The 288358-nt window shown below is 43.0% G+C and overlaps 5 protein-coding genes and 8 long non-coding RNA genes across 47 annotated transcripts in view; 6 read left to right on the forward strand and 7 right to left on the reverse strand.

The window, feature by feature from the left end:
• Positions 1–30287: 30287 nt before the first annotated feature.
• Positions 30288–31061, reverse strand: LOC144987903 (uncharacterized). Its single transcript, XR_013651590.1, has 2 exons — positions 30752–31061; positions 30288–30667 (listed from the first exon to the last, which is right to left on the reverse strand). It is a non-coding gene; the product is annotated as an uncharacterized LOC144987903 (long non-coding RNA).
• An 18733-nt stretch (positions 31062–49794) lies between these two features.
• On the forward strand, positions 49795–51099 carry LOC144987910 (uncharacterized). The gene is made up of 2 exons (XR_013651597.1): positions 49795–50461; positions 50537–51099. It is a non-coding gene; the product is annotated as an uncharacterized LOC144987910 (long non-coding RNA).
• Positions 51100–54537: 3438 nt separating this feature from the next.
• On the reverse strand, positions 54538–55917 carry LOC144987899 (uncharacterized). The gene is made up of 2 exons (XR_013651588.1): positions 55006–55917; positions 54538–54921 (listed from the first exon to the last, which is right to left on the reverse strand). It is a non-coding gene; the product is annotated as an uncharacterized LOC144987899 (long non-coding RNA).
• Positions 55918–56740: 823 nt separating this feature from the next.
• On the forward strand, positions 56741–61641 carry LOC144987911 (uncharacterized). Its single transcript, XR_013651598.1, has 2 exons — positions 56741–59577; positions 61231–61641. It is a non-coding gene; the product is annotated as an uncharacterized LOC144987911 (long non-coding RNA).
• Positions 61642–62272: 631 nt separating this feature from the next.
• LOC144987908 (uncharacterized) lies at positions 62273–63696 on the forward strand. The gene is made up of 2 exons (XR_013651595.1): positions 62273–62835; positions 62963–63696. It is a non-coding gene; the product is annotated as an uncharacterized LOC144987908 (long non-coding RNA).
• A 98-nt stretch (positions 63697–63794) lies between these two features.
• Positions 63795–107610, reverse strand: LOC101175306 (protein NLRC3). 7 transcript variants are annotated; one of them, XR_002872090.2, is made up of 16 exons: positions 107316–107594; positions 104869–104982; positions 90760–90873; positions 90139–90234; positions 89086–89196; positions 88736–88914; positions 86370–88158; positions 85989–86162; positions 81342–81515; positions 79525–79698; positions 68670–68868; positions 66904–67080; positions 66554–66727; positions 65641–65814; positions 64228–64401; positions 63795–64037 (listed from the first exon to the last, which is right to left on the reverse strand). XR_002872090.2 is itself a non-coding variant. In XM_023949377.2 (16 exons), the coding sequence occupies exons 1-16, from the start codon at positions 107432–107434 to the stop codon at positions 64019–64021; spliced, it is 3936 nt and encodes a 1311-aa protein (XP_023805145.1). In that variant the 5' UTR covers positions 107435–107610; the 3' UTR covers positions 63795–64018. The 7 variants fall into 7 exon arrangements, 6 of the variants coding, with proteins under 6 accessions (XP_023805145.1, XP_023805146.1, XP_078793805.1 ...); XM_023949377.2 differs by having other exon boundaries at positions 68670–68843; positions 107316–107610; XM_023949378.2 differs by having other exon boundaries at positions 68670–68843; positions 86370–88155; positions 107316–107593.
• LOC111946311 (G2/M phase-specific E3 ubiquitin-protein ligase) lies at positions 70247–75669 on the forward strand. 7 transcript variants are annotated; one of them, XM_078937693.1, is made up of 13 exons: positions 70273–70491; positions 71415–71644; positions 71824–72052; positions 72646–72721; positions 72977–73254; positions 73347–73429; positions 73528–73868; positions 73973–74072; positions 74209–74365; positions 74443–74540; positions 74836–74980; positions 75057–75174; positions 75253–75669. In XM_078937693.1, the coding sequence occupies exons 7-13, from the start codon at positions 73757–73759 to the stop codon at positions 75540–75542; spliced, it is 1020 nt and encodes a 339-aa protein (XP_078793819.1). In that variant the 5' UTR covers positions 70273–70491; positions 71415–71644; positions 71824–72052; positions 72646–72721; positions 72977–73254; positions 73347–73429; positions 73528–73756; the 3' UTR covers positions 75543–75669. The 7 variants fall into 7 exon arrangements, 6 of the variants coding, with proteins under 6 accessions (XP_078793819.1, XP_078793817.1, XP_078793820.1 ...); XM_078937691.1 differs by lacking the exon at positions 71415–71644 and having other exon boundaries at positions 70273–70594; XM_078937694.1 differs by lacking the exon at positions 71415–71644.
• Positions 107611–108651: 1041 nt separating the features above from the next.
• Positions 108652–115724, reverse strand: LOC101175552 (hydroxycarboxylic acid receptor 2). Its single transcript, XM_004086851.5, has 2 exons — positions 114925–115724; positions 108652–110863 (listed from the first exon to the last, which is right to left on the reverse strand). Exons 1-2 carry the CDS (start codon positions 115282–115284, stop codon positions 110177–110179), a joined length of 1047 nt encoding a protein of 348 aa, XP_004086899.1. The 5' UTR covers positions 115285–115724; the 3' UTR covers positions 108652–110176.
• A 3267-nt stretch (positions 115725–118991) lies between these two features.
• On the reverse strand, positions 118992–121603 carry LOC105357725 (uncharacterized). The gene is made up of 4 exons (XR_002288811.3): positions 120142–121603; positions 119768–119832; positions 119521–119663; positions 118992–119414 (listed from the first exon to the last, which is right to left on the reverse strand). It is a non-coding gene; the product is annotated as an uncharacterized LOC105357725 (long non-coding RNA).
• Positions 121604–131542: 9939 nt separating this feature from the next.
• On the reverse strand, positions 131543–231977 carry ankfn1a (ankyrin repeat and fibronectin type III domain containing 1a). 5 transcript variants are annotated; one of them, XM_078937675.1, is made up of 25 exons: positions 231009–231977; positions 226546–226673; positions 226195–226431; positions 225571–225779; positions 218407–218639; positions 211521–211558; positions 202955–203080; positions 182785–182980; positions 178782–178983; positions 172375–172569; positions 169718–169831; positions 163108–163205; positions 158589–158679; positions 152336–152443; positions 147903–148002; positions 147088–147220; positions 146895–147011; positions 146357–146572; positions 145838–146004; positions 145245–145416; positions 144751–144919; positions 144151–144317; positions 134775–135003; positions 134498–134684; positions 131543–134391 (listed from the first exon to the last, which is right to left on the reverse strand). In XM_078937675.1, exons 2-25 carry the CDS (start codon positions 226659–226661, stop codon positions 133644–133646), a joined length of 4368 nt encoding a protein of 1455 aa, XP_078793801.1. In that variant the 5' UTR covers positions 226662–226673; positions 231009–231977; the 3' UTR covers positions 131543–133643. The 5 variants fall into 5 exon arrangements, with proteins under 5 accessions (XP_078793801.1, XP_023805302.1, XP_023805303.1 ...); XM_023949534.2 differs by lacking the exons at positions 211521–211558; positions 218407–218639; positions 225571–225779; ... (1 more) ...; positions 226546–226673; positions 231009–231977 and adding an exon at positions 203311–203931; XM_023949535.2 differs by lacking the exons at positions 211521–211558; positions 218407–218639; positions 225571–225779; ... (1 more) ...; positions 226546–226673; positions 231009–231977 and adding an exon at positions 203311–203931 and having other exon boundaries at positions 182785–182984.
• Positions 231978–242855: 10878 nt separating this feature from the next.
• Positions 242856–249725, reverse strand: LOC144987906 (uncharacterized). The gene is made up of 2 exons (XR_013651593.1): positions 249594–249725; positions 242856–243683 (listed from the first exon to the last, which is right to left on the reverse strand). It is a non-coding gene; the product is annotated as an uncharacterized LOC144987906 (long non-coding RNA).
• LOC144987909 (uncharacterized) lies at positions 249381–250003 on the forward strand. The gene is made up of 2 exons (XR_013651596.1): positions 249381–249538; positions 249614–250003. It is a non-coding gene; the product is annotated as an uncharacterized LOC144987909 (long non-coding RNA).
• A 10603-nt stretch (positions 250004–260606) lies between these two features.
• Positions 260607–288358, forward strand: part of LOC105353814 (serine-rich coiled-coil domain-containing protein 2) — a 38119-nt gene continuing 10367 nt past the window's right edge. For 10 of the 19 annotated variants that reach the window (XR_013651584.1, XR_002289878.3, XR_013651585.1 and 7 more), the window contains exons 1-14: positions 260729–261180; positions 273092–274378; positions 274468–274626; positions 274725–274892; positions 274963–275030; positions 276025–276186; positions 279193–279280; positions 279456–279540; positions 281330–281425; positions 282043–282127; positions 282295–282378; positions 282471–282557; positions 282696–282821; positions 285231–285336. Coding sequence is in view for 14 of the 19 variants with exons in the window: in XM_078937687.1 (XP_078793813.1) it covers positions 273169–274378; positions 274468–274626; positions 274725–274892; positions 274963–275030; positions 276025–276186; positions 279193–279280; positions 279456–279540; positions 281330–281425; positions 282043–282127; positions 282295–282378; positions 282471–282557; positions 282696–282821; positions 285231–285336 (2524 nt within the window). In the remaining 5 variants the exon portion in view is untranslated. Of the gene's footprint in view, positions 261181–273091; positions 274379–274467; positions 274627–274724; positions 274893–274962; positions 275031–276024; positions 276187–279192; positions 279281–279455; positions 279541–281329; positions 281426–282042; positions 282128–282294; positions 282379–282470; positions 282558–282695; positions 282822–285230; positions 285337–288358 lie in introns of all 19 variants that reach the window. The other 9 variants (XR_013651586.1, XR_002289879.3, XM_011473548.4 and 6 more) reach the window with 3 other exon arrangements.

The raw sequence follows: 288358 nt of genomic DNA on the forward strand, positions 1-288358 counted from the left end.
GAAGCACTTCTCTGAATGTGCAAAGAGTATCGGCTTTAGTTCATGCTTCTTTTGACGAATCTCATGATGATTCCCAAGGGGGGAATCCAGAGGACCTCTTCTCCACACCCAGACCACACTGTGATCGAGTTACGAGGTATCCAGACTCAAATCGTAAAATGAAAAAACCTAGGAGACTATCTGGTAACAGCAAAAGTAAAAACTTTACCATAAGGCCACAAACATACAAAACGTAAAGACAATTTTATTGGATTACAACACTTTCAAAATAAAGTGAACAAAAACATTTCAAAATTCCCCAAATCTTTACTTTTAATCCTAATTATACATTTATCCTGACTAATATAACAATTTCATATGGCCCTAATCCTAAATTATGCCCTTTAATTGGATCTTCTCAAACTGGCCCCCTAAATCTGATCCTAATCTTAACCTCACCCCTTAATCTATTCTAACCCTAACCTGACCCCTTAATCTGATCCTAACCCTAACCAAATTGAGTATATAGCCCTAATTCTAACCAAATTATTGGAAAACTAAAGCAAAATTAAAATATAGCCCTAGCCCTAATCAAATCCTTAACATATTAAGTTATATAAATAATTGGTTTAAAAATCATAATTTGGAGATGGGATGATTAAAAAAATGTTTTTACATGCAATACAAAAATTAAGATCCTAAAAACACACAAATACATGTATAGGGCTGTAAACATTAGCTATAATAATAGTAATTTGAAGATGGGTGGATTCACATACAATAACTACATGTACTACAAAAGCAATACTAAACAAAAACATATACATAAATATATAAGGTTAAAAATTGGCCTGAGTAGCAGTGAATTGATTTAAAGCTTAAAATGATTCTTTTGAATTCATTACAAATTTCTAAATTCATTACAAATTTAATTTTAAATAAACACATTTTTTAAATAAATGAACACTTTAAATTCATTACATTTAAGTTAAACATAAATGATGACAATAAGTTAAATATATGGACTCAAAATAAGTTAAAATAAGATAAGAGGGGCAAAAATATAACACACAAAATAAAAAAGTCTGAAAACTAAACTCTGGAAAATACAAGGGGGTGGAGCCCAGAGGCTATATAAAAGGAAGAGCCTCAGCAGAGCTCATTTCTGCTCTGCTCTTCGAAGGGACAACATCTCTCCAAGTGCCAGCAACCCTAGCCAAACTGAAAAGCGTGCTTTATAGGCCTGAGGAAGACCTGAACACAGGTTGAAACGTTGCCGCTTTAGCACGCTATTTTCGTTTTTTGGACGCCTTTCTTTTTTCCCTCTTTTTTTACTTTTTTCATATTTTTGTCTTATTTCCTTTCACAAAAAAATAAAAAAAACACAAAAAAACTTAAAACTTATAAAAACAAACCAAAAAACATAAATTTCATTTACATTTGATTAAAATTAGAATAACAAAGGTGAACCTAAACTAAATATGGACGGTGAGTGGATTCTTGTCCGCCCACGGAGGGGAAGGAATCAGACCTTCCAGCAGAACCCTAGGAGACGACACAGTGATGCCCACATTGGGATGGACCGTGCACCGCCCATCTTCCTTGGAAGGGGGGCCAAAACCTTACGCCCTAACCAGCCTGTGCCTCCCTTTGCTGGGTATCACTACCACGAACAACAGTCTCGCTCCTATGCATCAGTGGTCCGAGATGGCCCGAGGAGAAACCAAAATGCAGTACATTTTGGCAGACCTGGAAAACAGGACATTCGGGGACCAAAACAAACCGACCCACGTTTCGGACAGTTGATCCGCAAGATGCATAAGGTTATAAAAACAGTTCACCACTTGCAAAATGTTGCTCCTAAGCCTGGTAAGACTGAGCCAAGGATGATCTCCCGTATGGTTGATGTTCTGTCCTCAATGATCACACCTGCAGCTCCAACAGATGACACGATGGACTTAATTAGAGGCAATGCTAAAAACTGGGGTTATAATACCTTGCTTATCTTAGAGGATCACTACAAGTCCAGTCTTAAGATCCTGATGCAGGATTTGCAGAAAGACCTGGTTCCAAACTGGAAGTCAGCCTTTGAAGTGGCTACAAGGTGGGCCTACAGAAATGTGCCTCGTATGTCCTCTGGGGTTATAGATCATGTGGAGGCACTCATTGCTTCTACTATGGATGATGGTGAGCAAGAAGTACAAGCAGTGCAAAATCTAAGGACGTCTGCTACACAAGTGGAACCACCTGGACAGGAAAGAGAGACAAACAGGGCTGCAGTGAATGGGAAGAAAACATGCAACCCAGCAGTTTTTACCATGATGGAACATGTCATACAGGAGGATGACTTGGAAAATCAATCCCTCCAAGAGGAAACTCCATCACCCAATGTGAGAGTACGCTGGAATAGACGTCAGGAAGAGAAAGACAGCAACACAATGGTTGTGAAGCTCTCCAAACTGCAGGATGTTTCTGATGACAGCAGCAGTCCAATGGAACAGAGACCTCCTCGAGGGAGGATGGGATGGGTCAGGGAGACATCAAACGTTACTGCTGAGGCATTGATTGTTTCGGACCACGAGGAGATGGATGGCCTACACCAGACACCTTTGCGAAGCGGAAGCACTTCTCTGAATGTGCAAAGAGTATCGGCTTTAGTTCATGCTTCTTTTGACGAATCTCATGATGATTCCCAAGGGGGGAATCCAGAGGACCTCTTCTCCACACCCAGACCACACTGTGATCGAGTTACGAGGTATCCAGACTCAAATCGTAAAATGAAAAAACCTAGGAGACTATCTGGTAACAGCAAAAGTAAAAACTTTACCATAAGGCCACAAACATACAAAACGTAAAGACAATTTTATTGGATTACAACACTTTCAAAATAAAGTGAACAAAAACATTTCAAAATTCCCCAAATCTTTACTTTTAATCCTAATTATACATTTATCCTGACTAATATAACAATTTCATATGGCCCTAATCCTAAATTATGCCCTTTAATTGGATCTTCTCAAACTGGCCCCCTAAATCTGATCCTAATCTTAACCTCACCCCTTAATCTATTCTAACCCTAACCTGACCCCTTAATCTGATCCTAACCCTAACCAAATTGAGTATATAGCCCTAATTCTAACCAAATTATTGGAAAACTAAAGCAAAATTAAAATATAGCCCTAGCCCTAATCAAATCCTTAACATATTAAGTTATATAAATAATTGGTTTAAAAATCATAATTTGGAGATGGGATGATTAAAAAAATGTTTTTACATGCAATACAAAAATTAAGATCCTAAAAACACACAAATACATGTATAGGGCTGTAAACATTAGCTATAATAATAGTAATTTGAAGATGGGTGGATTCACATACAATAACTACATGTACTACAAAAGCAATACTAAACAAAAACATATACATAAATATATAAGGTTAAAAATTGGCCTGAGTAGCAGTGAATTGATTTAAAGCTTAAAATGATTCTTTTGAATTCATTACAAATTTCTAAATTCATTACAAATTTAATTTTAAATAAACACATTTTTTAAATAAATGAACACTTTAAATTCATTACATTTAAGTTAAACATAAATGATGACAATAAGTTAAATATATGGACTCAAAATAAGTTAAAATAAGATAAGAGGGGCAAAAATATAACACACAAAATAAAAAAGTCTGAAAACTAAACTCTGGAAAATACAAGGGGGTGGAGCCCAGAGGCTATATAAAAGGAAGAGCCTCAGCAGAGCTCATTTCTGCTCTGCTCTTCGAAGGGACAACATCTCTCCAAGTGCCAGCAACCCTAGCCAAACTGAAAAGCGTGCTTTATAGGCCTGAGGAAGACCTGAACACAGGTTGAAACGTTGCCGCTTTAGCACGCTATTTTCGTTTTTTGGACGCCTTTCTTTTTTCCCTCTTTTTTTACTTTTTTCATATTTTTGTCTTATTTCCTTTCACAAAAAAATAAAAAAAACACAAAAAAACTTAAAACTTATAAAAACAAACCAAAAAACATAAATTTCATTTACATTTGATTAAAATTAGAATAACAAAGGTGAACCTAAACTAAATATGGACGGTGAGTGGATTCTTGTCCGCCCACGGAGGGGAAGGAATCAGACCTTCCAGCAGAACCCTAGGAGACGACACAGTGATGCCCACATTGGGATGGACCGTGCACCGCCCATCTTCCTTGGAAGGGGGGCCAAAACCTTACGCCCTAACCCTAACCCTAACCCTAACCCCTAACCCTAACCCTAACCCTAACCCTAACCCCTAACCCCTAACCCTAACCCTAACCCAACCCAACCCTAACCCTAACCCTAACCCTAACCCTAACCCTAACCCCTAACCCTAACCCTAACCCCTAACCCCTAACCCTAACCCTAACCCCTAACCCTAACCCTAACCCTAACCCTAACCCTAACCCCTAACCCCTAACCCCTAACCCTAACCCTAACCCTAACCCCTAACCCCTAACCCCTAACCCCTAACCCTAACCCTAACCCTAACCCTAACCTTAACCCTAACCCTAACCCTAACCCTAACCCTAACCCTAACCCTAACCCTAACCCTAACTCAACACATCCCCCTCACTATCATATACCACTTTCCCAGAGAACTCACTAAAAAAAGTTAACTCAACCAGTAAATCTCTCGGCTACAGTGGCCGACATTCAGAGTTCGATTCCCCCTGCTTCTCCTTTTTTTATCGTTTTACTCTTTTCCTCCCCCACTCGTTAAGGTTTTCCAAAATTTTATTGTTGATTGTTTTTATACTAACCTTATATTAATTTATCATTTTTAGCATGTTGTACATATTTTTTCTACTGTAAGGATGTTTGTTTTTTAGCACTTACTTTTAGCACTTATAACTTTTTGTACAGCACTTTTAATACTAACCTTGAAAGCACTTCTTTTGGAAACCTACTTCTCTTTTATCAAACACAAAAAGTATTTATGCAAGGAGATTGATTTATACTTTGATCATATTCCCTCTTTCAATTTTTTAATTTATGTTTTCCTTTTTCTTCTTTTCCTTTTTATTTATTTATTTATTTATTTTTTTCCCTAAATTGATTTACACTTTTCACTGGTGGGACATACAATGTCATTAGCTCACACTGAACTGCCCTGCCTGCCAACCTGAAAACCAGGGTTCAACTCCAGCTCTCTCCACACCTTTCTGAAAGCAGATCCAGAACAGGTTTATTTACTATTATTATTATCTTTTATTGTTTCCTACCTTCTTTCCACTGTTTCCTTCCGTGAGCTCAGTTGGCCTGTGCTAAAAAAAGTTAACCCAACCCTAATCTAATCCCAACCCCAACCCCAATCCTAACCCTAACCCTAACCCCTAACCCTAACCCTAACCCTAACCCTAACCCTAACCCTAACCCCTAACCCCTAACCCTAACCCCTAACCCTAACCCTAACCCTAACCCTAACCCTAACCCTAACCCTAACCCCTAACCCTAACCCTAACCCTAACCCTAACCCTAACCCCTAACCCCTAACCCCTAACCCTAACCCTAACCTATGCAGCAGAACCATCTCTCATCTCGGAGCTGCAGTCATCACACCCTCAGCGTGCATCGCGGGAGCTAAACACACAAGCTCCTCACTTTACCCCAGCGGGACATGCAGCAAATTCTGCAGCAGCTGTGCAGGTATGCAGACCAACACAGCATGCCATCACTACGCACAAATCCCGAGACTGGCATCTCCACATACGTAAGGAGATTGTCATCATGGGGGATTCGAACATTGGCAGACTTCCACCCTTCAAGTCTGACCACATCCAGGTTGATAGCTTTCCTGAAGCCACATGGCAGGATGCTGAATTCCTTCTAAGGAACGCCACCTGCTACACCTTACCAAAGACCCTACTATTGTCCTTTGGCATTCACCAGAGGACTCATGAGGATAAGGATGTCCCGGTGACTGAAATGTTTCAAACATTCAAGGTGGCAGAACAACTGTTTCCAGAGGCCAAAATTGTCATCCCTATGATTGGATACTCACATTGTTTACCACAGCAACAAAAAGCAGTCCTGGACTATCTCAATGAACATATTGGAGAACTGCTTAACCACATTTACTTTTCAGGTGACTCCATTGAGACAGGGCATGACAATGTGCACTGGACTGCTGACACAGCCCTGATGATGCTACAACACTGGAGTCCTTGGTTAAAATAATTCTCCCCCCTCAACCTGCTTAGAGGGAGGGAAAGGTTGGAGTGAATAACCTGTATTATAACTCTTTTTCTTTGCTTTTAGTACAGTTCCAGCACAACAGGTTTGCATCCCATTAAGACGGAACCAGATTCACTCCCTCTTTGTCCAACAGAGGGAGCTTATGAGTAACCCAATCAGGTGCAGTTCCCTTTCTGTGGCCATCCAGTAGAGGGGTTTAAAGAGTATTTAGCCCTAATGTGAAACCATCATTTGGACTCACTATAGCTTTCTGGCTTTTATTCTAATTATTTCCTCTCAGATCATTTTAACCCTAACCAAGAGATTGAATGTTCTAACCCTAACCCAGTGATTTTTGGTTTTCTAACCCTAACCCAGGTTTTTTTTCCTCACCTTAACCAAGTGAACTTCAGGCCTTAACCCTAATCTGCATAATTCATAATCCCTTAAACACATTCACTTCTCTGGACCCAAAATTAGGTATTTATTACCTTTACTTACCTGCAGCGGTCACCAGACAGACCTCTTCAGCAGTGGGAGAATCCTGAAACAGAAGAAATAAGCACAATCCAGAGGGGATGAGGGTGGAGCCATGGTGAGGACAGGGAAGGCCAGAGCTTCAGATCTCCATGCGCCTCGCATGGAGAACTTAATTTTCTCACTTCTAACCCGCGCGTGCCCCCTGTCTCCTTGCCTGGTTTCTGCCTTTGCTCCTCAAATGATCCATTTCCATTTAGAATGATATATGCTGTAAAAATGCAACTATTTCAATAATGAAAAAAGGTTTGTTTAAAATGTTTGATTTTATTATTAAGGTCTCACGTGTAACCGGATGAAGACTAATGATCAACAAAACCTTTCTGATGCAAAAAAAGTTTTTTTCAACTTCTGTTATTATTCATAAGTTAAGGCTTGCCACCTAGAATGGTCATTTAAATTCCTGCATATGTGTGCCTAGTGATGAGGATATCTTAGATAACACTGTTTAAAGGTATTTTTTATTTATTTGTAATAGATTGTTATGTTTCAGAGTGTAAAGTAGTTAAAAAATAATTTTTCTATGTGGATGCTTAAACTTATGAGTGTCTTTGAATGCAACCCTCCGAGTTTGAAAATTCCTATGCCTTACCGGGCCATTGGAGGGCGCATTTTGCCCGGAGACAAAAGGGGATTGGTTCCTGGAGCCCACAGGGGCGTGTTGTTTACCACCCCAGGTTGAAGATGCTCTTTTCGTCTTTACCTCCAGTCGGAGCGGACCACTCTCGGAGCGCAGCTATATCTGTAGGTTTTCGATTTTTATTTCATGTCATTCAAAGCCATTTGCCTGATGAAGAATGTTTATAGTTCGAAACGTTGCAACTTCGGCTTGTATATAGTTCTATTTTAAACCTGAACGCTCCATTAATAAACCGAAATTCATCGGTGAAAACACGACTCGTCCTCCATTTTGTATTAGCTTTAGCTTCTTAGTAGCCACGTCTGATAGAGCCTTATTGAGCTAATATGGCACCGAGGCCACATGAAGGCGACTGGATACAAGTCCAATCCAGGAGATGCAGAAGAAGAGGCCGTGTGTTCGAGCGAGACTACAGCAGCACGTCATCCAGTCATCCACACCACATCAAGGGGCGCTCCTACGCTGACGCAGCCAGGGGGGACCCGCAGCAGCAGAGAGAGCCCAGCCCTTTTGAGCGACAACACGCACGACGCCGCAGTACACCGCCAGCATCCTATTACTGGCGTGTTTACCCTGACGATGAGGAGAATCTGCGTGCTCAGGGACCCCAAAGGATCGCCAGATACCCAAACCAAGATGGCGGCCACTGGGTCACAACACGGGGAGCGGAAACCAGAGCCCCCCCACATAGAGTGCAGTCGGACGACCCAGACTTTACACAGAAGGTGCGTGTCATTAATAAACTCATAAAAGCAGTGCACCACCTTAATAATGTATCCAAAGAGGCTTATCCTCCATCCTTATGCAGAATAAGTCAAAATCTAACTGCAATCATCAAACCCTCCTCTCCCAATTTACAAACATTGAGTCTCATAGAGGGTAATGCTGAAAACTGGGCCTACACCACCATCCTGATTCTGAGGGAACACTATCAGAATAACATAGACTTGGAGCTGAACAGACTGTCCCAGCTCTCCACAGGAGGTTGGAGAGGACCCTTTGAGATCGCCACATGCTGGGCTAAGAGACACCTGGGCACGCGTTTGAAGCAAGAAACCCTGGACCGCTGCCAGAGAATGCTCATCACCAGGTTAAGAGAATCGGCCTCTCCCTCTCTTACACCCTCTGCTTCAGAACTTTTAGTTGAACAGGAGGAAGACGTGGGTCTGGAGCTGGCTCCATCATCTCCGCCAGCGACAGTCCAGCCCCCATCTACAAGGCCACAGAGCCCAGCTGAAGCACGTCAACGTGCCACCAAGAAGACCAAGAAGAAACACACAGAACGGGCCTTGTCACCTCTGCTCGAATTCACAGAGAGAGGTGACGTAGAATGTTTGTCCCCTACTTCTCCTCCTTTTCATATGTCTCCTCTGACTCCTCCTCCATCAGGAGTGAAGCTCACCTATGCAGCAGAACCATCTCTCATCTCGGAGCTGCAGTCATCACACGCTCAGCGTGCATCGCGGGAGCTAAACACACAAGCTCCTCACTTTACCCCAGCGGGACATGCAGCAAATTCTGCAGCAGCTGTGCAGGTATGCAGACCAACACAGCATGCCATCACTACGCACAAATCCCGAGACTGGCATCTCCACATACGTAAGGAGATTGTCATCATGGGGGATTCGAACATTGGCAGACTTCCACCCTTCAAGTCTGACCACATCCAGGTTGATAGCTTTCCTGAAGCCACATGGCAGGATGCTGAATTCCTTCTAAGGAACGCCACCTGCTACACCTTACCAAAGACCCTACTATTGTCCTTTGGCATTCACCAGAGGACTCATGAGGATAAGGATGTCCCGGTGACTGAAATGTTTCAAACATTCAAGGTGGCAGAACAACTGTTTCCAGAGGCCAAAATTGTCATCCCTATGATTGGATACTCACATTGTTTACCACAGCAACAAAAAGCAGTCCTGGACTATCTCAATGAACATATTGGAGAACTGCTTAACCACATTTACTTTTCAGGTGACTCCATTGAGACAGGGCATGACAATGTGCACTGGACTGCTGACACAGCCCTGATGATGCTACAACACTGGAGTCCTTGGTTAAAATAATTCTCCCCCCTCAACCTGCTTAGAGGGAGGGAAAGGTTGGAGTGAATAACCTGTATTATAACTCTTTTTCTTTGCTTTTAGTACAGTTCCAGCACAACAGGTTTGCATCCCATTAAGACGGAACCAGATTCACTCCCTCTTTGTCCAACAGAGGGAGCTTATGAGTAACCCAATCAGGTGCAGTTCCCTTTCTGTGGCCATCCAGTAGAGGGGTTTAAAGAGTATTTAGCCCTAATGTGAAACCATCATTTGGACTCACTATAGCTTTCTGGCTTTTATTCTAATTATTTCCTCTCAGATCATTTTAACCCTAACCAAGAGATTGAATGTTCTAACCCTAACCCAGTGATTTTTGGTTTTCTAACCCTAACCCAGGTTTTTTTTCCTCACCTTAACCAAGTGAACTTCAGGCCTTAACCCTAATCTGCATAATTCATAATCCCTTAAACACATTCACTTCTCTGGACCCAAAATTAGGTATTTATTACCTTTACTTACCTGCAGCGGTCACCAGACAGACCTCTTCAGCAGTGGGAGAATCCTGAAACAGAAGAAATAAGCACAATCCAGAGGGGATGAGGGTGGAGCCATGGTGAGGACAGGGAAGGCCAGAGCTTCAGATCTCCATGCGCCTCGCATGGAGAACTTAATTTTCTCACTCCTAACCCTAACCCTAACCCTAACCCTAACCCTAACCCAACCCTAACCCTAACCCTAACCCAACCCTAACCCTAACCATAACCCTAACCCCTAACCCTAACCCTAACCCTAACCCTAACCCTAACCCTAACTGTTTAATCACATTTACTTTTCAGATGACTCCATTGAGACAGAGCAGGACAATGTGCACTGGACTGCCGACACAGCCGTGAGGATGCTGAAACTCTGGAGTCCTTGGTTAAAATAATTCTCCCCCATCAACCTGCTTCAGAGGGTGGGAAAAGACTGAATTAGTGATCTAAAATTTAAAATCCTTTGACTTTGTTTCAGGACAGCTCCAGGTCATATAAAGAGCAAACCAGAGTTTTTCCCTCCTTGTCCACCAGAGTGTACTAACGAGTAACAAATTCTAATATTAATGTTTTGACATGTCATTTTTGGACTTACCATGGCTTTTTGTCTTTCCTTTTAATCATTCCCCCTCAGGTACCCCTAATCTCTCCAGATGATTACATCTTTTAACCCTAACCCAGTTTATTTTGATCTCTAACCCTAACCAAAGAATTTTTTGCCTCAATTCTAACCCTAATATTCATAAAACTTTGAACTCATCCGTTTCAATTTAGGGGTTGAAGGCGATGCTGTGTTTTTAACCCTTCCTTACCTGCAGCGATTTCCAGACAGGTTTCCTCAGCACAAGGGAACCCTGAAACACAAGGGCATAAACACTTTCCAGAGGAGATGAGGGTGGAGCCATGGTTGGGACAGGGAAGGCCAGTGCATCAGAATTCCATGCGTATCGCATGGAAATCTTAATTTTTCTCACTCCTAAGCAGCCAGTGCCCCCTGCTTCCTGGCCCGGTTTCTACCTTTACTCCTCAGATGATCCACTTCCATTCAGAAGGATATGCTGTAAAAATGCAATTAGTTCAATGTTATTGTACATGGAAGATATTTCAATCAAGATGCTTTAAGGATAATTTGCTTCATTTGTTATATAATTTCATGTTTTACAGTTCAAATAAGTTTTTTAAAAAAAATATTGTTCTATGTGAAATTTTAAAATCACGAGTGTCATTGAATGCAACCCTCCGAGTTGGCTTATTCCTATTTTCCACCGTGCCAGTGGAGGGCGCATCCTGCCCGGAGACAAGGACTGATTGGTCACTGATGACCCCAGGTGCATTTTGGGTGTGGATCCGCCCTGCAGACGGCATTTTGTCTCTGATCTCCAGACGGAACGTACTTCACTCGGAGCGTAGCTGCATTTGCAGGTTGTCATACTGTTTTTCTACTTATTCAAAGCCGTTGCCTGATGAAGACTTTTGATTGTTCGAAACGTTGCAACTTCGGCTTGTATATAGTTCTATTTTAAACCTGAACGCTCCATTAATAAACCGAAATTCATCGGTGAAAACACGACTCGTCCTCCATTTTGTATTAGCTTTAGCTTCTTAGTAGCCACGTCTGATAGAGCCTTATTGAGCTAATATGGCACCGAGGCCACATGAAGGCGACTGGATACAAGTCCAATCCAGGAGATGCAGAAGAAGAGGCCGTGTGTTCGAGCGAGACTACAGCAGCACGTCATCCAGTCATCCACACCACATCAAGGGGCGCTCCTACGCTGACGCAGCCAGGGGGGACCCGCAGCAGCAGAGAGAGCCCAGCCCTTTTGAGCGACAACACGCACGACGCCGCAGTACACCGCCAGCATCCTATTACTGGCGTGTTTACCCTGACGATGAGGAGAATCTGCGTGCTCAGGGACCCCAAAGGATCGCCAGATACCCAAACCAAGAGGGCGGCCACTGGGTCACAACACGGGGAGCGGAAACCAGAGCCCCCCCACATAGAGTGCAGTCGGACGACCCAGACTTTACACAGAAGGCGCGTGTCATTAATAAACTCATAAAAGCAGTGCACCACCTTAATAATGTATCCAAAGAGGCTTATCCTCCATCCTTATGCAGAATAAGTCAAAATCTAACTGCAATCATCAAACCCTCCTCTCCCAATTTACAAACATTGAGTCTCATAGAGGGTAATGCTGAAAACTGGGCCTACACCACCATCCTGATTCTGAGGGAACACTATCAGAATAACATAGACTTGGAGCTGAACAGACTGTCCCAGCTCTCCACAGGAGGTTGGAGAGGACCCTTTGAGATCGCCACATGCTGGGCTAAGAGACACCTGGGCACGCGTTTGAAGCAAGAAACCCTGGACCGCTGCCAGAGAATGCTCACCACCAGGTTAAAAGAACCGGTCCCCCCCTCTCCTCCTCACTCTGTTGCAGAACTCACAGAGGAACCAGAGGAACACCCAAGCTTCGAGCTGGCTCCATCATCTCCACCAGCAGCAATCCAGCCTCTCTCTATAAGACCACACAGCGCAGCAGAAGCACATAAACGTTCCCCCAAGAAGACAAAGAAGAAATACACAGAAGGGGACAGCTCTCTACTGACTCCTCCATCACGAGAGAAGCCCACTCCTGCAGCAGAACCATCTTCCATCCTGGGGCTGCAGCCAGCAGATGCTCAGCGTGTGTCACAGGAGCAAAGCAGCGAAGCTCCTCACTCCACCCCAGCGAGACGTGCAGCACATTCTACAGCAGCTGTGCAGGTATGCAGACCAATGCGACATGCCACCACCACCCACAAACTCCTAGACTGGCATCTTCACATACGTCAGGAGGTTGTCATTATGGGGGATTCCAACATTGGCAGACTTCCAGCTTTTAAGTCTGGCCACATCCAGGTGGACAGCTTTCCTGAAGCCACATGGCGTGATGCGGAATTCCTTCTGAAGAACGCCACCTGCCACACCTCACCAAGGACCCTTTTACTGTCCTTTGGCATCCACCAGAGGACTCATGAGGACAAGGATGTCCCTGTGACTGAAATGTTTCAAACATTCAAAGTGGCAGAACAACTGTTTCCAGATGCCACAATTGTAATCCCTATGATCGGATACTCACCTCGTCTACCACAGCAACAAAAAGCAGTCCTTGACTATATGAACGAACACATTGGAGAACTGTTTAATCACATTTACTTTTCAGATGACTCCATTGAGACAGAGCAGGACAATGTGCACTGGACTGCCGACACAGCCGTGAGGATGCTGAAACTCTGGAGTCCTTGGTTAAAATAATTCTCCCCCATCAACCTGCTTCAGAGGGTGGGAAAAGACTGAATTAGTGATCTAAAATTTAAAATCCTTTGTCTTTGTTTCAGGACAGCTCCAGGTCATATAAAGAGCAAACCAGAGTTTTTCCCTCCTTGTCCACCAGAGTGTACTAACGAGTAACAAATTCTAATATTAATGTTTTGACATGTCATTTTTGGACTTACCATGGCTTTTTGTCTTTCCTTTTAATCATTCCCCCTCAGGTACCCCTAATCTCTCCAGATGATTACATCTTTTAACCCTAACCCAGTTTATTTTGATCTCTAACCCTAACCAAAGAATTTTTTGCCTCAATTCTAACCCTAATATTCATAAAACTTTGAACTCATCCGTTTCAATTTAGGGGTTGAAGGCGATGCTGTGTTTTTAACCCTTCCTTACCTGCAGCGATTTCCAGACAGGTTTCCTCAGCACAAGGGAACCCTGAAACACAAGGGCATAAACACTTTCCAGAGGAGATGAGGGTGGAGCCATGGTTGGGACAGGGAAGGCCAGTGCATCAGAATTCCATGCGTATCGCATGGAAATCTTAATTTTTCTCACTCCTAAGCAGCCAGTGCCCCCTGCTTCCTGGCCCGGTTTCTACCTTTACTCCTCAGATGATCCACTTCCATTCAGAAGGATATGCTGTAAAAATGCAATTAGTTCAATGTTATTGTACATGGAAGATATTTCAATCAAGATGCTTTAAGGATAATTTGCTTCATTTGTTATATAATTTCATGTTTTACAGTTCAAATAAGTTTTTTAAAAAAAATATTGTTCTATGTGAAATTTTAAAATCACGAGTGTCATTGAATGCAACCCTCCGAGTTGGCTTATTCCTATTTTCCACCGTGCCAGTGGAGGGCGCATCCTGCCCGGAGACAAGGACTGATTGGTCACTGATGACCCCAGGTGCATTTTGGGTGTGGATCCGCCCTGCAGACGGCATTTTGTCTCTGATCTCCAGACGGAACGTACTTCACTCGGAGCGTAGCTGCATTTGCAGGTTGTCATACTGTTTTTCTACTTATTCAAAGCCGTTGCCTGATGAAGACTTTTGATTGTTCGAAACGTTGCAACTTCGGCTTGTATATAGTTCTATTTTAAACCTGAACGCTCCATTAATAAACCGAAATTCATCGGTGAAAACACGACTCGTCCTCCATTTTGTATTAGCTTTAGCTTCTTAGTAGCCACGTCTGATAGAGCCTTATTGAGCTAATATGGCACCGAGGCCACATGAAGGCGACTGGATACAAGTCCAATCCAGGAGATGCAGAAGAAGAGGCCGTGTGTTCGAGCGAGACTACAGCAGCACGTCATCCAGTCATCCACACCACATCAAGGGGCGCTCCTACGCTGACGCAGCCAGGGGGGACCCGCAGCAGCAGAGAGAGCCCAGCCCTTTTGAGCGACAACACGCACGACGCCGCAGTACACCGCCAGCATCCTATTACTGGCGTGTTTACCCTGACGATGAGGAGAATCTGCGTGCTCAGGGACCCCAAAGGATCGCCAGATACCCAAACCAAGAGGGCGGCCACTGGGTCACAACACGGGGAGCGGAAACCAGAGCCCCCCCACATAGAGTGCAGTCGGACGACCCAGACTTTACACAGAAGGCGCGTGTCATTAATAAACTCATAAAAGCAGTGCACCACCTTAATAATGTATCCAAAGAGGCTTATCCTCCATCCTTATGCAGAATAAGTCAAAATCTAACTGCAATCATCAAACCCTCCTCTCCCAATTTACAAACATTGAGTCTCATAGAGGGTAATGCTGAAAACTGGGCCTACACCACCATCCTGATTCTGAGGGAACACTATCAGAATAACATAGACTTGGAGCTGAACAGACTGTCCCAGCTCTCCACAGGAGGTTGGAGAGGACCCTTTGAGATCGCCACATGCTGGGCTAAGAGACACCTGGGCACGCGTTTGAAGCAAGAAACCCTGGACCGCTGCCAGAGAATGCTCACCACCAGGTTAAAAGAACCGGTCCCCCCCTCTCCTCCTCACTCTGTTGCAGAACTCACAGAGGAACCAGAGGAACACCCAAGCTTCGAGCTGGCTCCATCATCTCCACCAGCAGCAATCCAGCCTCTCTCTATAAGACCACACAGCGCAGCAGAAGCACATAAACGTTCCCCCAAGAAGACAAAGAAGAAATACACAGAAGGGGACAGCTCTCTACTGACTCCTCCATCACGAGAGAAGCCCACTCCTGCAGCAGAACCATCTTCCATCCTGGGGCTGCAGCCAGCAGATGCTCAGCGTGTGTCACAGGAGCAAAGCAGCGAAGCTCCTCACTCCACCCCAGCGAGACGTGCAGCACATTCTACAGCAGCTGTGCAGGTATGCAGACCAATGCGACATGCCACCACCACCCACAAACTCCTAGACTGGCATCTTCACATACGTCAGGAGGTTGTCATTATGGGGGATTCCAACATTGGCAGACTTCCAGCTTTTAAGTCTGGCCACATCCAGGTGGACAGCTTTCCTGAAGCCACATGGCGTGATGCGGAATTCCTTCTGAAGAACGCCACCTGCCACACCTCACCAAGGACCCTTTTACTGTCCTTTGGCATCCACCAGAGGACTCATGAGGACAAGGATGTCCCTGTGACTGAAATGTTTCAAACATTCAAAGTGGCAGAACAACTGTTTCCAGATGCCACAATTGTAATCCCTATGATCGGATACTCACCTCGTCTACCACAGCAACAAAAAGCAGTCCTTGACTATATGAACGAACACATTGGAGAACTGTTTAATCACATTTACTTTTCAGATGACTCCATTGAGACAGAGCAGGACAATGTGCACTGGACTGCCGACACAGCCGTGAGGATGCTGAAACTCTGGAGTCCTTGGTTAAAATAATTCTCCCCCATCAACCTGCTTCAGAGGGTGGGAAAAGACTGAATTAGTGATCTAAAATTTAAAATCCTTTGTCTTTGTTTCAGGACAGCTCCAGGTCATATAAAGAGCAAACCAGAGTTTTTCCCTCCTTGTCCACCAGAGTGTACTAACGAGTAACAAATTCTAATATTAATGTTTTGACATGTCATTTTTGGACTTACCATGGCTTTTTGTCTTTCCTTTTAATCATTCCCCCTCAGGTACCCCTAATCTCTCCAGATGATTACATCTTTTAACCCTAACCCAGTTTATTTTGATCTCTAACCCTAACCAAAGAATTTTTTGCCTCAATTCTAACCCTAATATTCATAAAACTTTGAACTCATCCGTTTCAATTTAGGGGTTGAAGGCGATGCTGTGTTTTTAACCCTTCCTTACCTGCAGCGATTTCCAGACAGGTTTCCTCAGCACAAGGGAACCCTGAAACACAAGGGCATAAACACTTTCCAGAGGAGATGAGGGTGGAGCCATGGTTGGGACAGGGAAGGCCAGTGCATCAGAATTCCATGCGTATCGCATGGAAATCTTAATTTTTCTCACTCCTAAGCAGCCAGTGCCCCCTGCTTCCTGGCCCGGTTTCTACCTTTACTCCTCAGATGATCCACTTCCATTCAGAAGGATATGCTGTAAAAATGCAATTAGTTCAATGTTATTGTACATGGAAGATATTTCAATCAAGATGCTTTAAGGATAATTTGCTTCATTTGTTATATAATTTCATGTTTTACAGTTCAAATAAGTTTTTTAAAAAAAATATTGTTCTATGTGAAATTTTAAAATCACGAGTGTCATTGAATGCAACCCTCCGAGTTGGCTTATTCCTATTTTCCACCGTGCCAGTGGAGGGCGCATCCTGCCCGGAGACAAGGACTGATTGGTCACTGATGACCCCAGGTGCATTTTGGGTGTGGATCCGCCCTGCAGACGGCATTTTGTCTCTGATCTCCAGACGGAACGTACTTCACTCGGAGCGTAGCTGCATTTGCAGGTTGTCATACTGTTTTTCTACTTATTCAAAGCCGTTGCCTGATGAAGACTTTTGATTGTTCGAAACGTTGCAACTTCGGCTTGTATATAGTTCTATTTTAAACCTGAACGCTCCATTAATAAACCGAAATTCATCGGTGAAAACACGACTCGTCCTCCATTTTGTATTAGCTTTAGCTTCTTAGTAGCCACGTCTGATAGAGCCTTATTGAGCTAATATGGCACCGAGGCCACATGAAGGCGACTGGATACAAGTCCAATCCAGGAGATGCAGAAGAAGAGGCCGTGTGTTCGAGCGAGACTACAGCAGCACGTCATCCAGTCATCCACACCACATCAAGGGGCGCTCCTACGCTGACGCAGCCAGGGGGGACCCGCAGCAGCAGAGAGAGCCCAGCCCTTTTGAGCGACAACACGCACGACGCCGCAGTACACCGCCAGCATCCTATTACTGGCGTGTTTACCCTGACGATGAGGAGAATCTGCGTGCTCAGGGTCCCCAAAGGATCGCCAGATACCCAAACCAAGAGGGCGGCCACTGGGTCACAACACGGGGAGCGGAAACCAGAGCCCCCCCACATAGAGTGCAGTCGGACGACCCAGACTTTACACAGAAGGTGCGTGTCATTAATAAACTCATAAAAGCAGTGCACCACCTTAATAATGTATCCAAAGAGGCTTATCCTCCATCCTTATGCAGAATAAGTCAAAATCTAACTGCAATCATCAAACCCTCCTCTCCCAATTTACAAACATTGAGTCTCATAGAGGGTAATGCTGAAAACTGGGCCTACACCACCATCCTGATTCTGAGGGAACACTATCAGAATAACATAGACTTGGAGCTGAACAGACTGTCCCAGCTCTCCACAGGAGGTTGGAGAGGACCCTTTGAGATCGCCACATGCTGGGCTAAGAGACACCTGGGCACGCGTTTGAAGCAAGAAACCCTGGACCGCTGCCAGAGAATGCTCACCACCAGGTTAAAAGAACCGGTCCCCCCCTCTCCTCCTCACTCTGTTGCAGAACTCACAGAGGAACCAGAGGAACACCCAAGCTTCGAGCTGGCTCCATCATCTCCACCAGCAGCAATCCAGCCTCTCTCTATAAGACCACACAGCGCAGCAGAAGCACATAAACGTTCCCCCAAGAAGACAAAGAAGAAACACACAGAAGGGGACAGCTCTCTACTGACTCCTCCATCACGAGAGAAGCCCACTCCTGCAGCAGAACCATCTTCCATCCTGGGGCTGCAGCCAGCAGATGCTCAGCGTGTGTCACAGGAGCAAAGCAGCGAAGCTCCTCACTCCACCCCAGCGAGACGTGCAGCACATTCTACAGCAGCTGTGCAGGTATGCAGACCAATGCGACATGCCACCACCACCCACAAACTCCTAGACTGGCATCTTCACATACGTCAGGAGGTTGTCATTATGGGGGATTCCAACATTGGCAGACTTCCAGCTTTTAAGTCTGGCCACATCCAGGTGGACAGCTTTCCTGAAGCCACATGGCGTGATGCGGAATTCCTTCTGAAGAACGCCACCTGCCACACCTCACCAAGGACCCTTTTACTGTCCTTTGGCATCCACCAGAGGACTCATGAGGACAAGGATGTCCCTGTGACTGAAATGTTTCAAACATTCAAAGTGGCAGAACAACTGTTTCCAGATGCCACAATTGTAATCCCTATGATCGGATACTCACCTCGTCTACCACAGCAACAAAAAGCAGTCCTTGACTATATGAACGAACACATTGGAGAACTGTTTAATCACATTTACTTTTCAGATGACTCCATTGAGACAGAGCAGGACAATGTGCACTGGACTGCCGACACAGCCGTGAGGATGCTGAAACTCTGGAGTCCTTGGTTAAAATAATTCTCCCCCATCAACCTGCTTCAGAGGGTGGGAAAAGACTGAATTAGTGATCTAAAATTTAAAATCCTTTGTCTTTGTTTCAGGACAGCTCCAGGTCATATAAAGAGCAAACCAGAGTTTTTCCCTCCTTGTCCACCAGAGTGTACTAACGAGTAACAAATTCTAATATTAATGTTTTGACATGTCATTTTTGGACTTACCATGGCTTTTTGTCTTTCCTTTTAATCATTCCCCCTCAGGTACCCCTAATCTCTCCAGATGATTACATCTTTTAACCCTAACCCAGTTTATTTTGATCTCTAACCCTAACCAAAGAATTTTTTGCCTCAATTCTAACCCTAATATTCATAAAACTTTGAACTCATCCGTTTCAATTTAGGGGTTGAAGGCGATGCTGTGTTTTTAACCCTTCCTTACCTGCAGCGATTTCCAGACAGGTTTCCTCAGCACAAGGGAACCCTGAAACACAAGGGCATAAACACTTTCCAGAGGAGATGAGGGTGGAGCCATGGTTGGGACAGGGAAGGCCAGTGCATCAGAATTCCATGCGTATCGCATGGAAATCTTAATTTTTCTCACTCCTAAGCAGCCAGTGCCCCCTGCTTCCTGGCCCGGTTTCTACCTTTACTCCTCAGATGATCCACTTCCATTCAGAAGGATATGCTGTAAAAATGCAATTAGTTCAATGTTATTGTACATGGAAGATATTTCAATCAAGATGCTTTAAGGATAATTTGCTTCATTTGTTATATAATTTCATGTTTTACAGTTCAAATAAGTTTTTTAAAAAAAATATTGTTCTATGTGAAATTTTAAAATCACGAGTGTCATTGAATGCAACCCTCCGAGTTGGCTTATTCCTATTTTCCACCGTGCCAGTGGAGGGCGCATCCTGCCCGGAGACAAGGACTGATTGGTCACTGATGACCCCAGGTGCATTTTGGGTGTGGATCCGCCCTGCAGACGGCATTTTGTCTCTGATCTCCAGACGGAACGTACTTCACTCGGAGCGTAGCTGCATTTGCAGGTTGTCATACTGTTTTTCTACTTATTCAAAGCCGTTGCCTGATGAAGACTTTTGATTGTTCGAAACGTTGCAACTTCGGCTTGTATATAGTTCTATTTTAAACCTGAACGCTCCATTAATAAACCGAAATTCATCGGTGAAAACACGACTCGTCCTCCATTTTGTATTAGCTTTAGCTTCTTAGTAGCCACGTCTGATAGAGCCTTATTGAGCTAATATGGCACCGAGGCCACATGAAGGCGACTGGATACAAGTCCAATCCAGGAGATGCAGAAGAAGAGGCCGTGTGTTCGAGCGAGACTACAGCAGCACGTCATCCAGTCATCCACACCACATCAAGGGGCGCTCCTACGCTGACGCAGCCAGGGGGGACCCGCAGCAGCAGAGAGAGCCCAGCCCTTTTGAGCGACAACACGCACGACGCCGCAGTACACCGCCAGCATCCTATTACTGGCGTGTTTACCCTGACGATGAGGAGAATCTGCGTGCTCAGGGTCCCCAAAGGATCGCCAGATACCCAAACCAAGAGGGCGGCCACTGGGTCACAACACGGGGAGCGGAAACCAGAGCCCCCCCACATAGAGTGCAGTCGGACGACCCAGACTTTACACAGAAGGTGCGTGTCATTAATAAACTCATAAAAGCAGTGCACCACCTTAATAATGTATCCAAAGAGGCTTATCCTCCATCCTTATGCAGAATAAGTCAAAATCTAACTGCAATCATCAAACCCTCCTCTCCCAATTTACAAACATTGAGTCTCATAGAGGGTAATGCTGAAAACTGGGCCTACACCACCATCCTGATTCTGAGGGAACACTATCAGAATAACATAGACTTGGAGCTGAACAGACTGTCCCAGCTCTCCACAGGAGGTTGGAGAGGACCCTTTGAGATCGCCACATGCTGGGCTAAGAGACACCTGGGCACGCGTTTGAAGCAAGAAACCCTGGACCGCTGCCAGAGAATGCTCACCACCAGGTTAAAAGAACCGGTCCCCCCCTCTCCTCCTCACTCTGTTGCAGAACTCACAGAGGAACCAGAGGAACACCCAAGCTTCGAGCTGGCTCCATCATCTCCACCAGCAGCAATCCAGCCTCTCTCTATAAGACCACACAGCGCAGCAGAAGCACATAAACGTTCCCCCAAGAAGACAAAGAAGAAACACACAGAAGGGGACAGCTCTCTACTGACTCCTCCATCACGAGAGAAGCCCACTCCTGCAGCAGAACCATCTTCCATCCTGGGGCTGCAGCCAGCAGATGCTCAGCGTGTGTCACAGGAGCAAAGCAGCGAAGCTCCTCACTCCACCCCAGCGAGACGTGCAGCACATTCTACAGCAGCTGTGCAGGTATGCAGACCAATGCGACATGCCACCACCACCCACAAACTCCTAGACTGGCATCTTCACATACGTCAGGAGGTTGTCATTATGGGGGATTCCAACATTGGCAGACTTCCAGCTTTTAAGTCTGGCCACATCCAGGTGGACAGCTTTCCTGAAGCCACATGGCGTGATGCGGAATTCCTTCTGAAGAACGCCACCTGCCACACCTCACCAAGGACCCTTTTACTGTCCTTTGGCATCCACCAGAGGACTCATGAGGACAAGGATGTCCCTGTGACTGAAATGTTTCAAACATTCAAAGTGGCAGAACAACTGTTTCCAGATGCCACAATTGTAATCCCTATGATCGGATACTCACCTCGTCTACCACAGCAACAAAAAGCAGTCCTTGACTATATGAACGAACACATTGGAGAACTGTTTAATCACATTTACTTTTCAGATGACTCCATTGAGACAGAGCAGGACAATGTGCACTGGACTGCCGACACAGCCGTGAGGATGCTGAAACTCTGGAGTCCTTGGTTAAAATAATTCTCCCCCATCAACCTGCTTCAGAGGGTGGGAAAAGACTGAATTAGTGATCTAAAATTTAAAATCCTTTGTCTTTGTTTCAGGACAGCTCCAGGTCATATAAAGAGCAAACCAGAGTTTTTCCCTCCTTGTCCACCAGAGTGTACTAACGAGTAACAAATTCTAATATTAATGTTTTGACATGTCATTTTTGGACTTACCATGGCTTTTTGTCTTTCCTTTTAATCATTCCCCCTCAGGTACCCCTAATCTCTCCAGATGATTACATCTTTTAACCCTAACCCAGTTTATTTTGATCTCTAACCCTAACCAAAGAATTTTTTGCCTCAATTCTAACCCTAATATTCATAAAACTTTGAACTCATCCGTTTCAATTTAGGGGTTGAAGGCGATGCTGTGTTTTTAACCCTTCCTTACCTGCAGCGATTTCCAGACAGGTTTCCTCAGCACAAGGGAACCCTGAAACACAAGGGCATAAACACTTTCCAGAGGAGATGAGGGTGGAGCCATGGTTGGGACAGGGAAGGCCAGTGCATCAGAATTCCATGCGTATCGCATGGAAATCTTAATTTTTCTCACTCCTAAGCAGCCAGTGCCCCCTGCTTCCTGGCCCGGTTTCTACCTTTACTCCTCAGATGATCCACTTCCATTCAGAAGGATATGCTGTAAAAATGCAATTAGTTCAATGTTATTGTACATGGAAGATATTTCAATCAAGATGCTTTAAGGATAATTTGCTTCATTTGTTATATAATTTCATGTTTTACAGTTCAAATAAGTTTTTTAAAAAAAATATTGTTCTATGTGAAATTTTAAAATCACGAGTGTCATTGAATGCAACCCTCCGAGTTGGCTTATTCCTATTTTCCACCGTGCCAGTGGAGGGCGCATCCTGCCCGGAGACAAGGACTGATTGGTCACTGATGACCCCAGGTGCATTTTGGGTGTGGATCCGCCCTGCAGACGGCATTTTGTCTCTGATCTCCAGACGGAACGTACTTCACTCGGAGCGTAGCTGCATTTGCAGGTTGTCATACTGTTTTTCTACTTATTCAAAGCCGTTGCCTGATGAAGACTTTTGATTGTTCGAAACGTTGCAACTTCGGCTTGTATATAGTTCTATTTTAAACCTGAACGCTCCATTAATAAACCGAAATTCATCGGTGAAAACACGACTCGTCCTCCATTTTGTATTAGCTTTAGCTTCTTAGTAGCCACGTCTGATAGAGCCTTATTGAGCTAATATGGCACCGAGGCCACATGAAGGCGACTGGATACAAGTCCAATCCAGGAGATGCAGAAGAAGAGGCCGTGTGTTCGAGCGAGACTACAGCAGCACGTCATCCAGTCATCCACACCACATCAAGGGGCGCTCCTACGCTGACGCAGCCAGGGGGGACCCGCAGCAGCAGAGAGAGCCCAGCCCTTTTGAGCGACAACACGCACGACGCCGCAGTACACCGCCAGCATCCTATTACTGGCGTGTTTACCCTGACGATGAGGAGAATCTGCGTGCTCAGGGACCCCAAAGGATCGCCAGATACCCAAACCAAGAGGGCGGCCACTGGGTCACAACACGGGGAGCGGAAACCAGAGCCCCCCCACATAGAGTGCAGTCGGACGACCCAGACTTTACACAGAAGGTGCGTGTCATTAATAAACTCATAAAAGCAGTGCACCACCTTAATAATGTATCCAAAGAGGCTTATCCTCCATCCTTATGCAGAATAAGTCAAAATCTAACTGCAATCATCAAACCCTCCTCTCCCAATTTACAAACATTGAGTCTCATAGAGGGTAATGCTGAAAACTGGGCCTACACCACCATCCTGATTCTGAGGGAACACTATCAGAATAACATAGACTTGGAGCTGAACAGACTGTCCCAGCTCTCCACAGGAGGTTGGAGAGGACCCTTTGAGATCGCCACATGCTGGGCTAAGAGACACCTGGGCACGCGTTTGAAGCAAGAAACCCTGGACCGCTGCCAGAGAATGCTCACCACCAGGTTAAAAGAACCGGTCCCCCCCTCTCCTCCTCACTCTGTTGCAGAACTCACAGAGGAACCAGAGGAACACCCAAGCTTCGAGCTGGCTCCATCATCTCCACCAGCAGCAATCCAGCCTCTCTCTATAAGACCACACAGCGCAGCAGAAGCACATAAACGTTCCCCCAAGAAGACAAAGAAGAAACACACAGAAGGGGACAGCTCTCTACTGACTCCTCCATCACGAGAGAAGCCCACTCCTGCAGCAGAACCATCTTCCATCCTGGGGCTGCAGCCAGCAGATGCTCAGCGTGTGTCACAGGAGCAAAGCAGCGAAGCTCCTCACTCCACCCCAGCGAGACGTGCAGCACATTCTACAGCAGCTGTGCAGGTATGCAGACCAATGCGACATGCCACCACCACCCACAAACTCCTAGACTGGCATCTTCACATACGTCAGGAGGTTGTCATTATGGGGGATTCCAACATTGGCAGACTTCCAGCTTTTAAGTCTGGCCACATCCAGGTGGACAGCTTTCCTGAAGCCACATGGCGTGATGCGGAATTCCTTCTGAAGAACGCCACCTGCCACACCTCACCAAGGACCCTTTTACTGTCCTTTGGCATCCACCAGAGGACTCATGAGGACAAGGATGTCCCTGTGACTGAAATGTTTCAAACATTCAAAGTGGCAGAACAACTGTTTCCAGATGCCACAATTGTAATCCCTATGATCGGATACTCACCTCGTCTACCACAGCAACAAAAAGCAGTCCTTGACTATATGAACGAACACATTGGAGAACTGTTTAATCACATTTACTTTTCAGATGACTCCATTGAGACAGAGCAGGACAATGTGCACTGGACTGCCGACACAGCCGTGAGGATGCTGAAACTCTGGAGTCCTTGGTTAAAATAATTCTCCCCCATCAACCTGCTTCAGAGGGTGGGAAAAGACTGAATTAGTGATCTAAAATTTAAAATCCTTTGTCTTTGTTTCAGGACAGCTCCAGGTCATATAAAGAGCAAACCAGAGTTTTTCCCTCCTTGTCCACCAGAGTGTACTAACGAGTAACAAATTCTAATATTAATGTTTTGACATGTCATTTTTGGACTTACCATGGCTTTTTGTCTTTCCTTTTAATCATTCCCCCTCAGGTACCCCTAATCTCTCCAGATGATTACATCTTTTAACCCTAACCCAGTTTATTTTGATCTCTAACCCTAACCAAAGAATTTTTTGCCTCAATTCTAACCCTAATATTCATAAAACTTTGAACTCATCCGTTTCAATTTAGGGGTTGAAGGCGATGCTGTGTTTTTAACCCTTCCTTACCTGCAGCGATTTCCAGACAGGTTTCCTCAGCACAAGGGAACCCTGAAACACAAGGGCATAAACACTTTCCAGAGGAGATGAGGGTGGAGCCATGGTTGGGACAGGGAAGGCCAGTGCATCAGAATTCCATGCGTATCGCATGGAAATCTTAATTTTTCTCACTCCTAAGCAGCCAGTGCCCCCTGCTTCCTGGCCCGGTTTCTACCTTTACTCCTCAGATGATCCACTTCCATTCAGAAGGATATGCTGTAAAAATGCAATTAGTTCAATGTTATTGTACATGGAAGATATTTCAATCAAGATGCTTTAAGGATAATTTGCTTCATTTGTTATATAATTTCATGTTTTACAGTTCAAATAAGTTTTTAAAAAAAAATATTGTTCTATGTGAAATTTTAAAATCACGAGTGTCATTGAATGCAACCCTCCGAGTTGGCTTATTCCTATTTTCCACCGTGCCAGTGGAGGGCGCATCCTGCCCGGAGACAAGGACTGATTGGTCACTGATGACCCCAGGTGCATTTTGGGTGTGGATCCGCCCTGCAGACGGCATTTTGTCTCTGATCTCCAGACGGAACGTACTTCACTCGGAGCGTAGCTGCATTTGCAGGTTGTCATACTGTTTTTCTACTTATTCAAAGCCGTTGCCTGATGAAGACTTTTGATTGTTCGAAACGTTGCAACTTCGGCTTGTATATAGTTCTATTTTAAACCTGAACGCTCCATTAATAAACCGAAATTCATCGGTGAAAACACGACTCGTCCTCCATTTTGTATTAGCTTTAGCTTCTTAGTAGCCACGTCTGATAGAGCCTTATTGAGCTAATATGGCACCGAGGCCACATGAAGGCGACTGGATACAAGTCCAATCCAGGAGATGCAGAAGAAGAGGCCGTGTGTTCGAGCGAGACTACAGCAGCACGTCATCCAGTCATCCACACCACATCAAGGGGCGCTCCTACGCTGACGCAGCCAGGGGGGACCCGCAGCAGCAGAGAGAGCCCAGCCCTTTTGAGCGACAACACGCACGACGCCGCAGTACACCGCCAGCATCCTATTACTGGCGTGTTTACCCTGACGATGAGGAGAATCTGCGTGCTCAGGGACCCCAAAGGATCGCCAGATACCCAAACCAAGAGGGCGGCCACTGGGTCACAACACGGGGAGCGGAAACCAGAGCCCCCCCACATAGAGTGCAGTCGGACGACCCAGACTTTACACAGAAGGTGCGTGTCATTAATAAACTCATAAAAGCAGTGCACCACCTTAATAATGTATCCAAAGAGGCTTATCCTCCATCCTTATGCAGAATAAGTCAAAATCTAACTGCAATCATCAAACCCTCCTCTCCCAATTTACAAACATTGAGTCTCATAGAGGGTAATGCTGAAAACTGGGCCTACACCACCATCCTGATTCTGAGGGAACACTATCAGAATAACATAGACTTGGAGCTGAACAGACTGTCCCAGCTCTCCACAGGAGGTTGGAGAGGACCCTTTGAGATCGCCACATGCTGGGCTAAGAGACACCTGGGCACGCGTTTGAAGCAAGAAACCCTGGACCGCTGCCAGAGAATGCTCACCACCAGGTTAAAAGAACCGGTCCCCCCCTCTCCTCCTCACTCTGTTGCAGAACTCACAGAGGAACCAGAGGAACACCCAAGCTTCGAGCTGGCTCCATCATCTCCACCAGCAGCAATCCAGCCTCTCTCTATAAGACCACACAGCGCAGCAGAAGCACATAAACGTTCCCCCAAGAAGACAAAGAAGAAACACACAGAAGGGGACAGCTCTCTACTGACTCCTCCATCACGAGAGAAGCCCACTCCTGCAGCAGAACCATCTTCCATCCTGGGGCTGCAGCCAGCAGATGCTCAGCGTGTGTCACAGGAGCAAAGCAGCGAAGCTCCTCACTCCACCCCAGCGAGACGTGCAGCACATTCTACAGCAGCTGTGCAGGTATGCAGACCAATGCGACATGCCACCACCACCCACAAACTCCTAGACTGGCATCTTCACATACGTCAGGAGGTTGTCATTATGGGGGATTCCAACATTGGCAGACTTCCAGCTTTTAAGTCTGGCCACATCCAGGTGGACAGCTTTCCTGAAGCCACATGGCGTGATGCGGAATTCCTTCTGAAGAACGCCACCTGCCACACCTCACCAAGGACCCTTTTACTGTCCTTTGGCATCCACCAGAGGACTCATGAGGACAAGGATGTCCCTGTGACTGAAATGTTTCAAACATTCAAAGTGGCAGAACAACTGTTTCCAGATGCCACAATTGTAATCCCTATGATCGGATACTCACCTCGTCTACCACAGCAACAAAAAGCAGTCCTTGACTATATGAACGAACACATTGGAGAACTGTTTAATCACATTTACTTTTCAGATGACTCCATTGAGACAGAGCAGGACAATGTGCACTGGACTGCCGACACAGCCGTGAGGATGCTGAAACTCTGGAGTCCTTGGTTAAAATAATTCTCCCCCATCAACCTGCTTCAGAGGGTGGGAAAAGACTGAATTAGTGATCTAAAATTTAAAATCCTTTGTCTTTGTTTCAGGACAGCTCCAGGTCATATAAAGAGCAAACCAGAGTTTTTCCCTCCTTGTCCACCAGAGTGTACTAACGAGTAACAAATTCTAATATTAATGTTTTGACATGTCATTTTTGGACTTACCATGGCTTTTTGTCTTTCCTTTTAATCATTCCCCCTCAGGTACCCCTAATCTCTCCAGATGATTACATCTTTTAACCCTAACCCAGTTTATTTTGATCTCTAACCCTAACCAAAGAATTTTTTGCCTCAATTCTAACCCTAATATTCATAAAACTTTGAACTCATCCGTTTCAATTTAGGGGTTGAAGGCGATGCTGTGTTTTTAACCCTTCCTTACCTGCAGCGATTTCCAGACAGGTTTCCTCAGCACAAGGGAACCCTGAAACACAAGGGCATAAACACTTTCCAGAGGAGATGAGGGTGGAGCCATGGTTGGGACAGGGAAGGCCAGTGCATCAGAATTCCATGCGTATCGCATGGAAATCTTAATTTTTCTCACCCCTAACCCTAACCCTAACCCTAACCTAACCCTAACCCTAACCCCTAACCCTAACCCTAACCCTAACCCCTAACCCTAACCCTAACCCTAACCCATACATCAGAAGAAGGTCATCATAGGAGACTCAAACATCAGCCGCCTCCCACCTTTCAAAGGTGGAAATGTACAATTGGACAGTTTTCCTGGCGCCAGATGGCATCATGCAGAATTTCTCCTGAAGACGGCCACCTTCCAGACGGAACCAGAGGTTCTCCTGCTATCCTTTGGCCTCAACAACAGATCCCAGAGGGATAAAAAAGCTCCAGTCAAAGAGATGATCAAAGCCCTGACGGTGGCAGGACAGAGATTCCCAGACGCCACGATCCTCGTCCCTCACGTCAGTTTTTCACCTCACCTTTCACCAGATGAAAAAGTCGTCCTTATCCATTTAAATCAACACATCCAAGAACTGACAGACTACATCCCCCCACTCAGTGGCTTCTTTGAGACCCAAACTGACAGCATCCACTGGACGGCAGCTACCGCGAAGAGGATCCTGGAACACTGGGCTTCGTGGTTAAACTGAAGCTCCCTCTAAGCCTCTCACAGAGGGAGGGGAAAGATGGAGTAATGAATCTATGTGATAACTTTGTTCTTTCTCTTACACAGCTTTCCCTGCTGAGCAGAGGTCTTACTTTCATCCCTTCCAAATGTAACAGTAAGAATTTGACCTTTCAATCCAGACATGATTTACAGGAGTACCATCGCAGAATTAAGTTAACTGTTCACTATAAGGACAAAAGCAGCATCCAACCTCAGCCATTCACACTGAAATCTGACTGGACACCCCCATCTGCTACTCTCCCACCACAAATTAACCGTTTAATAGACCAGGATATTTCATACTTTGAGAATGATTTTAAAATCATTCATAACACTCCAAATTTGAGTGGTGAGGAAACCAAAACTCTAAAAGAATTAGCCCAAAATAATGATATAGTTATTAAGCCAGCTGATAAGGGCAGTCTAACAGTAATTATGGATAAAAAAGATTATTTATATGAAGGTTACAGACAGTTAAATGATGTAACCTATTATCATAAACTCAATAAACCCATTTATTTAGATACAATCCCCCTAGTAGATACAATTATTAATAATTTACTGAAAAAGAAATTTATAAATAAAAAACAAAAAACTTACCTTCAGGGCAACTCGCAACCGAGGCCCAGACGGTTTTATATGTTACCCAAAATCCATAAAGATCCCCAAAAATGGACCGTTCCATCTAAAATTCCTCCTGGCAGACCCATTGTTTCAGACTGTGAGAGTGAAACCTATTATACAGCAGAATATTTGGACTTTTTTCTGAATCCGTTATCTAATAAACATGACAGTTACCTTAAAGATACATATCATTTTATTGAAAAAATTAAACAGTTAGTAATCCCAGCAGACTCTTTTCTTTTCACTATGGATATTGATAGCTTATATACCAATATTGACCACAAAGAGGGCATTGACAGTATTAAAAGAATCTTTCATAAATACCCAGACAAAAAACGACCAGATAAAGAACTTCTCCAATTATTAGAGATTAATCTAAACAGAAATGATTTTGAATTTAATGGGGAATTTTTTGTTCAAATTAAGGGCACAGCTATGGGCAAAAAATTTGCACCGGCTTATGCCAACATATTCATGGCAGAATGGGAATCCTCTGCACTACAGAAATGTGCTTTAAAGCCGCTCTGTTATTACAGGTACCTCGACGACATCTGGGGCGTGTGGACCCACTCTGAGCAGGAGTTTGGGACCTTCCTGGGGATTCTCAACAGCCACAACCCTTCCATCAAACTCAAATCAACATGCCACGCCTCTTCAGTCGACTTTCTAGACACAACCACATTTAAGGGAAGTGACTTTCACACCACACACAAATTGGACATTAAAGTTTATTTTAAACCCACAGACACACATGCACTGTTACATAAAACCAGCTTTCATCCCAAACACACATTTGCAGGTCTGGTTAAATCCCAGCTGCTCCGCTTCCACAGAATCTGCACCCAACAGGCAGACTTTAAAAAGGCCACCAAAATTCTTTTTTCGGCATTATACACAAGGGGTTATTCCCGCTCCTTTCTAAGAAAATGTTTTAAGTCATTTCAACAAATTAAACCTATTGATACAGCCCCCCTTCTACCCATTGTCACAACACATTCGGCAGCCACGTGCAGGATGGTGAGAGTCCTCAGGAGGAACTTCCGGGATCTGGTTCAGAGCCAGGGGCTGCTCGAGGAGCACAGATTTCTGCCAGCCTACAGGAGAAACAAAAATCTCAAGGACATTTTAATTAGAGCCAAACTTCCTCCCCCTACACAACCAAAATCCAGAGCACTCACCTCTTTTTTCAAACATTTGGATTGGATTTGCAGCCACCACAACAAAAATGTGTTTCCGTCTCTATGCAGGGGGAGCCCCCACTCTCAAAACTGCATTTATGTTATCTCCTGCTCCACCTGTGGGATACAGTACGTTGGGGAGACTGGAAACACTCTCTTAGTTAGATTCACCCAACACAGACACAACATCACAAAACACAAAAACACAGACACTTACCTGGTACAACATTTCATTTCCCACGGATGGGATTCAGTCAGAGCAACAGCCGTGCAGACGAATCCCAGATGGTCAACCTTTGAGAGAAGGAGACATGAGAAAATTGGATTTCCAAATTAGACACCCTCCATCCTAGAGGCCTGAATGAGAAAAAAACACCATTATTCTAATTAGAGACACTTAACCGCTCTTCCCCATTTCGGCCAGCAGAGGGAGTTGCTAAACAGTCCCTCTCCATCACCATATTTTTTCACCCCCTGTAAATTCTTTTTCCAGAATCTATTTTCATATGGCCCTGCCCCAAAGATTTTTAATCCTAATCCTAACCAAATTGAACCTGAGAGCCCTAAACCTAATTAGATTGTGATTGAATAAAATAATTGATTTCATATTACCCAGAGGGGAGAGCGAGATCTGCGTGGGGACAGAAATGGTCCGTGCACGAGGGCTCCGGGCGTACAGCTTGGAGCCCTCACCCCAACCCTAACACCTAACCCTAACCCTAACCCCTAACCCTAACCCTAACCCTAACCCCTAACCCCTAACCCTAACCCTAACCCTAACCCTAACCCTTCCTGAAAAGAAAAAGGAAGAGGGAAAAAAAATTGAAAATACAAGTTATCCAGGACGATGAGAGCCTAATTTTTGATCATGTAAGTCCATATATTCTAATTTTTGAGTGTGGGGCGGATGACTCTGGTTTTCTGGACGGAGGGAAGGCCCGAGCACTTGAGGTTCACCGCCTTTGGCGGTGAATTTCTAATCTTTAACCCCTAACCCTAACCCTAACCTTAACCCTAACCCTAACCCTAACCCCTAACCCTAACCCTAACCCTAACCCTAATTCTAATTTTCTAAACCTGACACGCTCGTGCCCCTTTGTCGGTCTGGTGCTGGAGTTCGGAGCCCCACTACCATGCTGAGAAGAAAAACAACCTTCTCTCAGACATGATGTTGGACGATACGTGCTTTCCAAGTCATCCTATCCTAATCTTAACCTCAGTGAAGAGATGAGAAAAGCCCATTCTGAGAGGATTTCATGAGGAGGAATGACTGAAAAAAGGAAAAATAAATGTTATTTGTACAAGCTGGACAGCTTCCTTATCTGTTTCAACCTCATCATGGTGAGGAGGGGTGTGCTCCTACTCCTAAAAACTATAAGCGAGATTATAAGTCATGTTACCATAAAATTACGGACAATTTTGGAAGAGCATGGATTCACCAGCCATATAGGAGAGGCACAAAGGCAAGCTCCGCCCACCTGCACTATATAAGCTTGGCCTGCTCTTTCCAACTCACTCACTCAACTTTCAGCCCTGACACACAGAGGCACAATAAAACAGAAGGCAAACAGGCCAGAATGTATGGACAAATAACTTTTATTCCAAGCTCTTATGGACAAGAGATATACAAACAAATTTCGCTCAGTTCTGCGCCTGATGAAGGACCAAACAGTCCGAAATATTGCGCACATATGTTCTGAGCGATAAGTGATGCCAAGAGGGGCCTGAAAAGGAAAAATATCCTGCAAATAAAAGGCATACTTACCTGAGGAAACCCAAGAAGTGTTCCTGCAAAGAAGAAATACGAGGAGACAAAATTGAACATACACGTTGTCCAAGGACATTAGAGCCTAATTTTTTGAACATGAAAGTCCTTCCATCCTAATTTTTGAATGTGGGGCAAAGAATTCTGGTTTTCTGGACGAGAGGATGGCCTATGCTTCGGATTTCACTGCCTATGGCAGTGAAATTCTAATTTTCTAAACCTGACACGCTCGTGCCCCTTTGTCGGTCTGGTGCTGGAGTTCGGAGCCCCACTACCATGCTGAGAAGAAAAACAACCTTCTCTCAGACATGATGTTGGACGATACGTGCTTTCCAAGTCATCCTATCCTAATCTTAACCTCAGTGAAGAGATGAGAAAAGCCCATTCTGAGAGGATTTCATGAGGAGGAATGACTGAAAAAAGGAAAAATAAATGTTATTTGTACAAGCTGGACAGCTTCCTTATCTGTTTCAACCTCATCATGGTGAGGAGGGGTGTGCTCCTACTCCTAAAAACTATAAGCGAGATTATAAGTCATATTACCATAAAATTACGGACAATTTTGGAAGAGCATGGATTCACCAGCCATATAGGAGAGGCACAAAGGCAAGCTCCGCCCACCTGCACTATATAAGCTTGGCCTGCTCTTTCCAACTCACTCACTCAACTTTCAGCCCTGACACACAGAGGCACAATAAAACAGAAGGCAAACAGGCCAGAATGTATGGACAAATAACTTTTATTCCAAGCTCTTATGGACAAGAGATATACAAACAAATTTCGCTCAGTTCTGCGCCTGATGAAGGACCAAACAGTCCGAAATATTGCGCACATATGTTCTGAGCGATAAGTGATGCCAAGAGGGGCCTGAAAAGGAAAAATATCCTGCAAATAAAAGGCATACTTACCTGAGGAAACCCAAGAAGGGTTCCTGCAAAGAAGAAATACGAGGAGACAAAATTGAACATACACGTTGTCCAAGGACATTAGAGCCTAATTTTTTGAACATGAAAGTCCTTCCATCCTAATTTTTGAATGTGGGGCAAAGAATTCTGGTTTTCTGGACGAGAGGATGGCCTATGCTTCGGATTTCACTGCCTATGGCAGTGAAATTCTAATTTTCTAAACCTGACACGCTCGTGCCCCTTTGTCGGTCTGGTGCTGGAGTTCGGAGCCCCACTACCATGCTGAGAAGAAAAACAACCTTCTCTCAGACATGATGTTGGACGATACGTGCTTTCCAAGTCATCCTATCCTAATCTTAACCTCAGTGAAGAGATGAGAAAAGCCCATTCTGAGAGGATTTCATGAGGAGGAATGACTGAAAAAAGGAAAAATAAATGTTATTTGTACAAGATGGACAGCTTCCTTATCTGTTTCAACCTCATCATGGTGAGGAGGGGTGTGCTCCTACTCCTAAAAACTATAAGCGAGATTATAAGTCATATTACCATAAAATTATGGACAATTTTGGAAGAGCATGGATTCACCAGCCATATAGGAGAGGCACAAAGGCAAGCTCCGCCCACCTGCACTATATAAGCTTGGCCTGCTCTTTCCAACTCACTCAACTTTCAGCCCTGACACACAGAGGCACAATAAAACAGAAGGCAAACAGGCCAGAATGTATGGACAAATAACTTTTATTCCAAGCCCTTATGGACAAGAGATATACAAACAAATTTCGCTCAGTTCTGCGCCTGATGAAGGACCAAACAGTCCGAAATATTGCGCACATATGTTCTGAGCGATAAGTGATGCCAAGAGGGGCCTGAAAAGGAAAAATATCCTGCAAATAAAAGGCATACTTACCTGAGGAAACCCAAGAAGTGTTCCTGCAAAGAAGAAATACGAGGAGACAAAATTGAACATACATGTTGTCCAAGGACATTAGAGCCTAATTTTTTGAACATGAAAGTCCTTCCATCCTAATTTTTGAATGTGGGGCAAAGAATTCTGGTTTTCTGGACGAGAGGATGGCCTATGCTTCGGATTTCACTGCCTATGGCAGTGAAATTCTAATTTTCTAAACCTGACACGCTCGTGCCCCTTTGTCGGTCTGGTGCTGGAGTTCGGAGCCCCACTACCATGCTGAGAAGAAAAACAACCTTCTCTCAGACATGATGTTGGACGATACGTGCTTTCCAAGTCATCCTATCCTAATCTTAACCTCAGTGAAGAGATGAGAAAAGCCCATTCTGAGAGGATTTCATGAGGAGGAATGACTGAAAAAAGGAAAAATAAATGTTATTTGTACAAGCTGGACAGCTTCCTTATCTGTTTCAACCTCATCATGGTGAGGAGGGGTGTGCTCCTACTCCTAAAAACTATAAGCGAGATTATAAGTCATATTACCATAAAATTACGGACAATTTTGGAAGAGCATGGATTCACCAGCCATATAGGAGAGGCACAAAGGCAAGCTCCGCCCACCTGCACTATATAAGCTTGGCCTGCTCTTTCCAACTCACTCACTCAACTTTCAGCCCTGACACACAGAGGCACAATAAAACAGAAGGCAAACAGGCCAGAATGTATGGACAAATAACTTTTATTCCAAGCTCTTATGGACAAGAGATATACAAACAAATTTCGCTCAGTTCTGCGCCTGATGAAGGACCAAACAGTCCGAAATATTGCGCACATATGTTCTGAGCGATAAGTGATGCCAAGAGGGGCCTGAAAAGGAAAAATATCCTGCAAATAAAAGGCATACTTACCTGAGGAAACCCAAGAAGTGTTCCTGCAAAGAAGAAATACGAGGAGACAAAATTGAACATACACGTTGTCCAAGGACATTAGAGCCTAATTTTTTGAACATGAAAGTCCTTCCATCCTAATTTTTGAATGTGGGGCAAAGAATTCTGGTTTTCTGGACGAGAGGATGGCCTATGCTTCGGATTTCACTGCCTATGGCAGTGAAATTCTAATTTTCTAAACCTGACACGCTCGTGCCCCTTTGTCGGTCTGGTGCTGGAGTTCGGAGCCCCACTACCATGCTGAGAAGAAAAACAACCTTCTCTCAGACATGATGTTGGACGATACGTGCTTTCCAAGTCATCCTATCCTAATCTTAACCTCAGTGAAGAGATGAGAAAAGCCCATTCTGAGAGGATTTCATGAGGAGGAATGACTGAAAAAAGGAAAAATAAATGTTATTTGTACAAGCTGGACAGCTTCCTTATCTGTTTCAACCTCATCATGGTGAGGAGGGGTGTGCTCCTACTCCTAAAAACTATAAGCGAGATTATAAGTCATATTACCATAAAATTACGGACAATTTTGGAAGAGCATGGATTCACCAGCCATATAGGAGAGGCACAAAGGCAAGCTCCGCCCACCTGCACTATATAAGCTTGGCCTGCTCTTTCCAACTCACTCACTCAACTTTCAGCCCTGACACACAGAGGCACAATAAAACAGAAGACAAACAGGCCAGAATGTATGGACAAATAACTTTTATTCCAAGCTCTTATGGACAAGAGATATACAAACAAATTTCGCTCAGTTCTGCGCCTGATGAAGGACCAAACAGTCCGAAATATTGCGCACATATGTTCTGAGCGATAAGTGATGCCAAGAGGGGCCTGAAAAGGAAAAATATCCTGCAAATAAAAGGCATACTTACCTGAGGAAACCCAAGAAGTGTTCCTGCAAAGAAGAAATACGAGGAGACAAAATTGAACATACACGTTGTCCAAGGACATTAGAGCCTAATTTTTTGAACATGAAAGTCCTTCAATCCTAATTTTTGAATGTGGGGCAAAGAATTCTGGTTTTCTGGACGAGAGGATGGCCTATGCTTCGGATTTCACTGCCTATGGCAGTGAAATTCTAATTTTCTAAACCTGACACGCTCGTGCCCCTTTGTCGGTCTGGTGCTGGAGTTCGGAGCCCCACTACCATGCTGAGAAGAAAAACAACCTTCTCTCAGACATGATGTTGGACGATACGTGCTTTCCAAGTCATCCTATCCTAATCTTAACCTCAGTGAAGAGATGAGAAAAGCCCATTCTGAGAGGATTTCATGAGGAGGAATGACTGAAAAAAGGAAAAATAAATGTTATTTGTACAAGCTGGACAGCTTCCTTATCTGTTTCAACCTCATCATGGTGAGGAGGGGTGTGCTCCTACTCCTAAAAACTATAAGCGAGATTATAAGTCATGTTACCATAAAATTACGGACAATTTTGGAAGAGCATGGATTCACCAGCCATATAGGAGAGGCACAAAGGCAAGCTCCGCCCACCTGCACTATATAAGCTTGGCCTGCTCTTTCCAACTCACTCACTCAACTTTCAGCCCTGACACACAGAGGCACAATAAAACAGAAGGCAAACAGGCCAGAATGTATGGACAAATAACTTTTATTCCAAGCTCTTATGGACAAGAGATATACAAACAAATTTCGCTCAGTTCTGCGCCTGATGAAGGACCAAACAGTCCGAAATATTGCGCACATATGTTCTGAGCGATAAGTGATGCCAAGAGGGGCCTGAAAAGGAAAAATATCCTGCAAATAAAAGGCATACTTACCTGAGGAAACCCAAGAAGTGTTCCTGCAAAGAAGAAATACGAGGAGACAAAATTGAACATACACGTTGTCCAAGGACATTAGAGCCTAATTTTTTGAACATGAAAGTCCTTCCATCCTAATTTTTGAATGTGGGGCAAAGAATTCTGGTTTTCTGGACGAGAGGATGGCCTATGCTTCGGATTTCACTGCCTATGGCAGTGAAATTCTAATTTTCTAAACCTGACACGCTCGTGCCCCTTTGTCGGTCTGGTGCTGGAGTTCGGAGCCCCACTACCATGCTGAGAAGAAAAACAACCTTCTCTCAGACATGATGTTGGACGATACGTGCTTTCCAAGTCATCCTATCCTAATCTTAACCTCAGTGAAGAGATGAGAAAAGCCCATTCTGAGAGGATTTCATGAGGAGGAATGACTGAAAAAAGGAAAAATAAATGTTATTTGTACAAGCTGGACAGCTTCCTTATCTGTTTCAACCTCATCATGGTGAGGAGGGGTGTGCTCCTACTCCTAAAAACTATAAGCGAGATTATAAGTCATATTACCATAAAATTACGGACAATTTTGGAAGAGCATGGATTCACCAGCCATATAGGAGAGGCACAAAGGCAAGCTCCGCCCACCTGCACTATATAAGCTTGGCCTGCTCTTTCCAACTCACTCACTCAACTTTCAGCCCTGACACACAGAGGCACAATAAAACAGAAGGCAAACAGGCCAGAATGTATGGACAAATAACTTTTATTCCAAGCTCTTATGGACAAGAGATATACAAACAAATTTCGCTCAGTTCTGCGCCTGATGAAGGACCAAACAGTCCGAAATATTGCGCACATATGTTCTGAGCGATAAGTGATGCCAAGAGGGGCCTGAAAAGGAAAAATATCCTGCAAATAAAAGGCATACTTACCTGAGGAAACCCAAGAAGTGTTCCTGCAAAGAAGAAATACGAGGAGACAAAATTGAACATACACGTTGTCCAAGGACATTAGAGCCTAATTTTTTGAACATGAAAGTCCTTCCATCCTAATTTTTGAATGTGGGGCAAAGAATTCTGGTTTTCTGGACGAGAGGATGGCCTATGCTTCGGATTTCACTGCCTATGGCAGTGAAATTCTAATTTTCTAAACCTGACACGCTCGTGCCCCTTTGTCGGTCTGGTGCTGGAGTTCGGAGCCCCACTACCATGCTGAGAAGAAAAACAACCTTCTCTCAGACATGATGTTGGACGATACGTGCTTTCCAAGTCATCCTATCCTAATCTTAACCTCAGTGAAGAGATGAGAAAAGCCCATTCTGAGAGGATTTCATGAGGAGGAATGACTGAAAAAAGGAAAAATAAATGTTATTTGTACAAGCTGGACAGCTTCCTTATCTGTTTCAACCTCATCATGGTGAGGAGGGGTGTGCTCCTACTCCTAAAAACTATAAGCGAGATTATAAGTCATATTACCATAAAATTACGGACAATTTTGGAAGAGCATGGATTCACCAGCCATATAGGAGAGGCACAAAGGCAAGCTCCGCCCACCTGCACTATATAAGCTTGGCCTGCTCTTTCCAACTCACTCACTCAACTTTCAGCCCTGACACACAGAGGCACAATAAAACAAAAGGCAAACAGGCCAGAATGTATGGACAAATAACTTTTATTCCAAGCTCTTATGGACAAGAGATATACAAACAAATTTCGCTCAGTTCTGCGCCTGATGAAGGACCAAACAGTCCGAAATATTGCGCACATATGTTCTGAGCGATAAGTGATGCCAAGGGAGCCAGTTTAGCTCGTGCTGGTTTGCGGCGCCTTCCGTCCGTGAAACCCGGGTTCGACTCCGGGCTGCTCCCTGTTCCCTTCTCTACCTCTGCCGGTTCCGAGCCCGGTTTGAGAAGGTTGCGTCAGGAAGGGCATCCGGCGTAAAAAAACATTGCCAAATTTACCATGCGACTCGTTCGCTGTGGCGACCCCTGATGGGAGAAGCCGAAAGTGGAAGATAAGTGATGCCAAGAAGGGCCTGAAAAGGAAAAATATCCTGCAGATAAAAGGCATACTTACCTGAGGAAACCCAAGAAGTGTTCCTGCAAAGAAGAAATACGAGGAGACAAAATTGAACATACACGTTGTCCAAGGACATTAGAGCCTAATTTTTTGAACATGAAAGTCCTTCCATCCTAATTTTTGAATGTGGGGCAAAGAATTCTGGTTTTCTGGACGAGAGGATGGCCTATGCTTCGGATTTCACTGCCTATGGCAGTGAAATTCTAATTTTCTAAACCTGACACGCTCGTGCCCCTTTGTCGGTCTGGTGCTGGAGTTCGGAGCCCCACTACCATGCTGAGAAGAAAAACAACCTTCTCTCAGACATGATGTTGGACGATACGTGCTTTCCAAGTCATCCTATCCTAATCTTAACCTCAGTGAAGAGATGAGAAAAGCCCATTCTGAGAGGATTTCATGAGGAGGAATGACTGAAAAAAGGAAAAATAAATGTTATTTGTACAAGCTGGACAGCTTCCTTATCTGTTTCAACCTCATCATGGTGAGGAGGGGTGTGCTCCTACTCCTAAAAACTATAAGCGAGATTATAAGTCATATTACCATAAAATTACGGACAATTTTGGAAGAGCATGGATTCACCAGCCATATAGGAGAGGCACAAAGGCAAGCTCCGCCCACCTGCACTATATAAGCTTGGCCTGCTCTTTCCAACTCACTCACTCAACTTTCAGCCCTGACACACAGAGGCACAATAAAACAGAAGGCAAACAGGCCAGAATGTATGGACAAATAACTTTTATTCCAAGCTCTTATGGACAAGAGATATACAAACAAATTTCGCTCAGTTCTGCGCCTGATGAAGGACCAAACAGTCCGAAATATTGCGCACATATGTTCTGAGCGATAAGTGATGCCAAGAGGGGCCTGAAAAGGAAAAATATCCTGCAAATAAAAGGCATACTTACCTGAGGAAACCCAAGAAGTGTTCCTGCAAAGAAGAAATACGAGGAGACAAAATTGAACATACACGTTGTCCAAGGACATTAGAGCCTAATTTTTTGAACATGAAAGTCCTTCCATCCTAATTTTTGAATGTGGGGCAAAGAATTCTGGTTTTCTGGACGAGAGGATGGCCTATGCTTCGGATTTCACTGCCTATGGCAGTGAAATTCTAATTTTCTAAACCTGACACGCTCGTGCCCCTTTGTCGGTCTGGTGCTGGAGTTCGGAGCCCCACTACCATGCTGAGAAGAAAAACAACCTTCTCTCAGACATGATGTTGGACGATACGTGCTTTCCAAGTCATCCTATCCTAATCTTAACCTCAGTGAAGAGATGAGAAAAGCCCATTCTGAGAGGATTTCATGAGGAGGAATGACTGAAAAAAGGAAAAATAAATGTTATTTGTACAAGCTGGACAGCTTCCTTATCTGTTTCAACCTCATCATGGTGAGGAGGGGTGTGCTCCTACTCCTAAAAACTATAAGCGAGATTATAAGTCATATTACCATAAAATTACGGACAATTTTGGAAGAGCATGGATTCACCAGCCATATAGGAGAGGCACAAAGGCAAGCTCCGCCCACCTGCACTATATAAGCTTGGCCTGCTCTTTCCAACTCACTCACTCAACTTTCAGCCCTGACACACAGAGGCACAATAAAACAGAAGGCAAACAGGCCAGAATGTATGGACAAATAACTTTTATTCCAAGCTCTTATGGACAAGAGATATACAAACAAATTTCGCTCAGTTCTGCGCCTGATGAAGGACCAAACAGTCCGAAATATTGCGCACATATGTTCTGAGCGATAAGTGATGCCAAGAGGGGCCTGAAAAGGAAAAATATCCTGCAAATAAAAGGCATACTTACCTGAGGAAACCCAAGAAGTGTTCCTGCAAAGAAGAAATACGAGGAGACAAAATTGAACATACACGTTGTCCAAGGACATTAGAGCCTAATTTTTTGAACATGAAAGTCCTTCCATCCTAATTTTTGAATGTGGGGCAAAGAATTCTGGTTTTCTGGACGAGAGGATGGCCTATGCTTCGGATTTCACTGCCTATGGCAGTGAAATTCTAATTTTCTAAACCTGACACGCTCGTGCCCCTTTGTCGGTCTGGTGCTGGAGTTCGGAGCCCCACTACCATGCTGAGAAGAAAAACAACCTTCTCTCAGACATGATGTTGGACGATACGTGCTTTCCAAGTCATCCTATCCTAATCTTAACCTCAGTGAAGAGATGAGAAAAGCCCATTCTGAGAGGATTTCATGAGGAGGAATGACTGAAAAAAGGAAAAATAAATGTTATTTGTACAAGCTGGACAGCTTCCTTATCTGTTTCAACCTCATCATGGTGAGGAGGGGTGTGCTCCTACTCCTAAAAACTATAAGCGAGATTATAAGTCATATTACCATAAAATTACGGACAATTTTGGAAGAGCATGGATTCACCAGCCATATAGGAGAGGCACAAAGGCAAGCTCCGCCCACCTGCACTATATAAGCTTGGCCTGCTCTTTCCAACTCACTCACTCAACTTTCAGCCCTGACACACAGAGGCACAATAAAACAGAAGGCAAACAGGCCAGAATGTATGGACAAATAACTTTTATTCCAAGCTCTTATGGACAAGAGATATACAAACAAATTTCGCTCAGTTCTGCGCCTGATGAAGGACCAAACAGTCCGAAATATTGCGCACATATGTTCTGAGCGATAAGTGATGCCAAGAGGGGCCTGAAAAGGAAAAATATCCTGCAAATAAAAGGCATACTTACCTGAGGAAACCCAAGAAGTGTTCCTGCAAAGAAGAAATACGAGGAGACAAAATTGAACATACACGTTGTCCAAGGACATTAGAGCCTAATTTTTTGAACATGAAAGTCCTTCCATCCTAATTTTTGAATGTGGGGCAAAGAATTCTGGTTTTCTGGACGAGAGGATGGCCTATGCTTCGGATTTCACTGCCTATGGCAGTGAAATTCTAATTTTCTAAACCTGACACGCTCGTGCCCCTTTGTCGGTCTGGTGCTGGAGTTCGGAGCCCCACTACCATGCTGAGAAGAAAAACAACCTTCTCTCAGACATGATGTTGGACGATACGTGCTTTCCAAGTCATCCTATCCTAATCTTAACCTCAGTGAAGAGATGAGAAAAGCCCATTCTGAGAGGATTTCATGAGGAGGAATGACTGAAAAAAGGAAAAATAAATGTTATTTGTACAAGCTGGACAGCTTCCTTATCTGTTTCAACCTCATCATGGTGAGGAGGGGTGTGCTCCTACTCCTAAAAACTATAAGCGAGATTATAAGTCATATTACCATAAAATTATGGACAATTTTGGAAGAGCATGGATTCACCAGCCATATAGGAGAGGCACAAAGGCAAGCTCCGCCCACCTGCACTATATAAGCTTGGCCTGCTCTTTCCAACTCACTCAACTTTCAGCCCTGACACACAGAGGCACAATAAAACAGAAGGCAAACAGGCCAGAATGTATGGACAAATAACTTTTATTCCAAGCCCTTATGGACAAGAGATATACAAACAAATTTCGCTCAGTTCTGCGCCTGATGAAGGACCAAACAGTCCGAAATATTGCGCACATATGTTCTGAGCGATAAGTGATGCCAAGAGGGGCCTGAAAAGGAAAAATATCCTGCAAATAAAAGGCATACTTACCTGAGGAAACCCAAGAAGTGTTCCTGCAAAGAAGAAATACGAGGAGACAAAATTGAACATACATGTTGTCCAAGGACATTAGAGCCTAATTTTTTGAACATGAAAGTCCTTCCATCCTAATTTTTGAATGTGGGGCAAAGAATTCTGGTTTTCTGGACGAGAGGATGGCCTATGCTTCGGATTTCACTGCCTATGGCAGTGAAATTCTAATTTTCTAAACCTGACACGCTCGTGCCCCTTTGTCGGTCTGGTGCTGGAGTTCGGAGCCCCACTACCATGCTGAGAAGAAAAACAACCTTCTCTCAGACATGATGTTGGACGATACGTGCTTTCCAAGTCATCCTATCCTAATCTTAACCTCAGTGAAGAGATGAGAAAAGCCCATTCTGAGAGGATTTCATGAGGAGGAATGACTGAAAAAAGGAAAAATAAATGTTATTTGTACAAGCTGGACAGCTTCCTTATCTGTTTCAACCTCATCATGGTGAGGAGGGGTGTGCTCCTACTCCTAAAAACTATAAGCGAGATTATAAGTCATATTACCATAAAATTACGGACAATTTTGGAAGAGCATGGATTCACCAGCCATATAGGAGAGGCACAAAGGCAAGCTCCGCCCACCTGCACTATATAAGCTTGGCCTGCTCTTTCCAACTCACTCACTCAACTTTCAGCCCTGACACACAGAGGCACAATAAAACAGAAGGCAAACAGGCCAGAATGTATGGACAAATAACTTTTATTCCAAGCTCTTATGGACAAGAGATATACAAACAAATTTCGCTCAGTTCTGCGCCTGATGAAGGACCAAACAGTCCGAAATATTGCGCACATATGTTCTGAGCGATAAGTGATGCCAAGAGGGGCCTGAAAAGGAAAAATATCCTGCAAATAAAAGGCATACTTACCTGAGGAAACCCAAGAAGTGTTCCTGCAAAGAAGAAATACGAGGAGACAAAATTGAACATACACGTTGTCCAAGGACATTAGAGCCTAATTTTTTGAACATGAAAGTCCTTCCATCCTAATTTTTGAATGTGGGGCAAAGAATTCTGGTTTTCTGGACGAGAGGATGGCCTATGCTTCGGATTTCACTGCCTATGGCAGTGAAATTCTAATTTTCTAAACCTGACACGCTCGTGCCCCTTTGTCGGTCTGGTGCTGGAGTTCGGAGCCCCACTACCATGCTGAGAAGAAAAACAACCTTCTCTCAGACATGATGTTGGACGATACGTGCTTTCCAAGTCATCCTATCCTAATCTTAACCTCAGTGAAGAGATGAGAAAAGCCCATTCTGAGAGGATTTCATGAGGAGGAATGACTGAAAAAAGGAAAAATAAATGTTATTTGTACAAGCTGGACAGCTTCCTTATCTGTTTCAACCTCATCATGGTGAGGAGGGGTGTGCTCCTACTCCTAAAAACTATAAGCGAGATTATAAGTCATATTACCATAAAATTACGGACAATTTTGGAAGAGCATGGATTCACCAGCCATATAGGAGAGGCACAAAGGCAAGCTCCGCCCACCTGCACTATATAAGCTTGGCCTGCTCTTTCCAACTCACTCACTCAACTTTCAGCCCTGACACACAGAGGCACAATAAAACAGAAGGCAAACAGGCCAGAATGTATGGACAAATAACTTTTATTCCAAGCTCTTATGGACAAGAGATATACAAACAAATTTCGCTCAGTTCTGCGCCTGATGAAGGACCAAACAGTCCGAAATATTGCGCACATATGTTCTGAGCGATAAGTGATGCCAAGAGGGGCCTGAAAAGGAAAAATATCCTGCAAATAAAAGGCATACTTACCTGAGGAAACCCAAGAAGTGTTCCTGCAAAGAAGAAATACGAGGAGACAAAATTGAACATACACGTTGTCCAAGGACATTAGAGCCTAATTTTTTGAACATGAAAGTCCTTCCATCCTAATTTTTGAATGTGGGGCAAAGAATTCTGGTTTTCTGGACGAGAGGATGGCCTATGCTTCGGATTTCACTGCCTATGGCAGTGAAATTCTAATTTTCTAAACCTGACACGCTCGTGCCCCTTTGTCGGTCTGGTGCTGGAGTTCGGAGCCCCACTACCATGCTGAGAAGAAAAACAACCTTCTCTCAGACATGATGTTGGACGATACGTGCTTTCCAAGTCATCCTATCCTAATCTTAACCTCAGTGAAGAGATGAGAAAAGCCCATTCTGAGAGGATTTCATGAGGAGGAATGACTGAAAAAAGGAAAAATAAATGTTATTTGTACAAGCTGGACAGCTTCCTTATCTGTTTCAACCTCATCATGGTGAGGAGGGGTGTGCTCCTACTCCTAAAAACTATAAGCGAGATTATAAGTCATATTACCATAAAATTACGGACAATTTTGGAAGAGCATGGATTCACCAGCCATATAGGAGAGGCACAAAGGCAAGCTCCGCCCACCTGCACTATATAAGCTTGGCCTGCTCTTTCCAACTCACTCACTCAACTTTCAGCCCTGACACACAGAGGCACAATAAAACAGAAGGCAAACAGGCCAGAATGTATGGACAAATAACTTTTATTCCAAGCTCTTATGGACAAGAGATATACAAACAAATTTCGCTCAGTTCTGCGCCTGATGAAGGACCAAACAGTCCGAAATATTGCGCACATATGTTCTGAGCGATAAGTGATGCCAAGAGGGGCCTGAAAAGGAAAAATATCCTGCAAATAAAAGGCATACTTACCTGAGGAAACCCAAGAAGTGTTCCTGCAAAGAAGAAATACGAGGAGACAAAATTGAACATACACGTTGTCCAAGGACATTAGAGCCTAATTTTTTGAACATGAAAGTCCTTCCATCCTAATTTTTGAATGTGGGGCAAAGAATTCTGGTTTTCTGGACGAGAGGATGGCCTATGCTTCGGATTTCACTGCCTATGGCAGTGAAATTCTAATTTTCTAAACCTGACACGCTCGTGCCCCTTTGTCGGTCTGGTGCTGGAGTTCGGAGCCCCACTACCATGCTGAGAAGAAAAACAACCTTCTCTCAGACATGATGTTGGACGATACGTGCTTTCCAAGTCATCCTATCCTAATCTTAACCTCAGTGAAGAGATGAGAAAAGCCCATTCTGAGAGGATTTCATGAGGAGGAATGACTGAAAAAAGGAAAAATAAATGTTATTTGTACAAGCTGGACAGCTTCCTTATCTGTTTCAACCTCATCATGGTGAGGAGGGGTGTGCTCCTACTCCTAAAAACTATAAGCGAGATTATAAGTCATATTACCATAAAATTACGGACAATTTTGGAAGAGCATGGATTCACCAGCCATATAGGAGAGGCACAAAGGCAAGCTCCGCCCACCTGCACTATATAAGCTTGGCCTGCTCTTTCCAACTCACTCACTCAACTTTCAGCCCTGACACACAGAGGCACAATAAAACAGAAGGCAAACAGGCCAGAATGTATGGACAAATAACTTTTATTCCAAGCTCTTATGGACAAGAGATATACAAACAAATTTCGCTCAGTTCTGCGCCTGATGAAGGACCAAACAGTCCGAAATATTGCGCACATATGTTCTGAGCGATAAGTGATGCCAAGAGGGGCCTGAAAAGGAAAAATATCCTGCAAATAAAAGGCATACTTACCTGAGGAAACCCAAGAAGTGTTCCTGCAAAGAAGAAATACGAGGAGACAAAATTGAACATACACGTTGTCCAAGGACATTAGAGCCTAATTTTTTGAACATGAAAGTCCTTCCATCCTAATTTTTGAATGTGGGGCAAAGAATTCTGGTTTTCTGGACGAGAGGATGGCCTATGCTTCGGATTTCACTGCCTATGGCAGTGAAATTCTAATTTTCTAAACCTGACACGCTCGTGCCCCTTTGTCGGTCTGGTGCTGGAGTTCGGAGCCCCACTACCATGCTGAGAAGAAAAACAACCTTCTCTCAGACATGATGTTGGACGATACGTGCTTTCCAAGTCATCCTATCCTAATCTTAACCTCAGTGAAGAGATGAGAAAAGCCCATTCTGAGAGGATTTCATGAGGAGGAATGACTGAAAAAAGGAAAAATAAATGTTATTTGTACAAGCTGGACAGCTTCCTTATCTGTTTCAACCTCATCATGGTGAGGAGGGGTGTGCTCCTACTCCTAAAAACTATAAGCGAGATTATAAGTCATATTACCATAAAATTACGGACAATTTTGGAAGAGCATGGATTCACCAGCCATATAGGAGAGGCACAAAGGCAAGCTCCGCCCACCTGCACTATATAAGCTTGGCCTGCTCTTTCCAACTCACTCACTCAACTTTCAGCCCTGACACACAGAGGCACAATAAAACAGAAGGCAAACAGGCCAGAATGTATGGACAAATAACTTTTATTCCAAGCTCTTATGGACAAGAGATATACAAACAAATTTCGCTCAGTTCTGCGCCTGATGAAGGACCAAACAGTCCGAAATATTGCGCACATATGTTCTGAGCGATAAGTGATGCCAAGAGGGGCCTGAAAAGGAAAAATATCCTGCAAATAAAAGGCATACTTACCTGAGGAAACCCAAGAAGTGTTCCTGCAAAGAAGAAATACGAGGAGACAAAATTGAACATACACGTTGTCCAAGGACATTAGAGCCTAATTTTTTGAACATGAAAGTCCTTCCATCCTAATTTTTGAATGTGGGGCAAAGAATTCTGGTTTTCTGGACGAGAGGATGGCCTATGCTTCAGATTTCACTGCCTATGGCAGTGAAATTCTAATTTTCTAAACCTGACACGCTCGTGCCCCTTTGTCGGTCTGGTGCTGGAGTTCGGAGCCCCACTACCATGCTGAGAAGAAAAACAACCTTCTCTCAGACATGATGTTGGACGATACGTGCTTTCCAAGTCATCCTATCCTAATCTTAACCTCAGTGAAGAGATGAGAAAAGCCCATTCTGAGAGGATTTCATGAGGAGGAATGACTGAAAAAAGGAAAAATAAATGTTATTTGTACAAGCTGGACAGCTTCCTTATCTGTTTCAACCTCATCATGGTGAGGAGGGGTGTGCTCCTACTCCTAAAAACTATAAGCGAGATTATAAGTCATATTACCATAAAATTACGGACAATTTTGGAAGAGCATGGATTCACCAGCCATATAGGAGAGGCACAAAGGCAAGCTCCGCCCACCTGCACTATATAAGCTTGGCCTGCTCTTTCCAACTCACTCACTCAACTTTCAGCCCTGACACACAGAGGCACAATAAAACAGAAGGCAAACAGGCCAGAATGTATGGACAAATAACTTTTATTCCAAGCTCTTATGGACAAGAGATATACAAACAAATTTCGCTCAGTTCTGCGCCTGATGAAGGACCAAACAGTCCGAAATATTGCGCACATATGTTCTGAGCGATAAGTGATGCCAAGAGGGGCCTGAAAAGGAAAAATATCCTGCAAATAAAAGGCATACTTACCTGAGGAAACCCAAGAAGTGTTCCTGCAAAGAAGAAATACGAGGAGACAAAATTGAACATACACGTTGTCCAAGGACATTAGAGCCTAATTTTTTGAACATGAAAGTCCTTCCATCCTAATTTTTGAATGTGGGGCAAAGAATTCTGGTTTTCTGGACGAGAGGATGGCCTATGCTTCGGATTTCACTGCCTATGGCAGTGAAATTCTAATTTTCTAAACCTGACACGCTCGTGCCCCTTTGTCGGTCTGGTGCTGGAGTTCGGAGCCCCACTACCATGCTGAGAAGAAAAACAACCTTCTCTCAGACATGATGTTGGACGATACGTGCTTTCCAAGTCATCCTATCCTAATCTTAACCTCAGTGAAGAGATGAGAAAAGCCCATTCTGAGAGGATTTCATGAGGAGGAATGACTGAAAAAAGGAAAAATAAATGTTATTTGTACAAGCTGGACAGCTTCCTTATCTGTTTCAACCTCATCATGGTGAGGAGGGGTGTGCTCCTACTCCTAAAAACTATAAGCGAGATTATAAGTCATATTACCATAAAATTACGGACAATTTTGGAAGAGCATGGATTCACCAGCCATATAGGAGAGGCACAAAGGCAAGCTCCGCCCACCTGCACTATATAAGCTTGGCCTGCTCTTTCCAACTCACTCACTCAACTTTCAGCCCTGACACACAGAGGCACAATAAAACAGAAGGCAAACAGGCCAGAATGTATGGACAAATAACTTTTATTCCAAGCTCTTATGGACAAGAGATATACAAACAAATTTCGCTCAGTTCTGCGCCTGATGAAGGACCAAACAGTCCGAAATATTGCGCACATATGTTCTGAGCGATAAGTGATGCCAAGAGGGGCCTGAAAAGGAAAAATATCCTGCAAATAAAAGGCATACTTACCTGAGGAAACCCAAGAAGTGTTCCTGCAAAGAAGAAATACGAGGAGACAAAATTGAACATACACGTTGTCCAAGGACATTAGAGCCTAATTTTTTGAACATGAAAGTCCTTCCATCCTAATTTTTGAATGTGGGGCAAAGAATTCTGGTTTTCTGGACGAGAGGATGGCCTATGCTTCGGATTTCACTGCCTATGGCAGTGAAATTCTAATTTTCTAAACCTGACACGCTCGTGCCCCTTTGTCGGTCTGGTGCTGGAGTTCGGAGCCCCACTACCATGCTGAGAAGAAAAACAACCTTCTCTCAGACATGATGTTGGACGATACGTGCTTTCCAAGTCATCCTATCCTAATCTTAACCTCAGTGAAGAGATGAGAAAAGCCCATTCTGAGAGGATTTCATGAGGAGGAATGACTGAAAAAAGGAAAAATAAATGTTATTTGTACAAGCTGGACAGCTTCCTTATCTGTTTCAACCTCATCATGGTGAGGAGGGGTGTGCTCCTACTCCTAAAAACTATAAGCGAGATTATAAGTCATATTACCATAAAATTACGGACAATTTTGGAAGAGCATGGATTCACCAGCCATATAGGAGAGACACAAAGGCAAGCTCCGCCCACCTGCACTATATAAGCTTGGCCTGCTCTTTCCAACTCACTCAACTTTCAGCCCTGACACACAGAGGCACAATAAAACAGAAGGCAAACAGGCCTGAATGTATGGACAAATAACTTTTATTCCAAGCTCTTATGGACAAGAGATATACAAACAAATTTCGCTCAGTTCTGCGCCTGATGAAGGACCAAACAGTCCGAAATATTGCGCACATATGTTCTGAGCGATAAGTGATGCCAAGAGGGGCCTGAAAAGGAAAAATATCCTGCAAATAAAAGGCATACCTACCTGAGGAAACCCAAGAAGTGTTCCTGCAAAGAAGAAATACGAGGAGACAAAATTGAACATACACGTTGTCCAAGGACATTAGAGCCTAATTTTTTGAACATGAAAGTCCTTCCATCCTAATTTTTGAATGTGGGGCAAAGAATTCTGGTTTTCTGGACGAGAGGATGGCCTATGCTTCGGATTTCACTGCCTATGGCAGTGAAATTCTAATTTTCTAACCCTAACCCTAACCCTAACCCTAACACATCGGGGAGCTGTGTAACCACATTTGCCTTTCAGATGATCCAGTGGAGACAGACCAGGACAATGTGAACTGGACAGCAGATACGGCCATGAGGATGCTGAAATATTGGAGTCCTAGGTTTCTCCCTCTTGGTCCGACAGAGGGAGTGAATGAGTAATTCAATCAGGTCCCTCGCCCCCCTTGTCTTCATCCAACAGAGGGTGGTAAAGAGCAACCTAGTCTTAAGGTTTGATTTTAAAATGTCATTTCTTTTGGGATTTATTATGGTTTTCTGACTTTCATTTCAATCATCCCCATTCAGGTAGCTCTAATCCCAACCATGGAGTATATTTTCTAACCCTAATTTGTGATTTCTGATCCCCAGCCAGGTGAATTAATTGCTCTAACCCTAACCGTGTGTAATTTTTGCCCCCCCCAACCCTTATTTGTGATTTATGACCCCCAACCAAGTGACTTAATTGCTCTAACCCTAACCGTGTGTAATCTACTTACCTGCAGCGGCCACCAGACCGATCTTTTCATGAGCGGGATGATCCTGAAACACAAGGAAAACATTTTATTCAAAGGGGATGAGGGTGGAACCATGGTGGGGACAGAAATGGCCAGTGCCTCAGGGCCCCGTGCTTACAGCGTGGGGTTCTTATTTTTCATATTCCTAACCCTAACCCTAACCCCTAACCCTAACCCTAACCCTAACCCTTCCCTCCATTTTGATGAGAAGACGCATGCACGGAGCTGATCCTCGTCAGTATGATCGCTTCTCATGTTTATTCTTAAGCCAGCCTGAAGAAGACTAAGCTTGTTCGAAACGTTGCAACCTTGGCTTGTATTATTTTTTTATTAAACCGAAGTTGATCGGTAAAATCACGTTTCCTAGTTTATTATTAGCATAGCCTCCCAGTATTAGCATAGCTTGTTAGCCACGTGTGACGGAGGTACCTTCTGCAACGGGCCGAATTACACAAGGACCACAGTAAGCCATGCCACCGCGCCCACACGACGACGGATGGATACTGGTGCAGTCCAGAGGAGGCAGACGGAGGGAACGGGCCTATGAACGCGACAGGCCACAGAACAGACGTGCAGCTGCGGATTTTTCCAGCTACCCACGCCGAGACGGACGCCGATCTTATGCGGACGTCACCAGGGAGGGAGCCCATTTTCTGGAGCCGGCCTTCTACGGCAGACAGCAGGTGAGACATCGCCCTGCACCGCAGTCGTTCTATAGCGGGCCGCGCTACCCATTTCAAAATGGCGCTCAACGTGCTCGGAATGAAGCCCCCCCCCACAGGGTACAGTCTAATGACCCTGATTTTACAGAGAAGGTGCGTGTAATGAACAGACTGATTAAAGCTGTACACCACATCACCAATGTGTCCAGAGAGGCTCATCCTCCCTCCCTGGACAAAATAACAAACAATCTAGCCACAATTATCAAACCAGCATCCCCAAATCTACAAACACAGACTTTGATTGACGGCAATGCTAGAAATTGGGCCTTCACTACCGTTCTCATCCTCAGAGAGCATTATCAAAAGAACATTGACTCTGAAATGCAAAAGCTCACCCAGTTTCCTTCACCGGACTGGAGAGGCCCCTTTGAAATAGCCACAACGTGGGCGAAACGTAATTTAGGCAGACGCCTGAGACAGGATACAATAGACCGTGCCCAGGCGGTCATCATTGCCAGGACGACAGAAACAGCACCTCCTGCTCCTCTTCCTGCTGCTGCCGTTTCTTCTCTCCCAACGCAGACAGCTGACCAGACAGCAGAAGAGGACCCACATGCTGTGATTGAGCTGGCTCCATCATCACCTCCAGTGAACCAGCCTCCCTCCACGAGACCACCGAGCCCAGCTGCAGCACAGCCACCCCCTTCACCACAAAGCAGCAGTCATCAGATCACCACGATCGCCCAAATCCATGCAGCGCCTCCACCTGCGCCAATCTCCCGGGTTTCAGTGGAGACCATGACAGAACCACAACAGGAGGACTGGTCACCTCTGTTTGACCTTGAGGAGGCAAGTGAAACAGAACTTTCTCCTCCCACATCCCCGTCTCGTCTTTCTCCTGTAATCCCTCTTCCACCACGCATAAATCGCTCTCAAATAAGCTCTACGGCAGAAAGTGTCGTACGAGTTCTCGACATGCAGAAGGCTGACTCTGAAGCCGAAGAGGAAATCACTCTGGAGCCAGAACCAGCAGATGAGCAGATCACAGCGCTGAGCCAGAGAAAAGGAAGCCAACGCTCCTCCCACAGAGAAGGGAGTCCTCCTCCTCCCGTCCAAACCAGCACCATGGAGAGCAGAGGGTACCACACACTCACCCCTGCCACTCTCTCCAAGCTGAGATCCAGCGTGCAGTCCAGACTAGCCGTTGAGCGAGCAGAGCAGACGACAACTTCTGCAGCAGAAATGCAGGTGTGTGCTCCAACACGACACGACAACACACCCCGCAAATTTACAGAGTGGCACCTGCACATACAACAGAAGAAGGTCATCATAGGAGACTCAAACATCAGCCGCCTCCCACCTTTCAAAGGTGGAAATGTACAATTGGACAGTTTTCCTGGCGCCAGATGGCATCATGCAGAATTTCTCCTGAAGACGGCCACCTTCCAGACGGAACCAGAGGTTCTCCTGCTATCCTTCGGCCTCAACAACAGATCCCAGAGGGATAAAAAAGCTCCAGTGAAAGAGATGATCAAAGCCCTGACTGTAGCAGGACAGAGATTCCCAGACGCCACGATCTTCGTCCCTCACGTCAGTTTTTCACCTCACCTTTCACCAGATGAAAAAGCCGTCCTGATTCATCTGAATCAACACATCCAAGAACTGACAGACTACATCCCCCCACTCAGTGGCTTCTTTGAGACCCAAACTGACAGCATCCACTGGACGGCAGCTACCGCGAAGAGGATGCTGGAACACTGGGCTTCATGGTTAAACTGAAGCTCCCTTTAAGCCTCTCACAGAGGGAGGGGAAAGATGGAGTCATGAATCTATGTGATAACTTTGTTCTTTCTCTTACACAGCTTTCCCTGCTGAGCAGAGGTCTTACTTTCATCCCTTCCAAATGTAACAGTAAGAATTTGACCTTTCAATCCAGACATGATTTACAGGAGTACCATCGCAGAATTAAGTTAACTGTTCACTATAAGGACAAAAGCAGCATCCAACCTCAGCCATTCATATTGAAATCTGACTGGACACCCCCATCTGCTACTCTCCCACCACAAATTAACCGTTTAATAGACCAGGATATTTCATACTTTGAGAATGATTTTAAAATCATTCATAACACTCCAAATTTGAGTGGTGAGGAAACCAAAGCTCTAAAAGAATTAGCCCAAAATAATGATATAGTTATTAAACCAGCCGATAAGGGCAGTCTAACAGTAATTATGGATAAAAAAGATTATTTATATGAAGGTTACAGACAGTTAAATGATGTAACTTATTATCATAAACTCAATAAACCCATTTATTTAGATACAATCCCTCTAGTAGATACAATTATTAATAATTTACTGAAAAAGAAATTTATAAATAAAAAACAAAAAACTTACCTGCAGGGCAACTCGCAACCGAGGCCCAGACGTTTTTATATGTTACCCAAAATCCATAAAGATCCCCAAAAATGGACCGTTCCATCTAAAATTCCTCCTGGCAGACCCATTGTTTCAGACTGTGAAAGTGAAACCTATTATACAGCAGAATATTTGGATTTTTTTCTGAATCCGTTATCTAATAAACATGACAGTTACCTTAAAGATACATATCATTTTATTGAAAAAATTAAACAACTAGTAATCCCAGCAGACTCCTTTCTGTTTACTATGGATATTGATAGCTTATATACCAATATTGATCACAAAGAGGGCATTGACAGTATTAAAAGAATTTTTCAAAAATACCCGGACAAAAAACGACCAGATAAAGAATTACTCCAATTATTAGAGATTAATTTAAACAGAAATGATTTTGAATTTAATGGGGAATTTTTTGTTCAAATTAAGGGCACAGCTATGGGGAAGAAATTTGCACCGGCTTATGCCAATATTTTCATGGCAGAGTGGGAATCCTCTGCACTACAGAAATGTGCTTTAAAGCCGCTCTGTTATTACAGGTACCTCGACGACATCTGGGGCGTGTGGACCCACTCTGAGCAGGAGTTTGGGACCTTCCTGGGGACTCTCAACAGCCACAACCCTTCCATCAAACTAAAATCAACATGCCACGCCTCTTCAGTCGACTTTCTAGACACGACCACATTTAAGGGAAGTGACTTTCACACCACACACAAATTGGACATTAAAGTTTATTTTAAACCCACAGACACACATGCACTGTTACATAAAACCAGTTTTCATCCCAAACACACATTTGCAGGTCTGGTTAAATCCCAGCTGCTCCGCTTCCACAGAATCTGCACCCAATAGGCAGACTTTAAAAAGGCCACCAAAATTCTTTTTTCGGCATTATACACAAGGGGTTATTCCCGCTCCTTTCTAAGAAAATGTTTTAAGTCATTTCAACAAATTAAACCTATTGATACATCCCCCCTTTTACCCATTGTCACAACACATTCGGCAGCCACGTGCAGGATGGTGAGAGTCCTCAGGAGGAACTTCCGGGATCTTGTTCAGAGCCAGGGGCTGCTCGAGGAGCACAGATTTCTGCCAGCCTACAGGAGAAACAAAAATCTTAAGGACATTTTAATTAGAGCCAAACTTCCTCCCCCTACACAACCAAAATCCAGAGCACTCACCTCTTTTTTCAAACATTTGGATTGGATTTGCAGCCACCACAACAAAAATGTGTTTCCGTCTCTATGCAGGGGGAGCCCCCACTCTCAAAACTGCATTTATGTTATCTCCTGCTCCACCTGTGGGATACAGTACGTTGGGGAGACTGGGAACACTCTCTTAGTTAGATTCACCCAACACAGACACAACATCACAAAACATAAAAACACAGACACTTACCTGGTACAACATTTCATTTCCCACGGATGGGATTCAGTCAATGCAACGATCGTGCAGATGAATCCCAGATGGTCAACCCCAGAGAGAAGGAGACATGAAAGAAATTGGATTTCTAAATTAGACACCCTTCATCCTAGAGGCCTAAATGACAAAAAAACACCATTATTCTAATTAGAGACACTTAACCGCTCTTCCCCCTTTTGTCCAGCAGAGGGAGTTGCTAAACAGTCCCTCTCCATCATCAGATTTTCTCAAAACCCCCCCTGTAAATTTTCTTTTTTCCAGCAGAGGGAGATTATGAATTCCCATAATCAATTTTCATATGGCCCTGCCCTAAAGGTTTTCGATCCTAACCCTAACCAAATTTAAATTGAGAGCCCTAACCCTAATTAGATTATGAAAAAAATAAAATAATTTATCCTTCATTACCCAGAGGGAGGAGCGAGATCTGAGTGGGGACAGAAATGGTCCGTGCACGAGGGCTCCAGGCATACAGCCTGGAGCCCTAACCCTATCACCTAACCCCTAACCCCAAAGGAGGGTTAGGGTTAACGACCTAGGGGGTTAGGGGTCTAATGACCTAGACCTAACCGTCCCCCCCACTTCCATTGCCCCCCCTCAACTAGCATCCCTAAACAGGGAACTAGTCTCCCCCTATCTTTCCCTGTCACCTCCATTCCTTAGCATCCCTAATCAGGGAGTTAAGGAACCCCACCCCCACCCTCCGACAGCTACCTTATTCAAGGAGCCCCAGAAACCCACTTGCCCCCCTTTTACTTGTTTATTGATTTATTTTATTTTTTATTTTTTACTTTTATTTTTAGTTTATGTTTTATTTATTTTTTCCCCTGACCACACTCAACCCTCTGTGAAGCCTTCCCTACCAGGTGGGCTTCCACCACTTAGCCTAACCGGGGAACAACAAAATATATTCCCCCACATCCCCATTCCCTTGTTAGCATCCCTAACCAGGGGTCTAACGACCTAAACCCAACCACCCCCCCCCTTCTATTTTCCCCGCCCCCCTTAACTAGCATCCCTAAACCGGGAACTGGTTCCCCCTTCTTTCCCTGAACCCCCCCCCCGCCCCTTTTAGCATCCCCATTAAGGAGCTAAAGACCCCCACCCTCCAACAGCTACCTCATTCAAGGAGCCAGAGAAAACTAATTGCCCCCCCCCTTAATTTTTGTTTATTTATATTCTTATTTGTCCTCAAGCCCTTCCCCTCCCTTATTTTTATTTTATTAACTTATTCATTCTTTCAATTGGAATTTCATTGTAGGATCTGTAGGTTTTCTTGGGAACAGCAACATACGACTAACCCATTTTAATATGTTATACTTGTGTTTTTATTCTGTCTGTTATTATATGTATTGTTTTTTAGCACTTATTTTAAGCACTTATTTTAGCACTTATTTTTAGCACTTATCTTAACCAACTAACACTTTTGCATGGTTTTTTATTTCACCATGTTTTTAGCACTTTTAAAGATTGCTGTTCCCAATCGGCCTTCAGTATTTTACATTAACTAGAACTTTTAAATAATTACTCTGTATTTTTAAGTATTTATTTATCAAACATTTTTTTAATTATTATTATTATCATTTTTTTTTTTTTTTTTTTTAATTTACTTTTTTTTCCTTCCCTTTCTTAGTCCCCTACCAACCCACGTTATTCAGTGAAGACTGTAGCCCAATGGTAAAGGCATTTGTCTCCCATACAGGCGACCAGGGTTCAAATCCGGGCTCGGCTCATTTCAACTTTGAGTTTTTATTATTATTTTCTCTTTCAACTCCTCATTATTTATTTATTTTTTCAGTACAGCTGGCCAGTGCAACTAAAGTACAAACGTACCATTTCAAACCCCAACCCTAACCCAACCCCTAACCCCTAACCCAAACCCTCTTATAGATTAATCAAAATAAAAAAAATTGGATCTCTAAGGTTTTTTTAGGAACAGCAAAACTTTTATACTAACCTTTTTTAACTGATTTTATTCATGTCTTTTAACCTGCATGTATTTGATATATATTTTTTATGTTGTAATAAGGCGTGGCACTTAATTTTAGCACTTATTTTAATGTACTAACACTTTCTATGGATGTTTTCCATGTTTTTAGCACTTATTTAACTTTGCTGCTTCTACTTTTCCCACAAGATTAAGTTTTACCAGATTCTTAACCACTTAGATTAATTAATTTTTAATTTTTCTTTACTATAAATATTGATCTAGTTGGTCATTTTTAGACTTTTTTTTATTATTTTCTTTTTCTTTTTCTTTTTTTCTTTTTTTTGGTTTCTTTGTCTCCCTTCCCTTTCTTATCCCCCTCAGCACCCAAAATTCATTGTAAGGCTTGGTAGCCTAATGGTAAGGACAACTACCCTTCATGCAGGCATCCAGGGTTTGAATCCAGACCGGGCAGACTGACAGTTGGAGTTTGAATTCTCCTCCACTCATTTTACTGTTTATTTTTAATTTTTTCTAACCCCTCTTTCAGTACAGCAGGCCAGTGCAAATAAAATACAAACGTATTTTTGCAAACCCCAACCCTAACCCAACCCTAACCCTAACCCTAATCCTGGATGTAATCACGCAGAACCTGGCCACTGTAATCAAACCAGCAAATCCCACCAAAACAACGCTGACCCTTATTTTGGGGAATGCAAAATACTGGGCATATAACACCATTTTAATTCTACGTGACCATTATAATGACAGTATTGATGAGGAAGCACAGAGATTGTTTAGGTTTCCCATAAAGGACTGGTCAGGCCCCTTTGACATAGCTTCATCCTGGGCCAGAAGAAACCTGGGCCCTCGCTTAAGACAGGAGACGATCGGTAATGCTCATGCTGTCATTGTGACCAAATTAGCAGGTCTCGCTGTAGATGCTGCTGCTGCTGCATCCCCACAAGAGGAGGATCGAGTTGAGAGCCAGCCCAGATTATCACAAGATGCATCAGCATCTGATCCTCTGGAAGTGCGCCCACTGCTAGCTGAGGCACGAAGGTCAGCTCTGGAGACTGCAGCACCACAGAGGACCACGGGCACCGAGGTGAGAGCAGAAATGCACTCTTCACCCAGAAAGGTCACATCATCCCACAATTCAGTGGGGATTATGACAGAACCTCTACAGGATGACTGGCTTTTGAACTTCAGTCTGCAGCAGTCATCGCCTGATAGCCCCCCAGAGGTTTCACAGCTCAGCCCTGTGCTGGGTTTCCCTCCAAAAGGTAAAAAAGCTCAAATGAGGGACCAAAGAAAGGAAGAGGACTCCCCTGGTGAAGGAACCAGCCATGTTAGAGCTTCATCACCTCCGAGTCACCTTAGTGAGATCCTGCTGGATCTCCCCTCATCAGAGTCCAGCCCACCCCCCTCTCCTCCTGGAGGGGATGCACCTCTGCCCAGGTCTGCACCTGCCAGAAAGGCCCTGGCAAAACTGAAACACCTCCCAGCTCTCTCCACACACAGACTGAGGTCCAGCATACAGACCCAACTTCAAGTGGACGACCTTCAGGACAACCTCTCCTTCCTGTTTCCACGGGGTCCTGCAAAGAAGGTGTGTGAACCCACCAGACATCCCACCACACCCAGAAAACTGCAGGAGTGGACTCTTCACATTCAGGAGAAGAACGTTATTCTGGGAGACTCTAACATCTGCAGCTTTTTCCACTGCATACCAGAAGAGGTCCAGATTGACAGTTTTCCTGGCGCCAGATGGAACCATGCCGAGTTCCTGCTCCAGACCGCCACCTGCGAGACAGCGGTTGATAGATAGATAGATAGATAGATAGATAGATAGATAGATAGATAGATAGATAGATAGATAGATAGATAGATAGATAGATAGATAGATAGATAGATAGATAGATAGATAGATAGACAACTTTATTTATCCATTTGGGAGGTTCCCGCATGGAAATTGACATCTCCATCGCATACAGCACTGGTTGACATACATATAGTAAAGAGGAAAAAGCAGCACAGTGACTAGAAAAATTCCAAACAGTATATACAAAAAAAGGTCATTCAATATCATTGTTGAAACAATGATCCTGTCTTTTGGGATTAATAACAGGTCACAGAGGGACAGGAGATCAGCACTCTTGGATGTCAGAAGAGAGCTGGAGGCGGCTCAGGAAAATTTTCCTGATGCACAGATTTATGTTCCTGCTATTAACTTTTCCAAAGCTCTTCCAGAACAGGACAAGATCACCCTCAAGAACATCAATGATTACATCATGAGTCTGGATAATCATATCCCTCCACTCCCAGGCAATCAGTTCTCCACCGAAGGGGACAACATCCATTGGAGCCCGAACACAGGCAGAGCGATGTTGCAGCACTGGATGGAGTGGGTAAACTAATTATTCCCAGACATCCGTCTGACATGAAAGGAAAAACTGTTTGATCTGTCTGACTGTTTAACCCCCCAATCCTTAACCCCAACCCTGGGCTTGATTCTAACCCTAACCCTGATTTTAGTTTTAACACTAATCTCTGGTTTTGCCCTAACCCTAATAAAAAGTAACTTATTATTAAAAATTCATACAATATTCAATAAGCAATTTTTTAATCCCAAATAAGGATATGTACATAGGGAGGGGGGGAGGACGACCACCGGACTGGCGACGTGATTTTTAATTTACTTTCCCTAACCCTAACCCTAACCCTAACCCAACCCTAACCCTAGCCCTAGCCCTAACCCTAACCCTAACCCTTTATTTAATCTCACTGTACTTGACAACTGATTTGTGTGAGGTTCGACTAAAGTGGAAAGTATCAAGAACAGTATCATAAAATCACAATGACTACAATGAATTTTCATTGAAAATGAATTGCACATAATTTGAAAAGTATTATTGTTGCGTGGTGCAAACAATTTCCCTAAATTGTTTGGTTTTTTTAAATTAAGTAGGAAGAATAGCACATCTGCAAGTTCAAAATGCATCGCAATGCATGGCAGTATAAGCTATCAGATGTACTATTCTCACTACGTTGTTATGGATCACTTATTTACAACTTAAAAACAGTTATGGGGATATGGGGTCTGCCTGCCAGCACCAATATAAGTAATTATTAGTAGGTCACTTTGCCTACATAATCTAAAAAATTAAACAAAAATAGCACTGTTCATAAACAGGATCCAGAGATTGAATGGGAGGAGAGTGGATCCATGACTGAACCTCATCCTGGGATCAATGTCCTGGTATGAGACAGTTCTCTTTTGGGTCCACAAATGTTGGAACTGCAAGACAACATCAATCCATTGCAGAATTCAGACCGTTTTGGAGTGGACCTATATCTTCACTGTCCAGTATGTTTATAACTTAATTTAGGCTACATAATTACATACAGAAGGAGAAAAAAACTGAGGGGAGGAAGACAAAGTTCAAATAAATACTGCTGTATTGTTCAAGGGTCTTCCTTGTACGTAAGGAGGTTATGAAAGTTAGTTCCAGTTTAAATAAAATTCAAATCAGTAGAGAACCCACATCTGCTTAAATTTTGATGATTTAATCCATTCATGTTTTCACTGAATTTTACTCTTCAATAAAGGGTGAATGTTTGCACTTTGCTGTTCTATGACCATCTTTTGTTGTGTAGTATTTAACCAGTTATAAAACCCAAAGAGATGAGGATGTTTTTTGCAAGGGTGACCTGGCCAAGAGGTTAGCTGCTGAAATATGGTTACAATATAAAATCAATGACTTTAGAGTTATTATAGAATTAGAATTAAGGTCCAGCAAACTAAGTGACTTCGGGCTACGTGTGCATTTCTGATTATTGAGACTGAATTAACTCCATAATTTAATGACAACCTCCAACCCCACCATCCTCCCCCACCCTTAACCCTTGTGCAATCGGGTCAAGATGACCATTGACATGTGTTATGGCTGTGGCCGTATTTGGTTTTGTTTGGTTCTGTTTGTTTTGTGTATTTCTGCATCAGAGTGGGACCTCTGTGTTCTTGTGCATCTTTGTGTTTGTGTCTGATTATTTTCAGGTGTGCTGAAAAGGGTGTGGCCTCCCATTGGACAAGCTGGTGGAGGCAGCCTTTCAAAACCCCCACATGGACCTCCACACCAAGAGAAGGGAGCCTTGCAGCAACAGTCTCCACTGGAGCGTGGCCCTCTTCTCCATTTTGCTTCTGGTTTCTCCATTTTGTTTTTGTAATTCACCACCTGTTTTGTTGTGTGTTGAGCTTTAGTGTTGTGTTTTAGTATTTTGGAGTTGTTTGTAGTTTGTGGTTTTGTGCCCACTCTGTTTAGTCTTTTGGTTTATAGTTATGTTAAGTGAAGCTGTAGGGGTGAACTGACATTTTCTTTAGTACATGTTTTCTCCTGTTTTTGTTAGTCCAGGGAGGTTAGTGTTTGTCATTGATTTCCCTTTTCTTTCATTTGCAGGTAAGATAACATGTTTCAGTTAGGTGGGGTTTTGTTTGTTATTTTGGCCTGGGTTCACCCTGAAGCCTTTTGCTTTGCTTTTAGTTATTGGTGGTTGTTTATGTATTTGTAAATAAGTGTTATATTTTGTATGGAGACAATTCGTTCGGTTTTTGTTGCAGTCAAATTTAATTGCCAAAACTTTACTTTTTATGTTATACCACCTCGGTGCCCCTAGACTCGGAAGGGGGCGTAACACTTGTTCTCCCTACCATGAAAAAGGTGGAGAGGGTTTCATGTAATCCATGGAAACCAGTGAAGATCACAAATCATTGAAGAAAAAAGTTCAGCGCACTATCTTGTGGGGTCTAGATGACCCAACTCCCAATGTCTTAGTGCCTAGAACCGTGTTGTTCTTTTTTTTCTTTTTTTTTGTCCTGTCCAACAGCGGGGCAGACAGATGAGAGCTGAAGGCCTCTTGTGTTGGACATATTTTACTTTTACAACAGGGGTTATGAATCTTCTGACAAACCATAAGTATGTCTGAATATACCCCTTTTGTAATCGAGGCCAGACTTTATTCATTTTAATTATTTTTGAAATTCTTTTGTGTTGGACCGGACGGAAAAGGGAAGAAGAGAGAGGGATGTTAGAAAGAGGGGGATAGAAGGGTAATCATTGGAGGGGGGAGGGGGGTAAAACCATGAAGCAGCATAAAGCAACAAGTTACTGGATGTTTATCATTATGGTAAGGTACAGATAGAATACAAATCTCAAAGGGGCGGGGCCTGTCCACACACACACTCAAATGTTATAAACACACCTGCTAGCTGTAAAAATGTCCACATGTCAACATGTACACAATACAGATAGTGTTCACACACGCATACTTATGCCTACAAGCCAACTAGTGTGAGATATTTCACTCATTCATGCAATTTGTTGGTGCAAAGGTGAGCTAAAACCTGTGCTCAATTGAGTGTTTATGTTCTTCTAAAATGGATGATGGAATGTGGAAAGAAGGAGGGGGAGCAACCAGCCACCCCCACACCCAGACCCCCGCCGCAGCAGCCGCAGCAGCCAGAGGCCCCCAACGCCACGCGGCAGCAGGCAGAGAACAACCACCCCCCGGGTGTCCACGCCCGCCACCCAGGCCAGGGCCATTAGGGCCGCCACGGGGCCCCCACAGCCAGAGAGCAGGGAGGCATGGGGGGAAAGAGAGCGTCGCCCCAGCCCAAGGACCGTGTTTTTCAACCAGTGTTCCACCGGACACTAATGTGCCGTGGAAGATGGTCTGGTGTACCATGGCAAATTCCCCTCATTAACTGATCTAAAAACATTTACCATCTCCAGGAAATCAGCTCTGTGTTCATCCAAACAGGCCCTGATAAAACACTGAGTAGTTAGGAATATGAAAGATCATAAAATACTTTTTTCTTTGTGTTTCTTTGATTAAAGTAAAGACACTTTGATAAGAATGACGGTAGCGCGATTTAGCCCTAGCGTCACCTGTTTTTGGAAAAGTCCCGCACCTTTAACTGTCTCCACCAACCCTAACCCTAATCCACACACGTGTGCACTGATGCACAGACGCAGATTCGCAATCACGCCATTAATTTACTCCAAATTTCCTTTTTCTCCATCCCTGTTCCTCTGCAGGTGTCCCTGGGTGCACAGGGGGTTGCCGACTCTTAATGCTCACGCATACACTTACACAAAGCTCACACGGCCTCATCTTTAGTTTTATTTGTTTACCCGGAAGTAATGACCGACCTCCCCGGTCATGTTACTTGACGTTGTTTGTATTTTATTTTAAGGAAGATTAATGGGATTTCTTTGTAAATAACAGATTGTTTCTTTGAGTGAATTGTTTATTTTTCTATGTTTATGTTTTTGGAAGACGATGCCAAACTCTTTTGTTTGTTGGACTAATGAAGAGTAACGCCCAGTAGGAGGGGTTCATGGTTTAAAAGAGGAATTGTTACAGGAAACGAGAGGTCGGTAGAGGTTGTCTTATGCTGATGTGGCCTTATGTGGAGCAGTTGATGTGCTCTGTTCTGTTCTGAAATTAAACAAGAAAACTCTCACCTTGGCTTCTCTGCCTTTATTCCCTGAGGAACCCATGACATAGACGTTCATCATTGTAGTTTCAGCTTGGTTGTCATAGTAATCACTCAAGGAACTCTTCCTTTTTCAAAAAAGAATTTATTAAAAACAGCCAGATAAACAGTTACCTGTGACAGAGTGGATGAAGCCATGTTGGTATGTTCTTTACGATTTAAAGCTCCCCACCCCAATTTTTCTTAGAGATTTACTGACTTTTGAGTCATTGTGGTATTTTTCCAGTACACATCTTTTGCCACTGCCGCGTCCGAGCATCTGAATGATCCATGTGGTGCAGTTTTTTTGTCAGGTCCACGCCTTCCATCTGTAAAGAAAAGGAGGACAGACGGGGCATGGATATTTCCCCGTGTTCAGTCAGCAGAGCTGCAACTCTTCCTGTTAGTGTTAGCATGCTGGAACCTGTTAACCAACTAAACTTACACTCATTTTAACTGTTTGAACGTGAAAGGTTGAGCATACTGAAGTTATCAGAATGAGTGAGAGCCTGAACTGACCTTAGAGTCTCCAGTTTGTAGTGTGGATTCTTCAACAGGTCTTCCAGCTTCTTCACTTGTGAAGCCTTTAAGTCATTTCTGCTCAGGTCTAGAAATGCCAGGTGGGATGGGTTGGACTTCAGAGCTGAGAGCAGAGCAGTACAACTGATCTCTGTCAAACCACAGGATTCCACGCTGAGGTAAAAGAAAAGAATAAAATGAAATGTTTTTTTCTTTGCCTTATTCCTCTTCCTCCTTTTCTTGGCCTGCAGTATGATGCTCCCAGATCATGATGAGCTCTCTGGTGTCAGGGCTGCTGTTTTAGTACAGCAGTTTGTTTGTTATTTTATTCTTGTTTTTTTTTTTTTTTTTTTTTTTTAACCAGGATTTACTGTTGAGGGTGTTTCACTCCCTTTCAAGAAAGAATCGTCAGACTTAGAAAAAGATGCTCCACTTTGCAGCTCTGCTTTGAAAAGTTCAGTCACTGGTCCTCTCTTGTTACCATTTTTTCCTGCTGTCTGCAGTTTCTAGGCCAGCCCCTCCATAAGTGGCAGTTAATTCCTCAACTTTCGGATTCCATAGAGCTTCAGCCTGTTTATAAATCCAGACATTCATTTTTACTCAAAGTGAATCTTTTTGTTGCTTTTGCATCAATATATGGGACTTGATTTGTTTGTTAAAGAGATAAAATGAAAGTGTTACTGAAATTCTGAGAAGATCTATTAACTTTTAACATAAGTGAACGCTCAGCTGCATTTTCATACTTTTAGAAGTTTGACACAAAGTTCAGGTTTAGGAAAACAAAAGGAACATTAAAAAAAAGCCCTAAAATTGCTCCACCACCATCGGCAGTGCAGTCTCATTCTACGTACACACCGGACAAGTGACGCTCAAACAAGGAGGTTCTTGAACGTGGTTTAAGCATGCAGTTTTCACACACACTGGACTGTCACTACACAATTCTACCAACATTTGGAAGAACATGGGCAAAATGTAAAAGTGGGGCAAGTCAGGGGAATCTTGATCCAGGCTTTTTCTTTCACAGCTCTATTCCGATATATGAAAGATTTGGTGTAATTTAATCCTGGCTGGGTACAAACTGCAATTGTTAATTTCTTTTTCGTGACATTCCAAATGGTTCATTCTTCCGGGAATTAAAAACGGATGCTACCCATACTTCATTACCAAATCATTGTCCTGACCAAGGTTAAACCTTCAATGGTTGTGTCTTTTGTACGTAGAGCCGAATAACGGTCTTAAAAACTTGCACAGTGACACATGAAGGCAAGAGTTTTAAACACAGAAGCCCGAAACGCGTTAACGTGCATTTACATAGACTTGTCATTGAAAACTTTCCCTCAAACACACGTTCCTGAAGCCGGTCGGAACGTTGCATAACACAGACTGTGACAACAGCAGCAGCAGCAGTCTGACCTCAGAGCCTGCAGTGTGCATCTTGGACTCTCCAGAAAATCACACAGACGCTGCAGACCCTGATCTTCAATTAGGTTCCGATCTAGGACCAGTTTTGTCAGCTGGGATGGGTTTGACTTCAGAGCTGAGGCCAAAACAGCACAACCAGGCTCTGACATATAGCAGAGCTCCAGCCTAAACTCGGAGAGAAACATCAGAAGAAAAGAAATGTTTATTCAAACATTGTGCAAAAGCTGTTTTCTTGAATGCCACAGAGTCTTCAGTAATAAGCTTGTACATACAGTATGTATGCATGTTGTAGGGAAAAAACAAGAACTATTTATTTCAACCAGGTTCAGTTATTTTGTGATCTTAGGTCATTACCAGTACTCCTCCATTTCAAATTCTTAATTACTGTAAATATTGATGACAGCCATGTCTTGTCTCAGTATGTGCAGTATTTATATTATTTGTGATTTTATAATGAATTTTGTGAAAAGACTTAGATTCACCCACCTGTTTTTGGTTGTGTTTGTGACTTTCACTTTTGTTGCAGCAAATGTTAAATACATTTTTGTGTTTTACTCTCAAACTGTGTTATTTTTGAAAACTAAATTTTCTCAACAATATGCATGCATGTGCATCTTCCCAAGACCAACCTCATCTAAACCTCCATAGAGACAGGCAGATTTCTTTAGTTTGAGTTTGGTCATGTTTATTTTGTCCAGATCAATTGTTTATATTACCAACAGTAAAAATCCACTTTTTGTGTTTTTTAGTGTCATTACATTGAAAAGAATGCCTGCAGGTATTCAGTTACATACTATCAATGCTTCTGCTTCAAACATAAAAACATATAAAGACTCAGAAGAGACTTGCAGCCGAAGAGACTGCACTTTATTATCAGTTTATAATACAAATGAGTCTTTCTCACTTCAGAGTCTTCAGTCCGCAGTGTGGATTCTTCAGAATACCAAACAACTGCTCCAGTCCTGCATCCTTCAGAGAGTTCATGGTCAGGTCTAGCTCTTCCAGGTAGGATGGGTTGGACTTCAGAGCAGAGTCCAGAGCTGCACAGCTCATTTCTGACAGCCCACATTCCGCCATCCTGTATTCAGGATGAAAAGTCATGAGTTAAAAGAGGAAATCCACAATGTTTTGCAAACAAAAAAGAAAATGAACAACCTGTCTAACCCCCCCATTGCCTCCTCCAGAACAAAACAGTCTTAGCAGTGGACCAGTGACAACAGGGGAGGGCTGCAATAGGTACAGAAACAGTCTGACCTCAGTTTCTTCAGCCTGCATCCACAATGCTGAAGGTAAGTGCACAGATGCTGCAGTCCTGCATCCTTCAGGTTTTTGTTGCAACTCAGATCCAGTTCTAGCAGATGGGATGGACTAATTGTTAGAGCTGAGGCCAGAGCAGCACAGCCATACTCCGAAAAACTGCAGATGTCCAACCTGGATTTAGAGTGAATGACATACTTACTAATGCAGACAGGTGTGTCCTTCGAATTTTGACCAATAAACTTGTTTTTCATTCAATTTTAAATCCAAACCCTTAAGCCAGGTTTCATCTCCATGGTTTTCTACACTGTTTGACTATGAAAGGTGTGTATCTACGATTTTGTTAGTTGTTTTCTAGACACATTCAAAGAATGACCACTATTAACCCAAGATGATAGTGGGACCTAAAATGATGTTCAAATTCTTCAGAGATGACTTTCCTTTTTTCTGACATCTTAAAGAACAACTTTTTTTTCAGGCTTGACAAGAGACTAAAAAGAGAAAGAAGTAGATGCACAAGTCCAAAAAATAAGGTGCAATTTACTCTTAAAGAAATAAATTACGGTTCAATCAACATAAATTGGTGTGTCTCATTGAAGTTGGAGGATTGTTTTTTATTTATTCTTCCAATTTCAGCTAAGCAGAGTTGTCACAGCCAATCTCTTATGTACTTTAATAATTTTCATTCATTTTCTATTTTGTTTAGTCCCTTTCGGGGTCACGGGGCTGCCAGAGCCACTTGTGGGCGAAGGCAGGGGATGCCCTGGACAGGTCGCCAGTCTGTCACAAGGTAATGTACTTCAATAATGATTATTAAAATATTTGGACTTCTCTCCCTTTGATTCTAATCACCCCCCCCCCACCACCACACACACACACACACAGGTTTCCCCTCTCCTTCCCCACACACACTTAATGTAACAAATAACTAACAAATAATAAAAAACAAAACAAAAAGGGGTTTATACAAATTTACACTCTGGCTATCCGAAGATATATAACCTCTTTTTGTAATAATAAAATCTGTCCAACGCAAAAAAAGGCCTTCAGCTCTACTCTGTTTGCTCAGTTGTTGGACAGGACAAGTAAAAAAAAAAAAACATCTTTGGACATATTTGATATCAAAATTGATTCAGATTAAACCACTCATTGTGCATTTTTTTCTTTTTTTACTATTGACGTCTTTCATTGTTCTTCAAATGTGACTGTTCAGCATATCGTTTATAATCTGATGTTTTAGGGCTTTACAAGTAAAGTAGGCTGTAAAACTGGATGCCACATCAGCTATCAATCTTACTGCACCTCAATGAGCCAAACAGGGTTCATTAGTAGAGCACTTTTTGAAACATTTATTTCATTTAATAACATTACAATAAATCCATAAAATACAAAATATAATGATAGTTAAAAAAGGAAAAGGAGAAGAAAACATATTCTCTGCCCCTATCGCCACATCAACAAAAGTGAATCAAACAAATTTTTTTTTCTAAATCTTTTCGTTAGACATACAGAGTCTGTTATGTGCTTTACCATTGAAAGAATAGCACATGTAAGAAAACATCTGTCTGGTCTGCTACGTTGAGCTTGCAGAGGGCCAGTTGTAAGGGCAGTTGTTAGTAAGGCCCAAGCCATTTCAATTATAATTCTGATCAGGAGATGGAAGAGGAAAAAGAAGAAAAGAACATCTTCAAAACTTTCTTATTGTTTCCAATGATCCATGAATAGCCCTCTGGTGTCATAACAGCTGGAGACAGAGGACTCACCTCAGAGCATTCAGTGTACAGTCTGGACTCTGCAGAAAACTGGCCAGCTGCTGCACTCCAGAGTCCTGAAGACTGTTGCAACCCAGGTCCAGGTCTTTCAGGTGAAACGGATTGGACCTCAAAGCTGAAGCCAGGACAGCACAGCTGATCTCTGACAACTCGCACTCTACCAACCTGCAGCATCAACGCAGTAGAAAATCTGAAAACATTGCAGGTCTCCACTTAAATCCACGTTAGTAACATGTTGTCATTTATTTGACATTAGAGCTCAGTGATGTCCATCTCTGATTGAAGCAAATGTAGCAACTGCTTCATGAACTGTTTGCAAAAAGAGTTGATTTCTGTTCATTTTTATTGTCCATTTTCCATTTTATGACCAATAAAAATGGTTTAAAAAAGAGCAAATTAAACATGTAAAGAAAAAAGAAAATTTCTCTCTGTTTATACTCGAATCTGTGGTTCGGCTCCTGATGTAACTCATTTTTAACCCTTGTGCTATCTTAGATGACCCCACCCTTGCATTGACGTGTTATTCCTACCATGACAAAGGTGGATAAAAGTGGAAAGATTTCATGTCATCCATGGATACCAGTGAAGATCACAAATCACTGAAGAAGAAAGGTTCAGAGCACTGTCTAGTGCAGTGGTTCCCAAACTGGGGGGCGTGGAGGTATTGCGGGGGGGCGGCAAGGCTACGGCTTCCCGGGTTAGTTACATAGTTACATTAAAGGTGCAATTTTTGCAGAGTTAAATGTTCAGAGTTAAATGTTTTGTTATTTTCTTCAGAGAGCTGGTAAAGTGTAAAAGGCCACCTTCATGCAGGAATGGAGTTTATAAGAAGATATTTTGAAAGCCATGAACACCATTACATGGTAAAATTTTTATGATACATGATGCAGTGTCACTTTTAATAATTGTAAAGGTGATTTTTCTTTTTTTTATAGTTTTCTTCAGGAAGAAGTTGCCATTTTGTATGACTTACAATGTTAAGTAAAGTCCAGTGGAGTTTAGAAACAAAAGATTTGTATGTTTGTGTCAGTGTGGGGGGGCTCGAATATATTCTAATCTTCAGAAAGGGGGGCCCTGCAGAAAAAGTTTAGGTACCACTGGTCTAGTGTGTCTAGATGACCCAATGTTAAAGTGCCTAGGATAGCACAAGGGTTAAATAAAGAATGCACTTCATTTACAGTTTGAAAGGATTCAAACTGGACAGAGAGAACAAACGTGCAGAGATTGTTGATTCAACATACAACTTTTAACAACAACAAAATGAACATATCTGTGGTTTCATAATGAGGTAAAGTCTAAAGAGAACCCTATGGTGTCAAATTCATGCCTAAACTATTTGGCATCAAAACTGTAAAACCAGGAATCAAAACCCGAATTCTGCAAACCAAAACCCAAAATCTGCGAACCAAAACCCATAATTTGCAACCAAAACTCAAATCTGCAAATCAAAATTCATAAATTGAGAACCAAAACCCATAATTTGCAACCAAAAGCTATAACCTAAAGCGCAATCATATTTCTCAGGTGCTGATTTGTTTTCTCGCTGTTCTGAAATCGCCTTTTTTGAGTTGCGCTTTTATTTTGAAATCGTCTTTTGAGTTGAGCTTTTTTTTTTTGCGGTTGCGATTCTAAAACCTGTCACACACGTAAAAACAGCGCCACGTCAGTCAACGGGAGGGGAGGCGGGACATCCCCGACAGCCAGTAGCTCATTGGCTACTGAATGACTCCGAGTCTTACGTCAGCGTCCACCACCTCAGAGCGCCAAAATCGTACCAATATCAGAGACAGTCATGGCGAACCAGCAACCGGAGGTAAGTTTTTCACATCTCAAGAACAATCAAACGTGTTCTCTGTATAATCGGAGGACGCCAGCATAGTCAGATGAGCTCCACCAGTGACTGCTAGGGAAAAAAAGTAAGATGTTGCATGATAAATCATCACCACCACTCATTGTAAACAGTGAGCTAATGTGCTAGCTTAATGCTTACCCCCCCCCCCCCCCCCCCCAGCAAAGTAGATGGTTTATTGATAATTATTTGAGTCTTTGCGGAGGGTGTCCGCTCCTTTTTAATGCTTTTTTGTTCTCATGTCATTACTTGTAACCATTTCCATTTACTGTAACCAATGTTTGCCTGTGCTAGCCGTGTTAGCTTAATGCTAGCGGGTTATTCCGGCTCATTTCCTGACCCACCCCCCTCCCGTAAAAAAGTACCGGTAGTTTATTGATAATTATTTGTGAGTCTTTGCAGAGGGTGTCCGCTCTTTTTTTACTGCTTTGTTGTCATTTCATGACTTGTTTGGATAAAACTAAGTCGATTTTTACGACAGTGTCAGGATCGAGCATACACGACAGTGTTAAGTCCACGGTGGATAAAAAATTCTGGAGGAGATTAAAGTCGTAATGAAGGATACGGTCAGACGAACTGAGACCGGTGTATTAGAACGATTACTGTGGGTTTTTTGGGGCTCTTATGCAATCTTTACGGGTTTGACATGACTACAGCACAGTGAAATCATCAACAGGGGCAGTTGATTATACAATATTGCATATTGTGTTGAGCTCTTAAGCAGAAGTGTAATCCGGTGCGGTCATTGGTAGGCTAGAAGTTCCTAAGATAAAAGCATAATGTTTAATAATAACCTTCTTTCTTTTTTTCTTTCTTTGTGTATTTATTTATTCATGAATGAAGGAATTATTGGAAATTGTAAATCTACTTTTTTTTGCAATCGCCAGAATGGATACTCTGAGATACTGTCAGCTGTACAGACCCTGGTGTCTGCCCTTCAGCAAAATCTACAGCAGAGCCAAGCTGCAAACAGGGTGAACCAGGGACCTGGTCCAGTAGTACAGCAACAGATGGCTACTCCTCAGCATAGCCAGACACCACACCAAAGTGATCAGGGACAGAGTCAGAGTCTTTTAGCACAGCAACGGACCACATCTGTACAGCAGGAAATGAGCAGGTTCTATTATAATTGAAAGTTCTTTGTCCTAAGTATTTTAGTGTATTTAACGTTACAGTCACAAATTGAAGTATTGAAGTATTTGTATTTCCATTTATAATTACTAAAATTGTTGACATATGTTAAAACAGAAATATAATTATGAAGTGCTCATTAGTATGTGGTTTCTTCTGTCTCAGGTCTTTTCCAGCTCTCTTCCGGAGGCAAAATGCTACTGGAAAAAGACGTTTTCCAAGTGCCTCAAAAATATGCAAAATGTCCAAGTTAATGAAAGCGTTTTCATGCAACTTCTGCTTGCTCAATACAAATTTAAAGTACACCCCCTCTCCTTCAGAGGAATTACAACTTTTTCAGGCTGGACTGGGCAAACGAAGCATCAGTCTTTCAGAGAACCTAAGTCATTCTGAGGTATGTCTATGGTACAACCATATCACAAGACCTAAATTTAGGTGGTTAATAGTAACATAAAGTAACTATCATTGTTGTGTTTGTATTAGACTTTTGCACAAAAGAAATTTGAATCTCTGAATTTGTCATAAGCAGGTTGTTTCCATCTAACTTGTTCTAATAAGTTTCTCTTGTCCTGTCAAACTTCTCCAAAAAAAAACTTTAGTATAACATCCCAACTTTGAAGATGGACAAAGATGCCTTTTACAAATGATTGATTGCCACTACTGCTTTTGAGAAATTTGTCACTGGATGATCATTTAAATGGTTATTATTCAGGGCTAAGGCTAATGTGTAATGCAGTAATAATATGTAGTTCAATAGCACGACTCCATCATATAAATGAGGCCAAAACCAACTGGAAATTGCTTTTACTAAATCCAGCAAATAACCAAATTATTGGAAAGCCTGAAAAATTGAGATAGAAAAGGGTTTCTTTATTACTTGGAAGTTTCTTCAATATTTGTTTGTGTATTTTGTATGGGTATTAGAAGTGCACGTAAAATTCATGAACATTAATAAAATGTATTTCATGCTTCTCTTGTTTACCTCAGCTGCAGAACCTGTTGCATGAAGCATTTCCAAAACTGGAGGCGTTAACAGGAGGATGGCTGCTTCATAAATCCTCAGGTTGTGTGTGGGTTTTTTTTCTTCCTAAACATTAACTACTTATTACTTGTATTTTTCCCTTTTTTATTCTAAAATTGAATATCAGACACCCATAAAACTTTGTTCACTTTCACACTCAATTTCTGGGTAAAGTTGCTTCTTTGCAGCCTGAATGTTTAAAGCAATTCTTTGTTAACTGTGTAACATAATTTGTCCTAACCTTTATAGGAAAACTGCAATTCTTTCAGAATCTCAATGTGTCAATATTTCTTATAGGTGGCAATGGAAAGAGACAAATGATACTCATAGCTCCAGATAGCGAAGGCTATACAGGGGCACAAATAAAGATGGTCTCCCTCAGTGGTAAAGCAACTCTTTATATAGTTCCTCTACAAGACGAACTCAACACTACTCCTTTACCCCCTGAAGCGAAAGAATTTGAGAGCATGCCTAAAGCAGCATGCAAAAGTTGCCAAAAGCTATTTCCACTGCAAGTTCTGGCTCTCCATGTACATTCATGCCCAGTGATGTTAAGCTCATCTGATGAGGAAGAGGTAATGAATAGTTATCCATATTTGAGCATTAGACATATCTTAAAGGTCATATGCATGTCATCAATACAACTCATTTTGTATACTATTTTCAGCCTGGTGAGGGTGAATGCCCCATATGCCACGAAACGTTTCCATTTGTGGACTTAAACATTCATGCCAGTTCCTGTGGAGAAAGGTGAACCCTTTTCCATAGCTTAAACATTTTGTGCAACATTATTTGCATAATAGTTTTGGCATAATGTCAAATTCACTGCTTTTTCATCATTTCCACAGGTCTGACAACAGTCTTGAAACCAACACTGCATCAGATACACTTTCTGACAAGATTTCTTGGCAAGTAATTATATGCTGTGAAATTGTATAAAAAGCTTACACGTCTTGATCCAAATCACGTAATTTTCTGAACAGTGAGGAAGATGTTTTACGTTGGCTTGCTGCCCAAATTGACCACACAAAAGAGTTCAGCCTTTGTGTGGCACGAGAACAGTTGGTGGAACGGGGTATGATGCTCTGGAAAAGACAAAAGCGAAGTTCCCCCATCAATCCTCTTAAAGTTACTTTTCTGGGAGAGTCTGGAATTGACACTGGGGCACTGCGTGTGGAGTTCCTGACAGGTACTTATGTTTGAGGAATGAAACAACATTTTATTGTTGTTTATTGTGCATTCCTATGCATTTCTGTATCACCTACTTGAATGTCTTTTTTACTTTTGTTTTAGAGTTGATTTCTGGGATTGGTGACAGGCTCTTTGAGGGTCAAGAAGGGAAAGGAAGAATCCCAAAGTATTCCCTAAATGACCTTGACAATGGTCTCTTCAGGTGTGTAATGTTATCTCAGATTCTTCCCAGAAATTTAAAATGAAATAGTGCAGTGTAGAGGCCTTCCTTCATGTACAACTGAAACATATTTAAATTCATAGTTGGTTGAACATTTTTCAAACTTAGAGTTTTTAAGAGTTGCAGGGGAAGTCTTTGCAGCGAGCCTTGCACAGGGTGGTCCAGCTCCATGTTTCCTACAAGAATGGTGCTACCAGTTCCTGGCAACTGGTGAGCTGATACCCATAAGCAAAGATGACATCTTTGACTTGGAGTTGTCACCACTGATTGAAGCTGTAAGATCAATTTATTGTTTGATATTTAATTTAGGTATTAAACAAGTTTGTTACTAAAACACTTTTTTTTTTTGCAGATTGACGAGGCGAACGATATGACAAGCTTCACAGACCAGATTGTTAATTGTGGCTACACTGGTCCAATAAATGAGGAGCATAAAGCTAGCATAATCAGGTTTGTCTGCAAAAAACAAAATTCTGGTTTGTTTTTTTGTCGTCATTTTGTAAACGTGCCTCTGCATTATGAAGACTGGCATAATCCTGGTATGAGTGGTACAGAGCAGAGAAAATTACTAGCAAAAACATACTTTGTATGGTTTTATTCCTGTTTATTCCACAAATAAATAGTAATTATTAAATAGATTATTAAATAAATTATTTCACAAATAAAGATCCATAGAAATAGTTATTATAAATTAGGTGGTGGTTTTAAAATTTAACTAATCCTGTATTTCTGTGTTTCCTGTAAGGGCAATTGTCTTGCATGCCACAACAAAAAGGACAGCGATGCTAAGCCAGCTACGACAAGGCTTAGATGTCTATGACTTCTTAAAGGTCATCAAAGGAAATCCAGAACATTGCCGTGGTCTGTTTGTTGCAGGCAATATTGAGAAAGTAAGTTTGACCGTTTAATTAGCTAATATGCTCTGTGCTCATTTTAAATTGATACACACCCTCTGCATTATTATAGGTGGATTCACACTACATTGTGTCCAGACTTGCACCGGAGTTCAGTAGCTCCACAGTCAACCAACTAACAGAAAAAAAAATCTTAAACTACTTTCAAGATTTTCTGCTCGAACTTGAGGGTAGGTTAGATATCAATTTTTCTCTCCCTTTATTTCTTCGTTAATTATTGAAATTCTGTTTTGTTTTTTTCTTTTAAGATGCAGAACCCGAAGACCACGACGAGCCCTCTGTCCCCGGTGTGATGCAATGGCTTTCTGGCCAGGCTCACAGACATCTCTTGTTATCAGACAGGGAAGCATTTAAAATAGTTGTTCGTTTTAACCACAATTGCTTTGACAACATGCCTGGTCACACCATCTGCTTCCCTGTTGTTAGTGCCTGCACACAAACTGTGACTTTTCCAACAGCTCATCTCAACTCTTTTGAGGAGTTCAAAGAGAGTATCTTGATCTCTCTGAAGTGTGGCGCAGGATTCCACAGAATCTAGTGTTTCAACAATTTTTGTTTTGTTAAAATGTAGTGTTTCAACAATTTGTTATTTTGCAAAACTTACTGTCTTTTGTAAACAAAAGGAATTTAATGGATCAAACATAAAAAATTGAAGTTATACAAAATTCCAGTGGTGGTTATTGACCATTTATTATTTTATTTTGGTTGAGATCTGTTCATATTGGTAGTTGTTTTTTACATTCTGCTGTGATGACATACATAGTTTAGTACAGAAATGTAGATGTCTTGGCCATGGTTTTCAGATGTCCCACGAGGGTTGAAAAGTTGGGACAGTTGGGACAGGTCTGAGTCAGAGAGGGGACAAGCCACAGACGGAACAACAACTCCAACCGTTTCCTGCTCGGCCTGGTTTGAGTTAGACTGTTGTCCAATGTCCACAGAACCCTGTACACACAAAACGAAAGTTAAAATGGGAATATATATATTAACAATGCATCGACTGTTAATTTACAAATTCTATTTTTTTGCCACAGCATTATAAAAACAGCACAATTGTAGTTAAAACTGCTTGTTTTTGTTATACCTGCGCATAGACAGGTGGATTGATGGGAGTTTGAGCTCGGCCCATTGCCCACAGTTGGTTGGGGGTTAAATTTTGTTTACTGCGAAGGGAGTGGTTATCCCACGTGGAAATGAAACTTTCCAAGTCAGCTTGCAGTCGTGGCAAAAACACATAATGCGCAGCAAAGAGATGACGACTGTCAGACGGGTCCAGCAGTCCATCTTCTTCCAAACAGTGAAACATGTTGTAGTAGATGACGGTGACAGACATCCACACATCCCTCCACAAACGTTCAATTCTGTAAAAAATACATAAAATGACTCCTTAAAATACAATTTCAATATGTTATGGAGTATTTCAGAAATGTACAGCCACAAATATGGCCTAGTAAGTACAGTGGGACACAGAGAATTGCTACCTATCTTAAATATGTTGTGAACTTTATGTGCAGCATTGTTTATTATTGTACACAGTACAAAATTAAATCTCAATTTATTTGGATTTTATCCAATAAATGACCCAGGTCTAAACAGTTAAAAACATTATGATTATGGCCCACATTTTCTTTAAATTACTTATTCAAATTATTATTCGCAGTTAAAATGCAGTTGACACATTCTTCACAAAGCTGTACTTGGAATATGGGAGCCATGTTTTTTAATACTTGTCCTGTCCAACAGCTGAGCAAACAGATGAGAGCTGAAAGCCTTTTGTGTTGAATATATTTTACTGTTACAACAGGGGTTATGAATCGTCAGACACACTAGGTGTATTTTTGAGTTAACCCCTTTTATAATTTAGACTAAACTTTATTCATATCTACATTTGCAACAGTTTTTGTTGGACGGGACAAAAGAAAAGGAGGGGGGGGGTAGAGAGAAGGATGCTAGAGAGGGGGGATAGGAGGGTGATTATAGAAAATGTGTGTGTGTCTGTGTGTGTGTGTGGGGGGGGGGGGGGGGGGGGCAAATCATAAATCATGTTTATAGTCATTATATGGGAGCTATGTCTTACCTTTGATTATGAACACTTTTGCCAGCCATGAAACTGCCTCTGTCACACCCACGGACTGCAAACATCCATCTTGCTATGTCCACATTTTCACAACCTTGGTCTGCTCTAACCCTTTAGATGCACAAAAAAATATTAGCTGGTTAAGTTTCAAGTAAAACATAGAGGACAGAACTGCTCTAAACTGAAATATCACCTCTGCTCTCAAGCATTTAAAGTAAAACGTTTTGTAAAAAAAAAGGTCCTGTGACAGGAAGTTACACGGTTCTGGTCTAAATAAAGCTTAGTGGTTTTCTACACCTCTCAAGTCTGCAAGAGAGAATTTAGGTACTGACAGTCACAAACCTATTAGGAACACCGTGGTCCTCCACTGAGCGCAAAAAAAACCCTAATGCTGTTGAAGCTTTGTTGTTTGTTGCTGCTCCCAGGTACATTATCTGTGGGGTGAGATAAAAAGGGGAAAAATGTGGGAAGAAATAAATATATGCCAGTTAGGTGATATTTTAAACACAATTAGTAAAATAATAGTATGAAGGGCAAACAAAACAAACCCTCACCTTTCGTGAGAAGCCATCTATGGCTCCAAATATAACAAAACCATACCTGCAACACAAATTCAAAATAACATTTTTTATACTATTTCAAGTGCAACAGATGAAGTATAATATCTTGCAGATTTTCTTAGATTAGATTGAATCTGACTTGCCTTATCAGCTTATGGTTTGTATCTAGGTGAACTAGGGATAGTGGAGCAGGTACACTGTACACACGCCTCTTCACACATCCAAAAGTAGATCTTGTAGATCTTGTTAGTCTGCCTGGTGACAATTCACTGGTTCTTACTCCTAGGTTAGATATGACCAATCCTGACACTCTCTTAAAAATCGACAAACCCTGTCTCCGAATTACCACCCTATGCCCTATATAGTGTACTATATAGTGCGTTCGCCATTTTACATTGTCGGAATCTACAATTCTAAAATTGAGTACACTCGAAAATTTCCAAGAATTCTCTACGAAAAACCAGTGTGAATCGATGCTCACGTCATTGGCAAATGTAGACCACAATGCATTGCGTTTGAATTTTTTTTAAAACGACGGGCGCATGCCTGATGAGAATGATTAGTAACTTGGCGGTTTATTTCTGAACAAATACAATAAATCTACACCAATGTGTCACGTTCTTCGTCATCACAAAACAGTATATTCATAGTCTTCGTAATATGTTCATATTTATTATGTTATTAAAATGGATATTGTCATAATCGGCGTAAATGCAGTCGTAGTTCCCCTCCAGACCAAGTGGTGGCAGCAATGCGCCTTTATGTTTCCTTGTCAAGCGGCGTATAAGCAAACACCCGAAGGATAAGAGTAGCGAGCATGGTGTCCGAATTGCTTTTAAAACTCCAAAACACTATATAGTGCCGCACTATATAGTGTTTAGTAGTTAGTGGTTAGGGTGATTATTCGGACACAGCATCAGTTTTATTAATACAAGTCATGAAATGAGCCGGAATAACCCGCTAGCATTAAGCTAACACGGCTAGCACAGGCGAACATTGGTTACAGTAAATGGAAATGGTTACAAGTAATGACATGAGAACAAAAAAGCATTAAAAAGGAGCGGACACCCTCCGCAAAGACTCAAATAATTATCAATAAACCATCTACTTTGCTGGGGGGGGGGGGGGGGGGGGGGGTAAGCATTAAGCTAGCACATTAGCTCACTGTTTTACAATGAGTGGTGGTGATGATTTATCATGCAACATCTTACTTTTTTTCCCTAGCAGTCACTGGTGGAGCTCATCTGACTATGCTGGCGTCCTCCGATTATACAGAGAACACGTTTGATTGTTCTTGAGATGTGAAAAACTTACCTCCGGTTGCTGGTTCGCCATGACTGTCTCTGATATTGGTACGATTTTGGCGCTCTGAGGTGGTGGACGCTGACGTAAGACTCGGAGTCATTCGGTAGCCAATGAGCTACTGGCTGTCGGGGATGTCCCGCCTCCCCTCCCGTTGACTGACGTGGCGCTGTTTTTACGTGTGTGACAGGTTTTAGAATCGCAACCGCAAAAAAAAAAAAGCTCAACTCAAAAGACGATTTCAAAATAAAAGCGCAACTCAAAAAGACGATTTCAGAACAGCGAGAAAACAAATCAGCACCTGAGAAATATGATTGCGCTTTAGGTTATAGCTTTTGGTTGCAAATTATGGGTTTTGGTTCTCAATTTATGAATTTTGATTTGCAGATTTGAGTTTTGGTTGCAAATTATGGGTTTTGGTTCGCAGATTTTGGGTTTTGGTTTGCAGAATTCGGGTTTTGATTCCTGGTTTTACAGTTTTGATGCCAAATAGTTTAGGCATGAATTTGACACCATAGAACCCTAACCAATATTAGGGATGGGGAAAAACAAACAGACTAGCAACAGATGTAGAGACTGACCTCAGAGTTTTCAATCTGCAGTCAGGATTGTGCAGAAACCCACTAAGGTGCTCCACTCCCACGTCCTGCAGCATGTTCTTGCTCAGGTCCAGTTCAGTCAGATGGGACGGGTTGGATTTTAGAGCTGAGCTCAGGGCAGCACAGCTCAGCCCTGACAAGCCGCATTCCATCAACCTGATAATTATTCAAATATCGCAGTTTTATAAATTACTAAGACCTTCAAAGAAGGTGTCACAGTTCAACACAATAGTCTTTGAGATCATCAAAGTACATTTAGTAAAAATCGTGCTGTGTAAAAAAAAAACAATAACAAATCCATCATCCAAGACCAACTGATGTTTGGTTTTTGCTCTTCTGTTTATGGAAAAATGTTATTGTTTGAACTGTTCTGTAATAGTCCTACTAAGAACTGGGTGAAAGTGTTTATTTTGAAGTGGATTTATTTAACTGGTTTAGCAGCTGTGCAATTACACTACTCACAATGAGTTAGGGATATTGTTACTTACAAATGCTTTTCCTTTTTTGTCTAAATTTAAGTAAAGGGGGCATTGCTTGCTAAACCATATGAGACACTCCCACTTCCTGAAGTCCAGCTGTTATAATTCCAGCTGTTATAATTCCATGTGGTGGAGCATTATTAACAATGAGCAGGAAGTTGGGGGTGTACTGATGGAATTGGAGGATGATGATGGTTCCATGATGTCTCTTAGGTAAGAACGTGTAGTGACTGGGTTATCTGATTGGGGATTCCTGCCCAGACTTTTGCACCTCCTCCACAAAAGCCTAGGGACGATGTTGACCTCATCGTATCACTCACCTCACAGTCTCCAGCAACACTTGCGACCATCATATCTGTGCGAGGTTACCCGACACTCATCAATGAACAAGACGGTAGAGCATTGCTGCATTTTCTAGGTCACATGGTCTTGTTCCCATACAATGCAAACATTCTCGGGGGAGTCTTGGCGTCATGGGGGGGTCATGGGGGTCATCTGCAATGGCCACTTGGCCCATACCCCTCACATTTGGTATACCGGCCTGCAGCTGTGTGGCATTCTCTAAACCATGTCTGAGGTCAGAGGTTCTTAGGTTCAGGTCAAGGTTGTGGTCTGTCACTGTCGGGGCTCCACTCCTGGGTCTGTCACAGACTGCCAGTACTGTGTCTTGATGCAAGTCTGCTGATGTCAACATCTGACTGTCCAACCTGAAGACGCTATGGCCAGGTGACGCTGCGTGTCGGTTAAGCGACATCACGTGTTCATGGATGTTTGAATGATAACTTAAGAATGACTCACTCGCAAAATCATCTTTTTTCTCCCCACAGAACGTTTAAATTGATGCCCCATTAATTGTTTTAGAATTGTTTGGTTTTGACGCTAAAAAGTAAGACACCCAGTACACATTGAGGCCATTACAGGGAAAACACACAATGAAGTGCATCTATCAATGTAATATAATTGCCTGCCAATCCCAGAAATATTTTTCATAATATATCTAACTTATTTTGAGTAGTGCAATAGTAGCAGCCATGACTTTTGGCTATTTTTCTGTGTACTATGAGAAAGCAAAAGGCAGCATGAATGGACAAACATGTGATAATCATACATGTTGTTTTTTTGCGTGAGAGGGACAAGTTTGTAGAACCCTGAGCAAAAAAACCTAAACCAACAAACATTGTTTATCCAAAGAAGAAGCATTACATACAGTAAAATAGACAACAGTCTGTTTATTCATGTATGTGTAAAAAATCTCTTTTAGATCCTTGTAAATATTTAAGGGTCTCTGTGAACTTTGGCTTATTAGATGCAGAAACTGACCTCAGAGTTTTCAATCTGCAGTCTGGATTCTGCAGAAACCAACTAAGGTGCTCCACTCCTACGTCCTGCAGCATGTTCTTGCTCAGGTCCAGTTCTGTCAGGTGGGACGGGTTGGATTTCAGAGCTGAGCTCAAGGCAGCACAGGTCAGCTCAGATAAGCTGCAGCCAACCAACCTAAACAAAGATTTAAACAAGAAAAGCATGAAGTCTTGCTGCACAGACACATTTGGATGTCTTTTCAGTGATTCTTCTAGAGATGATCTTGCTCATAAAACAATCCTTATCCAGAAAATAAAAGAAGTTAAAAAAAAGACTGCTCCTCAGTTCAACATTTCGACTTATGCTATCTTCAAAAAGCTCCAATCTACTACAGCAGAAATCATCTCACAGACACTCATTGTGTATTTTTGATAAGTCTATTTTTTGTTTCAAAAGTCCAGTAGCCTAAAGAAATCTGTGATGTGTATCACATTAAAACTAACAACAAAGATAAAACCACCAAAGCTTTGCCATCCATGCACTATGAATAATTTTACTTTGGTCCTATGGAGGATGCTGGATAGGCCCCAGCTTCTTCCATGACACTCGTGGAGGATGCTGGAGGCCATCCCTGCTATTGTGAGGTGAGGGTAGAGAACCCCCATGGAAGTTTGCCTGTCTACTGCAGGGCTACCACAAGTGTACCTCTGACTAAGAAGAAAGTTAGTAGAGAGAATGCCTCATGCAGAACAGACAAGACAAAGGGGTGTAGATCATTTTGAAAGATCAAGGCCACCCATTCTCCACCCGTTCAAACTGAATAATTTGGCTACAAGCACAGAGATATAGGAGACAGCTGCACACAAACAGGCCTTTAAAGTGGAACAGTTGACTTCCGGTTCCGGGTTACAGCGGGCCGCGTGGGAGCTCACGGCGGCTATACAACTATCTTCAAACGACTAAAAAAGTTGATTTTCTCCGAAAAAAAGAGAGCTGACCATGGCCCCTAAGAAAAACCAGGAATACGAAAACTTAAAAAGTCTCTTGATGACATCCAAGCTACGTTATATCCCATTATGGAACAAGTGAATGCTAAGCTAACTCCACTCTTAGTGCTATTGGAAGAATTCATGAGGCTCCGTGCTCAGAACGAGCAAAGAGATAACCGGACTGGACGATGTGGAACAAAAAGTAAGAATGAATAATGTAATTCTCACTGGAGTACCGATCAAACCTCGGGCAAAGCTAAATGCAGCTGGAGTTAGTATTGCTAATGCTAATAGCGCTAGGAGCTCTGAAACAGAGCCGTGGAGAGTCTCTGGAACATCAAGTAGAATCATTACTCAAATCTAAAGGGATTTCCCTGGATCTCAACACCATCGAGACCTGCCACCCGCTCCCCAGGAGAAAGGAGACGGATAAACCAGCGATCCTCATCAGGTTTGTGAATCAAAAACACAAGCTCTGATGAATCAATGCAAAAATCTCAAAGGATCTGCTGTTTATCTAAACGACCATCTGACCAGAAGGAATGCTGAAATCGCTAAACATGCCAGGCTCCTCAGGAAGCGTAAGCAGATTGGGAACACTTGGGTTAAAGGCTGCAGGATTTACGTCAAACCACTCGGTCCACCGGACCGGGCCAAGGTTCTGGTTGTGGACAACATGAAGGACTTTGAGAAGTGTTTGATCACGGTCCTCTGAAACAACATGCAGTAATAAATCAAAGGGACAAATAATTTCAAGAAATATGACCCCTGGATGCAACACTTTCTTTATAAGTCTGAAGTGACCTAATTAACAGCTAAGCTCTGACATGCAGACAACTTGACTTCAACTCTTAGGGGCCGCTGATATCAGCTGAAGAAGTACATGGCCCTCCATCTAATGTCTGCAGACATAACATCGAAGAGAACTATTAACTCTGTTTAAAACCAGAAGAACGGCTGTTAATCAGCAGAGGAAAGAATACCAGCCTTGGACAATCGACAGATTTTGGACCCTTTTTATTTTCCCTCACAGCATTACTTTATTATAAAAAAAAAAATAATTAAATACAAAATACAAAAAAATAGTAAAACAAATGATTAATCAATTATTGAAAATGTTTTAATTGATTGACTTTTAATGATATTACTTCACTTGCTCGATAAATCAATTAATTGATTCATAATTTTTTCCTAATGTGACATTATTTTGCACATATTTTTAACTTTTGATACTTGATGAAATTTTGCCATAAAAATCTCTGAAACAGTATTATGTCTATTTTACTGATATAGTATTATTTTTATATATATATCAATGACTTATGAGTAACATAATCTGCATATATTTGGATTACTGATCTGCATTTGGCATGTTGACTTCTGAAAGTTTCAGTTATTTTTACATAATAATTAAGTAATTCATCTTTGTCATGTGCTTCATTGATACTTTATGATTTTTAATTCTGTCTGATAAAAGCTTGGAACCGGATAATGATAAATCATGTAACAAAATGGTTACGGTATAACGGGGTGGGATTATATAAATTTGCTTCTTTCCACTCCCTTTCAAGCAATCTTTATTAATATGTCTAATTATCCTAAGTCTGATTCGTCATTGTATGAATGTATAACTGATGATTGTATTGCTTTTGCGTATTCTAATTTGATTGCTTGAAATAAACCATTTCAAATCAAATCAAAACAGCAGGGCAACCACAAAAATCAAGATCCAGTTAGTGCAGACACCATTTGGAGCGTAACATGCAGCAGAAAGATCCTGGAGCAGTGCAGTATGGAGGTGAATTCTTTAGAAACTAGCAGAGAATGGACCAGCATCAATGAGATCTTGAGAAAGCCAAAGAGCCCTAGATTTGTTGGTCTTGGGGGGAGAGTGCAACTTCACATTTGCAGTTAATGCCTTGGTCACATGCACCTAGAAACCTCACACAAGTAACCCTTGTGCTATCCAAGGCACTTTAACGTTGGGAGTTGGGTCATCTAGACCCACTAGACAGTGCTCTGAACCTTTTTTTCTTCAATGATTTGTGATCCTCACTGGTGTCCGTGGATTACATGAAATCTTTCCACCTTTATCCACCTTTGTCATGGTAGGGAGAACACGTCAATGTAAGGGTGGGGTCATCTAAGATAGCACAAGGGCTAGCAGACACTAAGGGGTCAGAGAGACTTCCTTAAATGAAGTCAAAACTGATTAACAAAGTGCAGGCAGCTGTGACTGCTCCAGGGATCACCAGGAGAATGGGTGTAGCCACAGCCATCCCGCACAGAAACCAGAGAAAAGAAAATGAGAAAAAAACAAAGCCAGAAAAGCATAACATGTACAGCCACCTCAAAGGATGTCATGGAGATGGAATGTACCATTGTTATGAGTGTGGTAAGTGTATTGTGAAGTATTTGCAAGGACAATGTAAGTTACACATATGAGTGATGGTGTCAGACTGCGCCTTTGCGCCACACTCTGGTCATTAGTGAGGGGCGAGTGGTGCCCCCTTATTGATTGCGCACACATGCTGCAGTCATGGGATGTGCATGTGATTCATAAATGCCTCACACAAAATACTGTCTGATGGTCTAATTTTCTAACTTCTAACAGTTAGGCTGCATGCAAGGAGCACATACTTATCACTTAAACAGCAACTAACGGTCTCCTTGAGCACTGCACAGGGTTGAGACGGTTGAAAATAAAAATTCATAGAACACGCCTGCATCTCACCTACTTCCCCCTGACTTACTCTTGTGTTGTCTAAGTGCTCACTATAACCTGTTGCCCCCAGTATGCCCGTAGAAAAAAAAAATTGACTGAGTGGTTTAGTGGACTATGCTCCTGATATTTCCTGTGGGCCACAAGAGTCCTACGTACAGATTTGCCAATTTTTCACCCACAGATGGCCTATATCCACCCGAAGGGCAGGTGTGATTAAAGTTTTATATAACAAAGCTTCAGAAAAGATGATTAACTTACAGTCCAAACACATAAGTTCGCCCTCCACATAGTCACAAGATACCGATGGTATTCTGCAAGGTAGTCTATTCTATAAGTAAGGGTTAATGGCCGACGAAGTGTGCAATATTACTTTTTAACGCACGCCGTGGAAGCCTGAACTATCCAACGCGAAGCAAAGTGCGTTAAAAAGTAATAACGCACACTTCGTCAGCCATTAACATGTTTATACCATGGTCACTTACAAAATCAATACATATTAACCAGTTTTCAGTCCTTCATTCTTGTTTTTTTTCCGATTTGGATCCCTTTTCTCACAAAAAGCAGACTATTTGTTACGTAACAAATAGTCTGCGTCGCGCAGCACCACCGCTGCAGTCAAGATTTGGCGATATATATATGCTGATCTTTCTGATGGGTTGAATAAAGCATCAGTTCAGAGAGAAAGTTCACCTCTTACCGCTTGTTTTTGTCCAAATGATGAAGCAAAAGGTTGTTTTAAAGAAGCCGGCGCAGTGATACAAAACATTTAAGCTAGGTGACCGGAATTTCTTTTTTCACCGTGCGGTTATCAGGTTTTAATGCACACCCAGCAGCCAATCAGAATCGAGTATTCACCCGGACCATGGTATAACATATTTTAATATTTTAAAAGAACTTTAATGAAATATTTTTTACTAGAAAAAAGAATTAAACAAATTCCTCCTTTGTTCTGACCTCAAAGTCTCCAGTTTGCAGTTTGATCTCTCCAGTCCAGCAGACAGTGCCTCCATCCCCATATCCTTAACTTTGTTTTTACTCAGGTCCAGTTCAGTCAGATGCCCCAGGTTGGACTTCAGAGCTGAGGCCACAACTTCCACGTGAGTCTCTGAGAGTCCACAGCCAGAGAGCCTATCATGAACAAGAATTCAAATTAAAAACTCAAACAATAACAGGGTAACAAGCAAGATTTGGTCCATGTTTTATGTTAAACTGGACAAAATCTAGACCACAACTATGCTTACTCAACACTGTAGTCAGAAACTTTGGGTCAGCCGCTTAAAAAACAAAAAAACTACTTTTTACTTGACTCTTGATTATAATTCTCGTGAGCCTTACCAGGCTTTCCTGCAGTTCCTCACAGCTGGGATAAGTCTTCGACGACCATCTGGCGTTGCGTTGTATCTGTTCAGGTCCAATTCATCCAGAACTTCCTCCGACATCTGCAGCATGTATGCCAGAGCTGAGCAGTGGATATCTGAAAGTTTCTTTTCTGATTGGTTCTCTGACTTCAGAAATTGTTGGATCTCCTGATGAACTAAACGATCCTTCATCTCCATCAGACAGTGAAAGATGTTGATGCCTCTGTCGGGAGACATTTTAACACTGATCTTTTTCATCCTCTGGATGACTGCCTGAACATTTTTTTGGTTCTTGCTTGTGCGACCCAGAAGGCTTCCTAAGATTTTCTGGTTGGAATCCATAGAGAGGCCATGGAGGAAGCGTACAAAAAGGTCCAGGTGTCCGGTTCTGCTCTGCAGAGATTTCTCCATGACTCTGCTCAAAAACTCGTCTAGAGCTAGGCTGTTCACGTCATATTTCATGAATCCTTCTATCACCTCCTTGTTCCTTTTGACATAACAGTGGAACATGTAGACTGCAGCCAGGAATTCCTGAACGCTCAGATGGACAAAGCTGTAGACTGGTTTTTGGAAGATCTCACACTCTCTTCTGAAGATCTCAGTACAAACTCCAGAGTACACAGATGCCTCTGTGACATCCAGACCACACTGCTCCAGGTCTTCTTGATAGAACATGATGTTTCCTTTCTCCAGATTGTCAAAGGCCAGCTTTCCCAGCTTCAGAAGAACTTCATTGTCACCCTCTATGAGCTCCTGTGGACCCTTCTCATGTTCCTGCTGGTACTTGTTCTTCTTCCTCTTTGTTTGGACTATCAGGAAGTGCGAGTACATGTCAGTCAGGGTGGTGGGCAGCTCTCCTATCTGCTCTGTTGTCAAAATGTGCTCCAGTACCACAGCAGTGATCCAGCAGAAGACTGGAACTTCACACATAATGTAGAGGCTCCTGGAGTTCCTGATGTGAGAGTTGATTCTGTTGGACATGTTTTCATCAGGGAACCTCCTTCTAAAGTACTCCTCCTTCTGAGCATCATTAAAGCCTCGTACTTCTGTCAGCCTGTTCACACATGAAGGAGGAATCTGATTGGCTGCTGCAGGTCTTGATGTGATCCAGACCTGAGCTAAGGGAAGCAGATTCCCCTGGATGAGGTTTGTCAATAGAACACTGACTGGGGACTTCTGTGTAACATCAGACACCACCTCACTGTTATTGAATTCTAGAGAAAGTCTGCTTTCATCAAGACCATCAAAGATGAACAGAAGTTTCCAGACAGACAGCTGTTCTGCTGGGATCTTCTGGAGTGTTGGATGGAACAGCTGAATCAATGAGAGAATACTGTGCTGCTCATCTCTGATCAAGTTCACCTCCCTGAATGACAGAGGAACCACAGCATGGATGTCTTGGTTCTCTGAGCCTTCAGCCCAGTCCAGAGTGAACTTCTGCACTGAGAAGCTTTTTCCAGCTCCAGCCACACCACTCGTTAGAACCACTCTGATGGATCCATGTTCGCCTGGTAAGGCTTTGAGAATGTCTTTGTTTTTGATTGGAGCATCATGAAGCCTGCTGGTTTTGTAGGCTGTCTCCAGCTGACTCACTTCATGTTCGGTGTGAACCTCCTCTCTCAGTCCCTCTGTGATGTACAGCTCTGTATAAATCCTGTTGAGAAGTGATCTTCTTTCTCCTTCTTCTGTTCCTTCAACCACCTGTTCAAATCTCCTCCTCAGACTAATCTGATGTTCATCTAAAAGCTCCGGGAGACTAGCATCTGCTGAAACACAAGAAAAGAACAGAGCAGAAGAAAAGTCCTTCAACCCAACATCTGTAGAAGGTCATTTTTCATAAACAAGTCCATCAGCGGGTAGACATTTGCAAGTTTGGAAGGGCTGGGGAGCATGAAGGACCCAAAATGCAGAGACGGAGGAACAGGTTCCAGGGCTAGGGGTTTAATCACTAACATAAGACGCTGCAGAGCAGGAAAACAAAACTAAACTCACTGTGGGCAAAACTTGAAAATATGGCAGAAGACAGACAGGGAAGAGACGTTACAGACATTACATGAGAGACATTAGAGATATTAAAGACATTAATGGACCGGCACAAGAGGAAGGCAGAGACAAGACTTATATACAGACAAAACAGACAAGACACAGGTGAACATGATCAGGGTAGATTGGGACCAAGGAAGTAAAACTCAAAAACATGAAAAAACAGGAAACCCTTCAAAATAAAACAGGAAACATAAATCTAACATGACAGTGACCAAAATGGAAAGCAAAAACCAATACAAAGAAACCCAAACCATGACAACACTAAGTCTCACGTCGAACTCTTTAGTTCTGACTCACTGTTTTTGGATCTTTCCCCACACTGGGGACAGGATAAAAGTCCAGAAGAAGGTGAATATTGGCCCCAGGATGAGGTGATGCACTGCCTGCAGAACCGATGCTCACAGCTGATTGAAACTGGATCCTCCAGGACATCCTGGCACAGATCACAGCCGGGCAGCCTCTCCTCCTCCTTTCTTCTGTGGACACCAAGGATAAATGATTGGCAGAAAAATTATTAGTCATTAGGTAGAAAGCTAACCATGAACTCTGGCTCAGACAAATGAAGATGAACATGTTAAGAACAAGGAACAGTTGTTGTTGTTGAAGATCAGATGTCCTAACTGTTGGTCAACATCAAAAAGTCTTACTGTGACAGAACGTGTCCAGGGGCTTCTCTGAAGTTTATAGGCAGGTCTTTGGAGAAGTCGCTCTTTACCGACTCACCTGTAGACTGACCTCGCTGTCTTAGCTGCAGGTATCTGTAGACACAGAGATGTCTTAAAAAAATGTGTTCAAGAACCAAAGGAAGAAAAACTCAGACTTTCTTTTTTTAAACAACCAAGAAACAAGGCTAACAGACCAGATAAACATAAAAACGACAAAGAACAAGGAATCCGAGGAACCTCTAAAGGAGGGGTATCAAACTCCAGGTGTTAAGGGCCGACTTACTGGTTTTTCAGAAATCCTGCCTTATCTGCTGTTGATTACCTGGATCAGGTGTGTTCAGCCAACACGGAGCTTCAATGGCAGGTTGGTTAAAAAATAAGCAGTACACTGGCCCCTGAGGCCTGGAGTTTGACACCTATGCTCTAAAAGAAACAGAATCAAAACCTCCACATATCTAAGCTGTATTCATACAAAGTAAGACGTGTTGTAATTCAGGTGTTGCAGGTTCTTTGCATATTCATCTGTTGGTTTTGTTGAAGCTTTTTATGTTGAAAAAAACCCAGTTTGGATTACAATCTTAAATGTTTTACGATGTACTCAGACTGGAAAAGTCCTTTGTTCCGGATTGAGTCAGCTTCGGACCATTCTGTTGTGGACCAAAGCTTGTAAACAAAACCATGTGACGAAAGATCTTTTCTGTCATTTTTTTTCTGTCAAAAACAACAAGATAAAGACGCATGCTTTACAATCCTCATCGGGACAGTTAACTTATTGGAACTTTATGGGAATGTCGGGAACTACACTTTGTACTTATTACTTTGGTATGGCTGAGAGCGGTTCCTGGTCCAGGACCAGGGTCCGCTTGGGTGCATTCAGACTGAAAAATTGTTTTGGATTATCGGAAGAAACGAACTCTGGTTCACTTTAAGCAAACCAAATGTGACTAGTCTGAATACAGCCTTAGTTTACACAACCAGAATCAATATACATAATTTCTTTATTCATCTATCAAGAGTCAAATCTGAAAGACTTACTCTGAGGGTCCAGGGGCTTCTCTGAAGTTTATAGGCAGGTCTTTGGAGAAGTCACTCTTTACTGACTCACAGCTGGGTCCTGCAGACTGCTGACATCTGTAAACACAGAGAGGTCTTTTTCAAAAAATTTGTTCAAGAACCGAAGGAAGAAAAACTCAGACTTTTTTTTTTTAAAGAAACAAGGCTAAAAGACCAGAAAAACATCAAAACTACAAAGACCAAGGAATCCCTGGAACTTCTGAAGAAACAGAATCAAAACCTCCACATCTCTAAGCTGTTCTCATACAAAGTAGAACATGTACTGTAATTCAGTTATTGCAGGTTCTTTGCATGTTCGTCTGTTGGTTTTGTTGCAGTTTTTTTTTTGTAAAAAAAAAAAAAAATTTGGATTACAAGTTTAAATGTTTAAGGATATACTCAGAGTGGAAAATGACTTTGTTCTGCATTGAGTCAGCTTAATTTGTTCTGGACCAAGTCTCAAATCTTGCGTTTGGTCTATATTCAGACTGGCATCAAGTGGCCCATTCTGTTGTGGATCAAAGCTTGTAAACAAAACCATTTGACTAACAATTAACATAATTTTTTTATTAATCTATCAAGAGTCAAATCTGAGAGACTTACTCTGAAGGTCCAGGGGCTTCTCTGAAGTTTATAGGCAGATCTTTGGAGAAGTCGCTCTTTACCGACTCACAGCTGGGACCTGCAGACTGACCTTGCTGTCTTAGCAGCTGACGTCTGTAAACACAGAGATGTCTTAAAAAATTTGTTCAAGAAACCGAAGGAAGAAAAACTCAGACTTTTTTCTTTTTAAACAACCAAGAAACAAGGCTAAAAGACCAGAAAAATATAAAAACGACAAAGAATAAGGAATCCGAGGAACCTCTAAAGGAGGGGTATCAAACTCCAGGCGTCAAGGGCCGACCTGCTGGTTTTTCAGAAATCTTGCCTCATCTGCTGTTGATTACCTGGATCAGGTGTGTTCAGCCAAAAAGGAGCTTCAATGGCAGGTTGGTTAAAAAATAAGCAGTACACTAGCCCCTGAGGCCTAGAGTTTGACACCTATGCTCTAAAACAGGGGTCGGCAACCCATGGCTCCGGAGCCACATGTGGCTCTTTCATCCATCTGTTGTGGCTCCCTGTGACTTTGGTAAATAATGAGTATTTTCTAATAAATAAATTTTATTTTAGTTTGTTCATTTTTCATGGCATTTCAAAGGCACTGCTGGCTCCGCACAAAGCGCGAGCCACGTAAAAAACCAGCTTCGTAATGAGCTCGTATTTATCGGGAGAGACCTGCAGAGCTGATAGCAGGAGGAGACACGCGGGGCGGCTTCAATAAACACTCCGATCTTCTGCCGGGAACTTGACGTGCCGCAGGGCAGAGACCAACTCGCTGATGACAGACTGAGAGTTCGCGCCAGCGTTGCCAGATAGAGTCACAGTTTTCCAGCCCAAAAGTCATCTGAAAACCGCCAGACATAGACAGGACACCGATCCGTGTGGGCACGGTAAAAGTCGGAGATGAGGGAAGGGTCGATGATGAGGGAGCGGGAGACCAAAGAGCGCTCCTCAAGTCCATACCCTTCCCATTCCACCAAGTATTGGAAGCCACGGCTTTTCAGCCATCCATGCTTCTATCTCCTCGAGACATGCCTGGAGGGCAGAAAAAGTTAGGGTGGGAGTGGAATTCATTTTTACATATAATTGTGTGTCGTCGGCGTAACAGTGGAATGAAATGTTGTGTTTACGAAAGATTTGTCCAAGTGGAGATATGTAGATGGTAAAGAGTGAAGGTCCAAGAACAGAGCCTTGAGGAACTCCGCAGGTGACTGTGTGTGTGTGAGATTTAGCAGTTCCCAGAGCCACATATTCTGTCCTGTTTGTGAGATATGATTTAAACCAGTTGAGTATGTTCCCAGAGAGTCCAACAGTAGTATGAAGACGGTTAAGGAGAATGCCGTGATCCACAGTGTCAAATGCAGCGGATGGGTCAAGAAGGAAGAGTAGAGATGGGGAGCCCTGGTCCGCAGCTATGAGTAGGTCATTCATGACTCGGACCAGGCCTGTCTCTGTACTGTGAGCTGGCCGGAAGCCAGACTGAAATTTTTCATACAAGCTGTGCGTTGAGAGATGATGGTGGAGCTGAGCAGCGACAACTTTTTCAAGAACCTTGGACAGGAATGGTAGGTTGGAAATGGGTCTGTAGTTTGCCAAGTTATCAGGGTCCAGTGCCGTTTTTTTTCAAGTGTGGTCTAATGATGGCGGTTTTGAGAGCAAGGGGAACATGACTGGCTTGTAGTGATTGGTTTATTATAGTTGTGATAATTGGACTGATAATTGAAATGTTGTCTTTGATCAGGGCTGTTGGGAGGGGGTCAATTGAGCAGGTTGAGGATTTCATAGTCCTTAAGATGGCCTCAAATTCTTTCTGTGTAGTGGGTGTGAATTCAGAAAGGGACCTTGGAACTGTTGGTACAGTCGGGTTTTCAGATGAGGTGGGAATAGTAGTAGTGGGTAGGAAGTTAGATCTTATGGAAGATATTTTGTTGGTGAAAAAAATCCATGAATCTATCACAGCTGCTGACACTAGCGTCACTATGGGTAAGTGTGGGGGGCTTAAGCAGAGAGTGTATGGTGGAAAACAGCTGTTTTGAATTTCCAGTGTTGCTATTGATCTTGTGGGAATAGAACTTTGACCTGGCTATTGTAAGAGCTCTACAGTAGAGTTTTTGATGGTCTCGATAGGCCTGTTTTTGTACTGTCAGGTTGTTTTTTACGAGTCTTCGTTCCATGGTTCGTCCAAGTCTTTTAAGAATTCGCAGTTCCTCTGTGTACCACGGGGCTGATCTAGTGAAAGAGACAGTTTTTGATTTCAGGGGTGCATGGGATTGCAGAATGTTATGAAGTGTAGAATTTTAGCGGTCAACAGATTCATTAACTGAGGTGAGTGGTGATGGCAGAGAGAGTTTTTGTATATCCTCTTGTATGGCTGCATGGTCAATGTTTTTCAGGTTCCTGAAATATATTTACCTCGCAGCGCCGGGTCTGTCCATCCTGCCTCCACCACCAGGATACAAAAATCTATGACGTGGTCGGAGACCGACCGGTTACGTTGTTTTAGGTTTAGTAACCGCCTGGTGGCTTATTCCTGTTTGCGAGGGTGATCGAATACGAGTCTGAACTCACGGATGAAGCGTTCGAATGGTAGGTGAGAGATAGAATCGGCCGCTAGGAAGGCTTGGGCCCATTGTAACGCCTTGCCACGGAGTGAATTAACAATCATGGTGACCTTGCTGTGATCCGTATGGTAGTATCTGGGGGCCTGCTGAAATAACAGTTGGCATTGCAGTAAAAAAAACCACAATTTTCTACATCACCGTGACAGGGTTCTGGCTGAAGGCGAAAGTTTTTTCGAGGCGGAAATGAAAGGAGCAATGTTGCCGGAAGATGGAGCAGGGACTGGAGCTGCGGCCCCTGAGAATTGTCCTTTTAACTCTAGTAAGGTTTGGGTCATACCGTCGAGGCGTCGGAAAAGGTCTTGTTGGGCTGAGGCCATCTGGGACAGGGCGTCGGCTTGGCGTACCAGCATGATTCCCTGTTGGTTGACAGCTAGGCGGAGACCTTCCGGGTCAGCTGGGTCGGGGTTTTGGCCAGATCGTTCTGTCATGATCTGTGACATGAGACGAACCCAGTTGCTGTAACCCGGAAGGAGAAGACTGATAAGTGGAAGGTAAGAAATGAGTTTTATTTTGAAAGGGCAACCGGATATTGTGGGGAAATGAGTCCAGGTGACTTGACGGAGAGGAGGCTTGCGTGAAGAGCGGGTTTTCAGAGTTTGTGAGGCGGACTCAGTTGACGTAGGACGTAAGACCCAGATTAGGAGCGAGACAGGAGCGAATAGTCAGCAGCGTGGTGGAATTTACTTGACTGTGACAAGGCTCCTAGCCCGGATGGCATCTCCCCTGCCACCCTGAAACACTGTGCAGGCTAACTGACATTTCACAGACATTTTTAACACCTCCCTGGAGGCCTGCCATGTCCCGTCCTGCTTCAAGCTGTCCACCATAGTCCCTGTCCCCAAGAAGCCCCACATGACTGGTCCTAACGACTACAGGCCTGTGGCACTTACGTCTGTAGTTATGAAGTCATTTGAATGCCTGGTCCTCCCCTACCCCAAGTCCTTCGCCTCCCCCCTCCTGAACCCTCTGAAGTTCGCCTACAGAGCCAACAGGTCTGTAGACGATGCTATCAACCTGGCCCTCCACTTCATCCTGCAGCATCCGGACTCTCCAGGTACCTATGCTAGGATCCTGTTTGTGGACTTTAGCCTGGCGTTTAACACTATCCTCCCCTCTCTGCTCCAGGAAATGCTTCTCCAGCTCAACGTGCCTGACTCCACCTGCAGTAGGATCACTGACTTCCTTATAGACCAGAGGCAGTGTTTGCGACTGCGGAAGAATGTCTCCACCACCTAATTTATCAGCACAGGATATCCACAGGGCTGTGTACTTTCTCCTCTGCTCTTCTCCCTGTACACCAACCGCTGCACCTCCAGCTACGACTCTGTCAAATTGATCAAGTTTGCAGATGACACCACCCTCATCGGGCTCATCTCTAACGATGATGAGTCTGCCTACAGGAGGGAGGTGGACCGGGTGGTGTCGTGGTGCAGCATCAACAACCTGGAGCTGAACACCCAGAAGACAGTGGAGATGATAGTGGACTTCAGGAAAGTCACAGCCCCCTCATCCCGACAGACTCTTCCATCAACATAGTGGACTCTGTCCATTTCCTCGGCACCACCATCACCCAAGACCTCAAGTGGGAGCCGTCCATCAGCTCTCTGCTCAAAAAGGCCCAGCAGAGGATGTACTTCCTGCGGCAGTTGAAGAGAGCAATGCTGCCGGCCCAGATGATGGTGCAGTTCTACACGACCATAATTGAATCCATCATCATCTCCTTCATCACCGTGTGGTACGCTGGAGCCACAACCAGGGACATTAACAGACTGCAGCGTATTGTGCACTCAGCTGAGAAGGCGATTGGCTGCAGCCTTCCGTCTGTCCAGGACCTATACGTCTCCAGAACCCGGTGACGTGAAAGTCGGATAGCAGCCGACCCTTCTCACCCTGGACCTGGTCCACTTGGTCTACACTCCCTTCGGGCAGGAGACTAAGGTCCATCAGGACCAGAACCTCATGATATAAGAAAAGTTTCTTTCCCTCTGCAGTCAGACTCATGAACCCCCTTTTAACTCCTCCCCCCTTAAACTTCACTTATATGTCCAGTCAGTCCCCAGTCAACTACCTGCACCTTGATCATCCTCAGTTTGCACTGTTTTATTATGCTTATTCTATTTATTGTTCTGACCATTGTGTCATTTTTTAATTTTGTTTACTGTTGTTCAATTTTTTCTATTCTTAAGTGTTTTATGTTGCACATTAGCACCACAGCAATTCTGTGAAACTGCCCTGTTCACTGAAAATGGCAATAAACACTCCTTGAATCCTTGAAATGTGGGATATACCAAGGTGATGCTCTGTCCCCACTGCTGTACTGCATAGGTCTGAACCCCCTCAGCCAAATAATCAACAAGACTGGCTATGGATACTGACTCAGAAATGGAGCCAACATCAGTCACCTCCTCTACATGGATGACATCAAGCTATATGCTAAGAACGAGTGTGACATTGACTCCCTGATCCACACCACCAGGATCTACAGTACTGACATTGGGATGTCATTTGGGCTCGAGAAATTCAGCTGGATGGTGACAAAGAGAGGCAAGGTTGTCCACACAGGAGGGTCAAGTCCTGAGAAGCCAGCTCAATGGCAAAAATAAGACCCGGGCAATAAACAGCTACGCACTGTAATATTCCGACCACTAGGTGTCACTGTGATTTACTAAGGTGCCTACCTGTTCTGTTGTAAAGTATTGCGGGATTCGTGGAATAGGTGTGAGATTCAAGATGGTGGAAGTAAAACAGTGAGACAGTTTCCTGGCCTGTTTTGTGGTTTATTCAATTTAAAGTCAAGTCCTTTAAAAAAAGAACATTACATGGTGTCAGAATAGCGGATTTTCTGTCAACCCTGTCTAAAAAAGAGTCCTACGGCGTTCCTATCCCCAGGATGGACTGGGATTGCTCGAACCTTTCAGAAGCATGGCGGATGTTCCGACAGCATGCAGAGCTGATGTTCACCGGACCCCTACGTGAAAAGGATGAGGCAGATAAATGCAGCTATCTACTATTATGGGTTGGAGAAAAAGGACGTGATGTTTATAACACGTGGAACCTAACAAGAGATGAAGCTAAAAAGCTACAGACGTACTATGACAACACACCAAAGGCTGACCCTATATACGACATAAACAACTTCCACCAACAGATGCAGTGAACACTTTTGAGCACTTTTGACTTTTGAGCAGTTTGTCACCGAATTGAAGTTATTAGTTAAGGACTGTGGCTACCCTAACAGTGATGAAATGGTTCGTGATCGCATCGTTTTTGGCACAAACTCTCCTGTGCGCGACAAGCTTCTCAGCCAAGGGGCGGAGCTTACTTTGGACAAAGCTGTCAACATAGCACGATCCCATGAGCTTGCAAAGCAGCAATTAAAGACAATGGGAAGCACCAAAGAGCACAGTCACCAGGACACGCTTCATGCAGTCTCCAAAAAATAGTACAGATCTGCTACACCACAGAATGCTGTAAGGCATAAAGATGTGACAGGTGCCTACAAGATATGCAGCCAGTGTGCATGGCAACACAGCCAAAAAGACACGTGCCCAGCTAAAGGAAAGCAATGCATAAAGTGCAGAAAGTTTAATCACTTTGCAAAGGCCTGCAGATCGAAAATTCCTTTCCAGCCAAAACCTCGCCACAAGATGTTACAATCAGTGGGAGAAAGTAAGAACAGTCATCAGTCAAGTGATGAAGAGACAGGACTTTACATAGACTGCATAACAATTGAAAATGAAGGCCAAAGTAATGAACAAGTCTATGCAGATTTGGAGCTTGGCTCACCATCTCGTAAAGTTAGATTTAAAGTAGGTACTAGGGCACAAGCTAACACAATTGCAGCAAACCTTTTTCAAACTTTATTTCATAATGTTATGTTGCGACCAGCAAACCACAGACTCACAGACTACGGTGGACACTCCCTAAATGTGGATGGCACATGCAAATTAAGATGTAAACACAAGGACCAATCACTGATGTTGGATTTCAATGTTGTTGACACAAATTCACCACCAGTTTTGGCAATGAAAGCCTCCAGAGATTTAAACCTTATTAAAATCGTGATGGCAGTAACAAGGGAAAAGATCGACACAGATTCGCAAAACATCTTGGAGGAGATTAAAGATGTGTTTCAGAGCATAGGAGTGTTTTCAGGGGAATGCAATATTCACGTTGATGCAGAAATAACACCAGTTGTGTGTCCTTCCCGCAGAGCAAGCGCTTTCATGAGTAAATTTATGGAAGAAAAGTCGTTGTAGAATCAGACCACAAGGCCTTGGAGTCCATCATAAAGAAACCCCTTGCTGCTGCTTCACCACGGCTACAGAGAATGATTTTACAGTGAAGGAATTTATTTTTTGTGGTTCTCATTTCTCCTAGGCTTTTATCTTATCTTTATTTCATTGAAGGTTTCCTTCAGGTTTACTGTGTGTGGTTCCTTTGAATTTCAAAGGGGCTTCCTGAACATTGCATATGTAAAGAGGTTGTGACGCTGGAGTTTCGAACTCATCCCTTCAGGAGAAAACAGTCTTTGATCTTCTAAGGCCATTTGGTTGTAGGTCTGACATGGGCCATAAATTAACTATCTCTGACACGCCAGCTGTGGGAACCACTCCAGGCGTCCGTTCACGTGTGAAGAACAAAGCTCTAGGATCGACTTCCTGCGGTGACAGTTCCTGCCACCCATGGGGATTCCGTACCGTGTCTATCTGTGAGGTTTCCCCCCAGAGACCAGATGCTGTGATTCTAAGGATGGGCTGAAGGAAGTAGGCGGGCTCCTCTGTCAGCCAATCTCTAGCGACCAAAGGCGGAGATTCGGCGGCCATCTTGCTCCCGGGGGAGGATGTTCTGACCACATGCTTAAAAGTCTGAACTCAAGGAACTTTCCTGTGTCTCCAGACAAGCTGCATGTGAATTCAGAATGTAACCTCTTGCGTATTGCAGGCCTTGGTTTTGGACACCCAGATCGATCTGTTTTATTCTGTTTTATTATCTTTTACTTTTTAGAAATATTGTTAGGGAATAAATTTGTTAAACTTAATCCGGCCGAATCCCGTGGTTTTCTTCTTCTCGACCTTTTTGAAGATGCAAAAAGGAAAGTAATCTCAAAGCGACAGATTATATTTTCCAACAACAGAAATCGTCATAAGTGACAATCTAAGTTTACTTGAATACAGAAATACCCCAGTTGACAACCTTTACTCACCAGCACAGCTACTCATGAGCCGCAGACTACGTTCAGTACTTCCCAACACACCTGAGCAGCTGAAGCCACAAGTTACCTGTCAGGAAAGTGTGCGCTTTAAGAGGGAAGTTTGCCAGCAGCGTCAACAGACATTCTTTAACAAATGTGCTAAACCTCTCACCCGACTATCTGCAGGTACATCCATTTCTTACCAGCAAGAAGATGGTTCCTGGAAACCAGCAACAGTATCTCAACCAGCAAATACAAACAGAAGTTATCACATCACAACAACTGAAGGACAAACGTTGAGACGAAACAGGCGTCATCTGAGAGAGAGATATTCTGACCGCAAAGAAGTCCAGAGCGCGGAAGAAGTTCAGCAGCCTGACCTCAGTGTCAAGGAACTGAAGATCAATCAGGCAACACCTGCTGAATCCCAAAGTAAAGAAAAGGACACTTTGCCAAATGATCATCCGCCTGTGTACGTCCCAAAGTCTGGATGGGTTGTTAAACCAAAACAAGTACTTGATATGTAAGATGGTTAAATATTTGTCACAGGTAATGGAAATGTTCTCATTATTTAATGTTACCTAGAATGGATGACAAGCAGCTAAGTTTGGTTATTCTTTTTTTTTAGTTAAACTAAGTCTTGTCAAAGTTTACATGATAATGCAGTGCATTTTTATTTTAGTTAAAGAGGGATGTAATTTTCCGACCGCTAGGTGTCACTGTGATTTGCTAAGGTTCTGTTGTAAAGTCTCGCGGGATTTGTGGAATAGGTATGAGATTCAAGATGGTGGAAGTAAAACAGTGAATGAGACCGTTTCTTGGCCTGTTTTGTGGTATATTATATTTAAAGTTAAGTTCTTTAAGAAAGAACATTACACGCACTTCCAGTTATCACATACCCTGCAGGAATATTAAGATGACCAAAGGAAGAGATACAGACCACGGATGTTAAAACACGAAAGCTCCTCACCATGCATGGAGGGTTCCATGCAGGCAAGACCCTTAACGCTACCGCCAACCTCACAACATGAGAGACAATGAACAACATGTCATGCCGGCTCAGACGTTGCCCGGCCAAACAAGGTCTGCGTCAGGTGCTGGGGGACCAGAGGTCCCTACTGGAAAGTGGGCTTCTGGAACAAGACGGAAATGGACTAGATGTGAGAACAAAGTTCTGTTAGAATGCTACTACTCAAGTAATCCCACCCAGAGGGGAAACATGCAGAGAATGTGGAATGAATAGATGCTTTGAAACCCACAATCAAGGCTAACTGCCAAACAACTGGTAGCCCAAGGCTTGAACATCCATAAGCGGCAACTCCTGTCACAACTTGAGATTGAAGCGACACAATACAATACCACGGGAGAGCCAGAACAACAGGTCAGAGAGGAGGCTATACCACACTCCCACCCTGGGCTTTGGTACACAGCCCCAACAACTACAGATATGCTGAGCGAGGCAGCAACTGACCTGAAAGACAAGATCATGTCTAGAATGAACACTACGCAACCCCGACACCAGCTACAACGGTTAAGTGATGCACTGCCAGAAAGTCTACTGGAAATTGTAAATGAAGCATTGAGGGCGATTCCTACCACAACCATCACAGAAACCAATGAACTGGTCTACACTTCAGCAGCAGTGATCCTTGAGATGCTTGGCTATGAGAATAACCATGGGAGAAAACAATACCCACCATGGAAGCAACGTTTAGAGGCCAAAATCAAGGCAACTCGGAAGGATGTGAGTAAGCTGACAGAGGCTCAAAGAGGTACAATGAGAAAGCAAGTACCTGAAGCACTGGAAACTACCAAACAAAGGCTCCTAGCCTTGAGAAGCCGCCTAAAGAGGTACACAAGAGACAATGAAGCCAGACGAATAAACAGGCTCTTCGCAACTCAACCTGCGAAAGTATACGCTCAGTGGCAGGGTCAAAACAGCCGAGCAGACTCACCAAGGCTGGAAACTGAACAGTACTGGAAAAGTATATGGGAGAAAGAGACAGCACATAACAGTAATGCCCAGTGGCTGGTCTCTCTGAGAAAATAACATAGCAACCTCCCTGAACAGAATCCAGAAACCATCACAGTGGCAGACATCCAAGAAAGAGTCTCAGGTATCAAGAACTGGACAGCACCGGGCCCTGACATGGTACACGCCTACTGGCTACAGAAGCTTACCGCACTTCATGAGCGCCTGGCAGCACAAATGAACCAGCTGCTAAGAGATGGGACTCACCCCGAATGGCTAACGGAAGGGCGAATGATCCTGATCCAGAAGGATCCCTCAAAGGGTGCAGTCCCACCCAACTACCGGCCAATAACCTGTCTCTCCACAACATGGAAGCTCATGTCAGGCATCATTGCAACCAAGATAAATAGGCACATGGATCAATACATGAGTGTGACGGGGTCCCACCACGAAATGGTGCAGAGGAGCCAAGGTGAGGAGGTTCTGTCTTTATTTCAGGACACAATAGCTCTACGCAGGGCCACACAGCACCTGACACCTCCGTTTTACTCCTCATTTCACTACCTGTGGTGCTCCCTTTTGAACTTTAAGCCACGCCTGTTGGGCGTTGCTCTCAATTATTGTCCAGGTGGCACCACAGGTCGTAATTTTAAAACATAAAATACACAAATGCACAAACAATAAGTCACGGTGTGCCGCCCCCCCCCCCCCCCCCCCCCCCTCATCGTCTGACGGTGCCACACCGTCACAATGAGCAACACACAGAAAGGCATTGGTAGAGACTCCAGAGGAGCCAAACACCAACTCCTGGTCAAAAGAACAGTCGCTCAAGACTGTAAGTCACGACACACCAACCTGTGCACAGCCTGGATTGATTACAAGAAAGCCTATGACTCAATGACACGCACATGGATCACTGAATGCTTGGAGCTGTACAACATCAACAGGACTCTAAGAGCCTTCATAGGAAACTCAATGAAGCTGTGGAAAACCACCCTTGAAGCCAATGGTAAGCCACTTGCACAAGTGTCCATCAAATGTGGAATATACCAAGGTGACGCTCTGTCCCAACAGCTGTTCTGCATAGGTCTGAACCCCCTCAGCCAAATAATCAACAAGACTGGCTATGGATACCAACTCAGAAATGGAGCCAATATCAGTCACCTCCTCTACATGGATGACATCAAGCTATATGCTAAGAGCGAGCGTGACATTGACTCCCTGATCCACACCACCAGGATCTACAGTACTGACATTGGGATGTCATTCGGGCTCGAGATATGCAGCCGGATGGTGACAAAGAGAGGCAAGGTAGTCCACACAGGAGGGTTCTCACTCCCAGAAGGAACAATAGCAGACATCGAGGACAGTTACAAGTACCTTGGAATCCCACAGGCAAATGGCAACCTGGAGCAGGCAACAAGGAAAGCTGCAATAGCTAAATACCTCCAACGAGTAAGGCAAGTCCTTAGAAGCCAGCTCAATGGCAAAATTAAGACCCGGGCAATAAACAGCTACGCATTGCCAGTTATCAGATACCCTGCAGGAATAAGATGGCCAAAGGAAGAGATACAGACCACGGATGTTAAGACACGAAAGATTCTCACCATGCATGGAGGGTTCCATCCCAAATCCAGCACCCTGAGACTGTATGCTAGCCGCAAGGAAGGAGGGTGAGGACTAGTGAGCGTAGAAGCCACTATCTAGGATGAGACATCCAAGATGCATGAGTACATCAAGTTCAAGGCCCCAACTGACAGTGTGCTCAGTGAATGTCTCAGGCAATGGAGAGCAGAGGATACAGTGAAGGAGGACAGATCCTCATGGGAGGACAAACCCCTGCATGGGATGTACCACCGGACCATAACTGAAGTGGCTGATATCAAGAAGTCCTACCAATGGCTAGAAAGGGCTGGCCTACAGGACAGCACTGAAGCCCTCATACTGGCAGCTCGGGAACAAGCCCTGAGCACCAGAGCGATAGAGGCTCAGATCTACCACACCAGACAAGATCCAAGGTGTAGGCTGTGCAAAGAGGCGCTTGAAACAATCCAGCACATAACTACAGGATGTAAGATGCTGGCAGGTAAAGCATACATGGAGAGCCACAATCAAGTGGCTGGAATAATATACAGGAACATGTGTGCAGAATATGAACTGGAAACCCCAAGGTCAAAATGGGAAACACCTCCGAAGGTGGTAGAGAATGAGAGGGCAAAGATCCTGTGGGACTTCCAGATCCAGACTGATAGGATGGTAATGGAGAACCAACCAGACATTGTAGTGGTGGACAAAGAACAGAGGAAAGCCGTTGTGGTGGATGTGGCAGTGCCAAGCGATGGGAACATCAGGAAGAAGGAACATGAGAACTGGAGAAATACCAGGGACTCAGAGAAGAACTGGAGAAAGCATGGAAAGTGAAGGTGACAGTGGTGCCTGTGGTAATTGGAGTAATCGGGTCAGTAACCCCCAAGCTGGAGGAATGGCTACAACAGATACCTGGAAAGACCTCAGACCTCTCAGTCCAGAAAAGCGCAGTGCTAGAAACAGCTAAGATACTGAGCAGTAACTCAGACATTTGCGAGCACTGTGACAGTAATCTACCCGACAGTTACATGCACGCACTGTGGTTCTGCCCGCCTGTCCAGGCTCTCTGGCAGCAGGTATGTGCCGATCTATCAGTCTGGCTTAAGGTTTCAATCACGGCTTCACCGTCACTTTGTGTGCTTGGTGACATGAGTGCCATCGATGTAGAAAGAGGATTAGTATCTATAATTTTCATAACTCTTTGTATTGTTAAAAAAACTATTTTAATAATTTGGAAAAACAAGAAAAATATAAATATAAGTCAACACAGAAATCTCCTGCTTGATCATATCAGCTTGGAAAAAAATGTCAGCCCAAAGTTCAAGTAACTTTGAAAGAATTCAGTCTCTCTGGTCTCCCATAGCTAACTCCATGACATAGGGGGTGGGGGGGCCTGGTCGTCGCTGCTCCTTGCCCTTCTGCCGTGGTTCGGGGTGGGGGTCGGGGCCTCCGGTGCCTGGTGGGGGGTGGTGGGGGCTCCGTTGGTCGGGGGGTCGGGTCCGGTACCTGGCGTTGCAGGGGTTCCGGCTGCCGCTGCTGCTGCGGCGGGGGTCTTGGTGTGGGGATGGCTGGGCACTCTCCTTCCTTCTTTTCACATTCCTCTATCCATTTTAGACGAACATAAACACTCACCTGAGCACAGGTGTTAGCTCACCTTTGCACTAATAGTTTGCGTGATTGAATGAATGAAATATTTCTTCATATCTTATCCCCCCCCCCTTCTATGATCACCCTCTAACCCCCCCCCCCCCCCCCCCCCCCCCCCTTCTAACATCCCTCTCTCTTCATCCCTTCTTTCCTTTTCCGTCCGGTCCAACACCAAAGATTTTCAAACATGGTTGAAATTAATAAAGTTTGGCCTCAATTACAAAAGGGGTTTATTCAGACATACCTTTGGTTTGTCTGAAGATTAATAACCCTTATTGTTAAAGTAAAATATGTCCAACACAAGAGGCCCTCAGCTCTCATCTGCCTGCCCAGCTGTTGGACAGGACAAGTAAAAAAAAAAAAGATACTGCGCAGGACCCTCGAGCTCCCAGGCCTGTGGTAGAGGACCCGAGCTTGGAGGAGAAACCACCCGTGGAGGATGAGAGGGGTGTTTATATATATATATATATATATATATATATATATATATATATATATATATATATATATATATATATATATTACACCCCTAGTGTAAGGGTTCTTGTTTACTTTTTGGTCATGTTCTGAGTTGCCCTCAGTCACACTGTTTCCCGGTCCATCATGATCCACAGCTGTTGTCCTTTTAGTTAATTCGCGTCAGCCTATTTAAGTGTATGGTTTGCAGTTCAGTTTTGGCAGGTCATCTGCTTTGCTGTGTCACCTTTATGTTGCTCCTTGGGTTTTGTCTTTTTCTGTTTGTTTATTAAATATTTTATTTTCTGTCAACAAATTAGCACCAAACAAACAAGCAATGCTTTCAAGAAGAAAAGGAGAAAAATTTTCAGACATTTGATTTTTTTTCCAAACAACCAAAACACAAAGCTAACTAGCCAAAATATTGAAACTAAAGAAAGTCAAAACCTCCATTCATCTGAACTGTTACTAACTATGTAAAGTAGAATACTTATTATAATTCAGGAGTTACTGGTTCTTTGGATGTTCATCTTTCAGTTTTTGTTGTTGGAGTACATACATGAACATTTAAGCTCAGACCAGTAATGATCAAAATGATGTGTTTCTCCATCTTGAGTCAAATGTGAAAGACTTACTCTGAGAGTCCAGGGGCTTCTCTGAAGTTTATGGGCAGATCTTTGGAGAAGTCACTCCTGACGGACTCACAGCTGGATCCAGCAGACTGACCTCGCTGTCTTAGCTGCTGACATCTGTAAACACAGAGGTCATTGTTGCTTTGGAGGAACTGCTGTGTTTGGAGGTAAACAGTTAATGGAATTTGGATTCACTGTCCATCAGTTTTTCAAGATTTGAATCTAACGACAGACCCACTGTTAACACTGTATGGTTAAAAAAAAGAAGATTTTTTTTACAGTTATTTTATGAAAAAATCTGTCAAAACTGGAGCTCTGACGTCTGACTAATAATGATCAACATCAAAGCATTTCTTTATCCTTCCTCATGGGTCAAATCTGAATCACGTACTCTAGGGCAGCGTTTTTCAACCTTTTCTGAGCCACGGCACACTTTAACCTGTCCCACACGGTAGAGTACTGAATCTCAACTTTAAAAAGATCAATATTACATTCATTCAACATCGCACAGATATTGGTTAACACTGCTGAACGACTTTGCTGTTATGTGAAAGGTTTGAGTCCGGAAGACTTCATCTGAAGTTACATGAGCTAAATGAGCTCGTGTCCAAAATAAAACACATTTTTCAGAGTTGATGTTTTTCACATTCACAGTCCTCATGGTAAGATTTAGTCCTCAGACCAACTTTAAGCCGTTTTAACCAACAGCTAGAGGCAACAGCAAGTCTCCAGACAAGAAGGGAACTGTATTCTGCAGTTTTTGTTGAAACAGTTCACTACATGAACTGGGTCCATGTAGGGCTCTGAAGTTTATTAGGAGATCCTTGGAGAAGTCACTCTTCATGAATGCACAGCTGGACCTTGAAGACTGAACCCTTCAGTCAAAAAGATTACACAGCGTTCGAAATAAGCGGTTATCCTGTTGTCTGAGACAACCAGATTTCATGGAGGACAACCAAAAATGAACCTGATGGTTGTCCGTGTGACAACCAGGTCTTTTATTTTGGTATTTTTCGACTATTTTTCAAGTTTCAAGGGTTAGTTTCTGGCAACCTCTGAATTGAGTCGTAGGCAGCAAATTCTTTCCACTGACAAACGAAGTGCGTGCATGCTAGCGAATCCTTTCTGTTTCTACATATGCACTTTTCAATAAAGATTATTCAAATAAATGCGTTGAACAACAGTGCCTGGCGTGACCACTAAAGGTCTCCAAAAACATGTTCAAAATAAGCCATTAATAGAAGATTTAAAACACATTCATAAAACGCTATAACTTTCACTCATAACAGAACAGACTGACATGAGCTGAAAAAAAACTTTTCCATGGGATTGATATGATATTCTAAATTTTTAATTTTAAGTCTTTGTATTTTATATTCTTTAAGCAACATTTATCAAAACCAAAGAAAAAAAACAACCAATATATTTAAATCTGTGTAAAGCTACTAGTGATACAGATATTAGTTTCAGGTTTTTGGCAATACTTTGTGTAACCAGATGCTTCAATATTTAGTAAAAAGTTTGTTTTTAATATTTAAAGAGTTTTTTTTAAATTTCCATCATAAGAGGGAGTTGATATTAGATGTATAGAAGAAATAAGATGTAAGTACTGACATCTGAGTAGGTTTCATTGCTGTTGAATATTGGTATCGAAGGACAACAAAAAATTGGGGAGGAAAACCAAATGTTGCCAGGTTGTCCGGAGGACAACATTTTTTCCCCCCTTATTTCTAACGCTATTACATGAATGTATCGAGGCTCCAGCACCAAAGCAGAACTTCCCAGTGTCCTCAGAAAAGTGCTCTGCAGCATGAATGAAGACATTTGCATTGTCTTTAGGACACTTATACAGTCAATGGTATTTTGAACCACCATTTTAAATAAATTGTTTTAGTCTTTAAAAGCACGTTGACTTCAGCTTCGTAACCCTGTTTCCTTTTTTGTTTGTTTTTTCAAATCTGATAGGTGATGCTCAATTTACAACATTACAAATTGCAAGCCAAAAACTGCCTCTTTCTTTTGTTAGAAAAAAACAGTCCTTTCCTCCATGAAAATTGTGAACACAGATACAATTTCTCCATCCATCTACAACCATTTCTCACAACACTTTTACCCAGAGGAGTGAACATAGCCGTGGAGGCTGCGAGAGGTGAGACGTCCAGTTGACTACTTTGATAGAATCAACCTGGAGGTATAAAAATCTAGACCTCTAATAATAAAATTGTCCTTTTGGGAGCTAGACGAGAGCAGTAATAGGACTGACATCATATTACCAGGAAGAGGGGAGTTCTGTTCCAGAGTGTGTTTACGCTGTGAGGAGACACTGCTGTGTTAGAGTGGAGGAGTTGGGAAAAGCTATGACAGAGCAGAAGACATGGCTGCGTTGGGCCATGAAGAGCTGGAAACAAATGGGAGAATCCTCATCCGGTCACAGAGGGTCTCTCTCTTACTCTGAGCTGGAGAATCCGAAGATATCCAAGTCCCCTACAGCTTTATCTGGGCATGTCCAAACGTTTTTTGCCATAAAACTGGATCCAGCGTCTTGTTCCTCTTCGTTTTCTTCCTTCATCCTCTGTAGACACTGTGGAGTAGGTCTTTAGCAGCAGACGGACAGGAATGTGGGCTCAAAGGTCACACAGGAAGCAAACTACAGACACACGTCTCCCACCCTGCTAACTGCAACACTGAGTCCTAACAATCAGCTAGCTCACTTCCTCACAGGATATCACATGACTTCCCAACATGCACGTGAAGAGGCCAAGAGGCGGGTGGCAATTAAAGAAGCTGAAGGGACATTTTGCTTCCTTCTTGCCAAAGCTCTTATTTTTAAGGGCTTAGAAAATATACTTTGTTATTTATTCATTTTGCAGCCTTGCTGTAAGCTTTTAGCAACAAAAAAAACACACAAAAAAACGCTGTGAGTTATGACAACCAAGTGGGGGCAGTGTCTAGTGTTTTCCTGATCCACATGCAGGTCTGGGTAATTGCAGAAAGTTGGATCATGAAGGTCATCTGACTTGAAACTGAAGCCAGATTGTCACAAGTCCTGATGTGAATCAGATCATCAATCTTATGAATCCTCGTAAAAATATTGGGGAGAAAGGGGTGGGTGCAAGGTGCCACCTAGGTGAGTGCAGCAGAGATTTTTCCCTAAGCCTGCCTGCAGAAACCACAAAAACTAAATGCATTGTGGTAAACTGTCATTCTTGCTTTTGGTTGAAGAACTACAACCGGATGACAACATCCCTAAAATTTGTATTTGACTACAATCCTAATTTTATTGTATGTTATTTTATTTTTCCTTTTTTATTTTATTTTTGTTTAATTCAGGTGGATATGTGTGTAATCTTTTGAAGTTCTAAAAAAATAATAAAATAGAACAGGAAAAAAAAGCTTTTTTGGCCAACTTTTTTATAAACATACACGACACAAGTGTAAATGAAAAAAAAACAAATGAATGCAGATTTTTAATACAGTCACAGCGCTGGAGCATCACATTTCGAGTGATAGTTGCAGTTTAGAAAATCTGTAGATTCTTACCCAAAATTTTACAAATCTAAAAAAAGGAGAAAAATAACATTCCCAACTTCCTGTTGTCATTCAGTCTCGCTGTAGCTTAGCGCTGGCCCTCATCTCAGGTGCCTTTCCTCGCCCCGCCTGTACCTGTCTGGCCTTGCCCACAATCAAGGCGAGGCGCAAGTCATCTCAAACACACCTAATGACAAATTTCACTGAGTCCCTTTCATCCTGAAGGCGGACTCTGAGGAAGAAGAGCAACCAGGAATGTCTTCAACAACAGTCACTCTTTATTCAAGTACAGAGCAAATGTTTCAGCTGAGGTGAAGGGAGGTGGTGGTGGACCCCATCAGACAGATAGACCTCAGCCTTTTTCATTAAGTTCCATGACAGGAATATTACACAACACATTCCTAATAGCCTGCATATCTCCATGACCTCATATTTCCTCTTTGAAGAATTTTTTTGTATTTCAGGACACAGTTCTTAGGGATCTAGAACAAGCAAGGAGTCACTTTATGTTTCAGTCAATGTACAAATAATATTAAACAAATAAGCTGCAAGAAAATAGTCAATCGTGTTTAAGTCCAATACGTTAAACCACATGTAAATAATTCATGATGGGCTCCAGCTCCCCACAAACTGAACTGGGAACAAAACGGATAAATGAATCATAGAAAATAAGGCACGTTCAGAGTTATGATATTTGATTAAAAAAAGGATTTTTAATGTTAAATATGTTAATCTAAATCCATGTTTCTTTCTTCTGTTAATGGAAATGTTTTGTTTTTTTGGGTTTTATTTAAACAAAAAGTGTAAATTCTTCACAAGCTGGTATTAAAAATTCCAACTCTGCCTCTGCGAAAATTGTTGTCATTTTTTTCTTTCCTTTAGTTTCTATTGTAACAGAATTCAGTGATTAAGACGTGATCATTATTTACTCAACGTGGACATAAAGTCCTCCATCAGACTCAACAATTCATCTGGTAACCATGAGTGTACATGAAAATAAGAATTTGTAGAGTTTTGGCTCTATATTTTGTATTTTTTTTATTTTATGGTATTTCTACTACAACTGAATTTCCCTAAAGGGATTAATAAAATTGATCTTGATCTTAATCTTGATTTATTTATTTCAAGCATTTGACCTGCTGACCATGTGCCAAAGTGCTACACATTGTACGCCATTTACCATTTATTACTTGATCTCTGAAATACATTAACCCTTGTGCTATCCTATGACCCAACCCTTACATTGACGTGTTCTCCCTACCATGACAAAGGTGGATAAAGGTGGAAAGAGTTCCTGTAAGATCAAGACATCCACTTTTTTTTTTTTTACCAAAGAAAATGTCGGAATTATTTAAATAATCCGGAAAAATAAAAACAGAGAACAAGATAATTAAAACATGAACATGAATGCTGGATAATGTTAAAACAGCATAACTTTTAAAATGTTTTTAAAAAATAAAAACATGAAAAGAATCATAAAGCTGAAAAAAATTAACATCAACTTAATTTATCAAGAAACAAACAAATCACCACAAGGACAGGAAAATAAACTGTTTAATAGGGGATATCTAAAGTTGCTGTCTTCAGTGCTGTGGGCACACATGAGTTGATTGAAGCTGAAAGGACCCACTGACATTTCAGAATCAGAGGATATGACCTACAGAGGATCCTGGGAAGCAGCAGCCAGAGAAGGCACAAAAAAGTTAAGAACCCAAGGTAGAACCCAAAATTAAGATGAAAACTGAACAGCACGCCAGCCCCATCTGCATCCGTCCATATCCTCTTAAATGGCCTTGCTGGCTCTGCTCTCCGTCAGAGATTTCAGCTCATGTTGACTTGTTGACTGAGTTCCAGAAGAAGACTCTGAGCTTCCACTTCTATCCTTCCTGCAGACCAGGATGGGGGACAGCGCCCCCAGCAGTGCCTTCCTGAACATCGAGCTGGAAAAGATGTAGACGATTGGGTCCAGAGCTGAGTTCATGAAGTTTAGACCCAAAGAAACTATTGTGAGCTGGGTGAAGGTGTAGAATGATGCGCAGTCCCATGGGCGGAACGAGCGGATGACCCAAACCCCAATGGTTGTCACTGTGGTGGGCAGGAAGCACACAAGGAAAATTGCCACAATTGCAGCACACATTCGTATGGCTTTGGCAACCTTCTCCGATTTGCCCAACTTCCTCCCCTTTAAGAAGCAGGAGATGCGGATGGAGCAAAATAGCAGCAGGGTCATGGGGAGAATAAACTCCACCACAGTGAGGGTACGGTGCATGCCTACCAGGAAAATAATGGCACTCGAAGCCTCTTTGTAAGAGGTGAAGAAGAAGCACTGTGTCCTGTTGCCGCTGCCCTTAAGGTGGTTGTAAGCCAACATGGGAAGGCGAGGACTGATGACCAGCACCCACACAAGCACCGCCACGAACCCGGCCTGTTGCTTGCTCATGCGATTAAAGCGGTGGTGAGGGTGGACCACCTGAAGAAAGAAGACAAAGGAAAATATTTGGTTTTTAAAAACAATAATGTATTGAAGGCTTTTAAGCTCTGTAGGTCATAACAACATGAACATAGTATACAGATACGTATCATTCCAGCACCAGAGCTGATTAAAAATCCCCAAATGTTGAGACATTTTAAACCCTTGTGCTATCTTAGATGACCCCCCCCCCCCTTACATTGACGTGTTCTCCATACCATGACAAAGGTGGATAAAGGTGGAAAGATTTCATGTAATCCATGGACACCAGTGAAGATCACAAATCCTTGAAGAAAAAAGGTTCAGAGCACTGTCTAGTGGGTCTAGATGACCCAACTCCCAATATCAAAGTGCCTAGGATAGCACAAGGGTTACAAAGGCAAACTCCAGTTCAATTCTGAATCAGCAGCGGTCACACACTGAAATGAACCCTCTGAAATGCACAGCAACACCCTCCACATGGCAAAGGAGGGTGTGGGAAAGAGGCGTGTGCAAGCAGGTTGGAAAAAAGTGGAGGAAGGTTTTAGCTATGATGTGTGACTAAAGAGGGTCATCGAGAATAATAGCAAAGGTGAAGAAGACAGGAGGCAGCAGAGATGAAGATGGTGAGGTTCTCTTTAGGACCAGGATGGATCAGGAATTAATGCATGTTGCTACCAGGAGAGACCTGCAGCTCAAGAGTCACATGAGATTCTTTTACGCCTCCATTGTGGCTCTCTGATAAAATTCCAGAAATGTTTAATAGAGTAAACTAACTCACACTTTATTCAAGTTATTCACATATAAAGGACAGCACGTATCACAAGTCTTTGTTGGTATTTGTGTGTTGTGTACCACAGAGAATTGGAGGTCAGTGATAACAACCAGAATTGAGATGGACCATACTACAAGGAAGATTTTCTGTTTTTAAACAAAATCAAGAGTTTTAAGTGCACCATATGGTTAAAAAAAATACACTTAGAGTCGCCTACACCTAATGAATTTTTTTAACAGATCGAGAAATTTTTGGCAAAGATTCCCTACAAACAGTAAAATAAGTGTAACGGGAGTCACCTGTAGGTGTCTCTATACCCATTGTTCAGGGGGTTTAAAAAGGAAGTTGACGTGTGGTTGCTATGGCGCTAGCTTCCTGTGAGAAAGCCGGTTAGCTCAGAGAGCAGCGTGAGTTGGCTCGAGCAAAGAGTGCGGATCACGGCAGAGGTAGATCCTGCTTTTCTGGGGGGTTTTAAAGACTGGGCGTGAGGTTTTGCGACGCACCAGTGTTGGAATACTGTGCCCTGCTGTCCTGTTTAAGTTTATGTTTTGTACTTTGTTTGTCCGCTCCTGACGGAGCTGTCCCAGCGTGATTGACTAATCAAGTGCAGGAGCGGACTATTTACCCTCTGTTCTGTTTGTCATTTTTTTTTAGTCACTTCCCTCAGGTTTCACCCCGCATGTTATTTTGGTGGGTGCCGTATCCCACCGAGTGCTGTGCATCACAGTTACGTTGCATGTTTTTATTTTTTATTGTTGTGCATGAACTGTGTTTTTTTTTGTCTGCATGCTCCTGTGGTGTCATTGATACGGTCAACATTTTTATTCTACTCATGACGGGGTTTTTGTATTAATAAATCTTCGTAACCTGCTTTGTGGTAGTTTTCCCTTCTTGGCCCCTGCAACATAAGAAATGTTTTTTTTTCTTTTTAATCACTGACAATGCACTACTACATTTACTGCATTGAGATGATCCTATGTAACCAATTTCATATTTTGAAAAAAAAGTTATTTTGTCCTTGTGTTTTTTTTTATTTGTGCCAAACAACCCACAACAATAGTTATGTTATGTTTATCATGATAGAAAGAATAACATGAATATAAATTCTTATTTTTCTAAAGTCAGACTTTGTTGCTCATACTGGGCTGTTGTCAGTGAGAAACTGAGCAGAATGGCTCTTTAAGTGTCGAAGGTTACAGACCCGTGGTCTAGAGGAAGACCAAAGAGGACATTCATGGATGTAGAGAAAGAAGATGTTAGGATTTAGGGGAGAATGATGCAGAAGAGATTGTTAGAAGGGGGAGGTTGACTGATTAGGACAACCAGGGAGCAGCCAATAGGCAGGAAGAAGAAAATCAGTTTGTCTATACATATATAGATTAAAGGAAAGAAATGTTTGATCTTGTGTTGTTTTATCACAAACTCTGTGGAAAACAGGTTCAAATGAATGTTTGAGTATTATTGGTTGCTCTTCCATGATCCGGTGTCGCATTTCGACTACCGTATCTCTTCAACCGTTGACGCAATAATGTAGTTAGCTAACACTTTTCAGCAGTGAAGTGTTCACGCAGTCGACTTAAATCCGCTGATACTGAAGCGGATAAAAGCAGCTTTCCGTCATTATGCAACACTTTATGGTAGTTTAACCAACATAGAGTGTTGCGTAACGGTGCAAGCTCATATGGAAATTCACTTTTTCCCTGCATTAAAAATAGCTGATGACATCACTGGTGTTAAAGGTTTATTGCTTGAGGAAGTTAGACGGATAAAATGTTTCCCTGGTGGATGGGGGCACAGATTCCACCAAAGCAAAAACTCCAGTCAAGCATTATTTAAATCACGCCTATAGTTGGAAAACAAAGAATAAGGTCTGACCTTTTTTATATTGCAATAATGTCATGGTGATAGTTTGGTATTTTATCACTGCTGTTGTCAAATGATCAGAATAGAGTTAAAAAAGCTAAAATGTGTATTCATTGGATGGTGAAAATTCCAATCTTTAGTCAGTGAACCAGATTTGGGTTTTGGAGGCGTCGGTTCAGTTCTGTCATGCACAAACATCCTCAGAGTGGTATTCCAGAAAGTATGTTTAAACTACCCTGACTTTAACTCTGAACTCTGGCTGAAATCCGCCTGAACTTGCTAACTCTGGGTATGTCATTTCCAAAAGACCGGAAATGAATTAGCGTAATTACGCTCAACTTGGTAACCCTTGTAAATGCGTGTGCATGTTTTTTGCTTGGAGAAAAATAACGAACAAAGTAGACGCATGAGTTTCCATATCATGTCTATTTTCATAGTGACATATATATACATTTATGTGTATATATAACTAATCCAACTTTGCCAACTTAAATTAAGGTCTTGAATTGGTAACAAGTAATTGAGTTAAATTAATTCAACCTAATTTATTATGTCTATCCAACTCAATAATTCTTTTTACAACTCAAATTTACATATTTATCTAACTAAATGTCATGTTACTATAATTAAATTAAATGTTTTTCCATCTAAATTTATTGTACTTCTTGAACTCTCATTTGTCTAAGTTAGAGGCTGCAGATATTCTCATTTTTATAACAATAAAATGAAATAAACAAAATGGAACCACAACATGAAGTCTGTTACTAGTTCTCTGACTTTAACATTCTTGCATTAGGGACTAGTGGTGCTAAGTAAACTCATCAATCTCTCACTCATGGTGCAGGAAGAATTAAACATAACAGGACAAATAACTAGGCAATACACAGTAAAACAGCTAAACAACTAAACACATTTGGTCAAAAACTCACCCTTAAACCCAAATCCGTCCAGACAGGCAAAGGTAATGGTATCCCACAATTCGCAAGGAATTGAATTAATTTGAATGAAAGTAAAATAACTGTCTGATAACTATTTGTTATTTTTAAGCTGACTTAACTAAAAAAATGATTTATCTTAACTGAAGCAAATAATTAAGTTAGATCAATGTAAAAAGTTTATCTTTCCAACATTCATACGTGGTCTTTTCACCCTATCATGGTGGAAAAAGTATTATCTGAGCTTCTTCATCCACTAAATCATCTTCAAATGGACACGCCATGCTGCTTCACCTCTCTGAAAACAAACTAACCTTCAACTAAACCTGCTGCAGACCAGAGCACGAGTTGCTATGGCAACTTGACATACCCTGAAACATACCTCCATTTTTGGAACCAAAAGCTGAGGTCATCTGCTTCCTTAGACTGAAACTTACCGTGTTAACTAGCATAACCTGCTTTCTGGAATCCCCCCAGGTGTAGAATTAGATCATGGTCAGCCTTCCTACCTTAAAGTAGCGGTAAACGGCCACCACTGTCATGAGCGCGATGCTGGCAGTCCGGTTGGAGAACATCATAAACAGGTTGAGTCTACATACAACATCTCCAAACACCCAGTGGCCTCTGAGCAAAGCATCAATCCGCAGTGGGAGGCTCACTAATGCCAGGAAGTCTGCGATGACCAGGTTGAAGAGGAACAGGTTGTTGGGGTTCCAGTTCTTCAGTTTGAAACAGAAGATCCACAGAGCCACGATGTTTCCCAGAAGCCCCAGAACAACATCAGCGGTGAGGACTGGAGGCAGAATGATGCCTTCCAGCTGGATGCCCACTGGTGGGCAACCAGCACTGAGGTTTTGCCCTGATGACATCTTCCCAAATTATGATCATTCACACAAGAGCAGGCTGTAGAAGAGATCATTGAGAAAGAAGGAGGCGTGGCCAAACTAGAGGAAGTTATGACATTAAGAACTTTCCCTCTACTTCTGCTTTTCTGTCAGGACATGCAACTTGAGGAATTTCAGGTGCCTTAAGAAAAGGCATGTCAGTTTGCATGTAGACACATTCCTCACTAATAAACCAAACATCTGAGTGAGGATTGTGCTCTGGAGTTTGGTTTGTCTGAGCTCAGTCATGTTTTCTAGGTTGATGTTCTGTTTTCAAAGATCTACCTGGTCTCACCAAACAATAACAGCTACAAGTTTCTTCAGGTAACTCATCCACAGTGCCAGTGCCTGGTTTCAGTTCAGCTTCGTCAGGTCCCTGGATCGGTGGATTGTTAAAGGTTTACCAGGCAAAAATTGCCATGGATAAGGTGGAAAAACCCACAAATGACTGGTTTACTCCAACCAGTCGGCAAAGAGTAAAAAGCATTGGAAGTATTAGGGGGGATTGTGAAATGAAATATAGTACAAACATGGGTTCAGCTAAAGAGCAGATAAGAGAGGAAACTCTTTTGGTTGAAGCACACGTTAGAAAGAAAAGAATGATGATATCAGACAATGAAGGAAGATCCAGAATTCAGTGTAATTCACAAGTCTGTTGATGGAAATAAAGTCGTTGAGTCCATTTAAGTTGACTACAAAACTGAAAAATCAATCAGGTGAAACTGACGGAGCAAGAGTTTGTTGGTTATTTGTATAAGTTAGATTCCATACAATTACTTTTTGCAATACATATACTATACCAATTACCATTACCGATTACTGGTAATTTCATATTAGTGATTTTTTTTCTTAAGCATATTAGTAGTAATCCTAAAAACAGACACCATCAAATACTGAACAGGTAAAAGCATAATGGCAGAATGTTCAAAATAAAATACCTATTAAATGAATTTACATAAATAAGAATTAATGAGGAAACTAGAGTGTCCGCAGAAAACCCCCACATGCACAAGGAGAACAAGCAAACTCCATACTGGAGGGTCCCAAATGGGATTCAAACCAGGACCTTCTGCTGTGAGGCAAGCGTGAAACACTGCACCACTGTGCAGCTCCTGCACAGTAAAGGATAAAGAAGATGTCCCAGATGTGGAGAAAACTATGTTTGTGTCAACTGTGGAAACAGTACACAGCCCAAATGTTGCAACTGTGGGGGAAATCAGTGTTGAACTTGCAGGATGTCAAGAATGAAGACAGAGATACAAAAATAAACCACAAAGTTTTATATGCTGACGAGGTTAAGAGGGTTAGTTAAAGGACAAAAAGTAACCTACATTTCTGGGAAGGTTTGAACTTTGAGAGTTTAAACAAGTGAGAAAAGTAAGAAAATGTGCATACTGTCTGAGAAAAGTGCAATAAGAGTGTAATAAGGGGTTTTACAACCATCTGTCATCCCACTTTGCATATTTCTCTACTCGCGGGTAAATGAGGGGACACATGTTTTGCTTTCATTAGTGGATTTAAAAAAAAAGAATTTCGACTACACATGAGATTTTGGCCCCATTTATTTTTTTGATGCCCTGATATCATCATTTTGTAGGGTTGGTGTTCACTATGCCCAAAATTAATTTTCACCAAGTATTAGGTGTGCAAATTTTGGTGAGATTTCAAGCATCTGGCGGGGGTCAAAATTTCGCTTAAAGGTGCAAACAGAATGGAAAAAGAAACATAGTAATTAAACATTTCGATGAAAATACAGACAGATTTCGTTTTAGTGTTTAATAAATGTATATCCTACTCAGCCCACAATTGAAATTGTGTTTTGGAATTTGATTCCTTGGCAATCGAGTTTGTCCAAACTCAATTGCTCCGCGTCCAACACTCAAAACGCACCGCAGGAGTTCTCATCTCTTCTCCAAAATTCAAATGTTATATCCTTGAAGCACGGATCGCATTTTGTGTGAGAGTAGCTAAAAACCGACACGGATTCAGGCCAAACAGGAATTGTGAAAACTAAAAATGTCTCTGGCTGTGTCCGAATTCCCACCCGACCCATAACTACTAAAAAACTATGTAGTGCAGCACTATGTAGTTCCGTTTGATTTTAAAAGCAATTCGGACACCATGCTTACTACTTTTTTTTTTTACATGGTAGATATGACGTCATCAATTTCACGAAGTTAAAATCTAATTGAAATGACCATTATTTATGAGTCTACCTTCTTCTGAAGATAAAAACATTGATGGTTTATTAAAAAAATTAATTTAAATACATTTTATTGGCAAAAAAACGACGCAATGAATTGTGGTCTATATTCGCCGATCTAGTGAGCATCAATGCACACTGGTTTTTCGCAGAGAGTTCTGGGAAATTTTTAGGGCACTGAATTTTGGAATTGTAGATTTGCACAGCTTTACAAAATGGTGAACGCACTATATCGTGCACTATGTAGTGAGTAGTGAAGGAATTCGGACCCAACTTAAGACAACATCCATTGTCTATTTAACCCAACATCACATATAGTCAAAATATTTAGCAGGACACCAAAAAGACTCATACCCCAACCCACTAAAGCAGGCGCACTACCCAGCCAGCAAAGCCAAGTGGGCCCCATATGGTTTAAAGATGGGCAGAAAATGTGGGCCCCAAATGGTTTTGTCCGAAGTTTCCATGGTGGCCCCAACTGTGTATGCCCACGTAGGCTTGAAGTGGGTGCTGAGTGGGTGTCAGATAGGCCCCAAGTTGGTAAATAATATTAGAACCCATGTAGGGCCCATATTTTTGCCCATGTGGGCTGGAAGTGGGATTGAAACAGGGCCTATATGGGTCCCAACTGGGTAAACTACCCAAGACCCACTTTGGCCCCAATAATGTGTCTATCAGTATCTTATATGGGTTTTATGTGGGACCTAAATGGGCTATAATGTGGGCTATAAGTGGGTTTGTCCGCAGTTTCCGTGGTGGCCCCAACTGTGTATGCCCACATGGGCTTGAAGTGGGTGCTGAGTGTATTTCCTGTAGGTCACAAGTGGGTAAGTAGCATTAGAACTGACATTGGGCCCATATTTTCACCCCTGTGGGTTAGAAGTGGGATTAAAACAGGACCCATATGGGTCCCAACTGGGAAAAGTACACAAGACCCACGTTGGCCCCACTAATATGTCTATCAGTATTGCATATGGGTTTTATGTGGGACCTAAATGGGCTATAATGTGGGCTATGAGTGGGTTTGTCCGCAGTTTCCATGGTGGCCCCAACTGTGTGTGCCCACATGGGCTTGAAGTGGGTGGTCAGTGGGTTTCCTGTAGGCCCCTAGTGGGTAAGTAGCATTAGAACCATACTCATAGTTAACCATAACTCGTAGTTCTTCATCTGTGGGCTGGAAGTATGATTGAAACAGGGCAAAGATGGGCCCCAATCAGGTAATCATCCATGACCCATTTTGGCCCCACTTAAGCATCAATTAGTATTGCATATTGGGTTAATGTGGGACCTAAATAAGCCACCATGTGGGCCATGAGTGGGTTTGTGCAGTGTTGCCATTGAGGTCCCACCTGTGTTTTCCTACAGTGCTATATACCAGTGAACCATTATAGGGTCTTCTTTTCCATCTAGCTTTCCTAAAACCCAAATGAGAAGATTCTGTAAAATCCCACTGTTTCACAACATAATTTTCCAAATGACGTCAACAAAATGCTTTTAAAATGTTTCAATTTAATAAAAGAAAATAAATTATCCTGATCCTGCATTGTGAAAACGAGATACAAGACCATGGCAAGGTCACCCAAAGGTTTAACAGATAACACACAGGATCTAACATACAACAGTTACTTAATAAAATAAAGAACTACTTCACTTGGTACAGTACAATATCAACAACCTTAATGTGTGCCAATTATGTGACGAAAAAATAAATAAATCCAGTAAAACAAAATACTCATAGCATCCTTGACGGTTCCTGAGAACAAGCTCCATCGGCTTGATATTCAAGCTCTCTTTGAGTCCTTATAGCTCGGTTTCCTCCCCTGTCACGAGCTCCAACAAACCATTTGGAGAGGCCCTTCTCCACTTCCTTTAGTGGGACTGGTTGGGTGATGTCATTTTTTCTTCACTGCCCCTAAAAAGAAATCACAAAAAACAAAGTATTCATTTTAGCCTGGGATTAAACTTACTAAATCATTTGTCAGTGATGAATATAAATTAATAAATTCAACTCTAATTACCATAGAAGACATCAAAAAGACGCAGTTAGCAGAATTTATTCTCTCCATGACGTCCAAACAGGTTATATTGCAGAGCCAACTCATTGGACATGAGGAAGCCCATCATTCGTCCAAGAGTCCCCAATTACTCCAACCACAGCAACCTTTTTAAATAGAGAAAATATCACAAGATAGAAAGATGCAGTTAAACGTTAACAGCTTAATTACATATATAAATAATAAAATAAAACTTTAAGTATAAACTTACAACTGCTGACATGAAATCTATATCGGCGAGTCTGTCACAACAACTTGAGTGAAGCTGCAGGTGACCTGACCAACACAAGGGACAAAACAACTAAACTCTGAAATAACCATTCCCTGAAGCAAGTGTTCAAGTAACTCTAGGATGATAAATAAAATTACGTTTACTCTATATATATATATATATATATATATATATATATATATATATATATATATATATATATATATATATATATATATATATATATATATATATATATATATTAAGCATAATTAAAACTATTAAATACTTCCAGAAACTCAATACAGGGGCCTACACCCTGTTATTTCTAAGCCCTTAATAGTAAGCAACATCCATATATATGATAATATTACCTTTGGCACACACACAAAAGGATTTTTTTGATTAAATATTGGTTATTATCCTGCGTTTTTTTCCAAACTGGAAATAACAGGACTCATCCTCTGAGTCACCGGCTTTCGCTCTGTGTGTGTGACGTCAATCTCGGCAGATGGAGTCGGCCTCGGCAGCGTGTCTGCGTTTCTCCCAGGAAAACAAAAAAACATTCAAACTTCTGCAAAGATGGATGTGCATATTGTGCATATAAAAATAAAGCGCTTTTGACAAACATTTTTGCTCTGCGGAGAAAGTGGGTGTGTGTCTGTGGGCGGTGCCGGCAGCGCAGACTCTCATGAACGGGACCGTTCTCAATAATGTGTTCTTCACGTCAGCTCATGAGAAGAACCCGCTCGATTTTAGAGGAATACTCGCGAATGGGTCGAAATACCGCTTAGGTGTCATTTTGTGAGGAATCAACATTATAATACACTAAAAAGCTAAAACAAAAAAGATTTTGCATTTTATGGATCTAAACTCGCCGCTGGACTGATTAGTATTCATTCATTTTTACCGAGAAATTCCGGTCATTTTTCAAAATAAGATCATTCAGACTCATAATAAAACGAACTAAAAAAAACATTTCACACAAAACCTGGCCAAATTATATATGGCCAAAACAAGTTATCCCCGCAAGATCCAAATAGAAACCACTAAATTGGACGGAAACCCGCCGAATCTGGCAACTCTGTTACTACTAGTAATACTAGGATGCGCTTCCTTGTTTGACGCCTCGGTGAAACGCCGACACACACTGGCTGGATGATCGGTGACGCGACCCTATACTTGTCATCATGTCTGGAAATAAACCTTCTGCACGTGGAAACTAGTTGTCTGCCCGTTTGTGACACCGGCTTCTTTCAAATGCAAAAGCCGCTGTAACGTGGATGGATTCAACTGCAGGACAGAACAACACTCCCGAGCTGCGCATGCTTTTATGAACCACATTTATCATCGCCAGTTAGAGCTGTAAACAAAACACAAAACCAAAAAGGTATCTTACCTTGATATCAATAAATGGCCTGGATGAATGGTGCGACAGAAGTGCAGAATCTCCTTGCGTTGACGGACCAGGACGACTGACTGAATCCGTATCAGGAAATGAGCGGGAGATTCAAAACGCAGCAACCGTCCAATCAGCAACGCCTGCTTACCACTTTGAACTCCTTAAACCACCCTGCTTGCCCTTTGAGAAAAATTAAAACTTTAATTCTATTTTTTTTTTTACTTTTCAACAGTCAAAATGGGTTTTTGTAATAAGGCAGGTTTCTACTCCAATAAAAAAGTCATTTTATTTACATATTAAAATTTTCTATAAAAACTAGACTAAACCAATCCAGCATATGAACACATTTTATTTCAGTAGTAGTGTCAGGTAAGTTTGCATGACAGATGTTAAACTATTTTTGTAAGCTAACACAAGTAAAAGAAAAAATAGCAAATTGCTTTTTATGCTCATTGTGATTAAATGGTAAATGGCGTATACTTATATAGCACTTTTTACCTTCTTTCGAAGGCCCAAAGCGCTTTACAGTCACAGGTCCATTCACCCATGCACACACACATGGCGGCTCCGCTGCCGAACACTGGCGCCAACCTCCCACCAGAGGCAAGGTGGGGTTCAGGGTCTTGCCCAAGGACACTGCGACACATGGGCATGCAAGGCGGGAATCATACCTGCAATCTTATGATCATGGGTCGACTGCCCTACCGCTGCACCACTGCCGCCCCATATTAGTGCAAAGGTGTTACTACGAAGGGGAATATTCTGCTGTGTTCCAACCAATTTCACATTTAAATACTTCCAACATAATTCCAAAAAAAATTAATTAAAATTGCATGCACTAAATTAGATGAACTAAGGGAATTATTAGATATTCACCTCACCCAGCTCACTCTGTTAAAACAGAAACACTGCAAAGCGTGAGACACAGCGCAGAGGACAGCATCACGACACATTCACCTTTCCCACAGCTAGACTGCCACAGTTAAAATAATGTCAAAAATTAATAACTGAAATGCAACCAAAGACCACCATCCAAATAAACGTCTAATAACTTGTAATCTGCAATCTAATTGCCTGCAATTCTTATTCAGCTGGCCTGAACCCACTGATGGGTTGCAAGTGCCCTTCTGCAGGGCCCTGAGATTAAATCTGTGTTGTTTGTTGATTGCAAGTTACAGGGAATAAAAGTCTTGGTTCATTTTGTATGCACTAAAACTGGGTGGATTGAAAAAGGTTAAAAACTGCTGTGTTTCACAAAACATACTGTATATAGCATTGGTTTTCTGTGTTTTAGAATTTAAGTTAGGGTATAGTAGGTGTAGGTACCAAAACTATTCAGCCTGCAATTACCGTTGGAGGTCCTTCAGGGTCCTGGGACTAATGCTGACGTCACATTTTTTTTAATGGCTGTCCGTTGGTCCGGTGACGTGTCAGATTGTGATAGGACAAATTACAATACTGGTAAATGGTAAATGTCGTACACGGATACAGAGCTTTTCTACCTTCCTTGAAGGCCCAAAGTGCTTTACAGTCATAATTCCATTCACCCTTTCACACACACATTCACAGACTGGTGGTGGCTCCGCTGCCGAACACTTGCGTCAACCTTAAAAAACAGAGTTAAGGTGGGGTTCAGTGTCTTGCCCAAGGACACTTCGACACATGAGCGGAGCACAATGATTCCTCTTTTTCAAAACGTTACCTTGAGACCTTTGCACCCCTAAGCATTGACTGCATATGCATACATGGCCAATAAAAAAACCTTGAACCTTGAAGCCAGGCTTGTTCTGAATAGGACAGCAACACAACAAATGTGTTATGTTCAAACAAAGTTACCACTTCATCTTAAACTGTGTCGTTAAAAACTTGAATCTGTGTTGGATCCACTGAGCACCAATGAAAAAAGTAAATATTTTTAATAAATAGGAAAGCCAGACAGAAGACTAGATGGTTGTATGGTGCCAAAATTGGGACAAGTGGTCACCCTACTTGTATCTAATTGCTTACTGCTACATCCTCAAAATCTCAGCACTTCCTCTACAAACTACCAAAACTCTGGACAGGAAAAAATAAATGTCATAATTGTCCAATATTGCAAATGCAGGTTGGTCTGGGTAAAACATGGTAAAATATTAAAATGTATGTCTATTTGTGGTTCATCAATTTAGCCAGTGTTAACAGCTGGACTGATGAGAATTAGAAAAGCTGTGATTCATATTCAATTTGGAAAGAGTCTTCAGGGGTTCTGTCATTTTACTCATCTTCTTGGATTTTAAGCATATGTCTAGTAACAGAATACAAAACAACCTTTTAAAATACCTGCCTATATGGTTAACCCATTAGCACTCTTACTGTGGTACTCATTTGTAGCAAACCATGTGGGTCCTACATACAGTGGCCCACTTACAGACCAGGTCTTCTTCGCCCACCTAGATCCTTTATTCAGCCTATATGGTTAGCCCATGAGGGCTCCTCATGTGGGACCCATGTAAGTTATACCACATGGACCCTACATACAGTGGCCCAGTTACAGACCAGGTCTTCTTTGCCCACCTAGATCCTTTAGCGGGCCTATATGGTTAGCCCATGAGGGCTCCTCATGTGGGACCCATGTAAGTTATACCACATGGGCCCTACATACAGTGGCCCAGTTACAGACCAGGTTTTCTTTGCCCACCCGGGCTCTTTATCAGGCATATATGGTTAGCCCATGAGGGCTCCTCATGTGGGACCCATGTAAGTTATACCACATGGGTCCTACATACAGTGGCCCAGTTACAGACCAGGTCTTCTTTGCCCACCTAGATCCTTTAGCGGGCCTATATGGATAGCCCATGAGGGCTCCACACCTGGGACTCATGTGGGCAAAACCATATGGGTCCCACATACAGTGTCCCAGTTACAGAGCAGGTCTTCTTTGCCCACCTAGATCCTTTAGCGGGCCTATATGGTTAGTCCATGAGGGCTCCACACGTGGGACTCATGTGGGCCAAACCATATGGGTCCCACATACTGTGTCCCAGTTACAGACCAGGTCTTCTTTGCCCACCCGGGCTCTTTATCAGGCCTATATGGTTAGCCCATGAGGGCTCCTCATGTGGGACCCATGTAAGTTATACCACATGGGCCCTACATACAGTGGCCCAGTTACAGACCAGGTTTTCTTTGCCCACCCGGGCTCTTTATCAGGCATATATGGTTAGCCCATGAGGGCTCCTCATGTGGGACCCATGTAAGTTATACCACATTGGTCATACATACAGTGGCCCAGTTACAGACCAGGTCTTCTTTGCCCACCTAGATCCTTTAGCGGGCCTATATGGTTAGCCCATGAGGGCTCCACACCTGGGACTCATGTGGGCCAAACCATATGGGTCCCACATACAGTGTCCCAGTTACAGAGCAGGTCTTCTTTGCCCACCCGGGCTCTTTATCAGGCCTATATGGTTAGCCCATGAGGGCTCCTCATGTGGGACCAATGTAACTTATTCCACATGGGTCCTACATACAGTGGCCCAGTTACAGACCAGGTCTTCTTCCCCCACCTAGATCCTTTAGCAGGCCTATATGGTTAGCCCATGAGGGCTCCTCATGTGGGACCCATGTAAGTTATACCACATGGGCCCTACATACAGTGGCCCAGTTACAGACCAGGTCTTCTTTGCCCACCCGGGCTCTTTATCAGGCCTATATGGTTAGCACATGAGGGCTCCTCATGTAGGACCCATGTAACTTATACCACATGGGCCCTACATACAGTGGCCCAGTTACAGAGTAGGTCTTCTTCGCCCACATAGACCCTTTATTGGGCCTATTTGGTTAGCCCATGACGGCTCCTCATGTGGGACCCATGTAAGTTATACCACATGGGTCCTACATACAGTGGCCCAGTTACAGACCAGGTCTTCTTTACCACCTAGATCATTTAGCGGGCCTATATGGTTAGCCCATGAGGGTTCCACACCTGGGACTCATGTGGGCCAAACCATATGGGTCCCACATACAGTGTCCCAGTTACAGACCAGGTCTTCTTTGCCCACCTAGATCCTTTAGCGGGCCTATATTGTTAGCCCATGAGGGCTCCACACGTTGGACTCATGTAGGCCAAACCATATGGGTCCCACATACAGTGTCCCAGTTACAGCCCAAGTCTTTATGGCCCAGATGCAACCCATATGGGCCTTACTTGGCTGACCTACATGGGTTCTAGCCCACATGGTTCCTTTGTAGGGCCCTAACAGGTAACCCATGTGGGGGGCCAATGTGGGGCCAATGTAGGCAAAACCTAATGGGGCCTTCAAAGTTTACCCAAAATAAACCCATGCCCAGTCAGTACCCACATAGCCCACCTCTTTCCCAGTTGGGGCCCACGTGACATTGCTGGCTGGGTACAAGTGACTTTTGCTCCACAAAACCTTTTTTTTTTTAAATTGCGCCTTAGACATGTAGGGCCCTTGGTAGGGTAGGGGGTACTTTTTAGCACCCTACCCACCAATTTTAACTGCACCTTAGTAATTTAGGGCCCCTTGGTGGGGAGGGTGATTGGAGATCACTGTGAGTAATCAGGAGATGTCCCCTCAAGACCCTACCCGCCGATTTTAACTGCAACCCCTTAGTACACACACCCTTCAACCCTCAAAATATGCACTCCAATACAAATACACATACATGCACACACACACCCTCACAAACACACACATATGCATTTCACATGGAAAGTGGGACCTCGGACCATCTGTCCCCTACCCCATCCCTGGTAGGGGGTACTGGGCCATTGGCAACGGCGGCCATGTGCCCTGGGTGCTGGCTTCCTGGGCCCGGCAGCCCTCTCTCCACACAGGGAGGGGGGTCACTGAGTTCTCTGGCAAGACCGGGGATCACGTTACATCTGAGCCTGGGGGTGTCCGTGTCCCTGTGGTTTGGGTTCTGGTCCTTGCCCCTGAGCGCTGGGCCTCGCCAAATGTCCAACTGTGAGCGCGCCTGGTCGGGCCATGTTTTACAACACTTCCTGTGGACACCCTTTTCCCCTGGGTGACCTCCTCCTTGGTGGGGATGGCTGGCCCCTGCCTTGCTCTCTCCTAGACCAACCGTGGGCCGGGTGAGTGGGTGCCTGGAGCGCAGAGCGGGTCTCCCTTGGGGAGTACTAACTCGTACCTGGGGTTGGGGTGAGGGGATGCCCAGAACTCCTGGGTGGTGATGAGGTGCTCTTCTGGGGTGGGGTCCTGCATTGGGCTCTCCCGGCACGGCGAGGGGGCTGCTCTCCTGGTTGGGCTGGAGCTTGCACTCTCTGTTCCCCCATGCTTCCTTGCTCCCTGGCTTTGTGGGCCCCCGTGGTCTGGGTGGCAGATGTGATCGCCCGGGGGGCGGTTGTTCTCTATCTGCTGCTGTGCGAGGGTTGGGGGGTTCTGGGTGCCGCTGCTGCTGCTGCTGCGGCAGGGGTCTTGGTGTGGCGATGGCCGGGCACTCTCCCTCTTTCATTTTACATTCCATCATCCATTTAAGAAGAACATAAACACTCACCTGAGCACAGGTGTTAGCTCATCTTTGCACTAATATTTTACATGATTGAATGAAATGTTTCACACTAGTTGGTTTGAATGCATAAGTATGTGTATGGACACAATATTTGTATTGTGGACATGTTGACATGTGAACATTTTTGGAGCCAACAGGTATGTTTGTTGCATTTGGTTGTGTGTGGACAGGCCCCACCCTTATAAACTTGTTTTACATCTGAACCTAACTATAATGAGTATAACCATCCAGCAACTTGTTGCTTTATGCTGCTTCATGGTTTTACCCCCACTCCCCCTTCTATAATCACCCTCCTATCCCCCCTCCCTAACATCCCTCTCTCTTCTTCACTCGTTTCCTTTTCCGTCCGGTCCAACACCAAATATTTTCAAATATGATTAAAATGAATAAAGTTTGGCCTCAATTACAAAAGACATACATTATTCAGACATACCTCTAGTTTGCCAGAAGATTCCTAATCCCTGTTGTTAAAATAAAACCTGTCCAACACAAGAGGCCTTCAGCTCTCATCTGTTTGCCTAGCTGTTGGACAGGACAAGTTAAAAAAAAAATTCTGTCCAACAAGCTGTTGGATTTATTTGGAAACTCTGAACAAACTTACACATACTCGTCTAATACAATGTTTGTATTCTATTTTTGTGCAGAACAGAGTAAACACAATTTTTAGCATGACATTACTTCAGTTGTTTCTTTTTAGATCTGTTTAAATTCACAATAGGATCCCACAGTTATTTGTGCCATTCCAAAAAGCCCCTTTTGTCCAGCTTTACACACAGAGCCACATCACAGGCCTGACACTGGTTTTGTCCACCAGACGGCAGCACTTGCATTTCAATCATCCTCTGATTGACTGCTGATCACTCATTGGCACTCATTGGATGCTGATCAGCCTTCCTGCTCTTGGAAAAAAAACCTGTCTTTTTTCGTACACCATGAAGCTGACACAACACCTCCAACACGAAGTATTTGAATGTCACTAGCTGCACCTTCTTGCCACTGTTCAATGCAAACTGTCTCAAAAGTTTAAAGTTTAAGCTTTCATAATGCGTTTCCTGCTCTGATTTTGCACACTTCCAGTTAGGAGCAAATCTGAAATAAAAGCTCAGGAGTTTCAGTTTTAAATGGGAACATCAGTTCACCTTGAGCAGCTAAATGATAATCTGATGTTTTCTCTTTCTTTGTAAAGAACTTTTGCATCTATTTCAGTCCCTTATTGCAGATCTCTGTTGTAAACAGATTTTCTTTTGATAGATTTCATTAATTCATTAATTGTCTGTAAACATAAGGATCTAACCCTTGTGCTATTGTAGGCACTTTAACATTGGGAGTTGCGTCATTTAGACCCCACAAGACAGTGTACTGAAACTTTTTCCTTCAAAGATTTGTGATCTTCACTGGTGTCCATGGATTACATGAAATCTTTCTACCTTTATCCACCTTTGTCATGGTAGGGAAAACACGTCAATGTAAGGGTGCTGTCAATTGCTCATTGAATGAGTGCATGCAATTAGTCGTTGGGAAGTTCTTTCATCTGGTGCAGTCACACTGACATGCTGCCTTGCTCATTTCAGGGAAATCGTTCCAGCGTCTTCTAGGGATGCAACAGTACACTTTCGTCATGATTTGGTTCAAACCTTGATTTTTGGGTCACAGTTTGGTTTCCGGTCGATATCTATATATATAACTTGTTTATTACAAATCAACAAACAAAATAAAGTTTAATTTTTTTTTAAATGTGCTAATAAGCACCGTGCTCTCTCCGCACGGTGGGGGGGGTTCATATTACACCTGAGCCGGGGGTGTTCGTGTCCCTGGGGGGTGGGTCCTGGTCCTTGCCCCTGAGCGCTGGGCCCGCCAAACTTCCAACATGGCCGAGCCTGGTCGGGCCGTATTTATAACACCCCTTGTGGGCCCTCTTTTTTCCCCCTCCTGGGCGGGGGCAGCGGGCCCCTGCCTTGCTCCTCCCTGGACCAACCGTGGGCCGGGCGGATGGCTGCCTGGAGTGCGGAGCGGGTCTCCCTTGGGGGGTCCTGGCTCGTACCTGGGGTGGGGGCGGGGGAATGCCCGGAACTCCTGGGTGGTGGTGGGGTGCTCGTCTGGGGCTGTGGGCGTCCTTCTCCGGTGGGGCCCTGCGTTGGGCGCTCCCGGCGCGGCGGGGGGGCTGCTCTCCTTGTTGGGCTGGGGCGGCGCTCTCTTTCCCTCCGTGCTTCCCTGCTCTCTGGCTCTGGGGGCCTTGCGGCGGTCCTGCTGGCCCTGGCCTGGGTGGGGGGCTTGGTCGCCCGGGCGGCGGTTGTTCCCTGCCGGTTCCCGTGTGGCGTTGGGGGGATTTCAGCTGCCGCTGCTGCTGCGGTGGGGGTCATGGGGTGGGGATGGTTGGGCACTCTCCCTCCTTCTTGTCACGTTCCACCATCCATTTTAGAAGAACATAAACACTCACCTGAGCACAGGTGTTAGCTCACCTTTGCACTAACAGTTTGCATGATTGAATGACTGAAATATTTCACACTAGTTGGTTTTAAGGCATAAGTATGCATGTGAACACTATCTGCTTTGTGTACATGTTGACAGGTGGACATTTTTGCAGCTAGCAGGTGTGTTTATAACATTTGAGTGTGTGTGTGGATAGGCCCCGCCCTTTTTGTACTACATTTGAACCTTACCATAATGATTAACAACCAGTAAACTTGTTGCTTTATGCTGCTTCATGGTCTTACCCCCCTTCCCCTCCTATTATCACCCTCCTACCCCCCCCCCCCTCTCTTTAACGTCCCTCTCTCTTCTTCCCCTCTTTCCTTTTCCGTCCGGTCCAACACCAAAGATTTTCAGACATGATTGAAATTAATAAAGTTTGGCCTCAATTACAAAAGGGGTTTATTCAGACATACCTTTGGTTTGTCTGAAGATTAATAACCCCTCTTGTTAAAGTAAAATATGTCCAACACAAGAGGCCCTCAGCTCTCATCTGCCTGCCTAGCTGTTGGACAGGACAAGTTAAAAAACAAAAAAAAAAAAAAAAAAACTAAGAAAATATTTTATATTTGGCTTAGACACAAAATGTTTTTGAATTTACCACAACCGATGTTTGACACTTTCAACCTAAACCTAAAGCTATGTTCACACAGGCCTCGGCAACACGTGTCCAAGCAACCACATCCAATTAAAAAGTAAATTGTGTATATAAGTGCTTTTAATACTCTTGCGTTCAACTGTCACTAGACCAGATTTTGGGCTCTACGCACAAAATGCGGAGTCATTATACATATGTTGAAATCTAAACCACTTGAACGTTGACCAATCGGGTAGTCGGATTTGGTAGTGACATCTGTGCAGCATCTTTTTAAATTGACTGACATGCCAACCATTTAAATTTGATCATGGAGGAGAAATTAACATCCTGGCGGAGCGCAAACCGCAATTATTGTGACAGCAAGTCTTTCATATGTCGAAGTAGAGCTGTGAATGAAAAATCCTATTAACAATATTCACAAGATTTGTACAACTTTTACATTTCTAACCAAAGGTCTTCCAACTGTTTCGGGTAGCGACAATCCATTGTGAACATCATAGGCTAAAAATGCGTTCAAGAATGTGTGTTCAGCACGTTCTTGAATGCACATCATATGCCTGGTGTATATGTAGCATTCTAGTATGTAATAGGCATGTAACAATAAACTTTATCTATAATTTGGTTCAATACGGTTATGTTTAAAATCAGGAATTTTGGCATCTGTTGGTGTAAGGATTCATTTTAACAACGATTCGATTCATATCATAATTTGTGGTCACTGATACAATTCTGTTTTGATTTTTGTTCATTTTGAACGATATGATTTGATCTGATTCACTGACCTAAAATGGATTCAGGACATCTTTAGCCCAGTGTGACTCAGAGAAAAATGCCTGGTACTGAACAGGTTAGGTGAAGTTTTCCAGATTATTTGGATATCTTGCAAGATAATAAAGTGCAAATGAAATATGTGTACAAACAAACAAGTAAACAAGAATGAATGTCAAATCAATTCACATTTTAGTTTTCCAAAGTTTAGCCCACTGTTGTTTTTCCACATCCAAAGAATCTAAAGACAACATTCTAGCACACTGTATGGTCACTTGACTTGCTAATTGGCTAAATTCAAAGTGTTTCCACACATTGGACTGGAATGATGGATGGATCAGTTTTTGCTGCATCACATGAGTGTTGTCCGCTGTGATTTTACGTTATAGTAAAATAAACCTACCATGTCTCAGTCAAAATTGTATTTTCCAAGATTGATCAGATAATTAATTTTTCTTATTCTTATATGATTTTTTTTTACTGCTATTGGTCAATTTGATTCAAGTCTGCCTCAGACAGATCGAACTGCTTAACCCTTGAGCTATCCTAGGCACTTTAACGTTGGGAGTTGGGTCAATTAGACCCACTAGAAAGTGCTCTGAACCTTTTTTCTTCAACGATCTTCACTGGTGTCCACGGATTCCATGAAATCTTTCCACCTTTCTCCACCTTTGTCATGGTAGGGAGAACACGTCAATGTAAGGGTGGGGTCATCTAAGATAGCACAATGGTTAAATCGTAGGTATATAGATTGCTTCATCGATTAAACAATGTATCGTAACACCACTTGTGGCATCCCAAGTGTCTTCAAGTCAGAAAACGTGCCAAACGCTGCCAGGTCATCTCTGGACTTTAAATACAATCCCAAACACAAGGGAAACATGAAATTCTTTAGCCTTATTGCACCAATATGAATATTACCTCACGTCAGTGGGGAATAAGCAAGGGGCTTGATGAGAGACGGCCTCCTGCCTTCAATTAGCTGGATTAATAAACACAACACTTGAGCTTTAAAACTGTTGGATTTATTTGTAAACTCTGGACAAAATTACAGACGCTCGTCAAATATGATATTAGTATATTTTCTTTCAACAAGAGTAAAAGCTAAGCTGGCATGCAAGGTGCCAACCAGGCAGCTGGGAGCAGGATACGTAGGATTCAGTGCTCAAGAAACTTCCACACAACCAGCGTCGGTGGTCGACCACCTCTGCACCACAGCTACCACATGAAGTAAAATGAAACAAATGTCATACAACAGATACCTGGAAATGGGTGAACGCATTAAGTCGTGTGTGTTAGCCCTTGTGCTATCCTAGGCACTTTAACATTGGGAGTTGGGTCATCTAGACCCACTAGACAGTGCGCTGAACCTTTTTTCTTCAATGATTTGTGATCTTCACTGGTGTCCATGGATTACATGAAATTTTTCCACCTTTATCCACCTTTGTCATGGTAGGGAGAACATGTCAATGTGGGGTGGGGTCGTCTAAGATAGCACAAGGGATAGTAAAGCTGAAATCCAACAGTTACTTATTCAAACACAATGAAACCTGCTGGAAAATACTTTATAATTCTCTATCAACAACTCTTTCCAGAACATTTACTGATGCAAATACAGTCATAAACAATAAAAGCTGCCACAGTTAATGCCCTGTTGCATCAAATATTTAATTAGCTTTTTAATTCCATAATTGTTTTGTGCAAACATTTAACATATTTAGTTTTAAATACTCTGCATACATGTTAGGAACTTGTGCATATTCAGCAATTCTTCATGGCTGACAGATTTTTCCGCAAAATGGCAATGAAAGTCAAATAACAAAAAGTAGTTCTTCAGAGAAACACTGCAGTAATAAGAAGAAAACAGCCAGTGTGATGTGTGTGTGTGTGGGGGGGGGGGGGGGGGGGTCCTGACCAGACCCCAATGTCTGGCCATACTGGGCCCCAACGAGGCACAAATAAGAGCAAGCTCGTTTCCAGAAAAAAAAAAAACCACAACTACAGACTACATCATGCCAGCAAAATATAAAATACAACATAGGGAACATTCATTTGTAAATCTAATACATACAAAAAGTACTTTCAGACAACTGAGATAATACTAGAGCTCCAATGCAAAACCAAAGTGACCACAGCATACAAAACTAGGAAGAAACGGAGCCTAACTACATTCACTTTGTGCTGATGGGGCAAAACAGGAACACATAAACACTGTTGGTTACAGTGGGTACAACAGTCCAAAAACCAACTTAAATTCCTTCTGAAGAGCCACAGTGCCTGTGTTTAGGTCTGAGTGCAAACTTTCCATAGGGAGATGCAATGCCTGGTTTCCTATTATTTGATATTTTTGAGTAACAGTCGATGCCATAGGTTCTGTGGCTGGAGGGAGTTGAACCAGGAACTTAATTTTATTATCTGCAGTGATGAATGTGCTGTTGTCTGGCTGGGTTTATTCTCTGAGTCTGAAGAACATTTACAGTCTCATTTTTTATTGAATGCTTTTGGTGAAATGAGATTATTAAAAAAAATATTAAAGATGGAGTTTGGAAAAACTGACCAATAAAAAAGAGGTTCAAAGGAAAGGTTTGCAGACATGAGGCAGAAAACTTTTTTTTTGTTTCAAATAATTTGTTTTTCTTATTTATTAAGCAATTCGATTAACCTGAACTTGACTGTACTCAAATAGAGTCAATGGGCTACCAATAAAAGTCCAGATGGTTGTGGTCAGCCATGACGTCTGTTTCAATTGTAAGCAAACCAAAAGTAAAGGTCCTCCATGGTGTTCTGTGGGGGACAGAGTACAAAACATCCTGGCCTATGTGCACCAAGTTTGTTGGGTTTGGGGTACTTTGGTGTAGATTAGTTTTAGCAAACCATACAGTACATTGATGAACAAGTTGCACTTTTGTTGTACCAGCCTTCAAAATGTGATTGTGGTCTTTACCCTTCACATATTAGCCTCACTGATAATGAATTATTTCTGTTCGCACCAGCGGCGAGGCTGATTTGCTGGCTTAGACGTGCATAAAGCAATAATTTTGAAGAGAAAAGTGACTAAAGGGCTGAAAACCAACACTGGGCAGCTCCTGCTTCCGAATGAAAGCCTATAGCATGCTGCTAAGAATTTCTGACATCTGGGAGTTGGTTTGGTCATCTGAGTCCATTTCCTGAGTGGTGGCTTCCTCTGCATTTGCCCCTATCCGTCCAGACTCCACCTGTTCAACAACAACTGATACACTTGCAGCCACCACCTTGCCTGCTAGCTCATTCTTACTCCTCTTTTCCCAGCAGGGCTCTACACAGATCCTATGGACGGGGGGCCATGGCTCTTTCAGCGGGCTCTTGTGGTTCTCAAGGATGCAAGAAACATGGCTGATGTAGGTAGGGCCCTGTGGGGAGGGCAGGTCCCCAGACAGTGGGAGATCGGGCTCTATTTGTTTAGTGTAGATACCTTCTGATAAAGACCCTGTGAGACTTTCTCCACTGTTGCCCCGGAGCCAGCGTTGGGGGCCACTGAAATACTGGCTCCGATGGCTCCTAGAAAGCAACTTGCGTTTGGTGGGGGGGTTGGTGAGCCATCCAGCTGTGGCAGTGCCCTCCTTGGAGAGTGAGAGGCTTTCCAAAGTCTTGGTGGTGTCAGACAGAGATGCAGACAATTGGAGGGGCAGGGGGGGATCATTGGAGAAACTGGGGCAAAAGGGGAGTGATGGGGACATGTGGATTCTGGGTCGGCGTGGGTGCTGAGACAGGCTGAAAGCGGAGGAGGAGTCCAAGGATAGACATGGGGAGGTAAGGGTGGTATCCTTTGTTGTGGTGGAGGGAGGGGATTCTGTAGGTGAGCATGTGCTGTACCTGAAAGCAAAGAGCAGCATTTAGAATATGCAAATCTATTTTATAACATTGCTTTGTTTTGTAAGACGGATAAAAATCATTAAGGTTTTAATTTCAAACATCACACCGGAGCTCCTGGATCTGGAGGACATCTGGTGCACTGCCCCCCAGCAGGTAACCAGCCTGCTGGGAAAGATCTGGAGAGCAAAGCAGGTCCTGGTCCCGGGGGCTCAGGGCATCGCTGGAGTCATAGTCACTGTCTGTGGGCAGAAACACCTCAGAGGAAGCATCCTCATCAGAGCCATGCTGGGAGTCTGTCAGTCAGGGATTAGACAGAGGTCACAGGTTTGGTGGATGTCAGAGAGGTTTCCCGTTTAATGTCATCTCTCTGGAGTTTCACTTACCACTAATGGCTTTTCTCCGGTGGTGTTCTGGTGATGGAGAAGGGGAAGGTGTGGGCAAGAAGTTCATTGTGGAGGAGGGGGAGTCGGTGCTCTGGTGATGGGAGTCACTGTCTGGACTTTTGGCATCCATCAAGCACATGATGGGTAAACCGCCACAGGGCTGCTTGTAGCGAGCATACTGAAGAGCATCTGTGAGCCATCTGAGGTCACGTCGCATCTCATCCAGCTGCTGCAGACGCAAACAGGCCAAAGATATATCAGGGCAGAAACATTGACAAGACAGCAGGGGGCAATAGCACAAGGACCAACCATTGACTGTTTACACCTTAGTCACAACTGCCCGTACAGGTGGATAAGGGCTAGGGGCACTTGCATATCATGTGCACACCCTGTGGTGCAGCAAGGGCCCTCAATCGCCTGCAACCTCAAATGTTGTAGGTTTGACTTGGAATGACGTCTACTAACATCTATGTTTCTGAAAATGGGTTGATTTTGGAACACACCTGCCTGCTTTTGGATCACCTTCTATCAGCCCATACAAGGCCAACATCCCTGTTTCAGCAAAAAAATAATTTTAAATAAAAAAAATAAAATAAGTTGAGTAGAAGTTTAGAGGAGTAGCAAAAACAATTTATATTGTCCTAATCGTGGTTTGTAAGCAACTAAGTATGTAACAACACATGTATATATATATTCAATTCAATTCAATTTTTTTTGTATAGCCCAAATTCACAACAACAGTCGTCTCGATGGGCTTCGTTTTGGTTATTGAAAAAGTGAAACATAAACTCAAAAGGATCATGAATACATAGAGTTCAATAGGAAAGTACTAAAATGAACTAACAAAGTGACTAAGCTAAACTGGCATCCCTGCCCTTACACGCTCCTTCGGTCCGAGAAAGGAAAAATTTGAAGACTCTAACTCAGGGGTCGGCAACCCATGGCTCCGGAGCCACATGTGGCTCTTTCAACCATCTGTTGTGGCTCCCTGTGACTTTGGAAAATAATGAGTATTTTATAATAATTAAATTTTATTTTAGTTTGTTCATTTTTAATGGCATTTCAAAGGCGCTGATGGCTCTGTACGAAGTGCGAGCCACGTAAAAAGACAGCTTCGTAATGAGCTCATATTTATCGGGCGAGACCTGCAGAGCTGATAGCAGGAGGACACACGCGGGGCGGCTTCAATAAACACTCCGATCGTCTGCCGGGAACTTGACGTGCCGTGGGGCAGAGACCAACTCGCTGATGACAGACTGAGAGTTCGCGCCAGCGTTGCCAGATAGAGTCACAGTTTTCCAGCCGAAAAGTCATCTGAAAACCGCCAGACCCAGCCAAAAACCGCCCAAAACAGCTTTTGTTGATGTTTTTTTTTTCCGTACTGGACTGATAAGATAAAAGATTTTTCTAAATAAAAGATAGTTCTGACCAATAATAAAATGTGTACAATATTGAATATTTCTTCAGCGGGCCGCCTTCTTTCATTCATTTGCTTAACCCGCTCTATCCCCGCCATAACCTGCGTCCGGCTCTTTCATCCGTGTGCTGCGCTGGAGCGCCCCGACTATCGCGTCAATCTATGATGACTGTATTTTGCGCTCTCTGTCTAGGACACACTGAGGAGCGCGGGGGAAACAAATCTCAGCAGCAGAGGATGTGAACAGGTGAACAGGTAGAGAGGAAAAGCAGGTAAAGAGGCGGGGGAGGGGCTTTGGCTTTAAACTCTGTCAGAGATGCAAACACAGGCGTCAGATTGAGAGGCAGCTTTCCCTGCGGGAGTTGAAGCAGAGACTTTCTCTGGGATGATTTTATGAACTCAAACATGGAAACATGATTATCAAGTAGAACTCTTCAAAATAATAAACCTGATCTCTCCACATTCTCAGTGTCTACCATGCATTGATAAACACATCGCTCCATGCAGCGTTCAGACCAGAACTGGTAGCTCCACCCACACGCGGCTGCGGTATCATCCTTTAAAGAACATAATGTGCATTTGCAGCGACGTATGCTTCAGACGATGTCCGATTGGCCAATCTACATGTCAATCAAGGCCCGTACTTCTCAGTGAGGACTTTGGTGGATTTTAAAGAAGTACTTTTTTAAATCTTTTCTGGCCCGCGATCTACACTCATGTCATTGAAGATCGACCGGTCGTTCGGTCATTGGCTTGGGGAGGTGGTCCCTTTGCCTGTGCTGGGGGGGGGGGTTAGGGCTCTGGCACGGGATGGGACAACCCTCCCGGTGTTACGGGGAGAGGATGAGGGAGTACCCAGGCGCAGAGAGGAGAGGAGGCAGGAGGTTGCAGGGGAACAGGAACTTTAATAACAAAACTAAACCAACCAAAAACCACTTCAGTCAGACAACTCATGCAGTAGTAATAATATTTATTTTCACATCTTTAGTTTGCTTCCACATACTTGTTGCTTTCACATTCTTTGACATTCACTTTCCTTAGTTAGCATTCACTTTCCTCCAAGTAAGCATTTCATATTCCTCCAAGTAAGCATTTCACTTTCCTTTAACTTTGCATTTCACTTTCCTTTGGTTTGGCATAAAACTCAGTGCAATTCCAAGAGAGAGAAATTTCCATAAACTTTTGGGTAATAACTACCCCTAACGGAGCTCACAGGTGGAAACCGGGGAGGAGGGTGGGGCAAAGAACGCAGTGCTGCAGTAAAGAAGGATGAACAACTTACACACCTGGACTTAAATAGGATGCTGCACAAGTGAGATGATTAACTGCCCCGCCCTAGGGGAGTGGCCTAAGTAAAGCCTGCCTGAGTTGTCTTACCGAAATGCTCCCAAGGTCGCTCACTTCAGTCAGACAACTCATGCAGTAGTAATAATATTTATTTTCACATCTTTAGTTTGCTTCCACATACTTGTTGCTTTCACATTCTTTGACATTCACTTTCCTTAGTTAGCATTCACTTTCCTCTGAGTAAGCATTTCGCATTCCTCCAAGTAAGCATTTCGCATTCCTCCAAGTAAGCATTTCATATTCCTCCAAGTAAGCATTTCACTTTCCTTTAACTTTGCATTTCACTTTCCTTTGGTTTGGCATAAAACTCCATGCAATTCCAAGAGAGAGAAATTTCCAAAAACTTTTGGGTAATAACTACCCCCAACACCAATTTAATCAAGGTTGGAAAGAAATTAATTGTATATCAGTATGTAATCAGATGAAGTGTGTTTCAGAGGCATTCCATATTCAGACTTACAGGTATGACTGCTATGTGTGACCCGGCACCTTTGACCGTTGGGCCGCTCCCATTCGAGTACAGCGCCACGAAGGGAACATACTATTTATTGAGTCTGCTATGTGTGACCCGGTACCATAGACCATTGGGCTGCTCCCGTTCGAGCAGAATGCCAAGAAGGGAACATACTATTTATTGAGTCTGCTATGTGTGACCCGGCCCCATTGACCATTGGGCCGCTCCCGTTCCAGCAGAATGCCAAGAAGGGAACATACTATTTATTGAGTCTGCTATGTGTGACCCGGCCCCATTGACCATTGGGCCGCTCCCGTTCCAGCACGACGCCAAGAAGGGAACACACTATCTGGTGGATCTGTTATGTGTCCCGGCACCATAGACAGTCGGGCCACTCCATTCCGAGTAGCGGCAAGTAGACGGCACAACTTAACATACAAGTTTGAAGCTTCCACTGGAATAATATAATAAAGCATAAGTGATGTCCATAATTAAAAGCTTCCATTTGAGAACTATGAATGATCTAACGCTATAATTTTTTTTTAATGCTTCCATCCGGCTCATAAGATACGAGCCCAAGTAACCTAGAATTTCGGACTACACACATATCGTAACACAGCTTAAGAACATCCTAATTTTGAGGCTTCCACCTGGCAAATAATTTTCATAAAATTTAATCTGAAATTTTGTATGCCATTCCTATACTAACATATCAGTTGATTCAAGTAAGATAAGTCATTGAAATTCGGAAGAGGTTTACCACCCCACCACTTCAGGGCAGAGTAGGTGCGTGGAATGCAGTAGTCGTTGCATGTCCAGATCAGGTGAAGGGGCATCAATCTGCAGGGGAGCAGCAGGACGAGCAGAGACTTTGGAACTTGGAAACCATCCGACTTTGTCAAGGGTTTGACATCATCCTCCAGAAACTGGATTGCTGACCGGGGAGAGTGGGCCGCAGGCTCAGGAAGCGATGCATAGATAGACAAAGCAGTATTAGTCTTGGCAATGAATACATAAATAATTTAGACCTGATTAGTTTAGAAAGCTTATGATGAAAGGGAATGAATTCCTTTTAAGAACAACTCTGAGAAGGAGATATCAAGTAGTGAGTTTAAAGAGAAGGTTCTGTATTCATAGTACCATAGAAAACCATTAGCATAGATCCCAACAAGAAAGACAGTCAATACAGAATCTGCACGTAATATATCACCAAAATATATTTTATATATGCACCAATAGTAAGAGAGAAGTAACATTTAGCCATTCCTGGAGGGACGCACCTTAGGAAGGCCACAGAGGAGCAGGCGAATAAAAGGATAACCAAGGTCCAAGGAGCTTACGTAGATGAGGAAGGTCGCCATCCCACGTAGCATGGACAGCGGCTCGGCTAGATTTGAGGTTACAACTTGACGTCATCGGTTCACAATAGATGGACAACAAAAGCACGTATAACTTAAAGTTAATTGCCAAAGGGGTGCCTGGAAACCATAATGAAGAAAATTTTGAGATTTGAAGAGAGATCGTAGGGTCTGATAAAATGGCTGAACCTCATGCATTGAGAGGCGGATGACAATAAGTCTCAAAAGGAGATACTCTTAGTCGAGCGTCATATGCTTGAAGCAGGGCAGACTGAGGATTGGTTTGCGACCCAAAGTTTTACTCTTGATGCTGAAGCTAAAGAGCATCAGTGATAATTTCTACAGCCAGGAATTTAGCTCATAATACAAGTTATTTAAAACTAAACCATGTTAAATGATGGCACATTACTATTATCGCACTCTTGAAATAAGCGTTGTAATAATCTCCACGGATGAATTCTCTCAGAACCACATGAGCCGTTGATGGACCAGTAGAGCTGAATGTTTGGATTAACGACCAAACATTTTCTGGCGGCCGGACATTCATAAACAAGTCCTCATACATTTTCCTCTCCCCCAAAGGAGGGTGGAGCCACAAAACAAGTGGAGGGAGACTGATGACCTGAAACAACATCCCAATAATAAAACCACGCTAAGCGCAGAGAATTAGAGACCAGAAAAGCAAAACAGAAATCCAGAACAAGGGAACACGGGGGCCCGGGAAGGAACAACCCAGAACGAGAAACAAGATGAACAGACGGCAGTGGGGGAGGATGCACACAGCAAAACACAGGTGGCCCAACAGCGACCGATTCATATCGTACCTCCAAAGATGGGAAAGATTACGTGCCGCACAAACGCAAGAGACTACATGGAGGCAGAGAAGTATGCATCATAAACCAGAGATCCGTGTAAAAATAAATCCGACAGGCAGAGAACCAAATGCCTTCCTTAAATTTGATTTGATTAAGTTCGATTATCGTAGTCAAAACAATAAAGAATTACACAGATTTACACATTAGACATATCCAGAAAACTAAATAAATCGGAAACCGAGATCCAAAACGAGTTGCGACCACAGAGTTGCAAAAGCCAGGCGACGAGGAAAACAGAACAGAGAAACATTGAAAAAGAGAAAACTGCAAAACAAAGGGGGCCCAATAGAATTACACTAAATCCAGCACAGGGTTTCTGACAATCGAAGTTAAACATGACAGAGACGACAGCCGAAGGAACACCAACACATAACACGTCAAACCCCATTTAAGCCAGAAGACGCCGCCGGGAGGAATGGAGAGGGAGAACAGCAGGAGCATCAGCAGAATCAGCCTCCCCCAGCCATGTACAGCGTCCGGTGGAAAAGATTACAGGGATGGCAAAGCCAGCTGAGCGCAAAACAAAAAACCAGAAGGATCACAAGGGAAAAGCCGCTGATGCAAAAAACAAATAACAATACATGAATAAATAAAATGGAGGAACCGAGGAAGACAGACGACACAACCACGTCACACCTGAAAATGCCTGAGTGGCCACCTTAGGACCGAATCAAAACGGAAAAAATAGGGCTCAGGGAAGAGCCCATCACAAACCCCCCCACAAATCAACCCAAATCCCTAAAACCAGAGAAACAACAAAACATCAGTGAGTCAGAGAAAAACAGGGCCACGTACAACAGACACATACACAACGGGAAGGAATTTATTTCCCTGAAGGCCAGGGGAACGCTCCTCACATTTCCTACGCTTACACAGAAGAGAGGAGATCATACACTGACCAATCCAAATGCAGGTGAAACCAGCAAATGCACACAGCTTCAACAGAAAAGAAGTAAAACAAAGCCACCACGACAAAGTCAGCACTGAATGACGGCCCACAAAGCAGAAACCGGACCAGGTTCCGAAGAAACGCACCGTGCCTTTAACAAGAACTACAAGTCCCATGGTCCTTAGGGGGGTGACATCACCCATGACCGCCGAGCAAGAAGAGAATCCGGAAGAAAACACTGCACAGAAGCGTGAGAGATAGCAACAACGCCGCTCACCAACCATCCCGCGATCACGACACTCGATAAGACCGATACACCCCCCGATCGATCGCCACTGACAACCGAAATGCTCCAGGACGCTTCTCCTCAGACACGCGCTGGAATACGCGAGGACCGCGGCTCCGGAGATGCGCCGGGAGCCGGGACAGCTGTTAGCCGAAAAGAGGGGCAGACGCGGGGAGACGGACGGCCCCCGTGAGAGGGGGGACCCACACACGAAAGAACGTGGGGAGAACACCATGACGCGGAAGGATGGAGACAAAAGTAAAACTCAAAACTACAACAAACCAGGAAACACTACAAAATAAAACACGAAGTAACTCAAAACATGCCAGAACAAAAAGGAAACAAACCACAAGGGCAAAGAAACAGAAACCGTGACACCCGGGGCCCCCGGTCGCTCTGGGTGTCATCCGCTTCGGCTGCGGGGTCTGGGGTGGGGTGGGGGGCTTGTCGGCCCTGTCCTCTGGGCGGGAGGGGGGGCCCACTATTGGTACGGGGCGGGGGGGTTGACGGGTCGGGGTCTCCGCTGAGGCAATCGGCGGTTGCCCCGGCCGGTTGGCTGCCTCGGTCCCGTCGAGGCCTGACCAGAGCTCTTCTAGGGCCAGCGTTTGGGGGGTGACGCTTTCTGGCTCCTCTCTTTCTGTGTGGGGTGGGTGGTGCCGGGCCTGGGGTGTCGGCGCCTCTGGGGGTGGGGCCCCTGGGCTGGGTGGGCCTGGCCCCTTTGCGGGGGGGGGCTGGGGGACAGCTGTTTGACCACCGGGGGACAGTCTACCAGCTGTCCCCAACTCACCCCCTTCCTCATATAACCTCATATTAGGTTGAGGGGGTGGGGGGTTTAGCCTGCGATGCGCCTGGGGGGGGGGGGCTACTTGGCAGTGGCCCCCCTCCTATGGTTGCCGTATGGAGTGGGCCCCCCCTCTTTCGGTTTTATTTGCACCTTAGACATTCAGGGCCCCTTGGTGGGGAGGGTGAGGGGACATCACTGTGAGTAATCAGGAGATGCCCCTTAGTGCCCTTCCCGCCAATTTTAACTGCACCCTCCTTAGTACACACACCCCTCCCCCCTCAATATATACATTCCAACATAAACACACACACACACCCTCTCAAACACACATACACGCACACACATTTTGCAAGGAAGGTGGGACCTAGGACCATTTGTCCCCTACCCCTTCCCTGGTGGGGGGTGCGGGCCCCTTGGCAACGGCGGCCGTGTCCCCTGGGTGCCGGCTTCCTGGGCCCGGCGGTTCTCTCTCCACGCAGTGGGGAAGTTTACATTACACCTGAGCCGGGGGTGTTCGTGTCCCTGGGGGGTGGGTCCTGGTCCTTGCCCCTAAGCGCTGGGCCCCGCCAAATTTCCAACTGTGGCCGAGCCTGATCGGGCCATATTTACAACACCCCTTGTGGGCCCCCTTTTTTCCCCGGGGTTCCCCCCTCCTGGGCGGGGGTGGCGGGCCCCTGCCCTGCTCCTCCCTGGACCAACCGTGGGCCGGGTGGGTGGCTGCCTGGAGTGCGGAGCGGGTCTCCCTTGGGGGGTCCTGGCTCGTACCTGGGGTTGAGGCGGGGGGATGCCCGGAACTCCTGGGTGGTGATGGGGTGCTTGTCTGGGGCTGTGGGCGTCCTTCTCCGGTGGGGCCCTGCGTTGGGCTCTCCCGGCGCGGTGGGGGGGCTGCTCTCCTGGTTGGGCTGGGGCGGCGCTCTCTTTCCCTCCGTGCCTCCCTGCTTTCTGGCTCTGGGGGCCTCGCGGCAGTCCTGCTGGCCCTGGCCTGGGTGGCCGTCTTGGTCGCCCAGGGGGCGGTTGTTCCCTGCCTGTTCCTGTGTGGCGTTGGGGGGATTCCGGCTGCCGCTGCTGCTGCGGCGGGGGTCTTGGGGTGGGGATGGCTGGGCACTCTCCCTCCTTCTTTTCATGTTCCACCATCCATTTTAGAAGAACATAAACACTCACCTGAGCACAGGTGTTAGCTCACCTTTGCAGCAACAGTTTGCATGGTTTAATGACTGAAATATTTCACACTAGTTGGTTTAAAGGCATAAGTATGCGTGTGAACACTATCTGTTTTGTGTACATGTCGACATGTGGACATTTTTCAAGCTAACAGGTGTGTTGATAACATTTGAGTGTGTGTGTGGACAGGCCCCGCCCTTTTTGTACTACATTTGAACCTTACCGTAACGATAAACAACCAGTAAACTTGTTGCTTTATGCTGCTTCATGGTCTTATCCCCCCTCCCCTCCTATTATCACCCTCCTACCCCCCCCTCTCTCTAAAATCCCTCCCTTTTCTTCCCTTCTTTCCTTTTCCGTCCGGTCCAACACCCAAGATTTTCAAACATGGTTGAAATTAATAAAGTTTGGCCTCAATTACAAAAGGGGTTTATTCAGTCATACCTTTGGTTTGTCTGAAGATTAATAACCCCTCTTGTTAAAGTAAAATATGCCCAACACAAGAGGCCCTCAGCTCTCATCTGTCTGCCCAGCTGTTGGACAGGACAAGTAAAAAAAAAAAAAATAAAAATAAAGATCGACCGGTCGATCGCGATCGACATAATGTGCACCTTTGAATAATATATACATGCATAATATATATAATGATGTCAAAACGGGTTGTGGCTCCGGGTGCTTTCTTTTTCATTAGGGGCGGTCCCAAATGGCTCTTTGAGTAAAAAAGGTTGCCGACCCCTGCTCTAACTAAAGCTTTTTAGGAAAGCCCTGTCTGTTTAACGATGACAGACTATATTAGGGTTTATACCTGGATGTAATCTAGGATAAGCTGGTGATGATTCTTGGCAGTCGTCACCTCGCTGTCAGTAATGGCCTCTCGAAGCGCTTGCTGGGTAATGAGTGAGTCCAGGTCGAGGACGGAGGACAGGCGGCAGTACAGACTGATGAATCTCTCTTTGTAGGTGCAGAAATGAACTGATGGGAGAAAGAAAGAGCTGAAAGACCCTTTCTGCCGTAAAAACTCAGTGTACATGTGCCTCTCTGGGAGAACATCCACGAGACTCTTCGACAACATATTACCAGAAATTGGATTTTAAGAGAAAAAGACGTATCTTTCCAAAATTAAAGATCCAATCTGATTATCTTTTGATCTGTTTTCAAAGCATTTTCAGTGGTCTTCTAGTTGTGATGGTGTTGTTTTTACGGCATTTTTCATCTCCTCCTGATTCACAACAATACTCAGAAATGCAGTTTTGAGCTTAATTTTCTTTGGCTATGACCTCTATCAAGAGAAAGTGTCACAACAACATGTTAAACACACAATTTTCATCTGAGCGGGTCTTTAAACATCTCGATGTTCAAATAAATACAGGCCTTGTCTGAAAAGTGTCTGCTTGGCGGTTCTTACTGAGCTCAAACATCTGCAGGGGGAGTTGGAGGAACCCTGACAGGAAGGTGTATGGGTTGGACTGTCCCGGGGCGGAGCAAACATCGTCAGCTGGTGGGAGCAGTAGCAAGAAGGAGACACCGTGACCGAGCTCCACTACCTCCTGGCTGTAGAGACGGAAGTGATAGGCCTGCACGCACACATGCATGTGCACACATAGATGCACAAACGCACACAGAAAAACCCCCACAGGATTATTTGTTTTTCTACATGTCACATTCAGTAAAATCACAAAGCATAAACAATTCTTCAGTTTGGTGGGTTTTATTTTGTAGGCAAATATCAAATTGTTTAATTCGACATACTTTTAATGACATTTATAACCAGGTCTTTAAAGGGATTGAGTGTAATTACTCCTGGAACATTGAAACTGCTTTATCACCCTGATAAGCCAAGGGTTTATAAAATGGTTTGTTTACACTGGCACACTCAGAGTCCTTAACGCTTAACATTACCTGGTGCAGAGGTAGGTTAAGGTGCTTCATAAGGGACTTTAGAGCGGTCTGCAGTTCGTAGTACAATATAGGGGTGTGGCTTTCGGCCTGTGGCTTTTCCCCCTTGCTGTCACCCTCACTGCAGCCTTTCCTTCCTGCAGCTGCCAACATCTGGATCCATTCCCACTCCTCCCTGAAGGAACACAGACAGAACTGAAATAGGTGAATCGCCAGTTCATTGGTAAGGTATAATTCCCACATGGAATCAAAGTAATCCTTTGATTTTTGATGTGGATAAGGAATCAAATTAACAAACAGATTAGTGCCCCCTCTAAATCCTTATTCTACTTTAAAAAAGCAAGGGACATCAGAAGACAAACAGGAGGACACAGAAACTGGACAGATCTGATGGTGTGATCTGTTCTTTACAAGCATATAAAGTGCTTCAAAGTGTGCAGGGTGAACATGCAGAAAAAAGCATGTATCAATATGATCTCCTCTACTGGTACCAAAACTACTACTGTGACCTGAAATATGCAAGCATGACATGGTTTTTCCTCTTCCATGTAGGTCTAGAAAGACAAAAGGAAAGAAAAACTTCTGCAAGCTCCGACCTGGACACATTGCCGTTTTCTCGAATGCGGGTGTGGCACAGCATGTTTGGGGTACGCTGGGACACCAGGACTTTGATCTGGTCCACAGAGCTGCTGAGCTTCAAGTAGCCAAGATAGAGGCCGGTTGTCAGGCGGTGGCAGCTGCGCCGGTGGTATGCCAAAATATCCTGCAAAGCCAGAACATTACAAAATTCAGACCAAAGCCTGAAAAAAAATTCATCATCTGTATTAAAATGGCAGCTGGAGTCTGTCCAACTACTGTCAACCACAGTCTCATACTTCCATATGTGAGACACACACATACTTACACTCCTACAGAGGAATTCGGAGCCACAGAAAAAACCCATGAAACGTTTTAGTGTGTGAATGGTTGGTTGGGGACTGTAACTGCAATGGACTTTGGTGCTTCAAGGAAGGTAGAAAGGAACTATGCAAGTATACACCATTCACCACTAGACCAATCACTTTAAGCACAAACAGCCGGAATCGTCAGAACCAGGTTGAGAATATATTTCTCACCTGCATGGTGATGATGAGGATGTCGAGTGCGTATGGTTCCTCCGGTGTAGACAAAGACTTCTTTTGGCTTTGCAGTTTGGTTACCTGCATCCACTTCCCGCTGAGGAGTGAGTGCTGCGAATCTGTGTCACGGATTGTCACCAGCAGCACGTTTCCATGGCGATCCTTGATGGTCTCGAAGTGGACTCGACCCAGGTTATGAGTTCCCAGGAGATTCTAGAGAAAATGAAGACGTATAAGAGAACAGACTCAGAGTAAACATTAAAAATACCAATCTTTTTCATTTTTTTACTCAGTGTTTCCCAACCGTGGTCCTTGGGGAACACTGTGCTGCATGTTTTCCATGTTTCCCTGCTTGAGCACACCTGATTCAGCTCATCATTAGGCCGAAGTCTGATAACGCCATCCCTCAAAAACAGGCGTGTTTGAACAAGGTAGTACTGAAAAACTGCATGACAGAGTTCCAGAAGGAAACACTGTCTGAACTAGTTTTCAGTGAGTCTGCAGCCATTCTATTTGAAATTTCAAGTGTACTGACCTGCATCTGGCTGGCGGCACTGAGCATCTTATGTCGGGCCTGCAGTGTGGATGAAGAAGACATGGACACGGACATGCTCTGTCTGAGCCATCGCACGTCCTCCCACATGCAGGACAGCTGAAGACACACAACTCAAATGTGTTGGAACTTGCTGCAGCAGAAAACAAGATGATGTGAGGACCAACAGACAAACCTTTGTGAACCAAAGAAAGTCCTGCATGAGAGAGCTGCTGTAGGAGTCATCCACCTCCACTATGGGTATCTGGTCCTCAGCCGTCACCAGTAAACTGTCCTTATGGTAAAACACAGCCGCTAGGTAGATCCCTCTGCATACAGAATAGCACAGTCCAAAAATTGACTGAAAAGCCCCGACAAATCAAACGTTATACAGTCATGTCAAACAAGTCATCCGGTCTTTAACCGATTTAAAATGAGGCGTGAACGGCATGAGTAAGAACTTGGTCAATATCATTCAGAAGCTGTTGTCTTTTTATTACGTCTCCGGGAGAATCAGGACTTTCTTGCTGTGACGCCAGCGTGCTGACCACTGTGCACGAAGATGAGAACCAGACAGCCTAAAATCTGTCACGCAATGAGGTTGAGAACAAACAATATGATCCACACCCAAAAGAGAATAAGCACCTCCATGATCAGACCACAGCAAGTCCATCTGTGTTCACTTCTGGTTTAAACTGGGTTGGAATAGAACCATGATTCAAGCTCAACAGCAAATCTCCAACAGAGGGATGACACAAGGATCTAAAATGATCTTGAGACCAAAGGTCAACGTCTGACTCCGATATTTTGGGGGCTTTAAGAAAACAGCATCTGCTTTGATTTCACTTAGTTATTCTTTTGGTTCCGAGGTTGCACTGATATAATCTGAACCAGTAGTTAATGTTGTGCATTCTATGCTTCAAAAATTACATTTACACTTAAGGCCTTAAGAGTTTAGATACTGAATAGTTGGGCTACTTTACTGCCTTGTGATGGCTAGGAAGGACAAACCTTTTCAGTGTCTTCACAAATTTGTTAGAGGAGTTGAAAAGGTGTTTGAGGCTCCTGGAGACCGACTGCTTCCTGCTTTGATTTTGCATCTTGGAGGTGTCTGTGAAGGAGAAGATACGATAAAGAAGCTGACAAAGCTTTGAACACTTTCTTGGACAGGCGTTGAGCAGTGAATTTCGACACAAGTCAAAAGAAAGCAGAAAGACGCAAATTTGACACGTGGATCGCTTTTGGTTTGAATGTAACATTAGCTTTGCAAGTTTCATAATGGTCTGCTTTGTCCATCACAATGCCACACTCACTGAACCATGTGAACCATCTATTGTTGTGCTTTCAATTTTGCGCTCTTTATGTGATATCTTAGTAAATCAGGAGCAAGAGAGTTAGTGAAGAACCTCCTCCACGCTCTGGGGCATAGAGGCCAAGGCCCTGAAAAGGCAGTAAGGAAGGACCGAGCCAGTGTCCCAGGAACCACAGCACAACGGCAACAACAACTACCTCCACCAACACCGGTCAATGACTTGGATCCGGCAGCACCAGCACCACAACCACCTCCACCTAAGGACTCAGCTCCACCAGCATTACAGCAACCACCTCCATCTAAGGACTCACCTGCACCAGCACCACAACAACTACCGCCAGCTAAGGACCCAGCTGCAGAACCACAACAACAACCACCAGATTTGGCCCCAGAAATTCCACCATCTGACCAGCTGTGGGCGCCCCCTGCTACGTCTACTCCCAGTGAAGACTCACTTTCCTTTTCGTCCCCCCCACTTTCGCCCATGGCCCTACCTAGCCATTTTGATAGCCTCATCAAGTCAGGAATTAAGATGGCTCCCCTAACACCTGTGAGCCTCACACCACACAGGAGCTCTCCTACCCCTCCAGCGCCCCCTCCTCATCCTTCACCCAAAGTCCCTCCAACACGGCCTTCATCCAAACCCCCTCCAACACGCCCCCTCCGTCGTTCACCCAAATCCCGTCCAGCTCCCACTCCTCCCGGTCCATCACCCAAACTACCCTCAACCCAACCTCTCCTGCGCGCCTCTAGACGTGCTATCCCCGAGAGCTAGGATGAAACGGGCCCCCAGTGTCCTAGGAAAGGTTATGTCAAACTGGGGCCCTGTGATGAACAGCTTCCTTCTGGTGCTATACCTGTAGTTGCACCACGTAGAATGCAAAAAAGGGCAGTTAGACTGTCCAATCAAAGAAATCTAGTTCACATCCCTTGCAAGAAGGTTTTGACCAGTCCCTAAACTAATCTCAAACTTGCTGCACTCAATGTCAGATCTTTATGCAACAAATCATTTTTAATCAATAATCTTATCTCTTCTTTTAATCTTGATTTTATGTTTTTAACTGAAACATGGCTTGACAAAAACACAGGAAACATAGTTCTAGTCGAATCAACTCCCCCCAACTACAAACATGAATCGGAAATACGAGAAAATAAAAAGGGTGGAGGCGTTTCTGCACTGTTTAGAGATAATATTGCTACCCGCAGACTATCATTTGGTGTGTTTTCATCATTTGAGTATGTGTCCTTTAAGATTGAGTTAAAACAAACTCCTCCCTTACTCTGCATAGTTATGTACAAACCTCCTCAGCACAGCCAAAGTTTTATTGATGATTTCACTGAAATGCTCTCAGTTGTGTGCACAGACTTTGATGGTCTAGTCATTACAGGTGATTTTAATGTTCATGTTGATAATGTCAATGACAGAAATGCAAAAGAGCTCAATGCTGTCCTTGAAACCTTTGGTCTAATTCAGCATGTGAGTTGCCCCACCCACAGCAGAGGGCACACTCTGGACCTGCTCATCACAAGGGGGGTTACTATTTACAATGTCAGTGTGGTTGATGTCGCCCTCTCTGATCATTTCTGTGTATTCTTTGACCTGTCTGTTGCTCCCAAACCAACGCCTGGCCCTGCAGTTGTCCAAAGGAGACAAATAAATGAGAGCACTAGGGCACAGTTTGTAGAAATGATAAACCCTGAAAACGTCTCTGGTGCCAATGTTGATGAAATGCTGAATTCTGTTACTTCTAGCATCTTGAATGTTCTGGATGCCATTGCCCCTATGAAAGTTCAATTGAGAAAACATAGACAGAAAGCTCCCTGGAGGAATGATGATCTAGTCAGGGCACAGAAACAACAGTGCCGCAGAGCCGAGCGAAAGTGGCGCAAGTCAAAACTCCAGGTTCATTATGGAATATATAAGGCGGAGTTGTACGCTTATAACCAGATCTTATGCAGAACAAGGGAAAGGTACTTCTCTGAAATAATTGGAAGTTGCAGCAGCAACTCTCGTGTCCTGTTCACAACAGTTAACAGATTAACTAACCCTCCAACCCAGCTACCAATAGAATTGGTTTGTACACCTAAATGTAATGAGTTTGCTGTATTTTTCAATGACAAGGTTCAGGGCATTAAAAAAGCCATCAACTCCACAACACATATAACTATCGAACGGCCACCTACTCACTCTAAGCTGACTCACTTTATACCTGTCACTGACAAAACTGTCCAAGAGACCATCACCCGTCTGAGCTCGTCTACATGCTGCCTTGATGTGTTACCCACTAGATTTCTAAAGTCTGTCTTGAACAGTGTGTTGCCATCAATTACTCAAATAGTTAACATGTCTCTTCAATCTGGAATATTTCCAGAGGCCTTAAAAACTGCAGTCATTAAACCCCTCCTGAAAAAGAGCGGTCTTGATCCCACTGTACTGAATAATTACAGACCTATCTCTAATCTGCCATTTTTAGGAAAAGTCCTTGAAAAAGTTGTCTACCAACAGCTCACTGACTTTCTCTTATTAAACAATTCGTTTGATGTTTTCCAGTCAGGTTTTAGACCCCATCATAGCACAGAAACTGCTCTTATCAAGGTAACCAATGACATCCGCCTGAACACTGATGATGGAAAAGTCTCTGTCTTAATCCTGCTAGACCTGAGCGCTGCCTTTGATACTGTTGATCATGGGATCCTTTTGCACAGACTCCAAGACTGGGTTGGCATCTCTGGATCTGCCCTAAGTTGGCTCAAGTCTTATCTAGAAGACAGGAAATATTTTGTTGAAATTGGGAGTTGTGTCTCAGACTACATGGGCTTGAATTGTGGTGTGCCCCAGGGATCGATCCTGGGACCCCTTCTGTTCAACCTCTACATGCTGCCACTAGGGCAGTTAATACGCAGTAATAACATATCTTATCACAACTATGCAGATGATACTCAGATCTATGTGTCACTGACAACAGGTGAATATGGGCCGGTGGATTCTCTCAACCACTGCCTCCAACAGATCAGCGCGTGGATGCAGAACAACTTTCTCCAGCTAAACTCAGACAAGACCGAAGTTATTGTTTTTGGCCCACAGAAACAAAGAGAAATTGTCAGCAGCTACCTTCATTCTCTGTCTCTCAAACCCTCAAATCAAGTCAGAAATCTAGGGGTAATCATGGACTCTGACCTGAACTTTAACAGCCATATCAAGTCAGTAACATCAGCGGCATTTTACCACCTGAAAAACATTGCCAAAATCAAAAACATAATCTCAAAGCGAGACCTGGAGATACTTATCCATGCATTTGTCTCCAGTAGGTTAGACTACTGTAACGGCCTGCTCACCGGCCTGTCCAAACGAGCTGTAAAACAGCTTCAGTACATCCAGAATGCTGCTGCTCGAGTCCTGACCAAAACCACGAAGTATGATCACATTAGTCCTGTGCTCAGGTCTTTGCACTGGCTCCCTGTACCTCAAAGAATAGACTTCAAAGCAGCTCTGCTTGTGTACAAGTCTCTCCATGGCCGAGCACCAAAGTACATCTCTGACATGTTAGTGCCATATGAACCATCTCGTACTCTGAGGACCTCAGGGACCGGCCTCCTGTTGATTCCCAGAGTCAGAACTAAACAAGGGGAATCAGCGTTTCAATATTCTGCAGCTAAAATCTGGAACAGCCTCCCTGAAGGCGTAAGACAGGCCTCTTCTGTGTTCATGTTCAAATCTAGACTTAAAACATTTCTGTTTAGCCGTGTATATGACTGAAAGGTCCTATCTGCACCTTTCTTTCCTTCCTTTCTTTTTAAATCTTTTTTTTTTTTTTTTTTTTTTTATTCCTTTTCTTTTAAAGTAAATTTTATGTTGATTATTTCTATGATGTATTGTGATTTTAATGCACTTTTCTGTTTTGTGAAGCACCTTGAATTACTTTGTGTACGAATTGTGCTATACAAATAAACTTGCCTTGCCTTGCCTTGTTTTTTTTTGTTCAGTCTCATCAGTTTCCTAGTATGTTCAGGTTGTTTTTGATCCTTAAAGATAGCTCCATCTTTAACGTTATGTGTAGCTAAGATCAAGATAGATCTTGTTCTTTTTCACAGTGGATAGATTGGATAGGGTTTTTCCAGCACAGATGCTCACCTCCACAGCAGTAGTGTGTGTGCGTAGCCCGGACTTGCTGCAGCAGACGCTCCATGGCCTCAATTTGACCTCGCCTTCTGGGCTTTTGGACGGCACTCTCCCTCCAATCTGGATAAACAAAACCCATTCATTTCAGCTTGTACAGACTTTAGGGAGCATCTTAAACTCCAGGAATATAGGAATAGTCGAAAAAAGCTGGCAGTCAACTAGAAGGGATTTTTAAATCCAAACTGTGATTGAAACAGGAGAATCTTATCTTTTTGAGAACAAACTAAATATATGTAAAGTAATATTGGGAAGCTGTGGAGTTATGTTCCCTCTGTATTAAATATGTTTCTCATACATTCATTTTCTATTCTGTTTAGTCCCTTTTGGGGTCACGGGGCTGCTGGAGCCTATCCCGGCCACTTGTGGGCGAAGGCAGGGGATGCCCTGGACAGGTCGCCAGTCTGTCGCAGGGTAGAATGTCCACAATCACACATCCATTCACTCCCACACTCACACCTCACACCTAGGGGCAATTTAGAGTTGCCAATTAACCTATGAAGCAGGTTTTTGGACGGTGGGAGGAAGCCGGAGGTCCTGGAGAAAACCCAAGCATACACGGGGAGAACATGCAAACTCCACACAGAAAGGTTCTCCATTGATGTTGTGTTTTTCATGTCCCCCAGCCAGGACTTGAACCAGGGGCCTTCTTGATGCGAGAGTGCTAACCACTGCGCCACCGTGCAGCCTATTAATTAATTAATTTATTTGTCTCATGTTAGTTAAAAAAAAACATGTTCAGTTCTGATCTCTGATCTTTATGGACAGAATGTCTAGGCACAGTCAGGGGTTGGGGAGGGTCTGGCATTGGAGCCTACAGGATTTCATTTTGCAAAACCAACTTTCACTGTCACTACTTCCATGTCTACTTCCGTGACCCACATTGATTCGATAGAGGAAAAATAAAAACAAGAATCAAACTAGAGGACCTTTTTTTTATTGTCGCAATGTAAAGAACAAACATATGATAAGATTTAGGGAGCCCTAGCTGGCTGCCTGCCCATACCGCAGCAGCTCTCTGTCCGCTGGCTAGCCAGCTGCCCGGCTGCCAGCATAGCAACCAAACAAGCTTAGCATAGACGCTATGCCAGGATCTGGCGCAGCGAGTGTGATTGTTCCAGCTATGGCGAAGTGCTGGCGGCCTGAGCAGGCTGCCTACTCATTCCGCAGTCGCTCTCTGTCTGCTGTTCAGCCAGCCGTCCAGGGGCCAACCAGTTTTCAGCAACCCAGCGGCCCCAGTGGGTTAAGAAAATGAATGCCAACTGACTATCTGTGCATTGATGGTCATGTGACTCATTGAATTTAAAAAGTGTTTCCATTGCAGTTTTGCAAAATATGTCACTTTTGACGAAACTCAAAAATAAAAAATTCCATTAGGCAAATTTATTATCCCAAATCCAATTTGCTCAATTTCATAGTCAATGGATTATATCAATATTGAATTGTATGACTTCATGAACCCTACGATTTTAAGTTTATGTGATGAGGATGGGTGTTTCACAGATCCAGGCAGTCGTGTTCCAATTGCAACTGGTTTATTTTTCTCCACAATTCCCCAAGTGCAAAAATCCTCAGTGAAATTATTTTACACAGGAGAGGCGCACATTCATGTCTTCCTTCATTGCCCATCCGCGGCAACTAACCTCTCCCTCTTATATACTCTAAGCCCCTCCCATTAGGCTGAATTCTCCATATTCCTCTGATTAGTCCTTTTCTTGTCATTCTGGCCATTTCTGCCACCCAATTACAAATTAAATAATATAAAATAAACACAGAATAATTCCAAACCATTTAGGAATAAATCCCTCCATCCCAAAATGCTACAAGCAATAACAAATAATATATTTACATGAATAATTTGTTTGTCCCCACATTTGTGTGATGACGTCATTTTCCGCGCACTGCTCCCGGTCGCGTCTTAACACAGCTGATCAGGCGTCGCCTCCGTTTGAAACTCGCGGTTCTTAACGGCTCCCGGTAAAGCGCACTGAGTGTGCAACCTCAACACAACCCACCCAAGGAGCGCCCGCCTCGCGACACAGCGTCTGAAAATGCGGTGAGAGGTTAATATGTGTGGAAAAACTGCGTGGGTATGCTTTTGTGTTTGTGTGTGTGTGTGTGTGTGCATGTGCGCAGGTGGGTGCATCTATAGGGGCTCTGTCACAGTTTGCTATAAAATTGCCGGGATGAAGCCCATTGAGACGACTATTGTTGAAAATAGGGCTACATAAATAAAACTGAATTGAATTTAATTTATTGAAAGACATCTACAGTAGAGCCCTAAGCGGAACTATTTTCTTCATCCCGCTCCCACCCGCGCCCGCTGAATTTCTGACCAATCCCGCCCGCTCCCGCAACGTATGCGTTACACTCCCGCCCGCACCCGCAATATGTATGTCCACTTCCGCACGCACCCGCAAAACTCATAGAATTTAGTCCCGCACAGTAATAGAGATGCTTTGATTTCGTATCGTCTCCCGTCCCGCAGGAATAAAACACGTATTTTTATTGATATTATTAAAGAGATTCATGTTCTTCCTCCAGCCTCATCTTTTCATGCATTCCTCTTTTGTGTAATGTGCAACTTAAATATTAAATATATTTTCCCAAATCGGGCTACACGGTGGCGCAGTGGTTAGCGCTCTCGCCTCACAGCAAAAAGGCCTCCGGTTCAAGTCCCGGCTGGGGGACGTGAAAAACTATATCAACGGGGGACCTTCCTGTGTGGAGTTTGCATGTTCTCCCCGTGCATGCGTGGGTTCTCTCCGGGGTCTCCGGCTTCCTCCCACCGTCCAAAAACATGATTCATAGGTGAATTGGCCAATCTAAATTTGTCCCTAGGTGTGAGAGTGAATGGGTGTGTGTTTGTGGACATTTTACCCTGCGACAGACTGGTGACCTGTCCAGGTTGTCCCCTGCCTTCGCCCAAAAGTGGCCGGGATAGGCTCCGGCACCCCCGTGACCCCCCCGTGAAAGGGAAAAACGGTTAAGAAAATGAATGAATGAATGAATTTTCCCAAATCCTGTTCGGTTAAAAGTGTGCGTGTGTGCGCGCGCAGACAGACGGCCTGAAGCGCGCTCTTAGTAAGAGGTGGGGCGGGGCGTTGCACACCCCCAACAACAGTGTAACGTTCATTTGTTAGTCTGTTGTGTTTTGTTTGATAAATGTAAAAAGTCGGTTTACTCATTGGCTTTAACTGTTCTCAAGCTTTACTGCCAAGAGAAGTTGTGTCTGGCAATGAAAATGAGCCTTATGCTCAACGCACAGACCTTGGGTGGAGCATTGTTGGCCATGGAAACCCTCATGTTGATTTTAGTGATGCTATAGGTTTAAGTCATCGCATAATAGTGCAGCAAGTGACACCGATGGTTAAACCTTATGTCAACCTCAAAACTAAAGTGAACTTCGTCAACAGAACAAAAGTGAAATAAATAACTCAATCTGACCTCATCAGACCCCTTGAGCTAGATTTTCAGGAAAAAGGTGAGGAAGAGAATTTTTTTTCTCAAGATCTCACTTTCATGACAACATTAAAAGACAACATCACACAAAATGAAACAGGTCATTATGAAATGCCTTTACCATTCAAAGCTCAAAGACAAAACTTGCCTAACAACAAAGTAAGTGCTTTACATCGCCTAAAGTCTCTTGAAAGAAGATTAAGGAAGGATAAGGAACATTATGAAGACTGTGGGAACTTTATGACCGACATAAGTTCATGCAAAGAGGCAAAAAGGGTCCCTGAAGAAGAAACAACCAACCCAACAGATGCTTCTCAAGGTTTGAGGGTGAAACAACTCAAGAACTCTAATTGGTTCACAGGTCCAATGTTTCTCTGGCAAAGTACTTTACCTGTTAAAGAGTCCATGGTGGGAGAAATTAAGGACGATGACCCCGAACTCCGAAGAATAGTGTGTAACACGACGACACAGAAAACGCCATCATTCATAGATAATTTTCAGAAATGTTCTGATTGGACAAGACTGGAAGGAGCAAATGCCAGATTGAAGCAATTTAACAAAGAATTAAAAGAAAGGAAGCAAAGACAAACAAGCAATAATCTGGACGTAAGAAGAAATGCAGAAACCACAATCATAAGACTAGCTAAAAATGAAGCATTCTGTAAAGATATCAAGACTTTGAAGTCAAACGAAACAATCAGAAATCACAAGGACAGTAAACTGTGGAAGTTAATTCAGCACCAGACAATGAATGGAGGTTAGCCAGAGTCAGGGTACGAGTAAGATGGCAAAGTAAATAAACTTAAGTTGAAAGTTAGCGATACCACACTTGACAGAGGTGGAAAGTCCACGATTGGAACAGTATTTCTTGAAAGACCAGTTCATAAGGTTGTAACTTTGATTGAGGCAGACTAATAATACTTATGAGGTGTTGTTAAAGACAAATTAAAGGACCTGAGAAAAATCCCACATTAAGATTAGTGTGATTTGGTGGGAGTGTAACGGTCATTTGTTAGTCTGTTGTGTTTTGTTTGATAAATATTGGTTAAGTTATGAGAAGTTTATTTTGAAGGTAATTTTATTTTGAAAATACCGGAAGTGCTTACTTGCTTAGCGCACATTGTATGGACAGAGAAGAGAGACGCTGGAAGCAGGAGCACCACGTTTGTATGCAAAGAATACCAGATGTGGATGAGAGGACACTAAGAGTAACTCAGCAGCACAATTCAAACCGCCCAATCCCACGAGATTTGGGTTGGGTCCCAATGCAGCCCTCTAGTCTACAGTCAAGGTTCCATGGAGACCTGCATTGAGCCTACTTAAAATTATGGTGCAGATGTCGGTTGGGTTGGATCCTCCCAAACCATGCGGGTTCACACAATATATCATGTCTCAAAACTGAAGCCAGATTTTTGCTGCTTGGATGAATAGCCAATCTTGGGAGGGAGATCTAGTATCTGATGGACTGGGAAAGTTTTGTTCTAGCAAATTCCCAGGGGGGCCTGCCCATAACATCTTGCACAAATCTGTCCTCCCCCAGTTCCACAGGTCTCATTTTGACCCCCCCCCCCCCCATTTGTCAGTTCTTTTACAGCTTTAACATTTGGCTTTCTGTTCTGAGATGCAAAAAGTCAATCTGACAACCATATTTAGAGTTTAAAAATATTTCTGAAATGTGAGTCCTTCATTGGTTTTGATCATTGTTTTTAGATTTAAGTCTGTATCATCTAGGAGTCCATAATGTGTTGCCATATTTAAATTGACTCCAGAAGATGAATTCCAAGCTTACAGAAGGATCTGTCATGGTTTATCAGTTTTCCTTTTCTCTTCCTGGCATCTGCACTCTGCTCTTCTGCTAATTACTTGACTCACTCCACCTGTGCATCCCCTTTCTTAAACTCCCACTGGCTGCTGGAGTGAAAAAGGAGCCCACTGCCTTTTCTCCAGGTTCATTCTTTGCCTGTCCACATGGGTTTCTGTCTATTAGTCCTGACATCTCCTTACTTTTCTGGATTTGGACTTCAGGTTTGCTGATTTCAAGTTTAAAGCCCTCCCCAGTTGAGTGTGGACCTCACTTGTTATCCTCTTACTTTGAACATCTGATAAAGTATCAACAACTACGTATCTGATGTTTCCACTGCCTCTACTGGTCAGGAGGATCCAGAGGTCTCGTCAGCTTCCCACTCATTTTCTGTTCGGGCCTATTAACCTCTCTCTTTTTCAGCTGAGACTGCCTTCTTAACCTTTTACAGTACAGATTTGATTGATTTGATTTATTGATTTATTCAAGCATTGTAGTCAAATCAATAAAGCATTTACACATATTTATCCAAAAGCATTACAGAAATGATGAAATGCATATTTAAAAAGAAAGAAAACAAAAAAGTAACTTAAACCACATTTGCTAAATTAAATACAGTGATTATTAACTAAAGTATAAGTAGAGTTTGATTTATTGCTTGAAAGGAGCGGGAAGAAGCAAGCTTATATAATCCCACCCCTGCTGAGTTCATTTATTTGATAGTTTTACAGTTTTTGAAATCCGGTTCTGGTCAGATAAGATTCTCTTCAAGTAACAAAATCCAGTGCTTATTGATTATTATCTTAGGAAACAATCATTCATGATTTCAGTAAACAGTAACGATACCGATATGAATTAAGAAAGATGCTTTTCTTTAGTGAAAAATTGGTGCTCAAACCGGCATAAGATGGACAATGGGGACCTTGTAAGTGGACAGGAACTTACTTGAGGGAGCTGCAGAAGGGGGTAGTGAGGTGGCAGGGGGCCCCCATCCCTTCATGTTGTAAGCAGAAACTCTGACATAGTAGAGCCGCCCCTGGAACAAATCTGGCATTAGTCAGAAAAATGACAATGAAACTAAAACGAAATCTTTAGTCATTATCTATTTGTCCATGTGTTTGTGGTGAGAAATTAGATTAACAAATGTCAAAGAAATTAATCATGGATTTGCATCAGAAATTTAAAATTTCACCTTTCATTACTTTTTACAAAATGAAATTTGTTCAAAGATAAAACCTTATACATTTGTTAAAGACCTAGCTCAACAGTTCATTGAATCAAATGTAGTTTTTTAGTCTTTAACAAAATCACATTTTTTGGACCATAAGACACCAGATTACAAAAAGCAATATCAATAAACAGAGTATAAACTGTCCATTTTCAAATACAAGAAGCAGCAGAATTGTAGTGGACATTGTTGATAACACTTTTTATGACTGTTTTGTTTCACTCAAACTACCCTGATTGCTTAAAGGGTTAGGGTCACAGATGTTGATGGGAAGTTTTTCTACAAAACTATGCTTTTTTTTTAAACCCAATGTACCACATATACCCAGTTCCAGATCAGAATTCATGCATTCAACCATCAATTTTTGAGAACATTTGAAGATTTTAAGTAGGCTGATGTTATTTCTTTTAAGTAACGCATTGTGGTGTTATCCTTGCCTCTGGGCTTCACACCCAACAGGCTTTGCAGTTGCTATGGGCGTGGTCTGATTCAGTGTTCATATATAAGATGATTTGCCCGCTTTATTTCAGTTGTTGGCATATGAGTGAATAAAGCTTCACGTATCGAAGTCAAAACGTGTCTCCTCATCATTGCCACATTGGTGACCCCAATCGTGAATAATGTCAGAACCAGCAGACGCGCGAGTTTCAACGTCATCTTCAGTGACCTCGCCATCTCCCACGCGCAGGGACCCGGCCATGCTAGCAGCCGCCGGCGTGAAGCTGCCCGAGTTCTGGCAGAGCGTTCCCGCCTCCTGGTTCCAGCATGTCGAGGCCCTTTTTCATCTGCGTGGGGTGCACACGGATGACGCCAGGTATTACTTGGTGGTAGCTGCTCTGGATCAGCAGTCCACACGCAGGGCAATGCCGCTGCTGCGCAGCCCGGCGCCGCAGGACAAGTACGCAGCTCTGAAGGAGTTTCTGCTGCGGAGATGCAGCCTGTCTGCTTCGGAGAGAGCGGAGAGGATCCTCAGCATGTTGGGCCTGGGAGACAGTTCGGCTGTGGACTTGATGGACAGCATGCTCTCGCTGCTCGGCTCGGATGAGGGCGGTTTTCTTTTCCCGCACATTTTTTTGCGGCAGCTCCCGCCGCCCTTGCGCGCGGCTTTGGCCAACTCTCCTCGCCTGGCGGCGGGAGATTACAGCGGACTGGCTGAGGAAGCGGACCGAGTTCTGCTGGCTACCAGGCGTTTCACCGTGCAGCATGTGACGTCTGATGCCCACCTGCAGGAGACGGAGGGAGACCCGGTATCGGTGTCTGCAGTCGGTGTGGGCGCGCGCCGCGGGACCTCCCTGTGCTGTTTCCATCAGAGGTTTGGAAGGAAAGCAAAGCGCTGTGTCCAGCCATGTGCGTTTTCGAGTTCGGGAAACGCAGCAGCCGGCACTCAGTAGCAGCTGTGAGTGCTGGCGAACGTGGAGAGCTGCTGTTTGTTACGGACTCTTGCTCCGGACGTCGTTTCTTGGTGGACTCTGGCGCCCAGAAGAGTTTGGTTCCCCCCTCCGGCTCAGAAATGTCCACCGGTGGACCGCCACTATGTGCGGCTAACGGATCTGCTATCGGGACTTTTGGGACCAAAAGGACAACTGTTTGTTTTCATGGACGTAAGTTCAATTGGGAATTTGTTGTTGCCTCTGTTTCTGTTCCCATTATCAGTGCAGATTTTTTGTGTGCACATAGTTTGTTGGTGGACATGGCTAACCGCAGACTAATAGACGCGATCACTTTTGCCACTGTCCCATGTGCAGCTGGGGGGTCTGGGCCTGTCATGCGCGCGCATTCTTTGTCATGCGGTGACGTTTTTCAGAGTTTATTGGTTGAGTTTCCATCCTTGACCACCTCCGCTTTTTCCGCCACTGTGGCTAAGCACGGCGTGGAGCATTTCATTCCCACTAAGGGCCCGCCAGTTTTTGCTCGGGCATGGCGCCTCAATGCAGCAAAACTCACCATCGCTAAGGAGGAGTTCGCTACCATGGAAAGTCTGGGTATTGTGAGGCGCTCTAACAGTGGGGCGTCGCCCCTCCACATGGTGCCCAAGGCAGATGGTTGCTGGCGCCCGTGCGGGGATTTTCGCCGTCTGAACGACGCTACAACACCTTACCGTTATCCCATTCCCCACATTCAGGATTTCTCTGTTCGTTTGTGCTGCGTCTTAATTTTTTCTAAAGTGGACCTGGTGCGCGGTTAACATCAGGTTCCGTTGCGGGCAGAAGACGTGCCTAAGACTGCGGTGATCACTCCTTTTGGACTTTTTGAGTTCCTGCGCATGCCCTTCGGTCTTAAAGGTGCAGCCCAAACCTTTCAAAGGTTAATGGACTCAGTGCTACGCGGTCTGGAGTTCGTGTTCGTCTATTTAGACGACATTTTGGTAGCCAGCCCCTCCCCTGAAGAGCATCTCGTGCACCTAAAGGAAGTTTTCCAGCCGTTGGAAACCCACGGCTTGATCGTTAACCCGGCTAAATGCCAGTTTGGTTTGTCAGCCATTGATTTTTTTGGGTCATCGAATTTCGGAGCAGGGTGCGGTTCCTCTTCCCACCAAAGTCCAGGCCGTGGCAAAATTTCCCCGTCCTGAAGTGGTTAAGTCCCTACAGGAGTTCTTGGGGATGGTGAACTTTTACAACTAGTTCATTTCCCGGGCTGCCCACCTGTTACAACCGCTTTATGACAGCTTGCGTTCAAAGAAAGCCACATACCCTGTGGATTGGACCCCAGACCGCGTTGCTGCATTTGACGGAGCAAAGTCAGCCTTAGCAAAGGCTGCACTCCTCGCGCACCCAGACCCAGATGCTGAGTTCGCGCTGACTACCGACGCTTCAGACATAGCAGTGGGTGCTGTGGTAGAGCAGCAAGTGGCGGCCGCTTGGCAGCCTCTTGCATTTTTTAGCCGCAAGTTGCAGACTCGGGAACGCAAGTATAGTGTTTTTGACCGCGAGTTGCTTTCTCTCTATTTGGCAACTCGACATTTCCGTTTTTTGCTGGAAGGACGTTCTTTCGTTGCCTATGTGGATCATAAACCACTTACGTTTGCCATGGCTAAAGTGATTGAACCTTGGTCTGCGCGCCAACAGCGCCATCTGGCAGCCATTTCTGAGTTTACGACTGACGTACGTCACATAGCCGGAAAGTCCAACAACGTTGCTGACTGCTTCTCACGCGTACTCGTCTCCCCGGTGCTTGTTGGGACGGATTTTTCTGCTATGGCCGCCGAGCAGCCTGGTGATGCAGACATTTTGCCCTCCGCTCCGGTAGTTCGGGCCTCAAGCTTGAGGAGATTGTGGGGCAAGATGGCGGTCCAACTCTCCTGTGTGACGTTTCCACAGGACGGCCGCGGCCGGTGGTTCCTGCCGGGTGGCGGCAGCGCATTTTTTAATCTTTTCATTCCCTCTCCCACCCAGGTGTACGTGCGTCTGTAAAGCTGGTTAGTTCCCGTTTTGTGTGGCCTGGGTTGCGTAAGGATGTGAAGGGGTGGGCCGCAGCTTGCGTTGCATGACCGACTGAAACCAGCGTTTGTGTTGACAGGCGACGCTGTGCAGCCAGCTCAAGTTCCCCGCCGGGGACGTCCTGCTTCCAGCCCCCAGATCTGCCACGCTCTACAGACAGCGTCCCACAGTTGGCTCCACAGGCTGCGGGTCGACATAGCCGTTTTGGCAGACTCATTAAACGCCCTTGCAGAATGGGTTTTGATGGTTGAGTTCCTTTCTGGGTGTTCGGGGGAGGGGGGGGGGGCTGTGTGGTGTTATCCTTGCCTCTGGGTTAGGGTTGCTATGGGCGTGGTCTGATTCAGTGTTCATAAATAAGATGATTTGCCCGCTTTATTTCAGTTGTTGGCATTTGAGTGAATAAAGCTTCACGTATCGAAGTCAAAACGTGTCTCCTCATCATTGCCACAGCATAAGCTTTTTTTTTTTTTTTTTGAGACCTCTGATTAGGTTAGGCGTTAGGGACAGTCATTGCTTCTCCCAAAGCTTTGAGATGCGCATGCTAGCATGTTACACATTAAGTGATTGTTTTCACAGAAATCCCCCTACTTTTCCTTCCTAAGTACCCAACAGCCCATTCTTTTCGGAATGTTTATTTTATTTTTATTTTTTTCTAGATACCACTCCGTTAGCTAATCTGAAACTGAGTTTTAGATTAGCAAACTTCAAGTGGACTCTTCACAAAGTCCAAACATTTGACAGGAGTCATGAAGAGTTGGAAGTACACAGATGGTACTGAAATAGAGGATGCTGGTGTTACCGTAGAGAGGTTGCCAATGGTCCACCTTAGGTTCTGCAGGTTGTCCAACACCACCTCACCCGCGAGTAGTGAAAAGTCCTTCAGGCAGCTCCACTCCACTAAACACAAACAGCAGAAACTGCTTATCTCCTCATTAGCAGTTCTAGGCTCTGACTTCTATCATTCTACAACAGCAAAGTCTCAGAAACTACCCTTTTTTTGTTTTGTTTGGACCACTAGTTTTTGGCTTGGACACACAGAGAAAGCAGTGACGTCATCGCCCCGCCTGCAAATGCAATCCCCTCTTTGCATTTTCATTTTAATTATGACACACAATAAGCGGTTTTAAGTATAAAATGAAAAAGCATTTTGAAGTATTGCTTTTTAATTTTAATTTTGAGTCATTTCATGCAGCTTCATTTTGAAAATTAAAAAGCATTTCTATTAATCCATTTTAATTGTCAAATTAGACATTTTTAAATGAATTTTGCAACACATTTACCACAGAACTTTTTGAAAATGAAATGTCAAATACTATTTTCATTATCATTTTAATTAAGTGACAGAATGAGCAGTGTTGAGGAAGGAAATGAAAAAGCATTTTGGCGGATTGCTTTTTCATTTTAATTTTGAGTCAAAAAATGCAGCTTCATTTTGAAAATGAAAAAGCATTTCTGGTTTTGACTTTAATTTTTAATTACGCTACAGAAACGCTTCCATAGTATATTTGTTACAATCTTCAGTGTCCTTTGTTCGTTTCTTTTTTGTGTAGGTTTGCTGTGGCTCCTGGAAGGCCCTGTCTCTCTCGTGTCTTCCTGCATTGTGCACAGCTGGTAGTAGTTTTCATTAATTTGTTTGTTCTATTTAAGCTCACCTGGTTTTGTACTCTGTGTCACAGTGTAGTTTTCTGTTGGTTCAGGTCATGTTCTTGGTTTGGCTTGTTGTGTTTGAAATTGATAAATTTAACCATTCTCCTCACTACTCTTGCCTCTTCATTCTCTTGGGTCATCCAGATACCCCCGTAACAATATTAACATATGACCTGTTTTCACGTGTGCAATATGCGCAAAAGTACGTATTTATGTAGTGGCTGTGTGACATGACCTTAAAATAACCAGAACAGGGGGGTATTCCAGGAAGCATGTTTGAACTAGCCTGACTTTAAGCCTGAACTCTGGCTGAAATCCGCCTGAACTTGCTTACTCTGGGTATGTCGGTTCCAAAAGACCGGATATGAGTTAGAGTAATTACGCTTTACTTGGTAACCCTGGGTTAACGCACGTGCACAGCAGGTACATAAAGACATTCTCAATAGATCGTCGATTTCTGGAGTCACCATGGAAACGCGTGGAGAAAAAAAAAAGAAAGTGTGACACTTGAGACGGAAGTGAGACGGAGTCTCAGATTTTAATGACGGCGGATAAAGATTATAAGTCCATCAAAAAAGTAACACGGCTGCATCATCAAAAAAATAACAAAGTACATGCATGAGTTTCTGATATTGTTTCCATTCTCCTTGTGACGCATATATATATATATATATATATATATATATATATATATATATATATATATATATATATATATGATCCATATATACCGGCTGGGTAGCTTGGTTGGTAAGGTGCAGGACTGTCATGCAGGAAACCCGGGTTCGATTCCCAGGGCGGAACGAACATCTAATGGAAAATGGGGCAATTACCATAACAATGGAAATGGGGCAATTACCATAACAAAGACGGGCAATTACATCACCCAGTGAGGGTGATTGGGCAAGACCCTTAACGTTAATGCCTACCTCACAACATGAGAGACAATGAACCACATGTCATGCCGGCTCAGACGTCGCCCGGCCAAACAAGGTCTGCGTCAGGTGTTGAGGAACCAGAACACCCTGATGGAAAGTGGGCTACTGGAACAAGACGGAAATGGACTAGATGTGAGAACAAGGTTCTGTTAGAATGCTACTACTCAAGTAATCCCACCCAGAGGGGTTACATGCAGAGAATGTGGAATGAATGGAGGCTTCGAAACCCACAATCAAGGCTAACTGCCAAACAACTGGTAGCTCAGTGCTCTAACATCCACAAACGGCAACTCCTATCACAACTTGAGATTGAAGCGATACAATACAATGCCACGGGAGAGCCAGAACAACAGGTCAGAGAGGAGGTTATGCCACACTTCCACCCTGAGATTGGGTACACAGCCCCAACTACCACAATTACACTGAGCGAGGCAGCAACTGACCTGAAAGACAAGATCATGTCTACAATGAACACTAGGCTACCCCGACACCAACTACGACGGTTAAGTGACGTACCTGAAAGTCTACTGGAAACTGTGAATGAAGCATTGAGGGCAATTCCTACCACAAACATTACAGAAACCAATGAACTGGTTTACACTTCAGCAGCAGTGATCCTTGAGATGCTTGGCTATAAGAGCAACCATGGAAGAAAACAGTACCCACCATGGAAGCAACGGTTAGAGGCCAAAATCAAGGCAACTCGGAAGGATATGAGTAAGCTGACAGAGGCTCAAAGAGGTACAATGAGAAAGCAAGTACCTAAGAGATACAGCCAGATGCCCATACCTGAAGCACTGGAAACTGCCAAACAAAGGCTCCTAGCCTTGAGAAGCCGCCTAAAGAGGTACACAAGAGACAATCAAGCCAGACGAATAAACAGGCTCTTCGCAACTCAACCTGCGAAAGTGTACGCTCAGTGGCAGGGTCCAAACAGCCGAGCAGACCCACCAAGGCTAGAAACTGAACAGTACTGGAAAAGTATATGGGAGAAACAGACAGCACATAACAGCAATGCCCAGTGGCTGGTCTCTCTGAGAAAAGAACCTAGCAACCTCCCTGAACAGAATCCAGTAACCATCACAGTGGCAGACATCCAAGAAAGAGTCTCAGGTATGAAGAACTGGACAGCACCGGGCCCTGACATGATACATGCCTACTGGCTAAAGAAGCTTACCGCACTCCACAAGCGCCTGGCAGCACAAATGAACCAGCTGCTAAGAGATGGGACTCACCCCGAATGGCTAACGGAAGGGCGAATGATCCTGATCCAGAAGGATCCCTCAAAGGGTGCAGTCCCATCCAACTACCGGCCAATAACCTGTCTGTCCATAACATGGAAGCTCATGTCAGGCATCATTGCAACAAAGATAAATAGGCACATGGATCAATTCATGAGTAACACACAGAAGGGCATTGGTAGAGACTCCAGAGGAGCCAAACACCAGCTCCTGGTCGACAGAACAGTCGCTCAAGACTGCAAGTCACGACATACAAACCTGTGCACAGCCTGGATTGATTACCAATGCCACACACATGGATCACTGAATGCTTGGAGCTGTACAACATCAACAGGACTCTAAGAGCCTTCATAGGAAACTCAATGAAGCTATGGAAAACCACCCTTGAAGCCAATGGGAAGCCACTTGCACAAGTGTCCATCAAATGTGGGATATACCAAGGTGATGCTCTGTCCCCACTGCTGTTCTGCATAGGTCTCAACCCCCTCACTCAAATAATCACCAAGACTGGCTATGGATACCGACTCAGAAATGGGGCCAACATCAGTCACCTCCTCTACATGGATGACATCAAGCTATATGCTAAGAGCGAGCGTGACATTGACTCCCTGATCCACACCACCAGGATCTACAGTACTGACATTGGGATGTCATTCGGGCTCGAGAAATGCAGCCGGATGGTGACAAAGAGAGGCAAGGTAGTCCACACAGGAGGGGTCTCACTCCCAAAAGGAACAATAGCAGACATCGAGGACAGTTACGAGTACCTTGGAATTCCACAGGCAAATGGCAACCTGGAGCAGGCAACAAGGAAAGCTGCAACAGCTAAATACCTCCAACGAGTAAGGCAAGTCCTGAGAAGCCAGCTCAATGGCAAAAATAAGACCCGGGCAATAAACAGCTACGCACTGCCCGTTATCAGATACCCTGCAGGAATAATAAGATGGCCAAAGGAAGAGATACAAGACCCAAGGTGTAGGCTGTGCAAAGAAGCGCCTGAAACAATCCAGCACATAACTGCAGGGTGTAAGATGCTGGCAGGGAAAGCATACATGGAGCGCCACAATCAAGTGGCTGGAATAATATACAGGAACATGTGTGCAGAATATGAACTGGAAACCCCAAGGTCAAAATGGGAAACACCTCCGAAGGTGGTAGAGAATGAGAAGGCAAAGATCCTGTGGGACTTCCAGATCCAGACTGATAGGATGGTAATGGCGAACCAACCAGACATTGTAGTGGTGGATAAAGAACAGAGGAAAGCCGTTGTGGTGGATGTGGCAGTGCCAAGCGATGGGAACATCAGGAAGAAGGAACATGAGAAACTGGAGAAATACCAGGGACTCAGAGAAGAACTGGAGAAAGCCTGGAAAGTGAAGGTGACAGTGGTGCCAGTGGTAATTGGAGCACTCGGGGCAGTAACCCCCAAGCTGGAGGAGTGGCTACAACAGATACCTGGAAAGACCTCAGACCTCTCAGTCCAGAAAAGCGCAGTGCTAGGAACAGCTAAGATACTGCGCAGGACCCTCAAGCTCCCAGGCCTCTGGTAGAGGACCCCAGCTTGGAGGAGAAACCACCCGCGGAGGGTGAGAGGGGCGTATATATATATATATATATATATATATATATATATAGATGGAAAAAAGATTAATTGAGTAATGTGACATTTAGTTAGATAAATACGTAAATTTGCCATGTAAAAACAACTGAGTTTTATAGACGTAAGAAATTTATTTAAGTTTATATACATATATATATATATATATATGTATATAAACTTAAATAAATTTCTTACGTCTATAAAACTCAGTTGTTTATACATGGCAAATTTACGTATTTATCTAACTAAATGTCACATTATTCTATTAATCTTTTTTCCATCTTAATTAATTAAATTTGTTGATCTCTCATATGTCTAAGTTTGAGCCGGCAGATATGCTCATTTCTATAACAATAAAAAGGACGGAAAAAATGCACGGAGTGCAAAAATTCATTGAAGAATTTTCCATCACTGTCATTATAAGACAAACTTGTAGGTGTGCTATATAAACTCATCATCCTCTCCTTCACTCTCACTCATGGTGCAGAGACGTAAGCATAGTAGGACAAAATAACTTGGCAAAACACAGTAAAATAGCTAAACAACTAAACACATTCTCTTAAAAACCCACACCTAAACCCAAATCCGTCCAGACAGGCAAAGGGAATGATATCCCAGAATCCCTTGCGGTGCCGATCTAACGGCAGCACCAAAGTTATACCTACTTAATTGAATTAATTTGAATGAAAGGAAGATACTTGTCTGAAAACTATGTGTTATTTTTAAGGTGACCTAACAAAAAAATGATTTATCTTAACTGAAGCAAATAATTAAACTAGATCAAAGTAAAAAAGTTTATCTTTCCAACATCCATACGTGGTCTTATCATCCTCTTTCCTTCCACTTTCGGCTTCTCCCATCAGGGGTCGCCACAGCGAACGAGTCGCATGGTAGATTTTGGCAATGTTTTACGCCGGATGCCCTTCCTGACGCAACCTTCTCAAACCGGGCTTGGAACCGGCAGAGGTAGAGAAGGGAACAGGGAGCAGCCCGGAGTCGAACCCTGGTTTCACGGACGGAAGGCGCCGCAAACCAGCACGAGCTAAACCGGCTCCCTCTCATGTTGGAAAAAGTATTATCTGAGCTTCTTCATCCACTAAATCATCTTCAACACGCCATGCTGCTTCACCTCTCTGAAAACAAACTAACCTTCAACTAAACCTGCTCCAGACCAGGTTATGTTCAGAGCATGAGTTGCCATGGTAACTTGACATACCCTGAAACATACCTCCATTTCTGGAACCGAAAGCTGAGGTTATCAACTTCCTTAGCCTCAAACTTATCAAGGGAGCTAGCAGAACCTGCTTTCTGGAACACCCCCCTGGAGTTGGAATCTTTGTTTTTCAAGCATTGTTTACTTCAGAAGAAAAATTATTTTTGAGAGTGATAAATATAATTACTCCTCCAACTATATTTTCAAGGTAAAACTGAAAACTAATAGGTAAAGTCTATTTTTACTGCGCATTTACCCAAAATGCCTCACAACGTGCATAACAATAAATGTACAAACAACATCATATACAAGTAAAACAAGAAAAAAATATAATAGATAAAATAATCACTAAAGTAAAAAATCTCCCCAACATAAACTCAGGTTTAGCCAAGAGTGTGCTGAGTTTTAAATAGCCTGGTGATGATAAAGCTCCCTTTGACTTACTGTAAATGTGCAAAAGATGATTGCAGCAATTCAGGCATGACAAAGTAAAATTAAGAGTTCTTCCTTGGACATCAGAAAAATTGTGTTAAGGTAGAACCAAAGAATCTAACTACGTAGATCAGCAAGTCACCTTATCATAACTTCCATGATAAACAGTATCAAGTCGATCATCATATCTGTGGGAAAGCTTTAATGCTAATGCACTAATGCACCTTTTTCTTGGTTCATTTAAGGCTTTTATGGAAGCAGTTTTAGTAGAATCATTTCTACAATAGCCAGATTCAAACTGATCATAAAAAAGGCAACAAAAAGCGGAATCTGTTCACCTCTGTACTTGGTCACCACTGTGGAGTTGAGACACTGCGGCTCCTGGAAGGTCACAGTCAGCGTGGTGCTACTGGTCACACTCAGACGGACCCTAGATGGGGAGTCTGGGGGTCCTGCAGGGGCACAGAGAAGACTTAGGGACAGGTAAAAATACCACAAGCAAACAGGATTTTTATTTCCAAAAATTGTTATAAAAACCGATTCTAGACTATCAGCTACCTTAAATAGTGTGGAACCTTTTCTGAAATATTCTTCAGCATTTGTTTACTCCCCATTTTTTCCCTCCAACTTAAAAAAAAACTTTTGTTAAAAAAATGTATTTGGGAGACTGAAATAATCATTCTGATTTATCCAAATAAATGTTTTATTTCCGCACATTGATGAGAAAAATGTAATTTCAAAGCTCTAGAAAAAATGTAAACAGACAACTGCTTTTGATCCATTAACGAAGGCAATAAGCAGGAAAACATCATAAGGAAACAGAAAAACATCATTTTAAGCTGTTTTTGTTCCTTTTAGGAGCAGATGTGGTAGCTCTAAAACAGGGGTCGGGAACCTTTTTGGCCGAGAGAGCCATAAACGCCACATATTTTTAATTGTAACTTCGAAAGAGCCATACAATAATGTGGTGTCCCTTTCCCACACTGAGGCACGGAGACTTAACCTCATTTAAGGTTCTTTGTTCTTGTTATTGTAGACCGCAACAAACGCCGTACACTTAATTCAGCAACTCCTGAATCTCTCCCGCCGAGACGACAGCGCGTCTCCCAACTTTATATTCACCTGCTCCCGCTCCAGCCCTCCCATTTCCCTTATTCGGCCCATAGCTGAACCCCATTGGTCCAAATTACCTAACAACAGGCTGAGTGACAAAACTGAGGGCCAATCAGATCTCTGCTTGATGCGTTTTAATGAACTCCAGAACTTTTAACGCGGCCCAACAGCCAAGTTAAACTCAGTCCGCGACAATATGTTTAAAACTAAATATGCAAATGAATGTGTGCATTTGGTGTAATTTCAACACTTTTAAAGTACAATTAGTCTGTGAATTCTTTTTAATAACATTGTTATGCTGTTGCTAATAAATGATGAGTATTTCTCGTGGTAGTTTTGCTGATGGTCTAGTCTGGTTGATCCGTGGTGAGTTTCTGCTTCATGCAGGCGTTGAGACTTGAAACGTGATCGTTGGTTGGTCTGAATGTTCTGTAGATGTGAGAAAGACTGATCACATGCAGACGGGGAGCCAAACACACACTCACACACTGCAGTGAGTGACGGGCAGCGGGTTTTACGTTATTACAATCCCTGTGGATTCACCTGCTGCCGGTCCCCACAACTCCCCACCCTCTGCTTTCTTCCTCACACATCCCATCCCCACAACTGCGCGCTCTTCCTCAGAGACGGGAGCGCAGTTTTAGGCACGGCAATTCACAGGTTTCCGGCTGGTACAAACTCTGTGAAATAATAGATAATAGTAAGCTGACCTCTGGCATCGCATCGCGCCCGAGAAGGACTGGTCTAATGAAAAAAAGTATGATTAAAGATTTGTCTGCGAGCCACATGTGACCATCAAAAGAGCCATATATGGCTTGCGAGCCATAGGTTCCCGACCCCTGCTCTAAAGGGTTAAGTTTAGCTAAACCAGATTACAGTAATAAAGCCTACATGGTTTTACTTTTAATTGATAATGAAGTTACAGTATAAAACTGAAGAGACATGAAGCAAACCATACAAACAAGGACCAAGATGAGCAATTATCTCAGTATCTCTGTGGTCTGGAAATGCCTTAGTTACAGTTGCCCTCATGGCTGGATGCAGGCTGAATATGCAAGAAAAAACAGCTAGGTCATAGAGTGCTCAGTGAGCCTGTTAAGCAAAAATGATGCGATGGCCCCATATTGTCATGTCGTCCCACCCCCACTTCAATATAGGTCATTTGAGGTTTTGGTCTTAATCACCCTCAGCTGTTTTCATGCCGGTAAATACCCCCTGAGAGTAGTTTTCCATGTTTTCAAGACGCGTTCCATCAAGCCACTCCCCCACTTCTTCACACGCCTCCTCTCTTTACAGAAAGATTGGACCACTCTAGAACCAGCAATTAAGTCGGCGGTCACCTAGGGCGCCCTCCGCTGGAGGACACTAGCACTTAACCAGGTGTTCACACTAGTCTCAGTTTTACCCAAACCGATGGATGTAGTTAATTATCATCACAATCAAATGACATAAACATTTGAGTGCACAGAACAGAAAAAGAGGAGAGACAGAAAAGATGTACCCTCTGTGTATTTAGGGATTGCTTTTTTTCTGCTGCTTTAGTTTTGTCATGTCAACATTTATTTACCAAATATTTTACTCCCTTTTTATTATATGAAGAAGGGAGGAAGCTGATACTCAAACCATGGATGCTCCAGAGTAACCTGCCAGATGAAGGTGGCACAAAGAGATGGTGACATTGGTAAATGGGTGGTGGTGGTGGTGGTGTGGGTGTCCATCACAATGCCTACCTGAGTCATGAACTTCTGTACAGTATTAAAACAGTAAACACACACAAGTGCATTGATGTTGGCCCAGAAGACTCAAAATGGTCACATAGGTGTCTTTTAACACGGGTGTTACACAAAAACACACAAAGCCTTTTGTACAGGAGGGGACTCACGAGCATGCTGGAAACCCGTCCTCATGCGTTTATACAGCTTGCTCCTCTTCTGCCAGGCCATCAGCTGCTTGTCTTGGTGGCAGGCTTCCAGACACTGGCCATCTCTCTGGGTCTCAGCTGCCAGCTCCGCCGCTCGCCGCTCCGCCTCCTCCACCAGAGAGCGTAGGTGAGCCTCACGGCTCTCTGCTGTCACAACTGTAACATAGAGCAGTTAGAACCAAATGACAATCATTTCACCGAGTCTCTGTGTTGTACAGAAATGCAACTCTGCATGCATGAAAGTGGTTGTTCTATGTCAGATTTCCCAGAATGTGTGTTTTTGGACTAAAATCTGGCTTTGTGTAGACCCTGAAAAACTTGGAATTTTTTAAAACCCCAAACCTCAGAGCAGAGACAATTTTGATTTTAGTTTTTAAAAAGAAGAACAGATATTGATGCTAAAAAACTACATCTTTGATCTTTGTTCTTGTTCTTCTTTCTTCTCAGTACACCACCTTAAGCATTTTTCAGCTACAACAGATTCATCAAAGGCTTTGAGACTAAACTGGGAAATTATGTCATTTTCATAAGGGAGAGTAGTGGGGGTGTTCACTTTTGTTTTCAACAAATCTCTCATTTTGCACGTTGAGATTTATACATCTCTATATTTAAAATCTCTAATCTTTTTGGTAACACATCATCATGAGAAAGATTAAAAGGAAACCAGATTACCAAAGTCTTACAGTTAGGTTGTTTGGTGCAGTGCGATTCATGTATTGTCCCTCTTTTCCTCTCCCCTCCTGGGGAGTGGGAGTGCTTCCAGACTCCAGTTGGCTCATCCGTGCTCCAGTTCCTGACCGTTTACCTCGCCTTTGCTCCTGCTCCTACACCTGGCTGTGGATCCTGCCTCTGGCTCATCTCTGGCTCGTCTCTGCTCTGTACCTGACCGAGTACCTCGTCTCTGCTCCTGCTCCTACACCTGGCTGTGGTTCCTGTCTCCGGCTCGACTCGCGCCTTTGACTGTCCCGATAACCACGGCTGGATGAAGCTCGTCTGCTGGACTTTTATATATGTAGTTGTAGATTTAGATAAGTTAATTCTTCTCTAAGATTTCTGGTAAATCGCCTGTCCGTCCTGGGGGAGGATCCCTCCTTCATGTGGGCACCCCTGAGGTTTCTTCGTTTTTTCCGGAATCCGTTTTTTTTGGGAGTTTTTCCTTACCGCGAAGGGGGGTCTAAGGGCAGGGATGCCAGTATAGCTTAGTCAGTTTGTTAGTTCATTTTTGTATTTTTCTATTGAACTCTTTGTATTCGTGATCCTTTTGATTTCATGTTTTACTTCGAAGCCCATCGAGACGACTGTTGTTGTGATTTTGGGCTATACAAATAAAATTGAATTGAATTGAATTGAATTAGGTCAGACTAGGTGAAACTGATGTTTCAAGTGATTTTAGTTTTAAAGTAAATAAAAAATAGAAGAAAAAAAGAAACATAAAAAGTAAAAATCAAACAAAATTCTAAAGTAAACATGCAAGTCAATCCCAATAAATTTGAGAGAAAATGAATTTAAGTGAGTAAATAGAGTAAAGTCTCTCAAAAAACCATTGTGGCGTCATCAAAACATCTCGCGCAAGACAAAGCTCCGGATCTACAACCTAGCTGTACTTCCCATTCTGCTTTATGGTTCTGAGACATGGCCCTTAAATAAGAGCTTAGCCGCAAGAATAGATGGCTTCGACAGCCGGGCTCTCAGGACCATTGAGAACATCAAGTGGCCCCAACATGTCTCTAACAAAGCCTTAAGAGCTCAAACTTGCCAGCCCCAAGCCTCTTGCCTTGTTGCGCAACGCCGCATCAGATGGTTCGGCCATCTTCTCCGTTTTACCTCTTACCATCCGACGCGGGCCATCTTTGAGTTTAACCCAGGGGCTGCGGGCTGGAAACGACCTCGAGGCAAACCCCGTACTCGGTGGACAGATGTTATTGCAGGGGATGTTAAACCTTATGGGGTTGCTATGAAGGATACTGAGCTTCTGGCACAAGACCGGAAAGCTTGGAAGACCCTTGTTTTTTTGGTCGGCTCTACGCACTGGGAAGGGGCATCGCCCCCCCCCCCCCCCCCCCCCGCAAGAGCCTTGATTGATTGATTGATTGATTGAAATAGAGTAAAAGACAGGAAAAGGGAAGTGAAAATCGGTAGGGGGCGCGGTGTCAAAGTTTTAGCTGTGAGCACTGGAGCTGATTTGGATGAGGTGCATCTGTAGCACCAGATTAGACTGAGCTTTCCAAGAGATCGGTAAACTTATGATCCATCATAAAAAAACTACTGAGGCAGCCAGTAAGATTCTATAGTAGTGCGAGGCAAAGTTGTGGCGATCCACTGTGCACTTCCGCATTTGCTGTCACATCAGCGCAAATTTTGTTTAGCCTTTCATTGAATGTTATTTGTAAGAACACCGCTGAGTATAAAACATTTTTATTTTTTTGCTGTATTGTCAATGAATTCTGGTAGTTAACTTTTAAAAAATAATTGTGCAAGTTGAGTTAATTATGGAGCCATGAATTTAACTTTTGATATATTTGTTACACATTTATGTTTATAAATTGATGAAATATTGTTTCTTGTTCAGGTTTTTCACCATTCATAATCAGGCACCTCACCATTACAAAGTGACTGTCTAAACTTCTCAAGAAGTTAGTAAATAAAACAGAACAAACCGGAGAAGTGTGTCTGGATCGTGTGTGAACTGCTGCCCCGAATACTCTGTGGATGCTTTCCCATTTTTCCTACTGACACCAGGTAACCCATAGCAGATTTTTCTTGACTCCAAAGTTGTATTGGTTGTTATGGCCATGTTCTACACATTAGTAAAAGTCTAGTTGTTACGTAACCACAAAGGGGCACAATCCACTGCTTAATTGTAATGGTTCCAAATCCAGGTAATTGCAGAGGTGTTGTATCAGAAAGTACATCTGCCGTAAAACCAATGCTAAGGATTTACGGAAAGAAACTTTGAATGTCAGGACAGAAAACAATTAACAAAAAGAAAAGTGGATTTCATGGGTGTCCAAGACAAAACGGGCTGGGCCAACAAATTAGTCAAGCCTCAGCAGCTAAGTCACGCAAACCGCCAGTGCAAAGGTGAGCCAACACCCGTGCTCAGGTGAGTGCTCATGTTCTTCTAATATGGATGGTGGAATGTGTAAAGAAGGAAGGAGAGCGCCCAGCCATCCCCACCCCAAGACCCCCACCGCAGCAGCAGCGGCAGCCGGAATCCCCCCCACGCCACACGGAAACCGGCAGGGAACAACCGCCGCCCGGGCGACCAAGCCCGCCACCCAGGCCAGGGCCAGCAGGACCGCCGCAAGGCCCCCCAGAGCCAGAGAGCAGGGAGGCACAGAGGGAAAGAGAGGGCCGCCCCAGCCCAACCAGGAGAACAGCCCCCCCGCCGCGCCGGGAGAGCCCAACGCAGGCCCCCACCGGAGAAGGACGCCCACAGCCCCAGATGAGCACCCCACCACCACCCAGGAGTTCCGGGCATCCCCCCGCCCCAACCCCAGGTACGAGCCAGGACCCCCCAAGGGAGACCCGCCCCGCACTCCAGGCAGCCATCCGCCCGGCCCACGGTTGGTCCAGGGAGGAGCAAGGCAGGGGCCCGCCGCCCCCGCCCAGGAGGGGGGAACCCCGGGGAAAAAAGAGGGCCCACAAGGGGTGTTGTAAATATGGCCCGACCAGGCTCGGCCACAGTTGGAAGTTAGGCGGGGCCCAGCGCTCAGGAGCAAGGACCAGAACCCACCCCCCAGGGACACCAACACCCCCGGCTCAGATGTAATGTGAACCCCCCCACCGCGCGGAGAGAGCACCGCCGGGCCCAGGAAGCCGGCACCCCGGGGACACGGCCGCCGCCCCAAAGGGGCCCGTACCCCCCACCAGGGAAGAGGCAGGGGACAGATGGTCCTAGGTCCCACCTTCCTTGCAAAATGTGTGTGCGTATATGTGTGTTTAAGAGGGTGTGTGTGTGCATGTGTGTGTGTTTATGTTGGGATGTATATATTGAGGGGGGAGGGGTGTGTGTACTAAGGGGGGTGCAGTTAAAATTGGCGGGTAGGGCACTAAGGGGACATCTCCTGATTACTCACAGTGATGTCCCCTCACCCTCCCCACCAAGGGGCCCTAAATGTCTAAGGTGCGGTTAAAATTGGCGGGTAGGGTGCTAGGAGGACATCTGCTGCTTGCTGGCAGTGATGTCCAAGCACCCCCCCTACCAAGGGCCCTACATGTCTAAGGTGCAAATAAAACCGAAAGAGGGGGGGCCCACTCCATACGGCAACCATAGGAGGGGGGGCCACTGCCTAGTAAACCCCCCCCCCCCAAGGCTCATCGCAGGCTAATCCCCCCACCCCCTCACCCTATTATGAGGTTATATGAGGAAGGGGGTAAGTTGGGGACAGCTGGTAGACTGTCCCCCGGTGGTCAAACAGCTGTCCCCCGCCCCCCCCCCCCCAGCAAGGGGGCCAGGCCCACCCAGCCCAGGGGCCCCACCCCCGGAGGCGCCGACACCCCAGGCCCAGCACCACCCACCCCACACAGAGGGAGAGGAGCCAGAAAGCGCCGGCCCCCCCCGGAGCAAGCCCAGGCCCCCACCCCCAAACGCCGGCCCTAGAAGAGCTCTGGTCAGGCCTCGACGGGACCGAGGCAGCCAACCGGCCGGGGAAACCGCCGATGGCCTCAGCGGAGACCCCGACCCGTCAACCCCCCCTGCCCCGTACCAATAGTGCCCCCCCCCCCCCCCCCCCCAGAATGCCCCCCCACAGGACAGGGCCGACAAGACCCCCCACCCCACCCCACCCCAGACCCCGCAGCCGAAGCCACCCAGAGCGCCCGGGGGCCCCAAGAGGGTTGTCCCGTCCCGCCCCAGAGCCAGGGAAGGGCTGATCCCAGCCCCAGGCGTAGATGGGAAGCCCATCCAGTGCCGCTGGGCCCCCCCCCCCGAGCAGCGCCCCCCGCCAACCCCCCCCCAGCACAGGCAAAGGGACCACCCCCCCAAGCCAAGCCAGAACACCACCCCCCCCCCCCACCACGCACCCCCACACCCAAGCCCAGAGGACCACGCAGCGCCCCAGCCCGCCCCACCCCGGCGCCGGACCCGACCCCCCGACCAACGGAGCCCCCACCACCCCCCGCCAGGCACCGGAGGCCCCGGCCCCCACCCCAGCCCACGGCAGAAGGGCAAGGAGCAGCGACGACCAGGCCCCCCCATCCCCTAAGTCATGGAGTCAGCTATGGGAGACCAGAGAGACCGAATTCTTTCAAAGTTACTTGAACCTCGGGCTGACATTTTTTCCAAGCTGATCTGATCAAGCAGCAGATTTCTGTGTTGACTTATATTTATATTTTTCTTGCTTTTCCAATTTGTTAAAATAGTTTTTTTAGCAATGCAAAGAGTTATGAAAATGATAGAGCCTAATCCTCCTTCTACATCGATGGCACTCATGTCACCAAGCACACAAAGTGACGGTGAAGCTGTGATTGAAACCTTAAGCCAGACTGATAAATCGGCACATACCTGCTGCCAGAGAGCCTGGACAGGCGTGCAGAACCACAGTGCATGCATGTAATTGTCGGGTAGATTACTGTCACATTAGACACAAGATTAAAGGACTTTAATATAATCCCTTGCTTTCAAAGGTCATTAGCTGCATTTCCATTGACTATGAAATTGCGCAAATTGGATTTGTGTCAAAAAATTTGCCTAGTGGAGACACGATTTAGCGCTTGCAATAAACTGCAATTGGAACACTTTTTTTGCGAATTAAAATAGTCATGTGACCAACAACTCTGCACAGGTAGACATTTTGTAGATAGCAATGTTAACGCACTTCTTGTTCACATGTAAGGAGCTCGCTGCTTCGTGGTGAAGAAGACGCCGACGACTCCTTTGATAGACGATGATGAGCGCTACTGCCGTGGCAGAAATTTGAATGTATCTGCTGTCAAAGTATTGTTCACATCCGTGTTTTTAATGACTTATCACATGAGTTGGGTTTTTTTTTATTCACATGATTATAATTTAATGAAAACAATTTCAAGAAATCCAACAAAGTTTTGCCCATCTGTGTAATGGAGACACGGCTACTGCTGCCTAAGGGCTTGTTCCTCTAATATCTGTTTGATTTCACCGAAAAAACCTTAACCCTTGTGCTATCCTAGGCACTTTAACATTGGGAGTTGGGTCATCTAGACCCACTAGTCAGAGCTCTGAACCTTTTTTCTTCAATGATTTGTGATCTTCACTGGTGTCCATGGATTACATGAAATCTTTCCACCTTTATCCACCTTTATCATGGTAGGGAGAACACGTCAATGGAAGGGGGGGGTCATCTAAGATAGCACACATTTGCATTGGTGGCAAGCATCCACACACTCACAGTGAGGGCTTTCTTTTCCACCAGCTTTCAACAGCAGCTTTGCGATGGGCATGTTGTTAGTCATGATGGCGATGTCAAGTGGCGTCAGACCCTGACTGTTGGGAGTGTTCAGGTCCACCTCCTCAGCTGAGAACTGGTAGAGCAGAATCTGCACGGTGTCCAAGTCCTGCTGCTCCACTGCCTCAAAGATGCATTCACTGACCTGCAGAGTTTGAAGCAGCAAACACGCTTTCTGTTCCAAAATGTCACAAAGTTTCAGGATGTGTTCATTATTATCACAGCGGAGCCTTCAGTACACTCTCACACAAGTAAATCCCCTTTTTGATTGACTTGGGAACGTCACATCAAGTCAAATTTTACTAAGAGAACTTTTTGATCACAAAATACTCCATAATAACATACATTCAAAAACAAAACAAAAAAACACATTAAAAGTCTGACTAAATTGACAGATTGTCAGAAAAAAAGCGATTGACAAAGAACTTATAAAAAGTAGTCACCTATTATGAGACTGAGCAAACCAAAAAAACACCCTCAGACTAAAAGGGACACAAAAATTTCAAAATTTTAAGCAAAAAAGAGTTTTATTTTAATGTTGGACCCAGCAGTGAAGTGCTGTCAGGTGGGGCAAATGAGGCACAGCCTTAATCGTGATATAATAGAAAAAGATAAATTAAGTAAATACAGTAATCCCCCTGTGTTCATTTCCAGAAGCTGGAGATTATGCAGGGCGTTTATTGGCTTTTATTAACCTTGTCAGAATGGTTACAGCTCGAACAAAAATAGCGCAGCCTGCTCATACACTCAGCCGGAGGAGAACGTTCAGCCAACGCGCACCCAGGTAGGCCCCGCCCCCTCTAATCCACCAATCAGCAGCCCACCGCTGATTGACATACGCTGTGGTCCAGCAACTGGCAGAAAGAGGGGGGCGCCGGCTGCCCGCAGCTCTGTCCAACTCGGGGTCTTTATACTTTACAGTACAGTACAGAGTAAATCGTTTTTCAAAATTCGCGGAATCAGCGCTGTTCTGCGTCTCACGCTTGTGACGTCACGTCATCTGCAGCCACCCGCGAATGGGCGGGGCGCGAATATTAAACCGCGAATGGGCGGGGGATTACTGTATTATTTTTCACTGATCTGTGGTAAATATATAATTTCAATCAACTCCACATGTTTTCCCCAGTTTGTGAGGTTAAAATCGCAGGATTTGAGTGTTGCGCGATCAGAAACTCCGGGTGAGGCTCTGAAGTGCTGTGCCTCATGGCTGACGGCAGGACTCAATGTTAACACAGACGTGCGGTGGAAGCCCTGCAGAAAAGGCTGGAGGTGAGGCAACCCTTACCAGCAGGGGTCAGACATGAGCTGACAGCTGCTTTGTGGCTATACTGGTGCCGTAGAAAAAGAACACACAGAGGACGTCTGTCTCCATTGAGAGGGAGAGACTCATTAAACTCAAAGAAACTAAGGAAAACTTTCCAACAGATCATAGAGCTTTTTGTGGAGAAGGATCAGAGCATGGACCCAAAAAGTAAGGCCAAACATGTTTTTCAAATGTTTTAACATGGGAGTAAGTTAAAAAAAAAACTAAAATAATTTATATGTTTATGATCATTTTCACAGACATCATTTGATTTCAAACAACAGATTGCTCGAACAACATTAAAGCAAAAGTGTTTGTCTATAGCAGGGGTAAAAATGTGGAATTCCCAGGAGAATCAGTTCAAAAGTTGTCAAAATATTATTAAATTTAAACGCATGTATAAAGCTAAACAAATTAGTTTGTACAAACTTGACTGTTGAATGCAATTTTTGGAATGTATGTATTAAATGAATGGAATGTATTTACTGTGTAGTGGAACTGTACATTGTGAAATCTGAGCACAGGTGATGGTGTGAGAAATGTAAATGTAATGTTTAAAAGGGAGCAGATAATTATAAGAATTGTGTTCTTCAATTCTGCTCCCTTCCAATCATGAAAATGTTCAATATGTAAGAGAAACATGTAAATATTTGAACATCAATTTTCATGAAAGGAACAAATAAATAAATAAATAACTGATTAAAGCTCCAGCATTTGAAGTTGGAAAAATACCAGAAATAGTTACTGAGGGTCAAATGTGTGCTGAACACATCTGTATACTTTAATTTGTTTACAGGATATATGGATAATTCATACACAAGAAGAGTGTTTTGTCCATGTCCATTAAAAAAATATTCTCTGAAGGACAAATATGTTATTGTGTGAATTTTTATAAGCTGTTAGCTGCCGTTGGATGAATGCTGAAACATTTAGTTCTTTCATTGTAAATCTGACTCCAGATGAGTCAGTGCCTCACCAGCCATCAATCTCACCGCATGTCACTGGGACCCAGATACATAAAATATCAAAGTTCTGTTGAGCTCGGGGATAAAAACAAATCGTGAGCTTCCCAAAAAAAATATAAAAAGAGCTTAAAAGAGAAAAAGTGACAGTACAACCTCCAAAACGCTGTAGCTGATACGTTTTTAGCTTCTGAGTTATTTTAACTTACTGTTATTATCTTGAGCTTGCTGATCAAGCATTAACAATAACCCTTTAACTGATCTTGTGGCAGAGATATTTGGGCATCATACGAGGCATCACTAGTACGTCATAAGTGTATGTAAATTACTTTAGCATTATAAATACTTTTTCATACTTCTGGAAGACAGTCTGATATACATTACTTTGATAAACATTGACGAATTTCAATTAATATTGCCTTGCATAGGTTTATTGAAGCGTATGAGCTTTGGTGGATTTGGACGTAGATGTTTTAAAACGTCGCTCGCAGTGTAATCATGGAGACACCTGTCACCTGAGAGTGACCTTCCCACATGTTTCGCTACCCTATAAATCACAATGTACATTAATGGTGCAAACACACATACATGAATATTTAAAAGAACCAAAGAAGTGGATTGTTCTCATTGGGAATGAGCGAAGATGCTGAAGAGGTGCAGGGTGCGGAGAAGGAGGAGTTAGCTCTAAGATCAAGTCAAAAGACTGTCGCTTCCAGGTGCAAGCTTACCACATGCAGGACAACGGTACCCTCACCTTTTATGACATCCCTGGAGGTGTTTCAAGGGAACTGGAAGATAAACCTGTGCCCCCCGTTCTGATGCAGCTGCTCCTCTCTACGACCCTGCAAGGGTCCAGACAACCCAATGACCTGCAGCTGCCTCACTAACTCCCATATAGGTGCATGTTACCAAGACGTGGGGGGTTTTATTTTAGAAAAAAAATTGTGTTTGGTGAAATTTGTCTAATGCTCGAGAAAGTGTGTGTCATTATTTGGGTGTTTTTCCTTAGTTTTTGCTTGTTTCTTTCATGATTTGACTTCTGCTTCCTGTTTTATTTTGAAGGTTTCCTGCATGTCATGGTTTTGAGTTTTACTTCCCTGGTCCCAATCTCCCCTGATCGTTTTCACCTGTGTCTCGTCAGTCCTGTTTGTATATATGTCTTGTCCCTGCGTTCCTCTGTGCCGGTCCATACTGTCATTTCACTGATTGGCTTCTCTCATCTCGGTTTGGTTTGGTTTGGTTTGGTTTGGTTTGGTTTCCCTGCTCAGCAGCGCTTTTTCTTAATGAGAAATAGACCCCTTTGCCTGGGAACGTTGTGCCAGTCTGTCTCTGCATTTTGGGTCCTTCCTCAAGCTTCGTACGTGACAGTGTGTTTTAGCATTTGGGAACTGTAATTGCTTTAAACTAATTTCATCTAAACAGAAACTGCAAAAATTCAAAGCAGCTGCATGATAAGCTAACGGTGCAACCATACCCAGCTAGTAGAATCACAAATTAAGCAGCGTGCCATTAAACTGAGAATTGTTTCAGTGAAAAAAATGTCTCAAATTCTGTTTTAAAAAGTAGAGCCTTATTTACTCAAAGCTGCATAATTCCATTATTGCAAGTACATGTAAATAACAAGACTTCAGACTTGAGAATAATGACTTCATGGAGATGAAGCTGAGCAGAATCCACTTACCGACGCTTTACGGAGCCTGTCTGTCTTCCCGAAAAAGTAGGCATCTTCAAAGGATGAGGTGCTTCCCCGCAGTTTCTCTGACAGGTTTCTGTAAAGGCGCTTGGCAGCACTCGGAGAGGCCGGCCCACCCGGGCACTTCCTGCTCTGGGACAACTGCAGGTTCTGCATTTGCAGAGTCGTAACAGCTGGGAAGTATCTACCTTAGCAAAGAGAGGTGGTCAGAGGGCGAAAGAGTTACCACAGTTAACTTTCCCAAGCGGAGTAATGTGATGGCACTTTAGTTGGAGCGTATGCACTGAGTATACGCTCCATCTACACTCAGTGTGAAAACACTGAGTTTTGGAAAAGATAACTTTATGTCATGTATTGATTTTAAATTACAAGTTCAAACAAAGATTATAAACCCCATGAGACAGTACGTGTCACATTTGAGACCCAAATATCATCAGCATGATCAAAACTTTGACTAAAAACCCATTGTTTATAATTTGGTTATATGTTTACTGCCCTAAATTGCAGGGGTGTAAGAATCCAAGCCTCAGTGGTGGTATCCTAAATGTTTTCCTACCAGCCTGCCATTAAAGCTCCTTATTGGCTAAACATACCTGATCCAGGTAATAAGCAGATTAGGCAGGATTTCTGGAAAACCAGCAAGAGGCCAAGAGGCGAGCCCTCAAGGCCTAGAGTTTGATGCCCCTCCTGGATTATCACTCCACTAGGGGCTGTGGAAGCCCAGACAAGTAAGTACAAGTGGAACCTTTTTTGTGCAAGAGTTCAGAAATGAGTCATTGAAGGACATCGGAATAAGTAAAGAATACAGATGGAGGAAGAAACATCAAGCTCCTTTTGTTATTTTAATTGCAAGTGTTGGGAAAGGCATAGAGAATAGAAGTGACTGAAGACTATACATGCATTTCAAATAGTTTATCACTGGTAAAATGCTAAAGGACGCTGCATAATCAACAAACCTGTACAGCAACACAAAGAAGGAACATCAGTAAACAAAGAAAGCAGATTCTCTGCATGGTTATGCACATGGGCTTAATACAAATGCCCAGTGTGAGAAGCTATTGGGCGACAGACAAAGCTCCCTGCAGTCTGTGATGCGATATCTCAAAATTGCCTTCTGAAATTGCTGATAGTAAGTCACTTCCAGGACGCCTTAAGTGTGTTCGGTGATGATGCAACGAAAAATAAACTGTGGACCCTCAAGCTATGGTTACAAAAACTGCAAGACACTTTCTCTGTGTACCTACCACCCAAAGAGTGTCATGCAGTGGATAACTGATGGTGCCATTCAAGACAAAATTTCATTTCCACCTATCTTTGTCTGAGAAACCTCATAAATGGGGGTTAGAGAGGTGGGGACGAGAAGTAGAAACAGGCTTAGTTTTTAACTTGAACACACAAACTTTATTTATATACCAGAAGCACTTATCCTAGAAAAACATAACACAAACTGCCTCACACTAAAACAAAATAAATTAAATTCTTCTTCTTTCTCTTTCGGCTTTTCCCATCAGGGGTCGCCACAGCGAATCATCCTTTTCCACCTCACTCTATCATGGACATCTTCTACCCTAACATTAGCCAACTTCATGTCCTCTGTTAAGACATCCATGTATCTCCTCTTTGGCCGTCCTCTTGCCCTCCTGCCAGGCAGCTCCATCTCCAACATCCTTCTACCAATATATCCACTATCCCTCCTCTGAACATGTCCAAACCATCTCAGTCTGGCTTCTCTGACTTTGTCGCTAACACAGGCAACATGAGCCGTCCCTCTGATGTACTCGTTCCTTATCCTGTCTAACCTGGTCACTCCTAAGGAGAACCTCAACATCTTCATCTCCGCTACCTCCATCTCAGCCTCTTGTCTCTGTCTCACTGCTACCGTCTCTAACCCATAGAGCAGAGCTGGTCTCACCACTGTCTTGTACACCTTTCCTTTGGGTCTTGCTGACACTCTTCTGTCACACAACACTCCTGACACTTTCCTCCACCCGCTCCAACCTGCCTGCACTCGCCTCTTCACCTCTTTTCCACACTCCCCATCACACTGAACTGTTGACCCCAAGTACTTAAACTCCTGCACCTTCTTCACCTCAGTCCCCTGTAACCTAACGCTTCTACCTTGATCCCTCTCGTTCAGACACATGTATTCTGTCTTACTACGACTGACCTTCATGCCTCTTCTTTCCAGAGCAAACCTCCACCTCTCTAGCTGTTCCTCCACCTGCTCTCTACTCTCACTGCAAATTACAATGTCATCCGCAAACATCATTGTCCAGGGAGATTCCTGTCTTACCTCGTCTGACAAAATAAATTAAATTGATAATATAAAACAAGCACAAAATTAAAATAGAGCCCCCTCCCCAGACCTACACACAACCCCCCACCCCTTTCACCCGCCCACCCCCACCCCTTGGCTGATGGGGATAGACAATGGGAAACAGGCTGAGCATGATAAAACACAATGTTGGTTGTTGGAAACTCTAATATTTGGGACCTCCCTCTCTGTGGATACAGGCATAACCAAAACGCAGCACTTCCCATGAGTCTTAGGGGCTGAAGGCAGGGCTAACCCCAAGGCCAGTCGTAGCCTCTCTGAACGGTACCTGTACGTGAGTGTCAGTCAGAACGGACTGATGCCTTGATTTCACGTGTTTCAAAATAATAAACAGGGACTGGCAGACGCATATTGAGGAGAACATCGACAGCAGCTTGAGAGCAGCTCTTTTCCACACGGGGATTTCTCTGTTCTCCAAAGTGTAACAGGGGCTTCTTTCAGAGAGATTTCAGCTCAATCATCTCCAGTTCTCTCGCTGCCTCATCAGTGACAAGCGGGGATCTCAGGCATTCAATCTCTGCATTAAAGGATCCATGAGAAAAGTGATCTGAGGTTGTTTCTGCTGCAGGTCCTCAAACCACGTAACCAAGTAAAGTTTCTGTCCAGTTGCGCAAACAGCTTCACGTTCTGCGCTTTATTCATTTGGATTGCAGCTTTCTGCTGTGAGCTCCACAAAGACGGAAAGTGGGACAGATTCCCCTTTGAATGTGCACTTTGAAAAGCTTTAACTTGTTAATAAAGAGACAATTTGTGTTGATCAGGAAGAGTTTTTTATTTTCTCCAGGATACGTTTTGTTCTTTTCTGCCATGAACTATTTTACTGCTTCCAGAAGCTCATAATGATGAACATCGTGTCTTGCCATTCTGTTCAGTAAAAAAGTAAGAATCTTCCCGTTCTTCCAGAAACGTCCTGTGTTCATCTTTATACTCTGAATTAAGCCATTTTGACCATGAGGGTAACAGTCTGCAGCACATCAAATCTTTATATATGTGTTCCGACATTGGGCGTAACCCGCGCAAATGATTGGTGGTCACTTGTGTGTCGGGAGCAGCATCAAACACACACACTGCGAAATTAATTTTATTATTATTTATTATTGAAACCTCTGATGGTTTGAGTGTGGTTTAAGAGGGAAAAAATTATGAAATGAGGCTCAGTATATAGAAAATATGATGAGACGCAAAGAGCTGCACACTCATTGGCCAAGAGCTACTCTTGGCAGCTGTGTTCACCACCCCTGTACTGTACTATTAACTATACTCTATTATTAACTGTTTTCTGTACAAAATGTACTTATAAAATTCTCATTCAAATAAAATAAAATAAAATAGGTAAATAAAAAAAATCAAGAAGTAAATAAATCAGTAATATATTTCTGTTTAATTAGTATTCTATATCTTCTGTTTTCTAATTTAAATGTTAACACTGTTGAGGTATAACTATTAAACACTAAAGAAGACTCCAATTCTACAGTTCTGTAACCTCCATCAATGGGTTCTTCTGAACACGGCTTGTCTTGTCTTCTTACTGCTGGACACTTGGCAGCACTTCCTCCCAAACAGCTGAGACCCTCAGTGTGGATGAAGATGATTGTCAGGAAATCTGGACTGGACTTGGATTTATTTAAATTTAGGGATGATAAGAGAGAATGTGCTCCAAATTTTGAGTCTGTGTTTACTCTTTAAACCACAAATCAGTAAAGGAGAAACAAAATTCAGTAACCATTTTTGGATTTTCTTTCTTATGACTTTTTGCACATTTAAACCCTAGTCATAAGTTATTGTAGAGCAGCCAGTGACCCTCTCCTATATTTTCATAGTTAAATTCAAACTGTGGTTCGTTAGAGAACAGCCGCTGTTCACTGGAGATCAGAACAATCATTACAGATACCTGAGATCAGAGAAAGGCTCAAAAACGGATGGAAATTCATGTTTGCAGCACCAAATAGGTGCAGCCAAGATGCACAATAAGCGTGTTTGAGATCACCCAGGTGGACACAACGCTGCGCAGATCACCTGGTGTGTGACGGATGTTTTAGTTTTTGCTCCAACATCACCTGTCAATCATCACAAAAATATCAGGAGAAAGGGGCGGGAGCAAGGCGTCAACCTAAGCTGGAAACTGTAAATTGGAAATTTAGTACTGCACTGACTGAAAGCTGCCAACGACTACAGAAAAATGCATTATGGGATATGTATCCTTACGGTTTTTGTAGTTGTGTGATCAATTGAAATAATTTAAAAATACCTATTGATTAAAAAAAGGCTACATACATTACACAACATTAAAATAAATATAAAAGATATGATAACACAGATCATTCTAAGGGGGAGAAGCATTTGAAAACTAAATTAAATGTTAATAACAACTCCAACTTTCTGTTCCCCTTCAGTCTCGCTGCAGATTAGCCTTCAACCCCCCCCCCCCCCCCCCGGCCTGGTCTCCTCAACGATCCAGGCGAGGCGCTGGTTCATCTCAAACACGTCTATCGTTGCATTTTCTCCACGTATTTTCAAGACTAAATCTTGTTGTTGCTCTTACATGTTTAAGGTTAAAGCCCCGTTAGCTGTCACGCATGTAGGTGTGGGACATTTATTCTCCTCAGCGTCCCATCTCCTGCGGGAGCGGTGGGCTGCGGTCACAGCCACGCACGAGAACCGTTTGGTCGGGGTTGATACGCCACTGCGCGCCTTACCGTAACCATAACCTTAACCATAACCGTAACTCTCCTCCGGGTCTGTGCGGCCAATAAAAAAGTTCAGCTCTGACTGCATGTATTTAGAAAAATAGCCGCAAAATATCATCTTGGGGGCCACAAATAGCCCGCGGGCCGCAACTTTGAGGCCCCTGCTCAAGATCAAAAGAAATTTACAAAGCATATTGCGTAATCGAGCTACAGTTTAATTAATTTTATTTTTGAGCAAGTCTTAGTTGTCAGGTAGAATTTAGGTGCATGGATAATTATGTTACATAGTCCCAAGTATGGTATAGGCTATAGTGTATATAACCTAAAGTGTAGTAGAAAATGGTATATGGGTGGGTCTGGAGAGGTGATGCTGTAGTATCGCGAGACCCAGCGAGACGAGTGTGGTGAGTCGACTTGGCGGCGCGTAAGCATTTGAACAAACATTTTCGATCTTGTTTCATTCTTCCGCCATATTAAAATAGTTCCTGCTAACTAACATAACCTGTTAAGAGTATTAAGTTTCTGTCAGCCTGGAGGACCTGGAGAATTTCATTGACGAGTGTTTTAATACCTGCAACATGGTGAAGCCCAGAACTGCCACCACCACCCCCTCCGCCAAGCGTGAACGGCCTGAGGACTCTCCCGGGGCTGTGTCCTCTCCAGGCAGCGGAATGAGCGATATCCTGGATTCGATTGACAAAAAGCTCTCCAGCTTTGATGGCCGCCTCAATCTGCTGGAGATCCTCCATAGAGAATTTCAAGGTCTGCGGGAGTCTCTGGAATTCAGCCAGCAGCAGGTGCGGGAGCTCGCAGCGGAGAACCAGGCCCTCAGAGAGACAGTCAAGACCCTGAGCAACGACACCGCCCGTCTCTCCGAGGAGAACCGATCCATAAAGGAAACCCTCCTGGATCTTCAGTCGAGGAGCATGAGGGACAATCTAGTGGTCGCGGGGGTTCCAGAGGAGGCAGGAGAAGACCCCGAGGCCACCGTGAGATCCTTTTTACAGGTCCACCTGAAGCTCCCCCAGGAGGAGGTGTAGAAGATCTCTTTCCACAGGGTTCACCGCCTCGGAGGAAGAAGGTCCGACCACCAGCGCCCGCGTCCTATAGTGGCTAAATTCGAACATTTCAAACAGAAGGAGTTGGTGAAGGGCCGAGGACGGGAACTCAAAGGCACGCATTACAGCGTTAATGACCAGTTCCCGGCAGAAATCCTCCGCAGAAGGAAGATCCTGTTCCCGCTGAGGAGGAAGCATCTTGCTGCTGGTTCGAGAGCGATTGTGGCCGTTGACAAACTTTACGTGGACGGCCGGCTGTTCCGGGACCCGGAGATCACCCCCTGGCTGTGCTGAAGGCTTTCAGATCCGCGCTGAGAACATCTGCGCTGCCCAGAAGAAACCCGCTAAACTTACTTCAATGAATGGAAAACCGGATCATCAATAATCCACACCTCGATCGCAGGAAAACAGTCTTTTGTTTTCTTCGTCACCTCAGTCCCACTGATGTTTCTATTGTTGTTTTGTTGTTGTTTTCTTTTTCCCTTCTATCTCTTTTTTTCTTTCCTTTACTCCCCCCCCCCCCCCCTCTCCCCCCTCATCATATGTAAATCACCTGGAAGCAACTCATCCTCGGTAAGTATTTATTTATGCACGGAACGGGCGCGCGCACACACAAGCGCACACAGGGGCGTGCACATGCGATCCCGCACACACACGCCGACATACTGCAATCACCTCACACAGGCTCTCATAGGACGCACGCGACACGCAGCTCACATAGCCAGAAAACGTTCACGCGCACAGCGCTTCTCAATGCGGGCACGCGCACACGGACTGGTACACAAGCACTACTTAGCTTTACACCTTTTCAGTCAGAGCAGTTATGAACAGTCTTAACATCGTTAGCTGGAATGTGCGTGGACTTGGCTCTGAGCCAAAGAGACTGAAAGTGTTAAATCACCTGGATGGTCTAAAAGCAGATATAGCTCTACTGCAGGAGACCCATTTATCAAATTCTTTGAATCACCTTATGTGCTGCTTACAATTTCCAGTTATATACTCTGCCAGTTACAACTCCAAACAACGAGGAGTTGCTGTTTTAATTAATAAAAATCTTAATTTTACTCATAAGGATACAGTTACTGACCCAGAAGGCAGATTTGTAATCATTAATATATCCATTCAGAATAAGGACTTTTGTATAGTGAGTGTTTATGGCCCTAATGTTGACGACTCTTCCTTCTTTCACAGATTCTTCACCTCACTCTCAGTTCACTCTGACTCCACAATCATTATAGGAGGAGACTTCAACCTTGTTTTGGACCCTGAACTTGACAGACTCAGCACAGCAGCAAATCAGCGCACATGGCAGTCTGCAAGTATTCTAAAGCAGTACATGAATGATCTGGGTCTCTGCGACGCTTGGCGCTCATGTCACCCAAGCACTAAAGGGTTCACCTTTTTTTCTCCAGTTCACTATTCACACTCCCGTTTAGACTATTTATTAATCAGTAACTCTCTTTTAAAAAATATTCAAAGCTCCAATATCCATCCAATTATTATCAGTGATCATGCACCAGTCTCTGTAAACATTTCTAGGGAAAAATCCACACCCTCTGGTACAACCTGGAGGTTTAATACGTCTCTGTTAAAGGACCAGGAATTTCTTGAATTCTTTAAAAAAGAGTGGGCAACCTTCTTAGACTTCAACAATACTCCAGACATCCCACCGTGCGTTCTTTGGGAAACAGCAAAGGCAGTCATGAGAGGGAAAATCATTTCTTATTCAACGCACAAAAAACGCAAAGAGAAAGCAGATTTATTAGAATTAGAAAATAAAATCAAAACCCTGGAGACTGCTTATGCTGCTTCTGCACAGGAACACATTCTGAGAGATCTGAAAAATTTAAAGCTGCAGTTAAATGACATCATTAATAAACAAACACAATTTCAAATACAAAGGCTACGACTTGAAAGATTTGAAAACTCTAATAAATCTGGCAAATTTCTGGCTAATCAGCTTAAAATTAACAGAGAAAAATCATCAATCACCTCTATTATGGACCAAACAGGAAATGTCACCCATGACCCGGTCAAAATTAATAACGCATTTGAAAACTTTTATAAAAACCTGTACACACCGCAGTTCAATCCGTCAGAGCAAAGTATTGACTCATTTCTTAATAATGTAAACCTACCCAGGCTAAATGAGGATCAAATCACAAACTTAGATTCTCCGCTCTCGCCGTCTGAACTTCATGAAGCTCTGTTACTTATGCCCAATGGTAAAGCACCAGGGCCTGACGGCTTTCCTGCTGAGTTTTATAAAAAATTCTGGGAACAGCTGGCACCAACATTTTATAAAACTGTCACATCTATTAATGAGAGCCAATCAATGCCACCTAACATGAACTCAGCCAACATAATTCTTCTTCTAAAACCAGACAAAGATCCCACTAGTCCTTCAAGCTATCGCCCTATTTCTCTAATCAATGCAGATGTAAAAATTATCTGCAAAGCACTAGCACAGAGAATAGAAAAAATCACTCCTCACATAATTCACTTCGACCAGACTGGATTCATCAAAGGCAGACACTCGGATGATAATGTCCGTAGACTAGTTAATATAATAGACTTTGCCACCATTAAAAACCAGGAAATGACGGTACTATCGCTGGATGCTGAAAAAGCCTTTGACAGAGTTAATTGGAAGTTCCTTATTGCTGCCCTCCATAAGTTTGGTTTTGGAGAAGCATTCATCAATTGGATCAAAATATTATATCACAACCCCAATGCATCAGTTAAAACTAATAAACAGACTTCAAACAGGTTTTTTCTTGGAAGAGGAACCAGACAGCTGCCCACTCTCTCCTTCTCTTTTTGCTATATTCATTGAGCCTTTAGCTGCAGCAATAAGACAGAATGAGAGCATTATAGGAATAAAAACCAAACACAGCCATCATAAAATTAGTCTTTATGCGGATGACATATTACTGTTTTTAAGGAATTTACATTCTGTAAATGAAACAGCAATGATCATAAATGAATTCTCCTCCATATCAGACTATTCCATTAATTGGAATAAGTCTTTTTTACTACCACTCAACAGGAATATGGAACAAAGACTCACAATTCCAGTTAAAACAGGAAATATCAAATATCTGGGTATCTATTTCTCCCCCAAACTATCAGAACTGGTGCAGCTAAACTACACCCCATTACTGAAAAGCATACAGGACGATCTAACACGCTGGACCAACCTGCCTCTGTCCCTTATGGGCAAGGTAGCCACGGTTAAAATGAAAATCTTACCCAAAGTTAATTATCTCTTCTCAATGATTCCCACACAACCGCCATTAAAATGGTTCAAAACATTAGACTCATCCATATCAAGCTTTCTATGGAACAACAAACCTGCAAGAATTAGTTTAAAAACTTTAAAATCTGCAAAAAGCTGTGGAGGATTAGAACTACCTAATTTCCACAAATACTTTCTTGCAAATAGATTACAATATATCTTAAAATGGTTAAAAAATAATCCAGAAACCAACTCATGGTTAGACTTGGAACAGGTGTTATGTGGAAAGATCAACCTGTCACAGCTACCATTTATTAGCCAAACAGTTAAAAAACAGGATTGTTTCAAAAGCATTAATATAAATGCCACCTTAACAGCCTGGTGGGAATTTCTCAAAATATCAAAATCATCAATTCAACCGTGCAAAATGACACCCATCTGGAACAACCCGGACATCCTTATTAACAAAAAAATGATTCACTTCCCAGCTTGGCAAGCAGGGGGCATAAAACAACTAGAGCATGTAATTATTGATAGAATCTAGCCACAGGGGTTGCAAGCCAGTAACTTCTGTGCCGGTCCCAAGCCCGGATAAATAGAGAGGGTTGCGTCAGGAAGGGCATCCGGCGTAAAAATTGCCAAAATAACCATGCGAATCATCCACAACACTTTAGACATACCGGATCGGTCGAGGCCCGGGTTAACAACGACCGCCACCGATGCTGTTAACCTACAGGGTGTCGGTGGAAATTTGACTACTGTTGGTCGAAGAAAGAGGGGAGGCAGAAGGGTCCGTTGCCAGAGAGAGAAGGGAAAAGGCAGGAACATAGGTTTGAGAATAGGGACTCTTAACGTTGGCACAATGACAGGGAAAGGCAGAGAGCTGGCAGACATGATGGAGAGAAGGAAGGTAGATGTACTGTGTGTGCAGGAGACAAGGTGGAAGGGCAGCAAGGCACGTAGTATTGGAGGAGGATACAAACTTTTCTATCATGGTGTTGATAGGAAGAGAAACGGGGTAGGAGTGATTCTGAAGGGGGAGTTTGTAAACAGTGTTCTAGAGGTGAAAAGAGTCTCAGACAGGATGATGAGCCTAAAGTTAGAAATTGAAGGGGTGATGGTGAATGTAGTCAGTGGGTATGCGCCACAGGGTGGCTGTGAGTTAGAAGTGAAGGAGAGATTCTGGAGTGAGTTGGATGAGGTCATAGAGAGTTTTCCCAGAGGAGAGAGAGTTGTTATTGGAGCAGACTTTAATGGGCATGTTGGTGAGGGCAACAGAGGTGATGAGGAGGTGATGGGCAGGTTTGGTGTGAAGGAAAGGAATCTGGAGGGACAGATGGTGGTGGACTTTGCGAAGAGGATGGAAATGGCTGTAGTCAACACTTACTTCCAGAAGAGAGAGGAACATAGAGTGACATACAGAAGTGGAGGTAGGAGTACTCAGGTGGACTACATCCTATGTAGACGAGGTCATTTGAGAGAGGTTAATGACTGCAAAGTGGTGGTAGGAGAGAGTGTAGCCAGACAGCACCGCATGGTGGTGTGTAAGATGACTCTGGAGGTCAGGAAGAAGAAGATAGGGAAAACAGAAAAGAAGACCAAGTGGTGGAAGCTACAGAATGAAGAAACTTGTGAGGAATTTAGGCAGAAGTTGAGGCAGGTCCTGGGTGGTCAGGATGAACTTCCAGATGACTGGGAAACTACAGCAGAGATTATCAGGGAAACAGGTAGGAAGGTGCTAGGTGTGTCATCTGGAAAGAGGAAAGACGGTAAAGAGACTTGGTGGTGGAATGAGGAAGTACAGGAATGCGTCCAGAGGAAGAGGTTGGCTAAAAGGAAGTGGGATGTAGAAAGGACTGAGGAAGGTAGACAGGAGTACAAGGAAGCGCAGCGTAGAGTGAAGAGAGAGGTGGCAAAGGCCAAACAGAAAGCTTACGATGAGCTTTATGACAGGTTAGACACAAAGGAAGGAGAGAAGGACTTGTACAGGCTAGCCAGACAGAGAGACAGAGATGGGAAGGATGTGCAACAGATAAGGGTGATTAAGGACAGAGATGGAAAGGTGCTAACAACCCAGGAGAGTGTACAGAAAAGATGGAAGGAGTATTTTGAGGAGCTGATGAACGTGGAAAATGACAGGGAAAGAAGGGAGGAAGATGTGGTTGTTGTGGAGCAGGAAGTAACAGAGATTGGAAAGGATGAGGTTAGGAAGGCTCTGAAAAGGATGAAGAGCGGAAAGGCCGTTGGTCCTGATGACGTACCTGTGGAGGTATGGAAGTGCTTAGGAGAGACAGCAGTGGAATTTCTAACAAGGTTGTTCAATAGGATTTTAGAGAGTGAGAAGATGCCTGAGGAATGGAGGAGAAGCGTTCTGGTCCCGATCTTTAAGAACAAGGGTGACATGCAGAACTGCAGCAACTATAGAGGAATAAAGTTGATGAGCCACACAATGAAGCTGTGGGAAAGAGTAGTGGAAGCCAGGCTTAGGAAGAAGGTGGAGATTTGTGAGCAGCAGTATGGTTTCATGCCCCGTAAGAGCACCACTGATGCCATTTTTGCTTTGAGAATGTTGATGGAAAAGTACAGAGAAGGTCAGAAGGAGCTGCATTGTGTGTTCGTAGATTTAGAGAAGGCGTATGACAGGGTGCCGAGGGAGGAGCTGTGGTACTGTATGAGGTCGTCTGGAGTGGCAGAGAAGTATGTCAGAGTAGTCCAGGACATGTATGAGAGAAGTATGACGGTGGTGAGATGTGCTGTAGGTCAGACAGAGGAGTTCAAGGTGGAGGTGGGACTACACCAAGGATCAGCTTTGAGTCCTTTTTTGTTTGCTATGCTGATGGACAGGCTGACAGACGAGGTAAGACAGGAATCTCCCTGGACAATGATGTTTGCGGATGACATTGTAATTTGCAGTGAGAGTAGAGAGCAGGTGGAGGAACAGCTAGAGAGGTGGAGGTTTGCTCTGGAAAGAAGAGGTATGAAGGTCAGTCGTAGTAAGACAGAATACATGTGTCTGAACGAGAGGGATCAAGGTAGAAGCGTTAGGTTACAGGGGACTGAGGTGAAGAAGGTGCAGGAGTTTAAGTACTTGGGGTCAACAGTTCAGTGTGATGGGGAGTGTGGAAAAGAGGTGAAGAGGCGAGTGCAGGCAGGTTGGAGCAGTTGGAGGAAAGTGTCAGGAGTGTTGTGTGACAGAAGAGTGCCAGCAAGACTCAAAGGAAAGGTGTACAAGACAGTGGTGAGACCAGCTCTGCTCTATGGGTTAGAGACGGTAGCAGTGAGACAGAGACAAGAGGCTGAGATGGAGGTAGCGGAGATGAAGATGTTGAGGTTCTCCTTAGGAGTGACCAGGTTAGACAGGATAAGGAACGAGTACATCAGAGGGACGGCTCACGTTGCCTGTGTTAGCGACAAAGTCAGAGAAGCCAGACTGAGATGGTTTGGACATGTTCAGAGGAGGGATAGTGGATATATTGGTAGAAGGATGTTGGAGATGGAGCTGCCTGGCAGGAGGGCAAGAGGACGGCCAAAGAGGAGATACATGGATGTCTTAACAGAGGACATGAAGTTGGCTAACGTTAGGGTAGAAGATGTTCATGATAGAGTGAGGTGGAAAAGGATGATTCGCTGTGGCGACCCCTGATGGGAAAAGCCGAAAGAGAAAGAAGATGTAATTATTGATAGAAGATTCATAACCCCCCAGGAACTTCAAGACAAACATGGAATAAATAACTTCTTGGAATATCAGCAACTTAAATCAAGTATTACTAAAAAGTATAAAATTAAAGACGACGATTTAAAGCTACCAGATGTAGTTACCACTCTGATTAATTTTTCAATGAATAGAACTCTCTCCAAAATATACAAACTTTTATGTAATTTAGATAACAATATTGCCCTTCCAACAAAAAAATGGGATGCAGATTTGAGCATCAGCACAGATGAAAGCTTCTGGTCAGAACTTTGTCTAAACACCTTTAAACTGACAAAAAGTCCAAATCTGCAGCTAATCCATCTCAAAACTCTTCACAGAATTTACTACACTGGACAGAGGATGTTCAAGATGGGTCTCAGTAACTCAGACACTTGCGAGCACTGTGATAATAATCTACCCGACAGCTACATGCACGCACTGTGGTTCTGCACTCCTGTCCAGGCTCTCTGGCAGCAGGTATGTGCCGATTTATCAGTCTGGCTTAAGGTTTCAATCACTGCCTCACCGTCACTTTGTGTGCTTGGTGACATGAGTGCCATCGATATAGAAGAAGGATTAGCATCTATCATTTTCATAACTCTTTGTATTGCCAAAAAAACTATTTTAATAAATTGGAAAAACAAGAAAAATATAAACATAAGTCAACACAGAAATCTGCTGTTTGATCATATCAGCTTGGAAAAAATGTCAGCCCAAAGCTCAAGTAACTTTGAAAGAATTCAGTCTCTCTGGTCTCCTGTGGTTGACTCCATGACTTAGGGGGTGGAGGGCTTGGTCGTCGCTGCTCCTTGCCCTTCTGCCGTGGTTTGGGGTGGGGGTCGGGGCTTCCGGTGCCTGGCGGGGGCGGTGGGGGGCTCCGTTGGTCGGGGGGTCGGGTCCGGTGCCTGGGTGGGGCGGGCTGGGGCGCTGCGTGGTCCTCTGGGCTTGGGTGTGGGGGTGCGTGGTGGTGGTCCCTTTGCCTGTGCTGGGGGGGGTTGGCGGGGGGCCCTGCTCGGGTGGGGGGGGCCCAGCGGCGCCGGATGGGCTGCCCATCTGCACCTGGGGCTGGGATCGGCCCTTCCCTGGCTCTGGGGCGGGACGGGACAACCCTCTCGGGGCCCCCGGTCGCTCTGGGTGTCACCCGCTTCGGCTGCGGGGTCTGGGGTGGGGTGGGGTGGGGGGCTTGTCGGCCCTGTCCTGTGGGGGGGCGTTCTGGGGGGGAGGGGGGGCCCATTATTAGTACGGGTCGGGGGGGCTAGCGGGTCGGGGTCTCCGCTGAGGCAATCAGTGGTTGCCTCGGCCGGTTGGCCTCCTCGGTCCCGTCGAGGCCTGACCAGAGCTCTTCTAGGGCCGGCGTCTGGGGGTGGGGGCCTGGGCTTGCTCCGGGGGGGGGGGGCGACGCTTTCTGGCTCCTCTCTCTCTGTGTGGGGTGGGTGGTGCCGGGCCTGGGGTGTCGGTGCCTCCGGGGGTGGGCCCCTGGGCTGGGTGGCCCTGGCCCCTTTGCTGGGGGTGGGCTGGGGGACGGCTGTTTGACCACCGGGGGACAGTCTACCAGCTGTCCCCAACTTACCCCCTTCCTTATATAACCTCATATTAGGGTGAGGGGGTGGGGGGTCTAGCCTGCGATGCGCCTTGGGGGGGGGCTACTTGGGAGTGGCCCCCCTCCTATGGTTGCCGTATGGAGTGGGCCCCCCCTCTTTCGGTTTTATTTGCACCTTAGACATGTAGGGTCCTTGGTAGGGGGGGTGCTTGGACATCACTGCAAGCAAGCAGCAGATGTCCTCCTGGCACCCTACCCGCCAATTTTAACCGCACCTTAGACATTTAGGGCCCCTTGGTGTGGAGGGTGAGGGGACATCACTGTGAGTAATCAGGAGATGTCCCCTTAGTGCCCTACTCGCCAATTTTAACTGCACCCCCCTTAGTACACACACCCCTCCCCCTTCAATATATACATTCAAACATAAACACACACACATGCTCACAAACACCCATACACGCACACACATTTTACAAGGAAGGTGGGACCTGGGTCCATCTGTCCCCTACCCCTTCCCTGGTGGGGGGTGCGGGCCCCTTGGCGATGGCGGCCGTGTCCCATGGGTGCCGGCTCCCTGGGCCCGGCGGTGTTCTCTCCGCACGGTGGGGGGGTTCATATTACACCTGAGCCGGGGGTGTTCGTGTCCCTGGGGGGTGGGTCCTGGTCCTTGCCCCTGGGCGCTGGGCCCCGCCAAACTTCCAACATGGCAGAGCCTGGTCGGGCCATATTTATAACATCCCTTGTGGGCCGCCCTTTTTTCCCCGGGGTTCCCCCCTCCTGGGCGGGGGCGGCGGGCCCCTGCCTTGCTCCTACCTGGATCAACCGTGGGCCGGGTGGGTGGCTGCCTGGAGTGCGGAGCGGGTCTCCCTTGGGGGGTCCTGGCTCGTACCTGGGGTCGGGGCGGGGGGATTCCCGGAACTCCTGGGTGGTGGTGGGGTGCTCGTCTGGGGCTGTGGGCGTCCCTCTCCGGTGGGGCCCTGCGTTGGGCTCTTCCGGCGCGGCGGGGGGCTGCTTTCCTGGCTGGGCTGGGGCGGCGCTCTCTTTCCCTCTGCGCCTCCCTGCTCTCTGGCTCTGGGGGCCTCGCGGCGGTCCTGCTGGCCCTGGCCTGGGTGGCGGTCTTGGTCGCCCGGGGGGCGGTTGTTCCCTGCCTGTTCCCGTGTGGCGTTGGGGGAATTCCGGCTGCCGCTGCTGCTGCGGCGGGGGTATGGGTGTGGGGGTGGCTGGGCGCTCCTCCTCCTTCTTTTCACATTCCACCATCCATTTTAGAAGAACATAAACACTCACCTGAGCACAGGTGTTAGCTCACCTTTGCACTAATAGTTTGCATGATTGAATGAATGAAAGATTTCACACTAGTTGATTTAAAGGCATAGGTATGCGTTCGTGAACACTATCTGTTTTGTGTGCATGTTGACATGTGGACATTTTTGCGGCTAGCAGGTGTGTTGATAATATTTGAGTGTGTGTGAACAGGCCCCGCCCTTTTTGTACTACATTTGAACCGTACCGTAACGATAAACAACCAGTAAACCTGTCTGCTCTATGCTGCTTCATGGTCTTACCCCCCTTCCCCTCCTATTATCACCCTCCTACCCCCCCTCTCTCTAACGTCCCTTTCTCTTCTTCCCTTCTTTCCTTTTCCGTCCGGTCCAACACCAAAGATTTTCAAACATGATTGAAATTAATAAAGTTTGGCCTCAATTACAAAAGGGGTTTATTCAGACATACATTTGGTTTGTCTGAAGATGAATAACCCCTCTTGTTAAAATAAAATATGTCCAACACAAGAGGCCCTCAGCTCTCATCTGTTTGCCTAGCTGTTGGACAGGACAAGTTGAAAAAAAAAAAAAAAAAAAAAAAAAAAAAAAAAGAAAATGGTATATGGGTAGTTCATAGCAGTGGTCCCCAACCCCCGGTCCACAGACCGGTACTGGTCCGTGGGTCATTTGGTACCGGGCCACACAGAAAAAATAAAATAACTTGCATGACTTCTGTTTTATTTATTTCGGAATCTGAAAAATGTTTTATTTTGAAAAATTGCCCGATTCTCTGTTCCATCCGTCTATGTCACTCTTGACGCAGGCCAATTCACTCTTCTCGGTCACGTGATAGGATACCGCTAAAAATAAAACCCAGGAATTAGCAAAATGAAGAAAAACAAACGTCTGGAAAGTTTCTTTGCCAAGTGGAAAAGGTCCAGCCAGGAGACATAAAAAAGAAAGCTACATTTGATAGACAGTATCAGGAGTCCTTCTTAAAATACGGATTCATCCCAACGGGAGATTCCCTCCAACCATTCAGCATTGTGGTGAGTCGGATTTTCCATGCACTTATTTTGAAGGCATGTTTAAACGTTACCATAGTGATTAGCGACCACAGAGTATCGCGGGCAGAGAGGACGTTGCCCATGTCATAATTCCTGTTTATTGTTATGTTTAGAAAATACTACAGTTTTCATACAGGTCATATTATCTTGTTGTACTGTAGTGTCGGTCACGTGCACGTCTGGTCTGCTGTCAGAGTTCCTCAGGCTGCATGGGTTACTGTGGGAGCTGGCATCACAGGGAATTCAATCAATCCCCTTTGCCTGCTTTGGTCAGAATCCGGTTGAACACGGGTGTTTCTTTTTGCCTACGGGTCCTTTCATCTGGCAGTTCTGTTGTTTCAGCCTTAGTTATTTCTTCCTGTTATGTTTACTTCTTTTTAGCACCATGAGTGTGGGAAGGGGAGAGGATGATGACACCTGTGCCATGTACAATATTCAGCGTGTCAAAATAAAAGCACAGAGTCCGTCTATCGCGTGTCTCTGCCTTTATTGCAGCGTTGCTGCAGCGTGTGTCCGCCACATATAACATACATGTAACATACCGATCCGTGAGAATTTTGCCAGATCTCAAACCGGTCCGTGGCGCAATAAAGGTAGAACTCCTGTTCCACACTCTAGACCAGGTAGTGGCAGTATATGCAACAACTAGTTTATCTCCCACCGCATAAAAAAATACTACAAAGAAGAAGAAGCAGAAGAACCAGAGGCAGAAAGAGCAGAGCAGAAGGGAGAGGAACAGTTAGGCATGTGTTTGTACATTGGATTTTCTACTTTTTTGTCTTTTGTCCTCAGCAGTCTCATACTGCTGGGTTTTGTTTTTTTAGTTTTGGATTAGATCTCGTTATTCTTGATTTGTGGGCTTTATTTCTTTTGATTAGGTTGGATTTAATTAGGCAGCCTTAGCAAGGAGAAGCTGACTCTGATGGTCGATGTGGCTGGGTCACCTGACTTATTTTATGTTTGGCCAAGGTTCCAGCCCCTTTATTTTGTCTGTTTGTCTTGAACCAGCACACCAGTTATTTCATTTTGCTTTACAGGGCACATCATTTGCTCTTTTTTTTTAAACTGTGTTCCTTATTCTTTGGTGTCTATATATTTCTCATGTGTTATGGCCCCTTTGTGGTTGGTTCCCCTAGCCTTAGACAGAGGCAGGTGTCCTTATCATCGTCCTAACAGAAACCCAACAGAGATGCAAGCTATATACACTGGCCATCAGTTCTCGCATGTCTATTGTGAGAAGTGTGAAATTTGTCTTTGCTTGAACAACGACAAACGTATTTTGTGCTTATGAAAAAGTGAAAGAAACAAAATTAAAAAAAAACAATGACAAGAGGACTTGAGTTTAAATATCACTGAGGAGATATGGGAAAAAGCTTTAGACAGAATATACTCTTCCTCAATTTGATCACGTCACATGATTAGTCCATTTAAAATTGTACAAAGACTCCACTGGTCTAAAGCAAAACGAACAAAGTTCATTACAAATATTAATGCCATTTGCGATCGATGTAAACAATCAACATAAACCATCTCATGTTTTGGTCCTGTGTAAAATGAAGTTGCTTTTGGCAGTCAGTATTTACAGTATTTTCAAATGTTCTCCAAACCTGTAATTCCTCCAGTATTTGGTATAATCTTATGTGATCTCAATCTCAACCACAAAGCACAAAATATAATTATCTTTGTTTTGTACTCTTTGAAAACGTGTATCTTGGCGCCCTGTTTAAATGTGAAATACCAGTACACAGTACAAAGTCTTGGTGGGGAAAAAAAGTCGTGACAAAATCTTCATTTGAAGAAAAAAAAAGGGAAAATCTGCCAGAAATGTTATACATGTGCAAAATAATATTTAAAAAGTGGGCTTTTTATATCTTAAACTACCAATATAAGCAAAAAGATATGAGTCATATATGACTCATATCCAGCAACGACCCATGTATATGCATATTATTTCTCAAAAAAAATGATGTTGCAAAATGTTCTTAAAGACCCATTCCAATAAAAATTGTGTTGTCAGTGTTAACATCTTGTTGCGTTTCTTTCTTGGAGGAGTGTGTGTAAATAAAAGAATATAAGATTAAAACTGCATTTCTGAGGTGTTTTTTTTCCCAATTTTTTTCTAGTTTATTCCTGATTCAGGACGAATCAGGAGCAAATGAAAAACTCTTTTGTGATGGAAAATGGGTTCTCCCTGCTCTGCTCCGTTCTGATGATCCACCTGCAGACAAATAGATCCATGTACGTCTTTGTTTTCCTCGTCTGAGCTGGAATCTGGATCTAAACTGTACGACTGGATGACTACAATATTACTCGACATTTTGTTAGCTGGGGGTTGTGAGGGGCTGTTATCTAGCAGGAGAGAGTGTAGACAAAGGGATGATGGGATATCAGTGGAGGCTTACTTCTGCACCAACAGTCCCGCCCACATCTCAGGCAAATTCCTGATGAACTCCTGCCGGTCTGCAGATATTTTGTGTTAGAAAATGTCACAGGTTTTTTTTAATTTTATTTTTTTGATGATAAATGGCCTAATCATAATTAAAAGACCACTGGAGACACTTTTAAAAAAGATCAAAACATGTTTGAAGTGGAACTTTAAACCAAATCTGATAACATGGTTTATAAAAACATCTTTGTTCCAAAAAGTTAGAATCTCCAAACAACTTTTTATCAGTCTTAACTGAAAACTAGGCCTAAAAGTTTGAATTTTTGAAAAATATTTTAAAAACCTGTGATGTCACATTTTTTTGCCAAATTGCTTCGCCTCTGTAAGCTGCAGGTCAACTCTAAAAGAAAATTCCACCTTTGATAGGACATGCCTCACATGGTTATGCGGGGTTTACAGCTCAATTCTTTAGAAAAATGTCCGAAAAACAAATGGCGAAAGACTTAAGGTTGTCAGTGTGGCATTTTGCCACGAGCAACTAGTGTTGTTCACTTTAATTTAAATTACTTTGTAACCAGGCTGTTAGTTGTTTTTTTTTGTTAATATTTATGCAAATATAGAAGTTGTCACCAAAGCCAAGGAAAGTAAAATAAAATAATCATGACATGATCCTTTGCCCATTTTTTGGAAATGTAACTTTCTGTCGAAACCACTACCTTCTTGTATTAAGTCAAACCGCTTAGATCACATGATTATCTTTGTCAAAAAGAAGAAAAAAAGTGAGTACTTTTCTGACACCTGATAAACTGTTTGCTGGCTCCTCTCTTTCTTTGCTGTGTCTAAGATGGCATCAGACGTATTTGTAATTGAATCCCAACAGATGCGGGTCCTCACCTGTCCAGATTGAGCGAAGATTGGGGGGTTCCTGTGTTGTCCAGGGGCTTCAGGTGTCTGATCAGATCATCTGGTGTTGGAGTCCGATTCCACCTCTGAGCAAGTCTGGAGATCTTACTGTTTGTCCTGGTGTGGAAGAGAGCAGTCGTCGTTAGAAACCATCAAGTCCGGAAAAGACGGGGTTTCAGAAAAATTCTCAGACACCAACATTTTCGATGAAAAAGAAATCTGTCAAGATTTCTTTGAAAACTCAACCTAACAAAAATGTAATTTCAATAATGACTGAACATCTGGAGGGCATCAACTTAACTAAGACAGGATTCTGCCGTAGAAGCCACTAATAAACTTTCAGGCACCTGTCAGCTCAGACGGGAATCTGAAGGCTGCTCTGATCCTCTGAGAGGCAGAAGCTGCTCAACACCAGCAGTGTTCCAGCATCAGCAGCTTCTCTGCAGCGCTCTGTGTGTCTGCCTCCAGCCTCCTGGCTGCTGGCTCTGTGCAGCTCTGCATCGTCCTCTGAAGCAGAGGTAGGGGGGCTCTTTATGGCCCCACAGCTCAGATTTTCAGTCTTGGGTAAGTCTGGAACTGCGGCTGAGTGCTGGAGACACCTGTCCACCCCTAAGCGCATCGGCATGCAAACAAGCGAGCACACGCATTTTTTTACAGGGCAAGAGGGAGGGAAGAACGTTAGAGAAAAACGACCACAAGCACCCATGGAGGAGGAGCTGCAGCCACAGCCTCTGAAAAGATCATGAACAAAAGAGACAGGGGATTTGGAGGAGGAGTGCCGCAGCCACGACAGGAAAAAGAAAAGAAGAAACACGACTCAGATTCCATCCAGATCTCAAAATGTTCAATTCCAAAACGACAAGAATTGTCAGGTTTAAGCAGCAGAAGGTTTTTCTGTGAAACAGGCATGGAAAGGTGTCTGTTGCATCACCATTTCAGGAATCCATTATGTAACCAGCAGGGGATGCTGTGTGCCAGCTGCCAACAACAACAAAAATCCGCTGATAGCAGCAATAACTCAGAGGGGTCTGGGTAAAAAGGATTTTATTTTGTTGTAAAACAGCTATGTTTGAAATCTAAGAGAACTCCAGAGAAGACAGAGTTTTTGGCTGGACTAAACTTTGGTCGTGATGGAGATACACATTGATCCAATTTGTAATTCAGCATTCAAGGAAAAATTCACCTTTTTTCAATCAGAAACACAATTCAAGATGCAGTTTGTTTACAGGTTTGTGAGACAAACTCTAATACAGAAGCTCAGGAAGCTCACAGAAATAGAAGTATTATCTTCACTGTAAAATGTTTTTTGAAAAGACATTTTTGTTTAAAGTTGCAGGGTTTTGTCTTTTCTTACTCTAAACCGTTGCGCAAACACTTGAAAACGAGCACTTAGTTTTCCTCTCTGTGATATGAACATTTAACAAGAAAGAAGCATTATTGATGATTTATATGATAATATATGTCAGAATTCTAAAGACAATACTAACAATCCTTTGAAAATGTTATAAAAGAATAGAAGAAAATAACACAACACTTATGTAAATATCAGTGTTCTTGGAGGATCTCGTACCTGTGGGAGTAAATCAGACAAACACTAAAGCCTGAGCTACACCTGTACAGGAGTTCACAAGCACAGGGGCTGTTAGTTTTTGAGTTTTCTGGGCCATGGAGGGTCACAGACAGCAGCCGGCTGCATGTAAGGCCTCAGTCACAACTGCCGTTAGGGGCAGATACAGGCTGTCTGTGGGCAAAAATGGGCAAACCTGTCCCAAAAAGGCAGATTACACTCAAATATTACAGACATACCTTTCGACTGCAAAAAACTTCATGCAGTAGATAGCTCTACTTATGCACACGTACATATATGCATACAAACACGTGTCAAGCCAATGGCTTGCACGCATACAAATCTCCTGTTTGTGTGAAAAGGACCAAGCACCTGTTCTCAGACAAATGACTTTTTACTACTGGGGACAATAATGTTATGTAGAGAGTAAAATTAAAGAGGGAGAGCTCTCAGTCACCATGACACCAAACCCACAGCAGAAGGCGAAGCCATAGAGGCAGCCAGGGCCCCTGGAAAGAGTCCGCTCAACAGGAAACCCAACACCAGGCACCCAGACCAGAGTCAGAAGGACCACAGGAAGAGCCCCTAGTGTTAAAGAACAGGGCGGAGGATCTAGCCCAGCCTAAGAACAGACCCACCTGACAAACTCAGAATAAAATAAATCTGCTTTCATTTATCAGATGCTACAACAGCCAGTTGAAGGACGGGAACCTGGTCTGTTATAATCTTCTTATCTTGACTCTGTGACAACAGCTCCGGCATGACTGCACTCAGGAAGTTGTGGGTCTTTTGCAACTTTTGCTTTTCCTTTTCAGCATTTCACACCATATTTGGCATTTACAATTTCTTCAGCTGATAGTTCAGCATTTCAGTAACCACAGTAAAATATTCCAGCAAAACAGCAATCAGACACATTTCAACTGGAAATCTGGACTTGTCCTGTCCAACAGCTGAGCAGACAGATAGGTGCTGAAGGCCTCTTGTGTTGAACATATTTTACTGTTACAACAGGGGTTATGAATCTTCAGACACACTAGGTGTGTTTTTGTATGTATTTTGTAATTTAGACTAAACTTTATTTATATTGATTACAATTGTCTCCTTTTTTTCAGTGGACCGGACGGAAAAAAGAAGAGGAAAGGAAGGAGGGATGTTGGAGACAGGGGGTAAGGGCACAGAAGAAAGGGGGCAAAATGGGAGTTAAGGAGATCTGGAGGATGATTACAGAGGTGGTGGTGGTGGTGGGTTCAATCATTAAGCAACAAGATGCTGGACGATTATCATCATTACTGTCTGGTGTAAATGTTAGTCGAAAGGGCCGAAATCTGGAAGTTTCTTCTACGTCTGTGTGAAGAAAAGAACAAGACAACAAGAAATGGAGTTTTTAAAATGAGACTCTCCTAAGCAGATAAACTGCAGCCAGTGGGGGCTGCTGCTCATTGGCTCCCAGCTCTGTTTCCATGGTTCCCAGTCAAAGCAACAGGTAAAGAGAAGGAGGAACATCATGAGAGGAAGCAGTGTCATTGTAAAAGGACTTGAATGACTTAATCTGTAAAATGGAAAAGAACCTGTACTATCAATTATCAGATTCCACAAAACAGACTACAGAAAAATCTGCTTCTAAATTTACGCAAATGCTGTCTAAAGACAAACAACAGCAATCTGCACCCTTTCAATATGTACAGCACAGAGGGCGTCTGATTTGGGCTGTTCTGCAGTACCTTGTGCTTAATTCAGTACTCATAAGCCCTAGTGTAATCAGTAATCTGAGTCCTTAAAGCTGGGCTCCAACATGGTCAGAGCCCTGGGTCAGCAGTTTCAGACAAACTAAAAAAGTTTAATGAAGAAATATTGCAAATATTTCTGCATCACTCCCAAGTTTTAAGCATCAAGTTAAGATGTTCTAAATGATTATGGTAAATATGTATATTTTTGGGGTGTAATAATTAATCTATGAATCAATTTGTAATCCTAGATTTGAATCAGATCGATTTGTCTGAGGCAGAATCAAATCGGCCAATACCTTTAAGAAATCGTTGCAAAATTTGATAAATTGATAATCAAATTGAAATTGGAAAAAATTATTTGGATTGAGACACATTAGGCTTATTTTACTATAACGTAAAAATGACCAAGTGCATCACAGCTGACAACAAAGATGTGTGTTGGATCAGTCCATCATTCTAGTACAATGTGTGGAAACACTTTAAATTTAGAAAAGTCGTGTGACCATCCAGTGTCTAGAATGTTCTAGTAATGTTTCCTTTGGATTATTTGGATGTGGAAAAACAACAGTGAGCTGAACTTTAGGAAACTAAAATGTGAATAGATTTGACATTCATTCTTGTTTACTTGTTTGTTTTTGTAAAGTTTTGCATGCTTTTTTTTAACCCTTGTGCTATCCTAGGCACTTTAACATTGGGAGCGGGGTCATCTAGGCCCACTAGACCAGGGGTCTCAAACTCAATTTACCTGGGGGCCACTGAAAGCAGGGTCTAGCTGAGGGAGGGCCGCAACTTCAACGCACACACACACGCACGCAACTAGTGAGTGTCTGAGAGCCAATACATTTTTATGTAACATGTACTATACTAGTAACTATACTCTAATATTAACTGTTTTCTTTACAAAATGTACTCATAAAACTCTCATTCAAATTAAATACGTAAACAAAAAAATCAGTAAGTAAATAAATCAGTAATACATTTCTGTTTATTTAGTCTTCTATATGTGATGTTTTCTAATTTAAACGTCCGTATTAACACAGTTCAGTTAACACTGTTGAATTATAACTATTGAACACAAATCTGTGTTTAATAGTTATAACCTTCAATGATCTGTAACCTCCATCAATGGTTCTTCTCACTGATGGACACTTGGCAGCACTTCCTCCCAAACAGCTGAGACCCTCAGTGTGGATGAAGATGATTGTCAGGAAATCTGGACTTGGACTTATTGAAATTTAGGGTGGAAAAGTCAGAGAGGATGTGCTCTCAATTTTGAGTCTGTGTTGAATTTCTTTTTTTAAGTTTACTCTTTAAACCACAAATCAGTAAAGGAGAAACAAAATTCAATAACTATTTTTGGATTTTCTTTTTTATGACTTTTGCACATTTGAACCCCGGTCACTAGTTATTGTAGAGCAGCCGGTCAGCCACTCCTATATTTTTAAAAAAAACGGATGGACATTCATGTTGGCGACACCAAAAAGGTGCAGCCAAGATGCACAATAAGTGTGTTTGAGATCACCCAGGTGGATGAAACGCTACGCAGATCACCTGATGTGAGACGTATATTTTTGCTTTTGCTCAAACATCACCTGTCAATCATCACAAAAATATCACCAGAAAGGGGCGAGAGCAAGACCCCAACCTGAGCAAATGCAGCTGGAAATGTAATAAAAAATGGAAAAATGGAAATGTATTACTGCACTGACTGCAAGCCGCCAATTGACTACAAAACAATGCATTATGGGACATGTGTCCTGATGGGTTTTTGTAGTTGAGTGATCAATTAAAATAATTTAAAATACATATTGATTAAAAAAGACTACATACATTAAAAAACATTGAAATAAATATAAAAGAAATATCACAGATCGTACTGAGGGGGAGAGTTAGATTAAAACTAAATTGAAAGTTAAGGACAACTCCAACTTCCTGTTCTCCTTCAGTCTCGCTGCAGCGTCATCCCCCCCCCGTCTGGTCTCCGTAACGATCCAGGCGAGGCGCTGGTTCATCTCAAACACGTCTATCGTTGCATTTACCCCACGTATTTTCAGTGTGTCTAAGACTAAAGTTAGCTGCCACGCATGTAGGTGTGGGACATTTATTCTCCTCAGCAACCCATCTCCTGCGGGAGCGGAGAGAACCGTTTGGTTTGGGTTGGGTTGATACGCCGCCGCGCACCTAACCGTAACCATAACCGTAACCCTCCTCCGGGTCTGTGCGGCTCGGAGAAAAGTTCAGCACTGACTGCATGTATTTAGAAAATTACAAGCGAATAAATACGTTCCAAAAAGGAAAGTAAGGAACTCCTCAATGTGGTCCGGGGAGGGGGCTGTCAGGTTTCCTGCCTTAAATGTTCCCCTGCTTTCAAGCCCGATCAATGTCACGCCCCCAAGAGTCATATACCCCATTGGTTGGTCAGCTCCGCGCACGAAAGAAAAGAAAAAGTCTCAATCATACAGACTGGCGGACCGCATTAACATTAAACTTTCACATGAAGGCGGGGGCCGCAAATAGCCCACGGGTTTGAGACCCCTGCCCTAGACAGTGCTCTGAACCTTTTTTCTTCAATGATTTGTGATCTTCACTGGTGTCCATGTATTACATGAAATCTTTCCACCTTTATTCACCTTTGTCATGGTACAAGGGTTAGGGTTAGGGTTAACCCTATCCACCAAACAGAGCAAGGAAATGCAGAGGCAAATAAATAAATATAATTAGAAGAAAAAAATGGGGTAAATTGCATTTTCTAGTGCAAAATATGAGGTATACGATATATCTTTACAGTAACTTGTTTTATTTTCCATTTAGTTGCCCGCTCTCTTTCTCTGTGTCTCTGTGTGACGTTAGGTGTTACCTAACATCGTCAATTAAGTTTTTATCATCTGCAGTGTTAAAAAGACACTTTTCTGGACGTTTGCTCTGTCACCGTAATCACTCAAAATAAATTCAGGTTAAAGCAGCCAGTGGATTGTACCATGTTTAATGTTTTAAAGAGTTGCGTTGGTAGACTGCATTGTGGACTGGCAAAAACAAATTGAAATTTTGAGAAATCACCCATTTTGGGTCTGCAATATAATTTTTTTTTCTTATTTTCTATTGAATCTGTTGCATGCAATTGCACTACAAGTGTGGAATTCTAGTCGCGTAGATGTCATCAGCAGGTGTCGCATTTCCTAGGAATTGGGCACATTCCACTCTGATGGCCCTGAGACCAGTGCGACCAGAGGGATTACAAATCGCTTTTGAGTATAAACTGGCCCTTACAGTCATAGTCCCATCAGCACACACATTCACACACTGATGGAGGCTCCACTACTATATGAGGTGCCAACCTCTAACCACCAAGACCAAAGGGGAACTTTGATTCATAGCCTGGCAAGATGGGAAACAAACCTGCGGTTTTCCATTCAGAGGTCAGCCGCTCTACCTCTGTACCACAACAACCTTTTGTTTCTGATATAGCTTAAAATGTTCTGTTGGCTTGAACAGCTGCACTTACTCAAGACCTCAGAATCAAAACTAAACTTCCATTTTGTAGACTCAAATATCTATCATGTTGGAAACTTAGACACAGTCCTGTGTCTAAGTGAGATCTTTCAAATCATTGTGTTTTTCATCAAAGGAAAATGAAGTTATTTGAATAAATTAAATATGTACAATGTCATAAAATGGTCGGCCGGTACCAATCTGGTTGGGAACAAGTGGAGAGTTAAATGAAAGAGAAAAACATTTAAACTGTAAAGCTGCTGGATGTCATAGATGGAATATTAAAGGTAAAAACAAGTGGACTATGATCCACTACCAGCATAGTAGAAAACAAGTCTGTGAATTGCAGCAATTATTTACAAAAGTCAGTGCGGGTATATGGCCCGTCAAACTCCTTAATCTGACCCCCCAAACTGGAAAAAATTATAATCATTAATCATTAATGTATTTTCTGGTGTGTCCCCATAGAAGGGTGAACTACAAATACATTTACCTTTGTATAGCAGAAAGTTTTTCTGCATTCATGTGGTTTTTGAAAGATTTGTTGTTTTTTTAACGTTCAGGTGTGTCATTTTTCCGATCATTCCAACATAAACGCAACATTTCTTTATGTGTTTTCACCTGAGGAACATCAAACCATTGGTGCAAGAAAAGCCACAGCATTGAAATAAAAACATGTAAATATATGTATTTATTTTTAATCAGAATTAAAGCATGTTTTTGCTCCAGATCCCATGGTATTAATTTCTCTTGTTAGGTGGATTACCAGAACACGTTACTGATCTGCTCTTGATTCGGCCCTGCTGTCAAATTTTAAAACCCTTTGTGGCCCAGGAGTTGAAAAGTTTACCCACCTCTGGTTTACACACACTGCTTTGCTGCTTTAGAAGGTGGGTCATGTCACCTGACCTCATCTTTTCAAATTGCATCTACACAAACCCAAATGTGCTGTAGATTTCCAAGTTTTTTGTGCATAAACCGTAAATACAACAACATGTTTGACAAAACTGACAAAATGAAACATGATGGGAATGTTTCTTAGATTTAAAACACTGAGGGGTAAATAGGCTGAGCAGGGAGAAGTTAAATGACAATAATGCTCAATCTCAGAGCAGAAGACAGCATGAAACAGACAAAAGCTCCCTCTAGCTGATTGATTTCAGCTCCCACTTTAAAAAAATACTGTTTCCGCTGGCAGAGTCTGTTGGCTGCAATAGCCAGATGTGAGCTGCTGAACATCCTCAAAAGAGCTCAATGTTCATCTTGCAGACCTTTTTTTTCATTTTTTGTTCTCTGTTGCCATGGAAACCAGTAGCCAGAGGCCATTGTTCGTAATAGCTACCTTGGGCTCCTAAACGTGGCAGCATTTGCTGTGTGGCAGCATATGCTTTAGAGAGTTTACTCGCCGTCTCTGAGTATCTCAGCTCAATAAAGCCAGTGACATAAAGTGTTGTTATGAAAAAGCTCCTGCTCTGCAGCGTGCCCTGTCAAAAACACCACGCACACAAAGAAATGCTGAAACTCCATTGTTGGAATGCTTTTCTTTTTCTTGAGGACTAGTGTAAGATATTATATTACTACCCTTTTTAATTCCAAGCAGCAGCAGTTCAGATTTGAAGCATGAAGTTAGACAAACACTCATCTCTGAAAACTAACCTTTGTAACAAAAAAAACAAAAAAATCTAATCACCAACATTTCAGCTGGAGAAATCTGCTTTCCAGCTGCCAACAAATAACAGTAGGGGTAGTAAAAAGAACAGAGGGTGACGCTTGCCTTTTCTTGCAGTCGTATCTTCCCGTTGTTCCCAGGCTCTGTCAAGACAACAGAGAAAATGATCAGCAGCTACGCATGCAGCATTGGGGGATGGGGTCAAAACTGTTGCTTTTAGTAAACCATGAAGGCAAAGCCTAAAACATAACTTACAATCAACATTAAACAGGTCTTATTGACAACAGTAAAGCATAATCTTGTCAGTAGCTCTGTTTCCGTTACACAGATGCACATATGCGTAAGGATTCATGGGAGTTTGCCATCCATCACACAAAAGCTTTGTGGATTTGGAGAAAGGGTTTGATGATGTCCCTTGCAGTGTTCCTCTGGGAGACATACTTCTCTTAAGCATCACTTGGTCACAGACCTCATGCCTCATGACCAAAGTTTGCTTCTTTAGTGACAAGCAAATTAAATTTCAGGTGGATAATTCTTTATTTCATATCATTATTTTGGCGCTTGACTGTGTTGAGTACAAACCCCTAAAGAAGTGAGGCTAATCACAACATACTGAATCTCTGTCCCCCACCACATGCTGACCTGCTCTGAATTTAATGAAACGTAAACAGCAGGGTGAGCTGCAGAAAGTACTTTTCATCAGCAGATTGGCTGGGATGCACAGATCTCCTGGCTGCTTATAATGCCTGGAAACGGTTTGTTTACAGAGACAGAGAGCAGAAGAACCCACTGTCATTGGACCTGCTCTGGGAGTCTGAAGCGCTAAACTGGCAACTAGGCTACTGTGCTGTTAACCAAGACTTCATGAACTTATCTGAATTTCTAAGGTCCATGTGCAATTTACGTGCGACAGACTTTGACATGTCAGTCAGTGGCTTGGGCGGCCGTGGTGCAGCGGTAGGGCGGTCGACCCGTGATCGTGATATTCCAGGTTCGATTCCCACCTTTCACGCCCATGAGTCGAAGTGTCCTTGGGCAAGACACTGAACCCCACCTTGCCTCTGGTGGTAGGCGGGCGCCTGTGTTTGGCAGCAGAGCGGCCACCAGTGTGTGAATGTGTGTGTGACTGTAAAAGCACTTTGTCCTTGTAGGTAGAAAAGCGCTATACAAGTATACGCCATTTACCATTCAGTGGAGGTGTTACAAACTGCAGAGACAAGAAACCTACAGTTCATTTGTAAACAACTGTGAAAATTAGGGAAAAATAGTTGTTTACTAAAAGTCATCACGAAGTGAAACAAGGATAAACAAACACTTCCATATCACACGTCGCTCCTAGGCAGAAAATGAGGGATATCTGCAAAAGTCCAATATTGTCCTCCCTTACCAATATCAATCACAATACATTTCCATGAACTGTGCGAATGGTGGATATATAATGGCGTAATTTATTGCATTTCTAAGCTGAAACAGCTTTTAATGATAGAATAAAAATGTTTCTGTTCAGGGAAGGTTCTTCATCGGCATGAAAAGAACAGAGCAGCATTTTGCATTTACTGGGCAATAAAGTGAAAGTAGCCATAACACCATACTTTTCTCTGCTTGTCCTTCCCATTGGGGGGGCATGCCCTGACTGAGCTGTGAGCTGCAGTCACAGCATAGACAGGGTGATGCTGGAAGTCAAGCAGGGAGGTATTTTTAATCGATTCAAACCCAGACCTCTTAGTTTTAGGGCTAGCATTCCATCATTGGTTAACTTAACTGAGTAAAAGTTCAGCTACTGCCTGTGGTCATGCTCTTTTCTGTAATGCACCCCTTCTTGGATTCAGCTTTGTCATTATCTGTGATTTAAAACTGTCATGTGACCCAGTGGGCCTGGGCTGAAATGACCCCTTTGAGGAAACCTTCATTTACAAGATGCAACATGAGGTCATAAAATCCATGAATGTTTTTTCCTTGCATGTTTGTATTGCTTAAGAGAAAATTGGTTTCAGTTTATTCCTTAAAATAAAAATGAGCAATCTTACTAATAAAAGTTGTGGGAAGATGGTCCAACCAAGATGGCAGCAGAGTAAATGCTCTTTACTCTTCAACTGGTATTAGTGTTTGTGGAAATGGACACTAATTAGTTTTTTTGTTTGTTTTGCTGAATGGTCACCCCCCACTCTGATGAAAATTGTATTTCTGTTGTTTTTTAACATATTTAGTGGAGGATGAAGGGACACATTTAAATAAACTAAGTTAAAATTCAACTTCTGAGTATTTTTTTGTATTCAAATTTTTGTGAATCAGGAGCAGAAAAAGAAACTCTTGAAAAACATGCAAACTTGTGGCACAGAAAGCCATAAGCTCCCTGTTCTGACCTTTTGGGAACAGGAAGGGGGCACACAACTCAGAGGCAAATTTCTGATCACATACTGGCACTCTGCAGAAACTATGTCCTAGAAAACGACCCAGGTTTCTTGATTTAGTTCTGAAGTCTGAAGCACAAGCCATGTTATTATTTGCAACAGTTTTTTGCATTCAAATGGAAACACTGCCACACTTAACAATTTTAAAGACTTATTTACCAAAAATGAGCAGCACTGCAACATGTTTTGACTAATGTTTTGTACAAAAAAATGGGAGAATGGCTGAATTGAAAACAACATCAACTGTCACAGTACGTCAGGATGACCCAGAGGCAAGACAGATCAGGCGAGGCTCAATGAAGTACTTGCAATTTAATGACAAAAAGCACAAACAGAAGATACAACACTGTCCTCAGTGTGGTCTAATGATGGCTGAAAGTCGTCTGAACAGTGCAGAACATACCAACACTAAGGTCTCAAAGAGGGACAGCACTGCTTTAACAAACCAATCAAGTGCAGGCAGCTGTGCACCACTCCACGGAGAACCACAGGTGAGACTGAGGGCAAAAAACTGAACTAAACTGTCAGACTGTGTCATTAAGAGGCTAGAGACATACAATATTTGCTGCTTTGTAGATATTATAGAGGCAAAAGAACCAAGCTTGTGGGAGCTATGTGGGATTGTGTCCAAGCCCTTGAAACTGCAGTAAAATAAACAACATAAGTGTTATTGAGTTAACACTGGTGCTAACAGGGTACTCAGATGTGTTTACAAGATATATGGGCTTGTGACAGGGGATGAGTCTGAGTCTGACATATGAACTCTACACCTACAGTCCATTCCATTCAGCATCATTCATTGCAACCAGACAGTCTCACATAAGACAGCTTTTCAATATGATATACATTTGTCAATCAAAATAGCGGGCAGCAGTTGCCCTCTCACAGATGTGGAATTGAAATGGGTTTTACTTTTTCACACTTTATATTTGGTCCACATTTTACCAAAGGCAGCTGTAAAATCTAATATTATAATTTTTTTCTGATTTTGTTTTTTGTTTATTTCATTGGACTGGTCATGGATCTCTCTTGGTGCTTCATTTTTATTTTATTCATAGAGACATTGGCAGTATAGCATTTGCATTTGTTTGCTATGCTGATGGACAGGCTGACAGACGAGGTAAGACAGGAATCTCCCTGGACAATGATGTTTGCGGATGACATCGTAATTTGCAGTGAGAGTAGAGAGCAGGTGGAGGAACAGCTAGAGAGGTGGAGGTTTGCTCTGGAAAGAAGAGGCATGAAGGTCAGTCGTAGTAAGACAGAATACATGTGTCTGAACGAGAGGGATCAAGGTAGAAGCGTTAGGTTACAGGGGACTGAGGTGAAGAAGGTGCAGGAGTTTAAGTACTTGGGGTCAACAGTTCAGTGTGATGGGGATTGTGGAAAAGAGGTGAAGAGGCGAGTGCAGGCAGGTTGGAGCGGTTGGAGGAAAGTGTCAGGAGTGTTGTGTGACAGAAGAGTGCCAGCAAGACTCAAAGGAAAGGTGTACAAGACAGTGGTGAGACCAGCTCTGCTCTATGGGTTAGAGACGGTAGCAGTGAGACAGAGACAAGAGGCTGAGATGGAGGTAGCGGAGATGAAGATGTTGAGGTTCTCCTTAGGAGTGACCAGGTTAGACAGGATAAGGAACGAGTACATCAGAGGGACGGCTCATGTTGCCTGTGTCAGCGACAAAGTCAGAGAAGCCAGACTGAGATGGTTTGGACATGTTCAGAGGAGGGATAGTGGATATATTGGTAGAAGGATGTTGGAGATGGAGCTGCCTGGCAGGAGGGCAAGAGGACGGCCAAAGAGGAGATACATGGATGTTTTGACAGAGGACATGAAGTTGGCTAATGTTAGGGTAGAAGATGTCCATGATAGAGTGAGGTGGAAAAGGATGATTCGCTGTGGCGACCCCTGATGGGAAAAGCCGAAAGAGAAAGAAGATAGAGACATTGGCAGTGAGCATTAGAATAAATGCATGCTGTGTGTTCACAGTGTGCGCAAGACTATTCATCTCAGAAACACGCCATCTATGGGTACTGGAAAAGCACCTGTGATTTGGGGGCAGTGTTGCTTCAGAAGCAAACACCTCACTGGAAATGTGTAAAACCAGTGAACATAAAAGGACTGGACATCGAGAGGGTGAGTGAGTACAGGTACTGTGAAGCTCATATCAACAATAAATTCGGACAGACGGACACACTACACTACTGTTGTTTACAAGAAGGGCTCCTGAGGAGGCCGAGGTCATTTGGTGAGTGGGACACTACTTAGGACTTTCTACTGTATGCGTCAGTAAAGTTCTATGCTTTGGTCTGTTGGAGAGGTCGGATTACAGACAGGGTCAAGAAAAAGTTAGACAAACTGATAGTGTTTGGGCTGCCCCCTGGACTCAGTGAACCTTATGTGAGAGAAGAAAATGTTAGCTGTGAAGGATATGGCGCGACTACTCTCAAGGCTATCTCACACAGCCACAATGTACATTTTGCACATAATGCACAGATAAAAACTGGTCATATGTGAATACACATAGAAAAAGTGGGAAAAGTTGTGGCCTTTACGTTAAATTTTCACAGATGTATTACGAATGAACCAGGTTAAAACCACATGAGATGTACGAAGAAACACATAAATCAACGTAGAACACGAACGGTGCGTGATTATTGCACTGTTTATATGCAATTCATTAGTGATTTCTGCGTCAATTATGTAATTTGAACGTGAAATGTGCGCCGTAAACGCGATAAAAAAGTTATATATTGATGAAAAGTCCGTTAGACATACGTGGAACAGTCGTGGCAAGCCACGAATAACACACAATTACATAAGATTACTTTTATGTGAAAATTGCGTAGAAACTATGTAAAAGATGTGTAAAGTGCGTAATTATCAACAGACCAAAAAATAAAAATGCAAAAGTGTACATTATAACAGAGATAAGCAATAAATGTGGGAACTTAATCAAATTAATCATATATGGAATTGGCAGTGGAAATGAGTCCATGCATTTCCATTTATTATTTTTTATGACATTTCTTAAAAGATCAGAAAGTTGCTAAACTTTGAGCCACAAAGAGACAATTTCTTACTCAGTAATGGAATTCTGTTTTTTATTGCATGATTTTTGTTGCACAATACTTTTCAAAAATGACCGTATGATTCGTGCTTTGGGTCAATTAATTTCAAACCCAACATCATATTTCATCTTAAAATAGACTTTTTGAGAATGTGCCTAGTAAGGTAAATATGCAAATCTATAAATGGCCAAATGTTTTGCAAATCCCTTTATCTGATCAGCAAACATAAGGTTTTCAACAAAAGCAGCAAACAAAGCAGCTGTAATTTAAAAAGATGTATAGTAGGAAGTCACACATCAATGAATGATGAACGCAAGAAACACTACAATTTCAATAAAATGTGTGTAATGGAAACGCAGCAATTGTTGTATTTTAGTTAATGCTCATGTCCTCCCTGTCTAAATTGCTTTTTCTCTGTGAATAACAGGGCCCTCTTCATCTTTTTATTCCATTCAACCCTTATTTATCTATCTATGTATTTGCATAATGCCTCTTTGTTTTCTTTGGAATAAGTGGATGGGTGGGTTTGCACTACCTTTGTTTTTGTTTTCCAGTATAGGTTTTAAGTGCAATACTACAAAATTTACTTATAATTGGATTGTAAAATCAAAAATATTTGATCAAATATATTTGTGCTGACTGGATCAAATGATACATGAAATTGGGTGATGCCCATCCAACAACGTGACCCAGATTCACGACACATTTTAAAAGTCCAGAAACAAAAAAAACTACCAATGAGGAAAACTTTTTTTTTCTAATGTAAAAGTTTTTATAAAATAAAAGTATTGAATCATGAAAGCTTGAATTTTGAGATGGCACAAGCCCTCCCAGGGCATCGGCGAGCCAGAGTGTGGCGCTCTAAAACGAGTGTGTCATTTGGGAAGTTTGACAAGAGCGGAGTTAGCCAGGTCAAATCACTCACAGCTGAAAACAAACAACACGCCGAAACAAATTGGTGCTGCAAAGTTCAACAGCAGAGGTCAACAGGAAGCCCGCCCACTAATCCTGTACTTACACAAGGGAGAACAGAGAAGAGCTGAAGCTCAGCTTCTCAGCGGGTACTGAGAACTGGCCCCCTCTGGCATATTTGCAGATGAAATATTTATTTATCCAAGAAAAAAACGTAATGATTAAAAATCCCTTTGACAGGACCGTCCATTCCTGAAATAGGCTCCATGGAAGACAAGTACGTACCTGAACACACACGTTCAACCACAAGCTGGGAACTGAATATTAGATAAAAACAAAACATCACCTCCTGCAACTTAAGACTGCCATCTTGGACAGATCTGTACGGCAGAAGTCTAAACTAAAGCTCTAAAGGAATGAGCCCCTCAGCGGCTCAAAATCTTTGGTAACCGACAAAAGACACCTGCAGATTTCCCCCATGAGACCAATCTTTGATGACAAAGGATCAGTTAAAAAATGCAGTTTTTTACTCACGAATACACCTGCCCAGGTCAAAGAGGTAACAGGAAGCTGCAGCCTCTGCAGAGCAAACTTTACACTCACCTGGATGCCCCGCAGCTTCCGGCAGCCTCGGTCCAGCCGGCTTAGCAGCTTCAGCTGGGCTCCATCACATGAGATGCTCTTCGTCAGCACTGGTTTCTCACCAGCCCATTCAGGTGTGGCTCCGCCTACACCACGAATGGGAAGGGCCCTCATTTTACACCCTGGTCGTTTGGCTCCAACTCCTGCCTCTGATGGAAATGGATCGGCGGAGCTGAAAGCACGCTGCAGCGAACCTGCAAGACGGAAACCGCTGTTACAAACACACACTAAAAAAGTTCACAGGTAGTCATAAAGTCAGTGAATGCACCACAAGAGGCATGTGTGTATGTGTGTCTGTTCATTTCTATGTGTTTGCCTGTGTCATGTGTTTGTGATAATGTGTTTGTGCATGTGGGTGATTATGTGTGTGGGGTGTGTGTATATGAGTGTGTCCATGTGTCAGGTGTGTATGTGCACCAATGTGGGTGGATGTGTCCGGTGTCAGGCTGCACAAAGCTGATAACCTGAGCTGCAGTATTAAAGCTACATGAGAAAGATGAGACTCGAAGCAAAAGAATCCAGTTCTGCACAAAGACCTCCACAACTACCTGAATTTAGATTTATCTGAAGGGGACAGGGAACTTCACAGAGTCAAAAACTGCAGATATTCTGGAAGATGTCTAACGTGGACCCCTAAAATTTACATTTTATATTCTCACTGTTATTTTCTGCCCTTTCAATTTGGTGTTGAAGCAGAAATTATTTCTGTTTACACTTATACACAAGCAGTTAATTTCTCTCAGTATGAATTCTGAGCTGATTTATTTAATTTCCAGACCTACTGAGAGAAAACGTGGAGGAAAACAGCTTCCTCAATTTCCTCTGGTAACGCTTTCATTTACAGTACAGTACTTACAGTGTACTTAAGTGGTATTTACATGGTACCTTTTAGGGAATTTACTGGGTACTTACAGGGTGTTTACATGGTACTTTTTATGGGACTTACTGGGTACTTGCATGGTATTTTTTTTGTGTCTACTCGGTACATACATGGTACTAGCTGTGTATTTATGTGGTACTATTTGGTTCATACTTATGTTGAAATCACGACGTTAGCTTCTTTATAAAGTTTGATCAGTTTAAATACATATATATATATATATATATATATATATATATATATATATATATATATTATTCATACAATATTTAAAAAAAAGTCAATTAACATGCAGGTTTTAATAAAAAGCTTACTGGCCGTTCATGCCGGCATCATTGATCAAAGGTTGTGAAAACAGTAATCATTAAGGTAAAGGATGTAAGTCACTCACTGTACATGTATGTTTTTGACAGACTTCTTTGGAAACATTATAGATACATCCAGGGCTCTATATTTAACCCTTGTGCCATCTTATAGGGTCCAGATGACCCGATCCTCACATTGCCGTGTTCTTCCTACCATGACAAAGGTGGATAAAGGTGGAAATATTTCATGTTATCCATGGAAACCAGTGAAGATCACAAATCATTGAAGAAAAAAGGTTCAGAGCACTGTCTAGTGGGTCTAGATGACCCAACTCCCAACCTTAAAGTTTCTAGGATAGCACAAGGGTTAATTTACCACAAAAGACACGTTTGCACAACATGTAAATACCTAGTAAGTATATTATAAATACCCAGTATGTACCACATAAGTATGAATCAAATAGTACCACATAAATACACAACAAGTACCATGTAAGTACAGAGTAGACACAAAAAAATACCATGCAAGTACCCACTAAGTTCCATAAAAAGTACCATGTAAAGACCCCAAAAGTACTCAGTAGTTACACAATAAGTACCATGTAAATACCACTTAAGTACACTGTAAGTACTGTACTGTAAAAGAAAGCGTTACCCTTCCTCTTTCTTTTACCTCTGCAATATTTTTAAAATCAGGAATATCCTGTCTAAAAATAATGAAGATATTTTTGTCCATGCAGTTATTTATTAAAATAGACTGATGTAATTTACTATCAGGATGTTTACAAACTTTCAGCTGGTCCAAAATGACTGAAGATATTTTTAAATGAAAAAGATCAGATGATATTCAGTCAATCAGTTCAGACAGAGGCAATTATCACTTACAGTAGTTCTCAATAATAATTAAAAAAAAAGGATCACATTCCAACTTTCAGGTCTGCCTGTTCATCAGAGGATAGATTTTGAAGTTTTATCTCTGGTCTAAAAAGACCCACTCCGATCATCTTTTGATCAATTTAAAAGTGGTCTTTTAATTATGATTTAGGCAAAATCTTTTTTTTTAAATGGTCGTTTTCTAGGATATAGTTTCTGCAGAGAGGCAGAAATTCACCTCTGGGGTGGGGCTGAGAGCTCTTTGTTTACACTCTCTCCTGCTAGCTTACAGCCCCTCACACCCCCAACCTAACATTAGCGGTGGAAGAAAAATGGTGAGCGATGTTGAAGCTGTCCAGCTGTATAGTTTTGAGCTCAGACGAGGAAAATGAAAATAAATGAAGAGGAACAGGGAGAGGAAGAGAGGAAGAGGAAGAGGAACACGTCCAGCATAATTTCTTTAATTTTTTTAAAGGTGCAATTATAAGCTTAATTTTCTTCTAAATGTCCTCATCATCAGAACAATACTACAAGAACATGTTAAAAACACCAAAAACACAGTTTTCATCACAGAAGGTCATTAAGCCGCAACACTCTCATGAACCGCATGACTCAAAAACCCTTTAGATCACCTGGGTGTAGTCTTTCATGTGTTCCAAGATTCAAAATTTATCAAAACAGTTTTTCAAGTTTCTTGTTTCTAAAAGGCCTCTGACCAACAGAAGCAATCAAATCAAGCCTTCATTGTTACATTCAACATTCGACACAAATAAGTGTGTCTTGCCCTAATAGATTCTTCAGAAGCTCTTGCACATGAGCTGGTTAATGATGTAACCAAAGCACACAGGACAACGCTGTGGTCGCCAGCTGCTTCAGCGATGCATCAGTGAAGCTCAGTGTGAATATTTGATGAGAAGGAAAACCACCTGAGTGACAGATGCACAGAAACAGAAAACTTCCTGACCTATTACGCCAGTATTGCTGCTTCACTCCAAGTGGAAACACTGCCAACTAAAAATATTTTGCAGTAGACAGATGAGCACAAACATTTCTCCAGACTTCTGCTTTTTTTGCTAACATGTTGGCATCTGAACACCTGAGTTCAGGAAATGATCATCACAAAGATATTATGCTAATTAAATGGATGTCAAACACTAAATAAACACAAGAAAATAACACATTAACTGTAAGAGATCTATGCATGACAGCACACTGAAATAAGGAAAACATGGAGGTGAGAGAGGAGGACGCAGCCAAGAACATTCATATCCACATCCTCAGTGAGGTCAGCAGGAACAAAACATGTAGTTTGGACCTTGAAGCTGAGGAGGATGCTGATCAAAATGGGAAAGTTGTGGAAAAAAAGGTAATGAGAAAGTCCTTTATTGTGAAAAAAAGAAGGATTTAAATAAGGTTTAATCCAAAGAGTCAGGATTACAGCAAGAGAGGGGGGTGATTGAAGTCTCACCTGGTTCTGGGTGGGTTAAAAAAGGATAGAATAAAAAGTAGTCTGTGTGTTAACCAGCCATCGCACTGCGTTTGAATCTAGTTGATATCTAAAAATGAGTCACATTTTTTCGCAGCTTTTACTGAGAAATTAATTTATCTGTAAAATAAAATCGGAAGGATATAAGGAATATAATTGTCTATCACCCCCACCCCCACTTCCAAGAAATGTTCCATTCCTGCTGGCAACCTTGTTGTCATTTTCTTTGTCTGTTTGGATTCCTCTCCAGGTAACCACGACAACCAAGGTCTTGAATCAAATGTCTTGGGGAAAGAAACCCAAACATGAGCAGTAAATATGAACTGGAGATAGCCTGCAGAGCCAGTGATGATGGTATAAATGCCTTTTTGGCGTCAGCTGCTCAGTTGTCTCCCTCTCTGGGGTCTATAAGTTTGCAACAGGAACACGTTGGAGGTTCCTCATCCAAAAATATTTATTTTCTGATCATTTTCTGATCAGCTTTATTATCTGGCAACATCATAAAGCTGGAGTACAGCTCCTTCAGGGGGTTGAACGACAAGAGTTTCTCATCCTTATCTTTGCAACTTCAAGTGGACTGCAGCCAGGGGTGGAGCTATGGAGGGTCAAATGGGGGCAGAAAAAAGGTTTGCCAACCCTCTCTTATTTTAAAGAAGCATTAAATAAATAAAACTGTTGAAATATATATTTTTTTCATTTCCAAAGTCTTCTCCCTTTGATACACCCACTTATTTTCATTGAAATAATGAAAAGGATGGAACCTGGGCATCAGGTTGTAACAGATTCAGATCAGACTCCAGTGAGAGACAACAGCACCATCATGTGGCCTCATCCACACATGGAAATTTCTCTTCTTAACTCCTGAATTGAAGGAGGAAGATCAAGGACAAAGATTGTAAGCACTGTCATGCACTCAAATAAATAACTCATTGGATGAACTCAATTTAATTGTGGACAGGATTTCCATCCAATGAATATGAGTAGCCCCACCTCAGAAAACTCTTCCATGTAATGAAATATAATTGAGTTAATCGAACTCAAATTTATCAAGAAAGGCAAGGCACAAAATGTCATCTGACGCCAGTAATTGCCCAGTCTTGAACCTAGCACCTCTGCATGCAAATCCCAGAAACGAGTCTACTGAGCTGACACCTTTATGGTAACTTTCATACGCCAGTTTAATCAAGTAGAATCATTTTCTCTATGAATGAGGTTCGTCGTGTATCGTCTTATTGGGAGTAACTGAGTTAAAACAATTCTGCCACAGTACGTTTTTTACGTCGAAAAACACGAACGGAAGTTTTCTCTCTTCAAAAAGTCGAAGGATTTGAAGGATCAACAGTCATAGCAGGCATTAGACGAAAGAGCTGAACATTTTAATAGTTGAATGGGTAAAATAGGTGAAAAATTGTAGCCGTAAAACAGCAGAAGATACTATAAAAAGAATAAATAAAGAGAAACAGAAAAACTGCATTCAACATGCGCACGGCATGCCCCTTACTTGAACTAATTTATTTTGGATTACTGGAGTTCATAGGTGAAAATATTAATACGTTTTGTATTAGGTCAATTAAATGTAGATACATGATTTTAAAATAAAAATATTTAAATAAAACAAACAGAATTTAATTGTGTGACATGAAAGAGGGGCTTGAATCCTTTTTTTGTGTGTATCTAAGAAACAATATTCCAAATAAGAAAAGACAGAATGAACCTGTTGAACCAGAGACAAGAAAAAGTAGATCACCAAGATTCACGTAAGAAAGAGGCAGGGATTTAATAGAGCTGAGCGACAGAGTTAAATATGGTCTGCCAAGTGAAGAGAGGCAGTAATCGTTTCAACAGGAAGCTCTTATCATTCTCCAGACGGGAGGTGCTGAAGATCTGAGAGACTCACACAGGAAGTGAAGCTCCGCTAAAGAAACAAACAAATCTGCTGAGAGGACTATAACCTCTTCACCACTTCACACCACTGCTGCAATGTTTTGACTTCACTCCAGCCTTCTCTCTTCTTCACAACTAGCACAATAGTGTGCTCCTCCCCAAGCTAGTTTTCATTTTAGGCACATTTTTTTAAAATGTACCAATGTTCAGAAAAAATGTCGTTTTATTAGTTTTATTAATTTAATTGGATGTTCAAATTATATGGGAACTTGACTGAGGGAAAAAATGGTTTACTTCCGGATCCAACCAAATGAAGTCAATTCAGTCGCCATTCTTTCGCAAAATGGACGTGGCCATGTTGGAGCCAGACATCCTTAATAAGTAGTGATTGGTCCAAATCTGTCTGAGTTCATGTTTCTATGGCAACCACTCTCGCCAATCAGGAGCTAGTGTTCAGAAGGCCACACCCATAGCACTTGGAAGCGAGTGACACAAAATCTGTCAGTAAACCATTTTGAGTCATATGATTTGTCTGCTAAATAACTTGCACTACAGAAAAAATATCATTAAAAAATAGGATAATCAGGAGCATATAAAAAAAGTATCAGATCAAGAATGTCTCAGATCTAGCTGTTTATTTCTCTATAGAAAGTGTATTGTATGGGATTTTGGCTTCTTGGAACCAGCGGGTTCTTTCTATTAGAACCAGCAAGAGGTGAGGGGTCAGTCAGTCCAGGCCCCATATACAGTCAATGGTTCAGTTTGAGACATGTGAACAAGACAGTAATAAAGATGGTGGACCGTCTCTGTAAAGCCAATTTAGGTGACTTACCGGTAATTGGATCATTTTGTAAGCAACTCATAAAAGGGGGTCTGAACTGCTCCTAAATGGGACCAAATCCACTCTATCTAGAGTTGAACATTTGTGTCAGCTTTGGTTATACCCAAATGTCCCCCTCCCCTCAGGTCATCCATGAAAACAGTCCATCTTTTGGAATCCTCTATTAATAACCGAAATCAGTCAGCAGAATTCCTCCCATTCTGCTTCTCTCCTCAGTCCACAGTCCTGTCCCTTCCCACATCGATTACTGCTCTCTTTTTTCTGTAGCCTCCTCCCTAAGACCCAGTCGGTCCCGAACTCTGCTGCCTGGATCATCACAAGGCATGTTTCTTCTCACCACACCTTGCCCCTCCCTGAAAGTAGTCCATTGGCTCCCTGTTCATTTCACAATTCAATTTCAAATACCTCTGCACGCTTTCAATGCTACCACCTCCTCTTCACTCCATATTTTTTCTGACCTTCTTGATGTCACATATTTTACCTGTTCCCTCAGATGCTTGTCTTCATTGCATCCTCCGTCTTCCTCACCACCATGAGGAGCAGACCTTTCTTCCACTCTGCTCCTCAACTCTTGAACCCATCAAACATCCTAAGGATTGACCCACTTTACTGTCTTTGTGTCAAACCTCAAAACCCTGTCATTATCTTTTTTCTAGAGGTCTTCTGTTTTTTTAAAGCTAAATAGTTGATTTCATTTTGTCTTTATATTTTGTGTAAAGTGTTCTGGGGTATTTTTCAAAATATCTGATACTATCTCTGACACAGTCATTTGATGTTACAATTATTGAAATAATTGTAAGAAACTTGAATCATGTTTTTTTGTTTTGTTTAGGATGATGAAAAACAACTGTTTGACCTGCAGAGTTCCAGTGAAGTCCTCCAGGGCTCGCAGCAAGCCGGCGCCGTTTCTTGATGATTACGCTGCTCCGGGAGGTGGAATCTGGGGCTGAAGGTTTTGAGCTTTGCTCTGAAACAGCAGAGGGTGTGGAAGACATGTTGGGCAGAAAGGGTGTGGAGAGAAACATGTCTTCCTTCCCAACAGAAGAGGAGAGGAAAGTGTATTCTCTGGAAAAAAAAAAAAAAAACATAAACATGTCATCTTTGTTAACTCAGCAACAAACAGAAGCTCAAAAAAGTGGTGGTTTCATAAAGCTGGTCGTTGCAGATGGATGCCCTTATCAAATCTAGTTTTGCTGACGGTTTTCTTCCTTTTAGGAGAGTATTTATCTTTACTATCACTTTTTGCTCATTCATTAAAGAGTTAAACGAAAAAGTCTTAAGGGTCATATGTTGTTGACTTTACATAAAAACACAGAAAAGAAAATCTGGATTTATTGAAATGATCTGGATTGAACCGGATGACAATCATGATACATTTTTTCTTCATTTGTTGCTTCCTGCTTAATGTTTAGATCATTGAACCAGCATCCATCTTGAATTGTCACATTATAAAAAAATGAATTAAAATCATCAGCTTTACCTAAAGAGCTTATCGGTGTCTCCTGGCTCACTGCAAGTGGAGAGGCGCAAGCTGGATGCTGGAGAGGGAGATGACATTGCTGGCAAGTAAGAGGAGTGGATAGACACATGGGAGGAGGACAAGGATTGGGAAGAAGTCAGGCTGGAGTCCAGAGATCTGGGCAGGAGCAAATCGGATGGCATACACAGCCATGTCTCCAGGTCCGAGAATTTGGAAAAGCTCAACATCTCCAGAACACTGAGGGCAAACAAAAAACAGCCCATGTTCTCTGTGCATCCGACTCATCTTTTCAGAATATAATACAGTGACACCCCTTGTTGTAGTCGGGAACCAGTATCAGAATCCCATTACCTATCATCCCCCGATTTTGGGATATTATCTTTCTCCTCTGTAGCTGGGAAAATGCAGGAAGCCCTGGAGTCTTTGGCAGACAGGAGAACACAGGAGTTGTCACTGTTTTCTGACATCTTCAGCCATATCTGTGGAAACAGAAGTAAGATTTATGTTTACTCTATGACCTGTTAAAAATGTTAAAAACTACAAAATGAATATCAAGAAACAGCAAACTAAGTGTTAGGGATCTGTTTTCATTTTGGGACGACAGTAATGGTCCAACATCTTTTACTACTTTTTGTTTGAAAGCCATCCAGATCATGCTGTTCCATCTAAAACCGAAATCAAACTGATATATGCACTTTCTCACTAGCATAGAAATGAAGGTTTTGTCTTTCATTTGCCTGGTGAAAGGGGCAATGTTTAGACTAAGGCTATTGTAGATTAATTAGTTTATGAATGGGCTGCACCATGGTGTAGCGGTTGGCCCTGTTTTGACTTCTAGCTGGGTCCTTTCTGCGTGGAATCTGCATTTTCTCCTCGTGCATGCATAGGTTTTCTCCAGGCACTCCATAGGTTCATAGGTTTATTTTGACTCTGACTGTGGGAATGTGAGTGGTTGTTTATCTCTGTGCAGCCCTGAAATGGACAGCAAACCATCCAGGCTGCACCCTGCTGTCGCCTGAAAGTACCTGCGATGAACTCCAGCAATCCCCCAGAAGAACAAGTGGGTTCAGAAAATGGATGTGTGAATAGTTTTTGGTTACTGAGATAAGTAAAACTACTTACATTGTTGGCTAAATCAGTTTTTTGTTTTTTTTAACCAGTGTGCCGCAGCACACTAGTGTGCCGTGTGAAATCACCCTCATTAACTGATCTAACAACATTTCCCTCCGGAGACTCAGAAAAGGCTGGAGTTCCACCACCTCACCTCATCACCTTCTACCAGGGCACCATTGAAAACATCCTGAGCTTCACGTCCTGGTTTGGCAGCTGCAAAGTTCAGGACAAACAACGGCTCAGCAGGATTGTCAGGACTGCAAGCAGGATTGTTGGTGCCCCTCTCCTGATCCTGGAGGAGCTATATGACCAGAGCAACCTCCATCATCAGGGACCCCCAGCCCCCCTCTCATGGACTGTTCTCCCTCATGCCATCTGGGAGGAGGTTCAGGAGCATCAGCTGTAGATCCAGCAGGATGCTAAAAAGGCTGTGAGCCTGAACAGTCTGTCCTCCTCATGCATTCATGCTATCACAAACTCCACTCTGCAACAAGACCCAAGGATTACCCCCCAACCCCCCACATAACCCGAAGACACAATACATGGACACAGACTCTAGCAACCCCCACCCCCCCCCCCCCCCATAAACAAGAACTGCTGTTATGCACATAGTCACCTTCTCACTGAATGCTGGTCTCTATTCTACTCTACTCTTTTTTATTCTATATTTAATTTTTTATCTTTATTTATTTCACTTAATTTGTATTCATCTTATTTTTATTCTAGAATTGTTCTCTTACTGCTATTTTATTATTGTTGTTTTTTTGCACTGTCATGCTAGTGAGAATCAACATCTTATCTCACCCGTGTATTTCTTCGCAAATACTGTGTGCGGAATGACAATAAACCTATCTTGAATCTTGAATCTTGAATTTTCCATCTCCAGGATTTCAGCTCTGTGTTCATCCAAACAGGCCCTGATAAAACACTAAGAAATTACCTATATGAAAGATCATAAAATACTTTTTTCTTTGTGTTTATTTGATTCTATTAAGGACATTTTGATTAGAATGACGGTAACGCGATTTAGCCGCAGCTTCAGCTCTGATTTAGGAAAAGTCCCGACCCTTTAACTGTCTCCACCAATCATTCTTGGAGGCTTAATCACATGTCATCAGTCTGACCAATCAGAAGTGGTTACAGTCTTCACTTCCTTGTTCTGATTCTGCTCATAAAGTCTCTCAGTTCCAACAAAAATACCAGCTAAAGCTCGTCTTTAGCGGTGTAGCTTTCCACAGAATCCGGTGTCAGACCGTGGAACAAGTGAACAAAACAATGAAGCTCAGAGAAGAGAGTCTGTCTGACATCACTACATCTCCCAGGATTCATTGGGTTAAAGTGACAGTGTCTCAGCACGCAATGAGTCTTCCTTTGACGTTTTGAAACCACAACGAACACACAAACAGTTTTTAAAACTTCTAACTTAACTTTGATTCCATCTTTTAGAAAAACAGCTGCAGCTTCCAGCTTTTTCTGCCACAATTATCACTAAAATACACATGAGATCATGAAGGGACTGTAGATCAATACAGACTGAGTTTCTCGTTTTTTAAATTTTGGATGCTGGTGTGCCACGGGATTTTTGTCAATGTTAAAGTGTGCCGTGGCTCAAAAAAGGTTGAGAAACACTGGGCTAAGTAATGGCGAATTTCTCCCCTGTAAGCACCGAAGTACTTTTTCTTTGGCTTTAAGTTCAGTTTATCTCATTGTGTTCAGTTATGCACTTTTTAGTTTTGTTTCTGCTCTCAACTGTAACAACAACAAGGTTTCTAATTAATATTTACCATTTCTGCTCATCACCATAAGTGTAAAAAAAGCCACATTTACTGAATTTTTTTAAACTTGGCTGCTAAAAATCCTGTTTCTCTAGTTTTAACATTGGTCATGTTTACAGTAGCTGCGTTTCCAAAACTTTATCGAATATCCAAAAATGTTGAAAAAAACACAATTATGCAATTACACCGTTTCTATTAAACCCTAATTATGCGAATGAACACAAACCAACTCACGCGATAAGTCATTCAAAAACATGGCGATGGATGACACCAAAACTTTGATTGACAGCAGATAGATTCAGATTTCTGCCACGGCGCTAGCGCTCATCATCATCTATCTTCTTCAGCCTGTGGAGGGGCGACACCTTACACGGGGGAGCAGCTCCGGATGAAGCCACTTTGGGAAAACTCTTTACAGTCACAGTCCCATTCAACCTATGATCCTCCAATCAGTGGTCAACTGCTCTACCGGTGAACCACGGCATCTGTGCCTTTTGTGTTGACTCATAAGGTGGCAATCACAGGCATATAGGTCAAATGAGTGTCGTGCTATTGGGTGGACTGCTCTAAATAAGCTAATTCTAACGACTACTATTCAGTACTGCTGGCTTTTCAATCAGAAAAAAACCCTTAGTTTAAATTTTTGACATTTTTAAAAGATCATCAAGAGAGGTTTAGCAATGTCCTTAATATTCTGATCACATTGTTCTGCTGAAGTGTTAAAATTACTTTAAAAAAAGCCTGGGGCAACAATAGTGCACATTGGCAGCAATCGTTTTTTATTTATTGACTTTGAATAAATATGGCTGCCTTCTTTTGTTTAGCTTACATTTGACCGTCAAACGACTAACTTTAAAAACCCACTTTATTAAAAAAATGAATTTTTAGTGTTTATAACATGATCTTGTGACATTTTTCTGAAAATGAAGGACATATAAAAAGAAAATTAAGCATAAAATTAGGAGCAAATGAAAAAAAAGCAGCTTGTAGTTGCGAGACAGAAGCTCCTGTGGCAAGCCAGAAGCTTCCTGCTCTACTCCATTCTGATGCATCCACTAGACCCAATAGATTCACGTACGCTTTGCTCGTCTGAGCTGGCGTCTGGTTTAAAACTGTACAGCTGGATGGCTACAATATTGCTCGCCATTTTTGTTGCACCAGTCGAGGGTGTGGAAAGTGCGTAAACAGAGTGATGATGGGAAATGCTGCAGGCTTACTCCACACAAACAGTCCTGCTCACAATTTAGATGCAAATGATATACTGCCACTTTGCAGAAACTATTTGAAACTATTATATAAAAACTAAACTAATTATGACAGCATAATCATATTTAAAAGACCACTAGAAACGCTTTGAAAATAGATCAAAAGATCGGAGTGGGACCTTGATGCAATGTCAAAGGTAGACAATGATCTCTGAAGATACGATAGCACAATCCCCAGCCAAAGCAAAAAGCAGCCTTTTGCCATTCAGGGCAGATGAATGCCACAAAAACTGGAGTGGATTATTGCAATGGTAAAAAAATGCCCTTCATGTGGAAATTAAAACAATGCATTTAGACAAAAGACCATGTTCCGACAGTTTGCAATGAGAGTTAGCCACATGTGTGGCACTTGGTTTACAGCTATATTCTGATCTGAAATCATTCAACTCTAGTGATTTTTCATTGACCAGAAAAGATCACCCATATCAGATATTTTTCTTTAGTCTGTGGAGAAGTGGAACGACTGTTGCCATGGTACCCATTTGTCAGGGTCAAAAGTTACTGGACCTTCAAGGAACCAGCATGCAAAAAAACTGACCACAATTGAGCAGAAACTCACAATATAACCATAGACATGAAGTCTGGTGTTACATAAAAGCAGCTGACACAAGGTAAAGAAAGTCAGTTTGTGCTATTTCAAATTAGTTAAGCTTAACTTTACCTTCAGTGTGCTCCTTGTACAGAATCAGCATTGTTTCTTATCCTCATCTTTCCCTCTCTTTCCTTCCCGCTCCCCCAGCACAGAAACATCTGCTCAGCCTCGGCTCCTGCCTGTAAACGTGTCTTTGTCCGACCCAGAGTAAAACATCCCAAAATACAGTGGGCTTGGCCCGGCAGGCTCACATTACAATGTGGTTGGGTGCTGGAACAAATGCCCACGGCGGCACACATGTGTAGGCCTCAGCCTGCCTGACTCACTGAGGGGACAATTACCGTGCGACGGAGGGAGGGGGGAACCCGGGCTCTCTGTGCATCCGCTTGTTATTTCAATGCTCATGTTTACAGATCAGCTGAAGGAGGGAGGAGGAGATGAAGGAGAGGAGGAAGGAGCTGATTTAAGAATGCTGGAGGGGAGTGGCATGCAAAGAGAGGATAAGAGAAAGGGGAGGAAATTCAATGAAGACAGGATGAATAGAGGAGTGAGGAAGTAGAGACAGAGGGATTCAAAACATGAAGAGAACAAAAATAAAAAGTAAAAAAAAGCTATGAAAAGGCATCAAAAAGATAAAAAAAATAGAAAAGAGCTGTAACTGGAACTGGGCAAACTATACAGGGCATACATAAATACAAAGTTTAAAAAAAAAGCAAGAGATGGAAAAGAGGGTATAAGAACCACATTTCTGAAAAGTGGATGACAAGGAGCAGGGAAAGGAGGAGGAGGAAGTCATTTATTGTCCAGATCCTTTTGATATTCAGAGATAAATGGAAACAGGAAAGGGGCTGTTTACGTCCCACAGCTATTTGGAAAAACACAAACAACCTCACTGTCTTCAAAGATTTCAGAATTCATATCAGACTTTTAGACCCTCAAGCTGACCAAAGGAGTGAGGTGTTAGCCGCAGGATCAACCCAAATATCTGTAGACAATGGGATATGGGTTGACGTTTTTCTCCGGTTGATAATTGCAATATTAAATAGATAAAAGCATATTTCTCTCCTAACTTGTTCCTGTTTAAAGCAGACCTGCAAACGCTTAAATTAACATTAACTTTAGTATCAGAGATTTCGGCATTCAGACTCCTCCTTTGTGGAACAACACCCTGTTTTAGTTTAGGTGGCTTCATGATCTCTGCCTTTTTTAGTGGGATTCAGACTGCATGACCCTGACACACTGTTTTGTTGGTATGAACACCAGAAATCCTTCCAGCAATACCTATATAACGCATGCGCTTTGACCTACCATAACTCTTTGACCATTCACGCGATCAACGGGAATCAGCTGATTCTGATGCCAAGAAAAGCAGCTTTTGGCACACGAATTATTGCACACATTAAATGCAACCCTTTAAAAATGTGCAAGTATTGCATAATCAAGTGTGTAAACAGTTGAAGAGTTAGGGTAGACAAAAAAAGAAACACATAGACTCCCCAGGGCTTGTTTTATGGTGGTGGTTGAGGGCAATCCCACCCTTCCACAAAACTTTGTTACTAGAGACTGCCATGTTAGCTTTCAGCTAATCAAATGAAGATAGAACCACACCAGGGGAAGTATTACTCAGAAGTCCTTAATAAAATCTTTACACTTTAGATTTACACCAAGACGTCATGTTCAACTACAATTAACCTTTTGTAATGGGAGCTGTCGCTGGCAACAGCAAATAACATTCTATGAATTACCGTAACTCTGTGACCGTTTATGCAATTTACGTAATTCTGACTAAACTGAATCGGCGTAAAGCTGCTATTCTCCATGTCAGAATGAGTTGGTTTATGCTAACGTAAACACTTCACTACTGTATCGTGTTTCATATCAGCGCAAGGCCTCACAATTAGCTGGAATGGGACGGTTGAAGAGTTACGGCAGTCAAAAGAAAATAAACAATGGAGCTAAACCTCCGCTGTTAAAGGGTTACATGAACATTACTTCCTCTTTCAGTACTCCAAACATATCTTCACCTCAAGAAAAAGTATGAACCAGCCTATGCTCTGATTTGTTTTTGTGTCCTTTTAATTCAAACTAAAACTTGATCTCTGAAAAGTGACATCGACATCCCCTGTACTTGCTTTTTGTTCACTGTCTTTCAAGTCCAAGTTGACAGTTGTATTGAGGGCCAGTAATTTGAGACCACGGCTTCTGCGGTTCCATGTCAGCCGAAGGCCTCTTTCAGGCGGGCTACTTCTACACATTGAGAGAAGTAATCTTCCACCAGAAGGTATGTGGTTTTCTCCCAGAAATAGAGATCTGTGCCCACTCTGGGTCTCCCTGCACTGGTGTTGTCAGCATTGGCTTTTCGTGTTCTGCTTTCTGTTGAGAACAGCTGAAGAAATGTTCCACTATTTGGCTGATCTGCATGGAAAGCCCCCACCACCAAATTGATTGATAATAATAATAATGCTCCATTTTATTTAAAGCGCATTTCATGAAACTCAAGGACACTGTACAGACAAAGGTTAAAAATAGACATTAAAAGCACAATAAATATAAATATAAAAGACAAGAATCGAAAGTGAATCAAGAAGGGAAGGCAGAAATAAACAGATGAGTTTTGAGTTTAGATCTGAAAGTAGGCAGAAAGTCTATGTTACGGAGGTCTGGAGGGAGGGAATTCCAGAGTTTGGGAGCAGAGCAGCTGAAGGCTCTGGTTCCCACGGTGACGAGTCGGGCCGGAGGAACAGAGAGCTGAACAGAGGAGGAGGACCGAAGAGAACGGGAGGCGGTTTTAATATGGATGAGGTCGGAGAGATAAGGAGGAGCCAGGTTATGGATGGCCTTAAAGGTGAACAGGAGGAGTTTGAATTGGATCCTGGAGGTTATTGGAAGCCAGTGCAGCTGGTGGAGAACCGGGGTGATGTGACTGAAGGAGGGGGTTCTGGAGATGATGCGGGCAGCTGAGTTCTGGACCAGTTGAAGCTTATTGAGGGTTTTTTGTGGGAGGCCAAAGAGGAGAGAATTACAATAATCTAAACGGGAAGTGACCAGACTGTGAACCAGGATGGAAGCAGAGGGGACAGTGAGGGAGGGGCGTAGACGATTAATGTTGCGTAGATGGAAATGTGCTGAGCGAGTAATGTTATTGATGTGGGACTGAAAAGATAGTGAGCTATCTAGGATGACACCCAGACTCTTCACCTGAGGGGAGGGGGAGACAGAAGATGAATCAATGGAAAGAGTAAGACTTGTGGCTTTGGAGAGGGTGGATTTGGAACCTACTAGAAGTAGCTCGGTTTATCGCTATTGAGTTTGAGAAGGTTGGAGGTGAACCAGTTTTTGATTTCAGATAGACAGGAGTGGAGGGAGGAGGGTGGAAGACAGGAGTCAGGTTTGCTTGATACATAGAGCTGGGTGTCATCCGCAAAACAGTGAAAATTGATGTTAAATTTACGGAAAATATTGCCAAGGGGAAGAAGATAAGAAATGAAAAGAAGAGGACCAAGGACAGAACCTTGGGGGACACCAGAAGAGACAGAGGAGGGCTGAGATTTAAATGATTTGAGATGAATGAATTGGGTTCGGTCTGAGAGGTAGGATTGAAACTAACGGAGGGGGGTGGAGGTGATGCCGAGGGAGGAGGATGGAGTGAGAAATTGTATCAAAGGCTGCACTCAGGTCAAGGAGGATGAGGATGGTGAGGAGGCCAGAATCAGCTGCAATGAGAAGATCATTGGTGATATTCAGGAGAGCAGTCTCAGTGCTGTGGGGGGACGGAAACCGGACTGAAAAGGTTCAAGAAGATTATTGTTTCAGATGATCATAGAGTTGGGAGGCGACTATTTTCTCAAGTATTTTGGAAATGAAGGAAAGGCTAGAAATTGGACGGTCATTATTGAATAAGTTGGGATCTGAAGCAGGTTTTTTCAGGATGGGTTTAACAGCTGCCATTTTAAAAACTGATGGACAGTACCAGATGATCCTTTGTGTATGTCCTTCAAGAGTTCATCTCTCTTGCTGTGAGGAACAACTATTCTTTGTCACCAGAGGAGCAGTTCACCAACTAATGTTCAGTTCTCATTCTTTTGAATGTAAGCTTGGTTCTGGAGGAAGAATATGTTTCTCTGGCCATTTAATTTAGCAATCTTTCATTATCTTGGCACAAATGTGATCAGCTTTTTGTTGCTCTTGCATCACTTTTAATTGAGGTTCTCTTTAATTGAGGGGACTCTGAATGATTGTCAGCTGGTATTGGCCCACCTCAACACGGGAGATGTTGACCCCTGAAAATCTCCGGCTCTCTGACATGCCGTAAATCGGATTTTCTGGTATAATTGGGAACCGCCGCTCAGGGAAGGGCTCCATGCTGGAGTGGTTACCCTGCTGAGAGGGAGAAGAGGGTTCTGGAAAACAAAAAGTGATTATTGGGGCATATCTTTTTAAGAAATTGGGAAAAAAATATATATATTATTTACAATCTAAGTTCAAAGCAGCAGATAAGGAAACTGATGACCCAGCATTTTAGCAGATTTAAGCGCATCTTCTATGTACAAATCTGAAGACGTGAAAGAAGTCTCACAACCCATCCTGGTGGTTATAGGTTGGCGCCAGTGTAGTGCAGCAGGACGTGTGCATGGAACCCACACACACGTAACTGGTGTGGGTAGGTAGGATTACATATAACACTACTTGTACAGTTAAAATTAGATGAACTTTATTCAGTGTTTAAAAAATCTTTTGTCATGTTAATTTTGGAAAATCATACTACAGAGCATACAGTAGACCAGGGGTGGGCAAACTGCGGCCCGCGGGCTGGATCCGGCCTGCCTCCATGTTTGGTCCGGCCCGCTGAACACCCATGTTTGTTTGTTTTTAAATCTGCCACACGATCAAGACGTGACATTTTTTCCCCCCTTCTGCAGTCTGAGCTCCAACCTGAAAGCCTCTAAAATCTCTGTCAAACAAAACAGAAGACAATCTACTCTTTCTACGTCGCAGTTCATCTTTCCTGGTTTAGCTTATTCTTTTAGAGCGATTATGCTGCTTTTTTTAAACAACACCCTGTTCTGTGTCCTGATTTGCTGGAGACCCTGTCAATCAATCTCCTCCATCCTGTGTCTCCTGTACAGAAATGTGGAGCTCTTCAGATCTACAGAAATCTCTGATCGATCAGATCTTTGTTTTCATTCTAAGATCCTGGACCTAATTTCTACAAAGGTTTGAGAATTTAAACAAGAGAAAAAATAGTGAAAATGTTCATGTCTGTCTGAGAAAAGTGTATTTAGGCAGTGAGGAGTTTTACTGCCATAAACGTCTGGAATCATACCCCTTGGATTTCACCGATCACCGTTATTTTTAGAACGTAACTCCTGCAATAAACGAGGGAACTCTGTTCTGGTGAAAAGGTAACGCAGAAATATGTGTAGCTGCAGCAGAGGAGACAGAAATGTGCTTTCTCATTATTACTGGATGAGAAACACACGTGCAGGACACAGACAGCTGCGCAAACTGAGAGACGTGTAATGAGCTCAAAGTCTCTGCGGAATTATGAGGAGAGGATCCGTTATTTGTTGTTTTTTTTTATGTATTAGTATATTTTTCCTGAATTTTTGTCTTTGAAAATCACAGTGTTATTTGGTCATTGTTTTATTCCATAAGTAGTGTTATTTATTTTATTAAAAGATCATGAATGAATGAAACTTTATTCATAGCACTTTACAACTCCTTGAAGGTACCAAAGGGCTTCACAATAAAAATTTTATCTAAAATGGGAACAAAAGTTTAAACTAAAAACTCTAGAATATTCTGTTTTAGAATATAATTTTCAATCCAAATGTTTTCATCTACATTCCATGTTATTTCATTCTCACTCCACGCATCTGCTCCTGGTCCAGCCCTTCTATATAATTTTAGAACCCAATGATTTAAAATAATTGCCCCCCCCCCTGCTGTAGAGACTTTCAAAGTTGACATTGTTCTATCCTAGGCACTTTACCATTGGGAGTTGGGTCATCTAGACCCACTAGACAGTGCTCTGAACCTTTTTTCTTCAATGATTTGTGATCTTCACTGGTGTCCATGGATTACATGAAATCTTTCCACATTTATCCACCTTTGTCATGGTAGGGGGAACACCTCAATGGAAGGGGGGGGGGTCATCTAAGATAGCACAAGGGTTACCATTGCTGATTTTGCTATGTGGGGTTTGGGATCAGTCTTAGTTTTCAATTTCTGTGCTAGCATATTTGCTCCTTTCCTAATCTGAGCATGATATTTGTTGGCATCGCATAGGCTCAGATTATGAAGACGGTGTGTCTCCATGTCGTGTCATGAAGCATCAGCTGCTACACGTGTTTCTGCTGACGGTGAGTAAGGGCGGGGTCCACGTTGTGTGCTTCTTTTAGTCTCTGAAAAGCCTGTCTCAGTGGACATCCACAACACCACTTGTTCTTCTCATTGAGCAGATCAGAAAGCAGCAGAGTACTGGAGGCCAAGAGTTTGTTATCCTCATTACTCCTCGAACTCCTTCGACTTTGTTTGGATCTGGTGACACGCTGTCTGCTGTGATACAATGCCCCACAGACAGGATATTTGCCCTTTCAGACCTCATGTTTTCTGTTTAATGTTAGTCCCTCCTCCTTCAGCTTCCTAAGAAACTGGTACAGTCTTTTATTATGTTACTCCATATCTTTGCAATACACCCTGCAGCCTATGTGACATGCTCAGGAGAAAATCAGAAGGGTTAAATGTTTATCACTCAAAACAGATGATAAAAATGGTGAGAAGCTGGCTTTTATCTGCCAATGGTATTTTCCAAAAGGCCAGTGTTTGTATCTGGTTTTGTGAAGACTTTTGTCACACTCAGCATGACTATTATATATAGTTTTGCTTTAAACACATATTTTATATGCGCTGAATTGACACAAACTTCTACCTTCTCTGACTTTGGTTTGGGGACTGTTGTGTGACTCTGGAAAACACTACTGAATTATCTATTCCTTTTAGATTTACTCTGAACTTTTTCATGCAGGGGCAATGATATCCTGAGTGGGGATTTTAAGATTTATGGGACAACGTCTGGATCCAACTCAATTTTGTAGGGGATTTTTAATTCCCCTCACCCTCTCAATACAGTGTGTTGGATGATGTGAGTATTGGGAACTTTTGTCAGTTGTGTTATGTCTTGGGTCATGTTCTGTTTTGAATTGTCCCTTTTTGTCAGTCACACCAGCCAGGTTTGTCATGATTCACAACTGTCTTCATTTCAGTTAATTGACCTCAGTTTATTTAAATGTCTGGTTTCAGTTCATCCTTATCAGGTCATCTGTGTCACCTTTTTGTTTTGATTTGGGATTTCTTCATAGACATATACATAACTGGATAGAGCATCTCTGACCTCATCTATTGACTTCTACACTCCCCTATTTGAAGCCTAAATTGTCAGCTCATGGGCGCCGCCATATTGGCTGGAGTTAACTCCGACCAACTCTGGCTTTCCAAATATGGGCAAAAGGCGCAGGACCGGATTAGGCCATTTTTTCCCCCTTTTTGTTCTTTGTCCACAACCACGGTTTACGCCGGTCCCTCCATGCTAACGCTAACCTCTTTAGCTAAAGTCTCCAGCAAGGAAAAACAGTGGTGGAGTAGTATTTACATCATTAATCTTTAACTGTAAATATTTGGTGTTTTACACATAATATGTAAGCTTTTAAAGTGTAGCGGTGCAAGTGACATAGACAACAATGAAAAGTTGTGTTTCCTTATTACGTGTTTAGTATACAACCTCTTCCAACTTACTACAAGTTCAAATTTATTTTCTTATGGACCTAATATGCAATACAGTATCAAATTGAAATATCATTTTGCAGCCTTTATAGACACATCTTTGAATCAATACATCATAGCAGTAACAGTTAAATGTGTAAAACAGCATTTTTTTCTCTTCCCTTAATAAAACTGTTGGCCTATGATCACTTGTATGTTGGGATAACATTATAAGAAGCCTTTTTCCCCCTTAGCTGAGCTGGACATATCGACATTAACTTCTTTAATCCTCTACACCACATGTGTCAAACTCGAGGGCCGGCGGGCCAAATGTGGCCCTCCATGTCCTTTTGTGTGTCCCGCGAGAGCATAAAAGTTTTTAATTTCTTAAAATAAAAAATACAAATTGGTGTGTATTTATTAGGGGGAATTAGACTTGAAATATGGGATTGGGGAACTATACATTAGGACTTAAACACTGTCCATATAACCTAACCTGACAGAATCAAATGTAAAGGATTTATGCTAAAGTAACAAGTAAACATATGTTTCTGTGCATCTGTAATTGTCACTTTAAAAAGTTATAATAAATAATGATAAGCTATTTTACAATAAGGAGTAGTTAAATTTATTTTTCAGTACATTTAGTTACATGTATAAGTTCTATCTGGCCCTTTGAGGACAGCCACTATGCTGATGTGGCCCTCAGGGAAAATGAGATGGACCCCCCTGATCTCCACACATGGCCATGGGGCTTTGGAAGCAGAATGAACTACTGTGGTAATATAACCCAAAATGTGATGTATGTGGATTCAGGTCTGAAGAGGTTGATTATGGCTGATGCTGCCTCCTGTTCTGATGAAAGTCCAAACAAAAGTAAATACTGAAATGTTCTTTCAAAAACAAACTGATTTACTAAAGAGATTTTGTCATAAGGTATGTTACAGTATGTTGTTTTTCGAGCATAAACACGATGACATATTTTCCATTGTGCATTTTTAACACATCTTTGCAAAAACAACACATGTGCAAATATTTATTGAGTAAAATCTATTTTGATTTTTTCTCAATTACAGTTTATATCATCAGTGATGGTCATGTCTGATGAGCATCTGAAAGTGAAGCTCAACAGAACCACCCCAGCCAGTTGGGAAAGACAGACATCCGCATCTCCTGGTTGGGAAGAGGCGGACTGCGATGGAGCAGCCTTTAACCTTTTTGATTTTCAAGTCAACAAGGAAGAACAGCTTCTGGTTTTGTCATCCCTCACTGGGGAGGAAGTGAATGGGCCATGTCAGGAGTCTGAACCAGTTTTTTTTTCTCTCAAATTCTTACATTTTTTCAGTAGGTAGAATTGTACTGTTTAGAATATTTTTTTAGGTTGTTAAAATGTCAAATACGATGCTTTGTAACCATGATGACATTGTTCACAATTTTTTTTTTACAATTTTAATTCTTTTGAATTATTTTTAGTCAACATGATTGACAAACAATTCCATCACACCTCTGTTCTTGGTTTTGTCATGTCTAAGTTCATTTATTACATTTGCCGGTCCTTCCCCACCTGTTACGGACAGATGAACAACTCACCACCAATTAGGAGTCAAAACTGTCATCAAGCTGACTCATTTTTCATTCATCAGATCAAAAATTGAATCATTTGTCTCAAATTCCACTGATCTGATTATTTAGACGAGATTCCCAAACCCTCTGACGTCCAGAGCTGTCTGTGGTGTTTCTGAGATCTGATCTTTGTGTTTGTGGCGGTGGCAATGCCCCTGGCATTCTCAAAAACGTCTTCCCCCCAGTGGGAAATAGTGCAGTCTGAAGGCCCGTTCACACCGATTTTCGTCGACGTTTAACGCCTCGTGACTAAACAAAGGGCACCAATGAGAGTGTGCACACCGAGGCGAAAAAACGCCACGCGTCAAAGCGTCAAAAAAAAAAAATGACGCCTCGCGTCGAAATCTATTCGACCAATGAATCTATGACCAATTTTGCACACGTGTCTGGAGCTTCTGAAGTTACAGTAAAACACAACTTGGGGGCGCTCAAACACAAAACTGCCTTGCTGAGCACACATACCAGCGAAGAAGATAGACGGCGAGTTGCATCTACACAGCCGCGAAGAAATAATGACGGACATTCTTAAATATCCCCTTACCAAGTACCAGTTGGAGCTACTGATGCTTGAAATATTCATGTTTTCTTTGTGTGATTCTGACAAGTGCGTAAACACTTGCTCTCTTCTTCTGAGTGTAAAGCGACTTTAAGAAGCGTAAAGTTGCGCAGCGCCACCTTGTGTACAGGAGTATTTCTGTTTTACATTAAGCGCCATCTAATGTCAGGGAATGAAATTGCATGTTCACTCGGCTCATTGTCAGCGAAAATCGCCTAGGTGTGAACACAAAAAACGTGTTGAAAGACGCTGGCGAATAACGCCTGGTGAATATTCGTCCCGGTGTGTACGGGCCTTTAGGCTGGGATACAAGGCGGCGGCAGCTAAAATGCCCCTCAACCACACACCACAGTGTGTTTACCTGGATCTGTTTCCTCCTTTGTGATCCCCCTTTCTCTTTAAAGACTTCCTTTAGAGTCAAGGCAGGGGCTGATGACTGCTGTTCCTCTCCGTGATACTGTTTTTTCTTTTTTTATATTATGTAGGTTGATTTTGAGAGTTTGAAGCCCCTTATAAATAAAATGTATCATTTTTATTAAACCACTCTTTTAAAATCTAAACTTAGTGTTTTTGCTGGTGTGGTGACACGGTAAACCAGAGGTGGTGAGAAAACCAATGGAAAACCTGAAATCTTACAAACCCAAAACTCAACAGAAATACAAAGTTTATTTTACATCACTTAATAGACAATTGAAACCACTAAAACACACACATATTCACACACATGCATATTTAAAAAATCCTAATTTGGCACATACAAAACAAGTAAAAAACAAACGTTAAGAAAGGCCCTGGAAGACGTGAGACCTCAGACGGAGGGGGGGTCTGTACCAAAACACAACACAATGCTGTTCTGCAGGTGCCAGAAAGAATTTCCTCCAGTGTGTCTCCCTTGAGCTGAGTGTCCGCTGGCCTTGGCTCTCTGACAACATTTCTGCTTCCACAGAGTGAAATGAAGGATGACACCTGCAGAATCTCAGCTACTTATGCCACTCCTGACTTCATTAACCCCTGTGCTATCCTAGGCACTTTACCATTGGGAGTTGGGTCATCTAGACCCACTAGACAGTGCTCTGAACCTTTTTTCTTCAATGATTTGTGATCTTCACTGGTGTCCATGGATTCCATGAAATCTTTCCACCTTTATCCACCTTTATCATGGTAGGGAGAACACAGTTCAATGGAGGGGGGGGGGGGTCATCTAAGATAGCACAAGGGTTAAATTAAAAACCTGGTGTTAGAAATTTGAACATAATGAATGTCACCTTTATTACCATTTTAAGCTTGCCAGGCTAAAAAAATGAAACATCTTGTATTCATTTTTACATTTATTGAAAGGCCAGTCACTCATTTTCTATCAAAAATCTCTTTTGTTCTTTAGAGCTTTTTTTTTAAGTTTAAACTAAAGACATTTGAGCAAAATGGATATCTTGTTCCTTTTTTAAGATTTTCAGGCTGAGAAAATGTGTTTTAGAGACATTTAATTTCTACTTAGCTCACACATTAAATGTTAAAAAACTTTGTGGAACTTCAAACAACTAAGTTTAGAAGTTTAGTTTCGTTAAGCTTTCCAGGATGACAGAATGCTATTTAGAGACATAATACATTTTGCTCTAATTTTGACATTTATTACACGGTAAACCATTCATTTTCTAACAAAAGCCTGAGTTTGGAAGTTTGAACAAAATCAATTTTAGACTTGTTGCCATCTTGTCCCTTTTTGTTCATTTCAACCTATAAAACACATATATTCTACACTACACATTTAGTCAAAATTAAGCCACTTGTTTTTTTTATTAAAAACTTGCTATCGCCTGGCTAAATTAGTTTAGGAGTTTAAACAATAAGGACTAAATCAATAATGTTGTTTTTTTCCTTTTCTAGTGTTTCTGACAGAACATGTGTAGGACAATGTTTATTCAGCACTTACTGCCAAAATTCATTTAAATTCCAAAACTGTTTTATTAAAAGTTAAAGACCCACTCTGATGAAAATGGTGTTTTTAATATGTTCTTGTAGTATTTTTCTCTTAACGGAGGACGTATATAAGGAAAATTAAAACTACATTTCTGAATATTTCTTTATTCAAATCGTGGTGAATAAGAAGCAGACAAAAAATGTTTCAAAAAGCTTAGTTGTCACGTAGAAAAACGATTGGTGGGCCAAAAGCTTGCATGCTGCATGTTTGCTGCTTTTCCATTGTAAAGGATTTTTTGAATTAGATTAAATAGTCACTTTAAGAAATAGCATAATTACATTAATTCTGATTTCTTTTTTTTAATCACCCATAGCGCTTTAAATGTGAGATAATGATCTGTAAGATCCAGCTGTGGCTGTTTCATAAAGATTGTTGATGGTATTAAGACACTCTGTGGCTAAAACATAAAATAAAATAATCAGAAGAAATTGAACCTAGCTTGATAAAACCCCAAGTTGAACCTATAATAAATATTTATTATTACTATTTTTTTATGATTGACAACAGCACATGAAAATTTAAAACATAGGGTTTCACCTTTTTTTTATAAACAGTGTACCTGTTTAACTACCTAGATAACTAAAGACTTAATTAAAGAGCTGATGAATGAGTTCGGTCTCGAGAGAGGTTCTGAACACCATTCAGCCTGCAGGTCGTGACAGTGTTTAACATTAACTTAAACTCAAGAAACATCTAACAAATAAAGCAAATAACAGCAAGCAGGTAAGACATTTCACAAAGGAGGCTGGAGTCAGTGGTTTTCTGGCTCTACCAGGGTGCCGTTCTTGTGTCCGATGGCATCTGTCATTGAGACCTTGTTGACAACCTTCACAAAAGCAAAAAAGACAGTAGCATTGTTAGTGTGTGTGGGGATCCACAGCGCCTGACTGAACGGCAGCACAACCTGTCCAGTAATACCACCGTTTGTATAAATCAGCGGGGTCCGTGTGCCAGTGCTGCCAAGACTGTCAACATGAACCAAGGAAATGTGTAAGGGTCGACGAGGTGACCGTTATCTGAAATTAACAGACGACGTTGAAGCCGACGCAAAAGCACACCTCGAAGGCCATTATCCCGCGTATGCCATGGTTACGTACAAAATAAATAAAAATTCAATCAGTTTTACTGCTTCATAATTGATATTTATTTTTGGTTAAAATTGCTTTTTCACAAAAAGCGGGCTACTTGAGAGTTTGCTTTTTGTGAGCTGGAACCGAGTTCACCTCTTGTTTTTGTCCAGATGATGAAGCAAACGTTTGTTTCAAAGAACCCAGTGCAAGGATCCAGAACATTTGGGCAATGTAACTGAAATTTATTTTTTAGGTGTGGCCTATCACAGTGGGATATCGTTTTTTAATGCACACCCAGCAGCCAATCATAATCGAGTTTTCATCTGGACCAAAGTATGACGTGATAAAAATTTGACCAAAACCAGCATCACATGACATCTAAAGAACAATTCCAACACCAACAGACTGCAGACTTTCTTTTTTTTTATTCTTTTTTTCAGCAAATAATACAGACAGTACAGTATCAAAACAACAACAACAAAAAAGGCAACAAAAAAAACAAAAAAAGATAAAGAGAAAAAAAAAGAAAAAGAAAAAACCCTGCTATTTTACTATTATGTGTTTAAATAGAGGTTGACTTGTCTATACACTGTTGAAATAGTCAATAAATGGTTGCCATGTTTCATAAAAAAGGTTTTCTTGCTGTTTCAATGAAGATTTAATCTTTTCTAAATTTAAGTATTGCATTATGTTTCTTACCAAATGAAGATATGTTGGGGGAAATTTGCTTTCCCAATTAAGTAGGATTAGACGTCTAGCTAGCCAATAGGGTAACATAATTCAAGACATTTTTTTGTTTACTGTTTAAGCAAATTCCAGTAGTTGGCACTCCAAATAATCCTGTTATAGGGTTCAATGCAAACTTAACCGTAAATATTAGAGACAACATTTCAAATATTTTTGTCCAATAAGGAATGATTTTGTTGCAGTCCCAAAATGTGTGGGACAGTGAGGCAGAAGTGTATCCACAACGTTCACATGAAGGGTCCACTACTGAGAACATTCTTGATAGTTTTTTCCTGGACAAGTGAAGTCTATGAAGGATTTTGAACTGGATTAAACCATGTCTGCTGCACACTGATGAGGAGTGAACTCGTTGCTGAGCTTTTATCCACTGTTCTTCCGTAATTGTTGTTTTCAAGTCCGAACTCCAGGCTTCTGTCAGATGATCCAATGTAGCGGTAGATTCAATGTTAAAAAGGTTATGATATATTATAGAAATTGAGCCCTTTTTCAATGGGTGGGTGAGTAAAATCTCATCCATAACATTTTCTTCTGGTTGACTGGGAAAGGTGGGAAAGATTGCACTAATAAGGTCACGAATCTGTAAATATTTGAAAAAGTCTTTGTTATCAAGATTATATTTTTGTTTTAATTGGTCAAATGTAGAGAAAGTCTTCTTTATGAACAAATCTGCTACTAAGTGGATCCCTTTAGAGCCCCATTGTTTACATGTATCATGTGATAGTAATTTATAAGCTTGATTGTTGGTCAATGGCATTTGTACTGAACAGAAATTCCATTTAAAATGTTTTCTTATATGGGACCAAATTTTAAGGGACTGAGATACAACTGGGTTCTGGCATTTAAATTTAGAAAGATCTGATGTACAATATAGCAGTGACTTTACTGTATTTGGGAAGAAAGCTTGATTTTCCAACTGTTCCCAGTCAGGTCTGGTTTTTACGTCCCAGAAGGACATACATCGAATATTACAGGACCAATAATACAGACGAAAGCTGGGTAGTCCTACTCCTCCCAAGAATTTTGGTCTTTGCAAAAAAAACCTTTTTAATTCTGGGTGTTTTTCTATTCCAAATAAATGATGAGATAAGAGAATCAATTTAAAAAAAAAACTTTTTATGAATTATAATAGGGATGCATTGGAAAAGGAATAAATATTTTGGCAATACATTCATTCTAACTATATTTACACGACCAGCTAATGAGATGGGTAGATTACCTAGACGCTTAAATTGTTTGTCTGTTTGTTGGTAAAGATTCAGAAAATTTTGTTTAAAAAGTCCAGATATATCTTTTGTTATGTTAATGCCAAGGTATCTGAAATTGTTCGAAACAACAAAAGGAAAAGATGCCAGTATATTCAAGTTTGTATTGCTGAAATTTATGGGAAACAATATGCTCTTTGAAATATTAATCTTGTATCCTGATATGTCACTAAATTTAGAAAGGGTAGTCATAATTGAAGGTATTGACGTGAGAGGTTCTGAAATGTACAAAAGCAGATCATCTGCGTATAAAGACACTCTATGCTCTGTATTTCCTCTCATAATCCCCTTATAAGTGCTAGAGGAACGCAAGGATATGGCGAGGGGTTGAATGACCAAAGAAATTAAAAGGGGAGATAAGGGGCAGCCCTGTCTTGTTGAACGTTGGAGAGAAAAAGGACTTGAACAAATGTTGTTTGTTTGTACTAACGCCTTGGGATCGGCATCAAGTAACTTTGTCAAAGAGATATAATTAGGTCCAAAGCCAAACCTAGACAGGGTTGAAAAGAGAATCCCATTCAACCCTGTCAAACGCCTTTTCTGCATCCAATGAGAGTAGGGTTACGGGTGTAAATAATATTTAACAACCTTCTGATGTTAAAAAACATTTGTCCTTAATAAATCCCGTTTGGTCTGGAGACACAACAGTTGGAAGAATGCTTTCTAAACGTCTAGCTAATATTTTAGCTAGTATTTTATTGTCTACATTTAAAAGGCTAATTGGTCTGTAAGATCCCGGTTCGGTCGGGTCTTTGCCAACTTTATGGATTAATGAGATGTTAGCATCGTATAAAGTTGGTGGTAAATGTCCTGTTGATAAAACTTCATTATAGACCTGCAGCAGCAGTGGGGCAAGCTGATCCTTAAACATTTTATAAAACTATGCGCTATACCCATCAGGACCTGGGGCCTCATTTATGAACGTTACACAAAACGTACGCACAATAGAATGCGTACGCCACTCTCTACGCAATAATTGAGATATATAAAAAGCAAACTTGACGGGAAAATGTGCGGTCCTTCACGCAAGCTCTGACCCAGGCGTACGCACAAAAACGGGTGAAATGAGAAACGGCGACACCGTCGGCAGATGGAAGAAACACGTGAAAGTGAAAATGACAATACTGCCTCTCAGAAATAACATGAAGACTTCACAAAGCAAGTCTTAGAATTAACAGCTACACCAACACCCGTTTGATCGATCAGCAGTGAAACAAACAAAAAAATCAAACGAAAATTACAACAGAAATTCAATGCAATATTGGCATGTTGTGCAATTCATCCTCATAAATAATATAGTTCACAGCACGAAATAATGTACAAAACTGATATTCTCGTTAATGTGTCCGTCTGGCGGAGCAGATATAGGTGCAATTAGACAGACAGACAGACAGATGGATAGATAGAGAGAGATGCATTAATTGTCCACTGGGAAAAGTTGTTTTCACATTAAAACATTTCTTCATAAGCTACAGAATTATGGTATTCGTGCATATGCCTTTAGTTTGTTTTATTTTTGATAAAACAATGTATGGCGTATGTCTCAACCATTCAGAAAGCAACAAGAAATTTCATTTGCGCTGATCAATTTCCCATTTCCAAGTGGATTATTACCGACATTTGTAGCTTGTCAGATGTAATTAAATGGAGGGAAATAAAATGCCCCATCACAATGCGTAATGACGCACAATGGCTGATCTTGCGCTCTTAGAAGATGTGGCAAATGGAAGAATTCAGAGTGAACGCATATTTAGACAGTAAGGAGACTTGTTGAGTGGCTTATGAGCCGGTTCCCACTTCCTCCAGCTGTCCTGTTGGACCTCTGCGGGCTTTTGGGGGGGGGTGTCACCCGGTGCATCTGGCGCGTCGTTGTTCCCCCTGCGCCTAAGTCACCACTCCACTTAAAAGGGATTCCCCAATTATGGCCGCCAGTCTCCCATCAAGAGGGGTCAGCTCCGGTGTCCCCCCCACCCCCCCACCCCCATGGCAGACACACTCTGGCGATGCAGCGCTAGACGTTTTTTTGCCTCCACTTTGATGTCCGACCATTTCTTTTTTATTTCGGCCACGATCCGAGGTTGTGAGGCTACAGCATTTACGGCGTCTGCCACCGTCTGCCGCTCACGTGCCTTTTTGGCATTATTAATGCCCACACTGTGCCCTCCAAACAACATTTTTCTCCTCTTTTTCACCTCGCCAACGGTAACTTCTACTTCACATTGAGTGAAGTTATGTTTTTTTGATTTCCTCTCTGTGTTTGCCATGGTTTCGCAATCAATGAATATTCATTTGCGGGCGTTTCACGGACTATTTATGGGCAACTATAGGCGTGTCATGAGGCCGCAAAAGCTGCGCTGCATTTAGAATTGGTTGTGATTTATCAAGGGAAAGATGCGTAGGATGTGTGTGCGTACGGTTTTATAAATCCCAATATTTCTGTGCGTACGCACATCCTATGTTTCATCCGTACGCCACTTCTGACGCAAATCCTACGCAAAGTTTTAGAAATGAGGCCCCAGGGCATTTGGAACTTTGCCTGCTGTGAATTGCAAATTTTATTTCTTCTTTTGTAATTTGTTCCTCTAACAACTTTTTATTTTCTAAGCTGATTGTGGGCATATGAATATTTTCAAAGAAATTGTCTATTAAGATTTGGTCATTTTTAGATTCTGAGGAGTAAAGTTTGGAGTAAAAACGTTTAAACACATCGTTAATTACTTTTGAATCTGTGGTGGTTTGCCCTGATTTGTATTTCAGTAATTAGTCTTGATGCTATATTTTCTTTAATTGGTTGGGCTAATAATTTTCCAGTGTTCTCGCCATGTTCATAATATTTGTGTTTCAGTTGTGTTAGTAGTTTTACGGTCTCAGTTGTATAGAGCAAATTAAGTTCCCCCCTTACAGACAACATTTTGTTGTAAATATCAGGTGTAGGAGATATGGCACACTGTCTGTCAATTGTGATTAAATCTTCGGTTATTTTTAATTCTTTTTCCTTTTGTTGTTTGTTTACGTGACTACTTAATGAAATAATTTGCCCTCGAATGTACACTTTTAGTGTTTCCCATAGTACAGATATTTTGATTTCCGGCTTGTCATTTATGTCAAGAAATATCTTCATTTCTTTTTTAATATCTTCTACAATTTTGCGGTCTCCCAAAAGTGTATTATTAAATCTCCACTTATTGTTTATTGGGTTCTGATCTATTGCTATTTGAGTTACTGGGCTGTGATCAGATATTATGATCGCCTCGTAGTCACAATTGCTGATTTTTGATAAATACGCATAGTCCAATAAAAAAAATCTATTCTAGAATAGGAGTGATGGACGGGAGAGAAAAAAATAATATTTTTTTAAGGTTGGTGACACCGTGTGAAATGGATCAAACAATTTATATTTTTCCATAAATGTTTTTATAGCTTTTGTTGATTTTGAGATGGCAGATACTTTTTGTGATGATTTTGTCATGGTGGCCTGGCAGTCTCCTCCCTCCTCCCAGCTCTGCTCCTGACTCTCAGCTGTGTCCACTCTGCTCATCATCTCGTCTGCTTCTTAAGGAGTCCTACCTCAAGTATTCTTCGCTAGTCCGTTAACACTGATGGTGCTTTACCTCGCTCTCAGCTACGCCTGGCCCCTTTGCTTTGTACCACGCTCACCTTGTTTTGTGTTGCCTCAGGTCTCGTCTTCCACGAGTGACACCGGAGCATTCCATCCTCCAGAGCAGAAGCTGCCTAATTTGACGTCCCCCAAGAACTCCAAGCCACGTCGCCTCAAGAACTCCTGCCACACCATTGCCGCTCCTTCCAACCACGTCTCAAGTTAAGGTCCGCACGGCTGCTTTCGACTCATCTGGTTTCCACCACGCTGACGGCTCGCTTCGTCAAGCTTCACCACACCACTTCCTCTGGATCCGCTGGCTCCTACAAAATAAAACCCCTTACTCACCGTTCTCTCACCTGCCTCCTTCTTCCGGGTTACAGCATCTGGGTCTGTCACGTGATCATATCATGACAGATTTATCCATAATTGAATCCATAACTAGATTAAAGTCTCTTCCAATAATCAACTTATGAGAATTTATATTTGGAAGTAATGAAAAAAATTATGTAATTTTCCTGTGATCATAACATACCGCCCATGAGGGTCTGATATTACAGTAAAGGGAACAAAAGGGATAGATTTTCTGATAATTATTGCTATTCCTCTGCTCTTAGCTGTAAAGTTGGAACGAAAAGTTTGTCCTATCCATTTTGCACTTAAATATTTATTTTCTCTTTCTCTTAAATGAGTTTCTTGTAAGAATCCAATGTCAGTTCCTAATTTTCTGAGATGTGTCAAAACCTTTCCCCGTTTTACTGCTCCATTTAATCCTTTGCAATTCCACGACACCCATTTCACCCCCCCTTTCTACAGTAAAACCCGTTCTGTTATCAGTAGACATTTAGATTATAAGGACAAAAAGAACACATTTTCAGTATTTTAAAGACAACCTCTATCAATAACAATATTCTGACTAATTCCAGGTGAAAAGATAAACAAAACAAGAAAACACACTGTTCCTTCTCTGAACTCTTTAAACAAACAGTTCTGCCAGAACCTAACCAAAGAGTGCAACTACAAAGAGAAAAATCTGAGTATATAAACTCAGAGAAGTAAGAGAACATATGACTTATCACTAAGCTCCTGTGAACAACAAAACTTTTTAATAAGCATAATATTTACTTCCCAGCTCATAAAGTTTTTGACTGGCTTGACTCTGGCAGACTTTCAGCTCTCCTCTTGTGGGCACAGGGAGTTGGACCTGATGAATCTTTCCGCAGATGGTGGATCTTTGAAGACGTGTCGCATGCCGTCCACTGTTACCACAAGCCTGGCTGGAAACTGCATGCTGTATGGGATTCCCGCGCTGCGAAGCTTTGCCTTCACCTGGTTGAACGCTGCTCGTTGTCTTCCAACCTCCGGGCTTACGTCTGGAAAGATGTGAACTGGGGATCCTTCGAAGCTTAATTTACCCTTTGCCCGGGACAGAGACATAATATTCTCTTTGTCAGAGAGGTAGTGGAGCCGGGCAATTATGGCTCGAGGTTTTTCTCCTATGCGTGGTTTTGGTGCGAGGCTTCCGTGAGCTTTATCAATCAGAATAGCCCGGCTGAAATTCTCTTCTCCAAGCACTTCCCCGAGAAATCTAGCCACAAACTTATTTGCATCATTTGCTTCAATGCCTTCTGCGATCCCAACAATTCTAATGTTCTGCCTGCGGCATCTGTTCTCCAAGTCAGAGCATTTGTCCGCCAGCCTTTTATTATCATCTAACAGCACTTGATATGATTTTTCAAGGGCCACCACTCTGTCAGACATGTCATTTAAAGATTTTTCCATGTCATCTTGTGTTTTTGCAGCTTCTTTCTGTGCTGCTGTTAGTTTGTCTACCCGGCCTGCAAATCCAGCTCGGATAGTTTCCGTGTTGCTTTCAGTCTGACATCTCCAGGAAGCAATATCATCGCGTATTTCCTTGCAGTGGATTTCTATTTGGGCTTTAATGTCACTTTTCATATCTTCTCTGTATATTTCAAAGTGATTTTTCAGCTCAGCACACAGCATTGCGAGTGAAATTGTCCCTTCCTCCTTCGGGGGGGCGCGGCCAGCGTCAGCTGTATTGCTTTTCTCCTTAGTTGAAAGCTGCGCGCCCGCCTCTATCTTCGTCTGCGTATATTTCTTTCCTTTCCTTGTATCCATTTTTAAGTTCCAGTCACGTAGTAGTCGGCTTACTAGAAGAGTGTAACTCTGGGAAGTATAATAAATTTTAATCGTGCTCGGAGCTGGTCCTTCGCGCTGCTTACTCCATAAGGACCGGAAGCGGAACTGCAGACTTCCTGCCTTTCATCCATGGAGAGGTACCACATCACAGAATAGTTTGGGAAGTACACCACTGGAGATTGGGAGCGGCTGCAGAGGGCTGTAAAGACGGCGGAGAAGATTTGACCCACCATTAACCCACCCCACCAAAGATTGGCATTTATCCTATCCACAGCCTTCATCGCCCTTCATGGGGTTGCGATGAGGGATGCTGAACTTCTGGCACAAGACAGGAAAAAAATGGAAAACCCCTTCTTTTGGCCGGCTCTACGCACCGGGAAGGGGCATCTCCCCCCCTGCAAGAGCCCTGATGATGATGATGTTGACAGCCTTAACAGAGCAAAAGATCTCCTTCCACAGGGTTCACCGCCTCGGAGGAAGAAGGTCCGACCACCAGCGCCCGCGTCCTATTGTGGCTAAATTCGAACATTTCAAACAGAAGGAGATGGTGAAGGGCCGCGGACGGGAACTGAGAGGCACGCATTACAGCGTTAATGACCAGTTCCCGGCAGAAATCCTCCGCAGAAGGAAGATCCTGTTCCCGCTGAGGAGGAAGCATCTTGCTGCTGGTTCGAGAGCGATTGTGGCCGTTGACAAACTTTACGTGGACGGCCGGCTGTTCCGGGACCCGGAGATCACCCCCTGGCTGTGCTGAAGGCTTTCAGATCCGCGCTGAGAACATCTGCGCTGCCCAGAAGAAACCCGCTAAACTAACTTCAATGAATGGAAAACCGGATCATCAATAATCCACACCTCGATCGCAGGAAAACAGTCTTTTTTTTTTCTTCGTCACCTCAGTCCCACTGATGTTTCTATTGTTGTTTTGTTGTTGTTTTCGTTTTCCCTTCTATCTCTTTTTTTCTTTCCTTTACTCTCCCCCCCCCCTCTCCCCCCTCATTATATGTAAATCACCTGGAAGCAACTCATCCTCGGTAAGTATTTATTTATGCACGGAGCGGGCGCGCGCACACACAAGCGCACACAGGGGCGTGCACATGCGATCCCGCACACACACGCCGACATACTGCAATCACCTCACACAGGCTCTCATAGGACGCACGCGACACGCAGCTCACATAGCCAGAAAACGTTCACGCGCACAGCGCTTCTCAATGCGGGCACGCGCACACGGACTGGCACACATGCATCACTTAGCTTTACACCTTTTCAGTCAGAGCAGTTATGAACAGTCTTAACATCGTTAGCTGGAATGTGCGTGGACTTGGCTCTCAGCCAAAGAGATTGAAAGTGTTAAATCACCTGGATGGTCTAAAAGCAGATATAGCTCTACTGCAGGAGACCCATTTATCAAATTCTTTGAATCACCTTATGTGCTGCTTACAATTTCCAGTTATATACTCTGCCAGTTACAACTCCAAACAAAGAGGAGTTGCTGTTTTAATTAATAAAAATCTTAATTTTACTCATAAGGATACAGTTACTGACCCAGAAGGCAGATTTGTAATCATTAATATATCCATTCAGAATAAGGACTATTGTATAGTGAGTATTTATGGTCCCAATGTTGACGACTCTTCCTTCTTTCACAGATTCTTCACCTCACTCTCAGTTCACTCTGACTCCACAATCATTATAGGAGGAGACTTCAACCTTGTTTTGGACCCTGAACTTGACAGACTCAGCACAGCAGCAAACCAGCGTACATGGCGATCTGCAAGTATTCTAAAGCAGTACATGAATGATCTGGGTCTCTGCGACGCGTGGCGCTCATGTCACCCAAACACTAAAGGGTTCACCTTTTTTTCTCCAGTTCACTATTCACACTCCCGTTTAGACTATTTATTAATCAGTAACTCTCTTTTAAAAAATATTCAAAGCTCCAATATCCATCCAATTATTATCAGTGATCATGCACCAGTCTCTGTAAACATTTCTAGGGAAAAATCCACACCCTCTGGTACAACCTGGAGGTTTAATACGTCTCTGTTAAAGGACCAGGAATTTCTTGAATTCTTTAAAAAAGAGTGGGCAACCTTCTTAGACTTCAACAATACTCCAGACATCCCACCGTGCGTTCTTTGGGAAACAGCAAAGGCAGTCATGAGAGGGAAAATCATTTCTTATTCAACGCACAAAAAACGCAAAGAGAAAGCAGATTTATTAGAATTAGAAAATAAAATCAAAACCCTGGAGACTGCTTATGCTGCTTCTGCACAGGAACACATTCTGGGAGATCTGAAAAATTTAAAGCTGCAGTTAAATGACATCATTAATAAACAAACACAATTTCAAATACAAAGGCTACGACTTGAAAGATTTGAAAACTCTAATAAATCTGGCAAATTTCTGGCTAATCAGCTTAAAATTAACAGAGAAAAATCATCAATCACCTCTATTATGGACCAAACAGGAAATGTCACCCATGACCCGGTCAAAATTAATAACGAATTTGAAAACTTTTATAAAAACCTGTACACACCGCAGATCAATCCGTCAGAGCAAAGTATTGACTCATTTCTTAATAATGTAAACCTACCCAGGCTAAATGAGGATCAAATCACAAACTTAGATTCTCCGCTCTCGCCGTCTGAACTTCATGAAGCTCTGTTACTAATGCCTAATGGTAAAGCACCAGGGCCTGACGGCTTTCCTGCTGAGTTTTATAAAGAATTCTGGGAACAATTGGCACCAACATTTTATAAAACTGTCACATCTATTAATGAGAGCCAATCAATGCCACCTAACATGAACTCAGCCAACATAATTCTTCTTCTAAAACCAGACAAAGATCCCACTAGTCCTTCAAGCTATCGCCCTATTTCTTTAATCAATGCAGATGTAAAAATTATCTGCAAAGCACTAGCACAGAGAATAGAAAAAATCACTCCTCACATAATTCACTTCGACCAGACTGGATTCATCAAAGGCAGACACTCGGATGATAATGTCCGTAGACTAGTTAATATAATAGACTTTGCCACCATTAAAAACCAGGAAATGACGGTACTATCGCTGGATGCTGAAAAAGCCTTTGACAGAGTTAATTGGAAGTTCCTTTTTGCTGCCCTCCATAAGTTTGGTTTTGGAGAAGCATTCATCAATTGGATCAAAATATTATATCACAACCCCAATGCATCAGTTAGAACTAATAAACAGACTTCAAACAGGTTTTTTCTTGGAAGAGGAACCAGACAGGGCTGCCCACTCTCTCCTTCTCTTTTTGCTATATTCATTGAGCCTTTAGCTGCAGCAATAAGACAGAATGAGAGCATTATAGGAATAAAAACCAAACACAGCCATCATAAAATTAGTCTTTATGCGGATGACATATTACTGTTTTTAAGGAATTTACATTCTGTAAATGAAACAGCAATGATCATAAATGAATTCTCCTCCATATCAGACTATTCCATTAATTGGAATAAGTCTGTTTTATTACCACTCAACAGGAATATGGAACAAAGACTCACAATTCCAGTTAAAACAGGAAATATCAAATATCTGGGTATCTACTTTTCCCCCAAACTATCAGAACTGGTGCAGCTAAACCACACCCCATTACTGAAAAGCATACAGGACGATCTAACACGCTGGACCAACCTGCCTCTGTCCCTTATGGGCAAGGTAGCCACGGTTAAAATGAAAATCTTACCCAAAGTTAATTATCTCTTCTCAATGATTCCCACACAACCGCCATTAAAATGGTTCAAAACATTAGACTCATCCATATCAAGCTTTCTATGGAACAACAAACCTGCAAGAATTAGTCTAAAAACTTTAAAATCTGCAAAAAGCTGTGGAGGATTAGAACTACCTAATTTCCACAAATACTTTCTTGCAAATAGATTACAATATATCTTAAAATGGTTAAAAAATAATCCAGAAACCAACTCATGGTTAGACTTGGAACAGGTGTTATGTGGAAAGATCAACCTGTCACAGCTACCATTTATTAGCCAAATAGTTAAAAAACAGGATTGTTTCAAAAGCATTAATATAAATGCCACCTTAACAGCCTGGTGGGAATTTCTCAAAATATCAAAATCATCAATTCAACCGTGCAAAATGACACCCATCTGGAACAACCCGGACATCCTTATTAACAAAAAAATGATTCACTTCCCAGCTTGGCAAGCAGGGGGCATAAAACAACTAGAGCACGTAATTATTGATAGAAGATTCATAACCCCCCAGGAACTTCAAGACAAACATGGAATAAATAACTTCTTGGAATATCAGCAACTTAAATCAAGTATTACTAAAAAGTATAAAATTAAAGACGATGATTTAAAGCTACCAGATGTAGTTACCACTCTGATTAATTTTTCAATGAATAGAACTCTCTCCAAAATATACAAACTTTTATGCAATTTAGATAACAATATTGCCCTTCCAACAAAAAAATGGGATGCAGATTTGAGCATCAGCACAGATGAAAGCTTCTGGTCAGAACTTTGTCTAAACACCTTTAAACTGACAAAAAGTTCAAATCTACAGCTAATCCATCTCAAAACTCTTCACAGAATTTACTACACTGGACAGAGGATGTTCAAGATGGGTCTCAGTAACTCAGACATTTGCGAGCACTGTGATAATAATCTACCCGACAGCTACATGCACGCACTGTGGTTCTGCACTCCTGTCAGGGCTCTCTGGCAGCAGGTATGTGTCGATTTATCAGTCTGGCTTAAGGTTTCAATCACTGCCTCACCGTCACTTTGTGTGCTTGGTGACATGAGTGCCATCGATATAGAAGAAGGATTAGCATCTATCATTTTCATAACTCTTTGTATTGCCAAAAAAACTATTTTAATAAATTGGAAAAACAAGAAAAATATAAACATAAGTCAACACAGAAATCTGCTGTTTGATCATATCAGCTTGGAAAAAATGTCAGCCCAAAGCTCAAGTAACTTTGAAAGAATTCAGTCTCTCTGGTCTCCTGTGGTTGACTCCATGACTTAGGGGGTGGAGGGCTTGGTCGTCGCTGCTCCTTGCCCTTCTGCCGTGGTTTGGGGTGGGGGTCGGGGCTTCCGGTGCCTGGCGGGGGCGGTGGGGGGCTCCGTTGGTCGGGGGGTCGGGTCCGGTGCCTGGGTGGGGCGGGCTGGGGCGCTGCGTGGTCCTCTGGGCTTGGGTGTGGGGGTGCGTGGTGGGGGGGTGGGGTGGTGGTCTGGCTTGGCTTGGGGGGGTGGTCCCTTTGCCTGTGCTGGGGGGGGTTGGCGGGGGGCCCTGCTCGGGTGGGGGGGGCCCAGCGGCGCCGGATGGGCTGCCCATCTGCACCTGGGGCTGGGATCGGCCCTTCCCTGGCTCTGGGACGGGACGGGACAACCCTCTCGGGGCCCCCGGTCGCTCTGGGTATCACCCGCTTCGGCTGCGGGGTCTGGGGTGGGGTGGGGTGGGGGGCTTGTCGGCCCTGTCCTGTGGGGGGGCGTTCTGGGGGGGAGGGGGGGCCCATTATTAGTACGGGTCGGGGGGGCTAGCGGGTCGGGGTCTCCGCTGAGGCAATCAGTGGTTGCCTCGGCCGGTTGGCCTCCTCGGTCCCGTCGAGGCCTGACCAGAGCTCTTCTAGGGCCGGCGTCTGGGGGTGGGGGCCTGGGCTTGCTCCGGGGGGGGGCGACGCTTTCTGGCTCCTCTCTCTCTGTGTGGGGTGGGTGGTGCCGGGCCTGGGGTGTCGGCGCCTCCGGGGGTGGGCCCCTGGGCTGGGTGGCCCTGGCCCCTTTGCTGGGGGTGGGCTGGGGGACGGCTGTTTGACCACCGGGGGACAGTCTACCAGCTGTCCCCAACTTACCCCCTTCCTTATATAACCTCATATTAGGGTGAGGGGGTGGGGGGTTTAGCCTGCGATGCGCCTTGGGGGGGGGCTACTTGGGAGTGGCCCCCCTCCTATGGTTGCCGTATGGAGTGGGCCCCCCCTCTTTCGGTTTTATTTGCACCTTAGACACGTAGGGTCCTTGGTAGGGGGGGTGCTTGGACATCACTGCAAGCAAGCAGCAGATGTCCTCCTGGCACCCTACCCGCCAATTTTAACCGCACCTTAGACATTTAGGGCCCCTTGGTGTGGAGGGTGAGGGGACATCACTGTGAGTAATCAGGAGATGTCCCCTTAGTGCCCTACTCGCCAATTTTAACTGCACCCCCCTTAGTACACACACCCCTCCCCCTTCAATATATACATTCAAACATAAACACACACACATGCACACAAACACCCTCTCAAACACCCATACACGCACACACATTTTACAAGGAAGGTGGGACCTGGGTCCATCTGTCCCCTACCCCGTCCCTGGTGGGGGGTGCGGGCCTCTTGGCGATGGCGGCCGTGTCCCTTGGGTGCCGGCTCCCTGGGCCCGGCGGTGCTCTCTCCGCGCGGTGGGGGGGTTCATATTACACCTGAGCCGGGGGTGTTCGTGTCCCTGGGGGGTGGGTCCTGGTCCTTGCCCCTGGGCGCTGGGCCCCGCCAAACTTCCAACATGGCCGAGCCTGGTCGGGCCATATTTATAACATCCCTTATGGGCCGCCCTTTTTTCCCCGGGGTTCCCCCCTCCTGGGCGGGGGCGGCGGGCCCCTGCCTTGCTCCTACCTGGACCAACCGTGGGCCGGGTGGGTGGCTGCCTGGAGTGCGGAGCGGGTCTCCCTTGGGGGGTCCTGGCTCGTACCTGGGGTCGGGGCGGGGGGATGCCCGGAACTCCTGGGTGGTGGTGGGGTGCTCGTCTGGGGCTGTGGGCGTCCCTCTCCGGTGGGGCCCTGCGTTGGGCTCTTCCGGCGCGGCGGGGGGCTGCTTTCCTGGCTGGGCTGGGGCGGCGCTCTCTTTCCCTCTGCGCCTCCCTGCTCTCTGGCTCTGGGGGCCTCGCGGCGGTCCTGCTGGCCCTGGCCTGGGTGGCGGTCTTGGTCGCCCGGGGGGCGGTTGTTCCCTGCCTGTTCCCGTGTGGCGCTGGGGGAATTCCGGCTGCCGCTGCTGCTGCGGCGGGGGTATGGGTGTGGGGGTGGCTGGGCGCTCCTCCTCCTTCTTTTCACATTCCACCATCCATTTTAGAAGAACATAAACACTCACCTGAGCACAGGTGTTAGCTCACCTTTGCACTAATAGTTTGCATGATTGAATGAATGAAAGATTTCACACTAGTTGGTTTAAAGGCATAGGTATGCGTTCGTGAACACTATCTGTTTTGTGTGCATGCTGGCATGTGGACATTTCTGCGGCTAGCAGGTGTGTTGATAATATTTGAGTGTGTGTGAACAGGCCCCGCCCTTTTTGTACTACATTTGAACCGTACCGTAACGATAAACAACCAGTAAACCTGTCTGCTCTATGCTGCTTCATGGTCTTACCCCCCTTCCCCTCCTATTATCACCCTCCTACCCCCCCCTCTCTCTAACGTCCCTCTCTCTTGTTCCCCTCTTTCCTTTTCCGTCCGGTCCAACACCAAAGATTTTCAAACATGATTGAAATTAATAAAGTTTGGCCTCAATTACAAAAGGGGTTTATTCAGACATACCTTTGGTTTGTCTGAAGATGAATAACCCCTCTTGTTAGAATAAAATATGTCCAACACAAGAGGCCCTCAGCTCTCATCTGTTTGCCTAGCTGTTGGACAGGACAAGTTAAAAAAAAAAAAAAAAAAAAAAAAAAAAAAAAAAAAAAAAATTAACAGAGCAAAAACCATCATCAAGGACTGCTCACATCCAGGCTCTGATCTGTTTGACCTGTTGCCCTCTGGGAGGTGCTGCAGATGCATCAGAACTTAAAAAAACACACACTCAAAAACAGCTTCCCTCCAAGGGCAATAATCATTTTAACCTCTGGCATTGCTAGCACATACCTGTGTAGACGTGTGTATACTGTATATGTACATATATGTTGTTGATAATCTTTTGGGATGTCCCATCAGGGGTCGCCATAGTGAATCAGCTTTCACTGATTTGCACAGGTGGTTTGGCAGAGATGCCAACTCCTGCCGGATGCCCTTCCTGACTACCCTATATTTCTATTGGGACTGGGGGTCAGGGTTAGGGGGACCTAGGCTTGGGCCACCGTGTGGCTACAAGGTTGGCCAGTAGCGGGACCCACACTGGATGAAGCTCATCGTGCCCTCTGGGGAACAATCCCTGCTCATGTACCAGTCCTACACACTTTTTTTTTTAACTTTTTATTTCATTCTTATTCTATCTTTTATTGCTTACTGCTTTTTGTAATTTTATGCAGATTTTTTTATTTGATTTTCGTTTTGCCTCAATGTTAAACTTTCTTCTGTCTTCCTTTTAGTTTAAAAATCTTTGGTACCCTGAAGGTGTTGTAAAATGCTATGTAAATAAAGTTGTAGTAGGTTTAGGGGATGTCATAGATATGTAAATAAAGCTTCATTCATTCATTCATTCATTCATTCATTCAAGTACATTCTCAATTCACAGAAAGGCCTTCATAGGCTTCAGAGCTGCTGACCAAATGTTACAAAACCTCACAAAGAAACCTGTTTCCATTTGCAGAAACATTTCTAATCTTTGCGTCATCAGAGATTTTTCTCATTTTACTTTTCAGAAACATTTAAGCTCTTTGCACTGTGGGAAATCTATATTTTTTTTATAAATATTTTACTTTTCAAAGTTTTGGTGCACATATAACTTCACAGTTATTGTGCATTACAAACATCTCAGTTCACAAAGCACTAGTTCAACGTAGCAAACACTAATATTGTCATCCACCCCCGTGCTCCACAAAAAAGGTTTCTCCCGGTACGTATTAACCAATGGGAAGACTGGTTATTTTCCGGACTGCACCAATGGCCGACAGTATAGGGGTCAGAGTGTCAAGATTGCTCAGAAATAAAATGTCGTATGACATTCTCTTTAGCGTGCAGTCTGAACACACTTGGTATTCATTTGACGCCTAACTGCGGTAAACTGATACGTATTTTACGTGAACAATACTGACGTACGCGAAAAATGCCCGACAAGCTAAAGCAAGAAGCAGTCTGTTTTTGGCCGTTCAATCAAAAGGCAGAGATGTTCACGATGCGCGTGAGTACTGGACATGTTCACGCGCCCTTTTAAGTTTTGGACAGGGCTGAAAGAGTGCAGTCAGGCCCATCCTTCCCTCCGTCGGTCACTCTTGGAAGCGTTTGCTCACAGCTGGGCGATGACGTCAGAGTCAGCTGTTCTTTATGCAGCGGTCTGCGCGCGCATTGAATGATTCAGCAGGTTCGGCACTCGGCAGACCGTCGACACCTCCAGACGCCGGGTTCAGTCGTACACAGGCGTCTGTCCTACCCGGTTCTGCTCACTCGACTGTTTCAGCGGGAGGCTCGGCTCGGCTCGGCTCGGCGGGGGTTTTGGGATCCCGGACCCGCAGGCCCGATCCCGCCTCTGGTGGTCGGTCCCTTCTGTCCACGGGTCGTGCTCTGTTTCTGATGCCGGCGTGCCTGACAGGTGCGTGACTACTTGGCTTAGCAAACAGTGGAATCCGGTTCTTCTGCTGGTTTCTGTGTTATGTAAACACGGCTGCGTGTAGTTTCGGGACAGACCGAACCAGTGTGGCGTAGAGACGATTCACATCACGAATGGAGCAGAGATCCGAGAAGTGATCCGATCTGGACTCAGCCTTTCAGTTCAGACTTTGGTGAAAATCCCTCATTTGAATTCTCAGATGTTACACCAGAACCAGGCGTGAAGGACAAGGAAGTCTGGCAGAACAGTTCTGGTCTTCATCATCATGAATCAGCTGATCATCCAGAGCCCAGCTGGTCTCATTACAAGGGTGTGGTTAGGTTTTAATTAATGGAGCTGATGCTTTTTAATAGAATTGTATTGACCTCACAATAAAATAAGTTTGGTTCACGTCTAGCTTTGCTGGAACCTAGATTTTGGTTCTGACTGGGGATGCAACCATTACTTTTGCCACGATTCAGTTCAAACCTGAGTTTTAGGATCACAGTTTTGTTTCAATCTGATATCTGATTGCAAAAAACGAACATTTCCCCCCAAAAATCTTTTTTTTAAAGAAGTAAACCCTTTCAGTTAGGATAATAAACCTGGTGTGGTGTAGTAAAACAATCTGCTCAAATTTAGCACAATTGTTGGGTCTCTTTCAACATAAACATGCAGTAAGGATGCAACCATTCACTTTTCCTCACAATGTGGTTGAATGGGGAAACGTACAGTTGGGTCCAGTCCTCTTTGTTAATTGCTTCCACTAAAATCTTCAGATCTCATTTCATTTCTGTCTGTGTTTGAGTTTGTCTGGATCCACTCGATCATTTCTGCAGAGTGGCGTCAAAAACGTCTCTAAACCTCATCCTGGAGAATTTGGCGCAGTGTGCCTGGATCACTGTTGAGTTTTTTTTGTTTAGATTTGCTCAAAAGCAGGTGAGAAACTGCTGATGGAGGAGTTTGCACCCTGAAGCAGAGACCATGATTCCTCTACTAACGCAGAATCTTTTTTTCTCATCTCCAGAGGATTTTTAGTCCGTCTTAAGGCCCGTTCACACCGGGATGAATTTCGTGCGCGATATTCGTCGACGTTTAACGCCTCGTGACTAAACAAAGGGCACCAATGTGAGTGTGCACACCGAGGCGAAAAATCGCCACGCGTCAAAGCGTCACTTTTTAAAAAACGTCTCAGGTTCGTTTTTTTTGGTTTGATGCGCCGCGTTAAAAACTATACGACCAATGAGAATGGCGCTTTTGCACACGTGTCTGGAGCTTCTGAAGTTACAGTAAAACACAACTTGGGGGCGCTCAAACACAAAACTGCCTTGCTGAGCACACATACCAGCGAAGAAGATAGACGCCAAGTAGCGTCTACACTGCCGCGAAGAAATAAGACGAAGAGGATGCACTCACTGACGGAAATTTTATAATATCCCCGAAAACGCTCATGATACATTTTCAACTCCCCATGTTCTTCTCTTCTCATAACCATGGGATGTACCCAAAATCGACGTCTTTTCCGGCGTCTTTCATCATCAACAGAACAATAATTTCTTCATCGCTGGAAGTGGAGCTACTGGTGGTTGAAATATTCATGTTTTCTTTGTATGATTCTGACAAGCGCGTAAATACTTGCTCTCTTCTTCTGAGTGAAAAGCGACTTTAAGAAGCCTAAAGTTGCGCAGCGCCACCTTGTGTACAGGAGTATTTCTGTTTTACATTAAGCGCCATCTAATGTCAGGGAATGAAATTGCATGTTCAATCGGCTCATCGTCAGCGAAAATCGCCTGGGTGTGAACACAAAAAACGTGTTGAAAAACGCTGGCGAATATTCGTCCCGGTGTGTACGGGCCTTAAGATGCAGGTTCTGACAGCGGTGAGCTTTTGGAGTAGGGTTGTGCCGATGGACGTCGTCCATCGTGATGGGTGACTGACATCCCGATGGAGAGACCACCATCGTGATGCCACGCCCCCGCCACGTTGCGCGTCGACACCATAAGCCGCGGTTACATGTACAAAATATCTTGATGGGATTAATGGTCGGATTAGAATCCAACCGTGTAGATGGGCCCAGAAAAATGTTTTCAGAATATAAAAACATTCATTAAGGTCACACTTTCGGTCGGAATAAATCATTCGCACATGCGCAGTAGGGTTTGAAAACCGGAAGGATATAAATTCCGCCGAGCGGCTTTTTTTTTCAAACTTTATTGAATGTAACAATTCAATACAAAACAATGTTAAACAGCTCCGAGCGGCTATATACATTGACATGTCAGCTCGGTAAAATACGAGATGATCTTCTAAACGTGCTTTTAATAATGTTACGGTTATTATGAAACACCTGTTCGCTCATCATTTGAATTTTAATCCTTGTGGTCAGTGCTTTTTCTGAACAAAGCCAGGATTAGCAGTATGCTAACACGGGCTAACAACATTAGCTTTGGGTGGTGCTGCTTGCTGGCTGCACGTAAACATGTAAGAATAACATCAGCCTTTATTTAGTCGGGACACGACTGGAAACACAAATCCGCGTGATTGTTTGAATGTTTTCTAAGGACTGAGCGACATTTCTGCTTTGAAGCTCAAACCGCTGTGTGTGCTGACGATCCGAGCTGTGCTCAAACACACACTTTTAGACCCGGTTCTGAGTTCGGTTGCTTGTACCCCTAGAGCTGCGGATCGCAGTCTTAAATCTCCCACACATAGCGCTCATGTAACAAAGCACCTCCCCCCCCTTCCCCTCAAACACAAAGCTGTAAGTCCGCGCTCCGCCGGTCCACTTCACTAGTGAAGTGCGGGAGCGGACTACTTCTTTTCTATTTTGTTTGTTACTTTTTTTTGTTAAAGTCACTTCCCTCAGTTTATACTGGATCATCGCTGATTAGTCAATAGTTGGGAAATAAAATGAAAAAAGCAAAAAAACGAATAGCAGTTATATAAGAACGAAAAATGTAAAAATACCCCCCCCCACGATGTCATCGTCCATCCCGATAGTTGACAGCAAACATCGTCAACGGCCAATTTAAGGGACATCGCCCAACCCTATTTTGGAGTTCACAGTCATGTCTGGTTATGAACAACTATAAAGAGCGTCTGGAAAATGAGGGGAAAGGTTTTTGTTTTTAATGGTAAAGCATTTAAAAACAGTTTTAGCTCTAAAATATAACTACTTTGACCTTTTTACAGAAACTTCTGACCCCTGATTAGAAGTGAAATTAAAATACTTGTCTTTTTTTGATCAAATGAAACATTTACAAAACAGTCGGACTTTTTCATAAAACTAAGTTGTCCGGGCTGCTCCCTGTTCCCTTCTCTACTTCTGTGCCGGTCCCAAGCCCGGTTGCTTTGAGAGGGTTGCGTCAGGAAGGGCATCCGGCGTAAAACATTGCCAAGTTTACCATGCGACTCGTTCGCTGTGGCGACCCCTGATGGGAAAAGCCGAAAGGGAAACAACAAGTTGTCTTCTTTTCATTACTTAAGTGATATTTTTACAACATATACATTATTTCTAAACGCATTAAATGTTAAATTCATAAAAATTACGATGGATATATTTTGCCTTATTTTAATTTTATTTTAAGTTTGGCTTTTTATACTCTTTAAAAAATTCATGAAATAAGATAAATTCATGCAGAAGAGGGTAAAATAAAGATACATATATCTTTCTCTTTCGGCTTTTCCCATCAGGGGTCGCCACAGCGAATCATCCTTTTCCACCTCACTCTATCATGGACATCTTCTACCCTAACATTAGCCAACTTCATGTCCTCTGTTAAGACATCCATGTATCTCCTCTTTGGCCGTCCTCTTGCCCTCCTGCCAGGCAGCTCCATCTCCAACATCCTTCTACCAATATATCCACTATCCCTCCTCTGAACATGTCCAAACCATCTCAGTCTGGCTTCTCTGACTTTGTCGCTAACACAGGCAACATGAGCCGTCCCTCTGATGTACTCGTTCCTTATCCTGTCTAACCTGGTCACTCCTAAGGAGAACCTCAACATCTTCATCTCCGCTACCTCCATCTCAGCCTCTTGTCTCTGTCTCACTGCTACCGTCTCTAACCCATAGAGCAGAGCTGGTCTCACCACTGTCTTGTACACCTTTCCTTTGAGTCTTGCTGGCACTCTTCTGTCACACAACACTCCTGACACTTTCCTCCACCCGCTCCAACCTGCCTGCACTCGCCTCTTCACCTCTTTTCCACACTCCCCATCACACTGAACTGTTGACCCCAAGTACTTAAACTCCTGCACCTTCTTCACCTTCTTCACTTCAAATAAAGATACATATATAAAAATGTTAAAAACAAATAGGCATACAAATTCAAGTAAAAACACAAATTACAACCTAAAAAAATCAAAGTGCTTAAAAATGCCTCCACACCAGTACCTCCAAACTCGAGACGGATTTATGAATGTATAGTACTTTGTACTGGTGAGGGATAAGATAATTTTCTTTTTGGAGGCATTACGATGAATAAAATGTCTTAAAAGAGCCTGGGGAGTGTGAACTCCTGCACCAACAAGCATCTCACTGATACTGCTCCGCTGAGGTCTCTTCAATAAAACCCTCAGGGCAGCAGTATAAGCAACTTTTGCATGCTAGATGCCCTGTTCTTGTCCACAGAGCTAAAATGTCCTCTAAAGTTTTCCAGTTCTTAGATTTTGATCTTGATCCAGGTGTAGTCCATGTATCAGAACCAGTGGCTGCAGGGGAGTAGTATCTGGAAACAAACTATTCTCTCCATGTAAAGGTTTTCCACCGTGGGTCCGACTGGGGAGCTTATGCCACAGCCCAGTGGAAATGTGTGTTGTTGAGACACATGTTCAGTAGTTTGGAAGATGTGTTTTCTATTCCCTTTTGTCTTCATTTGAATCCAGAGTCTTAAAGCAGTCTTCGCTGTGGTGACTGTCTGTGTAATGTGGATACAGGGAAACAGGGAAGTTGGATCATAAGGCTCAATTGTTTCATGAGAATCCACCCAAAGACAAGATAAGACTTTACATGCAAGTGTTAGTTTGTGAAGGGATGCACTGTGTTGTCAACCAGGGTTGCCTGGAAAAATAGCTAAGTGTTTAACCAGGTTGAAGAGGTTGAAAGTTTCTAATCATCTGAATGATAAAAGCAGATCTAGTTTTACAGCTAGTATTAATGGCCCAAATGCTGATGACTCCTCCTCCTTTCACAGATTTGTCCCTGTCTCTGATTCTGAGATAGTCACAGGATACTTTAACCTGGAACTTGATCCTGAACTCAGTACAGCAGGAAATTTCATATACAAAGACTTTGACTCAAAATTATTTGAAATTTAAATAATTTCTTTGGCTAATTAGCTTGAAGAAAAAGGACCACTTACAGCTATTATAGACTAGACAGGAAAAGTCACTCGTGACCCAGTGAAAATTACGGCAATAACACTATTCAAAACCTCTTTATATGCGTCACAAATCCCTCCATCATGGCAAAGCAACTGCTTATTTCTAAATAATTTAAACCTACCCAGGTTCAATGAAGGTCAAGTTACAAACTTGGATCTTATTGTCTGAAGTCCGTGAGGCTCTGTGACTAATACCTAACAACAAAGCTCCATGGTCCAATGGCTTTTCTGCTGAGTGTTATAAAGATTTTTGGGAACAACTGGTACAGTTTTTTACTAGTGAAATTGTTTCATTTATTAAGGAAAGCCAATCACTGTTACCTACTAGGACTTAAACCAACAAGAGAAAGATCTTGCAATTTCTTCAAGCTATTGCCCCTTTTCTTAAGTCAATACAGAGTTTAAAAATTTTATATGCAAATTGTTTCACACAGATTAGAAAAAAAAACACCCTTATGTAATTCATCTTAATCGAATTGGATTTATCAAAGGCGGACACTCAATGAACAATGTCTGCAGACATATTACTTTAACAGAGTTTATTATCAGAAACCAAGAAACTACAATAATTTCATTAAATTCTGAACAAATGAATAGACCTCCAACACTGTTCATAAAAGAGTAACTTCACTGACTTGCCACTATTTCCCTTTCCTTTTTGCCATATTAAAACAAAACAAACCTATCATAGAATAAGTCTTAATGCAGATAATATATTGCTTTTTATCCAAAATCCCCAATATTCTTTCTATTAGCAAATGTTACAATTCAAAAGTACTAATAAGCATTACGTTGACAGCTTGGGAATTTCTAAAACTATCAAACTCATTACTTTTACAGAGTAGACTGACACTCACGTGAAAAAAGTAAAAGTAAAATCTCCAAATTTGGAAAGCAAGATGACTTGATTATTGATGAAACTTTATAACATTCCAGGAACTGAAGGTGAAGCTTGGAATTGATCCTTTTTTTTTTTGCAACAACTTGAACCTGTAATTTAGTAAAATGTTTAAATTCCCACTCCAACTATATTAGTTCACTAATATATTTGTGTATAAAGTGTTCCCAGTGGTCTTTTATTTATGATTATGCTGTTTTTAGCCAAAATCAAAAATCCTGTTTCATTCTTAAGACACATTTTATGCAGAGCCGCAGTTCATCGGGAACTTGAATCTGAATTGTAGGTGGGACTGTTGGCATGGAAGTAAGCCTCCACTGATATCCCATCATTCCGTGTCTACACTCTCTTCCGCTAGCTTAAAGCCCCTCACAACCCAAAGCTAACATTAGTGGTGCACCAAAAAAGGCAAACGATATTGGAGCTATCCAGCCGTAGAGTTCAGAGCCAGATTCCAGCTCAGACGAGGAATTCTAAGACTTACATGGATCTATTTGTCTGCAGGTGAATGCATCAGAATGAAGGAGAGCAGGGAGACTTTGTCCGTCATTATTCCTTACAAATGTGTTTTGAAGATATTCATATTAATCTGGTACAGTTCGCACACTGTAATATGTATTGGTGAAATAATAAACCAATGAGATTGTTAACATCATTCAGAGGTACATGATGTCTTAAAAGGAGAAGCTCCAACAAAAATGTGCAGATCATTATCTGTCTCTCCTGGAGGGCATTTCAGTTTGGCCACTAGGTGGAGCTTGCACTATAGCATTACACTTTATTCCAGAAGATTGGAGCAAAATATGGTGCTTTAGACCACAAATATTTCCTTTAAAAAGTTTGTAAAATTCCTGCGTGTGAGTCTATAAAGCTGTTCATTTAGTCAGCAATGTATGTTTAGGTTGACTGAGTGTTAGCATTAACCATCCTATGTGAAATTCCATTATACGTTAGCTTCAAGCTAGCAGACTTTGATTTTAGTGCTGTTATGCGTTAGGTCACTGGAAAAGGAAAGACATAAAGGATTGATCTCTACTTTTATGGATTGATGATTGATTTCTTAAGTTTGGATCAATTCAGGTCGATTATTACATTTAATCAATCTGGCCCTAGTTTTTACACACAGCCAATCTAAGTTGATGGCCTCTTGGTTTGGACAGATTTTACTGTTACAGTGGGGGGCTATGTAGCTTCGGAACCCTTTTGTCTTTGAGGCTAAACTTTATTTTTATTATATTTGTGTATTTCTTCTTATCCAAGTTTCAGCTTTGTAACTTTCAGCTGTAAATGTTTACAAAAAGGGCTGGCCCTGTCCACAGACGCACACATCCACAAATTCAAATACTACAAACGTACCTTGTTGGCTGGAAAAACCTTCACACACATGCATATAATATACACAATATACATACAGAAGAACTCACAAGCACATACATGCGTACCTGTGTTAAGCACACACACAGATATGCTCTTTGTGCAAAGGTGAGCGAGCAGGCACATGTGCTAGGTTGATTGCCTGTGCACTAAGATGAGATAAAATTAAGATAATACAACAAGTACTAAGGATTCTAATCAGACCACTTCCTCCTAGTTTGTGGTGTTCCAAGTACTTAAATGATGTTGTTTAAGTCCAGTGCAGACAATGCCAGAGCCTCCATTAAAGTCTACTCTTAAAGTTGTGGGCAAAAGCTTTTTCCTCTAGATCCTGAAATTTGAAACCAACTTGACTCAACTTCCTTATACCTGACACCTTTTAATGTAGTGACATTCTTTTTGTTCTGATTCTTGTTTTTAACTTGTATTTATGAGAATATCCTTGAACGTAGAGACATGAAACCAGTGCAAATTGTAGCCCAAAGAGTTGGGACTCTTACTAGGGTGAATTCATTTTGATAAATGTAACTTTTTGAACATTTGTTGGATGCAAGTGAAAATTGCCACCAAGCCAATGGTTTATGGGTTCCTCAGCTCTGTAGAGGAAGAGTTTAGTCTTCACACTTGTTCAATTTCATACAAATAATTAATACCTGAGACAAATCAAAGGCTTCATGTTGGATTTTTCTACCTGTTGGCTTACAAAACCAAAAAGGGAAACGAAAAAACATTCAGATGGTTTTGGGAACAACGTCTAGTTGTTCAGGTAAGGTGGGTGAAGTCTGTCTGCGCAGTCTCTGTATCTAGTTAACCATTGACATCTGCTTACACAGAATCTATATATGGTGCTGTAACTTCATCATTACAGACTCACAGGTGAACACTACGCACAGAATTACAACAATTGGTTTTATTACTTTTTGTATTGTATTTTAGGCTTTGTTACACGTTGGGATCATTTTAAATGTTGCTCTTGACCAATTATTTCTTATTTTGTTCTTAATTTTTGGTCATACAGTTTTCCCTCAAAATAATAGGGTTCACCTCTCATCGTCTCACAGTTTTTGGGGATTTATTTTAGTGCAATTTTGCATGCTTTTTGTTCTGGATTCTGATTGGCTGTTGACCGTGTCAATCCTAAATTGCCAAATGTACATAAATCTTTGATCACAATTAGATCTTTGTTGTTTTTATTTTATAACACTGGACTTTTTATTCGATGTAATTTTGAACTTTTAGAGTTTAAACGAGAGAGGAAAGTGTGAAAATGTTCATGTCATAAGCGTATGGAGTGTGTGGTGAGGAGTTTTACAACCTCAAAACATTTGTAATATTGGTAAAAAATAAACATGACTACTTTGTGGATTTCACCTTTTGTAGATTATTTTCAGAACTTCTGCGATAAATGACAAAACCCTGTACTGTTTGAAATGACGTGTTGGGCATCATTCTATTACTTTGAGCTAATTTATTAAGTAACTTGGAGTTTTTGTGAGGCGGCCGTGGTGCTGTGGACGGGTGGTCGACCTCTGATTGGAAGATTGCATGTTCGATTCTCGCCTTGCCCGTCTTGAAATGTCCTCGGGCAAGAGTGAACCCCCCCTTGCCTCTGGTGGAAGGTTGGCGCCAGTGTTCGGCAGCGGAGCCGCCACCAGTGTGTGAATGTGTGAATGGGACTGTGACTGTAAAGCGCTTTGGGCCTTCAAGGAAGGTAGAAAAGCGCTATTTTACCATTTTTGCCCTTCTGAATTCCTTCAGCTGTTTTAGCCATCAGCATGTCGCTGCAGCATTTTTAGCAAACAGCTAAAGGCTTTTCAGTGGAGCACTTCAGCATTTTCAGCCAATAGTTGTAGCAGCTTCAGTGAGCTCCGTCATTCCTGACTTCCTTCATTCCTGCTGAGTGTCGCTGGTTTCTGCTGCTTATCATGCCAGCAGTTGTTCAGCGTTCAGATTACGTCACACTGATGCAAAGGCCACAGACAGTTAACTATTAAGAAACCTTTGAGAAACGGCAGCCGTCCAGTCTGAGAAAAGATCAGGTGTAACCGAACAAAAGAAAATCATAGAAATGGATTCCAGCATAACAAAGGGCATATTTCAAGGCTGAGCAACTCTTAATGGGATTAGTTATATAAGAGATTTTGTGTTTATCCATTCAAAACAAAGAAAATTCTCCCAACTTTTACGTTTTTTTTTTAGAAACTGAATGCTCTCCACAAAAACCTTAGCTTCTGGAGAGTGTAAAAAAACAAGAACAAAACAAGTTGTGTTTTTTCTTTTTGTCCTCGTGTTTCATTCACGCTAGTAATGCTTAGTGATCTCGTTTATGGCTGAATTCTATTAGGCCTGTCATGTTCTCACATGGTAAACTTTGGAGTTTGATCTTCAGAAAAATGGTAAAGCTGATAAGCACCTGCTTTATTCTGGTCTTGGTGTTTCAGTCTGTTATTGACCTCAGTCGGCAGAGGGCTGACTCAGCTGCTCACAGAAAGACAGAAAGCCTTCTTGTCAGACTGAAATCTGAAAATGCAGCCTATTTATTATGAGCCATTACCTCTGGAGGGTGTTCAGTCTCATTAGATGATCCTTTAGACTTTCAAATGTCCCGATCTTCTTGGTCACGTTAAAATCACAAGCTTCTCAAATCTAGAAGCTCCTTCTGATCAGGTCTGTTCTGTTCATACCCACCTTGTGCTGCAGGCTTCTAGAAAAGCTTGTGATACACACTTTTGTTGAGCATGTTGTTGCCTGAAGCAGGTGGATGACTAAAGAAGCTTTGATTGCACATTCTTCTATTATCTCAACTGTGCATCATGTGCTAAGGCTGCAGGGTTGCAAATCCTTGGTGACCATCAGTGTTGTGATGTAGAGATCATCATCTTGCTGCAGAATAAGACTTCTCTTCTTAATGTTTTTAGAACATGCGTCACAAGCCCACAATACCAGTTTTTTAAAATATGTCAGATAAATGCATCTAGACATTAAAGAAAAACACAATTATAAACAACAAACCACAACAAGAATCAAGTTTCTCATGCACGAGGGAGAAGAAGCCAGTGTGACAGATGACAACCAACACGCTGCTCTTCTCAAAGGTTCTGCCTCTCCCTGTGCACCTTTTATTAAGAACACAAGAAGGAGGTAACATTTTCAAGACAAAGAGGAAAAGTTCATTAGGGGGTGTCGTATAATGACCCATTTGGTTGGATTCTAACTTCAAACAGTATCCCTTATCAGCTCAGGACAGTGTGTCGTAAACCCCTCATCCTGGGTGGGAGATGAGAAGCAGATGAACAAACACACAACTGTTTTCAGAAGAGGTAAAAAGGTCAATCTGAGTTAACATTTAAAGAAATACATTTAAACAATGATAATAATAAAACAAATTCCTTCACAAAATACAACAGGGAAGTTAAGGTGGCGTACTCAATGGCGCTCTTGTCTCACACTTTGAAGACCTCTGTTCGATACCGGCTGCAAGTTTTTGATTTATCCTTGTGCATGCATGGGAGACATATGCTGTCAATGACTTAATCCCCACATTGGTGAGATATTTTTTTCCCTTTAAAGTTATGCAACATGCTTTTTTTTACTAAAAGAATGTTTAACTTGCCTATTATATTCCTGAACTTGAATCATTAAGGTATGAAGAAGTTTCTTTGAAGAAGGGTCTGGGTGATGATTATGTTTCACTGCATACTACCACCAAGGTATCATTTTCTAACATTGTTGATTCAGAAAGAAACGGTTCTCACCTCATTAAAAGCAGGAAAACAAATTATCCCCAATTTTTGCTTTAAGCCAGGTGTTTTAGTCCTCAACAGTGTTACATTTTCAAGTTGAAACAAAAAGTAGTCTATTTGAGAGTACTCCAAGTATACTTAGTCTGTGCTAGAAGTGAGGCAGTATACTTGAAGTTTATATAGTAAAATGAAAATAGTTTTATGAAGAAGTATTTACTTAGTATACTTCCTACACTAAACATACATGGTCAATTGCAGTGGTCCATAATCCATAATTCTAGTTTCTGGAATAGTTGGTACTGGGCTGCAGAAAAAAAACACAACCTACATCTTTTCAGTTTTTTATATATTTATTTATAATTGTCAGGCAAGTTTTTAAATAAGTCTGCAACTCCCAGTTATTTTTGTCCTAAAAACATTGATTCCTTTCTGTCTGTTGGGACTCTTCCTCACATGAATTTGTTGTCGTGGTCGCTAACGTTTTTAATCTTTTTTTCTTTACTTTCTCTCTAGCTTCTCTGGCTCTGGGTCGTAATGTTGATGTGGGCGGAGTTTGATGTCAAATCTTCTCTCTAAGCCCACCTCCCACCATGCCCACTATGGTTTCTAGACTTCCAAAGTTTGGCTCACGGCCCAAACCTGAGACAACACCAGCCTCTTTGTCCAACAGCAGCCCCCACCTGACCAATGGATTCTACCACCATCCTGGACCTGCAGTGGTGAACAGCACCACCGGTGTGTCCCCTTCCACTGCTAAACTTAATGGCTTCATCAGAATGCCAAGCTCTTTTTCCACAAAGTGGCGGAAGGGTGTTGAAAATGTCAAGGATAAAGGAGTGGGTGGAGATACTGGGTGTGGGAGAGGAAAAGGGGGTAATCCTGTTCAGAGATCTGGCAACGTTCATCAGTCTTCTTCTCAGAGGCAGCAGGGATCCCAAGTCGTGTTGCATAACAACACCAAAAACACTGCGTCATCCGTGAAGGGGCAGGGCCAGACTGTGACAAGGTCCTCTCAGTTTCCACAGTCCAACATCAGAACGCCTGTGACTAAAACTGGATATGGGAACTTCAAATCAAATCCATCCAGACTGACCAAAGGCACAAAGCAGGCCTTGAACTCTAGTCCCCAAACTGATGCACACTCTTCTCCTAGACGGCCACAAGGTTTTCTTTCTGCAGTTGGAAGTCCAGGACATTTATCTGGTTCCAACCTCCATAAGAAGCCAGCGGCCAGCCGCTCTCTCTCCACTGAGAGTTTGGGATATGTTCCGTTTCTCCGGTTATCAGAGGAGAACCGTTTTCAGTCACGTAGCCTGACCCAGGTCCGACAGCAGCCGTCTCCCACCCACACTCTGTCATCTGCCTCGTCCTCATCTCTTCCTCGGTCCCCCAGTTTCACCAGGTCGTACTCCATCACCAGGGCAGCACATGGGGTAACTCTGTCTTCACCTGAACAGGCCCCACCCAGGGGCAGCCTGTTGAAATCACCTGCAGGGAGCTCCATAGGTCAACCTAAATGCATTGAAGTTCAAAGTGGTGTCGCCTTTGGAAAAGTTGGGGTTTGCAACCCTTCCCCATCTCCCTCCCTAGGCCTTAAAAAAACCCTCCTACCTAAGTTTACCCCTGCTCCCAAAAACAGTGGTTTAAGCTATAAACTATCTCGCCCATCACTGCTAAAGCAGCCCCGTTCCCTCAGAGGGACCCTAACCGGTGACCTCAGAGGGTACCACGAACTGAAACAAGTACCCAACAGACTGAGGAACTCAGTGGTGATGCCTTCAACATTTAAAAACAGTCCAGGTTATCATCTTTCTTCTACCAAACAAACATCCACATTAACCTGCACGTCTGCCACTGGATCAGCCTTATTCTCCTTTGCTTTCTAACAGAAAACAAACCAACAGCCCAAGAGGCAGGGGGGCAGTCTGTGGATCCGGGGGAAGAGTCGTTGGTAGGTGAGACACTTGAGGATATATCGCTGCTCTCCACTCTGTCTCTAGATAGAAATTACATCTGCCATGAGTACATGGAGGATTTTGACAAACTCGGTGAGAAAACAGAGTTGGAATATCTTTATTGTTCTTTCAATTTTAACTGACATAAATATCTTATAATTACATAATTTGTTCTTATTTTATTCAAATAGGAAATGGAGACGTGGAAATTATTTTGCCCTCATCTAAAAATTATGACGATGACTCAGGGCTCGACCAGTCCTGCACTGGGTTTGAGGAAAAGTCTGTGATCAAAGAGAGCGACATTGAAACAGATCTCTGTTGTCCAGTAAATGGGATGAACTGGACAGCTGTTGGTGGTGAGTTTTACTAGCTTATATTTTTGCGTCTACTAAAGCGTAAACGGCTGATATTTTTTATGGTATTTAGATGAACAAGAAGAAGTTAACCACATTTCCCGTCGGAGAAGATCCAACCAGCCAGACTACCATGACCAGGTGAGTCCACCAAAGAGTTGGACTGTTCCGAGGTTCTCGATAGTCCTTTTATGTTTAAAAAGAAAGGAAGCGGTTCCAGGTTATATTAACTTTGTAATTAGACTAAACAAATTACATAGCAATAAAATAAAAATGTGAAAAATGTACACTGTAAAATCCTCGTACAGTGGTTCCCTGCTATATCGTATTTGTGCATGTTTTTTTGTTTTTTTTATAGTGCATTGTGCTCTGCATCCTGAATGGCTGTAGACTCCTGTCAATCAATCTCCTTAGTACTGTCTCCTGTACAGAATGCGATCTGTTTGCTACATATACATAGATTTCATTCTATTATAAAAGGACTTATTTTTCTATGAAGGTTTCAACTGTGAGAGTTTAAACAAGCAAGAAAAGTATGAAAATGTTGATGTTTGTCTGAGAAAAGCAGATAAAGTGTGTAGTGAGGAGTTTTACAACCTTAAAACATCTATAATATTTGTAAAAAACAAAGCTTACTACTACATGGATTTAACTCATCCCTTGTTATTTTTCAAACGTAACATTTTTCAGACACACGCCTGTGCAGAACCGGGGCCAGTCATTTGTATGAATCATGGATCATCCGTGCTCCCCTAGTAGCTCCCCGCGGGATCCGGTGTTAGACCGTGTAAAAACTGCATATCATAATAAAGCCCAGACCCGTGGGTTAGTTCGGCATCAGCATCTCTACTTTTTACTACAACTCCCATGATGCATTGGGTTAATGTGACTGCGCTGTTTCGCGGTCATGACACAACAAAGGCAAACATCTGTTGTAGCAGTTTGGAACAATTGGACCTTGGCTGCAAAAAGAGTTGGAAAACACCGGTTTAAATACATTTAGCACAGAACTGTTTAAATAATAAATATAGAAGATTTAATGAAGGTTACAAAATGAAAACGGTAAAAATAGGACGCATTGCTGAACGCTTCTGAACCTCTCAAACAGGTCTTCATCGTATTCTCTGCTTCATAGATGGAGCTGTCCCTCGACCTTTCCTCTTCTGACAGCTGCGGGTCTGGAGGGACCTACATGTGGGATGAGGAGGGTCTAGAGCCACTGGGGGTCTCTGGTTCAGCCCCATCCATCAACACCAACAACGGCGCTACCCACCACATCGGAAGCTGTGACTCGGATGTCAGTAAAGAAAAAACACTTATCCATCTTTAAAACGACTAAATTAACAAATGTAATGTTGAGAATTCAACGAGTTTGGAATTGATAAACATATTCAACCTTTTATTTAGATTTTTGAACAGAACAAGGCGGAGCAAATAAATTGACATAAACTGAACAGGCTGAGGACAATGAGGGTCAAAACTTTTCAAATTAAACTCCTAATTAATATGAAAAATCATGACCATTGACAAGACGCCATGCAAAAGCTAATTATTTCCAAACTGACTAATGCAGCGTAACCAATATAAAGAACCTTACAAGAAGCCAAACTATTTATATCAGTCTATCTTTTGAATATTAAAGCATATGTACATAATTTTGTGTATCTCGCTGCTAAATTGCACATACACCTCACAAAGTGCACTGGATTGGAAATGTGGAGAAACTGGGCTTTCATATAACAATTAGGATCGCAGAGAGAACATTTAGTTTCGAAATTTGTGATGCCAAGTACATTCAGCCGATCTCCCTGTCAGCTCATCAAGCTAATGAGATGAAACAAAATAAAGCCCATCTTCACTCCCCAACACACTGGACCTACTGGTTGATCTGTGGAAGCCCGGACAGTTAGTGTTGGAACACTCTAAACCAGCGGTCCCCAACCCCCGGGTCGTGGACCGGTACCGGTCTGTGGGTCATTTGGTACCGGGCCGCACAGAGAGAATAAATAACTTACATTACTTTGGTTTTATTTATTTCGGAATCTTAAAGATGTTTTATTTTGAAAAATTGACCAATTCTCGGTTCCATTCGTCTATGTCACTCTTGACGCAGGCCAAGGCGCTCTTCTGGGTCACGTGATAGGTTACCCCTAAAATTAAACCCAGGAACTAGCAAAATGAATAAAAAACAAACGTCTTTGGAAAGTTTCTTTGCCAAGGGGAAAACACCCAGCCAGGAGACAGAAGAGGAACCTTCCACTTCCAGAAAAAGAAAGCTACATTTAATAGACAGCACTTCTTTTTTGCACCATGAGTGTGCGAAGGGGAGAGGATGATGACACCTGTCCGATGTACAATGTTGTGCGTGCCAAAATAAAAGCTCAGGTTTTGTCTTGGCACGTCTCTTTTATCATGCCGTTGCTACAATAATCATCCTCCCACAACTTCCGACCGGTCTGTGAAAACTTTGTGTGACGTCATACCGGTCCATGGCGTTAAAAAGGTTGGAGACCACTGCTTTTTTTTTTTTTTTTTTTTTTTGCAGTTAATCGTTTTTTCTTTCCTCTTTTGTTCATGTTATTTGTAGAAAGAAAGCGAAAACTTTTAGAGCATTAAAATTGAACAAGGCCTTGTTGTTCTGTTGATTCATGTGACATTCATGTGGTGAAACATCTGACCTTTAGAGCACAAATCCATCCACCGCACCAGTTCTACAATCTGAGCTGGAGGTACAGGAGGATGGAAGGCTGCTGCTGATGAGCTGCTCCTCCCAAAGTGCCTTCCACATTAATGAGCCCAGGGCTTTAATGAAATGAGCAGATTAACCAGCTCTGAATTGATGTACCCAACCACTATTAATAACTCTGTATGGTTTTTTAATAGCCACTAGGTGTCAGTGTTGCTCTGAGTAATTTTAGTTTTCTTTCATAAAACATTTTAATTAACTGGTTTGAAACAGTTTTTGTCTAAAATCTTTCAGTCCGTTTGTGGATATTGGCGACGGTTGACATGACGACATTGACATGACTGAAATGTCATGTCAATGTCGGTGACGGGACTGTTTGTTTTGTAGCCAAATAGGTATTCAATGAAAAACAGAAACTGAAGTCAGGATCAGAGCAGAACATGAGACGTCAAAGTCTCAATGTACAGTGAATTTTAATAGATAAAATTAGAAAATGGAGACCGCTTTAACTTTGCAATTAAAAACAACATAACTTGGTAACAAGTTGCATTTACTCTGTTACATTTGCAAAAATGACTATAAAGATGTAGTATTCAGTGTTACTTTTTAGAAAGTACTTTTGACTTCTAAATGAGTGGATTTACCAGAAAAACTAGCACTATTTACTTTGCTACAATTAGCTTTACTTCTTTGCTACCAAGCTGCTTGGTGGTTTTGTGGTTAGCACTTTCACCTTCCAGAGAGACGGTCCTAGTTCAAATCCCTGTTGGGTCATTTCTGTCTGGACGTTAGACACTCCATCTTTCTGGAACCTAATTGTTCCTTAGTTGGGACTGTCCATGTAAATGGATGGTTGTCTCTGTGTGGCCCTGTGAGACTGATGACCTGTCCAGGGGCCTTTGCCTGTCCAATGCTGGTTAGGCTCCAGCGACCCCGTGACCTTGAACAGGAATAAATGTGTAGAGACCATGGCTAAATGGATGCTTGAAACTTTACAGCTTTGATCTGTTTAAAGACATTTCCCTTTGTTTAGCCACCATCAATCTGGCTACAAACTACACCAATGTTGGGATATGGAGAGAAATCTGACACAACTAAGCTGTTGTGTAAAGCATAAACTGTGGGGGGCAAATCATATTCTGTTAACATGAAAAATGTAAGATTTACTTAAAAAAGGAGAGTTAATGTTGTTTCACAAAGAAAAACAAACATTAACACACACATTAAACTGTAACAAAAATATTGTAGACAAAGTGAAGTTCTTTGTTTTTAGGTAATTGAAAATTTTTTAGTGTCTAAAAGAACCAGAATATTTGGATTTTTGTTGTGTGTGTTTATGTATATGTTGTGTAAAAATAACTGTACGAACTATGACTTTTTGATATTTTTGAGTTTGTTTGTGGAGACTTTGGAAACTTTTTTTTTTAAAGTAGCTATTGTTCTTTCTTTTGTTTAAGTGATAATAATAAATGCATTTCATATTAAATCTGATACGAGTCAATGCTAACAGCAGTTATAGTGTTGGTGAGTCCTCCTGAATTTCTTTCTTTGATCAGATTTATCTCATGTCCATTTCAAAGCTGTCTGCTGATTGTTTTAATTTTTTAAAATTTTCAGGACATCTTGAATAACTTGGACTCCTGCGATCTGGGTGATGATGATCTCATGCTCGACTCAGACTTCCCAGAAGATGCCTCTTTAAGTGGTTAGTTCCATTTCCTTCATGGTTTGTGTTCAGAATTCTATGTGGAAACGAGTCTCACTGAATGAAAACAATCGAAATAGTAAAGTTAATGTTGTTTGTCAGAAAACCATAAAATGGATATTTTGGGGGAGAAGAAAAGGTTTATTAATGCACTCTGCTGCTTTCAATTTTAAAGATGAAGATAGTTTGTCCCACATGGCTACGTGGATGAGAAGGCAGCTCTGCTGGGGGGCGCAGGACGGCCACAATGACAACCAAAGGTAATGTGATTGTCTGTCTGCACTGCGGCAGCCCAGCAGGAAGTCTCTCCTCATGTGAGACACACTCATGTCAAAAGGAACAAGAAATCCTCTTTATCATTACAGAACACAAAATGTAATACAAGAATGATTTGCAACAAGTAAGCAGTGGAATTAGTTACTTCTTGACATTCATACAATGATAAATAGACAGACTACTCAATTTGTTTTATTTATTCTATTGAGCAGTTTTGAAAAAACAAAGCAATAGGTAAATATTCAATAGAAAATTAAATAGTAGATTTCTTCTAACGGTATTAATCAAAATCCACCTATATTTACATGAAGGACTAAATGTGTAGAAATAATTGAATATTTTATGACATGTTGAAGGCATTGACAATTCTGGTTTCTCGCATCATGGTCATTAATTTAAAGAGAAAATGTGATCAAAAGTGCAATTTTTGCAAATGTCTAAGAGAGCCATTTGTGTTTTTTGGTGGTGTTTGAACCATGACGCTGAAATGTGACTGAAATAATAAATTCACATTCACACACAGCCTGTCTTTTCACACACCCAATTTAAGTTTATCGCCATCGCAGTATCAAGCTGTGCTATCTGCATATCGCTAAAGTCTGTGGAAGTTGGGATAAATGGTCATCTTAAATGTGCTAAAACAATCTTATGGCAGTTTGAAATATTTAACAAATCAAATAAATCCCTTTATGCATTTGACCAATCAGATGGAGCCCCTTTATGGTAGATGCTTGCCTCCTATGTAGACGAGGGTCATTTGGAGTATAATTTAAGGTATATTGACTCTTATTTAATTTGAACTGTTGCAGTGAAATGGTAATGATGTATTGATTTGTTTTGCTATTTGTTCATGTATCGCATGATTGATTGCCAATATTGCAAATTGAGAGTTTTCCTCATATCGTGCATGAATTTGAAAAGGCATGAATTTATAGCTGAACCATAAAAATAGTTCAGATTGTTTGTTTTATTTACTTTTTTTGTGCAAACTTAAAGAATTGTAATAGTGTAAACTATGAAAATGTATAACAGATGACCTGATTTAGCTGTTGTTGGTTAGTGAAATCACCATTGCAGCATCAGCGGGTTGTTAGGTGAAGTAGGGGGAATGCATGCTGCAGGACAGGCCCAGAGCTAGGGGCGGGCCCATCCACGAATCAAGCCCCCCCAGGACAGGTTGCCTCCACATGGTTCCAGCTTGGCACCTGATATTGTTATAGCAAAAAATGGCTAAGTATGGACAGTTGAAGTTGTTAAAAAGAAAAAAGACAAGACCACGTGACGCAGGAGAAGTAATGCATCAACTGAATTCAGCATCAGTAACGCAAGTGCAGACAAGCGCCGTGGCTATAAGAATATTGGCTCCGCCTCTCCACTCTGCTGTTTGGGAGTGTCCACCGCTGCACGGCAGCATCAGCTTTTAGATTCACTCAGCAGGTCCAGATGACCTTGGAGTAGATGAACCCAAGCAAAAGATTATCCAGCACAAGATTTCTCTGGAAAGAAATGCAGTTCATGGAACCAAACAGACCCTGGGTAGATAATTTGGTAAAAAGTGATGCTGCATATCGCTTCCCAAGAGTGATTTGATCTCAACGATGTTTTATGAATTCTTTTTTCTTTTTTGTGTTTATATTAACATTTAAGGTTTGAGTTTCTGTTGGTAAAGTTTAAATAAATGCTTTTAAAAATGTCAAAAGAAAATGTGTGATAACTGTGTGAAGCAGCTGCTGTGAGGTCATCAGTCAAAGCTCTGCTCTTTCATGCTTTCAGTGATTTCCAGAGCTGCAAACTGACAGAAGATGCTGGCAACAAAAGGACAAGTGACAGCAAGAACTGTGAGATCATTCTGGACCTCTGTCCTACCAGGTAACACAACTTTCCAGCACTAACCCTTTATATTGGAGCTGTAGCAGCAGTGTTGACGCTCTTTTGAACTCTTTCACTTTTTACACAATCATGGAAAATCAGTGGATTCTGATGCGGAGCAAAGCAGCCTTGCTCTAGTTCCTTTAGTAGGTTGATTGCTTTAACAGTCGAAGTTGGGAAGTTCAAAGAGTGCGTTTATTTGGCTACAGCTCTGGTGTTAAAGGGTTAAATGATGAGAGCTCCCAGTCATTCATTGGGATGCAGGGTGGCGCTGTGTTTGGTGCTCTCACCGCATAGCGAGAAGGTTCAAATCCTGGCTGGGACTTTTCTGTGTGGAGTTTTCATACTCCCCCTCATGCATGTGTGGGTTTTCTTCAGGCACTCCGGCTTCCTCTCACAGTCCAAAAACATCCTTCAAAGGTTCATTGGCTACTCTAAAGCGGGGCTGGCCAACCCAGCCCTGCCTGATTTCAGTAGCCAGGATAGGCTCCGGGAACCCCGTGATGCAGCGGGTTAAGAAGATGGATGGATGCATAGATGCAGATATTTGTTAAGCCTGGACTTGCTTGTTTAGCAGAACATTGCAGGTCTCTCTCTCTTTCTCCTAATTCTCTTAGTTTGGGTGTGGATGTGGAGGAATTGGCTGAAGACTGCTCGGCCGTTAGATCACAGCTGGAGTTTCTGCAGACGTTACTGCTGCAGGTAAGATGACATGATAAGGTTAAAAAATGCAAGTCTATTTTCAAAGCGTTCCCAGTGGTCTTTTAAACTATGATTATGTAGATTTTAGCCCCAAAAAATCTGTCATTTTCAAGGGCAGAGTTTGTTTTAGAGTGGGTCTTTAATGCGGTACCTCACATGTTTTCCAGGTGGAAGACGTGGATGAAGACACTCCAACCACTGACACTTTGAGCCCAGAGCCCAATGATTCGTCCTGCAGCTCCAACTCACAGGTCAGCAGGTTTTGCTTGTTCCAGCAGTAATCCTACATTGCCCAAAATGCCCCATCTCAATCCTCTTGTGTGGACGGTGTGCTTGTGTTTAGGTTCAGGCTCTTTTACAGGAAGTACAGCAGCTCCGGGAGGAACTGAAGAGCCAAGACCAGACCATTGCTCAGCTCACCCTGCAGCTGGTGTGACTCACTCTGAATTATTATTCCTTATTTCTTCTGTTCCAATTGTTTAGCCTTTAGCATTACTAGGACCATCATTTTTTTAAAACTTACAATAAAGAAAGAAAGGGTATTGTCCTTGTTTTTGTTGGAGTGCAGACCGTTTCTTTGGCCACAAGCGGGTGTCGCTGCAGAGAAAAGAAGGAAAAGGTGGATCAACACACGCAGACGAGTGTGATGCAGACAGAAAGTGTGGCCTTACAGACACCATGGGGAGAGAGCAAGGTGAGAACACGCTACAATGTAAAGCACACACTTGCCTCCCAATTCACGCATTTCACATCACCCAGCTGCACCATGCAGTTGTTAGAGATGTATACCACATGAAAAACACCAAACACAAACCTGAATCAGGCACACTTCAACTTCTTTAACCCCTTGGCTGTTTTCATTATTTTGACTACCGTAACGTAATTCCCGCGGAATCTCGAAGCAGAGAAAAGCAGCTTTACGCTGATATGCATGTGAGTTCATAACCGATATGAAAAGCTGATTTTCTGAGCGTGATATCACCAGTGTCACCAGTCTCCAACGTTAAAGGGTTGACAAGACACCTGTACTACAAGCTAATCTCAAACCTGTACACACTGCATCACGTGATGCTGTAATGGCTTAAATCTACACTAACGGAATTATTTACCCATCCCGCTTGAGACTGTCAGACCTTAAAGCAGGGGTTCTCAAAGTTTTTGTTGCGGAGGGTTAGGTAATCGGGTCCAGATGCTTTTTGCAGGTGTGGTCGGAGGTTGCTTCTACTCATCTAGTAATTGTATCATTTGACAGACTTTCTTTTGCTCTGGACATACAATGTCAGCTACTTTCAGCAGACAGACATACATACATCAGATAAAGGTTTGCTACGCTGGGCCATTTCCAAAGCCACAACGTAGCTACTAGCTTCTGTCACAGCTTCACTGGATTTAGCCATTTTTGTAAACATTATCTGCTGTGGTGCTGTGGTAGGGCGGTCGACCTCCAATTGGAATATTGCGGGGTCGATTCCTGCCTTGCCCGCCCATGCGTCGAAGTGTCCTTGGGCAAGACACTGAGCCCCACCTCACCTCTGGTGGAAGTTTGGCGCCAGTGTTTGGCAGCCGAGCCGCCACCAGTGTGTGAATGTGTGTGTGTGTGTCTGTGAATGTGATTGTAAAATGCTTTGGGCCTTGAAGAAGGTAGAAAGGCGCTATATAAGTATACGCCATGCTGTGCAGCACAGCCTCGTTGTTGTTGGAGCTTATTGCTGCGCTCCTCGCTGGTAAATTTATCATAGTTTCTATGATTTGTAACATAGTGACGATTCATATTGAATACGTTCAGCATTGCATTTACCTGCTTGCAAACAAGGGACAGGACTTTATCCATGAGGTACGACAAAGTAAGCATTTGTCCACTTAGGTTGAAAGCGCCTTTTTTCCTCGCCAACACAACATTTTTCCTCAAAGGAACCTGCTCTGGCTCTCTTTTATTGAGGGCCACAAAAAAATCTTCCCGCGGGCCGCCATTGGCCCCCGGGCCGCACTTTGGTAACCCCTGCCTTAAAGTGATGAACCACCTTTCTCTGTCTGATAACGTAATGTCAAGTGTGGTTTTGATGGTTGCCAGGAGAATACTGGCATGTATGTGTACTTAGCTGACTGCACGATTCCAACTGTGAGGTTTGGTGGAGCGGGTCATGGTGTGGGGCTTGGCCTCTTAGTTCCAATAAAACAAGCACTAAGTCTTTCATTAAACCTCTTTTTACATTCTTTTGTTTATAGATTGACTTTACAGAAAAAATATTGGGAAAAGCTTTTTGGTTTTTGCCATATTTGCTGTGAGTTTGTTGCTGGAGTTAGGTTCTGTTTTATGTAGTGGTAGTAGTTAGATTGGACTGATTATACAGTTAAAAAGAAGTTGATGTGCTATAGAAGTGAGCAATCAGAATCTGGCTCATCAATCACTGACTGGATTTTCCTTCTTGTCCATGATTTTCTGACAGCCTTAGTCACATGCACCCATTCAGGGGGTTGACCTGTTCTGGATTTGGTTTTAAAATATCTGTACAAACACGTCTGCCTCTGCTTCACCCTGACTTACCTCTACGTTTTGTATGAGGGTTCACTAGTATCTGTCACCCTCAGCATGCCCTTAGGAGAAATGTGCATTAAAATCCGCACTCTATGGCTTCCCGAAACCGTCTACGACCTTGAAAACCTGTGTGTCCCATACAGGTTTGCCCATTCTTCACCCGCAGACAACCTGTATCTACCCTTAGGGGCAGCTGCGACTAAGGCTTTAGATCTGATGCTTTTGATAACTGCAGGGAAAACCGACAGTTGTTCATTTAGATGTAAAACTGATGTATAACAACTTGGTGTCATTTTCTAAACTGTATTGGAAGGGTTAATGGCTTTAATGAATTCCATAACCGTTCCAAGTAATAAAAACAACCCAACTTTAAATCGTCTAATTTAATGAAACAATTTCTACTCAGGTTTGTTGCATCAAAGCAAAATTTATGTTTAATCCAGTTTCATTAGGAAAAACGGTTTCCGATTAAAGATTGGATGGTCAAAATGAAACCTTTACAATCTTTTTTCTTCTTCTTCTTCTCTGGACTTTGAAAATCCTCTTTCTCTCTCTTTTCCTGCTAAGGCTTCTCCTCCTGTTAGTTTCCTCTCTCCACCTTGGCAGTATCAGCGCTCCAGGCCTTTCAGGAAGAGGCCCAAACCCAGCATCCCCTCCATTCTTATTAGAGAAAGTGAGTCACTTATTCTAGTTTTTAGTCCCCTTTATTCTGACTAACAAGCACAAAGGTTCCACTTCATCCCCTCATATTAGCTCTGCTTTTTCAAAGATGTCTGCCGGAGCATTATTATTTCAGAATCATCCCATCAATCTTTTTGGCTTTTGACTTAGTTGAAGATTTGAGCTAAAAAAGATACATATGTGCTCTGTCTTTGTGGTTCATCGTTTGTGCAACACAGATACAAAACACAATGTCAAAATAACAGTTTCTAAATTAGATGTGAAAAAAATGTGTTGCTTTGAAGATCCAATCCTTGCTTTAACCTTTTACCTTCTTTGGTTGCAAGATTATTTTTTGCAATTTTAATCTTCCTCAATCTTTCTTCATCACACCACACCAAAAAAAACCAAAAAAACTTTTTGGCTGTTCCGTCTGAGAATTATTTTCAATGCGACCCGTGTCAAGACTACTTTCTCCAAAGTAAAATATCCCTTCATTAAAGGGCCTATACCATGCTAATCTTCAGGCATTTATATTAAACAATATCCATATAAATGACAACAATACCTTTGGGACTCCAAACAATGATTTGTGTAATGAAATACAAGTTATTTTCACCGCTCATTTTCCTACCAGGAAGTAAGACGACTCGATCTCTCCGCTTCTTGTGGGCGCCGCCCATTTCACGACATCAATCTGGAGTCGGCCTCCACAGCGTGTATGCGTTTCGCCCACAAAAACACACAACATCCAAACTTTTGCAAAGACGGATGTGTGCATATTGTTCATTTAAAATGAAAGCATTTCACCGCTATCTCTGCTGAGAAAGTGGTGTGTGTGTTAGCTTGGGGTGGAGCTAGCAGCACAGACTCTTCCTGGAAGGGGCTGTTCCCCACTTCATCACAATGTGAGGATCCACTCCTTTTCATGGGTTGGGAGGGGCTGGTACTCAGAGCGCAGGTTATTACAGGAATACTCAGAAATGTGTGAATGGTTCAAAATACCGCTTTGGGTATTATTTGTTAATCTTTCTTCATCACACAACCCAAGAATTATTTTCAATGCGACCAGTGTCGAGACTTCTTTCTTCAAAGTAAATGTCCCTTCATTAAAGAGCCTATACCATGCTAATCTTAAGCCATTTATCTTCTTTCTCTTTCGGCTTTTCCCATCAGGGGTCGCCACAGCGAATCATCCTTTTCCACCTCACTCTATCATGGACATCTTCTACCCTAACATTAGCCAACTTCATGTCCTCTGTTAAGACATCCATGTATCTCCTCTTTGGCCGTCCTCTTGTCCTCCTGCCAGGCAGTTCCATCTCCAACATCCTTCTACCAATATATCCACTATCCCTCCTCTGAACATGTCCAAACCATCTCAGTCTGGCTTCTCTGACTTTGTCGCTAACACAGGCAACATGAGCCGTCCCTCTGATGTACTCGTTCCTTATCCTGTCTAACCTGGTCACTCCTAAGGAGAACCTCAACATCTTCATCTCCGCTACCTCCAAATCATCTTCTTGTATCTGTCTCACTGCTACCGTCTCTAACCCATAGAGCAGAGCTGGTCTCACCACTGTCTTGTACACCTTTCCTTTGAGTCTTGCTGACACTCTTCTGTCACACAACACTCCTGACACTTTCCTCCACCCGCTCCAACCTGCCTGCACTCGCCTCTTCACCTCTTTTCCACACTCCCCATCACACTGAACTGTTGACCCCAAGTACTTAAACTCCTGCACCTTCTTCACCTCAGCCCCCTGTAACCTAACGCTTTTACCTTGATCCCTCTCGTTCAGACACATGTATTCTGTCTTACTACGACTGACCTTCATGCCTCTTCTTTCCAGAGCAAACCTCCACCTCTCTAGCTGTTCCTCCACCTGCTCTCTACTCTCACTGCAAATTACAATGTCATCCGCAAACATCATTGTCCAGGGAGATTCCTGTCTTACCTCGTCTGTCAGCCTGTCCATCAGCATAGCAAACAAAAAAGGACTCAAAGCTGATCCTTGGTGTAGTCCCACCTCCACCTTGAACTCCTCTGTCTGACCTACAGCACATCTCACCACCGTCATACTTCTCTCATACATGTCCTGGACTACTCTGACATACTTCTCTGCCACTCCAGACGACCTCATACAGTACCACAGCTCCTCCCTCGGCACCCTGTCATATGCCTTCTCTAAATCTACGAACACACAATGCAGCTCCTTCTGACCTTCTCTGTACTTTTCCATCAACATTCTCAAAGCAAAAATGGCATCAGTGGTGCTCTTACGGGGCATGAAACCATACTGCTGCTCACAGATCTCCACCTTCTTCCTAAGCCTGGCTTCCACTACTCTTTCCCACAGCTTCATTGTGTGGCTCATCAACTTTATTCCTCTATAGTTGCTGCAGTTCTGCGTGTCACCCTTGTTCTTAAAGATCGGGACCAGAACGCTTCTCCTCCATTCCTCAGGCATCTTCTCACTCTCTAAAATCCTATTGAACAACCTCGTTAGAAATTCCACTGCTGTCTCTCCTAAGCACTTCCATACCTCCACAGGTACGTCATCAGGACCAACGGCCTTTCCGCTCTTCATCCTTTTCAGAGCCTTCCTAACCTCATCCTTTCCAATCTCTGCTACTTCCTGCTCCACAACAACCACATCTTCCTCCCTTCTTTCCCTGTCATTTTCCACGTTCATCAGCTCCTCAAAATACTCCTTCCATCTTTTCTGTACACTCTCCTGGGTTGTTAGCACCTTTCCATCTCTGTCCTTAATCACCCTTATCTGTAGCACGTCCTTCCCATCTCTGTCTCTCTGTCTGGCTAGCCTGTACAAGTCCTTCTCTCCTTCCTTTGTGTCTAACCTGTCATATAGCTCATCGTAAGCCTTCTGTTTGGCCTTTGCCACCTCTCTCTTCACTCTACGCTGCGCTTCCTTGTACTCCTGTCTACATTCCTCAGTCCTTTCTACATCCCACTTCTTTTTAGCCAACCTCTTCCTCTGGACGCATTCCTGTACTTCCTCATTCCACCACCA

The sequence above is a fragment of the Oryzias latipes genome, chromosome 19, assembly GCF_053564925.1.
Source record: "Oryzias latipes strain Hd-rR chromosome 19, Olatipes_Hd-rR_3.1".
Lineage (NCBI taxonomy): Eukaryota > Metazoa > Chordata > Actinopteri > Beloniformes > Adrianichthyidae > Oryzias > Oryzias latipes.

Coding starts and splice junctions, on each gene's coding strand:
- LOC111946311 (XM_078937691.1), top strand. CDS start 73,757: ATGATGCTCTGGAAAAGACAAAAGCGAAGTTCCCCCATCAATCCTCTT. Junction 73,869..73,972: donor GCGTGTGGAGTTCCTGACAG/GTACTTATGTTT, acceptor CTTTTGTTTTAG/AGTTGATTTCTGGGATTGGT. Junction 74,073..74,208: donor CTTGACAATGGTCTCTTCAG/GTGTGTAATGTT, acceptor AGAGTTTTTAAG/AGTTGCAGGGGAAGTCTTTG.
- LOC101175306 (XM_023949377.2), bottom strand. CDS start 107,434: ATGAAGGAAGAAAACGAAGAGGAACAAGACGCTGGATCCAGTTTTATG. Junction 86,163..86,369: donor AGGAACTGCAGGAAAGCCTG/GTAAGGCTCACG, acceptor TGTTCATGATAG/GCTCTCTGGCTGTGGACTCT. Junction 64,402..65,640: donor TGCACACTGCAGGCTCTGAG/GTCAGACTGCTG, acceptor CTTTTACCTCAG/CGTGGAATCCTGTGGTTTGA.
- LOC101175552 (XM_004086851.5), bottom strand. CDS start 115,284: ATGTCATCAGGGCAAAACCTCAGTGCTGGTTGCCCACCAGTGGGCATC. Junction 110,864..114,924: donor CCGTTTACCGCTACTTTAAG/GTAGGAAGGCTG, acceptor TTCTTTCTTCAG/GTGGTCCACCCTCACCACCG.
- ankfn1a (XM_078937675.1), bottom strand. CDS start 226,661: ATGTCAGAAAACAGTGACAACTCCTGTGTTCTCCTGTCTGCCAAAGAC. Junction 218,640..225,570: donor ACTTCACTGGAACTCTGCAG/GTCAAACAGTTG, acceptor TCCGTCTTGCAG/GTTCGCTGCAGCGTGCTTTC. Junction 163,206..169,717: donor AGTGGTGACCAAGTACAGAG/GTGAACAGATTC, acceptor GTTTGTGTTTAG/TGGAGTGGAGCTGCCTGAAG.